General features: G+C 35.8%; 2 protein-coding genes across 13 annotated transcripts; both read left to right on the top strand.

Annotated features, from left to right (window-relative positions):
* The first annotated feature begins 17,515 nt into the window (after positions 1-17,515).
* On the top strand, positions 17,516-132,118 carry LOC140152931 (uncharacterized). Of its 12 annotated transcripts, none has more exons than XM_072175472.1 (30): positions 17,516-17,787; positions 63,264-63,416; positions 74,927-75,213; positions 77,577-77,646; positions 91,077-91,235; positions 94,788-95,050; positions 97,416-97,521; positions 99,298-99,429; positions 101,529-101,654; positions 102,884-103,015; positions 103,479-103,604; positions 104,086-104,208; positions 104,675-104,797; positions 105,089-105,214; positions 105,730-105,855; positions 106,591-106,713; positions 107,022-107,129; positions 107,598-107,714; positions 109,048-109,164; positions 112,171-112,287; positions 114,348-114,461; positions 115,296-115,403; positions 116,300-116,413; positions 119,900-120,019; positions 122,294-122,407; positions 122,736-122,855; positions 123,608-123,721; positions 125,844-125,954; positions 128,681-128,794; positions 131,247-132,118. In XM_072175472.1, the coding sequence occupies exons 1-30, from the start codon at positions 17,739-17,741 to the stop codon at positions 131,966-131,968; spliced, it is 4,434 nt and encodes a 1,477-aa protein (XP_072031573.1). In that variant the 5' UTR covers positions 17,516-17,738; the 3' UTR covers positions 131,969-132,118. The 12 variants fall into 12 exon arrangements, with proteins under 12 accessions (XP_072031573.1, XP_072031575.1, XP_072031574.1 ...); XM_072175474.1 differs by having other exon boundaries at positions 104,083-104,208; positions 105,092-105,214; XM_072175473.1 differs by having other exon boundaries at positions 104,083-104,208; positions 105,733-105,855.
* Positions 132,119-179,422: 47,304 nt separating this feature from the next.
* On the top strand, positions 179,423-183,393 carry LOC140152930 (uncharacterized). The gene is made up of 2 exons (XM_072175470.1): positions 179,423-179,580; positions 181,785-183,393. The coding sequence occupies exons 1-2, from the start codon at positions 179,541-179,543 to the stop codon at positions 182,720-182,722; spliced, it is 978 nt and encodes a 325-aa protein (XP_072031571.1). The 5' UTR covers positions 179,423-179,540; the 3' UTR covers positions 182,723-183,393.
* Positions 183,394-219,983: the final 36,590 nt, after the last annotated feature.

Here is a 219,983-nt window from a genome sequence, read left to right as displayed (position 1 = left end):
AAAGCGAAAAATAGAAGTTTGAATAATATTATCCTTGATTTATGACAATAAAAAATACGAGTATATGTAGCTATAACTAAAATGTACGTGGTTCTTTGTAGCACTGGGGCAATCTAGTTGGATATCCAAATTTCGCCGTTTGTGGTTCTTTGTAGCCCTGCAGGCAATCTAGTTGGATATCTCTATTGAGCGGCGGTTGTTGGCGGTCTTTCGCGGTTCGTGGTATTCCTTTATTCTTCAAGCCCTGTCCTCTATCAGGGCTAATTTATTGTTTAAGCTTGTTGGAAATCGATATTTCGCGGTGTGTGGTTCTTTGTAGCCCTGCGGGGCAATATAGTTGGATATCTCTATTGAGGTGGTTGTTGGAGGTCTTTCGCGGTTCGTGGTTATAATTTTCCTTATCCTGCAAGCCTTGCCCTCTATTGAGGGCTAATTTATAGTTAAAACTTGTTGGACATCCATATTTCGCGGTGTGTGGTTCTTTATAGCCCTGCGAAATGTAATATAGTTGGATATTTCTATTGAGCGGCAGTTGTTGGCAGCTTTTCGCGGTTTGTGGTTTTAATTTGTAGGATATCCATATTTCAAGATTTGTGGTTCCTGAGTCCTGCGTGGCAATCTAGCTAGATATCCAAATTTCGCGGTTTGTGGTTCTTTGTAGCCCTGCGGGGCAATCTAGTTGGATATCCCTATTGAGCGGCGGTTGTCGGTGGTCTTTTGAGATTTTCCTTTAATTTCGGGCCGCCCTCTCCTCTACATCCCGAGGATGCTTTTCAATAATTTAAATTATACGGTGTCAACAATTACTATTACTTGGTATGATAACTTATCTTACCATGTTGACTTATATTGTTTGTTAAGGCAACTTTCGCGGTTCGTGGTTATAATTTCCCTAATCCTTCAAGCTTTGCCCTCTATCGAGGGCTAATTTATAGTTAAAACTTGTTGTACATCCATATTTCGCGGTTTATGGTTCTTTATAGCCCTGCGGGGCAATCTAGTTGGATATCCAAATTTCGCGGTTTGTGGTTCTTTGTAGCCCTGCGGGTAATATAGTTGAATATTTCTATTAAGCGGCAGTTGTTGGCGGTTTCTCGCGGTTTGTGGTTTTAATTTGCAGGATATCCATATTTCAAGATTTGTGGTTCCTGAGTCCTGCGGGGCAATCTAGCTGGATATCGAAATTCCGCGGTTTGTGGTTCTTTGTAGCCCTGCGGGGCAATCTAGTTGGATATCCCTATTGAGCGGCGGTTGTCGGCGGTCTTTTGAGATTTAATTTTACCTTTAATTTCGGGCCGCCCCTCCTCTACATCCCGAGGATGCTTTTCAATAATTTAAATTATACGGTGTCAAAATTACTATTCCTTGGTATGATAATTTATCTTACCATGTTGACTTATATTGTTTGTTAAGTCAACTGGACGTGACAAAATATCCTGCTATGTAGACATTAATTTGTTGCTAAATTGACTTGGCATAATAATTTATTTCGGGAAGAAGACATCCATTTTTGGTATGTCGACTTAGCATGATAATTTATCTTGCCATATTGACTTGTTTGTTCAGTTGTCTTGGCGAGATATTTTATATCGTCATGTTGACATAATGCTGATAATAAGTCGACATGGCAAGATAATTATCTTGTCAAGTTGTGTCACATAGACGTTTCCGTACTATATATGCTTGATAAATGTTATTTGGATTTTTTTTTCCTGCTGGCCTTCCATACTAGCGGAACAATTTTCCACACCTACAGAGTGTTTGTAATCAACCTACCGGGACGGTATGACAATTGTCATGTTCTACGATAGCTGAAGATGACAGAGAGTCAGGTCTCTTAATCGATTCAACAACCATTCATATACGACCGTATACATATCACAATCATCATTGTCCTCTTATCATGCGAATTTGCCCGTGGTAGGACAAAATATATTTAAATGAGAATAACAATGAGTAACGTCGTATTGCATACCCTATAATACCTGATCTGGTTTCTTGTGTTATTCAGATTTCTTTTGATCCTTGATGGTGTTGTATCACATTATGCTGTGTTTTTAAATAGGCCCTTAACACAAAAAAACAATTTCCATGAAAATCACACAACTTGCTTTAATAAAAAAAATAATATCACAATAGCACTGGATGTTTAAAATTATGTTATCCTTGATTAATGACAATAAATTGTTTAATAAAACATTGAAGAAAAAAAATTAGTTGGTCACCGGGTTTCGAACTCGGGATAGCGTATCTGGAGTCAAGCGCACTAACCATTAGGCCACGGACCTCTGCTGTAAAATACTGTGTCGAAATACAGCATTTATTATATAAATGGATGCGTCGTCCGATAAGAACAAAAGAATTGTGAAAAACTAGATTTTTTGGCGAATGGGGCTCAGAATTTGTATGTAGGGTATCCAGGAATCTGCTAGGGTATATTTGGAAGTGAATCTGAAAAAGTAGTGTGAAGGTGATAACCAGGTAGACCTGTAGCAGTGTCCAAAAATTCTGGATCAGTATGATTTGCAACTAATTTTCGCTATGAAATACCGCGTGAAATGGAAGCAAAAATATTTGTTTATTACGAACAATGATTGACTGTAGGATTGGTGGCCCTTTTGGAATTAATGAGTTGTCACGATATTACACCTGGGACTGTAAATAACATTTAGCATGGTTTTAGATACATTTTGTACCCAGCGAAAAATAACATCGAACAATAGAAGTCAAGTGTTTTAATGTTACGTGTAAATATAGTCTCGCGGGAGCATCTGTTATTAGTCTTCTTTATCAGTCTTTTTTTTAAAACTTGCTGGTCACGGCTACCGCGTGACTCTAATAATCTGACATATGATATATTGATCTAGTAGGTTATCGATGTTAAGGCCACGTTTCAATTCATACTTTTCTGCATTCTAATACCGGATTTGTTTTAGTAAATGGCTTTGATGTATATGTGAGATTGGATAAAACATGGTCAATTTTGATCACAGTAGTTGAACTTAAATCCTGAATTTAGTTTACACATGTTACATGTCAATATACCCGGCTTCCAATGGGTAATCCCACATTTAAAAAAGACTAAACGTAGGTTATGGATGTTAAGTCCAGATTGGTATACGTCCTCGTTTTGCCTCTGTATCGACTTAAAGGAGTATTTCGTGATCCTAGCATCCTCTATTTATGTCATTTTCATTAGATATCCACGAAAAAACCTATTCCCAAAATTTCAGTTGATTCCGATTTTGCGTTCGCGAGTTATGCATGATTATGTGTATTACACTGCTCCATAGACAATGTGTTGTAATTTCGTTCTGGTGCACCAGAACGAAATTCAAATTTCACGATATCTTTGCTAAACGAATTAATCTGCAAGAAATATTTTGTACATAAACATTATGTAGCCAGAGGTTTCCAGTGATATAAAAATCTCAACTTTTTTGAGAAAAGTGGGGGATGAGTCTGTGGATCACGAAATGCCCTTTTAAGTCGGACATAAGTTTTTCCTCGTCTTAAATGTTGAGGGATTTCCACATAATATGGGAGAGACTTCCTCGTCGTGCTTTTTGTGACCCTTTTCTTCGACTGCTCCCTTTTCTTCCACTTCTTCCCCATGCTTTTGCCCAGGAGGGCACTCCTGATGTACGTTCTGGATAAATTATTGAGGGAACGGTGCCCCGGGGGGGGGGGGCACTCAACTTTAGAAGTGACGGGTATGTGCCTACCGGTGTCGCGAAGTAGGGGCCTATCGGTAACAAATCGTTATTTTAAAAAGGGGTCATTGGGTACAAACAAAATAAAAAGGGGGTCATTGGGTATAATATTTTGAAAAAAGGGAGTCATTGAGGACAAAAAATCAAAAAAGGGTCATCGGGTAGAAAATTTTGAAAAATGGAGCAAAATTTTGAAAGTTTCAGCATAATTTTGAAAAAAATAAGCAAAATTAGAAAGTTTCGGCATTATTTTCTTGCATTTTGATGATTCTCTTCTAGAAAATCTAGAAAAAGGGGGTCATTGGGTAGCCGAAACCAAAAAAGGGGTCATTGGGTAGCCGCAACTAAAAAAAGGGGGTCAAGGGGGTCATCGGGTATAGTCGACTTCAAAAGAGGGGGCCTATTGACAGGCACATACCGTCACTTCCAAAGTTGAGTGCCCCCCCGGAACGGTGCAAGAGGTGTTTTGCATCTATTTGAAATAACCTTTTATGACTTTTTATGGTTTTAAATGCTCTTACGTATTAGATATCGTATATGATTATTATTCAATTGAATATGTTGGATCGTAAATCAGAGGTTTTTGTAAAAGAAATCAGCAACTACATTTAAGAAAAGAACAAATCGCTGGCGGTTGAGATGGAGTCTGTATGAGGGGGATTATTCATCATACTTTTGGGAGGGTTCTTAATCACGCTCGATTTCAATTCCTTTTTTCAACTGCTCCATACCTTTGTGGCTATAATAATAAGGCCAGATGAATGTGTTTGCACCAATTTTTTATGCATTTTTTTGGGTTACTGAGTGCTTTTCAGTTGACACTGGAAATTTACAGGCAAGAAGTACGTTTATGTAAGTATATAAATTGATCAATAGCATCAAATTGATCAATACTTCAAAATAATCATTAACCGAAAATTAATTTGAGTTACCACGTACAGTGGTCATAAACTGGTATTGATATGATCATTACTAGTAAATTTAGAACTGCTTTGCTTGCTTGCTTGCTTAGGTCGACTTGTCTAGTCGGACTCCGCTGATGGCTCTCCACACAACTCTGTTCTGCATGCAGTTCCTGATGTCTTGTCTTTCTAGCCCAGTATCCTCAATTAGTTGCTTGATGTAGTTCTTCCGTGGTTGTCCTCTTGATCTTTTGCCATGCGTAGGCTGCCTCGGTTTCGCTTCTGGCACAATATTCAGCAAATCTCAGCCTTTTCATTTTCAGTCTTTCGGAAATTGGGGAGAGATTGCAGTACAGCTCCTTTCTCAGTAGCCTTGTGTAACAACATCATGCAGTTATTGTTAACTACATGTATGCACACAACACAGGGCACTCACAATAGGCAGTTGAACCCTACTTGTAGCGATGTGTTGTAGATATACGAGATGAACTAGTTAGCATCATATATGAAAAAGTATAAAAGCTATGATTTAAGTACTTTCTCTATGTTTCAATTACTTATTCTTGTCAAAATATCTGAATTTTCAATCCGGTACAAGCTTTAATAACGGGGGAGCATACATTTTTATGAGAAAGAAATATACCATCTATATCCAAACTCCCGTGTTATTCCAAACATTTTGCTTCACCGGGCCGCCCTGGCTTAGTCACATTTGCAAGAGGCGTGTCAAGAAACCGTATTAAATAGGTACACATTTAGTACTTTCTGTCAATCAAGTATGGTTTATTCTCTACATGTCAATTTTTAAATCATTAGCATAGTCCTTATAATAACGGTGGACCGTCTTCATGAGTAAATGACAGCAAACCAGTGAACAATACCCCAAAACTCAGTCAGTGGAGCTCCGACCGTACATGTCAATAGCGTCATTATCAATTGGATTAGTCGACCGTAGCGGAAAATTCGATCGCTCATTGGATAAATATTATCACGTGGTAATAAATTTGCGTTGGACAATCGATTACTACTAATGGTTTAGTACTGCATATCTCGGTTTAATCTTCACTAAGCGGCTTTATGGCTGGAAAGGTCACGGTGAATTTGCCGTGGACATAAGTGCACTATGACTATCAAGCGTCTTCCTAAACTTTGATGTAATTGTCCAGGTTTCTGCACCATAAACCAGAACTGATTCAACCGTGGTGATGAAAAGCTTGGTTTTCAGATTTCTAGGCAGGCTCCTCTTCCATATCTTGTTCATGCTGTTGCAGGCCCTCCATGCCCGGGCTTTCCAGATGTTAAAGTCCTTTTTACTGCTACCAATCCAAGCCCCAAGGTATTTGAAGTCGTCAACTATTTCAAGATCGCTGCCATCAAGTGTTTGGATTGGGGATGGGGCCATATCGCAAACCATGTGCCTTGGCGTTCATGCTGAGACCGACTGTATAGGTGCTGCAGAACTGCGTAAATTAATAATAAGTTGATCGCTACATCGCAAACTATTTTCACCGAGGTTGACTGCAGCGTGATGTAATTATATTAACTTATTGATTGGAACAAACGACCCACAATTTGTGATTTCAGCCACCACATGAGTAAAAAGTTATAAATTGACATAATTACCTGTTAGATAAAATCAAAAACCATGACGATGTCCCACCTACCCCACAACAGATCCACTTTGGGTAAGTAAATAACTAGATAAGTGGCTCATTTATATATTACATATTAGTTTTTATATAGTTTGCATAATTTCATCATAATTTCATCTTTATTTAAGATCATCACGCTTTCTTGATATGGGATATGCATATTGCCAATATGGACACCCGTTGCTTTAACATATTCTGCGGCTCCAATACCAAATAGACCCATTTGAGGTTTGAAACTAAAGCACAACATATTTATGCTGGGGTATAAGTGGGGCACTTGGCATCGCCCGTTTGCTGCATAAGATAATATATAGTTTGATCTGTTGATAGGTGTCTCACTTACCAGCTCTTTCCCACTGTCACAGTTACCTTAAATCCATGTACACATATTGTGCAAAGTCATGAACCGTTTGGATCTTTAAAACCAAGTTGGTATCACACTTGCTAAACATCACAGGTTGAGGGTAAACATCTAAAGTAAATCCTACGTGATCTCATTCACCCGATCTAAATAGAAGTGACGTTTGCAAATTCATGTTTATTCTGCGTTATAATACCAGATTTATTGAGTAAACGACTTTGAAGGTTTCATAAGACACGGTCAATATTGGGCGCATAATTTTCACTTAATTCCTGGATTTAGGGTAACCTGTCAGTGTACCCGGGCTTCCAACGGTACGAGGTATGAATATAATCTGACAGTTAAACATAATAATACATTAATCTATCTTTGCAAAGTCAATTCATGTTTTTCCCTGAATTTAATACCGGATTTGTTAGTAAATGACTTTGATGTGTATGTAAGGTTAGATAAAACATGGTCAATATTGGCCACACTGTTTGTACTTAAATCCTGGATTTAGTTTTACACATGTAACCTGTCAATATACCCGACTAACGGTTCTGAGTAATCTGCAAGTAGAAACGGACTAAATTAGTCTAGCAGGTTATCGATGTTAAGTGCAGATTATTACAACGTTCTCTTATTGTCTTTGTATGGTTTCCTCGTCTTAGATTGAGGGATTTCCCCATAATTTGGGAGGAACTTCCCCGGCATACTTCACCTAGACCTTTTAGTCTATTGCTCCTAATAGTAAATTTACTTTGGATTCAGGGAGGATTCTTCTGTACTTTCTTGCGATAATTGGTAGGACAGTGCTAAAGGTGTTTGTCATTGTTCGGTAATAACATTTTATGAGTTGCTGAGTGCCTCTTATTATGTAATAAAATAATTTTTATATTTCAACTTTAAATGTTTTGATATCATATTTGTAATAAACGTACAATTCTACTACTAGCTACTACTGTCTATGAACACAAGCTAACACACATAGATTATATTGAAAACAACAACACGTGGTTTTCGGTTAGACTACTGCTAGAATTTGGATGAGCATGCGGCAAGGCAGATCTAGACCAATGTATTATAAGCGCAAATAATATAATATTGAAAAGATTATCCGCAGTGGATTGCCTTCAAATGACTTGGCTTTTGGGAAGGGCTGTCCATTTTGTTTATTGAACAAAAATAACGTTTTAATGTGTGGAGCAAATTCTATTTATTTCTGTTTGTATTTTCTATTACACATTTTGCCTAGTGCAAAATATATATCTCCACACCTGATGCGACCAACAAAGGGTAATGTGCTCCTGTTGTGTTCAGATATCCAAAGACAAAACCAAGGTCTTGATATATATCTTTAACAGGCTAAATATAGGGCAAATTGGTAAACTAGTTGACTAATGTCCAGATTGTTACAGTGTCTTCGGTTTATCTGTGTACGGACTAACATACCTTTTCGTCTAAGTTAAATGTTGAGAGATTTTCCCATAAATTGGGAGAAAGCTTCTGGCCAGACTTACGGACTGAAATGCAGATCTAGACCATATTTTGGGAGGGACTTCCTCATCATACATACTTAATTCAACCTCTTTCTTCACCGCTCCTTTCGCTTCTGTACGTCGTGGCTAAATTGATGGGACGGTGCCAGATGTGTTTGCACCTGTTTTCAAATGGGCGACCCATGTTTGGGGTTGCTTGGCGCCTCTCTGTTCACAATGGCTTCAAATATTGCTTGAACGTGAAATCTTAGGCAAAATTAACGTTTAAAATTCTTTAACCATAATATTTAGCATTACTAAACAGTAATTATATACAATAAACAATAACAACGTGCGTTATTTTGAGCTATAGACCAAAGTGTTTGGAAGCTCAAATAATTTGATATTGAAATAAGCTGTCTGTTGTGGATTGCCTTGGCTTGGCTTATCTTTTGGGAAGGCTATGCTTCTTTTGCTGTTTATGAGAAAAAGTTGTGGTTTAATATGTGAATCCAATTTCTACATATTTCCTGTATATCTGTCTGTTCCAATCTCTTTCGCTTATATTGTATTTACGAACAGACTACACTCATGGTTAGAAGTATTACACCAATCTGTCTCGTCTATTTCGCGAAATATTTTTTAGTAATCCTTTCATTAACGAATATTTGAACATTATGCCAAATATCTCTTCACGTGTATTTTTAGTGTACAGTGTGCAGACCCAAAATAAGCAGTGTAATTCAAATGGTGTCGTCTGTGCTTTTCAAATGTTATATTTGTCTGCCCCAGATCAAGGTGGCTCATTTCTCTTCTATAAAAGGAAATTTTTAAAGGCCCCTTCAGCGATTTGCTTATTTGAAAATAGAAATTGAAACTTATTTTTTTTGCGCCTTTTAGCAACATTATAACAATTCAAGATCACACTGTTTGAGCTTTGCTTCTTCAAGGGAGTTCCTAAGCCAATGGAATACTACATCTGGCATCCCTATTAACACGAGAGAAGTCTAATCCATCTATGTACCACCCATCTCTCTGATCTGCATCACCAGCAAGGTCAGGAGACTGTTGTACAAACCCAGTGGCGTAGCTATGGGTTGTAGCGCCCAGGGCTAAGGATACATAATGGCGCCCCTCCCCAATCTTTGAAACAAGTGCACGCGGAGCGCGCGAAAATATGCATACATACGGCCTATCACTCATTAATTCTGGTTATAATGAAGCATATTGGCCTTAATTTGATATTTCAAATGATGTTGTGCTGATGAAATGCGCGCAACTCAAAAATGTTCATATTGGTCAATTCGGCGCCCCCCCTAAGGGTGACGCCCAGGGCACGTGCCCCCTCTGCCCCCGTCGCTACGCCACTGTACAGAACCAACTTCATAAGTACCTCCTTGGAAACCACCTGATAGAATAGACAGTTTGGATTTAGGCCACACCACAACACGGCTGGCATCCTCACCATTCTGACCCAAGAGTGGTCCGGTCCAATTCCCTGGAGAGAGGCAACGAAGTGTGCCTGTTTGCCCTGGACATAAAAGAGCATTTGACAAGGTCTGTCAAAATAGCCTTTGCTCGAAACTCATGGCAAAAGGAGTATTCGGCAAGATGCTCACCTGGATTAAGAGCTACCTGACAGATCGTTAACCCTAACCGACTTGAGTACTACAAAATACTACAAACAACTTCACTGCGCGTGCGTGCATCCCACGGGATGTGATGATGCAATCACCCTAAGTGATTTATAGGCACGCTTTTGCTGGCCCGGCCAGCGTAAGTCCCGTGGCTAAGTGATGACGACCTAGAGGTTGGCATGCGAGGAGTCTCGGGTTCGAATCCACCACCCAGAGCAAACACCTTCTTTATTTTCTCTCTTTATTCCCCACTTCTTTCCAATCCAGTCGCCAAAAAGCCCTTCGGTTAAATCAAAGTTGTCTTATCTGGCCAGTCATCAAATACTTCCTCCATCAATGCATTAGTTCCCCATGGGTCAATATTGTGCTCACTTTTGTTCACTGTCTTCATTGATGACCTGGGTGATGAGTGTAAAACCAACTCTACCTCTGCGGAGACAATTCCACCTTGTTTCGGAAGCTGTTACTGCTAACCTGGACAGAGACCTGGAGAAAATGAGGATCTGGGCAGACAGATGGAAGGTGACCTTCGAGCCATAGAAATGTAAGGCAATGGCAATATCAAGAAAGAGGAATTCAATCAAGCTAGATCTTCTGTTTGGTACAAAGCACATTTTTAACGTCTCATTCAGGTAAGAGCAGGACAGAAGCTGGGGGCTCCCAGTTGCAAATAAACTTGATATCAGAGGCAGAGCAAACGTTTACAACGCTCATGTTCGCAGTGTGATGGAATATGCCTCGCTGTCTTAGATGAGTGGCACCACTCTAGAATTACTATACTATATCCAGAGGAAGCAAGTTCAGAGCTGAACATCACATTTCTCCATCAAAGGTGTCAAGTGGCTGCAGCAACAGACCTCTACTAAATGCACACGAACTTGTGCCCACCAGATCTGAAGGTACTACTACCAAAGCTATTTGTAGTCAGAAGAGCTACCCGTTCCAGCTTGTCCATGCCTTGCCATGCTCACACAGTACCAGTTTCTAGAACCATATCAACTGACAGGACCTTCATGTAGTCCGAGACATATCTGACAACGGCGCACCATCCTTCAGGAGCAGAGTGCATACGCATCTTATTTCACGTGTCTGATGCTTTACTGTATCTCTTAAATCTTGTTGTTCCTAAGCCGCTGTGAACCACTGATTGGCCCATGTGGTTGTCTTTTATAGTGCCTATATCAATTATTGATCTGTGTCGCTCCTCATGGGCTATTGACTTCTGGTCATGTAAAAAGTTTTCCTTGTTAATTGGTGACGCAAACCTCAATTTTCGAGAGTCGAACTAGAAAAACTTTCTAATACTCGGATCACGCCTCTAAAAAATACTAAGTAAGGAAATAAATCTCATTGAGCTTTTGGAAAAAATTCTTTGATTGTTGAGTCGTCTTTGTTCTGTCTTTTCATTTGCACCGATATTAGTCGACAGGTTTATGTTGAGGGATTTCCCAATAATTTGGATGGACTTTTCTTCATCATGCGCGATTCAACCCCTTTCTTCAACTACTCTTTCATAGTTTGCATTTTCTGGCTATAAATCTGGAAATAACCTTTTTCTCTCTCTGATGTTTAATTTCTTGTAGGTGAAATATTACATACAATAAAAGAAAAATGTTTTTTGATAGTGCAACGTTAAATTTTGTTGTATATCATATTTGTTAGTATTAAAGGCAGTAACTAAATGTACAAACATTTTAGAGTCTGACTTAGCAAGCAGTTGGGCAGATCTTCAAGCAGAAGCGCAAATAATTTAATTTTGAAAAGGGTTGTCTGACTTGGCTTGACGTTTGAGGGCATTCAAGGGAAGGACCACAACTGTAAAAATGTGATTTAATGTGTGAATCTATCGATTTCCTGTGCTTAATTCTTTAATCCTTTAATAATTGAACATTTGCAGATTTGCCAAATACAAAATATGCCCATACCTGATGAGACCAACAAACGGTACATGCACTTTTAATAAGTTCAGATGTGTGCTCTTGTGGTTTTCATTTAAGTTTGCACAGAACGTATTATTCTTGAACGTGTTAAATATGGCGCAAATAATTAATAAAGCAGGTATACATGTAAAGTATAGATTGTGTAACAACGTTTTTGTGTTGTCTTTATACCATGCATCTATTGTTCGACATACGTTTATCCTTGTCTTTAAAGATACTTCGTCAAACCTTTTGGCTATTAAATTGATCTGACGGTACATGAAGTATTTGCACGTGCATGGAATAACTATGGGTGGGGGGGGGGGGGGGGGACTGAGTGCCTCATTATTGCCCATAATTTTGTAACTCCTCTTGCGTGCAATCGTATATACAATATATTATTTTGTATATAAATATAGTTTGTCTATTCCCGTAAAAACATCAATTAAGATTTAAGTTGAGCAAATTGCTTTTGGTTGAGCTAGTGTATGATTGAAATAGAGAATGGCAGATCTAGACCGAAGTGTTGAAAGCGTAAATAATTTAATATTGAAAAGGTTGTCTGCTGTGGATTGCCTTGGATTGCATTGGCGTTCGGAAAGGACTGTGTTTTTTGTTTATGAACAAAGGTTGTGGTTTAATGTATGAATCAAATTTCAATCATTTTCCTTTATGTGTTATCTATAAATCCTTTTATTATTGAATATTTGCCTATTTGCCAATTTATCTATACGATGAGGCCAACAAACGGTAAATGTACTTTGAAAAGTTCACATATTTGTTGTGGTGTTCTTTTTGTTTTTCTATTTTCATAGCGCATTTTTATTTTGTTAATAATGCGTTTCTTTGTAAAAATATATTATTCCAACATGAAACGTTCTTAATGTTCTGTATGAAAGGTAATTAGTAATCAACAATTAAAAAGATAACTTAAAGATGGGTTATAATATGAAGAGCCCATCATCGTTCCACATTGGACCTATCGAAACCGAGACCCTGTGTCAAAAGAAAGCCTATAGCCTAGTTTTAGTTAGCTAGTTTTCTTGTAGGCTCCGTTATAATTTAACACCTTTTAGCAAAGGCGTTGTAGGCTAAGGATACCACCCCAAGAGCATGTCAATGACCACTGCGCAATTAAGATACGCGCATATCTGTATTTGTTTGACTTCTAACATGAAAAAACGCGGAAACAATTTAACAATTGCACACAATTTGGAATAAGAATGTTCGAATAATGGGCTCGACGCACTCTTTAAAAAGGGCGCAACTTAGAACCTTTTTGTCTGAGCACCCTCGGGAAACAAGGACTCTCAATATTTTTAGGACCCCAAAAATTCCTTATAGAACCAAACCCGTTGGAGAATGTTCAATTGTTCTTAAAAGTTCTCCATGGAAGACAACAAAATAAACCTTTAATATCCTTTTTTCTTAGTGCGTGTAAGATATAGTATAGTAAATATTATGTGTTAAAATGGAACTACACACCTTTAACGAGAATACCTGAGTAAAACGGTGTCACCTACAATGACACATGCATGGATTTGCTTCATCATATGTTTTTATTGAGGTGATTGACTATAGTTATACTAAAAGTATGTCATCATATAATTCTTAATCATGATACATGAATCGTGTCAATCAAATAAAGGCACATTTATGATGAATGATATCTGTGGATTTCCGTGGGATTTCCATACGAAATAGAGCAACAAGAACATTCTGTTAAATGTTTGTACTCAATCCTCCCGAAGAAGAATCGCTTTCTTACACAATAGCAACTTTTCTGCTAGTAAGTGACAAAATGTAAAATACAATGACACATACATGGATTTACTTTATAGCTTTATTATATTTCTGGAGGTGATTGACAACAGAAATCCTGGTAAAACTAAAAGTGTGTCATGATCTTATTTCATCTTATGGCACATGAATCGTACCAATCAAAGTAAGGTAGGCTGAGGCTTGCACTACAAATCTCTGCACTTTTTTTTTTAAAGAGAGGCACGATGATGAATAATTTCTTTGGATTGCCAGAAGAAATCAAACAACAAGCTTACCATTGGTTTAGATACATATTCTTAAGACGCCTTTACTATTGACTAATGGAAACATAACCTAATGCAATTAAAACAACTTTAAGGCAAATATAAATGAAACACACCAACGTGCTTCCGGTTGAGATCGAATAAATCAGAATATCATGCTAATTTCTCTGCTTGGTAGAGATATGGATATGTCAAGGAGAGTAGCGTCACAGGAAGTCATACACTTAATATCTTGGTAAAGATATCAACTTCATTTAACTTCCTAGCTTTTTAAAAATCTATGTGCCTTATTGGAATATTCAGAGGAAGATAAATATAGCCCATTGGGCTATTCCAGAAAATAAGTGCACACCCCCTATAGAGGAGTAACTTTTCAATCACAGAAATGTCCGGATTTCCACTTGAAAAAGCTTGGAAATTTAACTAAATAAAGGATAAATCACGGAAATTCCCAAAATGAGCTCTCAAATTTAGGATTTCTGATTTTGAACTATATTTCTGCCGGATTCCTTTACTGGATTTCCAACAGTCACGACTGGACAAAAAATCCGGAAATCCGAACTCCCCTATAGGGGTGTGCATTTGGAATTTCAATCTATACTCCGATATTTCTAAGTTAAGAGTAGTATAATTACGAATATAAAATATGCAAAATGAAATAATTGTCAATACAAATCCCAAAATGTTAATTCTGCTAATATGAGCTATGTCAACAGCAGCTGTGTACAGAAGCTCGCATGCTTTCCCTATAGAATTAGCAAGAAACCACATAATTCCTTTACGAAGTTTTTCTATTCCTTCTGTAATTAGTGTCAATGTGGTATCTTTCAAATTCGTTGCAAAGGAAATTAAAATAGATTTAATATTTCTGAGTGTCACGGAATTATTTTATCTAGCATACATAGTGGATAGCTATATTAAACTTGATGTTACTATGGACTATTTATGAGTAACGACATGACTAACTCGGCACATAAAAAATTACAAAATGTTCAAACCAACTTTACAGAACCATTAAATACACTTTAATATTATTCTTCCGATTATTTGTTTCTTTTCTCACTTCGCAATATTTCAGTTAGTATTTTCAGATTTTCACTCTTTTATCCATTTTCCTTTTTGCTATCACCAAGAAGGAAATCCACATAAATTATAGAGATTTGATTCCGGATGTTACCGTCAGGTTTATGCCGGGAAGTTGATGGCTGGAAGTCAATGATATCCCACAATGCCCGCACATTGGCCCTACATCAAGATAAGCATATCGTATAAGTTATATGTTATAAGTTCTTTGGTAGCCAATCATATGGTCATCAAGACATCATACAACCGTTGCTCCTGATCACTCGTATGGCTCCTAGCGAGGCAAGCAATAATCCGATTAACACACTATGCACGAGTGAATGAATACTATTGTCTCTTCGAACACCCTACTCAGTTAATCCCTCTTTTATCTCTATAGCTTTAGTTTTGATTATCCCTAAAAAGATTTCATCAATTACTAACCACTTGAATAAATCGGATTAACTACCATAGCAATAGGTAAAAACAATAGAGAGTTCCCGTGTTTTGGGTTACCCGCCATCTTGGAGGGAAACCTAAACTCCGTTTACAATTTTCAGAATACCAACACTCGCGCAATAATTAGCAAATGTTATTTTGTAGAATGTAGCACCAATAGGGTCATTGACCAAATCAAAGGAATGAGGAATACGGCGGTGCGAATCACGTTATAAACACTATTGTAGTCCGTTCCGCTTGAAAACACGGGAACTCTCTATTTTGAATATATCGCCCTGCACTACAAGCAGGTTGCACTCATCACCTGTGTATGTCTGCAATCATAGGTTGAATACAATAACAAGACATCATACAACCGTTGCTCCAGATCACTCGTATGGCTCCCAGCGATGCAACCTATAATCCGATTAAAACATTATGCACGAGTGAATGAATACAATTGCCTCTGAACATGCTGAATTCTATTCGAACACCCTTCTCAGTTATTATATCTTCACAACCCTAATTGTAATAATGTTATCCCTAAAAGATTTCATCAATAGAGGTTGTGCATATGACGTATCATACCGTAAATATGGCGGACTTCTCAAATGCATACAACAAAAGCATGATTGCACCATACTGCAGTTACTGTCCGTTTTCCTATACACAATACACAGTGCTCTCACCATTGACGCGCGACCTTTACAAATAGTGTATGTTAGAAGTATATTGCATTTGCCTAGTTAACATCACTGTGTGAAAAATAACCGGCCAATATTTAAACTATTCTCCAAACTTCTAGCAAATATATTTCTCTAACATGACCTAAAATTACAGCTAGGTTAGATGTTCAGAAATAGTCGCACTTTCGTGGAATATGAGTGAGGGCAAAGCATAGCTAGCTCATAGCTAGCCAACTCCCCGTGTTAATTGAATGGAGATTTGACCGAAAATATTGAGCTATATTGGTAACGGACCACTCCGTTCTGAAGGATGCCACAAAAAAACGGTACAAGCTACATTTAAACTATTCTATGAAATTCTAGAAAATATAGTTTTGTAACATGTCCTAAATATTTAGCTAATTTAGGTGTTTGGAAATAGTCGCACTTTTGTGTTTTAGGAAGGATATGTAAACGACAGATAACACCAAAAATATGAAGAAATTATTTCCAAACCGTGTTAAGTCAACAATCATTATGTTGCTCATTTTCAAGAATGCTGGTTAACAAAAAGCAGGCCATTGTCTCATTTCGTGAACAAAGGTCCACATACCATTGTTTCCTTGCGTTTCCTTTATAATCAGTTACCCAACTGAAGCTGTATTATAGCACCTCATAGCGATACCACACATATAAAACAGACACATGTGCACAACCAGAGAAGATCCGATTTAATCAGTTGAGCTGTTTCAATGAGTGTTATCTTGGTTTGATAGCTTTTAATGGGGTTTAAGTCCTGCAAAGGTCGAGATGAATTCTACTGTAGACATGACTGCATCATGATCTACCGCGACAGTTCGTCTCACACACATAACAAATGCACTACGATCAAATAGGTTGATGACAACATTTGATTGAATGGACTGCACTGCGCCATGATTACGGTGAAGAACACCGGTTCAAATCTTTTGTTTGCAGCCAATCGATAAAAGCATGCAGGGCCTCTATTACTTACCATGCACTTGAATATGGCAAGAAACAACAACCTCCCAAATGACACATTTATTCGTGTCACGATGAGCACATGTTCCGTCAAAAACTTTACTAAGTAATATTCTAAATTGCGCCTCAGCAAACTCGTCCATTTTTCGTCACATTCTAAACAGTATCCTTTGCACTAGCGTAATGTCCTGAATGTATCGTTATCATCACCCTTGCACATGCACATAGGGAAGCTGAGGGAAGTAGTTTGGAATTTGTGCATACCATTATCAATACACTATGAACCATCACAACCCAATCACAATGAGCAAAATATCGTTCAAAGAACTTACATAATCAATTTGTAAAATATACAAATGCACTACTATAGGATATATGAGTACCTTACGTTCTTTATTTTGAGTTTAAGTATTGAGCATTCGCTGCCTTTAGAAACCAATATTTAGAAACCAATACCAAATATATTGATATTACTTTGAAAAGCTCTTCAGTAACGCATTTGTAAGGGATTTGTATGAATTAGACAAAAGTGGTGAAATCTGCTAGCACCTCATAGTTATTGGCCGCATTGCATTATGGGAATTCATTACGTCAAGTTCTTGGGAAGTTAGTACGCTTGCTTACACTAGGCAAAGTATAGGTAAAGGGAAAAAGTTGAATGGCTGGCTCAGTTGGCGCTCTGACACTGCTCAGTACAACAGTTTCAAACTGAAAAGAGACAGGGAACTTTCGTCCAGAGTGATATAGAGAACCATTGATTGCCCATTGACGACTCCCGGTAATTTCTTGCCAGGGATTTATTACTGATATTGGTGGTTGCCATATGAGTTCATACTGGATATTATTTTTCTGCAAGTCTTCCAAGTTTTGAAAGGAGTAATAATGGCTTGTTGTAACTTGTTTCTGTGGACTACCGTTGTCACCTTAGCAGGTAAGTTGATCTTAAACTTAAAAATATACCAAAAGGTAAAATATGACGTTATGGTGACATTTGATACCGGTGCAACAGTTGAATCTCTGGTTTGTTTGTTGAGATGAATAGATACCTGACCGAAGCAGGTGTGATAAGCTATGAATTTGTTTCGAAGATATCCTTTGAAATATATTCTTATCAAACCAATAGGCCTATATTGTTCTTCAGGTGTTCAATTCAAAATAGGCTATTTTCATTCATCTTAAGTCTTGTATATTGAGGAACACGAATGCTTTTAGTTTAAACAACAGCTTATAAAATAAAACATCAATTCCTGCGTAAAAATGTGGTATTAATGATTCTTTCAGGCGCTATTTTATGAGCTGTTTCAGGTAAAAAAATGCCTAAAATGTTTTATGAGTCACGTGAGAGAAATATTTGAATTGGGGCCAACCATGACAGCTTCGTGCGATATAGGCACTCACCAATGGAAAATGTTGAAATTGGTTTCCGTTGCATTGTGCCGGTAGAGTTGTCTCCAAAAATGTGATTTCCGGTAAGACGTTAGACTCAATCATATGTCTTGTTGCAACTAGGTTAACGGTTGTAACAATATGTATAATGACCTATTTGATGTTTGACAGTAGCCCAGGGTATTTTGACGATTGTAATCTACACTCTGAAAATTAATAATTTCAACATGGAATATTTTTCATTCCCATTGTTGAGTCGAACCCCGGAGCCGAATCCTTCCAGAAACCGCTGTATCTTGTTAGCTTTGTAAATCTACATAGCATGCTGAATAACTCTTTTTTTTAATTTTTATAAAAACATAAACTATTTAAGTTTCTGGAACTGGAAGCAAAACGGTTTTCATGAAATGTCCTTTTATTTGGAAACGAATTTGTAAAACTTAAAAAAAAAAAATAATTTGGATTAGTTATGTTTACTCTTCGAGCATTGCTTCAAACAATCAAACTAGCCCTACTAATGTAGTGATCAGTACGCTTCGACAATATTTATAAATACGTTTTTACAAAAAGGCACGTGATCCATGGGCACGACAAGTAAGCGTGACCAAATCCTCTTGCATCAAGTATTAATTGAACAGCAAAATTATTCCGAATTTGTAATATGTTATCAAATACAACATTTTGAAAGTATTTGACAACGGCAAAAAATATTCAACGACGGACACGTTTACAATATAATCACAAAGTTGAACAAAATAGACACTTTTGCAGTACAGTAGTCTCATGTTGTTCCGCCTTTGCATTCAAATATATAGGAAGACCACCAGCTATGCAAAAGGTCGAGACTTACTGTCTACAGGCTGTTATGGCAGCACTTAGGTGGTCACGTGCGTATTTATGAAAACGTATTTATCAATGTAGTCGAATCATACTGCTAATTGGAGTATTTCAATACCTGGTTAATCATAATTATTGCATCGTTAACGCTTTACACATCCACATTTGATAGCAATCTTTCCAAATGTCTTCGCCCTGATCTTAATCTACTTCTGATTGCAATTGATAAGACTTATGCTGAAATAACATTCCTATCACTATTAACATGATTGATAAGCACTTGAAATATTAATGTGCTGAATTGTTTCTCATAGCTTTGAAAAGAACAATCCATTTCATTGGTTCAGAATAAATCGCTCCTTTCTAGCGACGAAAGCTTAAATCCAATATAATGACTGACGTCACTCACTATGTTGTTATAGTATTTGTTAGACATCAACGTATGAATCAAATTGCCTCAGTACCTAAACGGTCAAAACAAAACGAATCGACCATGAACACAAACAATACCTCGGAAAGGCTTGGCTATACATTAAGCTACAGTACATTACGATCCACAGCTCATGTCCAGCTGTAAATGTGAAAGGCGGAAGGGAGATTTATATCATCATTCCTGTCTTAGGCCTTCCTGAAGCCCTTATATTACTATATCAAAGAGAAACACTACTTCCCTGGTATAGATAAACAGGGCATAGAATGATTTCGCCTATCACATCCATCCAACCACCATGGTCCGTCAAGTCCAACAATGGGGCAAAAGGTTTTCAAGATATTGCAAGATTTTATGCTGAAGTGAAAAATACATGACAATGAATAAAACCATGCATGGGTTTGGGTCAGAAGCATTAGCTGTGTCACTTCTAGACAATCTTACAGAATGAGTTGACGAGTTGATAATGAAATACTAGCATGTCATGACATTGAGGTAATTATCTTGACACATAACATTTGCAAGGACATTAAAGAGAAATTATGCCTGTACACACTCCTGTAAGTGCCTACCTATGTATCTTATTATTATGTGACTTACCTGGCTATCCACTCCTTATTATCACGTAGATTCAATTAGGACATAACCTTGTTCATGATTTCAATTAGATAATTTGATCTAATGCGTAAAGGATGACAATTCATTGTAGACAAGGAGATGTTCAAGGGCATTGTTAACATGAGTTAAGGATGTCTTCTAAAAAACAAGTTAATTGACATAAGACTTTTAAGTCTTATACTTAAAAGTATTTTTAGGTTAATATTTTGGTCATTAGTGTAGAGAATATATAGCATCTGTAATATAACATCAATTTAAAGTAGACACCTTATATAAGTAGTGGAAATCATACGAATTTACTTGATGAAACTTTAATAGTAGGACCAGTCAAATGATTATAATCACGAGAAAGTTTGTCACCAGATAAATCAATCACTTATTAAGACAAAAACTAACCAAGAAGAGAAACATTTTTATATTATGCTAGTAAATGACCTGTGAAGCAATTAAATATGCCTGCCTAAAAACTTTTTACTAAGTATCTTCCTGGCTATAGGTGTTTAAGTCCATAGTCCCTGGATAGTGCTTAAGTGGTCGCTGAACCAGATTAACACTTTTAACACATTTGATTTAATAATTTCCCCTCTCTCACAAGGTAACGTTGCCTTTAGGTCATTGTTAATTGCTATAGCAACTTTTTAACATGAAACTGATTAAAACACAAGGCATTTTACACACACAATTTACTTTGACCTATTTTATTCTTAATTCGGTAAAAGAAGAGACTGTTGAAAACTGGGAGGTTTCAGAAAAACACGATAATTGGAACAATAAAAAATGGCGGATGGTCGTTGTGTGTTGAGTGCTAACACGGTTAACTAGACTTAAAGTACTTTGTGCCGGAAACATGATTTTAGAAAGCCACGGAAACGTTGACAGTCAATTCAACACCCAAAGTGTTACTTTAAGAGAGTGCTATGTTTTATCAGCTATAATTATGGTATCCTACGAAACAATTCTGAATTTAAAGACAAACTCAATCATTTGACTTCGTATTTGATTTGGTACTTAATAGGTTTGCTAAGCTACCATTGATATAGATATTTCCGAGATATTGACAATTAAATTGTATTTGTTTTAATTTAATTTGTTTAAAAAGTTCACTCACTAAGGTTCAGTTTCAAAGTTTGGTTTCAATCATTAAAAATCAGTAGATCTTGGAATAATATCACAAGAGCGAAATGAAAATTATTGGGGCCTCACCAACCCCCCACTCTATGGTGATCTTTGATGGCCGGTCCTACCCCCGAGTAAGGTGCTTGGGTAAAAAAAGTAAACATTTTATCACTAAAATGAGCGCAAAGGATGGGTCAACGTAGGTCGTTTGGGCGTAAATGCGTGCGGTTTTTTTTAATAAGGATAAACCCCCCTGGTAGTTCTAGGGTTATTTGTATTTGTTTTAGTTTGACTTGTTTAAAAAGTTCACTTATTTGAGTTTCAAATTTTGGTTTCAGTCATCAAATCACATCTTCAGGCCCAAAAGTCTGTGTTTCTTAATAGTGATTTTTGTTATTTAATTGAAATTACATAATTACATTACGTGTTTGAAACCATGTTTAGCTTTTGATGAGTTTATTCATAATGTGCATAAATATGTCAGAAATGTATTGATACCTCTTCGATGTTCCATTTTTTTGTTCTGAGAGAGTATTGTATCGATGCCAATAATTAAAGGTTCGATAAAATGAGGTAGCTCTTGGCGACCCTTTTCCTCTGCCCTTTCCCATAAAGAGTATTACCAATCAGTTTGAAAATACGTAGCTCATTGCGACCATTTCAGTATTTCAAAAATTATTCTTTATTCTTCATCTTTTGACTTAATGACAAATACAACTTCCCGTTTAATGTTTTTACACTCCATGACACAACAGTATGAATTTAGAAAGATTATGTCATCAAAGTCACAAAAAATGATAATATATAATATATTATATTGTCCTATATCCCATCATGCCCTATTCCAGGACCTAGCTTGCAGTCATCTCAATCCGCGCATGACTTTGAACGCGATGCATGAAATCAGACCTTCAAACGATGATCGCAGGCGGAAGTACCATCTGGAATAGAGGATTGTGGGATATGAGGGAAAAGGTCATTACAATAAGCTTATATGACACGGTGCAGGAGATACAGGTATTTGACAAATCTTCATGAACCTTTAATGACCGTTTTCTATCATATCTGGCAGTATAAATACTCTTATGGCGTTGATGTGTTTTGTTAAGGAAGACGCCGATAAGGCGTTTCCTATTGCATTTAAGCATATCACCCCATTGAATGAACAATGAGACATCTTCACTCTGAAAGTAAACAATGACATGACAATGCAGCATTGGAAATTTACTTGTCAAATAAACTGTCAGAATGTCAAAAAGTATTATGACAGTTATATACATCATTAATTTTATTTTGGGTCTTTGGTCACTACCATGTTGTACTGTGACTGCATATTACTTCATGTAATGAACAATATCGACATTTTGCGTGACAATCACTATTTGCTTATTATGTCAACAATTACTTGTGATCATGTCTTTTATAGTTTGGGATACATTTCTGCATGAAATCTTGAATACTTTTTACGTTGTATTGGTAGATGAATAGCTCTCATCATCCTCACTGAATTATTAACAAAAACATCCATAGATTAAAACAATATCATGTGCGATGTCAACTGCTGGTGATCAGTTCCAGCCTTTTAGGCACAATTTTGCACTTGCCAGTGCAGTGCGTACTCCTGTATTATACAAGCAACTTTGATAGATTCTTATTTTGTGGATGGTTTTAGTGTCATACTTCTTCTGTATTTTCAAGATTTATCCTGGGATATACTGTCACTTTCACTTTCATGGATTTATAAAATCCACAGTGAACACAATAAAGATACTGTAATCATTACAAGTTGACACGTTCACAAGACACAGGACTTCAATATTCACATTATTAATCTTAGTCTTTCTAAACCAAAGAACTGCTCAATAAATAGCATTCCAATACATGTACAAACAAACAAATAAACTAATAACAACCAAAAACCGAACTTAGTGATAAAGTAGGGTGGTCATATCCTCTTGCCATTCAGTGTTGCTAGAGCAATTACCAAATGGTCTGCTTCAAACTTGTTTGCTATATAACGGAATGCGAATTGACTTGAAAGGGAAGTTAGACTTATCGAATTAAAATTAATTAGAACACTTCAGGATAGTGTTAAACAGGTAAATACGTGAGGGGATTTCATACAACTTTATATTGCATGCACTTGGACGAAGTTATTAATATATTTTAACATTTAATGCTAAAAATAAAACCCATACTTTTATGTGACAATGACGCTGGGTACCGCAATGTACACAGAGCGATAGTGTAATGACATAAAAATTTGGCTTTACCTTGTCATTGGTTTTTCGACGCCGTTTGTGCCCAAAGTAGTAACGATAGTAACTATCATGATAGCTTGAAAAGGGAAGTAAGAATTATGAAATTAGGATCACATTTAATTAGTCTATGACAACATAGGTGTCGACACAGGTAAACTATGTAATTAATGCAACTTCTTTATATGCTTTAACGTTATGAATATAAAAAATCAAATTGATATTTAAATGTGACACAAGGTACACAGAGCGAAAGTTTAATGACACAAAAACTTGGCTTCATCTTGTCAATATTTTGTTCGACACTATTTGTGGCTTAAGTATTGTTGGACGTCAACATTGTTCGTATTAAAAAAAAGGGTGAGCAGCCTATAGATTATGTATGTTGACCAAGTTTACTTTAGTTATTGTAACCCATTCAGTTCGAACTCATCCTAGTATTTGATTTATTCACTTAAATTCCCATTTTTGTAACTGTACTCCATGAACGAAAGTGTTGCACAACGTTTCCACAAATACATAATAATGCCATTAATTTTCCGGGTTAATTTTTTGGATCATAATAGCTTGAAAAGGGGAGTAGGAATTATCGAATTAAAATCAAATTCAATTAGAAATCTATTACAGCATACTCATAGGTATTAAAACAGGTACACTTTTTAGTTGATACAATTTTAAAACTTCTGAACATTCGTTCTAAAAATAAAATGGATATTGACAGTGACGCTTGTACCACAACGTACATATAGCCATAGCTTAACGACACAGAAACTTGGCTTCACCTTGTCAATAGTTTTTGACGCCGATTGTGCCCAAAGAAGAGTTGGTCGTCAAAATTGTTTATATTGAAAAATAAAATAAAGGTCGTTGCCTGAACGTTCCACAAATTTACAGCACAAATGAGTTCATTGATCATGATAGCTCATATTTTCATCTGGCCATGAAAACACCTGGCAACTGTGCTTCTATTGCCTTACATGGCTCCTAGCGAAGGATTCATTATTTTGAGTCAATTAATATTATATTGCAAGTGGCTCTCAATAGATAATCCATAATAGCCATTCACAAATCCTCTAATTTCTTCTCTATTATAATCTAACAATTAACCTTGGAGGGATCATCCAATAATAGAGGAGTGCAAAAATTGCAAGTATGTGACGTTTTGGTAAGAAAAAAATCACATTCCAAAAGACCGTCTTTCGTGTCACGGTGGACACATGTTTGGTATGTAACTGATGTCGACTGCTGCGAATTTCATCCTCTTATTTGTATTATTATGTTTTGATGAATGCAAGTGTGTGAAAAATTGGATCCAACACATAATAATGATACAATTGGATGCTTTACGCCCAATATTTATTGGTCTCGCTATGAGTTTTAAAATATTGGACGAAACGTGACTCAATCGATCCAATTTTATATCAAAATTGATGGACTTCTAATCTCAACAGCACCCTCGTGAACCCCCTCAGCATCGTCCAGAATGTAGATTCACATTACCCATACTGCTATATTTCTTACTCAGCTTCCCGTTAAAAAGGTCTTGAGGTTTCTTGCTCCGCTGCTGTTCTTGCCGCTTCTTGGCGACCAATTATCTAAACCGTGGATACGCACCTGTTCGTATTGCGTTGGGCATGGCCTCCGAATTCGAAGTCTGCCAGTTTGCTTGGTTTCCCACAGAGCTACATTGATACTTGGTTGGTCCATTTTAAGATGTTCTTACCAGGCACATTAGTGATCGTCACTTTACCAAGACACAGGAAGACTCATGTGATATTTTACCCATGAAATTGTCACTGAATATCAGCCAGAGGGCACATTGAATTGACAAATTAGATTTGAATGGAATGGGTGCATGCACAACACTTGGATGCAGTTCACCTAAAACAGACATCAAGGTGCCAAGAATGTGTTATCTGCTTACTCAGACAAAGTTTCTAAGTTTGAATGTAGGTGAGAATAATTGAAAGGACGTTCAAGGGGAATCCGTACAGAGTGTTAGTCACAAACCGATTCAGGATGAAATTCAAAGGCCATGCAAGGGCAAAGGGTATCGAATCTATTGGTAAAACCTATAAATGGAATGATATATTATTTAGATGCTTAAAATAGATCGACAAAAGTGACACAGATACTCATCATATTAAAAGAAGACGCCATATCATATAAATGGCTGGAATAGTGGGCATTTTGATTTGTAAACTAGTTCAAGCTTGAGTGACTCATGTCGTCGTGGAATTATCTTTATTGAAGAATGAAATTTTAGAATAATTAGGAATGGTCAAATCTGGGTTCTATTTTTAGAACTCTAGTCTGTTGCTTCCATTATTAGTTGTTCCCCCATGATCTGGGTGATATGGTAACACAACTTTGAAAAATAAAATAAAGGTCGTTGCCTGAACGTTCCACAAATTTACAGCACAAATGAGTTTATTGATTATGATAGCTCATATTTTCATCTGGCCATGAAAATAAATGAATTTGACGAATCCAAGTGTGTGAAAAATTGGATCCAACACATAATAATGATACAATTGGATGCTTTACACCCAATATTTATTGGTCTCGCTATGAGTTTTAAAATATTGGACGAGACGTGGCTCAATCGATCCAATTTTATATCAAAATTGATGGACTTCCAATCTCAGCAGCACCCTCGTGAACCCCCTCAGCATCGTCCAGAATGTAGATTCACATTACCCATACTGCTACATTTCTATTACTCAGCTTCCCGTTAAAAAGTTCTTGAGGTTTCTTGCTCCGCTGCTGTTCTTGCCGCTTCTTGTCCGACCATTTATCTAAACCGTAGATACACACCTGTTCGTATTGCGTTGGGCATGACCCCCGAATTCGAAGTCTGCTAGTTTGCTTGGTTTCCCACAGAGCTACATTGATACTTGGTTGGTCCATTTTAAGATGTTCTTACCATGCACATTAGTGATCGTCACTTTACCAAGACACAGGAAGACTCATGTGATATTTTACCCATGAAATTGTCACTGAATATCACCCAGAGGGCACATTGAATTGACAAATTAGATTTGAATGGAATGGGTGCATGCACAAAACTTGGATTCAGTTCACCTAAAACAGACATCAAGGTGCCAAGAATGTGTTATCTGCATACTCAGACAAAGTTTCTAAGTTTGAATGTAGGTGAGAATAATTGAAAGGACGTTCAAGGGGAATCCGTACAGAGTGTTAGTCACAAACCGATTCAGGATGAAATTCAAAGGCCATGCAAGGGCAAAGGGTGTCGAATCTATTGGTAAAACCTATAAATGGAATGATATTTAGATGCTTAAAATAGATCGACAAAAGTGACACAAATACTCATCATATTAAAAGAAGACGCCATATCATATAAATGGCTGGAATAGTGGCCATTTTGTTTCGTAAACTAGTTCAAGGTTGAGTGACTCATGTCGTCGTGGAATTATCTTTATTGAAGAATGAAATTCTAGAATAATTGGGAATGGTCAAATCTGGGTCCTAATTTTAGAACTCTAGTCTGTTGCTTCCATTATTAGTTGTTGCCCATGATCTGGGTGATATGGTAATACGACTTTGGGTTAAACTTTGATCGAGGTGAAATATTATAATTTATATAGAAATAACTTCAGAACGGGTATCCTAAAAAGTATCTGCCACGTTTTGATATCTTGACGACCACAGTTTTAGGTCGACCATGATAACTGAGAACAGTCAAATACTGTCGCTTTTCACCTCATTTTACATTTTACAGTATTGTACTTTACTACTGTAGATGTGGTGAGCATGGCACCTTTTATTTCTCAACTCGGCACTTGCTGTCCCAATAACAAATGGTTAAAACGACTAGACCAAATCTCGAATTTAGAAGGCGGATCTAAGTAAAAATTGTTGACGAAAACATGATCAAAATTGCATTTTACATTCACTTTTTCTAAATAACTAACCAAAGTACATGTACACACAAACAGCTTAAGGAAAATTAGAACAGTCATATTCAACTGACTTAAGGCCTGTATTCATTCATTCATGATTTAATTTGAACACCCTAAAGAATGTGTCTGTCAAGTTTCAACACAATAATCTACAATCTTTAACAAGCTTAAGGCCTGGAATGCCCAAAGAAGTTTATGTACAGAACATATTCCATAAAACACCCTAACAGTTTTAACCCTATGTCTGTGTATACAGATGGTTAACAATTTGTAACAAGTTAAAAGGCAAAAATGCAAGTTTTAAGAGATGAAATTACAAGTACATGTATCACCATTCTAATTCGGCGTGGGTCAGCAGTGCTTGAAGTATTCATAATCATAATAGTGTCGATTTTTTTCTACAATATAAATTTTGAAAAGTTAATATTTAATTTTATAGCTCCTTGAACAATCTTTGTATTGCATTACAAGTCGGAGACCTGGATCTGAAATCAGCGTCTGATCTCGTATAGCTTCCTCTTCCTCTGAGCTCGCTCTACAGGGACACCATCCTTCATTGTCAGAAAAAAAAAGTAATCTTTCTTGTCTTTCTTCTTATGTCAAAATCATTTCAACAAATTCGTCAAACTCTGTTTCTGGTTGGTTTTCGCATGTCCCCATTTGATTTCCTTTAGCAAATCATGTTCATTTGTTTTTCTTCGTCTGTCAAAATGATTTTAAAGAGTTCTTCAAACTCTTAAAACAAGTCTTCGTCGGAAGGGAAAGTCACATGCTTCCCTTTCCTCTTTTCATGACCAGAACTTAACATTACTGAACAATCATTTTAAGCCGAATATTTATTTTAAGGTTTTTCACTGTGTCCTTGCATGTCATCTCGTTTATATTGTCCTTTTTTGGTTAAACTCGTTTTAACAAATTCATCAAACTGTATTTAATTACAGCTTGGGCTTAAAACTTTACATGTCCCCATTTCATCTCCTTTAACAACAAAACTAGTATTCCAAGTCTTTCTTCTCATTGCCAACTTCATTTCAAAGAGTTCCTGAAAGTCTGCATTGCATTACATTCGTAAATAACATTTTGAGTTGAGAGAATAATGTCTGCATATTGTTTTATCGATAAGTTTCAGTCGATAGATTGAGAATTTTTTTGATCTACGTACTTTGATACGATTTTATTTCATTAAGCAATGCTCATTTGAATAGTGACAAATTTAGATATTTTCTCCTTCAAGGTGATTTCTGCTACCTATTGTTACGGGTTCAATAAAGCCTAACGGATGTATGCTCAGTCCTTTGTGATCAATATCTGAATAAAATAAACAAAAATTATGTTTAGTGTCTTTAAGAAATGGCGTTTGATTTAAGTGTACTGATACTTTTTGGGCGCATCAGGGATAGTAAGTGTGTAGGATTCAAACTTGTGGGTATTTTAGAATGTTGATAATATTTTGAATGTTTCTTTCTCTCGAAGACATTTTGAACGCTGTTTCATTCATTGTTTATCGTAATGTAACATAGTCAAGACATATGAATCATACATTATAACATTATACAGGTAATTGCTTGTCAATTTAGGGCATTACCTTTAGTCGTTTCCAATCAGGATTTAGGTTAAGTTCATCGAAAGTTTACATTTTTGGTACGTGAACGATACAAGTTCCTTCTTATATCCCTTTAAAACTTGCCATATTTTGGGGTTTATCACTCAAAACAATTAAGGTCCAAATCTCTCGAGATTATTTGTGTCATCTAATTGTATTAGAAACCTAGTTTTGTTGTACGTGCACAACATACGGCAGATGCATTGTACCTTTATGATGATAAGTCTCTTTTCATTGGAATTTGGAGGTATCTGCCTATAGTCTTAGGGCATATTTGAGTCTATTATATTTTGTGTGTATCCTACGTGGGGGAAATACGTGGAGAGCAGTTCTCGCGCGCGCAAATGTGATGCTCATGCGCTTGTTATAACGGTATGTTATTATCTTTAATCACACAATTTTTTTTCTACATTTTGGTGAGCAATCTTGTGTATGTTCAAGTAGCCTACCGGCTAGGTCTGGCCAGCGATATTTTTTCGTACATCATTTTTGTAACACGTGCCCTCAGGAAAACACATGTCGTAAAAAACTGTTGATTTTTGCAGTAACATTTGCTTTATTCCTTGTTAAATTATGAAAAATGGAATAATTCAAAATTTACAAAAATGATGTATAAAAATGTCCCTAAAACTCTCTGAACAGAAGCAACATTTCGAAGTTTCTATAAATTGTATTACCTTTAACTACCATGCACCAGACGCTCGCAAAAACACTGTCTTTTCAACAACCTTGGTCATGATTGATACAACTTCTTCACGTTGGGTCACTGTACTTCCAATATGTTTTTACATTAACCACAACCGACGACCCCTTAGTCTGAACCAAGAAGTTAACACATCATTTGTCCATGTTTACTTTTGTTATCTGGTTATAGAAACATTAGGCATAATATTGTACGCTCGCACATGTACTTGTAACATAATTGTTAAAGGGTATTTCCAGTTAATTAATCTGATCATGCTGATGAGGCTGTTTAACGGTAATATGGTCATTTTGCTGGTTTAGGATGTGTCCATACTGCAACCAAAAATATATAGCTGTCCCTGATACCGCTAACTACAATTTGAATGTTTGACATTGAACATATTATTTTTCTATGTCATTTTGCTCTATGCGTGCGTATCATTATCTCCAAGATTGAGCCCCCAAATTGCTTGCCACCTTCTGAAAATGTTTCCGCTCTTTTTATCATGTTCTATTGGGCTGCCAAATACTTCATGCCCCAATTTTTTAATACACGGTGTACGCGGAGTTATTACACAGCCCCAATACCTGCTATATACATACATACATACATGAAATGAGCTTTTGGCAATTGATACTGCAGAGTTAGATGCACCCGAAACTTACATACATGATAATGATATACATGTAAGTATGATAAAATAGTGGTTTGACAATGTATGTCAATGGAACTTACAGGTAGGCGACTCAATGTTTATGAATATGAATTTAAAAGTGAATACGTTATAACAATTATATTATTTCTGTTAAATTCATTATGATACATGATATAATCAGAGTAGGGGCATGTCTATTGATCTCTTGACAGAGTAATTCAATTATAGGTAAACTTAATAAACCATCAATGAATTCATTATGATACATGATTTAATCACAGTAGGGACCTGTATATTGATTTCTTGAAAGACTAATTCAATTAGAGGGTAAACTTAAGTTAGGTGATAAAGTGACAGAAAGCGACTGGATCTTTCACCAATCTTCCTTATATTTGACTCATTTACCATGTTTACAGTAAATTTAATTGTTGAAAAAGAGGTGCTATATAGTATTCCATATGGAAATCTATGACAAATATTCGATACATTATTTTATGTTGTCCTGAGGGAGAGTCTCTCACACTTATGTGGTCTTGTGGGGACTCTTTCACACTTCTTTAGAGAAACATTACAACATAGCTAGGCTTATGTGTTATGATCGTTTGACAGCTATGATAAAACTAAATGACAGACAATTAGAATAACATGTTGCTAACATTTGTCGTCTAGGACCCTGTCAAACTCAGAAAGGATCAAAGAACAGTAAAAAGGGAGGCCAAACTGTTAAGCAATCTGGTATTGGAACCAATGATTCATTGTAGCAACATATATAGGAAATCTTAGTTTTGCTTATAGAATCAGTTGAAAAACTCAATTCAAAAACCGATATATAAATTTTTCTTATTTCAGATATAAAAGCCAATGTAATCGGTCAAATATAAATGAAATAATGACAAAATATGTGCTACTTTTGATTATAGTTTCAAAAATCTACCTTGGAATTTTTGAAAAGGCTGTTACTTTAAAGCTAGCATTATACGTAGGGCAGATGTTGGTAACTGTAAGAAGTTTAAATGGCATTTATCGGCTTTTTACATCTTAACTCTTTAATTTCAGGCAGGATTTATCCTGCTTCCATGCTGACTTGTTTTTATTCCTATAGAGAACCTGTCAACATATCGTAAGAATAATTGATGCAGAATTTCAAGAGAAATATATGTTTGTTCGCGTCATTGCGATAGTTTTATTCTCGTGCAGGTAAGTAAGCCTGTCGAATTCGGAGATGATGTTATTATACGACTACGAGAGCAGTCGATGCATCTAATAGCCTTAACTCGTGCAAAAAGAGTTACCAGCAATTGACTAGTTAAGCTTCAATAATGATTGTTAATTGTTTAGAGCAGATAGGAAACCCAACCGTCATTTATAGCTATTTATTAAACCATGTACCTTAGTTTTACTCTTCTAAGGTATTCAAAGCAAAGTACGAAGTAATAAAAAGTAACATAACAATAATATGACTCACATTGTAAATTAAATAACACTTGGAGACTATAGGGACCGGATTGACAAAGGCATCTAAGTGTAACATGGAGGCGTAACACGTCTTTTGCCTTTAAGTTAAACACGTGATTCGTAAGACTCTGGCAATTGTTTTTAGCATTTCCTTAGACCACATCTAACTCTTGTCTCATGTGAATTCTACTTATATTGTTATTTTGTTTAAACATAAATATAAAGAGGCGATAGGCTATTGGTCATCGCCTGAGTGCAGGAAACAATGTAAAGTGGAACATTTCTTATTTTTGACATGTGTCAATTAGATCTTTAGAGAACAGATCAAAGACACTGTATCCCGTTTGCAGGTGTATTCAAGTATCAGTATGATTTGCCCTAGAAAGATATGTTTTCTTTAACAAATAAAAGATAGGACAGGTGAATCTAACGCCGGAAACTCATATGATGTCAACGGATTAGTAATTCTAATTCTTTCAAGGACCGTTTAATTCACCATATAATTTTTAATAAGATTTAAGACAACGATGTCAGGTACGTTTGTGTTTTTGTAGTTATGGGGTCATTCGACAGAGTTCTTGGTAGTGCGGGGTGTGTTTGCAAGCGATAAGGGTAAAATAAAGGACAACACCCAACGGTTTTTATGATGTAATCCTTTAAACGTAATTGTGTTAAAAGTTCCACGTTTAAAAAAAATAACTTGGTAGAGTTTATGTTAGAAAATAAACTCGTAATAAAGCAAAAGTTAATAGAAGCTGTGTTTCGGGCGTATCTTAATATCTGGGCTTTAACCAGGTACTGCAAGTACCAGATTAACGGTCCAATTACACTAAGGGAATTTGACATGGATTATTACTAACCGTTAGTCTTTGATGTGTATAGTTTGGGTAGATTTACTTGTATGATAATTAGATACATAAAGAGGTAAATGAAAATAGAAAAGCAACCAAATGCATTATGGAAAGAATACCCTTATTACAAAATAGTTCAAGAACTTTGCGTGAGTGCTGAACTCCCAGAACCAGAAACTTAAACGTATTGGAGTATATGTTTAACGTAATTAGGAAAACGAGTAATGCTACCGGGAGTTAAATGGATTCGACCATAGTACCCTTGGAAATTGGCCTTAAGTTTCCAGATCAAGGGGCGACAAAGAATAAAATAATGAATGTCAAAATAAAAATATCACATAATAAAGATGTAAATATTTGTTTATTTATTATATGACACTTTCGTTATAAACTTTAAGCCTTTTTTATATTCACATATTTAAGAATATAGACAATGAATAATGCACCAGACATGTTACATGTGTGAATTACGAGAGCGGAACAGTTTTGGCAGCAAAGCTCTTATATACGATGAATGAAATGCTGCAATTGAAAAACATGAACAGAACGATTATATTCCAGAAATCTATGACACACAATGAAATAACATCCACCATTGTTGGAAGGAAATTAAATTGTCTCTTTTGCTGTCTGTGTCTTAGGGAACTGGAATTTGACTTCATTTCTATCAATTGTTTTCAAATTGTTTCAAAAGTGCTTAAACCTAAAACGCCTAGAGGTACAAACGAGTCAACTATCACTTTACTATCTATATGATTGTGGGTTATGTACAACATGGTGTCAATGAACTGTTGAACATTTTTCTTTTATGTTGTTATAAAATCATTTTGACTTAGTCATGACTATCGGACGCCTTAACAAATCCACACTTCTTGCACAGGCGTTTAAAAGTCAACAAATCTCATCCGAAGTTTTCAACTGTCCTGACACTACCGCTTAGTTAATATAAAGGTGATATTTATCGGTGAAATCACAAGGGTTTTCTAACCTGTGTGCGTTGAAACCTTGCTATAGCAGCAGAGGAAATGAGATAAAGGGTGATGGCATCCAAGCATATAACCTGAAACATTGCTGCAAACAGCTTGACCCTATGTGGTGATGATACAAAACAAGCAATTCAAATGTGTTTGCGCTTTATTTACCATCAAAATGAGATAAAATGAAGGTATGCAAATCATCGTGACATTATGTAAACCGTCATAACTATATACCATAGCACTGGCTTGCACTGATTATTGACAAATTTTCTTGAAATTTTAAGGGAGATGAAAGATAAATCTAGTTTCGCTGTAAAGTTCTGCACGTTTATACCATAGACCCACTATGAGTCAAAATAATCTCGTCTTCAACGACAGCGTTTAATGATCTTTATTCAATAAGGCAGCTCAAAGTTGACCTCATGTTCACGAGTACATGTGTTGTACCAAACACATTCAGAGGTCCTGTAATCAGTGTATAAGCATATGGATTAAAGTATGTTGCATGGACAGATGAGCAACTAGTATAGATCCTGGTATTAGGAGGGAAATTGTACACAGGTAGCAGTTTGCAAATTGCGTGAGGTTTATTTGATTTCAAATGTAGCATGTGTCTAGTAGATGAAGGCAAACGAATCATGGCGACCTTACATTAGAGTCAAAGAATATCACAATATGTTTGATACTCAGGGGCGGACTGGTGGTCTTAGGCGGCCGTGGCAAATTTATTAAGACCGGCCCTATTACTCAAATAGAGCGCAGCGAGCGAAGCGAGCGTAGCGACTAGCGCATGGGGTCCAGGGGCCCGCGTAAGGGCCCCTGGTAGGGTCCAGGGGCAAGGCCCCTGGTGGGGGTCCGGGGGGCGAAGCCCCGGACAACTAAGGGTTTTAGCTATTCTAGGGGGTCAGGAAGCCCGGATTTGACAACGATTTCTGAAGCCAAATTCCATTTGTACAGACTTGAAATATTCTTTATCCATTGTCACTCACTTGCAATAATCAAGATCAAACCAACAGTTATTCAATTTATAAGTGCATGTTTTATGTTTTGACTCATTTGCACACATATAGAATTAGGCCCTACATCTTTGCAGAACTGTGTTATCATATCGTGAGTATATATTCAATCATTAAAAGACAAATGGTAAAAATTGTTTAGGCCTACTGGGTAAAGGTTAATAGCAACTTTTTTAAACTATTGCGATTTGGTAGTTCACAGCATCTAGCGAATGGTAGTGAGCTTTGGCAAAAATTGCATTGATCATTCTTAGCGAGCGTGATAAAACTCCACAGTGGCGTAGATTTGTTTTTGACATTGGGGTTGGAAAAATATTCTTGAAATAGCACCTTTTGGCGACATAAGTTTATTGTACAAATGCGCGCGAAGCGCACAGACATTTTTGGCATATTGAAGCTAAACTGGTGATGATGCAGTGGAATAAATTCGCGCGAAGCGCGAAAAAATTGACACTTTTAAGGCTAAAATGGCCAAATATGAGATTGATTTGGTCAGAAACTCACATAGGCCTACTGCAGGTGTCATCATGGGGGGCTTGTATGGACCATCCCTTTTAAAATATTGGGGGGGGGGGGATTATCCCCCATCCCCCGGGATCTACGCCTGTGAGTTGAAACATCAAAAGAAATTGGTTTGAGTATTGAACTGAGTAATGTGGCTGTAAGTATTATGTAATGTAATCCCTGCATTACAAGGAGCACCCCAGCCCAGAGGTTTTCGAATGATGGTCTAGCCGTGCTAGTTTTGACAGCTGATGGTGGTCCAAAGGGCCAAAGGCCGGGAGGGGGCACTCACTAAAAATGAGTGAAGCGATGTGCGTGCAGTGCAGCCACAACCCACATTAACCCCCATTTTTCAACTCCCTCTCACTCAATGACCACTTTTTTATTTTTTATTTTACTGAATTACTGAACTCCTCACTCAATGACCCCTATTTTTTCTTTTCCTGTCACAATAAGACCTCCCTTTGTAAAGAATTTTTGACAAATTTCTGGTAGTCTTTCACCGTTGTTTCTCAAAAAATCCCATTTTGTTGACTTTTAAAAAACAATTATCAAAAATTTGTCAACTTTTATATTTTGACCCAAGTTTTGTCCCAGTCTCACTGAAAGAACCCCCTTTTGAGGCCTCCTCACTGAATGACCCCCTTGGTTATATGGCGTCGAAGCTGTCACCAAAAGACCACTATGATAGCATGTATAGTTTCAAACTGGTGTCCCATGTCCGCACATCCCCGTCACTTCGAAAGTCGAGTGCCTGTAGGCCTATCAGCCCCTATTTCTACAGGCCTTAGGCCCTATCACTATGCAGACAAACAGCGGGCACACTGTGTAGGCCCTTATATTACTCATCCCCTCAATGATCCCCTCCTTTCTTCTCTTTTCCTTTCTTTCTCTTATGTCTGCCTAATACCAAATGCCCCATATCGGCCCTAGCCTCATTCCGCAGCCGCAATGAAATACCAATATTCCATTGACAGCCGGCCCAATATTTTGCTGTTGGCTTAAAATTTAAAAATTTTACTGTATCGCATCTAGAGTAATTGGCCTTTTGCTGTGTTTACAGTCTAGAGAATTGATTCAAAAGGCCATTTGTAGGTGATGCCGCGACGGTGTACTAGTGGCCGGCCTATAATAGCTTAGTGTTAGGGCCTATAACTTAAGCCCTAGGGCCTATGTCTTGGGCCTTACGCCTTCGGCTCTCGGACCTATGCCTCAGGCCCTAGGGCCTATGTCTTAAGATACTCCTTCCCCATTCTCTCCCCTTTTCTTCTATTTTCCCTTTCTTTCTCCTCTTTTTCCTTTTCTCTCTTTCTTTTTTCTCCCCTTCTCCTTTCTTTTCCTTTTTCTTTCTTTTTCTCTTCTTTTTGAGCAACCGGCCCTGAGCAGCCCAGAACCAAGCGGCCCATGTGGCGATCGCCACAACGCCACAGTGGCCAGTCCGCCCCTGTTGATACTCATGGAATGCTCTTTGAATAGAATCTATCGGATATTCCAAAACTTGAAGTTCATTTTTGAGGTGATCATTAACAATGAAATACCACTTTGGCTCATAAAGTGAATGTGAAAACTTGCTTCAGTTTCAACGAGCCTTCTAAATGACCTACTAAACATGTTGGTGTCAATTTCTATCCAAATGACTATGAGAGATAACCCTTTCCTTCGTTACTTACTTGATAATACCATGGCTGTTTGTTAAAACTTATTTGTCCAAGTTTACTTTTGGTGGGTATCGTACATTGATGTGCAAATTTAGTGTGTGGGATCAGTTGAATTATTGATTCGACATATATGTTAAGCACAATGTTATCAAAGCCAAAAAGGAGACTACAAGAACAATTTTCCAGAAGGAATTTATGTCGATGTCTGTATATTTATCTCCCCCTGAATATGCTGAAGGGGGTAATCCATCTGAATGGCGTGCGAGAAATCGCATGCCCTTCTCATGTGTGATATAATCCAGAGGACAGCATATGTAGTTAATTATGGTATATTGATAGATAATGTGGGACGTAGCAGAAAACCTTGCATATTTGAAAAATAATGGTTTGTTTTACGCCGCTTCATCGGGGAATAGTCAACAGTTTCCTCAAAATTGCATGCCAAAATTACTTGCCCTCTTTTTAACCATGCAGCTACAGAATTCCCCATTAACCCCTGGGTATAATTGTTACTGTACAGCTTCTATTATGAGTTTACCTCAATGTTTATCAACAAAGGAAAGAGGCTGGTATATCGATATGCTTGGGCGAACTACATACAACCACTACACTGTTCAATTTGCCGTAGAAGTAGTATTGTAACAGGATTAATTACCATAGCAATAGATGAAAACAATTTTTGAATGTATTACCCTGGCAAAACGTCAAATTTCAATGTTATTTTTAAAGTTCCAGATCTTTCTTGTGCCAATTTCTACTAAGGTGTACCCATGACCATCCAACTGTCTTACATTTGTTAGATTCGTTAAGATGTTTAAATCTACTTAAGTGGCACTAAATTGACGAAAGTTATGATTGTTACAATTTTGGCATCGCTACGCAAGTATGTTAACAATCGGACCCTGAGGACATTATAGTTCTTAAAGGGGCATTTCGTGATCCACAGCCTCATCCCCCACTTTTCTCAAAAAAGTTGAGATTTTTATATCACTGGAAACCTCTGGCTACATAATGTTTATGTACAAAATATTTCTTGCAGATTAATTCGTTTAGCAAAGATATCGTGAAATTTGAATTTCGTTCTGGTGCACCAGAACGAAATTACAACGCATTGTCTATGGAGCAGTGTAATACACATAATCATGCATAACTCGCGAACGCAAAATCGGAAGCAACTGAAATTTTGGGAATAGGTTTTTTTATGGATATCTAATGAAAAATGTCATAAATAGAGGATGCTAGGATTACGTAATACTCCTTTAAGCTACCATATGGAGAATTCTTAAACAATAAGTTCCTGCAATCTTATTGGTTCTTAGCCGTGTGATATGACAGGATATAACACGGTACAGCGTGTGCGACTCGACGCGATACTGGTACGCGCTATTTGAACCAATCGGATGTGCATAGCAACAACGGGACTGATCGATTCTAAGCCCTGTGTAATGTAGGATTTAATTTGATCAAAATACTTATGATTAATATTTTTATTTGAATTGAAGAGTTTAAAAATGAGAATAAAGGTATTCGCCTCGTTGTTTAAAATAATGTTGCCGCCCGTGTTATTTGAGCCGATAGATTCACGACATGACAGCGGCTAAAAACAACACCTTTAGTGAGTGATACCTTTAGTGAGAAATACGACACGATTAAACAGTAAGCACATAAAAAGCATCCACCTTCAATTATCTTTTAATAAGGTCTTTGACCAGGTTATGTAACACCGTGACAGGTGCATGGTCATTCATGAATTGACCACGTTATGTAATATCATGCCAGGTACATGGTCATTGATGAATGACGTGCATAAACAAACCGCAAATCGCTATTGCATTGTCTTACCAATTGGTCTTACCTAATTTATAGATTCATCTGGCAACAGTATTTGACCCTGATTATCTTCATCTAATTATAATTGTTTACAATAATCACAGAGTATGTGCTCTGTCATCTTGTATTGAAGCAAATAAATGGGTTATTCCAGTTGAATTCATACACCCCCTGTGGAAGACATGACCTCAGTCTCCCACACAGGATTGTGAATTTCAAATGGGGTTACCTGAATGGATGACTCCAGATACATTTGAAAGCTATATACCCTCTGCGTGAGAGATTAAAGGCGGCTCCAAATATCTGGAAAACACATTAAGTTGGGAGCTGTGTAAAGTTTGGTGGTATAGAGGTGAACATTGACTTGATTATATGTTAAGCCTACTTAATTGGGTTGTCCTTAATATAAGTTTGCCTGGTCAACTGGATGTGTCTTTAAGGCCATGTCTTTCACAGGGGGTCTATGGATGTCAATTGGAATAGCAAAATAAGAACATGTTCATATCATATGCAACATTCACTTTAAAGACTGGAATAATTCTGGCATATCCTGCGCACAAGTATAACCCTAACCCCAACCCTAACCCTAACTCTAATCCTAAAACAGGGTAATACCGAATTGTACCGAAAGACTCATATATATATGCAAATTATTTTCAGTTAATAACAGAACCATGGTTATCCCCAATGCAATACAAAGTAAAGTAATTACCAATAAAGTAAACTTGACCGTTCATAGAAAAAACTTCAATAGTTCAAGCAAACTATTCACGGATTCTTATGCCAAAAAACTTCACCATGTAAAAATATACTGATGATTGCAAGAATAAGTAGGCTGTACTTCTAGGATGTCCAGAACAATTTAATGTGACTCATTTAATAGAAGAAAAGATTCCCGTTGAAACGAGTAAACAGCATGGTAAATCAAGAACGGTTACGATCAGATATGTGACACGATCTAGTCCATGGGGCCAAAGGAGGCAAATTTGAAACTGAGATAAAGGTAAAAATATGGAGCAAAAACAATAAAATACATAAGAAAATAGATATCAAATAACTTCTTAACTTTAGAACCAAGTATGCTTGACCTTTGGTGTTTTCAGTAAATGATAGCCTATTGTATGTATAATGTAACAATTACAGTAACCCAATTTTCAAAAATGCCTTCTTTGGCCCTCATGGACCAAATAGTGTCACATATTACAAGGCCATTCACATAGGTAAAGATACATTTTATGCATCACTTTTCCAAGAATATGATCTGGGTTCAATGTCAAAGTGAATGCTATAGATTAATGGAGATCATGATGGATTGCCAATTTGACACTTGGCATCGCACCACACTTCATGATGACCAATGATATTTTTTATGACCTCGGACAATTCCTTGGTCTTTTGTACTTTGGAAAGGCAGTAAGTTACACTGCATGATATCAATGCTTGAACCATATTTTGTACTGAGAAGATAGAAACAAAAGAAGAATCCTGAAGTAAGCTCAATGCGAAATGAAATACGTTTAACAAAACACGATTTAATCATTGTAATCATGGGAATACTACTGGGTAATTAGCGTCCAGATTGAAGGGCATTCCTTTGCTTGTTCATGTTGTTCGAAATGGAACTCAATAGGGTATTGGGATTAGTGTTGAGGTTGAGGTTTACTGTTTGGAACGCGTGGATTGTCGAACAAACTGAGACAAAGGTCAAAAGGGTAATGCTTTTGAATATCTATCTTTATGATCGACGTTTCCCTTTTCCGTAGACCATATGCCTTCCTCAGAGTGAGTTTGCGTCCTCCAAATTTTGGACTGGCCCAGGGCCCCCAAAAGGTAAAACCGGTCCTGTAAACGCGGATCATGACGGATGACGTTTAGCGCAGTGAGATCTGGATGATATGAGATCGAGAATGCAATATCATACCAATATCATTTAGACTAATGATACTGGTAGAGTCTGTTTTGATGTGTTCTCTGACGGTCCAGATCAGTAGCCATTAGACCTGCAATGTATACTATTAATGACATATCAGTTAGCAACCTGGACAACCGATTCTTTAGAAATGCTTAGTCGCGCTAAAAGTCGATCGATACATGTTAAAATCAGCACAATTCAGAGATACACCTTTTTGCTATGAAATTAATTTTCTCGGTCAAATATAAAGCAATATTTTTTTTTTCTTCAGTAATGTCAGTTAAAAACTTGGTGCTTGGATATACATTTTTTACAAATCCTGGTGTTAAAATTAAGCATCAAATTGTGTCTTTTAGTGTGATATTTTCGTTCGCCCGCGAGCTTTTTTCGGAATTCATTTTTTAGCGTCTCAATCTAATATAGTTTGCTAAAGAAAGATATTTCCCACCTCTGTAAAGCACATCGTGTGGGTCTATATATTATAGTTTTGTCAGAATTTCCGTTTTGTTTTACCCTTTTTCCCTTCATGCTCCGAACATGTCTAACTCAGTACTTTTATCTCGAGAGCAACCAGCAGAAATAGTCGATATTTCCTTTGTTGTTTATCCAGGTCAATTTTCCATTGAAAGCAAATTGCCCGACCAGCGATTTGGTAGCCCAAATCCCCAATTGAGTGTTCTGGTTAAACATGATCAGTACAGTAGGAGCGCTATAGGCCTGGGAATTTCTTTGCTATATTGAAGTTCTAGCAACACTGTAGCCATGCCGGTATTCCTATTAAACCCAGGGATATCGATCCACAATGCTAGTATTAGCCTTAGATTTCACTCGTTGATTTTGAAAAATGGTCAGCCGGCAGTAAAAATGGTGAAATGAAAACGCAAATTCTGACAAAACTATGATATATCACTCACGGTGATGTGCGTTAGAAAGTTGGGAAAAATCCTTCATTAGCGAACTATCTTACTTTGAAAAGCTAAAAGGTTGATCCAAAAAAAGGCTCGCGGGCAGAGTTTAAGCCTATCAAAATCGAAAATCTTACACTAAATGACTAAATTTCACGCCTAAGTTTAACACTAGAATTTGAAAAAAAAATACAGTATCAAGCACTACAATTTTTCCTGACATTTACTGAAAAAATGAAAATGATTGCTTGTCATTTGGCCGAGAAAATTAATTTTACATCGAAAAGGTGTAACTAAAAACTTAGCTCATTTCAACACCAAATTCGATCGTTTGTATTGCCTCATTAAATGACTGAGTGAGCCTTGCATAACAAAAGAATCGGTTGTCCAGGATGCTAACTGATATGGTTGGTATCATAATTCTTAAAACATGCAAATCCGTCTCACACTTAAACCATAGTAGATCATAGATCCTATTACTTATTAATCTGATCTAAATTTATAAAATAATGAAGTGATTACAACTAATTGGTAATTTGCACCTCATTCGCGCGTTTAGCACCTAATATCTTCAAAATGTGAAACTTAATTAGTATGATAATAATTATGAAGAGCAATAGTGGTTATTTCAGAATGTGCTATTTCAGCCTAACCGATATCGATACTAATTTAATGACAGCTTTAATGGAACACATTCTGCGGGTGTTTGACTTAAGAACTTCCTCACTCTAATCGTCAGTTATTGCCTGTAATTGGTTAATTATCGTATTTAACGTTTCAATATGACATTAGCACCATTTAACGTCAACTTTGACATGAAGTTCCTGTGGTTGGCTATTTTGTGTACGTAGGCGCCGCTTCGCTCATCACATCATGTTTCATGTATATGTAGTTCAAAAAATGTGGAAGATATTTTTATTCTTGAAATTTTAAAGGTTAGAATAGATTGCTTAAAATGAACTAATCTCTTAAATTCAAAATATAAGAGTACAAGAGTTAAAAATACTTAAAATATTTATAATTGCAAGAAACTCGGCATTTTATTTGTTTACTAAAAGATGTTTCCATCGACAGCAAACATGTATGGCGAAGTAAAGGAATATCGCAAGCCATTAGGGTCGTAAGCGCTACGACGATGCTTTTCTACAAATTGCGCGTTCACAACATTGTGAACAAAGAACGCATTGGATAAATGCGGTGTTCTGATTGGCTGATTTCTTAACGTGGATGATTTTTTACAGAATATTAGTACCCTTGCATCCGATAAGCGAAGTGTGCACTTTAACGTGTTGCAAGGAGGTACATGACCTCTTCACACATAGCAAAATGTTCTTGACAGACGGCTTCTTAACCATTCTGCTAAAAATAGATGTCTATGCGTAAACTATTACCGTCCAATTAATACTTTCCATTTTAATTATAGTACGACATGATCAAGATGTAGAATTTTGTTATAGGACAATTCAACGAAAAGTTAAAAGTTCGTTTTTTATTGACAAATTTCAGCTGTAGATATTAAGTAGGTCGGTCGCCGGCAATGCACTACAATACTGAAGAAAAACACCTGACGAAGTCTCCAGTGGACCATGACATCGTATTCACTTCTTTTATAAACGTTCTACATTGTTTTAACTTTGATTCGATGTCCTTGGTGCAATAAGGAAACGTCCTGTCTAACATGTACTTAAAATAAAAATCGAAACCAAAGAAAACATGAAAAAAGTTGAAAAAAGAATCCCCATTGACTGTCTGTTCCTGTCAGTTTTAAAATCGTTTCCTGTGGTGACATGTTCTCCTACGGTACACTTCACACACGCTGGTGGTGAGACAATCGGCAGTAGAAAGTTTTTTCTTTCCTATCTAGGCAGAATGATCAGCCAATCTTTGTATATATGGTATTATATTATGCATGTTGCATAAAATGGGTTTAGAAAATGGGTTTTGAGATAATTTCGGAAACATTTTGGTGCATTTGATGACTAAAATCATTGACGATGTAAGTGAGAATATGTCAGTGTTACTGTGTAATATCAATGTTAACATCAATGTCAATGTCACTGTCAATATATTTGGACATCTTCAATTCCTCTGTGTAACAATAATGTATGAATCACTACAAATGTTTTGATTTATAACATATATTGAAGCCTTTGCGGATTGCATACATTGTTAAAAGTTGATAACATATTTTGTCAAAAATATTCAAGGACAAAATGTTCCGCTTATTGTTCCTAAGCTGTTGTGAACCACTGATTGGTCAATGTGGTTGTCTATTATAGTGCCTAGGTGCCTATATAAGTTCTTGACTTGTGCCACTCCTCATGGGCTATTGTTCACTCTAGCATTTGATAAAAAAAGCCATCGGCTCGGTTCAAGTCTTTTGTAATTTGCCGCATTATTATAATTTATTCAATTTTCTACAAAAAGGTCATCAAGCAAATCGGTGTTAACAATAGGGAGCTATCAATCGAATTTGAAATTGAAAACATTAAGCCTAGTGAGCTCTCATTAATTATGCCGAGATATGTTGCATTCGATAACGTACGTATACTGGAGCAGTGTGTAGACTGATAATTATTGGACTCTGTCATTTTAACATTTGCTTAAAAAGTTACCAAGACTCTGAAAAGGGTAACTTTTAAAACTATTGCACATACTGTACTTTTATTGCGACTTATATAAACCTATGACCATTTATTGAATACTTGACTTATGATACACATTAATTTTGTACAATTGTAAGTTCAACTGAATGCGTTCATCATGCTAACATATTTCTTTTTATTTCACAACAATTTGCTATGGCATAGTCTATAGCAAGTGTTGAACTGAACCTAGCAATAACAAAATCCGTCACAATAACTATTGCAGTTATGTAATACAAACGATTTGAACCCATGGTTGTAACCTTGAAGGACAATGTAATAGGTCTACTTGTTGCTAAATGTTTTGAGTTATAAATATCTGCCTTTGATTCACTGGACGATCAGTAGCTTGTCTCTGCAAGGTATAAAGACGACAAGAATTGGCAGGTTCTTGACAAATAATGACGACAGTTCCAGGTCATTTGCAATGTTGACATTTAAAATAGACGCTGATTTTAATTTGGAATCTTATTCATATTTAATATTCTAAGTCTTCTTTGTGTGACTTCTGCGGATTTTTGACATTTAAACAATTTCCGTTACTAATGTAGGTCGATTCATGTCTTCTTGGTAGCGATCCAAAGTTAAAGCAATATAATTGCATTCCATCAATTAATATCTGCTTCTATATTACACAAATTTCTTCCTAATGTTGATATTACTATTGGTCCTTTGGCCTGTGATGATTAAAATCATTACCAAGACTAAAATGTCTTCAAATTGTGTGATAACAAAGTACTCCAAAATTGGTGTGGCAAATGACTTCAATAAGATAATTTATCACAAAATATCACCAGCTTTAAATTTACCGCTCATAATTTTATACTTAATCTTATACTTTACCGATTTTACTCCAATAATCCATTTAATCAAAACAATCCTCTGCATTCTGGAGGTTTGAGCAAATTGCTTTATAATATTCAAATCCTGGAATATCAATGGCTTTAAAGTCAAACACCTTCTAAATCTTGCATAATACTGTGCGTTTCATCGACTAATCCTTTGCACTCAATATTTGCACTTTTCTGATTGATTAAGGAAAGTGTCAAAATTGAATGGGAAGTTACCAACTCACAATGGGATTTTCTGTAATTAATATAAAAATATTAGCCTCACCGGGAAGTGTACATTCTCTAGTCTGTTTGCATAGAATATCATAAATCAACTGTGTCTGAAAGCAGACGTCATTACTGAATGTTTTGAAAAATCTTAACCCAACTTTTGCAACCTACTTAGAACAGAAGAATTCTGGTGTTTTTTTGACGAAATAAGAAAATACTTCGTATCGGAAGATCTTTATATTTTTTGACGATTTCTTTACTTGCAGGCAATTTGAATTTATTCTTTGATTTGGCACATAGTGTTTTGACAGGTTTTGTATTTTGTTTTAGTATTTGTCTTAAGGTTAAAAGAGGCAAAACAAAGCACATACCACATACAGGGGAAAGAAGAACCACGCATCGGAAACTAGCACCTTTTAACATGAAATTAAAATAGAAACATAACATGTAAAGGCATATAAACCAGAGAAAAAAACTCCTGACATACCTGCCTGTGCGGGGAATTGAACCCCAGACCTTCGGGTAGTGCGTCCGATATTCTTACCACTAAGCTACACAGACTGTCCCTAATAAGCAGGTCTCAAGTCTGGTGCTTATATATAAACAGTCATGGTAAACAGTACAGGGTGTATCAAAATAAATGATACAGTTTCAAAAATGCCACGAGATTATAAAGTATGAGGTATTTGGTCAAAATGTTTTAGTTGATAGCCAGATCAACATCTTGTCCTCTCCTCCCACAACTGTAAAATCACTGGCATGTGACCATTAGGGACTCGGTGATTATTTTGGTGAGTACAAATGCAGTTGCGCAAAGTGAATTAAAAACAAAGCAACACGAACATCACATTTTAACCAATTTCGTTACAGTAACTGACAGTCTTAGTAGTCCACATGGCCACCAGGGCATGACTACCATTCCTCTGTATGCAGATATCAACTCTCTTCAACATGACATTCACACCACGTCTTATGAGAGGTCTGTCTTGCCTGGGGATGTCAACTTGTGCAATCTGGAGTTATTGTTTGATTTCAGATAGCCCACAAGAAGAAATCCAGAATTGTAAGATCAGGAGATCTTAGTGGTCATATGCTTCAAAGCAATCACACGATTGCCAAACAATTCTAAAAGGCGAATTACTGTCAATTACTGTAAAGAAAATGGTGAAACTGTGATTTTCATGTTATTTTTACATGGCTCACAAAAAACCTCATACTTTTTTTTAATCTAGTGGCATTGTTCAAACTGTATACTTTATTTCGATACACCATGTACTGTTTACCCTGACCGCTTATCCATAAGGACCAGACTTGATACCTGCTTATCAGGGACAGTCTGTGTAGCTCAGTTGTAAGAATATCGGACGCACTACCCGAAGGTCTGTGGTTCAAGTCCCCGCACAGGCAGGTTTGTCTGGAGTTTATTCTCTGGCTTATCTGCCTATGCATGTTATGTTTACATTGTAATTTCTTCTTTCCCCTGTATGTGGGATATATTTTATGAGTCAGTATGGTGGCTTACACATTTCACAACGTTACAAATAATAGTGTGTAACTGTTCATTATAAGCTTACAGTATTTATTTGATTTATCCATTCATCAGCATGTTGCAAACAATTATTATAACACAAATATTAATTTAAATACATTTGAGTGACACATACAAAAAGGCAAATCTTTAGAAGAAAACAATTTCTTTTGAGAGACAAATATTAACTTATCAAAGAGTGTATATGTCAATAACAATCAAGCAGTCTGACTTAACTGAATGATTAAATATTCCCTAATCTTTTGACAAAGAACCTCCTACCCTCTAGTGTTTAAACCATGAGAGAGTGTTTCCAGACACAATGCTGGGTCTCTGGTGGTAAAGCCATCATCGTGGTCTCCTTATTTTTGACATTTCTGTAACACACCATTCCCAAGTGTTGTAATAGTTTGCACGCGGATATTGTTACACCATTATAAAAATGTTTTGGACCCTGGAATTTTTGGTAAAAAAACACATCATCGTAGCTATGTGAAGAACCACTGAGTGAATAGTAGGAAGTTTTTGACGAAGCATTCAAATTTGGATCTTAAAATTTGAATTTGTTGAACAAATTGTGTTGTAATTGTTAGCATATTGCGTGCAGGCAAAAACCGTATGAGGCGGGTTAAATTAATGTCTCATCTGAAGGGATGCAGTGAGCAATGCAGGGTCAATCTCTTGCTATCCTACCGAAGGTTAGTCAGATGCGTTGATAGAGGAGGTGTTCTTGCAGGATCTTGTCGTAAGTCGAAGTTTGCTTTAGTGTTTAATCTTGTAAGCCGGTGGATTATTACGCATTACAACAATATCTGTGTGTGTAATACTGAAGGAAGTGAACTTCAATCCTGTCAGAAATAATTTACCAAATCAGGAGAGAAGCGAAGCATGTCCATTCGCGGCTTCCTGAATTTAGCTTGGCGAAGCATATAAGAGATGTGCATAATTTGTCTTTGATCAAGGGCAAAAGAGGACATAATGCCATCACCCCAAGAGAAGAGGTATTGGGTGATGTTTCGGTGGCAATAATCTTTGGCTAAAGTTGCTCCAAAAAGTAACACTGACATACTAGAATAAATGTATCATTGTCTAAACTTAAGTTATAACGCCTGAATTAGCATAGATTGCAAATACCAATACCAATTCATAACCTCATTAATAATCGCGATGCGTGCGATCCAATCATATCTGCGCCCCACGGGATATTCCTCGGTTCCAAAGCACAATGTTTAGATATTTCACAATACCCTCAAAACAACTGATGCGCAGTCATTAACCTCTAATCAAGATCACTAGGGTAAATGGAATGCTAATTTGGGGATTAATAAAGTGACAGTATTCGAATATTTCAATCAGATTTACCCAGTCGTCATTTCTGGTATGGACATTATACCTAACATCTCTTGGTGTACCGAATACAATTCACAGAAGAATTGATGTCCAAGACAGCGTTTGATCTTGTCATTTGGTGTTTTCAACTAAAATTGTGCATGGCAAATTTCTTTTCAAGATCTGTGGTCACGTTCATTACCAAGAAGAAACAATTTTAGTTTATAAACCAAATAAACATAAAGAGCAAAGGGTGCAAATTCTGAACATATATTGCTATACAGGCAATAATACTGCAAAAGGAAATAAATTGAATAACATGCTAGTAGTAACTGTTGCTCTCATATGCAGTGAGCCAGCCGCCCATCAGGTATTAATCTAAAATAGTATCTTACATACATTTTTTGCAGCAGTAACAACATTATTAAAATGACTAATTCGCGCCAGATGATCACGTTACCACTGACACGAAGATCAAGCAGTTCCAATGCTATCCATGCATGGCAAGACCATATTGATTAGGGTCATCCATTAAGACCTGGAGTTTTCCTGCAATAAATTTGCTGTAAATTGCGTTACCGCTTTTTCTGTATGCACCAAAATGACATACACTGGTTAATCATGTTAATGAATGGTTAAAATTAAGGTAAAGAGCTGGAATGGGCATATTTTTCTATTTGTTATATTCAAGGAAATCTTATCAAGACGTTCAAATAGACAACATGTTATTTTTCTTGGTTATTGAGTTAAGCCAAAAATGTTGTTTTCCTTATTTGGACTCATTGTTCAAGAATCACAAGGCATGTTGAGCTGAGAGTGCAATAATTGGATTCCTCAAGATGTCTAAAGTACGATATAATTGTTACCTTTCACAATACGATACAAGAAAATATTTAAACTTGCAGACACAATTTACAAAACCTCGTTATGATCTTAAGTGAACAAGAAGCAATGCTTCTTCCTGAAAAGTTCTGTAAGTGAGTTTATCAGTCAAATTATTAACTTTATGTAACCCTCATTGATGAGATACTAATTCGTGTAATTTGTCAGATGTGTTGATGTTTGCAAACAATAATTCTAAAAGAAAAGTCGTTATGACTAATAATAATAATAGACAGATAATCACGCTTTATTGCAATAAGATGAGCAATCATATCATTCCATCATAATTATATAATATGTATAGCTGCATGTGAACCCTTGGAACCAAGTATTGGATACTTGATAGGGGTCAGTGGCATAGCCGTGCAAACCAAACATTGACATATCCGGCAAGTTGTCAACACGTCCAATGATGCGATTATTACCTGATCCCTGATCACGAAGTTATTATTTGTTGTCCATGACAAGAAGTAGTGTCATAAAATGTTACATCATGCACCTGCTCACATTCATATTTTTCTCATTTGATTATTATATATAAGAAAAAAGATGAAAGATCAAAACCATAATGTACCCCTGGATATTGATTGCAATTTCCAAGTACCTGTAGTTTGGCCAGTCATGTCAGTGTCAATGGTGCAGATCTGTACTCGTCATCAATCACTGTCTTCATACTTCATAGCGAAGTCTGTGTAGCAGTTTATACTTGGGGGACTATGGTATTGTCTTGTACAAGTTAAGTAAGGACAACTTTATCAGTCAATAAAAAAGATGAGAAATCATATAGTTCCTTCATAATAAATTTACATAGCTTTATCTGAACCCTTGGAACCAAGTATTGTATACTTCATTGGGATCAGTGGCATAGCCGTGCAACCCAAATATTGACATATCCGGCAATTTGTCAACGCGTCCAATGATGCGATTTTTACCTGATCCCTGATCACGTTTTTGTACATTATTATTTGCTGTCCATGACAAAAAATTATAGTGTCATAAAAGTTACATCATGACACCTGTTCACATTAAACTTTGTCACATTTAAATATTATTTATTACAAAAAGATGGAAGATTAAAACCATATAAATTACCATTAGCATTTTACATGTTTTATATTGATTACAAGCTATATACAGCTGAAGAGCACTCGTCATCAATCGATATCCTCATACTTACATAATGAAAATGTGCAACAGTTTGGACAGATATGCGTCTTTGCAAGTTTAAAAGCAAGGACAACTTTGTTATGTTATGTTAAACATTTCGTAACTACTAAGAGCAGAACAAAATCCATTTCACTTCGTGAATGACTAATTAAATCAGTATATTTCCTAGATAAAGCTTTGTATTGTTCGTAGTTTTCATGTTGTATTAATTGATAATTAACAATCTGTTTCTTACAGTTTTCATTTGCATCAAAGGCCTTCTGAAGCTCAAATTAATAACAATTTTGACTAACTACCCAATTCTTGTACACAAACATCCAATCTTGGCAGCAGAACATACACATAGCCACTGGATTTATGTGATGATGAACTCCAAATAACAGAATGCTCAACACGCTATGCTTGTCGCAAACGAATCTTATTCATTGGCCAAATGCACTTGCTCATAGCAGCTGATTAATCTTTTTTGCAGCTTTGCATTTGAGGTAACGGTATATCGTTCATAAAGTAGTTTAATAACCACATATCTTTGGAATCATATTGCAATTGGATAGATGGAACATTGGATAACTTCCAATCAACGTCATCATGACAATAAATTTCCTTTGCATTGACATTGACTAGAAGTGGTTGGGACAGGGTAATAGAAATGACAGGTACAACTTGGGGCAGAACCCTTCGGGGGAAGGAGGCTATAAAAATGGCAAGGAATTCTTGAAACAAGGTAACCATAGACACGTTGCAGAATTAGAGTGTTTGGACAAGTTAAGTGTTGGACAAAAGTTTTATCTCGTTTTTCGAGGATATGTAGTCTAAATTGTGTCTAAAACTGGTATTCCTACAAAAATAATAAGCTTATAAATGAGGGGATTTTGAGCAAAAATGAGTTTAACATGGAGGTACTGGGTTAGTTCCTTTGTCTACATATATGCCCTTAAAATATAGGAGTGCCTCCTCAGAACAGGATAATACGAGTGACAGTTACAACTTGAACTTCTTTACTTTGTAACCACTTCAGGATTCGAGACCACAATTTGTAGCCACAAGTGTACTCTTAAATTACAAACAGGAAAGAACGCCCATCTACAATCAGTAAAGATCATAATCAATGATGAAGTGATGGAAAAATAAATACATTTGTTAAATATCTTCAAATATTTCTTGGTGGTTTCAAAAAGGTAAATGTGGTTTGACAAAAATTAAAGTTAATCATGCATGAAGTCTATACGGGAAGCATTCAAAAGGATCAAATACAATAAACAAACATTTGGAAACTTTTTATAAAACAATTTTATTGTAAGCTTCATTCTTTCAACATCTCAAACAACGTTCGTGAAAACTATGAGTGATTGTTGAAATAGGGTGCCACCTGGAAATTCTGAGTTATGTGAATAACATTCAAGCTGTTTGGTTATAAATTGGTATTCTACGTAAATGTTACGTAAATGTAAAAATTTCACATTATTTGTATGCCACCTCTTTTCATTTGCTACATTTGTACAATGCTACACTCATTTATATTAGGGTCGCTCTCAGGATGAGACATGGAGACTCCCATCTATCAATACACCAATTTAATAGACCACGAGCTTCTTATAAGAACTTTCTATGATCACGTGGTCAGAATGTACAAGAATTAAATGAATTGCAATCATTACAAAATAGTTGAATGACTTATAGTTGGAGTTATAACGATAATACATGTAGTTGTGAAGACAAGAATTAATTGACTTTGACAAATATTGACAATAAATCGCAACAATTATGCACACATCATCTAATTTAAACAGATGGATACGATCAAATAGACAATTAGATAGCAACTACATACAAGGAAATTGGGAATCATTTGTTACATATGTTTAAATTCTATTTGATTTCCTGTGGGCGCATCATACACTTTAGCAATTGTGTTCCAGAGTCGATTCCTGTTATTCGTCAAAATGTATAATAAGATTTAAAACTCGTAGTAATATACTTTATTGAATAAGACTAATGCTTTCTTTGAAGCAAGTCCAAGACCTTAATCAAAATGTGTGTATATAGATGTTGCTTTCAACGAAACAAATCATGTTAATGTAAGCATGATTACGTAATCACAGGCAACATTCAGCTTAAATTGCGACAAAGTTGCGCGGCTTCCTTTCTCTCGACTCCCCGAGTTTGATACAGCTCATCTGTTTCGTTGTTTTTCTAAATATACTTCCATCAAATAAAGTTTACAGCTTTTCTTAGAAGATAAATTACAGATAAACGCACTTCTGACTTTGTTTTGTTTTTCTTCAGGAAATAATGAGGTAACTTTTAGTTAGGAATTTGGAAACGGTCCATGTAATTTATTTCTTGGGGAATCCCTTGCCGCGTCCTAATATCTGAGTTTGCGCTTGTTTATTTGTTTTTAAGTTCATCTTACATCCATTGACTTGGGTGTTCTTAGAGGACCTTTTTAAATTGAAGTATTGTGAGTCAACTATTAAACTTTGACGACTATTCCGTTTTTGCAACTTCTGTATCAGTATTTCAAATAATCTTTATTCATCAGAAATGCACACGGACATGAATATATGCATTTCAGCGTATGAAACTATCCATCTATGATATGTTTATCAGGTGGTACATCTATGTCCTACATTTATGTCACCCCAAAATGCCAAGATAAACCAGGTGTAAAATAAGGTGCAGGAAGGTTACGTTTGTTCCAATTACAAGCCAATTTAAGAAATTAATAAAGCGTTTACGAAAGACAGGAAATACAGTAACCAACTGTAATGATATAGCCAGTGGATGATGAGTGTAGTGTACGATTTTACTGGTTTAAATTCAGATTAATATTTAGATGTAGTTCATAATGTTTTTTTTACGTATGCGTTATCAATTTAAAAATAGAAGTAGATTTGAATCATACTTTCAGTTTTGATATGAGTTTTGTACATTTTCAGGACGAAGAGGTGTACTGAATGTTAAGTTATGTTATTCCTCTCTTAAACGACCTTATGGCGAAACCTGCATTTATGTTGACAATAAACAATAAACCCATAATCTTACACGGAACCAAAACGTGATGGTAAGTCACATAGACAAGATAATAAACACGGGACCAGCATAAACACACGTGACTACAATTCAATTAACAAAGGTCATTAACAATATTGCAGAGGTTAGTTGATTAAGCTTGATTCCACCTGCCCAATATACAGTGCCAATTTGATCTCATTTTTGTGTAGTTATGCGCCAGTAAGGGGTCATTCCGCGAGTGTACAAGCAAATTGGAATTAACCCCATGAGAACCACCTGCCTATTGGTCAAAAAGACGTTTTCATTATCAATTGGACCAATCAGCAACATTGTTATAATAATTTCACCACACAAAAAAATTGGGTGAATTGTTTGCAAAGCTCCATTCTGATTGGTGATTAAACGGAAGATATTTATGTAATTGACCAATCAGAGGCGATGTTAGATCGGCAGGTAGTGCTCAGAAGTTTAACTAAATGTGTCCTTACAGATGAGTATGGTTGAGATACTGAAAGGACGGGAGGGATGAAATATCAATCGACAGCGGTGTCTTCATCAACTCTACTGTTGTTATCAGTCTGCGCAACCCAGATCTAGGTTTCTGCAATATAGGTGTTGTAACCTAAACTGTCTTGAACGAATGTAATTTACGTTTTAAATGTCAATGACGAGACTCACACCTCTTACTCATAATTTGATCGCGAATCACACCCATTCCTAGTGCCCTGCATCCTTAAATTATCATTCTGTAATAACCATAGTTTATACAAAATCATGAGTAAGCAATACGGAAAAAGATATGTTTATACAATTAAGTTAATTCGTAACTTATTAAATCTATACGAGTCATAGGCGTATAATGCACTTGTAATTTTAGTTAATCATTTCTACGCGAAAACGAGTGATGATCCAAATATCTTTTTGCACACAAAATCTGCTCAACCTTGATCTTATGGATCATTGGACAGTTCATTTAAGTATGAACAAATTGTAACTTCGATCGGTGGTTCTTAAAAGAGACCTGAGTATTTGGTAACAATATCGTGACCGTTGCTGAATTGATTTACTCTCACGTGGACCCAATTCTTTTACTCCAATATGCTTGTATACTTATTGAATGACCTTTACATGTACTCGTACTCAAAAACTTGAGGTTAATTTTTTGGCTATGATTGTTGAATGCAGATTACTGGACTACGGGATGAGACCATTTTGGTTGACAGTGTCAGTGGAACATGGATATCCTTAATGCGACAGGTTGCTATTGGGTGATAGATTGGACGTATAAAATACATGGCAAAGGCTTATACCTAATGACTTTCCGGGATACTCGAGGAATCCGTCATCTCCTTTTGCCTGGATCTTTGCTAATCGTGATATCGCAAAAAAATAGTATTGAAATAAACCTTGATTTAATTTATAATACTTTGTAACATCACAAGTCATGTGTGACTTAATATGTAATATAATCGAAGAATTCATTATATGAACCTAAATAATCCCAGAGTTGTAGAGTTTGAGCCAGAGTTGTAACTAGTCCGATAATAGAGTCAAAAGACTCAAGTCACCGTATGATCTAATAGGCCAGTTAATCTAGTGATATACCCACCACTAATTGCAATAGAAACCATTCAAGAGTTTTTCACTTCAAATATAGTATATAATAATGACATATCAAAGGTCACGGAAAATTAGAGTAGTGGAACATGCATTTTTTTCAAAATGGCCGCCAAAGTGCTTTGGTGGCCATTTTGAAAATAAACATGTTCCACTACTTAGATTTTCTGTGACTTTTATTTTGAGCAAAAAATACTTGAATGGTTTCTATTGCAATTAGTGGTGGGTTTGGCGATATTTTGTCATAGATTAATTGGCCTATTATATGGAGAAATTTAGAAAAAATCTGAGTCGAATCATTTACCAATAGTATGCGTTCACAGACATGATAGATCGTTCCATGTACAAAAACACATTTTTAAACGGTGTTTTAAGGGATCTGGAATGAGCGTTTTGAGCGTTTCGACAGTATTTTTTGTGGGACATGAGAGCACATCAGACATATCGAATTGCATTCTGTTCATGCCCCACCCCTTAATTCAGGATGAGAACAATGTTTGCGATTCTGCGCGCGTCAATAAAGTCCCATCTTGAAGTCACATAAAGCCCGGGCCAGTCATGCATAACGTAACACACAACGAGCGTGAGTGATGCATCCAACTACGCGCACGCCATTTTGTACCAATACAATTTATATGAGTTATAAGCCAAACAAACTTTATGGAACATCCCGGTAAAACATGCGCGCATGACCCGGACTACATTTTGAATTAAAAAGACATACTTAGATATGATCGCAGAGGAAGTTGAATATTTTTGTTATCGTAACATCTAGTTCATGCTCTGTTTATGAAAATGGTCATTATTTTGATATTCTTAAAACGTCGAGCACCAATGAAACGAACATGGTAAATAAACATTCACGCGATAAAATAAACAAGATCTAACTTTATATCCTGTAAGCTTGATTTGTACTTTTACATTATCTGCAGAGCATCTTTTTCTGTTAAGTTTTATATCCCGAATTTTTAATAAAAATTCTGAGAAAAGCCGCAAATATGAGTCACAATGATTTAAAGCCTTGTGACCTTTACCTTGACCTTTGAAATTAATTTTGAAGGATGAAATTAATGAGCAGTGTCATTTATAATCATCTTGGGATTAAAGTTCACGAAGAGATGACGACAAGATAATATTTTTAAACAATATGATTATATAATATTTCGCCGGATTCTACACATTCTCGTACATAAGCAATTAGTTATCTTTACAAGAAGTCTTCATTATAATCGTCATCGTCGTCATCATCATCAACATCATCATCATCATCATCATCAACATCATCATCATCATCATCATTATCATCATCGTCATTATCATCATCATCGTCATCGTCATCATCATCATCATCATCATCATCATCATCATCATCATCTTCATCACCATCAGCAGCACCAACAGCAGCATCATCGTCATCGTCATCCTCATCGTCGTCATGCCATTATTGCAACTGATTGAATCAGTCAGCATCACCTTAATGTACCTTGATCTGCACCTTAATAGTCCAACAAACCAATCCTAATCCTAACTTTATCCGTGATTTCGACCTAATCCCTCCGCTAAACTGATCCTAGCCATAGATCTATTCCTACATGCCTTATGTCAAATCTGTGTCCATTCTCTAAGGCTAACAATGGTGGCGACGTCTTGCTGATCTATGTATAGTTTGCCTTTAGATATCATCAACAACATTTTAGCAAAATGTTAACAATTACGTCAAACTGTAAAATTGTTGATAGTTTTGATGACACTTTACATCTATCAACGTATATCATTTATCAAATAGCTTTCTAAATTTAAAAACATCGCCCCCGTCGGGCGTTCCGTGTACTTAGTTTGCAATTTACTATAAACTTCATTACTTTCTTATTGTTTTACTTATAGTTTTCATCACTTTAAAATTCCAATCCTAAGTTTTTTGTTTTGTTTTTGGCTCCAAAAATATCGTTAGTTGTTGACGTAGCCTATTTTGGTTTGTACGTTCATTGTTACACATACAGAATCTTTTTTTTATGTGGGTACCGTACAGAGAAATTATACACACATTTTCGTTTTTTGCATGTGGCAATTACTGTATTTGATTGATTGGTTTTGATGTGATGCAACCACAAACGGAAATAGGAATAAATATCAACAAAGCAATATCTCAATTTTGAGTGTTTCGTGTGACATCATAATACGCGAGATGAGATATTTATGAAAGAAGGATTTTATATGACTTTCGTTCTTATTTTTGTATGTGAAATCTATATTTTATGTGCTTTTCAGGACAAAATTTTAGGAATTGGTAGGAATTTTACTCTGCATTGTTCTTTTGCCTTCTGGATATAAGATCAAATACATATTATAAGTTAATGACCTCAGTTGAAAGTCTGACTAATAATAGGTTCGTTTGGGCAATAGTCTACTGCTGCTGAGATCTTGAAACGATTTCAATTTATCACAGACTCCAATTATAAGTAAAATATAACATAAATGGGTTCTTATAAATCTTTTACATGTATACTATTAATCCACATTGACCTGCTTAAAATGTCTCCAACTGTACTTCTGTATTCAGCTTTTTCAGCAGCTACACCATTTACCCACCTCTTACAAAAACGAAGCCACATAAGCGTTAAATTCCTGTTCTCATCTTTCTTCAAAACTGTTTCTTGAGATCATCAATAATGGTTGTAAAACAAAAGCTTTAGACCGTTGCAAGAGGCACTTGACTTTATTATAGAAATTACAAAACTAACAAGCGAAAGCATTATTATGAAATACAAAAAAGCTGACCAGAAACGAGCAGGTGTATAAACATATAGGTGTATCCAATGGCTCAATTTGTAATTTTGTATAGTAATATTCTGTACATCCTGAAAAAGAAAAGGCTTAGGATGAGAGAGCGAGAATAAAGCTTTTAATATACCCTTCAAATCTCTCAGAATAACTATGACACCAACAAACCAAGGTCGCCTTTTAAACGTAAGTTTCCTTACGTATAGAGGCCTTGCATGTGACGTATCATCCCGTAAATATGGCAAACTATTCAAATGCATTCAACAAAAGCATGATTGCAATCTACCGTGACAGTTCGTCTCACACACATAACCCTGCACTACGATCAAATAGGTTGATGACAACATTTGATTGAATGGACTGCACTCCGCCATAACTGCGGTGAAGGACACCGGTTCAAATCCTTTGTTTGGAGCCAATCGATAATTTCATGCAGAGCCTCTATAATTTCCTTACGTACAATTAGCGTTTTCGAAGCATGGCGTACACAATAGGAGGGCAGTATTCATGGTATTCAATATGTGACGTGTCATGTCAAAAGGAGACACGTTTGGGCAGGTTATCAATTATGAGGTTTTTACATATTTTAAATACAGAGATATTTTGCTCTACATCGCCGTTTTCCCCAATGAAATCGGACATTCCTAAGCGAAGATATTGAATTCGCAAGTTATGGTATTATAAAATTGGAAATTGAGATATCGGCCTTTAAAAATATTGTTGACAATGTTGAGAATAGGAATTACCTTGAAAAATGTCTCAGAAAATACAAGATGCCAGTTATATCCCGGTCTGATACTATCAGACAATATTTTAAACATTAATAATATCACAAATTCACAACAAACCCAAATTGTGAAATAATCACCTGCGGGCAGATTTTTGGCTATTTCTCCATTTATGATCCTGCCCAAAAGTGTCTCCTTTTGACATGACACGTCACATATGGTTAAAACCCGCCAAATTCAAAAGCCTTTACCTATGTCGTGCAGTGCCATCCTATTATGTGCGCCATACCTCTAAAGGCTAATGGGCTTGCTCTTCGAATGGGCTTGTCATTAAATGTTTCATCAACCCCCCCCCCAAAAAAAAGTCATACAAACTCTTAAATTAGTCACGTTTTCAGACATCGTTAGAGTGCCAAGATTCAGTATGTGTTATATACTAGCTCCTTTCATTTATGGCAGCATCATCTCTCTTTGGAATAATTACCGGGTTTCCTGTTCTACTTTCAGACCATTTCTCGTCACTAATAACAATGTGTTTGACTAGCCAAAGGGAAACATTTAATAGCGTAGATAAGAGACATGAAACTTCATGAGTATGCTAGCGAGAATATTATGAAATATTCAATGTTCAAATTTTTTGAAACTTAAGGGATCTAAAATGAGCGTTTATTGCATTTCGACAGTATTTTTTGTGGGACATGAGAGCACCTCAGACCTATCGAATTGCATTCTGAATACGAAGCATGTCTTTCTGATATCAAATAATTTTCATTTTTTGAAAATCACAATATAATACAAATTTTATGACAAATTATAAAAATTTGATATTTTTCAAATTTTTGATATATATAACAGTCCTCGAAGTAAATTATATAAATCTAATGATATATTCTTAAAGTGTATGTAGCAGGGAGGAAAAAGCCGACGGTCAATTGAAAATTTTGACCTTTCATATTGAAGATATGGATTTTTTCCCAAAAAGACCTAATTTTTTTTTTTGTGTTTTGGGAAAAAAATCCATATCTTCAATACGAAAGGTCAAAATTTTCAATTGATCGTCGGCTTTTCATCCCACCTACATACACTTTAAGTATAAATCATCAGATTTATAAATTTTACTTCAAGTACTGTTAAATATCAAAATATCAATTTTTAATGATTTGCCATAAAATGTGTATTAAATTGCGAATTTCAAAAATCAAAATTATTTGATATCAGAATGACATTCTTCGTATTCAGAATGCAATTCGATATGTCTGATGTGCTCTAATGTCCCAAAATAAATACTGTCCAAACGTTCATACCCCAGCCCTTAAAGAATTACTAAATTTACCGAAATGTGGCAACCACTTCAAAGCGTTGTTGTATTATATATAATAGATGATTGTGAAAAACGTTATTTACGAGAAACTAAATGCGTATGAATGTTTGAATCAGATTTTCTTTACGACCACATTAATTATCATTGAATTTTCGTTATTGAAATTAAAAATTGATTTTCCAAGTGAATTCTGGATAAATTTAAGACAAAGTATCAAGTACAGTTAAAACGCCATTTTGAAATGCAAGTAGTTAATAAAATGTAAAAATGTAAAGCCTGTGGATTTTATTTTAAATCTTTTAATAAAGTATTTGAGATAGTATAAGTTCAATTAAGGGCACTAAAGTACAAGCATTTTCATCTTTGTTTTCAACCTGTCTGTAAATAACTGCATGGATATATCAACAGGGTGGATTTAAGCTGATTTATAAATTAAACTTCTAATTGGGTTTAAGTCCCAGTGAATTACACACGCCAATAGTAATAACTCTAAGTAAGATTCAAGTTAAAGTACACGAATTCTACCAATGCAAACATTTCATCGAGTAAAGAACAAGATTACCAAAGCATGCATCAACTTTACTTTGATTACTAATATAAACTTTATAAAGGCCCCACTCCGCAGACAAAAGCACTTTTAAATTCGTAGAAGCCACCCCTTCAAGGCATTCTCAGTCTAAATGTCAATTAGCTCTTTCCTCAGTATCTTCCTTGAGTTTTGTTCCATACAAAGGGCATCTAAAGGTCCCTGAAGTGTACTTTAGAAAGATACACAATACAAAAGCAATATTAAACGACAGCAACAAAATCATCTGTGTTTCAAGGATTTGACCCATATTAAAACGATTAATACCAAAAACTTAGTACATACTGAAAATATATAAGTAGGGATGACCAATGAACCATCAACTTGATTAGAACACTCCCATAGACATGCAGGGAGCTCAACTGTGCACTGCTTGCACATACATTTCTAAATTGATCTCATTCTTTTATTTTTCAATATTTTTCTGTAAAATTTGGGGAAGTTACTGCCAATTATATTTTGTAACTATCTTGCAAATTACAGCAACATAACTTATTTTGTTTTTCTGTAAGTGCGAGTCAAAATTGGTCCATCGCCACAGTGCGCTTAATTGCCAGTGGCTGAGTTTAGCACTGCTCAAGAATGGCACAAAATATTCAAATCAGTAAGATCAGGTGAAAAACGTGGCCTACTGAGCTGTAATTTGGCAGAGTTGCCAGTAATACCTCTATCATACCCTCTGTAAAAATGTTAAAAAATTAAACAAGTAGATCTCGAGTTACAAATTAAATCACCAGCTTCCCTTTGGAATTTTTATATTCCTTTCAAATCATGTTAAGAAGACACCTTTTGAACATAAATGTGAAGTTTCGTGCTCATTCGATGTATTGTTCACCTGATCTTAACCCTAAACGTTTTCTTATATTTAGGCCTATAATATCTACAACTTGCTGCTGGCTATACCTTGTTTAGGACTTTCAAAAGAAGTACCTGAATGTGCAACCATAACTGTTTTAAAATAGCCCGCGATAGTCATGCAGGTAACTCCGAGGTCAAGCATTGAATTGGTTTGAACAAAGATACTCATAATGTATTGAGTGCTACTTTGGTTTGAATGAGGAATACTACAGGAATACACATGAGCATGATGAGGATAATCTCTATTGTTGTGAATGAGTCAATGACCTTCAAAACTTAAGATTTTGTTTACATACACCTACTAATTGGTCATATTAAACCCAATAACATTGAAATTCTTGGTTGTGAAAAAAAGTTCACCTACTTAGTGCAATTTTGATTTTGTGCCATATCGGCTATCTTGGATGATTTTTGGCAAATGTTCTCTAAATGCATGATTTCAATGCCTTGGTTTGAAAAAAATAAGTTATGCCAGTGACTAGTTAAGTGCCATTTCATAAGAAACCCTTTGATACTTTCACAATATGCTTGTTTCATGTTTGCAAATATGTTAAAATAAAGAAATATATAAAGGTAAATATATGCTTATGCCAATTTTGCTCCCAACTGCTATTTTTGGACCTTGTCATTTTATTTCGTTCCAATGACCGGTCAGAATGGGAAACTTTGATAATTCATAATTCGAAAAGTTTTTGACCGATTTTGACCATTTAACCACCAAAATACTTCTGTTGATTAGTTCTACTCAGAAAACAATCTTTTGTAGCAATAGGGTCAACATGAAATTGTGATGGTTATCCCTAATATAAGCTTATTCAACAGTTTCATGAACCTTTACATATTTCTTCATTTTTTATTAGCATACTGCTCAGATAACTGGGGACGCAAACAGAGAAACCCACTTTCAAAAACACTGACTCAGAACAAACCTTTGATTTCTCGTACTCAATTCTTTCATCAAATCTATAACTATCCCATCTCTGTGTCAACATCCATTGTATCGCTTTGGGTTGTCTGTATCTAATCAGTATTTCTGCTCACTTTTTGTAATTCAAACAAAAGACGATACGAAACGAAAAACGCCTAGCCGCTTTGGTATTGTCAATTGTCAATGTGGTTAATGCCTGTCAATCAAACCTGGTAACGATAGCTATCAATCTATCCTTGTGACTGGACAATAGGCATCTATAGGCACATCTATATAAGAACATTTTCGAATCAGCTATTGTTATGCATTGCAACAAATTTGAACTGAGCCACAGTACATATCACAACACTGAGCTACGGCTTTTGCAAATTATTGACAGAATTGCATAATCAATTGCGCGTAGTATATGTGAGGAAAGAAGTTGACATTTATTTTATTTCTGTTGCACTTGGAACCATACTTTACGAGTATTCGTGTATTTCCCATGCGTCAATATTGATTTTAATGTCTTCCTGATAGAAAACAAGTTAAATGTTTGAACGGATCCTGTAATGACCTAGTTTTCACACATCAATCATATAAGAAAATTACAAGTTGTACTTATAAATGATACATAACAGAGAGAGAGAGAAAGTATCTAACATGTACAAACTGTATACAAACTTTATACAAACTTGAACTGTTTCCCTAAACCTTTCCTGTCTATAATATACACACATTGAGACATAAACTACCCAGGGCAGATTTTATTAAGGTACTTGTCATCATTCCGTCTAAACTAAAATAAATGGATGAAAAAATCTGGTTCCGTTTCGTAGCGCCTCATTAAGCGCACCTGCCAAAAAGTCAACTTAGCAAGTGCAGGTGCCAAAGTTGGTTTTGTTATGTTGTTAACTTTGTTTGCATTACATTGTATAATGTATAATGAAAAAAAAAAAAAAAAAAACAAAAAACCAAAACCTGTTCTACATTCTCAAACCTGCCTTAAAAGATGTTAACGCAGTTAAAGGACATCGTGGAGTATTATTTTGTTAACATGATGCGATTTCGATTTAAAACATGAAGGAAGACCCAATTGACCTCCCATATGAATCGTTATTATTTGGTTATTCCGGGGATTATTCCCGAAATGCTTTGCAAACCCATAACTACGCGTTATTATTAAAGTGTGATTGCCGGCCAGTGAAACGGTTCCACTAGTCGAGCGTGCACTTTGACAATGTGTTCATCGGTTTCTTCGCAAAAGTTTTTGGGAAGTGCAGTACTGCAGTTAATAAAATAATTCAATAGCTTACACTTAATTTGTGCATTTCTCATTCCCTTTGTTTCTTTTTTACAGTTGGCGTTTTATCTCAGGACTGTACATTTGACAATACAGATAACCCATTATGTAGCTGGGTTCCAGATCTATCAAACAGTGACTACATATGGAAACTCGGAGAAGGACCAACTCCACAGAAAAAAACCGGTCCACCGGCTGACCACTCAGGAGGTAAGTCGAAGTCAAAAACATCTTTTTAAATGGGACCTGAAATAATTACCTGAAATTTGGAGGAGGGAAAATCCCATTGGTGATGCCGCCAATGGTCAAAACTAAGATCATCACTTCAATAGCGTACAGAAGACATAAAAGCATAGCCTTATATAGGCCTACAGCCTATTAAGCATTCTTAAAAATTCTTAAAGTAGATACGTTTTCCAGGAAGTCGCTACAGGCAAGTAAAGAAACCGACTTCCCCTCTAGCACTCAACAACCTTTCATAAGTGAAACAAGAAACCTCACATAGGGAGGTTGTTACCCAAATCCTTCCCCCAATACACCACAGACCAGTCTAATGGGGCTATCTATATTACACCTTTTAAACCATATCTACCAGAACTGCCGAAACACAACTTAAGTACGCTGAATGACATGCAATGAAGAATGTTGTATCAATGCCTAGCGAGCATTGTCCATACGGCCGAATCAGATTCTGATTAGCTGCCAATGAAACACTATTGACAACTATTATTCTATAATGGAACCTCATAAAATTAGATTTATTAATTAAAAAGGATTCCTGTAGATGCAGGTCCAATATCAAATTACTCAGTTTTGAAAGACGCCATTGTTACATTTTGTCGACCGACGTAATTTTCCCAACAGCAGACAATCTTTTTTTGTGATTTTGAATAATACTTTTGGTTTTAAATACGGTTCTAAACCATTCAACAGATAAACGTAGAAGTGCATATACCGGCCTAACGCTAGTGGGTCCACTCCAATCCAATCTGGTATTCATATTTACAAACAAAATTGTGGATATTTGCAAATAGATTATACAGTATTACTCTACGTCCCAACACCAATTGGCCATTATATTGCATCTGTACCTTAGTTTCTAAAATAATTATTTTCTAGCAACTCTAACCATAGAACATCAAATATCAAAGAAAAAATGAATAAAAAGAAAGGAAGACATCGTGCTAAGGCAACAAAATAACTTACCACTTTTTACAATTACAAGGATAGATCAATTTACCATGTTTTATATGTATATTGGAAATATAATATTCCTAGAGAAATTATTAGATACCTGGTAGACCACCATAATTCAATACATCTAATTTCATCTGAATCTTACCCTGTATATAATTGGAAATTATGACGACCTAAATCTCTAACAGTTTACAGTATTATGAAAATATATAGCCATATAAACTAGCCTTCTATCTAGTAAATACACGTACATTGCCTATGGTTATGGATAAAATCGTTATCTCCGATGGTTTCCAAGGAATTGAGAGAATCACAACTGTCAAAACATTGCGTTCTATCCATGGTTATAGGCCAAAAGAAAACTCCATGAAAATCTAAAATTAACGTTGTGCAACATTTGACATTTTCAAGGTAGCAACGCTCTGTTGAATGTCTTATTCTCATAAATGGTTTACCCCGTTAAAGAACATAATATTGTTTCCGAATCCGAATGAACGGTAATTGTTATCGCGTGTATAGTATTTTTAGGCTGCTTCATGTAATTGAATATTGCGTTATTTTTGGTTGTTTAGAAAATTCAGTAGACTACCTTTTCCCTTTGTAAAACGGTTGCCGCACAAATATACCTGGTAACATACCGACTACTGGGGGCACATGTCAAGTCAAGGGCAGTGGACAATTCAGAAAATGTAGTGCTGTTAATTATAAAAATCTGATCGTACATGTAGTTAAGTGCAAAGTAAAACTGTATCGTCTGCTAAGTCACAATATCCCAATGAGGAGGACATTTGACGTGATGAAAATTATCTACGATTTACAAAATATATTAAGATTCTTGTTTTTCTAATATGTTGAACAGCATATGTTTTGTTATTTATAATCTCCAAAGTTTCAATCGCAACGAGAACATACCTAATATCACATATACAAATGAATGGGGGGATAACCCTTTGACCCTAATTCGTTCTCTTTACGATTGAAACTTTGGATATTATGAAAAACAAAATTACATGAAACTTTAATGATTATGAAAAAAACCCACAAATTTGCTCCTTTTAATCAAAAATTCAACAAAAGTACACTAAATTAAGTTGTATTCTACAATATATTAGAAAATCAAGCATTTTAATTAATAATTTTGTAAATTATAATAAATAATGTGTATAACGTAGGGTCAAAAAGGTAAAAAGCCTACCCTTTGGTCGATGGTCAAAAGCATCTATAGTCATTAACAAAACAGGTACTATACGTTACCTGGGAGAGAACTTTTCTGGGCAGACTGCTGTGCATATTCATGAAATCAATGGAATATCGACTGTTTGGAACACAAAAAGGTTAACTGGTTTTTCAAATCAGTGCAAAGTCAATGATTATAGGGTATTTCTGAAATATTTAAGGGGGTAGTACACCCCTGGCCAATTTTGTGCCTATTTTTGCATTTAAAAAAAAATTATAGCGCATTGGTGACAAGTAAGATATGTATATTATAGGGGCAAGGACCTCAACTACTGCACTAAAAATTCAGCAACTCAAGGCAAGAAGTTATTGATTTATTGATCAAATATTGGTTTTCCCTCATTTTTGACTGTAACTCCACAACTGTTGTCTGTGTTGAAATAAAACTTCCAGTGCAGTAGTTGTAGTCCTTGCCCCTATAATATACATATCTTACTTGTCACCAATGCGCTATAATTTTGGAGAAAAATGCAAAAATAGGCACAAAATTGGGCAGGGGTGTAGTACCCCCTTAAGCAGACTTACACAACGATCACATTTCTTTTTATAATTGTGATGCGATCAAGCAAATTAGTTGGAACTCGGAAATATTGAATTTTCAGTTTCTTATAGGATAGTAACAAACATTTACAAAGCTGCATTTTGTAGAAAACACCATTGAAATTGAACAACCACTTCCAAAGATAATGAGCATTAAAGAGTTTCCAAAACAACAGAAAACAAAAGGAAATATTTCCTTTGTTTGGCTATATCTCAAAATCAATATTTCCGAATTCCGACTGATTTTGCTTGATCGCATCACAATTAACAGCACTACATTTTCTGAAGTGTCCAATGCCCTTGACTTGACATTGTGCCCCCAGCAGTCGGTATGTTACCAGTTATATTTTTGCGGCAACCGTTTTACAAAGGAAAAAGGTAGTCTACTGAATTTTCTAAACAACCAAAAATAACGCAATATTCAATTACATGAAGCAGCCTAAAATACTATACAAGCGATAACAATTACCGTTCATTCGGATTCGGAAACAATATTATGTTCTTTAACGGGGTAAAACATTTGTGAGATTTACGACATTCAACAGAGCGTTGCTACCTTAAAAATGTCAAATGTTGCACAAAGTTAATTTTAGATTTTCATGGAGTTTTCTTTGGGCTTATAACCATGGATAGAACGCAATGTTTTGATAGTTGTGATTCTCTCAATTCCTTGGAAACCATAATAGATAACGATTTTATCCATAACCATAGGCAATGTACGTGTATTTGTAAATATAGAAGGCTAGTTTTATGGCTATTTCCATAATATTGTAAACTGTTAAAAATCTAGGTCGTCATAATTTCCAATTATTTAGGCCTATAGGATAAGAGTCAAATGAAATTAGATGCATTGAATTCTGAGGCTCTACCAGGTGTCTAATTAGTGGCCCACTAGCGTTCGGTTACTATGTGCACTTGCATTTTTCTACGTTTATCAGTAGCGATAGTTGTTTCAATGTCGGTGTCAACTACTATAGACTACATAGATTAAAGACAACAACTGTATGTGACCGTACACTACGAATCAGCCGTAAAGTCGGCCCGGTCAATATTCATTTATTTCGTGTTTAGAAAATATACATCATAAGGTTTAAAATGGTATATCATTTGACTTCAAAACGATATCCAGAAGCAGGTTATGGTTCAGGAGTGTCCTCTCATTGTTAATTGTTGGTTATACCTAGACAAAATACAATGCTTTGTAACCCACCACTTGAACAGAATTTAGCCAAAGCAAACAAAGACTACGGCTATTTAAGGATTCTATAGAAATAGGTAGAAGCTTATTTTCCTCTTCAGCAATAGGATTATTGATTTGTTTAAACGGTGTTTGACTGGCGCTATCAGATGAGATACATGTCGTACCAAATTGAGGTACCTATGAATACGACCTTCACGCACATTTTACACTGTAACTCAGAATACAATTTGCCGACTTTACGACCCATTCGTAGAGTACGCCACATATAGTCATGGTACACTTTCGTGGCAAACATTTGACGTAAAGAATGTTTATAATAGGCTATACATCGAACTCAAAATTTGAGCACAGGGCCAACTACATGTTGATTCTCCTTCATTCCGGATATCATTGGTTTGTACACAGGAAAACCAGATAGTAAAATGACGAATAAAACACTTGTGAAGGAAACAATCTGTGACCATTGTGGTACATAGGTCACCTGGAGGATCGCGGAATTCCCAAAAATAGAAGTGGAATGGAACGTTTATCTATGGCAAGTTTTGCATCAACGTTATAAGGATAATTATGTCAGCTATAGGGCATTGTTATCAAGGGAGTAACAGGCATTTGAAAATTTCAACAGGAAAGTACCTGTTATTTTCAGCATTTGTTTTTAGCCCAACTTGACTGAACAAAGTGGTTTTTTAGATAATTTGGGAGAGGCACTTAACGATCTTTTTATATATAAACGTAATTGGTTAACTACAGCCCATGAAACCATATAATGGGTGCAAATATATAAATACCATTTCAATAGGCTGAACTTCATGTTGTCTGGTATAGATAATGATTTGTCTCAATTGGAGTATCGGCAGATATATTTATCGTGATGAAATTATTCCTATGCTTTATTATTTTAGGAGTCAAATCAACGTTATTGTATCAAAAATCGTTATATATCCGTGTGTAACATACTGCAGTTACTGTCCGTTTTCCTATACACAATACACAGTGCTCTCACCATTGACGCGCGACCTTTACAAATAGTGTATGAAGAAGTATATTGCATTTGCCTAGTTAACATCACTGTGTGAAAAATAACCGGCCAATATTTTATCTATTCTCCAAACTTCTAGCAAATATATTTCTCTAACATGGCCTAAAATTACAGCTAGGTTAGATGTTCAGAAGGGGTCGTACTTTCGTAGAATATGAGTGAGGGCAAAAGCATAGCTAGCTCATAGCTAGCCAACTCCCCGTGTTAATTGAATGGAGATTTGACCGAAAATATTGAGCTATATTGGTAACGGACCGCTCCGTTCTGAAGGATGCCACAAAAAAACGGTACAAGCTACATTTAAACTATTCTATGAAATTCTAGAAAATATAGTTTTGTAACATGTCCTAAATTTTTAGCTAATTTAGGTGTTTGGAGAGGGTCGCACTTTTGTGTTTTAGGAAGGATATGTAAACGACAGAAAACAAAAATATGAAGAAATTATTTCCAAACCGTGTTAAGTCAACAATCATTATGTTGCTCATTTTCAAGAATGCTGGTTAACAAAAAGCAGGGCATTGTCTCATTTCGTGAACAAAGGTGCACATACCATTGTTTCCTTCCGTTTCCTTTATAATCGGTTACCCAACTGAAGCTATAATACCAGCTTTATTGCGATATCGCACATTGAAAACAGACACATGTGCACAACCAGAGAAGATCCGATTTAATCAGTTGAGCTGTTTCAATGAGTGTTATCTTGGTTTAATAGCTTTTAATGGGGTTTAAGTCCTGCAAAGGTCGAGATGAATTCTACTGTAGACATGACTGCATCATGACTCAATCTCCTCCCCTAAATGTAAGCACTCTCAATTCAAAAGAGTATTTGGCACAATATATGCTGATAAAGTGAAGACCACTACGCCCAACTGGGTGCATTATAGGGCAAAAGTGAAATTGAAAGCACCCAATTTGGCAAATTTTGGTGCTTTTTGAAATCCAAGTACAAATTTTTTGCAATGCTGCAGAGCATGAAATTCTATTTGCAAACACAATTTTTAGCGGGTTAATCCCTCCTTCTGATAAGTTTTGATTAGGAAAAAATCAAACTTGGACACAAATAATAGAAAAACATGATAGATGGGCAATATCAATAATTTAGGCCACTCATAAGACTCTGTAGACCATTCTTTGTCAATTACAACACTCCATCTAATATTGTCAAGACATACAACTTTTAAGGATGAAGGCCAGAGATCACGAACATTTGGATTCACGGCAATCTTTTTATATAACACATGGATCTTTAATCATGTTAATGAAATCAATATTTCAAGATCTCAGCCGATTTTTACATGCCAGAATAGGCTATAAAGTATACAAATTGGAGCCAAATATATTTATTTTATACACGGTGACGAATGTATTCGTAACGCTATGGTACACAAATACCTTACAGGCACATAAATGCGTTATTTAAAAAATCCAGAAATGCTAAGTCATAGATTTACACATTTAAGGTGCTACACCCGGTGTCATAATAAGCACCCACCTTGAGGTTGAAAGCTAACACTCCATACGCTGGATCTGGATCAACCTAATCTTTCAGGACAAAATTCTTTCACTTACATGTAAAATGTTTATATTTGCATAAAATGACCTTTTGAATATTGGGTACAAAAACTCAAAAGTCCATAAAATAAAGGTCAAATTTACAGTTATGATTGTTGAATGGATGTTAACGAGCTGTGGCATATGAAAGGAGACCGTCATGGTTCGTAGTGTCGCTAATCTGTTCCAGTTGAAATCCATACACCCTTTATGGAAGAAATGACCTAAATCTCCATAGGGGGTGTAGATTTCGAATGGAGTCACTCACTTAGGTAACCCCATTTGAAATTCACACTCCCTGATTGAGAGATTAAGGTCATGTCTTCCATAGGGGGCGTATGGATTTCAACTGGAACAGCCCAATGCCTGACTCGTCTAGATGGATGTGCTTGGAAGGAAAAGATACCAAGATGTATCACATACGAGGGCTTAGATATGGAGTCAGAGATATGCATCATATATTCAAATTCACAGTGCCTGCCTTGTTGAGTCCCTAGGATTTATATTATGCTTAAATGAGTTCACGTGGTGAAATGATGATTTATTCTATAGTCTTAAAGTGGCACTTATTGGACATCGTTTCTTAACTTCTAAGATGTGATACCATACATAACTTTGAAAATATTACTTAAGTCATGAAGTGGCATTAATGATGAACAAGATGAACAGCTGCATGCGAGACTCTTCTATTGCGTTGCATTTGAATCTCTCCCCATTGCTTAATACTTGCTTGCTAATTTCGGGCCATATTCTCCTGGTCTGCATCGCAGTTCCCAGGTCAGATGTAACCAGTTGCGTCAAAAAAAACTGGAAATTGTCAAGATTTAGGAATTACTGTCTAACCCCCGAAAGTTTTGATACTAACAAACATTTTCTAAGTTTTGTAGTTTTTTATAGCTGACTGTCAGCATTTATTGCAGTTGTCATCAAATAGATTTTATTGGCATGCTATTTTACATCTGTTTTAAAGGATAGTTTCCGAATTTATGACAGATCACCATTTCAGAATTAGCTTGATACATGTGTTTGAGGTTTCCATAAATGGGGGTCCATTTGCACAACACACGCTATATAAATGCAATAGCATATCATTCTCGCGACATTTTGAAACGGAAGAGAAATCAATAAAATACAAAACACATTCGACATCGAAATATTAAAATAAAAACGAGTGTGTGTTATACCGGCAAACATATGCGAATAATCGGGTTGAAAAATTGCCTACATATTTTAACCTTAAGTTGTTAAGGTAGCTCCAACTTTATGGAACTCATACAATGGTAACACAGTCGCAACAGCAGACTAATTTTTGAGACTCATAAAACATAAAGAGAAATCTGTTGTCACTAACCATTACCCAACATCAATCAGATGAGCATAATTAAACAATCAGAAACAGAAACAGAAAATACTTTATGAAAAATACATTGTTCCGTCATCATTTTGTTCTACCGCCAAATTCTGCTTGTCAATCAAAAACTATTGATGGACGGATGTTAGCTCGCAGATATTCCGTATTCTGACCTTTTGACAAAGGTTGGCACATTTATCTCCGATTTGTATAGTATTGGTTATCAAAATGATAATTCAAAATCTTGACAAAAACCTGCTTCCGTCCTAATTGCATCATGGTCAGAATGACCACAAACTTGTTGGTGGCTGACCTTTGTATTCTTTTGTATCTCTGCTGTCTTTCATGCCATGACTTTTTTTATATTTTTGCTATTGTGTATTTTGTTTCTTCCATAATATTTGTTTGTGTTTCTTGCATAGTTCAATCCGGTCGTTTGACCGTGATGTTGTACAGGTTCATAAAATCATATCATATCGCAACTTACTTGTCAATCAAACCCAATTGTGATCCAATTGGGATAAAAGTATGAAATTTTACAAGCTCAATGCAGATTTTTAGCTTCCGTTTTGGCATGAGGAGGGATTGATGCAAAGGGTCGGATACCGTATGGTTTGACCAGTTGGCAAACATACAAAGGTTTTGTGGAGTTCAGATCCCGGAGGCAATTGATATAGATCCAAATCGTCTCCATTCCTATTTTCCCATACAGATGACATTACCTGTGTTATCTTAATTTTGTTTAATATCGTAGACACATTATTCTAGAACAGATCGCAAATGATCGATAATAATAAATCGTTCAGAACATAATACGAACTCGTCCACATATCACAAAATTCTATTCCCAATTTATTGGCTTTATTTTGCCGTTGCCCCTTTAAGACACTTCTTATTTGGATATCCTATGCAAACATTTTTTCAAACATTATTCTTCTTTAACTCACCTAAAAGGTAATGACCTTGAGATTAATATAAAGCCCGAAAACACAACGAGTTTTGATTTTCTTCGATTATTCAATTGATTGGTATTAAATACAGAAATGAATAAATATGCGATATTTAAGGGTAAAATAAACAAATAATAATTACAACTTGTACCTATATTTTGACTATTTATATCATACAGTAGGTTATATCCAGTACTTCCAGTAATCCACTTGTACAATCAAATTCTACTTGTGCAACAATAACAGTATGAAAATGCAATTACATTTATTAACGGAAATGGACCACTCCCAAAATAATTGTTGCCACCTGGGGCTGATTTTATTTTTACATATATGTAACTAAATGTATATACTCTTTCCGGGATACAGGCCACAGTATGATCTCAAATGACGTTTATTTGACACATTATCGAGGTGCATTGTAGATGTGATTGTATTGCATTTAGGTTTCAGCCTCCAATGCCATCTAATATGAAATCGGAGTTCCCTTTCCGTGATTGTTAACTTAATATTGAAAATGCTCTTATAATGTTTCTATATTCTATAGAAGACTTCTGAAATATTCATTGAAGTAATCTAGATGCAAGAATGAATAATTAAAACGCAATTGAAATTCAAAGCTAATTATATGCCATTATCATTGTACGTAAAAATCTGAACACCCCTTTAAGGGGGTACTACACCCCTCGATAAATGTGTGCCTATTTTTGCATTTTTCTCAAAAACTAATAACACAGTGGTAACAAAAGTTATGTATATTATAGGGGCAAGGAATCCAATTACTACACTGGAATTCAGTGACCCAAGACAAGCGGTTCGTTATTTATGATAAGAAATAAGGTACCACTAGGATGTACCTCATTTCTCATCATATATACTGAACCGCTTGTCTTGAGGCACTGAAATTTCAGCGTAGTAATTGGAATCCTTGCCCCAATAATATACATAACTTTTGTTACCAGTGTCTTATTATTTTTTTAGAAAATTGCAAAATTAGTCATAAATTTACCAGAGGGGTGTAGTACCCCCTTAGGTGGAAGCTCTATAGTCCGACGGTTCTTTATTCCGACGGTTCTTTAGTCCGAAGGTTCTTTAATCCGACGGTTCTTTATTACGAAGGTTCTTTATTCCGATGATTCTTTATTTCGAAGGTTCTATAGTCCGAATTTTAAAAACGGTTCTTTATTCCGAATATGAAAATAGGCTCTATAGTCCGAATTTAAAAAAGGGTTCTATAGTCCGAATATGGAAATAGGCTCTATAATCCGAATTTAAAACAAGGTTCTATAGTACGAAATTGCAAAAGGGTTCTATAGTCCGAAACGGATACCGTCTTCTTTAGTCCGAATTGGTAAACAGGTTCTATAGTCCGAATTTAATTTTCATCATTTGTTTCAGTGTCAAATCATCAATTGTTAAATACAAATCCGCTGAAGTTCAACATGGTTGCTTTTTCTGGATATTTTACGTATCATACATTGACGTTTATCTTCATTCTGGTGGTATTTTCTTCATTTTTATCTTTTGTTCATTCTATTATGATATTATATACTGTAAGATACTAAATAATCTACGATGTATTCGATGCATGTAAATGCTGTGGCATTAATGTAGTCATTTAAACAAATTACTTTTGTTTGTTCTATTATTCAAATTTCTTTATTACATTCTTTCTTTCTTCTCCTTGTTCTTTCTGTATTGTTCATTATTTTGTTCGTTATCGTTGTATTCATTGTTCTTTCATTTGGACTTCCTTTTAGTCTTTATTCAGTTGTTTCATTTGTTCTTTCATTTATTTTCTTTCATTGTGTCTTTCCTTCTTTTGTTCTGTTTTTTGTGTGTGTGTTGTTTTTTGTACTTCTTCAGGTTTCTTTATATTTTCGTTCCATTCATTATTTTTCTTTTCGTTTCTGATGGTGTAAAATATGTCAACATTTTTGGAGCAAATATCATATTTTAGGATCTTTGTTTACAGTAAGTTGGGGGGGGGGGATATCAGGCGCGGACGCAGGATTTGTTTTTGATGAGGGGGGGGGGCTAAAAGTAGCGTCATCCCGTTTACCATAAACTCTGCTATTATCTAGCTAGAGGGCGCAGTAAATGTTAATGTTATAAAAAAATCGGACTATAGAGCCTTTTTACTGATTCGGACTAAAGAACACGGTATCCGTTTCGGACTATAGAACCCTTTTGCAATTTCGGACTATAGAACCCTTTTTTAAATTCGGACTATAGAGCCTATTTTCATATTCGGACTAGAGAACCGTTTTTTAAAATTCGGATTAAAGAACCCCTTTTAATATTCGGATTAGGGAACCTTTTTTAAAATTCGGACTATAGAACCTTCGAAATAAAGAACCGTCGGAATAAAGAACCTCTTTTTTAATTTTTTTCGGACTAGAGAAACTTTTTTTTAAAATTCGGACTAGCGAATGCTATGAACACATGTTCGGACTAGCGAACCTTCGGACTAAAGAACCTTCGGATTATAGAAGCGTCGGATTATAGAGCAGTCCCCCCTTAAGTATCAGAAGTGTCAATGTCCTCATAAGGCTTCGCAATTATTGGCAAGGTCACTAAGAATGGTCACTTTTCCATTCTCTTTACCATTAATGAGTCTTGTTATAAGTAATATTTTCTTTTTTCTTCTTACAGTCGGTAAATATATTTACGCACAATCGAGTACCGATGGAAACAGAGGTCAAGTAGAAATTCCACGAAGATCAAGAACTCGTTTTACAAGTCCAACAATACGTACAAACTGGATGCCTAAAGTGATGCGTTTCTATTTCTATATGTATGGAAAACATATTGGAATTCTAAATGTATTTGTTATTGTACGAGGTGGAACTAATAAACAACCAAGCTATAGGCAAACAAGAAACGGAGGACAAGAATGGAAAGTTGGCGAATTAAGAATCCCGGCAAATAGTACAGTAAAGGTAGGGTTTATGTATTTATTAGTTTACAATGTTAAAACGCTGAGTATTCTCTACCCAACATTGAACCATATTATATTAAGATTTCAGCCGATTACGGTATTTAATTATCCATAGTTGACTGATAGTTGGTAAACAATACCATGCGTTTCAACAGTGCCAATGGTGAGTTCTGGTAAGATACGATAATTGGAGCAAGTTGCACATGCACGATTTTTCAAGACCTTGTTACCATGGGGATACATGGTAACAGGTTATGCTAACCACTTTGATTCAAATTGAAAAAGCTTTATACAAATAATAGAAAGGAAAATACTTCTGAATTAAGTAACGGATGCTCGCTACCAAAAATCCAATGTTTGTACTTTCTGCAATTATTTTCATATAAAGAGAAAGGAAATTTCTGATTCAATCTAAAACGTCCCAAAGGGGCCTCGGCATATAATCTTATCTGTCATTCAAAACAAGACGCGAGTATGAAGATGTTATAAAGAAGATGAGTGATAAAGAGACACAAAGTTGAGAAGATCAAGAGATAAGAAAGTGTAGCACACAACATATGAGTGATATGTCTCTTTATAATTTTGCTTACGGGGTTGTAGCTTTGTTGGGGTCTATCTAAAGGTCAAAAAAGTGCAGATACATCTATATATTATACTCAATAATGAACTGGGTTTTCCTGTTTAATAGATTTGGTCAGTTTTTGACTGTCACATTGTCATCATGGGTTCAGACAGTTAAGCTTTTAAGATTTGCTGTGCATTATAAAAGATTTAAAACGATTGTAATGTGTTATTCTTGGGTGGGGGAAATTGAATACATTGGACCCCCGGGATTGGACCTCGACCTCGTCCGAAATAAGGAAAAGAATACAAGTATTCGTATCATTGATATCTTTCTAATGATATATTTTCGAACAACTGTGAAGTATGGACTTCATAAGCATCTCAAATTGATAAAGTTACCCGGGGACAGTTTATTACCAAATCCATGCACAACGAGTATAATAGACAGTATATGCAGGGTTCTCCCCACTCTATTCATTATTTACCACATACCAGGTACCCGGATGCCAAAAAGTAAACGATTCTCAACTTGAAGGTTACACTTAACCACAATGTACACATCGACAAAATGATAGAAAGTTGTCAATTGTTCCGATCCAACTACCTTTGGTTGAGGATATCCGATTGACCCTGCTTGTTGCGATAAAAGTACTAAACTTCCACAATGGTTCATGTGTAGGTCGCTCCTTCATTTCCATAATCTTTATCTAATCCAGAGCTCCCACTCTATAGAAACCATTTCCTACATTTGATTATCATGTGCAATTTTAAGTTGATCAGAAGCCCAGATTTGGAATTGAGCTTACTTTTGAAGCCACATAATCTACGTATTGCCCACGAAGGACTTGATAGAGCTTGATATCCGACAAGTATAGAGTCTTTCTTGCGCGATCAGAGATTGAGCGGCTCGTGCGTGATTAGGAAACGCACAGGTCCTACACGTTGGACTAGTCAATTTAGGTTAAGATACCAGCTTGGATATGTGGATGAGTCTGATTTCCTTTATTAGGCAAGATATTCAACGGTATATTGCCTTCTTAAAATAGTCAGGACACGTACATACCACGATAAGATATCGGCATGTTGAGGTTGAAACTACCGGTCTACTTTTAACCTCATTATGTAGATAAATGCGAAATCTGGATACGTCTGATGTCATCTATAACTATAGGATCAAAATCAGAAGCATTGTGAAATAATTTTGCAATGAATTAAATTGCATCAATTAATAATAAAAACATATACGAATATAATTCATATGCTTCATATGTTAAAAAAACCGTATAGTTTGAACAAATTAGCATCGATACTAGCCGCTTAAATTTAAGCTTCTAACCCTCCAGACAGGAAAAAACCCCGCAACAACAAGGATATGATTTGAGCAAAAATAAGTTACATCTTATCATATTTTGTATATAGTTTTGTCGTTCTCTTAATATAATATGATGCATCAGTTTGCCCAAGCAAGTCATTTATTATAATATCTCGGACTTGGATCATTTATTTCCGACCATCGTATATATTATTGCGTCATACATTGTCTTAAGTATTTCCTGATTAATATTTATGCTGCTCCAATTCTTTCAAATTTAAATATTGCTCTCTCAATATATTAGAATGTCAGTACGCCCGAGCTTCAGAACGTCATTTTAATTATATCTTTTCGTTTTCCATTATTTATTTCAGGTCCTCGCATATAATATTAATTGTGGCTTGCATTGTCTTACGCCCCGCTAAAGTGAACTTTTTTCGCCCGCTTCATTTCTTTAATTTGTTTATAATTGACGTTTGTCTTTTCAGATTGTGTTTGAAGCAGTGAGTGGGAAAGGTGTAATGGGTGACATAGCGATTGACGATATTACATTTTATGGTAAGAAACTCGCTTTGCACTTTTTAAATTTTATTTTTTATAAAATGCTAGAGTGAACAATAGCCCATGAGGAGTGACACAAGTCAAGAACGTATAGAGCACATAGGCACTATAAAAGACAATCACGTGGGCCAATCAGTGGTTCACAGCAGCTTAGGAACAACAAGAGTGAAGTGGTACAGTAACTTAAGCATTAGACACATGGAATGAGATGCTTATGCACTCTGCTCTTGAAAGAAGGTGCACCGTTGTCAGTTACGTCTCCGACTACTCCATATCTGGTAGGCTAAACGTGAACTGCAATGTAGATGAAGGTCCTACCAGTAGATATGGTTCTAGAAATTGGTACTGAGAGAACATGGCAAGTCACGGACAAGCTGGAGCGGGTAGCTCTTTTGACTACAAATGGCTTTGGTAGCAGTGCCTTTTGTAGAGGACTTATCTTGTGATAGAAGAAGGTTTACATAAAAGGGCACTGGCGTTTAAAGTTTGCAATGCTTTCCATTTCCGCTTCTGTTTTCGTTACTAACTGATTAACCAACGAAGGTGTAGAAACCGCTAAATGTGTGGTTTCATTTTTACGAATGGGAGGCATTGTTTTATCACATTGACAAACTACTTCTGGAGAAACTTGTATTTTGGTACAGGCGCTATTATCAATGGGATATTTAAATTGAAATCCATGCACATATTTTTTCCAAGATCATAATATACATTTCCAAGACCATAAAGATACAATCAAACGTCAAAGTCCGAATGCTGTACCCTGTTTAATATGTGATAAAAACCAGATGCTTCGTCACATGCTTTCAATTATAACAGATACAAAGAAGAAAAAAGGAATAAGAAGTTGTAAAATTCCCACATCTTGTAACTGAATGTCACATTTGTAGATCAAATACATGTTAACGTCATCGGTTAGGAAATGAGGTTAAATGGAAAGACGGGTGTATGGCTTGTGTGATATGATATTTGATATTACTCAAATAGTGAATAATCAGTTCACGAAAGGTAGCTACACAATTTAATTTTGAGAAATTTAATGTTATGTCTAATTATGAATCGTTGCCAAGGCAATACAAATTGTGACAATATTCTGCACAGTCAGCCGATTAGAAACCTTTATAGGTTAATGTCACGACCAATCGTTTAAATGTTCTTGTTATTTATTTTCATGAACTGTTTTTGGAACCATTGCACTCTAACAGTAGTAATCACTCAGATGTAAAACAAGAAGTATCTTCTCATCCGCATTGTCCGCATTGCAATACGCCCTGACTAAGCGGCAACTGGTGCCAGCCACAAAATTATTCGATCTTCGTAACCATAGTGAAAATCAATCAAAACTTCTTGACTTCAAAAATATGATACTAACTGGTTGTCTAAATGTATGTGCTGGGAACAGGTCAGCGTAAAATAACGGAAGACCAAGTCTTTTGTTAAAACCATTTCTCATCTCATCTCGGATTCAAAAAAAGCAATCAAAAAGTTCAAAATTAGAAAATTACGAAAAGAATTTCGGAAAAACAATTTCCTCAATATCGGAAATCGGATATCGGAAAAACACAAAAAATTTTAAGTACGAACAAAATAGTGGCTCTAGGCAAGTTGACGTAACATGCATAATTTAATCAGTATTTTGATAACAGGTACTTCTGATTTGATGACAGTACGAGAGAGAAACTGATAGCCACTTGTAGATCATTAATCTCAATCCTACAGGATGCCTATGTCACTTGCGCATTATTTACAACCATTGAGAACTTTATGTCAATTGCTTATATTCAGTTTGGATTGAAAATGCAATTCACCTGCTTGTTGAACACGTTTAATGGCTCGACTTTTAAAAGTTAAAACATGATATCCGGATCTTCTTTTATTTGCATAAAGTTAGATTGGGATGGGCGTGGATGACATTGAATAGGGTTGCTTCCCTTCATTAAAGGCTTAATACCTTGGACATACTTTTCAATAAACTATAACTTTATATTGCCTTTCATCTTGCCTGGCTATCAGATCTCCATGATCATGATGATACGTCAAAAAGTACAGTTGAAATTGGTCAGTTATCTTTTTCTTTACAACGATGTGATCAAAGAGGTATTAGAGTGGTTTGAGACTGATGTTCTGTTCCTAGCACATCAAGGCTGCAATACATTCACACATATGAACCTTCTCTGACAGTGAATGGAAAGTCCAACGTGACGTCACGAAGTGTCACCGTAGCTGGGATGTATAATTGAAAAAGAAAGGAATAAATCTTGAATTAAAACAAAAACAAAAAGCAAAAACGAACGCTACAGTGTTTACACGCACGTTTTATGGTCATCTTTTAGTTTCTCCAATGCTAACCATGCAAGAATAATTAATAGATGGAAGCACAGTCTTTAAGGCTTAGGTAGTATAACCTTTAACACCCTTAAATACGTACTAGTAGCACGAGTAGATTAGAAACAGCTTATCAAACGTTGTGGTAACTTGTTCGAAAATTAATTAAGTTTAAAGATAGGTGTTGTCATGAAAGGAAGCAACATGAAACTGAATTTGCAAAAGTCATTTTATTAATATGTTCAATTTTTAAGACACCTTCTCCACATGTATCTTGCAATTAAATGAAAGTATCAACGCAGCTGAACTTAATAATATTCTCGCAGAATGTGCTAAATCATTCCTATGTATTCAACAGGAATATCCACATCTGTCAGGGGAAGAATATAAGCAGAGTGTATCTTGCAGTAGACATGGTACAGATATGTTTTGCCTTACGGCGAGTGGTACCATGGAATCATCCGAGTTATTTGATTGAACTCGCTCCATGGTGTAACAATTATGAAGGAAATCTACCTATCAGCCAATGGACCCTAGCACTAGCAAATGCTTTTAATTTTGAAGGAATGGTTGTGAAATTCAACCACCTTGTAAAATTTAAACGGTTGAGAAGATGAAAAGGGCGTATGAGGCATGTGAGATTGGCCCATTTTGCATTGTGTATACCTAAATGTGCCTGGAGCCACACAACAATAAGTATTAACACGGAAAAGCCAACAAATGTGCTTGAAAACCCCCTTTGTCATTTAATTTTCGAATGTGGTAGACATTGTTTTGTCAGTAGTTTGACAATATATTTAATGCGACCTAATATGTCGTTTTGATTTTAAAAAGCTCCAATATTTTCCTAGATTATAATTATATAGCCTATTTCCAAGACCATAAAGATACGATCAAACGTCAAAGCCCGATTGTTGTACCTTTACCCTGTTTAATAAAAGCCAGATGCTTTGTCACATGCTTTCAATTATAACAGATACAAAGAAGAAAAAAGGAATAAGAAGTTGTAAAATTCCCACATCTTGTAACTAAATGTCAGATTTGCAGATCAAATACCTGGTAACGTCATCGGTTAGGAAATGAAGTTAAAGAAAGGACGGTGTATGGCCTGGATGATATGGTATTTGATACTTTCTCAAATTTCAAATAATCAGTTCATTGATAAGTATAGCTACACAATTTTATTTTGCAAATTTGATTGTATAAAGGTCCACCTATTTAATCTTAAAAAATTTCATGGCAATATAAATTATGGCAATTTTCTTGTGTTGACCTATATTAGTTAGCACAATGACGGCCGGTTCGGTAATGTCTCGATCAATCGATGCCATGTGTGATACATGCATACATAGCATTGTAAAACAATGAGAAATAACTAAAAACTGATACGAAACAAAGGCAGAGTTAATATAAAATGAAACCTATCACTTGCATTATTTTTCATTCATGTTATTTAAGGTTTAAGGTATTTTTTAGGAATTTAATGTTCTTTTTATACAATTTCATGACCGTTCTCGTAACTATTACACTTACAGTAGCAACCACTTATATAATTTCTTAGTAAAACAGACTCATCATTGTAAATCAGCCAAAACAAGAAGTGTCTTCTCATCCGCATTGTCTGCAATACGTCCTGACTAAGAGGCAAATTGTACCAGCCACAACATTATGCTATCTTCGTAACCAGAGTAAATATCAATCAAACCTGCTTGACTTCAAAAATATGATACTAACTGGTTGTCTAAATGTATGTGCTGGGAACAGCCCAGCAAACACAAAAACGTTTTTAAAACGTTTTAAATAAGTTATATTTTGGGTTTTGGTTTAGGTAAAAACGTTTTAATAACGTTTATATAAAGGTCATGTTTTTAAAACGTTTTGTATGAAAACACACTACAACAATATTTTAAAAATGTTTTCGAAATGTCTTTGTAAACTATTTTTGCAAACATTTTTGGCCAAATATTTTGTCAACACTTAGATAACATCATGTTAAAATATTTGCACCCAGCAAACACAGAAATGTTCTTTAAATGTTTTTTACAAAACGTTTTAATAACATTTAAATGTCGGGTTATATAAAGGTCGTGAAAACATTTTAAAAACATTATTGTAAATATTTTGGGCAAACATTTTTTGCAAAATATTTTTTCAACTAAAATAACATTCTGTTTAGAATGATTTGTACCAAGTTTTCAAAAATGTTTTTGGAATGTTATTAAAACGTTTTTATACCCTTTATATAACCCGACATTTAAATGTTTTCTGTAAAACATTTGTGTTTGCTGTGCAGTAAATTACCAACAAATGTTATTTAATGTTATGAAAACGTTTTATACCATTAATGTACCCTTTATATAACCCGACATTTAAACGTTTTCTGACAACCTTTTATAACCTTTTGCGAATGATGTCGAAAACGTTTTGTGTTTGCTGGGAACAGGGCAGCGTAAAATAACGGAAGATCATGAAGTTACTCTCTTAACCATTTCACATCTTATCTCGGATTCGAAAAAGCAATCAAAATGTTCAAAGTTGCAAAATTACGGAAACAATGGAGGAGGGGGACTTCAAATGCCCGATAATATTTGAAAAACGCAATCAAGGAAGTACAGACAAACATCAGTACGTTGGTGTTTGACATACTTATGAGTATTTTGGCATCTATTTTAATTTGAAGACATTACAAAAGGGAATTCGATAGCCACTTGAAGATCATTAATCTTAAGCCTTCAGGAAAGCTATGTCACTTACACATCATTTTCAACTATTGAGAACTTTCATGACTTGTAAGTTTGTATTGAAATTGCAATTCACCTGCTTGCTCAACACGAACACGTTTAATGGTTTCGTCTTTATCATGATATCCGGATCTTCTTTCTATCTCATATTACATAGTTTATTTAGGATGGGCGTGGATGACATTGAATAGGTTTGCTTCCCTTCATTACGAGCTTTAGCCTTGGACATACTTTTTGTATCAATTTTTGCTTTACATTGCCCTTCTTCATGTCTGTATACAAGATCTCCATAATGCATCATAAAGTACAGTCGAAAATGGGGCAGTACCATTTCAAACAGCTTAGCAAACTATGTGGTAACTCTTTTGAAAATCAGTTAAGTTTAGAGATACATGAAACTGAATAAAAAAGTAGTGTCTTATGCAAATTTAGCAACATTTTGCAACATTTAAAATGTTTAAGGCACGTTCTCCACGTGTATCATGCAAAGCAGTGAAAGTATCAAAGCAACTGAACTGTAAAATTTTGTCGCAGAATGTGCTAAATCATGCCACCACATTCAACACTAATATCCACATCTAAACTAAACAGAGTGTATAACTCACAGTAGACATGGTACAGAAATCGAACCATCGGAGTTGTTTCACTCCATGGTGTAACAATTATGAAGTAAATGTACCTCATCAACCCACACACTCTAAGAAGATCAGCAAATCAATTTAATATCCCTCTTTTGATCGCTATTTGTATTGTATTTTTATTAAATGCAATGGTCATGACATTCACCCTACCTGCCAACATTTTAATGCATGATGCATGTGAGATTTAGAATAGATCTGGTTCTAGTTCCTCGCCTAGGGGCGGCCGTCGAGCCGCGCCAGCGGCGAGTGGATTTTATAGTGTCAGAGGGCTTGTCTTAGTCCCCTACGCACTGAACTCAAGTCCTAATTTAGATAAGAGACAAAACGTTTCCAATAAAATTAGTCTTACAGGTTGTATCTGCAGATCTGGCTCGTTGCACACAAAAACTCATAAGCTGTGTCCCACATTTTCATGAAATGTTAAATCCATTTCGATACCTCAATTGTGTCAGGGGCCCCCGAAGATTCAAAGAGTTGCACTGAAGCTAATGCAAGATGATACTTTCTGCATTACTGGTTTGATGACATTGCAATATAGCAAGGATTAACACAACAGGTTTAAGTGCAACTATAGCGGATCTATAACTCTGTTCATAGAAATGATCATCATGACAGGTGTTTTAATGAAGCTCATGAGGTTCAAGAATGGGCCGAATAAAATTGAGCGTCTCCTGCTCTTTCAGTTTGAAACATTCATGTACAGGTTGTACCTTCCAAAACGGAAGAAGATTACTTTTGTGATATGTACCAGATAACACGACTAAAAATTAACATCCCAAATCAATCCGTCAGACCAAACATTAAGGTCCCTTCAATTGCCATCGGCTTGCTCCTTTTCTCGCATCCTTTCTATACAATCGACCCATATCAGCAGTATGCGCAGTAAGAATTATTAAGACAGCAAATAAATTTTCACATTATATTTCTATTTTCGTGCTCTTGGTCTTGATACTTCGAAACTGTAATTATCAAATGAAGGAAGTGCAAAATGTTATGCATGGATTCAAATTTAAATTATAGTTCTAAGAAATGTTTCCTGATGCCAAACCCAACTACATTAATTTTTACATTTATAGAAAGTAATGGTAATGTATACATTCATCAAATAAATCGAGCAAGATATTCTGATTTAGCTGATGATTGATGACTTTGTTGCCCTTAAATCATTCTATTTCCTTCCTTTGTTCAGGACATGAAGTAAGGGAAATAAGATGCAATTTATAGATTTTCCACTTCTTCTGCCATTGTTACATTGTGCCTTTGTAAGGTTGAATGTCCCACATTGACTTCGGCGCAAATTAAATTATTAAAAACTTGGAATCAGACCAGAAGTAAGGTTGTTAAAAAGCATATGGCTAGACGTGATCGCCGCTGTTAAATTATACTCAAATATGTTGCCAAGGACGAATAGCGATTTACTAGAGAGGTTGCGATTCCCGTACGCCATGATCGCACCCCTCGTAATCACTCAATTAAATATTAGAGAGATTGCGATTTCCAAACGTAGCATCGAACGTACGTGGAATCTATTCAAAATCTCGTCACAGGAGAGTGATTTTGAATAGATTCCACGATTCCTCGATACGTACGTTTGGAAATCGCAATCTCTCTAGTTAGCACGTACGAAACGAACGCGTGGATGAAGCAGAAAATGCACAAAATTTGCCCGTTTTCAATAATATTAAATAGAATCAAGGATATTTGAACATACGTACAAAGCCAAAGGAAAGTTTAACTTAATATGATCCAATTTTGTAAGATATCATAATAATGATCTACAGTCAGTGATGTGTAAAAATGTGACTTCATTCATACAATCGATACATACGCACAGATATTGCCCTGCGATTTGTATGAGAGGGCTGATTTTCAATGACTTTCTTTACATACAACAGCTGACTTACTTTTTCTTGATTGCATGGGGTTACCGTGTACGTCGCACCTCCGCACACCTCCTGTATAGATCTAACAACCCTTTTTACGATGCGTCGTACGCTCAATTGTCTAGCGCATATGTATAAAGGCTTTCCACTGAAAAAACAACAACAAAGCGGTAACGTCGCCCTCATATAATACAAATAGGGATGATTAGTTGTAATCTGGGTTCGTCACTACGGAAAACCACAACACTTACAGAAGAATAGTTGGTGAAAATTCCCCTATGGAGGAGAAATTTATTTAGACGTTCCATGCAAAAGGTCATATCAACAGGGGCAATTCATGTATTATTTGATCGTCTACCAGATAGTTGGCTTGTCGGTTTCTCATTAAACCTATATGTATGGCTTCAGTCCACATGGTGTACCTCATTACTAAGGGGCACGAATATGTAGGACGCTCCAGACTCTATATTTGTCACGCGGTTTTACCAACGGCCATTTTAATTTCAATGACCTTTAAAGAGCACCCAAAGTGTCTCGAAACATTTTAGGGAAATGTGGCATTGATCAGTTATCAGTGACACTTTAGGTTTAGGTTATTTTTTCTTTTGAGACCTTTACTGCAATTTTAAAGCGAAAATGGCATATTTGTGTCAAAAGATGGCATCATTACGATGTGGGTGCAATGGATGATTAGAAATATATTTATTGGTAACAAGTTTTAAAATGATGATCATGGGTGCCAAGATCCTGTAAAAGAGGAGAGGGACTTAAATTGTGTCATATATGATTAACTTATTCAATAATGTGAGTGCTCCCAGGATAAGATTATAGGGGTTACACACAGTTTTCATGTTGTCCATATGTAGGTCCTATACCAATAAACATATGTTACAAATCTAGGCGTCTAGCAGACGATACAAGGCTAAATCTGCAAAGGAACTCATGTGTATTAAAGCAAAATCCATGAATTGAAAGATATGATTTAGATTTTCTTTGATGATCACTCATCTCGCAAGATGAATCAATCAATAATCACTATGTCCACCGGTGACTCTTATTTTGCAGAGACAGTGCGTGGTGGTGCATTCTGGCAATAATCGCCCTTGCTACCGTTTTGCTAAGCTAATTAGGATTTGAAGTGTTAATCTCAATCCGTTTACTCAAAAATGGAAACATGTGTATCAGAAACATAAAATTATCTTTAATCTGAAATTATCAAGATTCTATCTGTGTTTGTCAGGTTTAAGTGGGCAGATTCCGTAAGAAATTAAGAAATGAACATGTTTAGTTTAACCTTGTGTGAAGTTGTTCAATATTTGGCGGGTTTGTTACTTCAAACAGCTAAATGACATTTGACAGACTTTAAAACTTTGAATATGGTATAATGTTCATCCTGTAAGCTAGCAGTAGATGTAGGGCATAACATTAACATATAAACAGTGTTTCACAATAACAATAACCATGATAACAAACAAAGAAACAACAAAGCAGTCCAAAAGTATGAAAAATGCTCTGTACCCGGAACTCTTTGGCCTAAGTAAAAGGTAAAGACGGCAATATCCTCTGTTGAATTGATTGCTTTCAACAATAGATATTACGTATTCAGAAATTAAAGTGAGCCGCTCACTGCTTTCAAAAAAGGGAAACACACTTTTAGAGTTTCTTTATTGTCAGGAGCTTCTCGTCAATTATGTCTTTCCACCCAACATAGGCAGCATCACGTAACGTAATGTTATTGGTTATTCCGCCTTCTAGAGCATAGCATCCCCAGGGTTGATAATTAGAGAATAAATGTATTGTTTTTAGCCGCTGGAGTGCATCTATCGTCTCATATAATACGGGCGACATCATTATTTTGGCCGAGTTGTTTTACGCCAAAAATAAGATAGATGCACTTCAATTCAAATAAATATATAAATCAAGAAAGTATAATCAATTGTTATCAAATTAAATCCTACATTTTACAACGAATTACCTAGGGCTTAGAATCGACCAGTCCCGTTGTTGCTATGCACCTCCGATTGGATCAAATATCGCGTCGACACGCACGCGCTAAGGTGTGTGATATCGTGTCATATCACACGGGTAAGAACCAATCACATTGCAAGAACATTCTCAAGTGTTTAAGAATGTTTTTTAATCTGTAGAGAAAACGAGAGAATATTCTTGTATGTTTCTAAGCATGGATACTGTAAAAAAGCTCATGATCTGGCTACAGATTACTGTTTGGTCTTGGAATAGACTATTATTTGATATTGATAGATCATAACTCCTGAATGTAATTTGAACGCAATACCTAAACATTGCGTTTTAAGTATATCTTAAAGTCTGTCAAAAGGTGAGAGAAAGTTGGAAAAACAATTAGCAGATAGTAGAAATTATAGGATATACTTTTATTAAATTAACCACGATTGGAGTATCAGGTTTTGAATTGGGATATTGTATGCAATATAATAACATTGTGCGAATTCATCAATTTCTGACGCAAATCAATAAAAATGTAGAATGACGTTATGATTCAGGTACAAATGCATCCAAACGTGTGTCAAGATAAGTTAGCATACATGTTACAATACAATAAATGAGCTTGTGTCGTACTTTGTGCATACTGTCAACAGTTGGACATGTGTCATCCGTTTGATGATGGAGGGGTTTTCAACACGACACATAAAGGTGTAAATCCACGGCAAAGTGCAGAGGAGTTTGGTTGCAACATTAGGTTAATCGGCGGAGTTTCCTGTCATTTTATCAGTTCATCTCTATTAAGACTTTCAAATGGGTCAAAATGGGTCAAATACCTTGTGATAAAGCTTAGTTAACCTGGTTTTTAAAAAATTGAACAAGACACTTAGGAGGAGCAACAGGATGCACACACTGGTTCAGACACTTTTCAAAATGCTCTACTTTAAGTAACTAGAACACACCGGTCAATTTCTTTTCATTTACCTTTAAACCCTCGGCAATTACCTGATTTTTATTTAATTTCCTAGAACAAATTAACAAGGATAATAAAAAATCCTATATTTCAGCGCGTTGAGGGAGAAAATGAAACAAGGTTGCTCAGGTGAACTTAATCATAGGATAATAACCACACTCCTCTGTTAGCACTAAGTTCGTTAACCCCAATATATTTGTGCTTTCATAGACTGATCTTTGAATGAGTTGGGTACTAAAACTCATACTCAACAACTGGAGGTCAAATTTTAAGCCATTTTTGTTGAATGAAGGTCAGTGAACTGTGCCCTTTGACTAAGACTGGTTTCATACTATCATGCTGCTTGTCGCTGAGCGGCGTGGCGCACGCGCATTGCAGTCAAACGGACACAATCAAGGCTTGACATTGGTTGATACGTAACACCGCTTAAGCGCTTGTCGCGTGCAGCGGCAAGCGACATGGAAGTATGACAAGGGCATTAAACTACTTTGGCTCAGAACATGCAAAATGTCAGTATTTGCATTTGGTATATTTCACTTTGCTTATCTCTGTGTCTAGGCCCTCGAACGAGATAAAAAAAACCTTACCAGAATAATCAAAATATCATGTAAAATTAACAAGAGCCGAACAGCGTACCCAGGGGTAGAGTGATTATTATATGAGAAAGGATACACAGCATATGTCAACTTGTTACCAGTAATCTTGTTGAAATCAATTGTGATAACTTGATGAGAGCGATTTCTATCAACAATATTTTGTATGCCCGAAACTTTATGAAATATTTTTTTGTGTGTTTTAGCTTTGAAATCCAGTTTGAGAATACCAGTATCTTGGAACTCTTTCTTCAATACACGATTTTCAGTCTTGTCTCTTTCACATGAGATGTCAATTTGGATAAAGACAATAGGTATCAAAGTGTGTAACCCTTAATCATCGTGTATCAGAACCCATGGGTATTTTTGTCTCCAGGAGCAAAATATATAGTTCAACTTTACCATTTAAACTACTTCGTTTAACCTGTTTTCACTTGGTTGAGAACATTATCATTATATCATGTTTATTGTTTTTGGAATATTTCGAGAAGTTTGTTTCTTTGTGATTTCTCAAGTCTAATATGCCTTGTTTTTTTAATGCCTAATATGTTCATTGTCATAAAATCGCCAAAAGAGGGCGTTAGCACCATAGACTATACAGTGAGTGCAGTCATTTCGTCAGATCTCTTGAGTAAACTCGTACAAAGCCATGCTCCACATCAACACCTTCAATCAATCCCTGCAAGATACAGCTTCTCTTAAGGACTTTTCCAATAATACCCTGGACATGCCCACACCCTCACATGAATCTGACAGGTTTTGGTCATCCTTTCAATGGCTTGCCATATAAATTTTGGTCAATCACTTACCAACTTGACATGAAATTTCGCCATTTCTTTTGATTGTGGTGAGATAACGTGAAAAGTACATTATAAATTTGTGACTTCCGTTGTCAGGGTTCATGCTCGATGCTGCAAAAACCGCGAGACCCCTGGCTTCAGGCACAATGTCGAAAATGGTTGAAAACACCTTAAAGTATAAAACATTAAAGCAGTATGAAACCGATTGAAAATATTTCTGAAGCAATAAAAGTAACAAACATGATAACAATATTCCCTTTGTTTATCATTTAAAAAATATACAATCATTGTTTTGAATTTGACTTTTGTTCTTTGATTTGATATTCTACATGTTCTAAGGAAAAAGTACTTACTTTTAAATGCAACGTTAAAATCGAAAACAGAAAATTATCTTTACAAGGATGCTATTAACAGATGCTGCACCATGTACCCACTGACCCGCTATGATTCATCATCAAAGGGAAAATTGGTTATCTTCGAATTTGTCAGTATTAATTTGATATCATGTCCCTTGTGGAATCCATGTTATGTGCTGCATACTGTTTGCCGATATCAAGATTCTTGTTGCTGGGTCTTATAAACAAGAAAACGATATGTCCATCAGTAGTTCTAATCTTAGAACATTGTGAACAGATTGGACAAAGTCTATAATATTTCTTTGAAATGTGCCTGGAGTTTTGTAGATAGGATCGAAGATAAGGTTTCATGGTTATACAAATTGAATTGTGAAAGTGTTACAGTGCATCTTTGTCAAATACTTATAAATACTAAATACCAAGACTGCTTCTCACCAACCGATTGTGAATACTGAATAAAACTTTTTCATTATCTGGTTGCTTGTTGATGATAATGAAAATTACGGTACATTGATGGAGTTAAAGATGAAGATGATGAAAATGAAGATGATGTGGATGAAGAAGAAGAAGAAGATGATGATGATGATGATAATGGTGATTAAAAGTAGCACTTAACTAATTCAAACATTTTAAGCTGACAAATCCATTAAATCTGAGTACTCGCAACTTTAGCTTTCACCATCAGAGCTGATGGCTTGATCACAATTGACTTGGTCCACTGCTTTTCCTACGACACGGCTTGCTGACTATCCGCGGAATAGTGGACCAAGTCACTTGTGATCAAGTCATTAGCCCTGATGGTAAAATTTAAAGTCGTGAATACTCAGATTTAATGGATTTGTCATGCAAAAATGTGTGAATTAGTTAAGTAGGCTACTACTCATCAATATCATTATCATCTTCTTCTTCTCTTTAATCCACATCATCATCATCTTCATCTTCATCAAAAAGTATTTTCTGTCAAGGTCAAATAGATCAATGATTTGCTCCAAAATGTATAAAACATAACATTGGCAATATTCAAAAGCCATCATATTTTTATAATCTATAGACCTAGCTATCTTGTAGTACAAACAATAATTCTTTTAAAATTCTAAACTGTTTAAATAAAGTTTCAAGTAACTGAATGATTTTAATGTTTTCTTTTTCATAGATTCACCCGTGGACTGTACATTTGAAAGTGATATACCAGAACCCGAATGCCGGTTTACACAGGACGCTAACGATAACTTTGACTGGCAAATTAACAGCGGAAAAACTCCTACAAGACGTACAGGACCAACACGAGATCACACATACAATAATGCAAAAGGTGGGCATTACTGACTATACCTTGACTCAAAGTTGTCAACATGTATCAAACATTTGTCGGAAATTAGAACGTGTGTTTCCTCAAGAGAGGTTAAACAGGATATGTCGGTCAAGCAGCGAATGTAGAAATTGCACTTCTGAAAATAGATCTCATCTGCCTATGTTCCATTACACAGCTTTTTATTAGTTGATCTATGCGTTCCTTAACTAGCCTGGCCTCTCTAATATTCAGTCTATATCGCACTGAATCACATTGATATTCATTCTATATTGCACTGAATATATACATGTAGCATAAATTGCGCCCTCTTTAGGACTATGGGGTTCAGAGTAGTTTCATAATTGAAATAACGGAGTGAGGTATAGACGAATCCAAATTCACGCATTCCTATACCTTAATGGCTGCCAAAGTTGGGTCCCCGTCGGCTCAATCTCACATAAAATGTGAAATAATGCGGCCTTGGAGGGTATTTTAAACTGCATTCTATCACCTGTGTTACACGTAGACAAAAGAATAATGACAGAATACAACACAAAAGAATCTAACAATTTTAAGCGACTTTAATCCACCCAATTGGGCAGTCACTACACCAGTGTGGTGCATACGGGGACCCGTCATGGCCGACCAAATCCTGACCATGACTTGGCTCGTTGGATTCGTCTATAGATGAATCCAACGAGGCAAAATAGGTCAGATTGATCGGCCATTTTAGTAACCGCTAGCACCAACCTGGTGTTTTAGTCTTAATTGTTAAAGCTTTCCTAACACCTAGAAGATGCAAGGACGAGGAGGGTTAATAGAATAATATATACAATAGAGATAATTCCGCAGGTAATCCCGTCGCATCTATTCATACATAGTCCTTTTGTTCGCAAGTACATCCATTTGTAGCGTTTGATATGGTGTCACTGTAATATGGTGTATGCATAGATACCGCGTGTAGTTAATCCGATTATTATATGGCACTTCAACAGCGAATAGACCATGTAGAAGCTGTGTGTTTTGCAGAAGGGAACTGTATTGTGTTGTAAACTTTAATCATTCTTTTGTCTACCTGTGTTTTCGAGGAAGGTGTAACACGGGTGATGGAATGCAGTTTAAAATGTCCATAGGCCGAATCATTTCACATTTTGGGTGCATTAGCCGACGGCTACCCAACTAAAGGCTGCTAGTCAGGTGTAGGAATGCGTGGATTTGGATTCGTCTATAGGGCTGGTTGGGGTGGCTACGCACTACGAACTTACACACTATAGAGGAATCCAAATTCACGCATTCCTACACCTGACTAGCAGCCTTTAGTTGGGTAGCCGTCGGCTACAATGCACTCAAAATGTGAAATGATTCGGCCTTGGCAGACATTTTAAACTGCATTCCATCACCCGTTTTACACCTTCCGCGAAAACACAGGTAGACAAAAGAAAGATTAAAGTTTACAACACAATACAGTTCCCTTCGACAAAACACACAGCTGGTCTATTCGCTGTTGAAGTGACATAATAATCGGATTAACTACACGCGGTATCTGTGCATTGATGTACTTGCAAACAAAAGTACTATGTATGAATAGATGCGACGGGTTTACCTGCGGAATTATCTCCATTATATTATTAGCTATTATTCTATTAACCCTCCTCGTCCTTGCATCTTCTCTAGGTGTTAGGCGGCTTTTATTTGCACAATTGGACGCTCAAAACACCAGGTTGGTGCTAGCGGCTACCCAAAGATGTCCGACCAAATCCTGACCATGACACTCAAAAAAAGGAAGCGGGAGTGGACGAGAAACATGTTTTATTTATATTCGGCCTTATGATCTTCTGTGCAAGCACCCTATACACGTAGAAACGGGAAAATCCGAAATATTACTCAAATTTGGTCCAACTTTGGCATAAATGTAACACAAAACTAGAAAATTTAAAACGTGCACAGTGTTATACTGTGTAGTTTTCCGATGATGAAAAAAATGAAAGTATTCATCGAAAAAATCCACGAAATTGTGAATTTTGCGATGAAATTTATACCCCAAAATGTTCTAGAATTGTCAACTTGCCTGAAAATTCCGATGATTAAAAAGATGTGCGCTGAAAAATGTCATAATTTTCCTTATTTCTTCATCGATTTTCAAGATTTAAAAAACTTTGTGTAGATTGCCATTTTGTATAAATGCGAGTAGAAAGTTGTCAGATTCAAAGCATCATTCAACCCTCAAAGCCCTTTCTAAAATCCCCGTGCCGAACACACGAAGATGAAAAGTTCGGCTGGTCATTCGGCAAACATCGGCAGGATCTCGCTGAGTCGATTGTGATTGGTCCAGCGGCTGGAGCATGCGCGAGTAATTGAACAAGCATTTGGATACAGTAATATTTGTAGTGCTACGGGGTGTTAAAACAAGAACAACTAACCACGGAATGTGGATATCTATCTAGTTTGTCCCGCAGGGCTACAAAGAACCACAAACCGTGAAATGTGGATATCCAAAAAACTACAAATTTGTCCCCGATAGAGGGCAGGGCCTGAAGAATGAGGGAAATTATGGGGTAAAAAGTAAAAAAAGTAAAGGTATGAAATGGCAGCCCGTCACCCTTAAGGTTACTCTTGCTTTCTTGCCCTGCGGGGCCCTTATATTGGGGTCAGACTTGGAGTGTTTAGTCGTCATATGGGAGTCGCTGGCATCGGGCATGCCGGCCCTGCGGCCTTGATGTATCTTGTACTTGGCCCCAGTATTGTAGATGTTATTTTTATTTAAGGAGACACGTGTTCGAGAATCAGTCTGCTCCAAAAGAAAAAAATGTAATATTTTCAAGTAAATAACATGCAGGGTGTCCCTGAAAGATATCGTATTTTAATGCCCAAACCAACCAGAATTAAATAATTGATAAGGTTAAGGAATAAAACTGCTATTACATATATACTTTTTGAATTTTAAAGCAAAAAGTGAGGAGAAAAAACAACAAAATAATCAACATAAGAAAATGGACACTTTCATGAAACCTGGGATTCAACATCAGTAATTGTAGGTACTGAGCAATTTAGTAATGTTAGTAACTCAATTTTCAAAATTTCCGACTTTAGCCTGAGTGGATCAGATTGGGTCACATATATTAGCTTAATGAAACTTCCTAATTTTCAAACCTTTCCACGGATTCAAATATCAATCAATGATCTGTATTAGGAGTGCTAATAACTGAGGTGTCTAAGATGATTGATAGTTTCGTAAAATGCTTATATTTCAAGAACGGAGCGGTCGATTGTCGAAAGGTCAAAATTTGCAAAAGATCTTCGTGTTTTCCTCCCATCTACATACACTTAAAGTACATATCAATTTTTAATAATTTGCCATACAATTTGTATTATATCGCGAATTTCACAAATCAAAATTATTTGATATCAGAAGGACATGCCTCGTATTCAGAATGCAATTCGATATGTCTGATGTGCTCTCATGTCCTACAAAAAAATAATGTGCAAAGGTTGATGACAGAGCCCTTAAGAATCTTCAGTATTTGTTTTGGAAATCTGATCTATAATCTGATAATGTTTCTCATTTTATTTCAGGGTCATACATGTATATAGAAGCTTCAGGTCCAGATACAAACGACAAAGCTTACTTTGTGAGTCCAATATATTCTAAAGACGCTGGTCAGTGCGAATTGAATTTCTGGTACCATATGAATGGTGACCATATAGGACATCTAAAGGTACACATCATGAGGAGACCAGGCTTTTATGGAAGCCCTGATTGGAAAATATTTGGTGATCAAGGAGAGAGCTGGCATGAAGGGGTTGTAAATATCACTGACGTTGTTGGAAACTACCAGGTAAGAACATCAAAAACTCGCCAGAATATTGTCACAAACCGCCCAGGCATTTTGGTCCTGTCGAGCCTCGAACCAACGATCCTGTGGTGAAAAGGCGAGCATGCTAGTGCATAGACAAAAATGGACTTCCCCGTCTGGTCTATGACTTCCTTCGTCCTCCTTAGGCGCGTCAATGGGCATTAAGGGCTTGTCGTCCTTGGTACAAGGCATACTCGGCCAGGCATTTTTTTATTAACTCCTTACTCTTTCCAATGGATGGGTCCATCTGGTGTTGGGAAACCAGGAACCACTGCTGTCACCATTGTTGTCACAAACTGCCCAGCCAGTATAGGCGTAAATTCATCGAAGTATCTTGCGCTATCTTCAAGTCACGTGGTGAAAAAGCGAGGGCGCTAGTGCATAGACCAAAAGGGGACTTCCCAGTGTGGTCTATGACAGTAATGTCCTTATACCTCGTTGACAATATATTGCCTTCATCAATCCTTTCATCCTTTCAATCTATTGGTATAGAGGCATTGTTAATATCGCATCCATTGTTGGAGACCTCGTATTGCGGCGCCTTTTTACCTCACCAATAGCAAACCCAAAAATGATTGAGTCTATAAGAGGACCAGGAACTCTCAAGAACTTCTATGTAGCCCTTTTATTGCCAATGCTATCTTACCATCTCACGTACCGTCATCTACTCCAGTCCCCATTTCTAAATGGAAATTACACTTTTCCTCAGGTCTAATCCTATCCTTGATATTTAATCCTTACACCTGCTGGTGAGAAAGACGATACTTCCTGTAATACCGATGGCATATATTTTTATGCGATATAGTATCTGTGTGATTTGTTACTTATCTTAACAAAATACAAGGAGATGATCTTACTGGCCTCCTCAAAATCATTGCTTGTGCAGTGCGTTTGTATGATATTGTAATTCGGTGTTACGATATTGAAGTTAAATGAATGAAGTAAAATAATGATATTCTCATCACCTTCATGTATGAATTGAATCTTTGAACTTTGAATTACAAATGTCTTGACATTACATTATACCACAGGGAACTTGTATTTTCTTTCAATTCTTACAAATTACTGTCAGAATGTATCAGCAAAGTGTCCTTGTTCCAAAATAAATTCCAGCCACAAAAAATACGCATAGACACAGGACCTTACATGTGTGAATAATCAAGTGTATAAACAAAATACAACATTTCAATGTATTCGTCTCGCCACCTGTTACCAAATGCTTCTTATTTTTCAATGTGATGTCGCAAGATGATGCAATGACTTTTCTGGCGTCTTTCATTTTTGCTATCATCACCCCAGCTGAAAAGTATCATGAAACATTACACGTTTTTACTGTCTGGTCTGGCAAATTAAAGTCAACAAAAATGATTTGAAACAAAATGAATGATAATCTTTAAACAATACGCCATGATCTGATGATATAACTCATACGTAGAGTTTGTCACGTTTTTCTTAATGCATTTGTTTACCAATCGTAGTGGTAAAACCTTTTGATGACAAATGTTTTGATCTATCGTGATCAGCCTTTCTTATTTGTAAAGTATCGTAAGCCGTTCCCGTCACGTTTTCCATTATGTTTTACGATTACGATACCTAAAACATATGTGATTCGTATTTAGTTACTATAATAGAGGTCCTGCATGCTTTTATTGGCTCCAAACAAAGGATTTGAACCGGTGTCCTTCACCGTAATCATGGCGCTGTGCAGTCCATTCAACTAACATATTTGATCGTAGTGCATTTGTTATGTGTGTGAGACGAACAGTCGCGGTAGATTGCAATGATGCTTTTGTTGAATGCATTTGAGTAGTCCGCCATATTTACGTCATATGCGCAACCTATACAAAATTAGAATAGAGCTTCAGTATTGTCTTGAAGAAACACACTATTTGCTACATCTACGCGTGCGTATGGCTTTATTTTGTAGCAACTATATGAACACGCTTCTAATAGTATTGCCTAAATTAGTATACTGCTTCATGCACTAAATAGGTCATATATCTTAAGATTCACACTTTTTATGCAAAACGCATGATATGACACACATATGATGACAGGCTTGATAGCATTGTGGTGTATGACTCCGTTAACCGCGCCTAAATTGTATGTCAGCAGTGCTCATCTTGTTTCCACAAAAGACGCAAATTCGTCAGTCGCGCAACAGATAACGCCGCGAACTGTAAGATAACACCGCCATAGATAATGCGTTTTAAATCCTTTTATAGCGTGTTATATACTTTTTGAAGGATGCAACTTAATGTGACCTATTAATGGATGCTAAAACTTCAAAACTTTTATGGATAACTATTGATTTTAATGCCTGTATGAAATGTTGTCTTTTATCTAGGTGGTGTTTGAAGGAATTCGAGGTACAGGTCATGAAGGAGACATTTCCTTAGATGATATTAAATTACTAGGCATTGACTGTATGACTGAGGCAGCTTTCCAAGAATGTAAGTGGAAATTAACTGTCTGTATCACACATGAAACACAGACATAACATTAGTGATGTTGTGTCTGTAATATGCTTGTTACATGCTGCGTCTGTACAGTCAACCGGCCGGTCACAGATATAGGCCTTGGTTTCTTTTTTTGAGTGCATCTGACTTGGTCTATCCTCTGTTAAATTGTAGAAATTAAGTGGAGATAACCTTGTATTTATTTAATTTTGCAATGCTATTAATTTTCGAATGACAAATAATAAAGGTTTTCTGGTTGTAAAGGGTCCAATCTATCATTACCAGATTTCACTTTAGCGAAAATGAGTGAAGAAATGTGATTTTTGGAACAAAACAGATTGCTCAATTTTTGGGTACAAAGTCGGGTAGTTTTTTTGTCTTAAAGAATACCCCCAGCAGACAGATACTTCTGTTTTTTTCAGTGTACAAACTTTACATCATTCCCTTCCAAAAGCCATGAAAATTATATCATATCAACGTTGCAAACGGTCAAATCCACGAAAATAGTCCAAAAACGCATATAAAATATTTTGTCAAAATTCGTCTGTGTGGAAGCCACGGAATCAATCAATATTGCTTTTGTAGTAGACAAGGACATAGAACCAATCGTGCGTGGAGTTTATACAGGCGCGTGAATTCAACCGATCGGATTTACTCGTGGTATTCGGAAAACTGTGTAATATCAGACCTGCTACAACAAAACATGCATAGAGTCGCAATGGCTTTATCAGACAAAAATCCAGTGTGATACTGCCCGACTTTGTCATGTTTATGAGGGTGCAGATTCCATAATATTCTATGGCGTAAAAAGCCGATCTAGTCGTAATTTTATATACTTTTACTTCCATTTTTGTCCTAATGAAAACCGTTGAACACTTCTGATTTTGTTATTAACTGACAGATCAATGTTTTATGAGCAATTTACCTATGGTTATTTTCTAGGGGAAGGTTGTAAACGGTCAGGTCCACGGTTTATTTGGGCACAGTTCATGAAACCTTCAAATTTATCATATTATCTTAACGCAATTATTTTCCAGAAATATTTTATGAATACCAGTTTTTTGCATGATAAGACAAGGACAAACCTACAAACATAATTTTGAGGCTTTTAAAACAACTGATGACTACTCCATAACTATCAGAAAATGGTTTTAAGATGGGCCTTTACTTCGGCAAACTTCGGAAAAATCAGTGCGGTGACTGGGTTGAGAAATTGCGAGCATAGAAACTGTGACCTCGTAATGCATAGATCGTGACCTGCCGTTTGACTGTGTATTGTGTGCTCTTGAATTATTACAAGCAGTCGAAGTCATATAGTTATAGTTAATCAAAGGATGACACAAAGCCTACTTTTAAAGTGATACAATCTGATATGCTTAAATTTTGGCAGCATCAAATGTGTAAATGAATAATAGAAATTACGCACGAGAGGTCTTAAGATTGACTGCCTCCAGAACTTACAGAGAACAATACATCACAGAAAGGAATTCCGTAACCAGCCCAAGTGTAGTATGTGATTGTATTGTATTCCAGTGTTCTGCTGAATGATTCTACCCCAGTTGGTAACATGATGAGGACGTCGTGAATACTTCCTACAGTTATCTAATATATCTATATATATTTTCATAAATATACAAAAACAAATGCATAAATCCACACGCTAAAGCTGTAGCTATTGAACAACCCCTCACCGTTAAACTAATATATATCTCAAACGTTTGTGTAAAGCAAGATTTTTAAATGAAATTCAAAATACTTATTTCTTTTAAGTGGCCAACAATGAGACAAACCGTGACTATTGTGTCAATGACCCCTGTGTGAATGGCGGTGTATGTGTCAGTGGCAATGGGCAATACAACTGTAATTGTCTCGAAGGTTGGACAGGAGACAATTGTCAAATAGGTACGTATGTTATAAACCTGTTAAATATGCACCGTTTGGGTATCATACCCAAACGGCGTTGTTCCATATTGGTATCACCCATTGTGTTCAAAAGAATAAATCTCAAGTCATAGCCATGTATGATTTCAGTTTATTCCGTCAACACAATGTGATACCTAAAAGGACAGATACCTATATGGTTCGTAACATGTATTCCGAGAGCTTTATAGTGTTCTTCGAGTAGCTATAAACACAACATAAATAGTATATTATTAGATAGGTGACCATGTCAATTAGATACGTATGCTGAGGACCATTTAGATATCGTCCCGTTTGACCCGTTGTGTTTACGTAATAAACTGAGATCAAGCATGGATATGACTTGCGGTTTGTTCCGTTGAATGCAATGGGTGATACCTATATAGAGCAATTTTGATATGCACAGGATGCATAGGAGACAATTGTGAATTAAAGTATATTTCTTAAAACTTCCGTGGTCCGAGCTGTGCGCCAAGCGTCTACGAGCGTACACACAGAAAAAATAAGCAATCACGCTGATTGGCTGATCAACGCACTTGACAACAAGTCGGTTGACCCATTGGTTGTCTGTTCGGCGCGTAGTAGGCGACCTTGTCACTTTTACGCGATCGCAATTCACCAGCGCGTACCCCGACCACGGAAGTTTAAAAAAAAAACTTTATGTGCCAATGAACATAAACAAGACACATAAGCACATGCAAAACTAATGACAACTGGACTTGCATTTTGTCGAGGTCTCGTGTAATGCAAATTAACAATAAGATGGGTAAATGTACTGTTTTTGTGGCAAAGGACAATTTATCTCAATCATCTGTAGTTGTCTTGAAGGTTGGACAGGAGGGAGATAATATTGTTAATTGTCAATGAAGAGGTTTGTTTATTATAAAAACAAACAATTCACACCTCTCGTGGGCATGAAACAATTGTCAGGTACGTCTATGTATGTTTGTATTCTCTACACAATTTATGTGCTTGAGACGTACGCAGCAAACAAAACAGATAATATAACATTTCTGAACAATTGGTAATATCAGTTAAATATGTATTAAATTTAGGTTTAGTATGTTTGTATCAGTGATATTTGGCAAAATGTCTTTAAGAAGAAGTTCAGACGCAAGATAAGACTAATCAACTAAGTGTGCTATTGTTTTGCTAAGCTGAAGTAAAAAACAAAATTGTATATGGGGTAAATGCAACACGGAAGGGCTGGTTTAAAGGACGAAAACAGGTAAGTGAACTAGAATAATTGTGTTTTTATGTAGTGCCTTTGTATCACTGGAAACTAAATTACATCTGTACTGTCGTGGATGAGTAGAGAGGAGACAAGTGACCTATACCATGGGTTTGTTCTTGATTTTGTTTTTGTGTTGTTCTTCGTGATGTTAATTGAATTTGTAGCAGTGACAACTACAATTCACCTCGTGTCTTGAAGGGTAGTACAAGACATTATCAAGGTGTGTATTCAGAAAAGGTTTAGTGAAATTGTACCAGTAATAATTATTGTCAATGGACACAACTCTGGCAACAATTTAACACAGTTCTGGAGGATGGTTAGTTGATGCTAACCAGATGTGTTTTCTTCACCAGTAGTGGAAAACAAAATCTAATAATGGACCCAAAATGGTCAACAATGTTTTCAAAGAGACAATAATAGTATCCATTTTTTCATCTACTTCGATATTTTATTCCAACCAAATGATAACCACGAAAGAATAAATATGATTTACTGACAAAGTCAGAGCCTGTGAACTAACACGGTAGTTATAGCGGATTTTATGACACTTTAGGTCACAATTTCTCACAAATTAATCCTATCTCTCCAAAGGCTAACTATTCTGAAAAAACTTATTATCAATTAAACTACCTCTTTTCATTCATAATTGGCACATTATACTCCCTATGGCATCAATCTTTTGAGTTTCTATTTCATTATGCAGTCATTCTAGATTTTTCTAGTGTAAATTGGTATGAAACCATTAATGAACTGTATTTGCCTGTCATTTACAACAGTACTATTATCGATACCATTGCCCTGTCTTTCAGTAAGTATTGAACATTTCCATTTATTTTATACCTTACAGAGGCTGTCATAGATAGCTGTGCTGGTAATCCATGCTTAAACGGAGCCCACTGCATCAATCTCGCTGCGACGACGTCATACAGATGCGACTGTTCCAAGGGATGGAGTGGACGTAATTGTTCAGTTGGTAGGTAGATGTAGTCAAAGTAATCAGTGTGTATGCATGGAATGATGCCTGGTTTAATGATCTTATACGTGTTGTTGATAAAGGTTTAAAACAAGTTATCAAAACATCGGAGAAACACTTTCCCTTCATCAGCGGATGTTAGCTGGATATTGACTGGCTGATGCTCTACCAATTCTGGACATTGTGTCCTATGAATTTCCAGTAGAAAATCATAAATTTGTGAGATAGAGTGACATAGATTGGATATAAATCCGGGCCTGCCGGCCTGGGAGGTGACACTGTCATCTCTAGAGAATCAAGCTTGTCCAATGTTCCTGAGGGTACTCTCTGCATAAGACATGTAAGAAGGAGACAAAACGTACCACAAACAGGATCGGGGCCGTGATTCTCTTCTGAAAATACCTAGGATACCACCAACGCCAAAAATTTGTAGAGCATAAACCAGCTGATGCAGAAGACCTGTGTTGATGTGTTGAAGACTTGTTTTAAACCTTTAAATATGGGGAATCATGTTTCAATATGCATTAAGGTTAGACTCTTCTATGTATGCTAAGTTTATACTTAACTGTGAAATGCAAATTTACACTCTTCATGATGGAGATCAGTTCCATGTGAATATTTGACCCATGTGAAATACATTTATAACTTAACTTGTGTGAATTTTTTTATGCGACAAAAGTAGTTCGTGGAAAATAGTTTGTGCCTGAAGATCTAAGCTTAATTTTTGACCATACTGACTGTGCTACATTTTGTTTGGAATATGCTCCATACTATAATTATTTCTAGCTTTAATAATATGTAAAATCAGGGAGCTGTATATGGGAGCCAGCGGGAATAATTTTTAGGGCATTGATCATCAGGAATTGTCCAAATAAATGCACTTTCACCTTTTTAGCTGCATGTAGGCCTAGACTGCATGATCTTGAATTTAAATGCATCTTGTTGTTCATGCAAGTATAAGGTCAGGTGCATTCATTTGTGATATAGTGATTCATGTTTTAAGTGGTATAGCATGCATATATTTTACTGACGATATTATAAATATCCATGAGTAGGCATAATTGTTAGGCTACAAAATCTTGATGATATGAGACCAAAAAGACACACATTGCAAAGAATGGCAGGATTAATGATTTAGTCTGGATTAATGCATTTATCTAAAATCCGAGAACAAGCTGAGACTGTCTTTGCCTGATGTCTGGTATGTTTATTATTGTATAATTATATAGCTGAAAGTCCCGTAGATCCATGTGATAGTAACCCATGTTTAAATGGTGGAATATGCACTTCATTAACAATGTTAACTGGTCGGTATCAGTGTAGGTGTACAGAAGAGTGGTCAGGGACTAATTGCGAAGTGGGTAGGTATAGGTTGAATTCAAAGTTCGGTAATTGTATGGGGGAATATCAGCATAATAAAGCTCTAGACGATGCGAACGACGAGTGTGCAGTGTGGATGCTGTAAAAGAACAAAATACCTTCACGATTTACCAGTGTAGAAATGATCGGACAGGATTTATATGACTATTCGCTTCAAAGAAAGATATTATATTGGCTAGTGATTCTCAAAGATGATAGCCAAGACAAACTTCGTCAACAATATCAGAGAAGCTTGTTAGATTCAAATTAGAAAAGCCGAAATTCTAATGGACTATTTTACGAACCAAGCTTTATGAAATGAAAGAATAATCCAAATGTCTAGTCTCTAGTCATTATGGGTAATAGAAAATCGTTCATAGCCGGTGCCAAAAAAGAAACATATATTATAAATCCATTTATCTCAAATGCTTCATATCTGGTGTAATTTACTCTCATTTTATTTAGAAGAGAGTGCAACAGTAAACCCTTGTGATAGTAACCCATGTTTAAATGGTGGAACATGCACTTCATTAACTGATCGGTATCAGTGTGGGTGTACAGAGGAGTGGTCAGGCACTAATTGCGAAGTGGGTAGGTATAGGTTGAATTCAAAGTCCAGTCATTTTATGGGGGAATATCAGCACAATAAAGCTCTAGACGATGCGAGCGACGTGTGTGCAGTTTGGATGCTGTAAAAGAACAAACTACCTTCACAATTTTACGAAAGTACCAGTGTATAAATGATCGGACAGGATTTATATGACCATCTGCTTCAAAGAAAGATATTATATAGTGATTCTCAAAGATGATAGCCAAGACAAACTTCGTCAACAATATCAGAGAAGCTTGTTAGATTCAAATTAGAAAAGCCGAAAAGCTGAAAATCAAATGAACTATTTTACTAACCAAGCTTTATGAAATGAAAGAATAATCCAAATGTCTAGTCTCTAGTCATTATGGGTAATAAAAATCGTTCATAGCCGGTGCCAAAAAAGAAACGTATATTATGTATAAATCCATTGATCTCAAATGCTTGATATATGGTGTAATTTACTCTCATTTTATATAGAAGAGAGTGCATCAGTAGACCCTTGTGATAGTAACCCATGTTTAAATGGTGGAACATGTACTTCATTAACTGATCGGTATCAATGTGCGTGTACAGAAGAGTGGTCAGGCACTAATTGCGAAGTGGGTAGGTATAGGTTGAACTCAAAGTCCAGTAATTTTATGGGGGATATATCATCACATACAGTTGGAGACGATACGAACGACGTATGTGCAGTTTGGATACTGTAAAAGAACAAAATACCTACACAAAAGTACTAGTGTAGAAACTAGACATGATCGGACAGGATTTATATGACCATCCGCTTCAAAAATAGATATTATTATTGACTCTCAAACATGATATACAGCCAAGACAAACTTCGTCAACAATATCAGAGAAGATTGTTAGATTCAAACTGGAAAAGCTGAAAATCAAATGAACTATTTTGCTAACCAAGCTTTATGAAATGAAAGAATAATCCAAATGTCTAGTCTCTAGTCATTATGGGTAATATAAAATCGTTCATAGCCGGTGCCAAAAAATAAACTTATATTATGTATAAATCCATTTATGCTTGCTATCTGGTGTAATTTACTCTCATTTTATATAGAGAGTGCATCAGTAGACCCTTGTGATAGCAACCCATGTTTAAATGGTGGAACATGCACTTCATTAACTGATCGGTATCAATGTGGGTGTACAGAAGAGTGGTCAGGCACTAATTGCGAAGTGGGTAGGTATAGGTTGAGCTCAAAGTCCAGTAATTTTATGGGGGAAATACCATCAGATATATTTGGAGACGATTTGAACGGCGTGTGGGCATTTTGGATGTAGTAAAAGAACGAAATAGGTAGCAAAAGTATAGAAACTAGACATAATCGAACAGAGTGGATTTATTTACATTTTGGGATAGGCTTTTACGCCGGGAGTTCATAACAATTTATAAATTTCCAAAAAAGAAACGTATATAATAAATCCATTTATCTCAAATGCTTGATATCTGGTATATTTACTCTCATTATAGAAGAGAGTGTATCAGTAGACCCTTGTGATAGTATCCCATGTTTAAATGGTGGAACATGCACTTCATTAACTGATCGGTATCAATGTGGGTGTACAGAAGAGTGGTCAGGCACTAATTGCGAAGTGGGTAGGTATAGGTTGAACCCAAAGTCCAGTAATTGTATGGGGAAATACAATCAGATATATCTGGAGACGATGTGAACGGCGTGTGGGCATTTTGGATGTAGTAAAAGAACGAAATAAGTAACAAAAGTATATATAGAAACTAGACATAATCGGGAAGAATGGATTTATTTACATTTTGGGATAGGCTTTTACGTCGGGAGTTTGGACTGTTTTATGTGACGATCCACTTTAAAGAAAGATATTATTAACGTTACTCTCGAAGATTATAGCCTGGACAAACTTCATCAACAATATCAGAGAAGTTTGTTAGATTCAAATTGGAAAGGCCGAAAATCTAATGGACTATTTTGCACTCCAAACATTTTATTTTCAAGGTTTATGAAACAAAAGAATTATCCAAATGGCTTGTCTCTATAGTCATTATGGGTAATACATGGGTAAATTATGGGCAAATCCATGAGTAAACTCGACTTGTCTTTGCTTGATATCTGGTATATTTACTTACTATCATTATAGAAGAGAGTGTATCAGTAGACCCTTGTGATAGTAACCCATGTTTAAATGGTGGAACATGTACTTCATTTACTGATCGGTATCAATGTGGGTGTACAGAGGAGTGGTCAGGCACTAATTGCGAAGTGGGTAGGTATAGGCTGAACTCAAAGTTCAGTAATCTTTAGGGGAAATATTATCAGATACAGTTGGAGACGATGTGAACGGTGTGTGTGCAGGATGGATGCGGTAAAAGAATACGTACACAGTTATACATTATACAAAAGTACCAGATTATAGAAACTAGACAGGATCGGATAGAGTGGATTTTTATGACGATCCGCTTCAGAGAAAAAGATTATTAAAGTGACTCTCAAAGATGATGGCCAAAACAAACTTCGTCAACAACATCAGACAAGTCTGTTATATTCAAATGGGAAAAAAAATCTAATAGACTATTTTGCAATCCAAAAATTGCATTTTCAAACTTTGTAAAACGAATGAATTGTCCAAACAGCTTAAGCACGTATTTTATGTTTCATCAAATGTAATTTCGTCAACGATCATAATGAGGATGCAATTTGTGAAACATCGAAGGAGTGTCAGATCATCTACGCAACAGTAAAGCATTGGGATGATCCAGTTGAAATCCATACACCGCGACGTCAATCTTCCACACAGTTGCTTGAATGTGTGACTCCATTTGATAAATTCAGATCCCCTGTGTGAGGGTTATGTTAAGGTCATGTCATGTGGGTGTGTGAATTTCAAGTGGAATAGCCAATTCAACTGATAATTAAATAGTTGACCATCAAAATTACTTTTAGCCTCACTTTCGTGATTCATATGCATGTATTTTGCTTGAATCTTATCATTATTATGTAGAAGTAACCGTGGCAGATCTTTGCGATAGTAACCCATGTTTAAATGGTGGAACATGTACTTCATTCCCTGACCGGTATGAATGCAATTGTACTGTCGAATGGTCAGGAGACAATTGTGAAGTGGGTACGTATAGGATATTAAATGGTCAGAAGTTAATAAATATATAGCCTATATGTTTACGAAAACAACTTTTAAAACATTTCATTTTGATCTTAGAGTAAATGAACCTAACTTTCTTGACAAATAGCTATGTAATAGATTTAAAGATACCAAGGATTTTCCCTTACCTTAATGATATTGCAATTGCTACATATTTATGTCAGCGCTTAATTGCTAATAAGATATTCAAGCAATCAAGACGTTACTTCTAGCTACATTTTGTTCCTTCATATCAATTTATATTCTGCTTGAATATTATCATTATAATGCAGACCTTTGTGAAAGTAACCCATGTTTAAATGATGGGACATGTACTTCATTTTCTGACCGGTATGAATGTCAATGTACTGTCGATTGGTCAGGAGACAATTGTGAAGTGGGTAGGTATAGGGTCTTTATATGTTTTAGATCATAAAAGAGATATATTATTACAACGGACGTTTGTAAATCTCTGCAAACAATGAAGTTTAGATTTAGAAAAAAACTAAGGATTTGACATAATCGTAATGATGTTTTAATAGTCGTAAATTATGTATACCAAGAAATTACACAAAAATGTAACAGATATGTGATGACGTTGGGGGGGGGCATTAAGAAGGGGCTTTTGGCAAAACTATTTTGACAAGGATTTGAGCCCGACACAATCGGGACTGTGGGCACCTGTCTAAAGTGGTCAAACAGACGGGCCAAAAGAGCGGGTTCTGTTTTGTTCGTTTTATGTTAAGAATTGTGATCAAGACGTTCAAATATACAAAAGTAAAAGGTGCTTTTACTAATGATACCTGTTAACCTGCATTTGATGGCTTCAAATATTGTTTCTTGATTGCATCTTGTTATTGCATGCACAGACGAACGTGATAAGTGTGAAAGTATGCCTTGTATGAATGGTGCAACGTGTTCATCATTTGTCGACCGCTATGAATGCGCATGCCCTGAAGAGTATTCAGGGATCAATTGTGAATTAGGTATGTAGGATTAGCTCAACAAAGTAAGAGCCAGAATTCCTTGCATCAAATGTGATGCGATCAAGCAAAGTCAGTCGGAACTAGAAAAAATTGATTTTGAGATATAACCAAACAAAGGAAATATTTCCCTTTGTTTCCTCTCGTTTTGGAAACTCTTATAACTCTTTGGAATCGCTCATATCTTTTGAACTGGTTGATCAATTTCAACGGGGGTTTCTGCAAAATGCAGCTTTATAAATGCTTTTTACTATCCTATAAGAAACTGAAAATATAATATTTTTGAATTCCGACTGATTTTCCTTGATCGCATCACAAATATGTTGACATGATGGTGAAGTATCTCTAGATTGGTGCACAGTCTGACCCTTTTCACCTCAACAATCAACCACATTATTTGCGTCTATGTGACCACTTGAACAGATAAAAGGAATTCTGGCACTTCCTTTTTAAACAAACTTTATATAGGTTATTTTAATTCCACCAAATGTTCCGCTTGCGTGAGGGCGCATATTTTTTACTCGATTAAAAAGTAAAATTAATGTTAAAACATGGTAGATTTTAGATATGAAATCTTTCTTAAACAGAGAAGATTGCTTTATTCACAGAGTAATGGCACAACCGTTGAAGAGAATGTCAACACAATTTCCGTTACAAAGTGCAGAAAGATAAAAAGAAGAATCCCCTAAAATGTTTTTCCAAGGAAATTCCTTAAATACTTCAATGTCAGTTTCGTATCTTTGGCATTTCCTAACAGACAGTCGGATATTGTTTTTATTAGTACATTATACACACTTTGTGTCTAGCAATCTTTAGATAATCCTTTCATAGGTGTATTTTGCCTGAAATTTACAAATAAATATTTAGACAAAACTGGGCGCCGTTTCTGCATACATATACTGAACGATCGAATAGCGAGACGGGAATTTATGCCATATGAAATTTGTTTCCGTACTCATTTATCATATCTGCATCAATTGATTAATGAATGTCTATTGAATTTATAAATAACATAACAAGATTATAAAGTTTCTAAAAGTAGGTTATTAAGTTATAAAGGATATGAATTAAATATGTATATACACTGTTAAGACGGTGAACATTTTTAACCCAATATTTGTTAACCCGGACATTCGTTGAAAATGACAAAACACATTTGTACCAAACACTATATTTTGATCTACCGTTGGCATGGTTGGGCAAAAATTACCCTGCATTTTAGCAGTATTTTGGAAACACATAAATTGCTATACACGAGATTCTGTCATTATTAGTAGAAATCATTTCTCTTTATTAATCATTGTATTGTTCATTAATTTCTTAAATATCTGAATAGATGTAGACGAATGTGAGGCGAAGACACCTTGTCAGAACGGAGGTACTTGCTTGAATCTAGAAGGCAGCTATAATTGTACTTGTCCACAAGGCTGGCACGGACGCAACTGTAATACTGGTAAGTATTTCAAAATGGCAGCTATGATATTATTTTCCTTCATGCATCCAGAATGGAAGCTTGTGTGTGGAAGGGGGCAGAACACCATGCTGCTGTTGAAATGTTGGAATTGGCATAAAGATATTCATTCAATGCTGTCAACCAGCTGTGGCTATTTGATTGGATTGAACCAACTACATGAACTATATGATGACCGAGTCTCCTGGTTAAGGTTTCAATCGCAATGCTGGCTTTATCCAACCAAGCAGGTATAGGCCTGGCTAACAAAATAACATCTTGCTTCCACTGAGTGAAGACGTATCAACAATCTAACATACTTACTACTACATGTAGCTACCACACACCACCAATCCACCTAAAAAATCCAAACTAAAAACTAATCGAATAACCAAGCAAACAACCAATCAAACCCGCTGTGAGAATAAGAGTTGCTTTAACATTATGGAATAGTTAGAGGAATTATTATTATTGTTCAGTTTGTAATCACCTTGTTTGATATTATGCGATATATATTATTCCATACATTTATTGACAAGGAAGATATACAACTCTTAGGCAAGGAAGGTCTTTCTGACAAATCAGATGGTTCATCGACCAGATAATATCATTTGAAAAAACATCCGGTAGATCCAGATCTCATTGGCAAAGATAGCAATATTTCAAGTCATTGGGGATGAAAACCCGGATGAAAATCACATGATAAGACGCAGTCAATACATCACTGTCATGAAATGTAACATAATTACTCAAACATTGCTGTAACCATAGTAACACATGTTGCATTTGCATGTATACAGCCTGTCTCAAAAAAAGTTGTGCAAGTGAAGAGCGCCCTCTTTAGCAATTAGAAAATACCGTTGTGGCATGATGCTTACATCAACGTCAAGGGTGTAGTCTTAGCTCTCAAATACCGTTTGTTCTGTTCAATTTGCTTGTTTTAATCTCGAGATATGCTTAGTTAACGACGAAAGGGTTAAATCACAATTGTGCCATTTTTACTAGGGAAGAGAGCTTTGCATGTAAATCAGCGATAGCATCAAGTTTATCAAGAGTTCCTTCGTGAGATCAAAAGAATGCATCAATTACACAATACAATTTTTTTGTACTGTTTTTACTATTTTATCATGATGCAGGAATACTGATTCTCTTTTTCCACAGAAAAGATAAATAAATATTTCACATTCTGCTGTAAAATTAAATACGTATGCACGTCAATGATTTTATCATAGTAAATACTGTTCTCTTAGTCACTCAAGAGTCAAAACATATTAAAAGACAAACAAATATTGCACACTAAGGTCCGTATGCACAAAAGAGTTAGAGAGGGTCTAAAGTTAGACCTGGTCTAACTGGAATAAAGTTCCACCAGGGATGGTCCTTTACTCTTATTTCCTTCCTAGAGTAGCTAGCAAATTCTAAAGATTTTAATGCAACGTTAAAAATAATACAAAATAACTTAAGCAAATGTAAAGGAAAATGTCCTTTCTCATGGTGCTAATTCCACTCAGATCAGGTCTAACTTTAGACCCAGTGTAACTCTTTTGTGCATATGGAGTTTATATTACTTGTTGGGAGAGAAATTAGACAAAATAATGCACGTGCGCTGATGTTGATGCGAATAATGCGTCTAACGCACGAGCCCCGAAAGGAGAGTGCATTAAACGCATCAACATCAGCTTTATCATTGATTTTACATGTACAGCTCTCTTCCTTAGTAAAAGTGGCACAATTGTGATTTTACCCTTTCGTTGCTAAATAAACATATCTCGAGATTGCAAAAGCAAATTGAACAGAACAAACGGCATCTGAGAGCTAAGACTGCGCCCGTGACGTTGATATAAGCATAATGTCACAACAGTATTTTCTAATTGCCAAAGAGGGCGATTTTCACTTGCACAATTTTTTTTTGAGACAGGCTGTATAACTTTAAACAGCATGTGGACGAGACACCTGAGAACTGGTATTTTGACCAATTTACGGGGCGTATGACAGTCATACGGGGAAACCTCTTATTAACAACAAAATATTGCGCCTTAATTTATTTTTTATTGCATTGTTTTAAACATTATCTAGGCCTATATTGAAAAGAAACACAACATAAAAAGAAAGTCCTTATGTAACCTGTCCTACACCAAAAACCTGATCTTGTTATGACAATTTGATTGATGAGGTCGTCTGCAGAATCTTGCTCCAATTTAATTCAAAATCTGCTACTAAACCCTCTAAATTAACAAAGATTGATACCAGTATAATTATGAAATTTGGTACATTTTCAAAAGTTACAAATCAAAACGATGCACGCGGTCGAAATTCCTAAGCGTGTTTTTTTGCCCACGATGGGTCCTTGCCGACTATCCACAGTGCCCGTACATAAATAACGCTCAGTTGGTGTCAAATTGGAGCTAACGAGTTTCTGTACACGACCTTATCAAATTGTCATAACAATCGGGTTTTGGTGTAGGACGGGCTGCGTAAGTGCTGCTTTTCTTTTTGTGTTTCTGTTTATAGTTGCCCCTAAATGAGCACTGGTGAAACCTGCTTCATCAACCAAAACAATTTGCTCATCGTCAGCATGGCCAGTGATTAATTAGCAGACAGATATAGGAATCTTAGCTTACATTAACATATTATATTACCTAATAAATACACAATACATTTCAAATGATGAGAAAAGTGTGATGAGATTACTGTCACCAATAGGTTAGATATGGCAGAGCGATTACCGAATAGGGTGCAACTCTACTAGTCTTATCACAAGACTGTCCAACCTACCCCAACCCTAAACCCTAACCCTAAACTCTAACCCTAAACTCGGTAAACGAGGACTGGACTCAAGTCTAGCAAGTTGCACCCTATTCGGTAATTATTGCTAATGTTTACATTATTACCGTTACAAATACAAACGGTACAAACATGTAGCAATTAAAGAGTGAAAAGCTGTCATCAAATTGATAATTATCCCACAATTTCATTAACATTACATTTGTTTTTTTATCAATATTCCAGAGTGCGCTAATACCAACGATAATTGTGATTTCTGGGCTGGTGTCGGTGAATGCTCCTCTAATCCACGCTATATGCTCATATATTGTCAGAAAAGTTGTGGTGTTTGCCAAGATTACGGTAGGTATCTAGGTCAATTGCTTTGATTAAAAGATTTATTGCAGTTATTTGTGGGACACTTGGTGTTATCTGCTTACGTGGATGAGACACCGGTGTCGACGAATGAAATATAGCATCTGCACGTGTAAAGTTTATAATGAAGATCTAATGTCAGGGCTGATTTGAAAATACACACTCCGCTTTATTTACTGTCACTACAAATCCAATTTTATACTCTTAGCAATTCAATTCAATTCGTAACATGCAATTATGCAATTGCCCGTGTCTTCATTAGGAAAGTTGTCTTTATTAGGAAGGTACCTGTCTTGATTAGGAAACTTAAAGGTTGTACCCGTAGTTCGTTATAAACTATAAACAGGCCTCAAAAAGAAACTTATAGTTTTTCACAAGGTCATATCTTAAAATCCTCTCCATAAAAATGAACCAAAATTGCACACAGGATTACCTCAATAATCTACTCTAAACACTGGTCAGTAACCAAACAGTTGTTCAACTGACACATCAACAAAATGCACGGACATGGAACAGCTTACTGGACCACATTCACAACCAAATAATTGGCACCCAACACAAGAAATCTGTGAGTACTTGGAATAGTGTGGAACAAGATCTGTTTTTGAAGGAAGTGTGTGAACAGCAGAAGCAGGCCGTTCCACACTATTCCACGTACTCTTTGAAAATAATCACCTGTGTAAAGATCTTGTACGCATTCTCACAAATATCTTTTGTTGGGTACCAATTCGCCTGTGAATGTGTCAGTGCATTTTGCTGTTGTGTCAGTTGGACAGCTGCTTGGTTACTGACATGTGTTCAGAGTACAGTATTGAAGTAATCCTGTGTGTAATTTTGTTCATTATTATGGACAGGAATTTAAGATATGACCTTGTATCAAGTTGATTTACTTGAGGAAGCATCCAGGATAGGATGAGAAACGTCGCCAGTCAATAAATAGTAAGTCCAGTTGACTAGATTTTAAGTAAATCAACTTGATATTTTATTTACCTGGATGACTGAGTATATACATAAAGATATGACCTTGCAAAACAAAATGCATAAAAATAAACATGAAATACATGAAAAGCATGAGCAAAAACAGTTAATATTTGGTTAATGCATATTCTGATATAATACCTCTGCTACGACATTTATAGAGATAATATGAAACTTTCCAGATGTACTCAATGTCCGGGCGCAATGTTCCCCTGAAGAGTTCTCCCAAGAGACCAGTAATGTTCAGACTGTTTGGAAAAGATTAGACCAATGAAACCCATTAATCATAACTCATTACAGAAGTATCAAACAAATATCTTAATTTTGACTTTTGGAAGTAGAAACTAGAATATAAAGTATACTTGCCACTGAAGTAATTGAATTAGGAAGATGTCAATTGGAAAAGAGAATCAATAAAATATCAAGATGATTATTGATGTTCTGGTACTATGAGACGTTCACAAGGACGTTGTCATCAAGATAGGTCGTGACCCCCATCGCTCATTTGAATATTAAGATGAATATACTTGTATGTCCGGCACGCGGCAGGGGTATAAAAAGATCACCAGGTTAAAACCTCTTATGATGTAAAGCCACAGTGTTATAGTATGATGACCAAATCGGCAACATTGTTTGTAACTTTTTGTCTCTGTAACGACCTTTGTACATGTTGTACAATTTTCTATAAAACATATATTAAGTGTTTGGTTTTCAACTCACTTGAATAGTTACAACAATTTTTGGTTTATCTTTAAAAAAAAATTGCAAATCTCTTTAACCTCCCATGCGCGAAGAAGAAAATAATAAATATAAAAGATTTTGTTTGTTTATTGAGGAGGTAAGTCCAATGGCAGCCATTCTAAAACTTTGCATCGGAGAGCTTTTAGGGACAAAATGATGTTTAAAATAATAGAAAATAAGCTAGAGTTACAAACATATCCATTTCCAAAATGTTAAAATATACCAGAAAAATGTGACACGAGCTCTTCATATATGGCAAATGCACCAAATCCAAATTCATTATATTATGTTAATAATATACATGATATATCTGTTTTGTATTTATACAGTATGTGAGGACACACACGCGAATTGTGTGCAATGGGAGTCTATCGGAGAGTGTAAGGCAAACCCATTCTTCATGTTAGCAAACTGCCATAAGAGCTGTAAAGTCTGTATCGACGGTAAGAATCACTTTCTTGTAGAATATATGAGAACATCGTAAATACAGGGTGCACAGCTTATAAGTTCCCCTAATACTTTTTAAAATAAGTCACAATGATTAATTACGTAAGAAAAGAGGCCGTTTTAAAAGTTGCACCTGAGCCCATAGCAGTCATATTTTCTTTAACAAGCACATTAATAGGCCTGGTCTGCTGTATTGTTTGAGAGTGATGGACTCAGATGCAACTTTTAACACTGTTTAAAACAGTATCTTTTTTACATAATGAACCATTGTGACTGAACGCACTAAGGTGTGACGCTATCATTTAATCCATAGGTGTAAAACAAATAAGGCTACACATGTCTTTTTGCAAGTTTGCTTTTCGTCAAACATTTTTCGATTTATGTTTAAAAGTATTTAGGGGGGACCTTATAAGTGGTGCACTCTGTATATGATAAGCTCCGTATGACACCCTTTGTATATTTTAATGCATATATTAAGAAAAATGTTTTAACACATAATGTATATAGTTTAAACAACACTCGGAGCCAAGGGGAAAGAAAGGACGGTATAATACAACGTGTTATTACACATCCAATATTTAGGGGGTTTGACCTTCAGCACTATCAAAATCTCAATCATGGAATTTAAATAACGGCTAATATCAATTAACCTCAGTCCTAATACCGTAACCTTATTCCTAACCCGGATCCTAACCTAAATTGCCGTAAATCCTAACTTTAACCTTTTTGGACTAACTACCCTTCAAAACAATGGGCAGATAGGTGTAAATACCCCAAGTCCCCATTATTTGCACTCTAAGCGTAATGTCTATGGTGTATTCATTTTTCAGATGAATGTGTAAGTAACCCATGCCAGAATGGAGCAACATGTACAGATGGAGATAACTCATATAATTGTACCTGTGCACCAGGATTCAGGGGAGAGAACTGTGAAATAAGTAAGTAACGTATAATGATGAACACCTTATACCACATGTTGTATTGCAAAATAAATGATGCCGAAGGATTTTTGATATCGTCACACAAAATCACAACATTCAGGCCTCTTAAGTTATAGTATTTCTACGAGTACGCCGTCGTTATCGCAGTACCGGTAAAGCGGGTCCCTTACGGTTGTTTGATGTGATCATGTATTAATGTTTCTAAGAAAACATTACATAATTTTCAATTATAGACCTTTACAATACCAACAGCTATCACACTAATATGCACATATTAAATTTGTTAGTAATTTTTAACTTAGAACTTGGATTTTTTTTCTTTATCAAAATTTTCATCCTTTTTTCCTTTTTTGTGGTAATTTTTGTTCTATAAACTGTAATATTTGTGTGCAAATTGAGGGCGCTATTTAGGTATATTTTTAATTTTAATCATTTCATGACAAAAGTAGTTTTAGTAAGTAAAATTTCCTTACGGTATGTAACTCAACATATGGTGTTTTAATGCCATCATACAAGTGTCTACCCCTTGTAAAAATGCAAACAGGATTTAAGATAAATAGCGCCATCGATGTTCAACTTTGCTTAAAAATTAATACAGTAAGTCAACATGTCATTAAACAACCTTGCCCTGTGTGAGCTTTCGTCAGATGTGTTTCTCACTTCCTGAAGTCACTCCAGGGAGTCACTCACTCAGCGACGCATCTGACGAAAGCTCCACCAATCACACATAAACTGGCTGCACCGGTCTGTAATAACCGACGGCGTATTCGTAGAAATACTATAACTTATTATAAATTCCCGACGAGAAAGCCTAGCTATAGCTACTTATTTAAGTCTTTATTCAACTGACTATTGTTATTGTTTACAAAACACTGATGTTTATTGTTTTACAGACATCGACGAATGCGCGAGTCAACCTTGTCAGAATGGAGGCACGTGCGTGGATGATGCTTATAGCTATAGTTGTAATTGCACAGACATGTATCAGGGAACACTTTGCGAACAAAGTAAGTAATACGATCTCATTTGGTTTTGATTTGATATTTAATATGTCCGACCAGTATTTAGGTAAAAAATCCTTGTAATTGCCACTGGGCTGTGGATGTTCAGTACTCTATGATATTCTAGGAGGACAGCATCCATTAACAGTGCTGTAATGTTAATTCCGTTATTTTTTACCGTATTTTGTGTCTCAAATTGAGGCATATCATCAAATGATTTGACGCCAAACTTGGAACTAAAATATTATTGAATCAGACGTTTATAGGTCTGTCACACTACGACGGACTGGATCAACGTACATCACCGAATACAAAAATATTTTATTCGGTGGAAAAATCACCAGTCCGGCAGAAGATTCGGTGGGATTTTGGGTCCGATTCCCGTTCGTCTCTCTATGCGTTGTGGCCGCTAATAATCCTGCAGGCGTCTTATATCCGATCGTTCAACGTCCGACAAATGGCCGGATTTGGGGGTCCGATTCCCGTTCGTTTCTCTATGCGTTGTGGCCGCTAATAATCCTGCAGGCGTCTTATATTCGATCGTTCAACGTCCGACAAATGACCGGATTTGGGGGTCAACGTCCGACAAATGTCTGGATTTGGGGTCCGATTCCCGTTCGTCTCACTAAGCGTTGTGGCCGCTAATAATCCTGCAGGCGTTTTATATTCAATCGTTCAACGTCCGACAAATGACCGGCGAATCCGTGGCATGTGGCACCAACAGGGACGTCCACCCTATCAGAAAAGTGGGGGAGGAGAGGGTGTTTGAGAGGGTTTTTGACCCCTTAGAGGCAGTGACGTAGCAAGCACTTTTTCAGAAGGTGAACAAAGTGGGGAAAGACAACTTTTAAGGGGGAAAACTTTGACGAAAATGGTCAAATATTGGCTAATAAGTACAAAAGGGCTACAAATCTGATATATCAGGGCAACCAGCGTCTGGGGGCAATAGAGGTGAGAAACCTTTGGACAATGAAGGCCCAATTGAAGCCATTTGTCATTTTTGGGATCAATTTTAGCACTATTATTGGGTACTATTTTAGTTTGAAACAGCCGCAAATTGGTGAAACGAAAGGCTAATTGAAGCCATTGAAAAGTTTTCACCATTATTATATAATATAAACAATTGTTTTAAAAATAACACGTTGATGTCCATAGCAGAAGCAAAAAGGAAGACTTGTCCATTTTTCAAAATGAAGGTCCAATTGAAGCCATTTGCATGGGGACTGTAGGGCCTATTTACATTATTAGGCCTAGGCCTATTGTGTAAAAATTTAGTTTTAAAATGGAAAATTTGGAAAATTGTTTTTGGGTGCATCATTTTTACACTATTATTGCCTTAAACAAAAAACAAAGAAGGCCCAAACTGAATTTGCAAAATTTAAAATGTTACACTGATCCACTGACACTTAGATATAAGACTTCAGACTCGTAATTTCAGGTAAAGCATGCATGGATTGATATGTTAAAGTCAGTAATAGACCTAAGTCTTTGGTGACAAAATGTCACGGGCCCTACATATCGACGGGTCGGCAGTACTTTCACAGGCTTTTGGGCCACGGAACCACATTTAAGCACTGCCTATAATAATCACAGGCCTATACTTAGGCTTACTATATACTATCCTGGGCCTACTCAATAACGTACAATTTAACCTTTTCCATGTTTTCTTCTTCTTTTTTTTCTTTCTTGTCAATCACTAAAACTGGTAGGAATTTGATATTGCGTCCTCTACCCTACAGAAAGTGCCCCTCCCTCAATACTACTTACATGCATAGGCCTACAAAATTACGTGCAATTTAACTTTTCTCTTCTCTCTCTCTTTCTCACTTTCTTTTCTTTTTTCTCTCCTTTCCCCCTTTTTTCTACTTGTCAGTCACTAAAGTACTGGGGGAAATATGATATTGCGTCACACACCCTTCAGAAAGCCCCCCCATGATCGATGCACATGTTCGCCATAGGCCTACATCCGGCACAAGCGCCTGCGAAACCTTGCAAACACCTGCGGTATATAAACGAAAGAATAACGAACAAACCCAGGGTATATATACAGAACAGTACGAACACACATCGGACAACTTCCGAACATGTATATTCGGCACACTCCGTTTCAAGTTTTGTGCATACACAAAACTTATTGTCGACGGACTAAACAAACATCACCTAACACGAAACGCATTTGGCGGATAATAGCAGGACATATGAAGAATATAAAACGAACATTGACGAACACTAACGGATTTGCTAAAATACCATCCGTTTCTTATACGGAAGACCGATCCGGTGTAGTGTGACACTAACACGGTCTGGGTCAACGTACATCACCGAATGCAAAAATATGCTATCCGGTGGTGAAGGCCTCACAGGAACGTATTTGCAACGAACACGGACCGAGTGCAACGAACAAAGAACGAACATGAACGAAAGGAGAGCGAACAAACTCCGGCAATATGCAGCACCATACGAACACACATCGGATAAATACCGAACATGTGTATTCGGTACACTCCGTTTCAAGTTTTGTGCATGCACAAAACTTGCCGACGGACTTAACGAACATCACCTAACACGAAACGCATTTGGCGGATGATAGCAGTACATAAAAAGAACATAAAACGATCATTGACGAACAACAACGGATTTACTAAAATGCCATCCGTTTCTTATACGGAAGACCTATTCGGTGTAGTGTGACAGACCTATTAGACATTAGAAGCATAACCAGGTATCATAATGGGTAGGGCCAAACGCAGTACGGGCGGTACGCTACCGTAGAACATATCAGATATTTTTCTAAGCAGAACTTAAATCTTGGGATTATAAGAATCTCCAAGCTATGTTCACGCGCAAGGATTTTTTGTCAAAAGCCTTACAACAACCAATATGTGACCATCCTCCACAACTGAGCCCGGATGTCGCCAGTGCCACTATTGAGATATGCTCCATTGAACTTAACAATAAACAATAGGAAACAAAGGATTTATTGACTGTTTTATTGATTTTTCACTACTTAAATGTCAAGTACTATAGACATGATATACATCATTTTAAAGCTAATTTCAAGCAGAATATTTTGGTTGAATATCTCAAAAATGATGATTGGCGACTTCAGGGCTCAGTTGTGCTGGAGAGTCACATATATTGATGGTTGGATATTCCCTGTTCGTGTAAACCACAATAACATTTTCCTCCAAATGAGTTGGAACCCTCGGTATTTAGAGACATAAACCTATAAGGATTTGAACAATGATGAGGCTTCGTCATCATGGTCATTATCCGTACATGCTACAATAAAAGAAATCAGACCATCTATTTCTAGTACCGTAAGTTGTTTTAGGAGGCCCAAGGTTAAGATCACTGCCTAGATAATTGATAGTTTCAAAATTCCCCAGCCCAGTTATCAGTCATTTTTTAATTAAATTTATTCTTTGTACAGTATTGCGCATTAGTTTAATGTCATTATTTTGATTTTCTATATCTTTTTTTTTATCCAAGGAATAACAGCTTGTAGCAGTAATCCTTGTGTAAATGGAGGCACATGTAACGACGTAGGCATAGGAAACTCATTTATATGTACATGCCCGACAGGCTTCGTCGGCAACCGATGTGAAACGGGTAAGTGCAGATATGTACCGTAACGTTTTAAGGCACCAAATAGGCTAGTGATGATCAATGAAAGTTACCAGCCCATGAGGAACTTTTACCTGCCCTACCTGCTCTGAAATGCTATTTAGTTAAGCAATCGAAACAAAATAGTTCGATCTTTCGATCGACCATCGATGCTTGGTCGATCGTTTTTATTATGAAATCAATTAATTGATTATTGTTAATTGTGATAATATATGAATCTTTGCATATATTGATATTGTCCAATATAAAGTTACCATTAGTTATGATTAATTAGTTGTTAGTTCATTGATAACAAGCATCGAAGCATGATTGACGGTCGATCCAAAGATCAAACAAATTTGTTTCTGGTGCCTTAAGACAGGCATATAAAAAATCAGCCCTACAGCCACATTACCAGCCATTTGTATCGTAATTAAGAGGAAACTTGGTAAATACATACTTCAAGTAGCCTTTTCCGTATCCTTTTGGTTAACCTGCCATGTTGTATCATGTCCAGCACGGATATTGGGAAGAAATATGCCTAAAATGGCTATGATATGTACTTACAGCAAAAAATTTTGTCATCAGCTATGAAAGTCAAGATGTATCTGGATAGATCTGGTGACGAGTGGAAGAATATAATCGTACTGTAGTACGTGACCTGCCAAGTGATGTCTATTCCATTATGATTTACAAAACATGCATTACATTCCATGAGTACACTACTGTCATATTTTGTCTGCCCGTTATAGCCGTATGGCACACTCTTTTATGCTCATTCAATTATGTAGAAACAGTCTTGAGCACATGAAAGGGGGAAGGGTTTTAGCATAACAAAAGAGCAAGAAATACAGTATAAAAAAGTTGTCGGGTTTATATAACAGGGAACAACCTTTTGAGAGCCAACGCTTTAATAGCTAATTAGCTGGTTTATCATAAGTATTTTTATTTTATTTTTTGAAAAATAATTATTAATCTACCCTATTGCACAGGCACCTACGAGAATGTTCAGCAGTTACATAATAATATAAACTAAAGCAAACAATGTCAAGCAATCCTCACACATGTCACACTAGATTACAAACATTCCCGCAAACCAAAGTAGGACCAGAGACTGTAGCTCCTGTTTGTTATTTAGTTACTTTACCTGAGCTGACACAGGTTGTCGAATTCAGCAAACCTTGCATCTTTATTGTTTTTTTTGCATCTAGTAAGTGCAAAATTGCATTTAATTGGATGATAAGGCAATCTTCATCCAGTTGATCAACATTTCAGCAACGCCTGCAATTGCATTAAATGATGCATCAAAAACGTATCCTTTTCTTTTCGAGAACTGATTAATGCCTTTTCAAAATTATTGGTTTTTTTTATCATGCGGGTGTTTGAACAAGTCTACATGCAAAGACACAGAAACCAGGATTATAGCACAAACCCATAATCTGTACAGCAGAATGATGCTCTAAAATAGCACTAATTTTAATGGTACCAATTATCTTCCAAGTTCAAACTGACTTTGTGTTCCTATCCAAACAGTTGGAGAAAGGTTGTTTTATAAAATTGTGATAATTATTGCGTTCATTTGTTTCTTCAAAATATGCAAATATATGGTAATTAGTTTACCTCATAAATTGAATAATAATTTGAAGTTATATTCGAGATTTTCTACTATGCCTGCCCTAAATCAAATATCACAAGAGCAATTATTACTCTAATGTAATGTTCTAAAGTTAATCCATGCTTACAATATCTGAAATAAGTTATGTCAGAATCCCTCTGGATATCATTATGATCAACTGATATGACAGTGTAAAGTGAGCCCTCGTTGGTTTTTGACATGATCGAAAATAGGTAGAGGGCATATGATCATGATCACGATGATAAGCTGCAGGAATTAATATAATAGACTTACCAGAAATTCATATGAACTTCTTGTTTAATACTTTCAAGTAACGAACAAACAAAGTAATGACTTCCGTTAAGGAAATAATTAATAATGGTGAGTATGTTACCTACTTACACTATCCTACACAGTTAATACTCGCTGTAACTTATATAAAATCTTTGAAGTCCAGACTTGCTGAACGTAGACAGTAATACTCCCTACCTGTAACTGTAACATCATTAAAATTTTAAAGATTATCTGTTAGAAACATTATCAATATGAGGAATTACCAATTGTTGTATATCCATTATCATAAATCGTTTTAAATTCAGAATGAAGTAATTACATTTTGTCATGTCAAATATATAAAAAGTCATCATTTTGATTTGTGTTTTTAGATGTGAACGAATGTGCAAGTAATCCGTGTCTGAACGGGGGTACTTGTGAAGATCAAATCAACGGCTTCCTGTGTCACTGTGTTAAGGAATGGACAGGACCTAGATGCGCGCTAGGTATGATAATCGTACATCTTGAGGTTTTAAAATCAGCATGATTCAAAAAGGCTTTCTATCTGAATATGTATCAAAAGTCTTTTCTTTCTTTCTGTTTTTCTTTCTTTCTTTCGTTCTTTCGTTCTTTCTTTCTTTCTTTCTTTCTTTCTTTCTTTCTTTCTTTCTTTCTTTCTTTCTTTCTTTCTTTCTTTCTTTCTTTCTTTCTTTCTTTCTTTCTTTCTTTCTTTCCTCTTCCTTCCTTCTCTCATTTTCTTTCTTTCTTCCTTCTCTGTTTCCGTTTTACACTCAATTTTTTCATATTACTGTAATTACATTGTTTTATTTACAGATTTCAATGAATGCGACAGTAACCCATGTCAAAATGGCGCCACATGTTTTCACGGAGTTGGATTAGATCTTTTCGTTTGCACATGCGCAGAAGGATGGCAAGGGAATCTCTGTCAGATGGGTATGCATTTATTAAAAGCATCTTTAAGCACTAAAAACCATAAAGATGTGAGAGATGCTTTACATCAATTTTCTTGAATAACTTTTAATGTGAATCCTTGAGAACCAAACTGTTAAAAAGTTGTCGATTTAAATATCCCAGCTTTCTATTTTTATTGAAAGCACATTACAGAAAGTTTATATGCAGGAAATACCAGGTCCCTAGTTTTTGGTTCCCTAGGAAACATAATTCATTTCATACCCTCAGTGGGTCGTAATAATGTCTACAATATCCTAAACGATGGAAGGAAAAAGAACAGACCCATGTTGAAAAACACTTTTAGTTAGATACAATCTTGTCTAAAGAGGCAAATTTCGATTCAAGTTGATACAACAGAGCATAAAAACTCATTTCATTATATTCCAAAAGATTTCAAACTTTCTTGGAAAAGATAAAGAACATTTGACCTCGACCATTGCCTGAAATAGGGATGAGAATAAGAATCAACATAAAGCAACATTGGTCTCTTCCAAATGGCACAAAAGGCAGAGTTGAACCACTGCATATAAGTGAATCACCTTTTATTGATAATAAAATCTGTATAAAAATACAGCGCAATTTAAATCCGATAAAATGAAATGAATAGTTAAATTCGAAGATTTGAAGGCAATTAGACCTTCCTTATTATTATATTAAAAAAAAAAGAATAATTTCATTGGATATGTTCCCTATATTCGTCATGCGTACATCATTATTTTGTTTTACCCTTACAGAAGTTAACGAATGCGAGAGTGCACCATGTCAAAACCAAGGAATATGTATAGATAAATTCGCCGGCTATACATGTACATGTCCTCCAGGATGGTATGGGGTAAATTGTGAAATTGGTAAGTACTCATAGCTCGTTTCACTTAATTCCCGGTTCATATTTTTATTTTGATATTACAATAAATCGATTTGGTTAAATGTAATTAAACAAATTTATGTTGTCTATTTTGCACAATACAATGCACTCCCTGATATTATGCATACAAAGTGGTAAGTAGTTATTCAGATGTTTCGTCATAGTCTCCATTTCATGTTCTCCTTTTCCCATACGTTAACACCCATTAATCCAAATCTGCTCTTCTGAATTGATTGGCTGAATATTGTCAGCTGATTTAATTGATTCTCATGTTTCATAATTCTGGAAGATATTTGTTCAAAGAATTGATTTTACGAGACTTTTATATTATTTTATCTTTTTTCCGAAGTGTTTTAGTAAAGTTTAAGAAAGACCTCATAATTGTGAAGAATATCAGTTCAAAAACAAATCCATATCCATCGCGAATGAATTTAAAAAGAGAAATCATCAAATCTTGCTCAAACATTTGTCACTTAATCCTGCTAATATTTCAAGCACAATAAAAAGCACCATGCAGTTCTGCAGTTAGTTCACAGTATTTAATCTGGAATTGCGCCCTCTAATTCAAAGTTATTATTCTAACTTGATCACTCAGTCGCAGCGTGCAACATGGAAGTGTGACACACCACCTTCTACTTAACACTTTACTTGCTCAAGTTACGCATTGAGACAAAGTGCAGGTCCCATCATGTAAACTGTCAAAACATTGACAAATTGGTGACATGAATGCACATTTGTTGAACACGTCACATCAGGTCAAAGACTCTCATTATTGCATAATGTGAGTTCTGCACTAAATTGTGGTCATGGACCATAAACATATTAACTCTTACTGGCTGCCATCACGCCCACAGCAGAAGACAGTATTAGAAAGGGAAAACGGAATGTCTACAAATAGATAATTTTATTAGGAAAAACCAATGTGTAATTCTCCTGCGTCTAACAAGTTTCCTCTGCACCCACTCTCTTTCTTTCTCCCTCTCCCCCTCTCTCTCTCTCTCTCTCGACCCCACTACAAAATCATTAGCTATAGTAAATAAAACTAATAAAAGCCGACAGATAATAACCTAGCCTTATACTTGAATTAGTTGTTACAGAATAAAACCGACATTTAATCATGAATAGCGCCTCCATGAGGTGATCGAAAAATATCTCATATGGTCCTATAACCCTTGTATTATTAAGGTCATATAGTGTAATACTGTCAAAATTACCCACTTGATCGCAATTATTTGATCAGGGGGCGTTTTTTAGATATCTACCCTTTTCAATTAAGAAAATATCGCAAAAGCAATACCTCTTTGTCAACTGCATTTCTTATGTGAATAATACTTTTAGCATTAAGGGATTACACTATTTTAATTTACACTTTCACACCCTCGAGAGTGTAGATTGCTAATCCTACGATTTGACCCCGTCTAATAATCAGCCATTAAGCTATAAGCCTGTTTAATAGTGTTAAAGAAAAACCAGACTTTTTCTGAGCATTTTAAGACCTAAAAGTTGCCAAGTAATGGCACCGTCTCAATTCTACTCGTCATCAGTACGAATAAAAAGTCGTAGAACTTTTTACATGTCACTTTGAATCAAATTTATTATCTTGGCAAAAGGGTGATTTTCTAAATTTGGAAACTTACCAGAAGTATTTCTTGTTACAAAATCTAAGAATACATTTTTGGATCACTTACTTTGAAAAAGTGCCAAAATACGAAGACAACTTAAACTTGTCCATTGCGGCCCAAAGGTGAATGACACAGCAAGACTAGGATCTATTAAATATCAAATATCTGCCATTGCTTAGTGGCACATCCAGTCCTTAGAGTGACCAAAGTAGACGTTCTTCCATACTCATTTCCTCTGACCCATTTCGACATTTTCTTCTTTGTATTTGTATTCTTTGTGTTTTTAAATTGTAGTTTCCCTCTTCTTCTTGTCCGTCTCCTGGTATTTCATTTGCTTTATCCCCCTTATCTCTATTATTTCTTGTCTCTTTTGCCATTTTCTTCATTGTTTCAAATTTTAACGAAACCAATGGCATTACCTATCCTTACCTTTGATAATACTTTTAGTAACTTTGACACAAAACATTATTTTCACTTTTACAGAGATACAAGAGTGTGCCAGCGACCCTTGCGTAAACGGAGATTGCATAGAATATATAAATGAGTACACATGTATTTGTTACCCTGGCTACAATGGAATCAATTGTGAATTAGGTACGTTAATTTTTGATCTCAGATCTTTCAGGCCAGTCATAATTCCTACAAATGGTCATTTTTTGTTTTGCCCGAATAGATGTAAGTATGACAGGGTAACTTAAAGGTTGTATTAAAATACAGATGTATGTTATACAACAATTATTGTAGTAACAAGCCCGTAAATAAGATGATTGGATCGGTTATAAACGAGAAAGGAAACTTTCTAAAGATATTTTAATAACTGGTGAACTGAGGCACTATATAGAAAACCTATGTCCTATGTTAAACAATAAGTACGATATGCTAAGCATTGCGGAAATGGAATCGTTCGGAGATTTGATTTCACTGTTAAAGAGATAGTTGAGTATTCCGACAGGCGAAATGTTGTGTCACAGTGAAATTGAATCATTCAGGGATGTCACTGTTAAAGAGATAGTTGAATATTCTGACAGGCGAAATGTTGTGATGCAGTTCACATTTGTTGACATGACAATCAACATGAATGAGTGTGCCAGTAACCGTGCCTGAATGGCGGTACATGTGAAGAAGATAATGGTCAGCTGATGGTAGTATATAGTATAAAGTTATAAAAAATTTCAACCATTTTTGGTGGGTGTAAGATCTATGTCGCTAAGACAGGAGCTATGAAATACGTCGCTTGCAATGCGTTGTGTAAATTTATGGGCACTCCTACTAGATCACAGAAAGAAAGTCATTATTCGAAGTGAAACACCTGATCTAAGTTATTGGCAGCTTTCGAGAATCCTATAAGAATTTATAAGACTTATGAGGCAGCTAATTGGGGCTTAAATACAGGATGATTTTGGGCTTATAAAGATTTGACCCAGACGTCCTGTGTTAGGATTTCTATCGTAAGTCCGGGGAATGTCAAAAATACCAGACGGCTATCGTTGACCATAAGAAGATATTAAGCTACTCTAAAGCTACCTGCAAAGCTATTATCTCACTCATCATGTTATACTAAACAAGTTAAACTGAACTTACTTGCTAGCAGTTACCAAATGGAATAAATTGACATGTATAAAATATATTGATGACTTGTATTTTGAATGTGACTCTCTTCTGATATTCATACTTTTAACATGTTTAATGTTACACTACTATGTTGATTCTCATTTATGTTGTTAAGTATAAGAGAAGCAATTCACTTGGTTGTAAAAACGCTTACATAGCAAATATTCAAGAGGTCGTACACAAAAACAATGAAAATAAACTGAACTGAACTGAACAATGTTCTAAAAGTAGTAGTTTCACCATGGTCTGCTTAAAAACACTGTGCCTTCTGTAGGTGCGGGAGTAGAATTTAATATCATTTATATTAAACCCCATATCAGCCGTGACATGTTTACTCGTTAATAAGAAAAATACGAATATACATTTAAAAATTGCGAATTACCATCTTTTAAGTTTCGTGTTTTGACTTCTGACGGGTATAGTTACAATACTTATAGGATGCGTTTCACTAACACTTGCGATTAAGTTCTTTAACTCATCGACATCATCGTAAGTCCTGTAACTCATCGTAAGTCCTGTAACCCATCATCAGTCATATAACTCATCGTAACTCTCCCGTTAAGTTTTGTTAGAGTTATTGGTTTGGACTTACGATAGGACTTTCGAGGCGTCGTAAGATTTAGTGAAACGCATTGAAAAGGGCATCTGAAAAGTTACCACAAGAAAATAAGGTAAAGTTTGTTCGGCTTATATAAGGCGGAAATTATTCGCGCGTCAATAAAGTCCCAACTCACGCTCGCGTAAATTCACATTAGCATGCGCCAGTCACGCATTTCGCAACGCACAACTGGCGTAATCCTTGCGCCCAAGTGCGTGCATGTCATTCTATAATACACGGTGCTATAAGTCTTATTTTTCCGCCTTATATAAACCGAACAAACTTTAGTAAGAGTACCTTTAAGATACGTGTATTCAAACCTCTTATCTTACTATTCATGGGGGTGAATGTAAGGCACATTTTACCTCGTGTATGTTATTTATTTTGATGTATACACATGATTGTATTACCATTATAATCAATAATTAATAATAGTAATTATAATAATTAATAGAGTAATTGTAATTAATAGTTATTTACACTACATTAGTAATCTGGATAATGACCAATATGTGTCTTATCTTTGAGTCACCCATATGACAGACCGGCATGACACATGTTCTTTTCATTCTATCATCACAGGCTTTTGATTTCTACTCCTATGTTTAGATCTTCAACAGGGGTCAAACCTAATCTGGCCACAAGATTTTGTAGCAAGTTGCCAAATGTTTAATTGGAATAAATGATATCATAATTATGATTTAGTCATACATACTAATTGATGGGATAAGTATGTTTTAAGTTCGAGACAAAAAATTAAGTTGGCTCAGATGAGCTTTAAATACACGATCTACTAAACATAATCATTATGCTTCTGTGACTTCAACTTCTACTTGCTGAATGAGGCTTTCATTAGAATTAATTTTCAATGTTGGTCTGAACAGCTAAATTGTTGGATAAAATCTTGTGTAATTTTCAATGGAATGTCTTTTTCACCCAATTGAGTTATTCTTAGTTGAACCCAGGGTTTTAATAGTGTCACACTTGGTTAATCTGATAGCTGTACAAAATGGTTATCGTATAGGAGTCGCCAGGTTAACATTGTTAATTAAAAAATACGTCGTATGTTAAAGTAGGAAATCTTAAACCGATGTCCTTCTATTTCTTACAGCTATCGATGAATGTGCCAGTAACCCATGTCAAAATGGCGCTACATGTGAGGACCAACACAACGGCCATATTTGTATTTGTGCTCAGGGTTTTACAGGCCGGTACTGCGAACAAGGTATATCTTGTTGTTGTTGTTTTTTTGTTTGTTTTTTTACCGATCATGTTGGGATAATTATAAATTGAGATTCTGCTCCAGGAAGCCATGAACATTAACCTCCGACAACTTTGAAACATTAACGTGACTAAATGTAACGCAATAATAATAATAATAATAATAATAATAATAATAATAATAATAATAATAATAATAATAATAATAATAATAATAATAAAATCACAAAAATCAATTACGTTTTTCAAATCTCTTTAAAAGGTCACTAGTTATGCTTTTGAGACTTATTAAAGGAGTATTTCGTGATCCTAACATCCTCTATTTATGTCATTTTTCATTAGATATCCACGGAAAAAACATATTCCCAACATTTCAGTTGATTCCGATTTTGAGTTCGAGAGTTATGCATGATATGTGTATTACACTGCTCCATAGACAATGCGTTGTAATTTCGTTCTGGTGCACCAGAACGAAATTCAAATTTCACAATATCTTTGCTAAATGAATTAATCTGCAAGGAATATTTTGTACATAAACATTATGTAGCCAGAGGTTTCCAGTGATACAAAAATCTCAACTTTCTTTTGAGAAAAGTGGGGGATGAGGCTGTGGATCACGAAATGCCCTTTTAAGCTCCTACAAAATGTGTGATGAGATAGAGACAAGTACCTAAAAAATTTGAAATTATAATATTAGTCAACTAAATATAGATGAACAACAATCATCTGAAGGATCTTCATAGGTTGTTTCTGTAATCTAAACACGCATAGCCTGAATATATTAAAATAGGGATAAGCCGATACCTACGCCATAGACAACTTTTGGTTATGAAAACAAGTTTAACATGTTTAAGGCTATAATTTATAACATATGACCTACATTGCAAGGGAAACAAATTGTTGTTTTAATAGATCAATTATAAAAACGTATAAGTTTTGATAAAAAGACTTACATGTTTTTATGATAATCTATACTTTGTGATCTTGCAAGAAGCTCTTTCATTTGCGATGTTTGCGTAGGAGAGGGTGAACTTTGATAACCCCCAAGTTTAACAGAGGATATCTCCTGCTTAAAGTCAATTACTCATTTATATTAGGACTTTTACATTCCTTTTAATGTGAAAAGCGTGTACCATATTTTCGTCTACTTCCGGAGACAATATTTTAGAATTTGTCAAAGGAAACTTCAATAAATAAAGTAAAATATTACAGGAAAATGCGTTGACCGTGTGCAGTTGGATGAACTTTGTCAACAGCACAAACCAATAAAAATGGGTACAAGCCTGAAAGATGCTTTCCTGTGTTGTTTCTCAAAAATATGCCTTTTGTTACCCTTGTTGGATTTGAGTGATTTTTGCGATATTAATGCAACTGTCTCCTTAGTTTCAAGGTTGTTCAAGGTCATTGACAAAGAGGCATTGAAGACGATAGTTATCAGTGATTGTTTGTCATAATGCCTGAAGAAATTTTGAGTCAAATCATAACATCCATTGTCTGTTTCATTTATATCGAGTATTATTATTTTTAACGTTAATAACACAACGCTTTGATTTATGAAGGCGAGTTGAAAAAATATTACTCAGATAGCCAGAAGTCAACATATCCAGGCAACATATTGTTATGTATTCAATATAACGTAGACAACAATGGATCAATTGGCCTTAGGTGTGACTTTTTGGCTTGAAAATTAACTGTCTAGAGAGAGTTGCACTTTTAAAACCCCGTGTTCTAATTTATGTCACCTTTTAACAGTTTAAACTTATAAATAATACGTAGAAAAACAACAATAAGTTACAACATATTATGAACAGATGACTGATTTACGTAAACTAAAACAACTTAAACGATACCTATCAATTATTAATCAATATTTAACCATGATACTGATGACTTCAAATTAGAAGAACGTTCCTGGAAAGCTGTGTGGAAAAGCGGAGTGTATGCCTGTCATTAGATTTGACACCATGCACCGAGATATACGTGCATGAGAATTTCTGTCTTGTGTATTGCAACACATTAATCTGTGATAGGGGACAGATTTGTAAGTGGGGGGCCCTGGAACCGGAATTGCCATAATTGAAAAGTTGAGTCATATTCGGGTGACTCGTAGTTTACTACCGGTCTTATTTACTGCAATTCCGTTATAAAACTAAATATAGAATTATTTTTCAAGGGACATTTGTGTGGGAAGGCAAGATGACATATATATATATTCGACAGTCTTTTTTGTATGATTTATGATTGCAAAAAAAAAGAAAGAAAGAAAAGAAATTGAACCCACTGTTACATTATGACGCAGTTCCATAAATGTTAATATCAACCTTACCCCTGGTGTTGTTTGTTCACACACACCAATAAACTGTTCAATTCAATTATAGATATCATCATGGATAAACTATAAGCACTTATATAGAACTATATTAATGACATCTTTTTCTTTTGGTTCTTTTCTAAAGTGATAACAACTCCAAAAGCGACAACAAAAGCGGCAACAACAAAGCCACCAACAACAAGAATTCGAACAACAAAGCCCCCGACAACACCACTAAAGACGAAACCACCACCCACTCAACCCGCGGCTCACCAACGACCCCTTACTACAGAAGACTGGGTTCCAGACGAATTTGAAGAATCATCTCTTTCTGATTCCGAATATTCTGGAGATCCCGTTGATCCTAATCTCGTTGATCAGGAAACAGATACCCCTGGTGGAGAAGGTGATTCCAATGTGGTGGCAGAAACAAGTACCTCTAAGCAGCAGACATCAATTGGACGAAATAACAATATTGTATCAACTATAGTTAATGATATCAACACAAGGGCCAAACCATCCGATAGGAACGAAGTGACCATAGTAGAAACACTACCTGTGTCAAGGAGAACAGGTAAAACACAAGAAACAGTATCAACACAGAGCTTGAACGCGTCACAAGATAATTTGCACGCACCTGCGCAGGTGGCCCCTATAGGACATATTATAGCCATTGTAGTAGGGGCTGTTTTTGTCATCACTATTTTAGCCTTTTTGATTATTTTAGTTGTACGCCAGAAAAAGAAGGCGCGAATTGGCAGATATGAACATTTTAGTATGGACTTTAAACAAGATCCAGTGGAATGGAAAGATCTTGATAATCGGTCGGATGATACCGATCCAGATTTAGCGGTGGCGAAAATGTAACATTGGATTTTTTGGTTAATCTATATAACATTTTTACAAGTCATTATATTGTTGTCTGTTTTAAAACCAATCAGGTGCCTTTTTATATATAAAGAATTGATATATTTTGATATTTGTTCTGTATTTTAATGACTTTTCACACATGTATAGACATGTATAGACATGTGATTGTTGCAATTAAGACAAACAATAATATAATGTTTGTGTACATATTTTGTAATTGTTATAAGCAATAATATTCTCTATGTCTTTCTGGGAATTGGCAGGAAACAATGCGTTAAGAAAGAAGTTTTATTTATGTTTTATATAATTTTGCAAAGTTAAGTCATAATATGCTTTATTGTCGATGTTTCTGTTTTTATTAAGGCCAGTGGGTTGGCAGGAGCCACATTTTTCCAGTCTTAGCCATAAAACACTGCAGTGCACTTTTTGATATTAATACATTGATCTTATAGGAAAATGCATCAAGGAAAACAATCGTATATCCATAGGTCTTGCGATTCTTGAGTTAAGTCCAATGATATTTTAGGCGTTTTCCCCTCTCAAGAAAAAATATGCATAAAGAGTAGAAAGGCACCCTTTATATCAAGTCTCGGGAGCCCATTTATAGAATCAATACGATTCCTCTTGTGTGTCAGCTTTATTTGTCTCAATATTTGAGTGCAAACACCGCTGGTTCATGCTCTCCTCTGACCCGCCTTTAACGTTAAAATACAACTCGCACATTTTACCCAGATATTCTACAAACATTTTTTTGGAACAATTTCTCCTTAAAAATCATTTCCTAATTAGCATTTCTACTCTTTCAAAATTTTCTTGATAATTTGTACAGTGTGTAGAGTCCGATGTCTTTTGTCTGATCGTTTGGATTTACGCATTTTATTTTGCAAATAAAAAAATGGATTTTTTCCTAAGAAGAATCAATATAATTAGTTTTTGGCTTTGTTAACTAGTTTGTGGCGTAATTGATGTAGTTGTATAAAGAACCATCGCATCTTACACGCATGTAACGTTTTTACCATGAACACGTGCGCGGTTAAACACTGTGAAGTGCGAAATGCTGACGTATACTGACGTTATTTTCTAGTGCAAGGAAAAGGCGATATACAAGTTGCGATGTTTTGTAAATATTTATAAGTTTATATATTATAAAGTACTTTTGTAAATTTGCATTGATCCATTGTTGTGACTGTATATTATAGTTAATTATCATTCAAATTACTATTACAGTCGGAAAATTATATTGTGACTATGATTGATTGTAAATAATATATGAATATTATAATTACGTGATATGTAATACTAATAAAGGTAAAATCAATTGAAGTGATTATATTGTCATATATACTTTTGTAATTAAATAAAAGTGAGTATGTTGAAAGTTAACAGCGGGTAAATTGTTGGTGTTTAATTTGAAATGTTTCTTTATATGTAGCTCCCAGGGGCGTACCACGATCACCGAGCCAGGGGAGGATCCAAATCGGCCTGAAATATTTGTTTTACCGGAGGGAAGGGGGGTCCAATTTTTCCTCTTTCCGTTAGTAATTGTTTTAACCATATTAATAGTGTATGCAATACAACGTCCAATTCCACCAGCAACGATAATTTTAATTTCAAAACTAAAATTGGCCAAAAGTATCGTAGAACAATTGTAGCCATTGTAACTTCTCGGCAATTTTGTCCCGGTGTTTTAGAGCCTTTTTATCCCGGTATTTAGATACGCCGCTGGTAACTCCGAGCCTCATTCACTAGCTGCAAGATTTAAAGGAATAGATAATTAACAAGATTAATATAAGTTGATTAATATTAATTTAGTAAAGATTGTAAAGATTTTGCATAAACGTCTATCATGTTGACACCTCAATGCCATAACTTTCTGTGTTTCATGTGTCTATTATGTGCCTACGTGATATAGCCGAAATATAGAGGTCATCCAAACTCCTTCCGGCTTTTTGTCAATATAACACAATGTGTGCATTTACTTTTTTTAAAGATGTTGTAGACGAGATTTTTACAAGTCAAACTATTTTTTAATTCCGTGAATTAGTTGTATATAGCTGAGTATATATATATAACAAACTAATACAAGAGGAGGAAGGAAATATTTAAAATTATTGTGCTTCATTCATGCACATTAATTTTCATATTCCCCAATATAAGATTGTTTCCTGTATGTGGCCTGAAAACCAAAATGTGATATGTGATTTTTTATGTCATCATGGTCATTATTACTTTAGAGCCCGGAGTTATGGCAATCTTTATTTCAAATCACAAATATTAATTATACAATCATTGATTTTATTGATTTGTTTCTTTACTTTGAACACAATATAATATGAGGAAAGCACTTCAGCAAAATTTCGACATTAAATTTTGGTGCTTGAAATTATAATTTTTCTGGATTTCTCAAATTTAAAAACAAAATGCGTTAAAATTGCTCCTTAATGCGCGTGGCCTATAAACATGATAAAGGGAAACAAACTTGTTTGTTTGTTCTGCTAGACATGTGGTGGCACGACGTAAAAAGTATGCCTAATAATAACAGGTGGAGTTTAATCAAAGAGGTTCTAACGAAGAACAAATCATATATGAAATTATTGATGGTTTTTTTGTGCAATTGCTGCAAATAAAGAAACACAAAGCAGTTGAGACAGTTGAGATTTCTGTGGTTTTTATAATTTTGTCTGATTTACTGTTAAGCAAACATCCGAATCAACTTGAGCCAATTTGAAATATAAAGACGTCTTTTATTTCATTTTCCGACCATCAAAATCAGTTGCATTACAGGTTTTTACAACCTGTCTCCTACGCTCTAATACCGTTATCCATGAGCAAATGAGGCGAATTTACAGTACAACTACAAAATAGAGGGCGCAATACTAGGTGCACATTATTTTGCTACCGATTGCATGAAGAGCCGAACCCTAGTAATATACGCTGGCGAAGTTACGTTATTAATCGGATTAATTACCATAGCAATAGGTGAAAACAATTTTGAACATATCCCGCTGTACTAAAAGCAGGTAACACTAATCACCTGTGCATGTCTGCAATCATAGATTGAATACAATACTGGTCTTTTCAAAGATAATAATCTTACAGGTGCAAGTAATCAGCATGGTATGGCTCAATGAAGAGGTACCGCGTGAAAGTATCAGTGCAGCGCGCTATATTCAAAAATTGTTTTCACCTATTGCTATGGTAGTTAATCCGATTATTACGTAACTTCGCCAGCGTATAAGGGCGTTGCGGAAGCTTGTGAAGTTTCCCTACCTGTTATGCACACAGCCCCATGCTAGTGAACTTTAGAGATGACCTTTATTTGTACCACTGCTGACACTTTTATCTTCTAAATATGGCATAGGTCTAAAGAATATTTTCATAAATTTCTGAGCCGAACCCTAGTAATATAAGGGCGTTGCGGAAGCTGGTGAAGTTTCCCTACCTGTTATGCACACAGCCCCATGCTACTGAACTTTAAAGATGACTTTTATTTTTACCACTGCTGACACTTTTATCTTCTAAATGTGACATCGGTCTAAAGGATATCTTGATGGGCAAACCTTCAAAACGCTTTATCGTAAATCATGTATCCAAAAATGTCTATCAGGTGATTGAAATAGTTATATATAGGCCTATATGACAATGACTATCACTCAATCTGGAATTTAAGTCAAATTATTAAAGAAATACCAACAAACAATTATACATATATAGTTCTCTGGGTTGATAAGACAAATTAATTCTAATATTTAACAAAAACAGCGCATCTAGCTAGATTCGAACCGACGACCTTCACATTACTAGCACGATGGGTTTGGGATTTTCTTTTGCTACATTACTGGAGCCAATGAATTTTGAACTGAAAGAATAAACATTTCATTGGTTACATTTTTTGCTATGTCCCCTGTGGTTCCCACGAGAGGTCGAAGGTCAAAATGGGTTCAATAACTTGAAAAATATTCGTTGAATATAGGTTGAATAGGTCAAATGTCAAAACCTTGATACACAGAGGTCAAAATTCAAAAAGTGTCCGATTTCATCGAAACTGGTGTCAAATTACTCCCTAAAGGGAACTGGAATGAGCGTTTTGAGCGTTTCGACAGCATTATTTGTGGGACATGAGAGCACATCAAACATATCGAATTGCATTCTGAATACGAAGAATGTAATTTGATTGGTTACATTTTTTGCTATGTCCCCTGTGGTTCCCACGAGAGGTCGAAGGTCAAAATGGGTTCAATAACTTGAAAAATATTCGTTGAATATAGGTTGAATAGGTCAAATGTCAAAACCTTGATACACAGAGGTCAAAATTCAAAAAGTGTCCGATTTTATCGAAACTGGTGTCAAATTACTCCCCTAAAGGGAACTGGAATGAGCGTTTTGAGCGTTTCGACAGCATTATTTGTGGGACATGAGAGCACATCAAACATATCGAATTGCATTCTGAATACGAAGAATGTCTTTCTGATATCAAATAATTTTCATTTTATGAAATTCACGATATAATACAAATTTTATGACAAATTAATAAAATTTGATATTTTTCACATTTTGGAGATATAACAGTCCTCGAAGTAAATTTTATAAATTTAATGATATAGTCTTAAAGTGTATGTAGCTGGGAGGAAAAGCCGACGATCAATTGAAAATTTTGACCTTTCATATTGAAAATATGGATTTTCCCCCAAAAGACCTAATTTTTTTGGTGTTTTGGAAAAAAAATCCATATCTTCAATACGAAAGGTCAAAATTATCAATTGATCATCGGCTTTTCATCACACCTACATACACTTTAGGTCGAAATCATCAGATTTATAAAGTTTACTTCAAGTACTGTCAAATATCAAAAATATTAATTTTTAATGATTTGCCATAAAATGTGTATTACATTGCGAATTTCAAAAAATCAAAATTATTTGATATCAGAAGGCCATTCTTCGTATTCAGAATGTAATTCGATATGTCTGATGTGCTCTAATGTCCCACAATAAATACTGTCCAAACGTTCATACCCCTTCCCTTAACCATACGAAATCTCAAACATATACTATATTCACAATTTTACAAATCATTTTCATATTTCGTTTGTCGAGAGGAGTAAACATTTGACCTCTATGCATGAGATACCTGACTTGGTAAATAAAACGATAGAACAAATCTTACATTTTGGCCCGCATTATGACCTCGACCCCTCGTGGGAAGCATATTCTAGTTTTATCATTTGAGGTGTAAGGATGTCAAAAACCATTGATTCCAGCAAGACAAAATGCTGACCCAAATATCACCACATACAGTCTGTCCACATAGATGTACAAAGTAAATAGACCTCGGAAACTGAAGGTATGAGAATAATTATTTCAGTGCAATGCTTCTTTGGCGCGCCAACTGCTGCGCGATTTGTACTTGCCGAGCGCACTACGCTATTTACGCGTCGCGTTGTTTTCGCGTGTGACGCAAAGCACCGACCCCGATGCCACAGATTTGGTTTGTACTTCTATGTGGACAGACTGTAGCGTCCTGTACTACAGCGTCATCCACTCGTCCTATTTAGTAATAGGAAGGTTACCGGCTCGAATCCGGCCAGATGCATTGGGTTTATTTTCAACGTTTATGTGTGCTCTGGGAAAAGATTAAAATTGGTTAAGAAAAACCAACGTTTAGAAAAATAATCTTCCCGCTTTTGGTGCTTCATCGGCCGATTACTCATCATAATCTACGGGGGTTACATGGAGGTTGAATCATAATTTTCGATAGATTTTTGGCAATGTACCCATAAATGATAATAATTGAAGCATAAATCCTATATTTAGCAATGCTATGTATTTTGTTCTTGGTTACGGTCCAGGTACCCGCTAAATTTAACACAGACAATATCTAAAAATGACTAACTTGGCTATAAAGAAGCCCCTGTGTATTTATTCGCGACCTCAGTCCCAGACGAAATAAATCTACTTGTTGTATATTGGACAATATTCAAAATTCAGAAAAACAGTTTTTCCCGCCAGAAAAATAAGGTACGTAATTTCTTAAATCATAAAATATATTATTATGTTTTGCCAGAATAAACACAGATCCTAAATCTTTAGTTCAACGAAACCTATTACTGTGCGTTTTCTCAAACTAAGATAAATACCTATTGTGTTTGCCTTTGAATAATTACAGTGAAATATATTGAAAATAATCTTGTTGAAGTCTTTGAGCTTGATTGTTGAAAACCCCACTAAAATGCTGAAAACTTTGAGACCTTCACTGACAGAATTCAGCTGAATAACTTTTATATAACTCATATGGAAACAATCTTTGATGAACGCTTTAAGTACTGCTAATAAAGATGATCTTGAGTTTAGTATTACTTAAAACTATAGTTGTTGGCATAATCAGATCAGTTGAAGCAGCATGTCACCTCAAAACACATCAAATAATTTTGTTGAGTGTTCCTATGTGCAAAGTAATTCTGCATTGATTTAGCCGACTTTGCTCCATAGTTTGCTCCATAGTTCAATGCAAATTACACCTGTTATATAATATACAGATACTTTGGCAATAATTAGTAGGGTGCAGGCCCTATTCCATAAGGAAATTATGCCTCGTTATATTTTTGATATATACCATTCTGACATCAAAATTTAATTCTGCCATTTCATTTGTATTAGATTTTTTTGTAGGATCAGTTGACGATTGAAACAATACACAATGAAATCAATGACTAACTGCGTGAACACAGTCACTTTTCCTGTCTTCAAATGATAAAATATTTTACCTCGAGATGAAGTCAAGCTTTCAAAGGTCATGTGTCATAATCTATTTGCTCTTTCTTGTTGCTCATTCTGTTCATAATATTTTAACTTAAAAACTTGTTTTTACGTGTGTTCTATTCTGTCCATATTTCGTAACACTTATGTCAACGTAGGACATGTAGGAAATGAGCTTTAATGACTTTGATTAGTTATAGGGCCTTCCTCATTTTAGCGAAAATGAATATAACATAGCCGTAGATTAATAAATAAACAGATGGGAATTTTCCATGTCTGTATCCTCTAAGCGTACTCGAATTCAACTGACGCTGGTACAGCGTTTAGACCTGGCGACATCGCACGAAGTTTCTTTTGTGTACGCTCGCGCTATTTGCGCGATTTTTGAGTTTGCTCACGGTATGAACCATAGCATCTTACTATCCCATGTGGGCTTATCATTTTACCTCATACCGCAGAATTATGGCATGTTGCCCATGGGGATCGACGCTAAGTCAGGTATCGCGTGAGCAAACTCAAAAATAGCGCAAATAGCGTGAGCGTACACAAAAGAACTTTGCGCGTAAGATAAGCGATGTTGCCAGGTCTGAATGCTGTACTAGTGCCAGCTGAATTCGAGTACGCTTAGAGGGCACATGCATGGACAATTCCGATCTCTGTATTTATTAATGTAAGTTTTACCTCTACGTTTTCGAGATTTGTGTAGATCACCGGTTTGTATTTTTGCTCTTATATATACATATTTTAAGTAATCATGGTAAACATTGGTACGCAAGGTTAATGGATACCAGCCAAAATACAGTGATTCAAGTACATTTCTACTGTGTGTTCGTATTTTTCTCAAAGATCATCACATATAAAGTGCAAGTCCTGATTTGCAAGTAAATTAACATTGGAAGGAAGTATCAATTCACCCAATGTTCACGATCCTGACTTGAATTCAGGTCAAGTGGCTTTCAATTATAATTTGTCACTACTGGTTCCATAAATCAGACTATCCCTATCAAATCTTATTAACAGTTTAACACATTAGCGTATGTCACATAAAAAGATAATGTCCATTTTATATTTCTAAAAACCTCTTCAATTAGAACAATATGTTACTTTTCACACCGCTACTGTGAAGCCTGGAAAAGATTCTTTAAAAAAATGATTGCATATTGGCACTTTTACAAAAGGTGACACATTACAAGCAGCAGAAGTATGCAGGTTTTATGAGCCTTGTGGTTATAATCATAGATTTTATAGGGTCTATGATATAATCATGACTATTTTCACTTCTTTTGATGGCCACTTGATTAGTGTTTCCTATGCATCAGTTTTGAATCCAGGTCTGAGTGTTCATAAATAAACATCTCAAAAAAAGTAACTAACCTCCCTTAAATAATGACCATTATTCAAAAATGGGCGATTGTATTACAAATCTGTAAAATGCTGTGGAAGCAAAATTTATTTCTGCACATTTTGACACCTCATTTGTAGCAATTGACTAAATATTGACGTCACAGCGTACATTTAAATCAATGTAAACCAAGATTTGAAAGTTGCAGTAAATTGTATTGTATTCAGTGTAATGGAGGGATATCTGTGTAATGATATCTGTAAAATTTCGTATGTAAGTGCAACTTTCAAATCTGGACCTTACTACATTAAATTGGCCGGTGTTTTATTGTTTTCTGGGCTATCGTATCAAATGAGGTGTCAAAATGGGCAGAAATAAATGCAACTTTAAAACTATTAGGAGTAGCACCCGAGGATTTTTTAAATTTAATTTTTTACTTTTTTCCTACACTTGACACCACTCAGTGGGGCGGGGGTGTTCATACCTCGTGGCATTTTGATATATCCATTTCAGACCAAAAGGTTAGTCAGTTAGTAAGTAAGTTAGTAAGTAAGCTAGTAACATACACTTCTATAGGGTGTACCTGCGGATGACCAAAAAAGAGACAAATGTTGAAATTTTGCTGAAATAATTTTTGTCCTTCAATTTACTGCTTTTGTATCAAAGAAGAATAATGAATGTACTACTGTACTTTGGCCACACGAATCTGGCAAGTTGGGTGAGTAGAAAATAACATCGAAGCATCTTAGAAAAGGCATTTTAAAGATTATTAAGGTTTTCGTAGGCCTATAATCAAGTTTAGATATCCCGTCACGTCACAGGATGCATAACATACCAAACATAGCGGTCTATACATGAATGCATGTTAGACTTAAGGCATTGAGCTGAATTATCAAGATAAATGATCTGTTTAAAATCAACTTCCTACACATCCGTCAGTTGTTTCTTATGGGCGTCAAAATGGATTCCTCATAAAAAAACAACTTTATATTAAAAGCAACGTATACGTATCGGAATATGTAATTATTTGGTCCTTCTGGCATTGTTCTATTAGTTTTACTCACTTTTGAAACTTCTCTGCAACTAAATGGCACTTTGATGATGTTCTTGTTCATTTTGGTTAAATGTTCCTCGTACAGTATATCAAATACGGAGTAATTGCCCAAAATTAATCTTTTTTTACTAACTAAGAGCATGCACAATGTATAAAACTATCAATGTTCAGCAATGTTCATGATCCAGACTTGAATTTATTTTATTCAAAATACATTTTAAATGCAAACGCGCAAATAACGTTTGATTTAAGGTACGCACGGTTACTGGGTACCAGCCAATATAAAGTGATTCAAGTACATTTCTTCTTTGCGTTCCAACTCTCCCATTGATCATCACACATGTGAGATTTCAAGGATGCGAGTGAGTTTTGGCATTTGAAGGGGTCAGGAAGTATCAGTGTTCAGCAATGTTCATGCTCCAGACTTAAATTTATGTCAAGTGGCTTTCAAGAATGTGTCACTATTTAGTTCTATCCTTAAATAATATTTTTTATGATAATCCTTTCAAATCTCAATGTCAGATAGAAATGGCTTCAATGCAAATTAGACAGCTAGCTTCGATTCTATTTATAAATAGGTATTTATAAATACGCACGTGACCACCCTTCCCCGCGGCCATAACAGATTGTAAACAGGAAGGCTGGAAGATACCAGATTATGCAGGAAAATTGTCTATTTTTAAAACTTTGTGATATTATTATAAACGTTTCCGTCGATAGAATAATAAATTTGAAATTTTAGTTATTACTAACTGATTATATCGTTCTTTGATTCTGTATTGTTGTCAACCACGTGAGGCATTAGTCACACTTGGTGGTATTGGTCAAGAAAGATCGATATAACGTGGAGAGCAATAGATTACGTAACGCTTTGTGCCGATTTGATTTGCCGACAAGCTACTAGTATTCATCGAGCGATACCATTTGTTCAAGACAAAAGGGCTCCGCCATTAAATCGGTAACTGACTGGACAGCATATCAACGCTTTACCAGGCAGGCTACAGTCAATAAGTAATCAAAAGAATGTCATGTGAAAGTGCCCACTTGAGCGAAAGGTACATTTTGTTCTCATACAGCCCACGGGTGTGATTGAGTCTTTGCCAGCACACAAAAGCATACTTTACCGTCGATGTACAGTTATTTACCGTCCCCCTTAATTTAGGCACCTCATTTAAATAAATTCAAGAGAGTTGTTGATCGATTACCCGTAACAACGTGGCGTGGCTGCCAGGTATATAGGTCCATGGTGTCCCTTTCTATTAAATAAATATTTCCCAATTTCGAAGTATATGTTGTTATGATGGTTATAAGCCAGGGGCAAGCGAGGGTGTGAAGGAGGGGCGAAAAGAGGAGAAGCGGATGGCGATCCAGATTGGAGAGTATGGGAGGAAGACAAAAAGAACAAGAAAGAAAATAAGGGGAGAGAGATTGGAAGCAGAGCGAGGGAGTGATAAGTCCCTAAAGTGTAGGCATAAGAAACATGAGAAAAAATAAGTGCAAAGAAAGGAAGAAATAAAGATAATAATAAATATTATAATAGAAAATGAACACATAACAGCACTAGGCACCCATTCAATGATGCCAAAGTCTTTATGTGTTACGTAATTAAAACACCCAGTCAGATGTATTTCACACCTGCCAAACAGAAGTCACCTAATTTTGAAAACTGGACGTTGGCGTACACTCTCATGAATATTGATTGGCAACATTTTGTAATACGGCGCTCTTATCAGACACAGTAGAATAATAAACCTGCAGTACATCGGCATTGGTCATGTTGGTATGGCGTCGCCATAGGTCACGCGTATTTATGAATACGTATTAATCAAACAGTCGAAGCTAGTTGTTATTTTACGTCCCCCTATCCGAGTTATTGACTTGTACCATCCAAATATTCAAAACTTTCATGCATATCCAAATATCATATGTTACAATAATCAGAGAGTAACACAACTATTTGCACTGAGTTTTCCAAACTTTGACGTATATTTTCCCCAGGGATATTATGCTGGCCCTCTGTCTTCCTGTTTTTAAAGGAATAAATAGCAAACAACTCATGCAGAACATAATAACAGCTTTATGACTTAAAATTAAAATTGCTACGTGCATCAGATATTCAAGCAAAGTATTCCAATTTTGCTCGCAGTTCTTGTGTCAATGATAAAGAGTTTCTTGAACAAATCCGATTCCACGCATTCTTACACCTCAATGGCAGCGAATGAAGTGGGTCATCCCACCTGAAATGTGAAAATGATGCAGGTTTTGCGGGGAAATTTAAACTGTGTTACATCACCCGTGTGATTAAGGGATGGGGTATGAACGTTTGGGCAGTATTTTATTGTGGGACATTAGAGCACATCAGACATATCGAATTGCATTCTGAATACGGAGAATGTCCTTCTGATATCAAATAATTTAGATGTTTTGAAATTCGCAATGTAATACACATTTTATGGCAAATGGTTAAAAATTGATATTTTTGATATTTATAACAGTACTCGAAGTAAACTTTATTAATCTGATGATTTATACTTAAAGTGTATGTAGGTGGGATGAAAAGCCGACGATCAATTGAAAATGTTGACCTTTCGTATTGAAGATATGGGTTTTTTCCCAAAACACCAACACAAATTAGGTCTTTTTGGAAAAAAATCCATATCTTCAATATGAAAGGTCAAAATTTTCAATTGATCGTCGGCTTTTCCTCCCAGCTACATACACTTTAAGAATATATCATTAGATCTATAAAAATTTACTTCGAGGACTGTTATATATCAAAAATGTGAAAAATATCAAATTTTAATAATTTGTCATAAAATCTGTATTATATCGTGAATTTCAAAAAATGAAAATTATTTGATATCAGAAAGACATGCTTCGTATTCAGAATGCAATTCGATACGTCTCATGTGCTCTCATGTCCCACAAAAAATACTGTCGAAACGCTCAAAACGCTCATTCCAGATCCCTTAAATGCAATACAATATAAGATTGATTTTGAATTCTGACCATAATTGGATCTTCGGAATAAGAAAACCCATATGTAACTTTTCGCATCCGTACAAAATGTTCTCCTTCAACAAGGAGAAGTACAACAGTTAATATGGGCCTCATGGTTAATCTATAAATCATGCCTGCTTTGGGTTGCCATTTTATTAGTCATTCGTATGCAGCAGTTTGAAGGTGAAGGTCTTTTTATCAACTCAACTTTGCCACAAGTCTAAAGTTACATACTTATTTTATCGTTTTATCTCTGCTACTTATAAAGGGAACACAAGTTCTAATACGATATTAAACAATCATAAAAGTTATTGGCATCCTAGCTTCAATAATTTTGTTTTTTAATTTTGTCAAAAACTAATAAATTCTGTTAGGGTGCACTTGTGGACACTTTATGTAGTATGGTAATAATACTGAGTGGTCTCCCTCGAGGACATTAATAAAGCGTTATTGACATAAATAAAATGGTCAGACGGAAGAAAAGAATTAATGGTCACAGACGCAATCATTTGCTATTATTAAAGTTCTTAGAATCACATCCAGGTCTGTTCAGAAATACTTGATTGTATTGTTACGAATTCCATATGAAAAAGAGACAAATGTTATAGTTCTTACTTAAAATTGTGTCCAATTTTGTCAAGTACAATATAAAGGCGCCCTTGTTATCATAATCACACAAAGCCCTTGTGTACCTACTTAAAAAGCACTGACGTAAGCTGGAGAGTTAGGGCCACACTTGAGCCTACACACTAAAATAAAATGATCCCACGAATCAGGGAAACTGGTAAATAAAGGCTGAAAATAACATCGAGACATCTGAGAAAGGACATTAAGCTGCATTATCTTAATGCATGATCTCGTTGACCTACAATCTATTTTAGATATTTCGTCACGTCGCAGGATGCAGAACACACAAAACATAGCGGTCTACATATGGCATTTTGAATTATCAACATAAATGATCTATTAAACTTCTTACACATCCGTCAGCTGTTTGTTAAGGGATTCATAACGGATTCCTCATATAGCAAAGGCAACTTGCGTAGATAAATCTACAATTACGTGTCGGATATTTTTACTCACTTTTTAAAACTTTTTTGTAGTTGAATTTCTTTAAAGACGTAAGTTATACAGTATAAAGTACAGAGAGCAAATTGTCTAAAACGTATTTTTGGTGGAGCGCATATAGCGGTACCACCCTATATTACTAGTGTATGTTACTAGCTTAGCTTACTTACAACCTTTTGGTCTTAAATGGGCATATCTCGAAATGCCACGAAGCTATGTGTCAAATCAAAGAGAAAATAAATACACCGGGGTTCTACGCCTAAAACTTTTAAAGTTGCGTCCATTTTAAGCTATTTTACTCCCCCCCATGGCAAAAGATGCAAGTGAGCTTCGGTGCAGCTGTGTGGTCAACAGGTACATGTATGTGACAACTTGCCAAATCAGTATAGGTGAAATAAAGGTCCTATAGCCCCTTATAGGATTTTATTAACCATTTAAATGGTATAGTCAGTTAAATAAATAAAATAAATCATTGAATTAATTAAACTAAGGAATTAATTAATATCATCCGAGGTCAAAGGTCATCAGGCAGATGTCAACCGAGATCAAAGGTCATATGGGTGTCAACGGGATAGGGGTAACCCAGTATCGCTATCCCGCCGTTCAATCGAACTTCAAATTTGTAAAATAATAATAATTTAAAATTAAATAAATACCATATATTCAGGCTTGATCCAAATCTCTCAAAATTCACATCATATAGGAGGAACAGAGGAGTGTTTAACTACATATAGTTGAAATCGGTAATTAGGGTGACAAGCATAAAATAAGTTCGTGTTAAAGGTCATCAAACCGAGATCATCCTAAGTCTAAGGTCATATAAGGTCAACGGGGTCAAACAGTATTGCTATCATGGTGCTGGTCGATTGGGCTTAAACTTGGTAAAATAATAATAATTTACGCATACGGGCCGGTATATGGCTCTGCTGGTAGTTTTAAATTGATAATTGAAAATAGAATACAATTAAATGAAAACCAGGGGTCTACTCCTAAAAGTGTGCACTTAGACCGGTCCACCAGTTTGCGGTGCAATGACCACTCTTGTTTCACTATCATCTTGATCTATGAAGCTCTATGAGCTCAGTCCAAGACCCATGGCAATCATTTAGCATGTTTAGAGTGCAAATCGCTGCATCGATCCCACATGGCCTGGCCGAGCGCGAAAAAGATTCCCGAAAGAAAGGCCACTCGTACAGGTAAAGTAAAAGAAGACATTCCTTGATGAAAGTTTAGACAACGTGCCTTTCCGAAAGTGGAGACTGTAAGTTGACATAATTTCATGGCCATTTTAATTACTTAATTTTCCGGAAATACTTAATGCTAAAAACATTTCCCTGATACGCCTACCTTTAAGAATGAAAACATGATGAAGCTAACAGCGAAAAAGGTAATCTTAAAAAGCTTCACATTAACCTCAGATGTATGACACATACACAGTACGTCATATGCACGATTGCCCTAGGAAACATCAACCGTGAAGATAGCAACAACATAGGTCATGTTATGTTATGGAAGTTCGGCCATCTGTATTAGATATGACATACGTCCGTAATTAGCCAATTTGGGTATCAGAATATGTAAATATAATAGAATCATGTACAATATCCCATGTTCAGAAACATAAGCGAATGCCCTATGGAATAAACAATATTGGTAAAATGGGATACTGTACGCCATAGAATAACCAGCACCCCACGTTAAATATTGTGTGATACTCCCCACTATCTCATTTTAGATATGCACACGAATATCCTTTCATATTCTCTATGGAATAAACAACTTACTAACACGGGGTGTTGTTCTCCAGAGCATAGAATAACAAACACCCCAAGTTAAATACTAACGTTATACTCCCGCACTATCTATCCCATGTTAGATATAGACGAGAAATTAGTGTCAAATGGCAGGCTTACTTGATGGCCCATTCAGTGATTTGCTCATCCGGATAATCGTAAAAATCATCAAAATTCTAACATAGCCTGTGAGTGGTTCAGCCAAAAGCCGTGTATTTAAGACAAAATAAGATATTTTACACGAATCTGTAATTTAGATACTGACAGTATCTAAATTAGCTACATGTATTTGAAATATTCGTCAGTACTGCTGATTTCTTCGCTTTTTTGCAAAATTTGTCATTTCAAAAATACCAAATGACAATTTATATGACTTATCCTTCACTTTTAAGCAATTTATAAACAATTTTATTTTTTTACAATTGCGCTGGGATCACTGAATGGGTCTTTAATAATGGGATATATTGTACTCCACATCACATAATGACTAGCATCCCATGTTAATTATTATGGGATACTATACCCCCACTATCGCATTTTAGATTATACGAGAATATCATTCTACGGACTGAATAATATCATCGTTAACTTAAATATTATAATTATACAGATATGATTAATCACTGTCAAATGGCAGGCTTCTTTAATATTGGGATATGTTGTACTCCAAATCACAGAATAACCAGTATGATACTATCCTTGTATTACAAGAAAAAACATGTAAGAATATCCTCACGTATAAGCAATAAGTGACATCATTAACTTTGGATAGTATACTCCGGAGGACAGAATAACACATTTTATTGCTTTGTGAAATTTCCTTTATTGGATACCCATAATACTGTGTTTTATAAGTTGAAAAGGAGGACAAGAACAGGGAGTTTCTTAATGAATTCAACCATCCATGAGTGTTATAGTGTGTGATAGGTATCACTTAAAGGAGGCCTGCCATTTGTTACAGGGACAGTGATTAATTAAAAGTAAACATATGTGCACAGCGGCTAATTTTTAACATGTTTACTTTCATCACAGAAATAAGTAACATTCAATGAAGCATACAGTCCATACTTCCTTAGTTTGTTTTAACCAGTATTTCATGTGGAAAATCACATACATTTGTGCAGAGTTTGAAAGAGCTTATACAATCAATCAATATTTTATTAACATTCACCAAACAAACTGGTATAGTTAATATTGAAGTAACAAATACAAATATTTACAATTAAAGTTGTAATCTTAAACTTACAAGTTACAAGTACAAATATTTACAATTATAAAAGAAATATAAATAATACTCTTAATAATAATAGACAATATTAATAGTGACGCTCAGGTCCACCGTGCATTGAGCCCTGGAATGAAAATATAACAGGGGTCGCTGTTGTAAGCCCAAAGGGGAACTTCGTTATTATCTATAACTTTGTAAGTCCCTGTTCGTACGTGAATCAAAAGCTGACTTGACGAATTTGGTTATTGAAGTAATACTGTCAAAATCACTTGCACTCATTATAAGTTTGAAAATGTCAGTGTCTGCCATACCATCTGTATCATACATTTCATGTATTGTATATAATAAATCTTGGCGAGGGTTGGTATAGAAAGGACATATCATTACAAAATGAAATTCATCCTCCACCTTATTTAAATTACAAAGTGTACAAATTCTATTCTCTGGATTAATTTTTGGCGAGAAGTGACGCCCCTTTTCGATCATGAGATTATGTGCGCTTATTCTTAATTTATAGAATGCAGCCCTGGAAGATCTTTTAGCGATAATAACATAATTTTCTGCACTGAAAGAATTTTTGAATGTACAATATGTTCTAAGTTTAGGACTAAAATTATTAATATGATTAAGGGCTGGGGTATGAACGTTTGGACAGTATTTATTTTGGGACATCAGAGCACATCAGACATATCGAATTGCATTCTGAATACGAAGAATGTCATTCTGATATCAAATAATTTTGATTTTTAATACACATTTTATGACAAATCATTAAAATTGATATTTTTGATATTTAACAGTACTTGAAGTAAACTTTATAAATCTGATGATTTATACTTAAAGTGTATGTAGGTGGGATGAAAAGCCGACGATCAATTGAAAATTTTGACCTTTCGTATTGAAGATATGGATTTTTTTCCCAAAACACCAACAAAAATTAGGTCTTTTTGGGAAAAAATCCATATTTTCAATATGAAAGGTCAAAATTTTCAATTGACCGTCGGCTTTTCCTCCCTGCTACATACACTTTAAGAATATATCATTAGATTTATATAATTTACTTCGAGAACTGTTATATATCAAAAATTTGAAAATATCAAATTTTTATAATTTGTCATAAAATTTGTATTATATTGTGATTTTCAAAAATGAAAATTATTTGATATCAGAAAGACATGCTTCGTATTCAGAATGCAATTCGATAGGTCCGAGGTGCTCTCATGTCCCACAAAAATACTGTCGAAACGCAATAAACGCTCATTTGAGATCCCTTAACCCAAAGATTGCTATAAACGATTTGAAGTTTAGATACAATAATTTCATTAAAATTGGAAGCGGTGATCGTATTTGGTTTATCCCAAATATCCATCCTATTGATAAGGCAAAATATATTTTTTATATATTTTAATTGGACATTTTAGAGATCAGCTCTGATACGGATAAAGATGAGAGGCCACCACTTTCAATATCATAGAGACAAATTTCTACACAGGACTTGGCTAAATAATAGACGGACATTTTGCAAGTCCCAAAGGACCAAAACGTGATATATGTGGCTCATATTTACTAAAATATTTTTACTGTTTCTTGGTTACACTACAAAATAGTTTGCTTATCGCATTCCAGTCATTTGCTTGGAATATAAATTTCCTTTTTGATCCTGTTAACGTTTTTGATAGAGACCAGTTCAATAAACGGAAGATTGCTAATTTTTATATAAGGTTTACATAGATTAGTTGATAGACAAATAAATGAAAACACCCGCACTATTATCAGGAAATGAAATGATTACTTGTTGGTTACACTCAGTGGAGTAGTATGAGTTATCCTATTATGGAGGAGGGGGCACCGACCATCATTGGGTGGGGGCATCGAGTCTGCAAGCAGTTTACGGTATTTTCCCTGTGGGATTTTCTAAACTTTCAAATCGATTGAGGCCATCTGCCCCCGTACCATGACGCTACACCACTGGTTACACTATAGTACATTAGAGAGCGGAAACCGAACAATTTATAAATAAACTCCAAGTGGATAATGAAGAACATCTGCCACGGATATTTATTTGCGCGAGAAAGTAGTAACTCCATTCAGTGAAATCCAAATAATACTTATTGTAATCCTAATATTGCAAAAATAAGAAATTTGTTTAAACCGTTCCTGATCAAGCCGAGAAAAGTAGATTTGAAAAACAAAATTAGAGGCTTCAACTTGTAGATATTCAAATGCTCCATTAATGTTGATATTATAAAGAAAAACCTAAAAACATACAATTAAACACAGATTTAAGTTCCAACTGGTTGATAATCAAATGACCCTGAAACAGCTACATACGTAGACTTTGTCATCGAAGGAAAGCCTTTGGAAAAATATTTTTATAATACGTATTAATACTTTAATACATCAATATCGTATCTCAAAAATTAAAACTTGGCCATGCTTCTGGTCTTGTGAGATTTACGTTTCCTCAGTTTCGGTCCGGTGGATATATTTCACGCGTGTCGGAATAAGCAAGGTATCATAAATCGGAGTCATTCTTTTCTTGCGTCATCATTTTGATTTAATTTCATTCAAAAGGTCATCGCATTAACCAGTAATCATTCAAATTAATAATCAATCTAATGTCATATAACATTTGTCATCAATACCATCACTTATTTTGTCAGATGTAATTTTATTCTTAGGATGGCAAATGAAGAAAATTTAAGAACAAAACACGTGTTTTACGTCTGCTTCGTCTTCCGATTGGTTGCACGCGCCCGGCCACGCGCGTTGAAAACTGGACGTTGGCGTACACTCTCATGAATATTGATTGGCAACATTTTGCAATACGGCGCTCTTATCAGACACAGTAGAATAATAAACCTGCAGTACATCGGCATTGGTCATGTTGGTATGGCGTCGCCATAGGTCACGTGCGTATTTATGAATACGTATTAATCAAACAATCGAAGCTAGTTGTTATTTTATACGTCCTCCTATCCGAGTTATTGACTTGTACCATCAAAATATTCAGAAATTGTCGAGGATTTCACGCATATCCAAATACCGTCATATGTTACAATAATCAGGAAGTAACACAACTATTTGCACTGAGTTTTCCAAAGTTTTTCTAACTTTGACGTATATTTTCCCCAGGGATATTATGCCAAAACAAAACAAATTAGGTCTTTTTGGGAAAAAAAATCCATATCTTCAATATGAAAGGTCAAAATTTCAATTAAGCGTCGGCTTTTCCTCCCAGCTACATACACTTTAAGAATATATCATTAGATTTATAAAATTTACATCGAGGACTGTTATATATCAAAAATGTGAAAAATATCAAATTTTAATAATTTGTCATAAAATCTGTATTATATCGTGAATTTCAAAAAATGAAAATTATTTGATATCAGAAAGACATGCTTCGTATTCAGAATGCAATTCGATACGTCTGATGTGCTCTCATGTCCCACAAAAAATACTGTCGAAACGCTCAAAACGCTCATTCCAGATCCCTTAAATTCAATACAATATAAGATTGATTTTGAATTCTGACCATAATTGGATCTTCGGAATAAGAAAACCCATATGTAACTTTTCGCATCCGTACAAAATGTTCTCCTTCAACAAGGAGAAGTACAACAGTTAATATGGGCCTCATGGTTAATCTATAAATCATGCCTGCTTTGGGTTGCCATTTTATTAGTCATTCGTATGCAGCAGTTTGAAGGTGAAGGTCTTTATCAACTCAACTTTGCCACAAGTCTAAAGTTACATACTTATTTTATCGTTTTATCTCTGCTACTTATAAAGGGAACACAAGTTCTAATACGATATTAAACAATTATAAAAGTTATTGGCATCCTAGTTTGTTACACACCAATTATTGTGCTACTAATTGCTTCAATAATTTTGTTTTTTAATTTTGTCAAAAACTAATAAATTCTGTTAGGGTGCACTTGTGGACCCTTTATGTAGTATGGTAATAATACTGAGTGGTCTCCCTCGAGGACATTAATAAAGCGTTATTGACATTAATAAAATGGTCAGACGGAAGAAAAGAATTAATGGTCACAGACGCAATCATTTGCTATTATTAAAGTTCTTATAATCATATCCAGGTCTGTTCAGAAATACTTGATTGTATTGTTACGAATTCCATATGAAAAAGAGACAAATGTTATAGTTCTTACTTAAAATTGTGTCCAATTTTGTCAAGTACAATATAAAGGCGCCCTTGTTATCATAATCACACAAAGCCCTTGTGTACCTACTTAAAAAGCACTGACGTAAGCTGGAGAGTTAGGGCCACACTTGAGCCTACACACTAAAATAAAATGATCCCACGAATCAGGGAAACTGGTAAATAAAGGCTGAAAATAACATCGAGACATCTGAGAAAGGACATTAAGCTGCATTATCTTAATGCATGATCTCGTTGACCTACAATCTATTTTAGATATTTCGTCACGTCACAGGATGCAGAACACACAAAACATAGCGGTCTACATATGGCATTTTGAATTATCAACATAAATGATCTATTAAACTTCTTGAACATCCGTCAGCTGTTTGTTAAGGGATTCATAACGGATTCCTCATATAGCAAAGGCAACTTGCGTAGATAAATCTACAATTACGTGTCGGATATTTTTACTCACTTTTTAAAACTTTTTTGTAGTTGAATTTCTTTAAAGACGTAAGTTATACAGTATAAAGTACAGAGAGCAAATTGTCTAAAACGTATTTTTGGTGGAGCGCATATAGCGGTACCACCCTATATTACTAGTGTATGTTACTAGCTTAGCTTACTTACAACCTTTTGGTCTTAAATGGGCATATCTCGAAATGCCACGAAGCTATGTGTCAAATCAAAGAGAAAAATAAATACACCGGGGGTTCTACGCCTAAAACTTTTAAAGTTGCGTCCATTTTAAGCTATTTTACTCCCCCCTCCCATGGCAAAAATGCAAGTGAGCTTCGGTGCAGCTGTGTGGTCAACAGGTACATGTATGTGACAACTTGCCAAATCAGTATAGGTGAAATAAAGGTCCTATAGCCCCTTATTTAAATGGTATAGTCAGTTAAATAAATAAAATAAATAATTGAATTAATTAAACTAAGGAATTAATTAATATCATCCGAGGTCAAAGGTCATCAGGCAGATGTCAACCGAGATCAAAGGTCATATGGGTGTCAACGGGATAGGGGTAACTCAGTATCGCTATCCCGCCGTTCAATCGAACTTCAAATTTGTAAAATAATAATAATTTAAAATTAAATAAATACCATATATTCAGGCTTGATCCAAATCTCTCAAAATTCACATCATATAGGAGGAACAGAGGAGTGTTTAACTACATATAGTTGAAATCGGTAATTAGGGTGACAAGCATAAAATAAGTTCGTGTTAAAGGTCATCAAACCGAGATCATCCTAAGTCTAAGGTCATATAAGGTCAACGGGGTCAAACAGTATTGCTATCATGGTGCTGGTCGATTGGGCTTAAACTTGGTAAAATAATAATAATTTACGCATACGGGCCGGTATATGGCTCTGCTGGTAGTTTTAAATTAATAATTGAAAATAGAATACAATTAAATGAAAACCAGGGGTCTACTCCTAAAAGTGTGCACTTAGACCGGTCCACCAGTTTGTGGTGCAATGACCACTCTTGTTTCACTATCATCTTGATCTATGAAGCTCTATGAGCTCAGTCCAAGACCCATGGCAATCATTTAGCATGTTTAGAGTGCAAATCGCTGCATCGATCCCACATGGCCTGGCCGAGCGCGAAAAAGATTCCCGAAAGAAAGGCCACTCGTACAGGTAAAGTAAAAGAAGACATTCCTTGATGAAAGTTTAGACAACGTGCCTTTCCGAAAGTGGAGACTGTAAGTTGACATAATTTCATGGCCATTTTAATTACTTAATTTTCCGGAAATACTTAATGCTAAAACATTTCCCTGATACGCCTACCTTTAAGAATGAAAACATGATGAAGCTAACAGCGAAAAAAAGGTAATCTGAAAAAGCTTCACATTAACCTCAGATGTATGACACATACACAGTACGTCATATGCACGATTGCCCTAGGAAACATCAACCGTGAAGATAGCAACAACATAGGTCATGTTATGTTATGGAAGTTCGGCCATCTGCATTAGATATGACATACGTCCGTAATTAGCCAATTTGTGTATCAGAATATGTAAATATAATAGAATCATGTACAATATCCCATGTTCAGAAACATAAGCGAATGCCCTATGGAATAAACAATATTGGTAAAATGGGATACTGTACGCCATAGAATAACCAGCACCCCACGTTAAATATTGTTTGATACTCCCCCACTATCTCATTTTAGATATGCACACGAATATCCTTTCATATTCTCTATGGAATAAACAACTTACTAACACGGGGTGTTGTTCTCCAGAGCATAGAATAACAAACACCCCAAGTTAAATACTAACGTTATACTCCCGCACTATCTATCCCATGTTAGATATTAGTGTCAAATGGCAGGCTTACTTGATGGCCCATTCAGTGATTTGCTCATCCGGATAATCGTAAAAATCATCAAAATTCAGATTTTGGTACCTTTGTTATTGTCATAGATGTTCTAACATAGCCTGTGAGTGGTTCAGCCGAAAGCCGTGTATTTAAGACAAAATAAGATATTTTACACGAATCTGTAATTTAGATACTGACAGTATCTAAATTAGCTACATGTATTTGAAATATTCGTCAATACTGCTGATTTCTTCGCTTTTTTGCAAAATTTGTCATTTCAAAAATACCAAATGACAATTTATATGACTTATCCTTCACTTTTAAGCAATTTATAAACAATTTTATTTTTTACAATTGCGCTGGGATCACTGAATGGGTCTTTAATAATGGGATATATTGTACTCCAAAATCACATAATGACTAGCATCCCATGTTAATTATTATGGGATACTATACCCCCACTATCGCATTTTAGATTATACGAGAATATCATTCTACGGACTGAATAATATCATCGTTGACTTAAATATTATATACAGATATGATTAATCACTGTCAAATGGCAGGCTTCTTTAATATTGGGATATGTTGTACTCCAAATCACAGAATAACCAGTATGATACTATCCCTGTATTACAAGAAAAAACATGTAAGAATATCCTCACGTATAAGCAATAAGTGACATCATTAACTTTGGATAGTATACTCCGGAGGACAGAATAACACATTTTATTGCTTTGTGAAATTTCCTTTATTGGATGCCCATGATACTGTGTTTTATAAGGTGAAAAGGAGGACAAGAACAGGGAGTTTCTTAATGAATTCAACCATCCATGAGTGTTATAGTGTGTGATAGGTATCAAGTAAAGGAGGCCTGCCATTTGTTACAGGGACAGTGATTAATTAAAAAGTAAACATCTGTGCACAGCGGCTATTTTTTAACATGTTTACTTTAATCACAGAAATAAGTAACATCCAATGAAGCATGCAGTCCCTACTTCCTTAGTTTGTTTTAATCAGTATTTCATGTGGAAAATCGCATAAGACCTTATGCACATGTTATGAGGCCCTGCACAGACATTTGTACAGAGTTTGAAAGAGCTTATAATTATTTAAATTGGACATTTTTGGACCACTTTCAAAATGAAGACAAATTTCTACACAGGACTTAGCTAAATAATAGACGGACATTTTGCAAGTCCCAAAGGACCAAAACGTGATATATGTGGCTCATATTTACTAAAACATTTTTACTGTTTCTTGGTTACACTACAAAATAATTTGCTTATCGCATTCACGCAAATTTGCTTGGAATATAAATTTCCTATTTGCTTTTTTGATAGAGACCAGTTCAATAAACGGAAGATTGCTATTGTTTTTTTTTAAAGGTTTACATAGATTAGTTAACAGACAAATAAATGAAAACACCCGTACTATTATTAGGAAATGAAATGATTACTTGTTGGTTACACTCAGTGGAGTAGTATGAGTTATCCTATTATATGGGCATCGGGTCTGCAAGCAGTTTTCGGTATTTCCCCTGTGGGATTTTCTAAACTTTCAAATCGATTGAGGCCATCTGCCCCCGTACCATGACGCTACACCATTGGTTACACTATAGTACATTAGAGAGCGGAAACCGAACAATTTATAAATAAACTCCAAGTGGATAATGAAGAACATCTGTCACGGATATTTATTTGCGCGAGAAAGTAGTAACTCCATTCAGTGAAATCCAAATAATACTTATTGTAATCCTAATATTGCAAAAATAACAAATTTGTTTAAACCGTTCCTGATAAAGCCGAGAAAAGTAGATTTGAAAAACAAAATTAGAGGCTTCAACTTGTAGATATTCAAATGCCCCATTAATGTTGATATTGTAAAGAAAAACCTAAAAATAATACAATTAAACACAGATTCCAACTGGTTGATAATCAAATGACCCTGAAACAGCTACATTCGTAGACTTTGTCATCGAAGGAAAGCTTTTGGACAGAAGGAAGTTTCTGGTTAAAATGTCACTATTTGAGGAGTTTTCAAGGTCATGACTTAGATTTATTGGTTCTTTCTTTCTTTTTTTGAGTTTTAGTGTAATAAGAAATCAATTTTCTGTACAATATCACACATTTTGATATAATTTGATTTATTTTTCGGAAGGATGATTTAATGAATTGTTAGAGTAGCGTACTTCCATGCGTAGACCAAAGTGTTTAAATCCATAAAGTAAACAACGGTAATTGAGATTAGATATCAAAATTAAAACACCCTCAAAATATATAGAATAGCGGATTTGATTTTTGGTTTATTAAATTTATTAGTTAATCGTTTAATAGTTAGTGTTTTCTTTTCTGTTTATAAACATTATAAAAACGCGCCTTTCGTCTTAAGCTGCAATTCCTGCAAAATTATGACCCGTTTACATGTCGGACATTATATCGGCAGATATGCTTTTGAGAGTTTCAAAATTATCTTAATTCTGGAGCTTCAGGGGTGACGGGTACTGCCCCTGGACGCCGTCAGGGGCTTGGTTTTCATAAAAAAAAAAAAAATTTATAATCCTGGCTATTTATAGCCATACCGGTATTTATACTTTAATACGTCAATATCATATCTCAAAAATTAAAACTTGGCCATGCTTCTGGTCTTGTGAGATTTACGTTTCTTCAGTTTCGGTCCGGTGGATATATTTCACGCGTGTCGGAATAAGCAAGGTATCATAAATCGGAGTCATTCTTTTCTTGCGTTATCATTTTGATTTAATTTCATTCAAAAGGTCATCGCATTAACCAGTAATCATTCAAATTAATAACCAATCTAATGTCATATAACATTTGTCATCATTACCATCACTTATTTTGTCAGATGTAATTTTATTCTTAGGATGGCAAATTAAGAAAATTTAAGAACAAAACACGTGTTTTACGTCTGCTTCTCCCGGGCTGCTTCTTCTTCCAATTGGTTGCACGCGCCCGGGCACGCGCCTGGAAAAGTTCCTCAACGGGGTGAATGTTTTCAGGTTCTGTTCTAAGGTGGAGTCGGCCAACAGCAAAGTATATAATGCAGGGATGGATCTACATATGAGAAAATCCGTCGAACACCCCCTCTAAAATTCTCCATATCCAATGATATCAGGAAATTAAAATCAAATCGAGAACATTCATGCCAATCAGTCCAATTTCAGCCAATTCTAGCCTATATCCCCAATGACAATTGGTGCGGGTGCATTTATTGTGATTAAGGCTTCCATGCAGAATATGATGAAGACCTAAGTACCAGAAATACTTTGGCAACAATATTGTATTACGAATAGGCCCATGTTAGCCAACGTTAGCATGGTTAGCCCAACAAGGAGAGCATAATAATTCTGTTGCTTGTTTACACCTTGGGCTCAATTTATTTGCTAAACGGCAGTACTAAAGTTTCTCAAGCCTTATTCACATCTAAGTATACCTCTGGTCATAAGGACCAAAGAATTTAAATAAAATAAGGGTGGAAACTAATTATCCACAACAACAACTTTCGATCATAACAGATTGAAATCTGCTGGCCCTATTGTCATTTTGTTAACGCGCTTCTCTTTCAAAGCACTCTCCGTGGCACACCATACAATCTGAATATGCCATCCCGGGACCTGTATGTAGCTCATTTGTTTAAAGTTTTAAAAAACAGACCCTTCCTTAAGCGGAAAATAGGAAGGATCATAAAACTGCTCTTCATGTTGACAGCCATTTGATATTTTTACGTGTTTTTTTGCAAACGGGTCCTGCACAGGTGCCATATAATTTAATTCAAGGAAAAAACGTTTGTTAGAAATCTCAATCATTTGTTTATAAATGAAATAAAAAACCAATTGATTTAATATCATGGCATTATTGGTGTGATCCGTGAGGAAATCACATCTTTGTGATCCGACCAGGTGCATCTTGTTCGCACTGAACAGGCGTAACTAGGTTGTTTTATATTCTATAATTTTCCTGGTGTGTTAACTGTGATTACATCTAGACACCAGTTTATTTTTGAATTTAAACGGGACCCTAATTTAATGCAAAAAACGCCAAAAAAGAGATGCACATCAGTCATGACACGAGTGGCTTTTTACGCATCATTATTTGTTTTCAAAACACAGCTTCACAAATCGAAATTGGAAGGGTTTAGGCTATTTTGGACGCCTGTTTGAGAGAGCTTATTTATCGTTTAGGCAATCATTCCTTGTGATGGCTTAGTCTCTGGCCAGACTGTGTGTGGCTATCCAGAACAAACATGTTTGTAATAGGAACGGCGGCTTTGTAAGAGACTAGTGTTGGCTCTAAAAGTAAACACAATTAGCACTTGATAAAGTTTATAATGTTTGCGCTGGGTTAAGGGTGCATGAATGTTAATGGTTTGTGTATACCGATGCTATTAAAATAGCATCGGTAAATATGATAAGGCCGAGTAAAAAATAAAACATGTTTCTCATCCCCTCCCGCTTCCTTTTTAGAGACCGCTTCAAATTTATTTCTTTAAAAAAAAAAACCTACCAGAAGAATACAAAACTGCTTCTTCTTTAGCTGCGCGCAAATCCTTTACCGTTACTGTCATCTTCAAATCAAACTACACGGTGTTGCGCCCTCTTTTTCTCCTATTTCTGAAAAGTTGATCAAATATATTTTGGTATGTAAAGAAGCCTTGAATTGTTAGCTGTAATAAACCAAAACAATTATATCAATCGGCTCACAACTTTTGAAGATATGCTCTTTTAAAGAAATACACCCGTTTTTCACTCTGTCCACGGAGAAGGTTTGGCTACTTCAAAGATTAAAAAGGAGTACACATACCATGCATGAATATCAAACATTCTTCAATGATAACTTTATAAAATAACTTTATTATGGAATGGGCTTTACCGGTGGGTTTATGGGCAATGGATTTTGTTAATAGTGTCATTAATTTGTGGGTAAAATGGATGTCGAATGGGACTTCTTTTGCTTTACTTGCAATCACTTATTTTCCTTGGTTATTTTTGCCTTTTTGTTTACTTATGTTTCTTACTTTCTTGTTTCTTGCTCTCTTTTTTTATTTACAACATAAGTCATTTCTCTTTTAAGGATAAAAGGTAGCCCTAAAAGGACGGTTTGGGTTTTCTTTGGTTCTTTTGAAGTGAGTTTACTGTGCTGCTCTACCCTCTACCTGGTTGCCTCCTTGGCCAATACAGGTTTCAGCCCTGGTCCTCATTAAATCAATTGCGTTGCGTACCATCCTTGTGCGCCGGATACTTGCGAATGCATTCAGTAATACGTTTGCGAAGATCTTGGATTTTGCCACAAAGGAAAAAATCAAGTGGTGTGAGGTCTGGTGGTCGTGCAGGCCACTCCATAGCATGAGCCATCACAACCACTCTGTTTGCTATCCGTGGACAAAGTGAAAAACGGGTACTTTTATTCAAAGGGCATATCTTCAAAAGTTGTGAGCCGATTGAAATAATTGTTTTGGTTTATAAAAGCTAACGATTAAAGGTTTCTTTACATACCAAAATATATTTAATCAATCTTTCAGAAATAGGAGAAAAAGAGGGCACAATGAGGGGCCTCTTGTTTTTGGGACACCCTGTATATGATGTTTCTTGCATTGGTTAGTCCAATTGCACAGTGTGATAATTTGGTTCGAGGTTTAGGCTTGGAGAGGGAGTCAATGAGGTGTCATTATCCAATTACAAAAATGATAAAGAGTCGAGACACATCGTGTAGATTTCCATAATTATCATAGTTCATAAATAATATCAATGCATAAACACTGATCTTAATTTTCGATGTGAGTATACGTGAATCTTCAATGTTCACTTCAGCTAATAGCTGTTTATAAATACGTGACTGCTCTCCTTAAACCCGAATCAAAGAATGCTCCTTTTTTTTTCACTCAAAACAATTAGAATTTATTCCAGTCGCGTCTCGCTTGTTATACTCACGTAAGCTTAGACACGCTGGACGCTGAAAGACCACGCAACAAATGGCGCGATTAAAAACGCTAGATATGTTGAGCTATTGATCAATTGGATTGATCATGACACACAGGCAGACAAACAGGGCCTATAGATTTAAAACACATCAAATACCACAAAGAAAACAATACACATTCGGATCACACAAGGTTCTGAACAGAAACGACACATACGGGCCAAAACAGCACAAAGACATAAACCAATCAATAAAACACACCATCCAGGATCACACAAGGTTCCCCTACCCTATACCACAAACCCACCGAGAACCGCGAATGCTGAGAACCGCGAAAGCCGAGAACCGCTCTAGTATTTACCTTCTTTTCCGCTTTTGTTTGAACAAATATAGCCATCAAAATTACTTCAAAGCATGTTAAGACGTAGGGGCCTATTTCACATCGATCGTAAGAAATGTATGATCAATTGCTGTATTAATCCCAACAATGTCTGTATTGCTTCCTTTCATAATTAATCTAATTTTACACTCTTCATTACTGCTTATAATTACTCAAATACTTGAGTGATAATTTCCAACTGTTTTCTTTTAGGCCATCAATAAATTAATTAACTTTAGCATTATAATTATACCCGATTGACCCTATGTTAATGTTAACAAATCTCATTGATTGTGAGTGTCAAATTAATATAAACCTGTTTTAATACAAATAGCCGAGCCCTTGCTCGGCGAAAAGACCCCGTTTTTTATTACGTCACAGCCAATGAACACCTCTTTGATGTCAGATCTCCGCGACAGATCTTTCACTGAAACACCGAAACAATGGGTAACCGCACATCCATGTCACTTCCAAGATTAATTGCCCACTTCGTGTTTCGCGTGAAACTGTTTATAGTGCACACCTTAGCATTAACGTGACTTAAAACTATCTGGTTTGAACAACCTGTAATGTTTTATAGGCTACTGACTGATATCATATTCAGAAATATAAAACGTGGTCTTTATTTTAAGGCCTACTTCTTTAACATAGTCTTTGCTTAATCCTTTTTATTGATCCTTAGTCAACACCGGTGTCAACGTGGTAAACCCATTTATCCATTATAAGTGTGCGCTAAGATTTTTCTTCTGTGAAATGGATCCTGACATGGATATGCAATAATGCCGGCAAAAATTCACTTTGGCAGGGCAGCCTCGGGGGCAGCCTACCCTAATTAAACTTCAGGGAACGATACCACTTGAGCCTTGCCTAGGACTTTCTTCTTTTACATGTTCACCGTTCATAAGCTTTCACAGTCCATATATCATTGTATGCAGGTGCAAGTTTGGGTGTGTCATCCCGTGGAGTCGGACGGGAGTCTGATGGCTGATGTTGGTTTCAAGACGTAACCAATAGGGTTTAATGTTGATTTTATAATTTAGCTGAATGGGTCTTTGTCTATAGGCCAGTCAAATTAAGAATAATAATTGATTAAGCCACTACTAACTGCAACCGAATCCATTTAATGACCACTTATTTCAGAATAGCATATTAAGTGACGCATCAAAAATCTTGTTCAAACATATCAATGTATTCCTCTGATCATGATCATAAGGATTCAGACAAAGTATAGTTTGACCTGTCTCCGACATACAATTCTTGAGTTATTGGTATCCAATCGGTCTCAACTTGTTCCTTTGGCAAAAATAAATTAAAAAATAAAATGAAAACAATTGCATTGTTTTGGATGTTTAGCTGGATAGGTAACTTCACAAAATAGGCCAAGATCAACAGGGCTCAATGGAATTTTATCTTTTTGGCCTTGTTACCAAGGTAATGAACCACCTGAGATATGGAAAACTAGTCTTTTTCAAATGTTTTTGCAATTCCTAGTTTTGCCTAGTCCTGATTGTTTCTCTCTCAATATTTTCATATGTCAGTTTGCTCGAACCCCAAACACGTAATTTAAATAATAATTTCTCGGACTTATTTCCGATCCTCGCATATATTAATCTGTGTCTCGCATTGTCTTACGCCCTGCTAGGGTGAAGCATATAGGCCGCCTCCTCCGTCATATTTTGTTTTTGCAAGCGGAACAATCTGAGATCATTTTGACCTCTGTGGTATCCAAATTTTGACATTTGACCTTTCCCCTAATAACTCAAGAACTGTACATTGTCATTTTGTTAACGCGCTTCTCTTTCAAATCACTCTCCGTGGCACACCATACAATCTGAATATGCCACAGTATAGTTCGACCGTCTTGTTAATTTGATTAAAAACATGAACTCTAAACAACTTTAACAGGTTGCGATTTCTAACAAATGTTTTTTCCTTGAATTAAATTATATGGCACCTGTGCAGGACCCGTTTGCAAAAAACACGTAAAAATATCAAATGGCTGTCAACATGAAGAGCAGTTTTATGATCCTTCCTATTTTCCGCTTAAGGGCTGGGGTATGAACGTTTGGACAGTATTTATTTTGGGACATCAGAGCACATCAGACATATCGAATTGCACTCTGAATACGAAGAATGTCATTCTGATATCAAATAATTTTGATTTTTGAAATTCGCAATTTAATACACATTTTATGGCAAATCATTAAAATTGATATTTTTGATATTTAACAGTACTTGAAGTAAACTTTATAAATCTGATGATTTATACTTAAAGTGTATGTAGGTGGGATGAAAAGCCGACGATCAATTGAAAATTTTGACCTTTCGTATTGAAGATATGGATTTTTTTCCCCAAAACACCAAAAAAAATTAGGTCTTTTTGGGAAAAAATCCATATCTTCAATATGAAAGGTCAAAATTTTCAATTGACTGTCGGCTTTTCCTTCCTGCTACATACACTTTAAGAATATATCATTAGATTTATATAATTTACTTCGAGGACTGTTATATATCAAAATTTGAAAAATATCAAATTTTATAATTTGTCATAAAATTTATTATATTGTGATTTTCAAAAATGAAAATTATTGATATCAGAAAGACATGCTTCGTATTCAGAATGCAATTCGATAGAATCTGAGGTGCTCTCATGTCCCACAAAAAATACTGTCGAAACCAATAAACGCTCATTTTAGATCCCTTAAGGAAGGGTCTGTTTTTTAAAACTTTAAACAAATGAGCTACATACAGGTCCCGGGATGTAGTTGTGACCTAAAAGTTCAACTGTTAGGTCACACCTAAGTCAGCAAGTTTGAAAATAATATCAGGCCATCGTAATTTTATGAAAAACACACCCCCACACACAAGAAAACCCATTTCTTTGAAGGAAATACCCAGCAAACACAAAAACGTTTTAAAAACGTTTTAAATAAGTTATATTTTGGCTTTTGGTTTAGGTAAAAACGTTTTAATAACATTAAAATGTCGGGTTATATAAAGGTCATGATAACGTTTTAAAACGTTTTGTATGAAAAACTACACTGCAACAATATTTTTAAATGTTTTCAAAAATGTTATTGTAAACTATTTTTGCAAACATTTTTGCCAAATATTGTGTCAATACTGAAATAACATTATGTTAAAATGTTTGAACCCAGCAAACACAGAAATGTTCTTAAAATGTTTTTTCAAAACCTTTTAATAACATTTAAATGTCGGGTTATATAAAGGTCATGAAAACGTTTTTAAAACGTTATTGAAAATATTTTGGGCAAACATTTTTCGCAAAATGTTTTTCAACTCAAAATAACATTCTGTTTAGAATGTTTTGTATCAAGTTTTCAACAATGTTTTTGGAATGTTGTTAAAACGTTTTTATACCCTTTATATAACCCGACATTTAATCGTTTTCTGTAAAACATTTTTGTTTGCTGAGTAGTAGATTATCAAAAATGTTTTTAAGGTTATGAAAACGTTTTATACTCTTAATATACCCTTTATATAACCCGACATTTAAACGTTTTCTGACAACCTTTTATAACCTTTTGCGAATGATGTCGAAAACGTTTTGTGTTTGCTGGGTATGCATGCGATATATACATAAACACGCTTGACCTGCAAGAAACACCGTTTCATTTTCACAGACTAATTACAGGTGATCCCACAATTCATTTCAATTTTGTATCTGATAAAGATATGAATGTGGTTTGTCTATCTCCATGTCTTGTCTAGACTTGATTTTCCCCCTCTTCACAAAACTGCTTTCCTCTTCTTCTTCACAACACTTGGGGCACCGCCTGTCCCCAAAGTCATGCTCAAAGATGCCCATAATACTGTGTTTTATAAGGTGAAAATGAGGACAAGAACAGGGAGTTTCTTAATGAATTCAACCATCCATGAGTGTGATAGTGTGTGATGGGTATCAAGTAAAGGAGGACTGTCATTTGTTACAGGGACAGTGATGAATTAAAAGTAAACTTCTGTTGCACAGCGGCTAATTTTAACATGTTTACTTTAATCACATAAATAAGTAACATTCAATGAAGCATGCAGTCCATACTTCCTTAGTTTGTTTTAACCAATATTTCATGTGGAAAGTCGCATAAGACCTTATGGGGCCCTGCTCAGACATTTGTATAGAGTTTGAAAGAGCTTATATTTAAATTTGATATTTTAGAGATCAGCTCAGATACGGAAAAAAAGATGAGAGGCCACCACTTTCAAAATAGAGACAAATTTCTACACATGACTTAGCTAAATAATAGACGGACATTTTGCAAGTCCCAAAGGACTAAAACGGGATATATGTGGTTAATATTTACTAAAATATTTTTACTGTTTCTTGGTTACACTACAAAATAGTTTGCTTATCGCATTCACGCAATTTGCTTGGAATATAAATTTCCTTTTTGCTTTTGATCCTGTTAACATTTTTGATAGAGAACAGTTCAATAAACGGAAGATTGTTATTTTTGTAAAGGTTTACATAGATTAGTTGACAGACAAATAAATGAAAACACCCGCACTATTATTAGGAAATGAAATGATTACTTGTTGGTTACACTCAGTGGAGTAGTATGAGTTATCCTATTATGGAGGAGGGGGGGGGGGGGCACCGACCATAATTGAGTTGGGGCATCGGGTCTGCAAGCAGTTTACGGTATTTCAAACTTTCAAATAGATTGGGGCCATCGCCATGACGCTAAACCACTGGTTACACTATAGTACATTAGAGAGGCGATAACGACAATTTATAAATAAACTACAAGTTGATAATAAAGAACATCTGCTACGGATATGTATTTGCGAGAAAAAATAGTTAGTCCCTTCAGTGAAATCCAAATAATACTTATTGTAATCCTAATATTGTAAAAATAAGACATTTGTTTAAACCGTTTCTGTTAAAACCGAGAAAAGTAGATTTGAAAAGCAAGATTAGAGGCTTCAACTTGTAGATAATTACATGCTCCATATATTAATGTTGATATTGTAAAGAAAACCCTAAAAACATTCTACCTTGAAAATTAAACACATATTTAAGTTCCAACCGGATAATCAAATGACTCTCAAACACACAGTTAGAGACATAGACTTTGTCATCAAAGGAAAGCCTTTGACAGAAGGAAGTTCCGGTTAAAAGATCATTATTTGAGGAGTTTTCAAGGTCATGACTTAGATTTGTTGTAACTTTCTTTCTTTTTTGAGTTTCACAGCAATAAGAAATGAATTTTCTCTACTATATATATCACACATTTTGATATAATTTGATTTATTGTTCGGAAGGATCGATGATTTAATGAATTGTTAGAGTAGCGTACTTCCATGCGTAGACCAAGGTGTTTAAATCCATAAAGTAAAGGCGGCACTCGCTCACAAACAACGGTAATTGAGATTAGATATCAAAATTAAAATACCCCTAGAAATAACTAGAATAGCGGATTTGATTTTTGGTTTATTAAATTTATTAGTTAATCGTTTAATAGTTTATGACCCGTTTACATGTCGGACATTATATCGGCAGATATGCTTTGGAGAGTTTCAAAATGACCATAATTCTGGAGCTTCAGGGGTGACAGGTGCTGCACCTGGACCCCGTCAGGGGCTTGGCTTCACCTCCCCCGACACCACTTGCGTTTGGATTAAAAAACAAGTGCCCGGCCGTTTTGGATTTCATAAAAAGTATTGTCAAATTTCGTAAATTTAGACTTTTGTCATCCTGGCTATTTATACTCATATTTATAGCTATTTATACTTCAATACATCAATATCATAATGGGCTATTCCAGAAAATAGATGTACACCCCCTATAGAGGAGTGCGGATATCCGGACTATTTGTCCAATCGAGACTGTTGGAAATCCAGACTTTTTGTCCAAAAGTAAAAATATCCGGCAGAAAAATAGTTCAACATCAGAATTTTAAAATCCTCAATTTAAGAGTTTATTTTGGACATTTCCGTCATTTTTCCTTCATTTAATTGGATTTCCAAGCTTTTTCAAGTGATATTGGCAACTGGAATTCCAGTCGTTTTCAGTAAGCAGACTTGGAAATCCAGACATTTCTTTGATTGAAAATTTACTCCTCTATAGGGGGTGTGCAATTATTTTCAGGAATACCCCAATTTATGTCAAATGTTTCGAGTGTAATTATGAAAGCTGCCAGATTCAGTTTCACGGATGTCGGTCTTGAAACCAAATTTACAAGTTTCAAATACAATGTACGTTTCTTCAGACACTCAGTTTTGGCGGATATATTTCACGCGTGTCGGAATCAACATTTGTATCATAAATCAATGTATCGTGATTATTTTCTTGCGTCCTCATTATGATTCAATTACATTCAAAAGGTCATCTCATTAACCAGTAATCATTCAAATTAATAATCAGTCCAATATCATATAACATTTGTCATCATTACCACGGTTACCCTGGTTGCACGCGCCAGGAAAAGCTCCTCAACGGAGTCAATACTTTCAGGTTCTGTTCTCAGGCGGAGTAGACCAACAGCAAAGTATATACAGGGATGGATCCACATAGGAGAAAATCCGGCGAACACACCGTTCTAAATTCTCCATATTGGGAAATTAAGATAAAATCGAGAAAAATCATGCCAATCGGTTCAATTTCAGCCAATTCTAGCCCATAGCCCCAATGACAATTGGCGTGCGTGCATTTATTGTGATTAAGGCTTCCAAGCAGAATATAATGAAGACCTAAAAGTACCAGAAATATCTTGGCAACAATAGGAATTTATTAATGTTAGCCAACGTTAGCCCCACAAGGAGAACATATGCCAATTCTGTTATTTGTTTACACCTTGGGCTCAATTTACTTAATCGGCAGTACTAAAATATTAAAGTTTCTCAAGCCTTTAGTATTAAATGATCACGTCTAAGTATACTTCTGGTCATAAGGACCAAAGAATTTGAATAAAATTAGGGCGCAAATTAATTATCCACAACAACAACTTTCGATCATCATGATCATAGCAGAATCTTCATAAAAAAGTGAACTACAATTCAGATAAGCTATAACTGATAACCTTGAAATCTTCTGGTCCTATTTGTCATTTTGTTAACGCGCTTCTCTTTCAAAGTACCCTCCGTGGCACTCCATACAATATGCAACAGTATGGGTCGACTGTCTTGTTAATTTGATTAAAAACATGAACTATAAAAAAACTTTTAGGTCACACCTCTGTAGCTCATTTGTTTAAAGTTTAAAAAAACAGACCCGGAAAATATGAAGGATCATAAAACTGTTCATCACGCTGACAACCATGCACACGGGTCCTGTACAGGTGCCATATGATTTAATATAAGAAAAAAACCCGTTTGTTAGGAATCTCAATCATTTGTTTATAAATAAACTTTTATGCTTTTTGTTTGAACAAGTATGTCCATCAAAATTATTTCGAAGCATATTACGACGTATTTCACATCAAATCATTTGCTGTATTGTTTCCTTTCTTAATTAATTCAATTTTCACTCTTTATTACTGTTCATAATTACTTTCTTGATAATTTCCAACTGTTTTCTTTCAGATCGTCCAAAAATTAATTATCTATAGCATTGCGCGCAAACATTTACACAAATAGGGCCTGCCACTAATTAATTTTGGTTATAATGGTGTTGAAAGTGAAAAGACCCACTTTTTATTACGTTACAGCCAATGAACACCTCTTTGATGTCAGATCTCCGCGACAGATCTTTCACTGAAACACCGAAACAATCCATGTCACTTCCAAAATTAATTGACAACTTCGTGTTTCGCGTGAAACTGTTTATAGTGTACACCTTAGCATTAAAGTGACTTAAAATTCTCTGGTTTGAACAACCTTAAACTTTTTTTATAGGCTACATATCATTTTCAGAAATATAAAACGCGGTCTTTATTTTAAGGCCTACTTCTGCTTCCCTGTTTGCTTAAGGTTACACGATATATTGTTGGTCGAAGCAGCAAAAAAAGAGTAGTTTATAGCATCTTGCGAATGGTAGTGAGCCTTAGCAAAGATTTCATTGCTCAATTCATAGCGAGCGTGTAGAAGAATTCAAATATCACAGATATACTTTTGTAGGTCCTGTGGTTCTTGAGTTATGTTGTAAAGAGGGCCGAAACAACAACACTTTTGTAAAACGTACATAACTCATTAACAACAATAAATGAATAAGCACGTTTTCAAAGTATATGATTTGTAGAATAAACTTTTGCAAAACACCAAAGTGTTATTTTTCAATAATATATTGATTCAGATAATGAAAAGTCCGGTCCACATCGCAGCGCGATGCGATGCTATAAGAATTGAAATCTAAGCCAGGTTTTTACGAGCTCGGCGGTAAAAATTCTCATCGCGCGGTGGATTTCGGTCCGTGATGGCGTTTTGTTCATCTTAATGCGCTTGTGATTGGCTGCTGGAAAATCAACTAGTTAGCGTCATATATCAAAAAGCATAAAAGCTATGATTTTAGTACTTTAACCCGGTACAAGCTTTAATAACGGGGGACCATACATTTGTATAAGAAAGGAAATATACATCTTCACCGGGCCGCCCTGACTTGGTCGCATTTGAAAGATGGGTGCCACGAAACCGTAATAGGTACAAATTTAGTACTTTCTGTCAATCAAGTATGGTTTATTCTCTACATGTCAATCTTTAAATTATTAGTATAGTCCTTATAATAACGGGGGACCGCCTTGATAAGTAAATGATAGCAAACCAGTGAAAAATACCCCAAAGCTCAGTCAGTGGAGCTCCGTCCGTACATGTCAATAGCATCATTATCGATTGGATTAGTCGACCGTAGCGGACAATTCGATCGCTCATTGGATTAATATTATCACGTGGTAAGAAATTTGCATTGGAAAATCGATTACTATAATGGTTTAGTACTGCATATTTCGGTTTAATCTTCACTAAGCGGGTTTATGGCTGAAAAGGTCACGGTGAATTGGCCGTGGACAAAACTGCACTATGCTAAAATTTGCCTTCTGTGAAATGGCTCTGGCATGGATATGCGATAAAATTGACTTTGGCAGCCTACGCTAATTGAAATTCAGCTCAGGGGACTTTCTTCTTCCATGTTCACCGTTCACAAGCTTTCATAGTCCCTATGCTATTATATGCAGATGCAAGCTTGGGCGTGTCATCCCATGGTGTCGGACGGGAGTCTGATGGCTGATGTTGGTTTCAAGACTTAAACAAACAGGGTTTAATGTTGATTTTATGATTTCAAAGCTTAAACCAGCTTAATGTTGATTTTGTGATTTGAAAGCTTAAAGCAGCTTGGTCTATAGGCTAGTCAAATTAAGAAGAATAACTGGTTAAGCCACTACTTACTGCAACAGCATCCATCTAATCACCACTTGTTTCAGAATAGCATATTAAGTGACGCATCAAAAATGTTTTTGCAAGCGGAACAATATGAGATCATTTTGACAAAATCAGAGAATTTTTCAATTTTTGTCCCCTGTGGAATCCAAATTTTGACATTTGATCTTTTCCTTTATAAGTCAAGAACTGTACATCGGACATAGAGCAAACTGGCAAACTATACTTTTTCTTAGTCATTAATGCTCTTCGTGCTAGCCATTTTTGAAATATTTTCTCAAAATATCAAGAGCTATCTTAAGAACTACTGAACCAATACTATTAAACTAGGCTTGTTTGTACTCATTTCCAAATATGGTCATGAAAATTTACATTTCTGAAAAAGTTGAAACATGTCGTCTGCAGTCGACACCTGCGTGAAGAGAGTTAAATGACTATTGGAGTACATGGTATGGATTTAACAAGATTTTACCAACTCTGAAATTTTACCCCTTGCATTAATGGCCATTTTGGATTTATGCAAATCAGGCACTGTTGGATTTTCATGGACTTTTGAAATGTTTTTGTGTGAGCTTTTGGGAGATTGACGCAAGTGAAATGGGTTCAGTTACAATCAGTGGTGTGATTTTAGAATGTGACTAGCCTACTAGGATGATATGGGAAAACATCTTTTATTACCTGACAGTAAGGTGAAAGAAACACATGAAAGAAAACCTAGGGAAGAAAAAAAAAATCAATTTTGGTTGAAAACTTAGTCATAACGTCTACTTTTAGCATGAATGTCAATATATTTTTGACATCATCTGTTTAACACATTTCAAATAAGAATCTGTGATTCAGGAAACAGTTTTATTCGGATTTATGACACTTTTATATTATGACAAATTTCAATGAGACGAAATTAACATAGGCCTACAGAAAACCTATACATCTGCGTCGTGCCTATCAGCATGATCAGGGACGAAGACTAATACATTTATTGCTAACTTACTAAAATAGATGTCAGCAAGTTTGAAAATAATATCAGGCCGTCGTAATGTAATGGAAACAAAAAAAATTACAACATTTCTTTGAAATTTGCGTGCGATATATATCGCCATAAACACTCTTGACCTGCAAGAAACTAAATTTTTCACAGACTAATTACAGGTGGTCTCACAATTCATTTAAATTGTGTAATTGATAAAGATATGATGAATGTGGTTTGTCCATCTCCATGTCCTGTCAAGAATTGATCTTTACCAAAACTGTTTCCTCTTCTTCTTCACAACACTTGAGGCACCACCTGTCACCAAAGTCTTTTGGGTATTCTTTAAGATGCAAACTTGTTTTTGGTTTTTGAGTATATCCTCTTACCCAACAAGTCAGTGACAGGCAAAATCCTCTCTCATTAGGTTTGTCAACTAGCAAATAAATAATCAGAAACGAACAAACATTCCTTAAGTTTCACTGCATAATACTTTTCGTTTGTAATATAAAATCGAAATCTGTATAACTGCATAAACCTAAAACAGGAAGAAGAGGATATTTATAACTTTAAGACATGCCAAAAACCAGGGTACCGGAATTCAATAAAATTGTGAATATTTATGTTGACAACTTATGTCATTCAATCGGAATTATTATACACATCGATATCCCTTGTCGCAGATAATTTAACAGATTTCATATTCTTGACAGACAAAAAACCAGCAGTATTACAACGTCAATCAGTAAGAAAATGGCAGGAATATTAGAAATTGATGTCAGTTTGAAGCAATAAAGATTTGCTAAAGAAGAGGCCCTCATTTTGCTTGAAATTTTCTCTGATTTTTACGCTATTCCAATGTACTCTGCTGAACTAAAATACCATGCGATAAATAAGACCTATTATGGTGGTGTATTTGTCTAAAAATATGAGGCTTTTAATATTTAAATACGTATACTCATTATGCTCAAATAAGGTATAGTTACATTTGAAAAAGTTGTCATGATTTAAAAACCAAAAGCATATGGTGGACACACCAAGTATTGAAGTAAAATGTGTAGTATGACTCAGAGTAAAAAATATATTCCTGAAAGAAACAGCTTCAATAAAAGTTATTACTGAATGAAGGAACTGGTTCGTTATTATTGGCTTTGCACTTTTGTATGGGACTACTGAACTTTTGAAATCCGATTCTTTTACCATTAAAATGTTTGTAACTTTTCTCATCGAGATGAGGTGTCAAAAGTCACAGTAAAATGTCGCATTTCGTAAATGTGCTCAATTCACTTTAGTTTTCTTAAACACTTGAGAGTCACGGCGACTTTTTAAGTGTAACGATACTTTTTGGCAGCTTATGTTGTGTTATGTTGTGGGCCCATCAGTGCCTTGGTGTCAATCCGAAGTTTGGGGGCATCATTTGGCCTTAATTGTCAAAAAGTGGCTGAAATGAATAATGAATTGATCATTTTATCAAAAAAGGGGGTTGTTTCCGTGTCCCCCAGGATTGACGGCCATGTATTAGCCACCTTGGTCTGGGGCGGACATTTTAAAAATGAATTTAGAAGAGCAGCAACGACATCACTTGCATTACATTCCAGATGTTAAATCTACATCATATGCAAAATTTGAGGAAATTCGCACGAGTCCATTTTATTTTAGGGTCATTTTTCTATAACTGGTCTTTACATGTAGCCCTATGGAGAGAGTGCCCGTTGAGGGCGCTATAACCCCCATTTTAGGAACAAAAATGTGATTTAAAAAAAACGGACTCGTGCGAATTTTCTAAAATTTTCAGAGTATGTAGTACGAACATGTAGAAATATAATGTGATATATAGCCTATATATCAGAGTAGAAATTGTACCCCTTCTATCGCCGCGACAAATTTTTAATTTTTAACTTGCCCGATCGGGCATGCAATAGTCCAAAACTGGTTGCCCGAAAATTAATCCTATTCCTGGCAACAATTGTCGATAAAGTCACATACCCATCATGCAATGCATGGTAAATATGCCGAATTTAGCAGTTTTATTCCTACGAAAATCCGATAATTCTCTAAAGTTGATACATAAATGAGTATGGATGAAAAGCACTATAAAAATAAACATTTCATTCACTACTGTTTGTTTCTTGTGGAAAATAATGTGCATTTTATGTGACATTTAAAGTCACTGCGATTTGCTCAATCTCGATATACAATGTACATAATGTAAATGCATAGTCAGTGACGTCATTGACATCATGATATATGCACGAAATAGGTTATACAATTGGCTAAAACTATAGTATAATACCAATACGTCACGTAACATCCGTGATGTTCATTAGCATATCTGCCAGTCTGGTATGGGATATGAGTGCCTCGCATCGGAAAAATTTGAGCCCCGTTTCAAGGTTTCTACTTGGTCTTGACTGTTTTTTTACTTTTATGAACACGTCAAGTTTGACAGAAATGCTCCGTTTTGCATCATTAAGCTTTAATTGGTATTAATTCAGTCTTGCCAGATCGCGCACAGCTATTCAGAGTTTTAATTAAAACAAATATTACTGGCCTATATAGAGACTGGTGAGAAAAGAAAGAAACGGAATTTAAGAAAAAACAAGAAAATTAAAGGCCACTTTCAACAAACGTAATGTACAATTTTGCTATTCCATGCTTCGATACAAAGGCGTACATTGAACATGTTGAATTAAAAAAACAAAACTGTTTATGCTTCCTTTTAATATCAACTCATATTTTTAAGGCTGAAAACACCTGATAACCTACCAATTTTGTTGTTGTTGAATTATGATTAACTTGGGCGTGTATTTCATGTGCCTGTCGCCCATACCATATGGGAACTATGGTGCTTAATCAAGTGGCATGCAGAAGATACCAGTTTCCTACTGATCATGCTGACGTCTCATTATCTGATATTAAACTGATGAAATCAAGTATATACCTGCATAAAGTTACCATGAAGCATTTCCCTGTCAATCGCCATGATGATTCGGAACATTAAGCACATGACTCTACATGCTTCTTAATATCCCCGGTTATCAGATCACGTTTTAGCACGTGCAATCAAGGAGCGGCTTTAAAATGTCTTTGTTTTAAGTCGTGTCCAGACCAGGTCTCATATCCCTGTCCAGACAGAGGCGAAATTATGAGGTTTAGGAAAATTCGAGGGTAAATAGAGGGTTCGGATTTATTCTAATTTGCGTGGACACACTGGGGTGTCGGTATTCGAGGTGCCGAATCACTGGTTCGCGATCGAGGTGTCGAGCCACAAACAAACTAGGGTTGTCAGCTGATAATCTAAGCTGGCGGTGTCTCCTACCAAATATAGAATGTCACAGGAAATGACATTCATTGCTAAATAAGGAGCAACCTGATAACAATTCCATAGACACCCAAGCGAACATACAACGTTTTACAGAAATTTATATAGAGGGTATAAAAACGTTTTACAGAAATTTATATAGAGGGTATAAAAACGTTTTAATAACGCAAACATTCTAACATGTTATTTAAGGTTAAATACAATTGATTTTCAAGGCTTGATTCCAGAGGGGCGTAAGTTAATAATGGAAACAGCCATGCAGAAAAGAATGAACTCACGCGTACAATTGTGTATCAATCTGAACTAGGGCCACGGACAAACCGCGGCTCGTGAGTCATGTTGCAGAGATAGGGAGGGGGCGACCATGATAGGACCATATGGGCTGATGGGGGGGGTTGATTGTGGGCAGCCGTTTTCGGCAATTTTCCTTTGGATTTTCTAAATTTTCAATTTTTAAAAGTATCCTGGATGATATCTGTCGTGAAATAAATCAATGCTTCTATAGGCTATAAATAGGCCTATTAGTAGGCCTATTTATATTATGCAATATATAGGCCTACAACAATAACTACAACAACAATAACAAAACCAACAACCAATATTTTGTTAATCTATATAATTTGTAAAAATATATTCATAGGCCGCGCCTATTAGACTAGTATAGCCTAAAAATTCCTGAATATAATGAAAAAAAGGGCAAAAACAATCAATCGCTGCAGTCAGAAAGAAAGAAACGAACAAGAAAAAAGAAAAAAGTGAGAGAAAAATAAAATAATTGGAATGGACCTCATAGGGACTCGAACACGTACCAAAGTTTTCCAGCCCAAAACTATTATAGTATTATATAGCAGAACGTGGGTCCGGCGCGCTAACCGATTGCGCCACTGAGGGACACATGAAATTGATTGATCTCAAACTGATTATTAGGGAATAGTGCATGACAGGCTCTTATGATAAACAAGCTCATCACCGCTGTAAATGTCGGAGGTATCGATGGCGAAAAACCTCGTTTTTTGCAAAAGTAGCTTAAATTTGGAGTGAAATTCAAATGGTAAAGTAAGCGACAGACATTTGAGAAATAATGTAGGCACTTAGAAATCAAAATTAACGTTCCACAATCCAGATATCGATAATGTAACATAACAGTGTTTTGTGGTACAAGATTCTCGAAAATTGTTCCCAAAAACGGGCTAATAAAATTTAATCGGTACTGTATTTGGTTCTTCCCCATGGCAACATTATTTCTTTGGTAGATTTGTAGTACAATACAAAAAAGGAGAAAACAATCACTCGCCGTGGATTTATACGGAGCGAACATTTGAAAAAAACTGCATGGAACGCGTTTTTGATCTTGTGAACATGGTGCGTAAAAATGATTTAAACGAAGGATTTTCAAACGGATTCTAAAAATTTGTATAAACACACAAAAATAATGTAAAGATACATCCATGCACCAACATTTGACTCACTGCGATATTTGATTGCTGAGAAAACGCGGTTTTAGAGAACAACTTTATACGTCTTTTATACGTTTTTTATACGTTTCTTCGTGTAACCTTAACTGTTAACAAAATATCTTGCAATAACGTTTTAAAAATGTATTCATAATTTTATATAACCCGACATTTAAATGTGTGATTGCTGGGACTAGACATATTTATGTAGACAATAAAGGAATATTGATACATATAGAATTGTGATGGTAAGCTTTTAATCCGATAAGTTGATTATCAATTTGTTTTCATGAATTGGAAGACATTCTTTGTATTACTGAGCTCAATCATCTGGAATTACTGGAGCGTGAGCCACCCAGGCTGGTGGCTCAGCATAGTATTTTATTAACAGAAGGTTTTCTCCAAATTCGTTTCCTAATGAGTGATACTTGTTATGTTATTCGACCGAAAACCGTCGTGTGGACACACTCGGAATGTCCGTTCGAGGGGTCCGACTCGAAAGGCCTGACACCTGAACCCATCTGAATACATCGTAACATTTAATTATCTATAATGATCAACAAGTGACATCAGTTATCGTTGTGGTATCATAAACTTGTTATCATTTTTCAGAAAATACAACTTGGTTCTTAATTTAGACGTTTATCGCATGATGCTTTAATTGAAACCACAATATAATATTATATTAGCCTAGCGTAAAGTTTGACACTTGTTACTTTCCGTATTTTTTTTTTAATGTAGGATATAGATTTTGATTGTTCAGATCAAATAATGTGAAAAATACCATACTATTTTCCGATTCCATTTTGGTTTTGTTTAATTAACAGTCTTCAAGTTATTATGTATCTTATCATGTTAATTAAACAATTATTCAAGAGCACATTTAGGCCTACCTCTGCTTTTAGTAGACTATGATCTGGTACTTTATCGTGATCGTTATTTTGTAGAAAAGTATGCACTTTTATTTCCACCGTAAATAACAAGACCCGGAAAACATGTAGGTCATTCTAATACATAAATACGTAAACGTGATTCAGAATAAATCTTGCTGCACAAAGAAAACCTATAGTAAAAGAGCAGCTTTTGCCGGTACCTCCCAACCCCCAGCTCACCCACTAATAGGCTCATATCAAAAACCGTTACTAATCAATGTATTTCGGTATCATTTGGAATCTATCATAAGGCAAATACCTGGCAAAACCCAATATTAACAAAATATAAATTGTAGAAATGCCTAAGTATTGTTCTTTATCAAAAGTGCATCAATATCATAGGCCTAGGGATGCTACAAAAAACGCACATGAAGAACCAGAATAACAGAAAATACAAAAAGAAAAAAAAAGGAGAGAAATGGCAATTAAAAACAAATACAAGCAAACCTTACATATTTGACATACATACAGCCTGTCTCAAAAAAAATTGTGCAAGTGAAAATCGCCCTCTTTGGCAATTAGAAAATACTGTTGTGACATTATGCTTATATCAACGTCACGGGCGCAGTCTTAGCTCTCAGATGCCGTTTGTTCTGTTCAATTTGCTTGTTGCAATCTCGAGATATGTTTATTTAGCAACGAAAGGGTAAAATCACAATTGTGCCACTTTTACTAAGGAAGAGAGCTGTACATGTAAAATCAATGATAAAGCTGATGTTGATGCGTTTAATGCACTCTCCTTTCGGGGCTCGTGCGTTAGACGCATTATTCGCATCAACATCAGCGCACGTGCATTATTTTGTCTAATTTCTCTCCCAACAAGTAATATAAACTCCATATGCACAAAAGAGTTACACTGGGTCTAAAGTTAGACCTGATCTGAGTGGAATTAGCACCATGAGAAAGGACATTTTCCTTTACATTTGCTTAAGTTATTTTGTATTATTTTTGAACGTTGCATTAAAATCTTTAGAATTTGCTAGCTACTCTAGGAAGGAAATAAGAGTAAAGGACCATCCCTGGTGGAACTTTATTCCAGTTAGACCAGGTCTAACTTTAGACCCTCTCTAACTCTTTTGTGCATACGGACCTTAGTGTGCAATATTTGTTTGTCTTTTAATATGTTTTGACTCTTGAGTGACTAAGAGAACAGTATTTACTATGATAAAATCATTGACGTGCATACGTATTTAATTTTACAGCAGAATGTGAAATATTTATTTATCTTTTCTGTGGAAAAAGAGAATCAGTATTCCTGCATCATGATAAAATAGTAAAAACAGTACAAAAAAATTGTATTGTGTAATTGATGCATTCTTTTGATCTCACGAAGGAACTCTTGATAAACTTGATGCTATCGCTGATTTACATGCAAAGCTCTCTTCCCTAGTAAAAATGGCACAATTGTGATTTAACCCTTTCGTCGTTAACTAAGCATATCTCGAGATTAAAACAAGCAAATTGAACAGAACAAACGGTATTTGAGAGCTAAGACTACACCCTTGACGTTGATGTAAGCATCATGCCACAACGGTATTTTCTAATTGCTAAAGAGGGCGCTCTTCACTTGCACAACTTTTTTTGAGACAGGCTGTATATATTGTACAAGCAGCATTTAGCACACAGTACAGAGTAACCTAACCCCTAACCCCCTTTGCCTGACAAAGTTTTGTCTCATTTTGCATGACAAAGGTTTGTCTTTTATCATCATCATCATCATCATCATCATCATCATCATCATCATCATCATCATCATCATCATCATCATCATCATCGTCGTCATCATCATCATCATCATCATCATCATCATCATCATCATCATAATCATCATCATCATCATCATCATCTTCATCATCATCATCATCATCATTATCATCATCATCATCATCATCATCATCATCATCATCATCATCATCATCATCATCATCATCATCATCTTCATCATTATCATCATCATCATCATCATCATCATCATCATCATCATCATCATCATCATCATCAATGTATGCAATTATTGAGCAGCCGCATGACCTTTATTATTTGACATAATGCCCTTTCATTTTCAGTGTAGGCTATATATTCTTAGAAACAACCCATTTTTACCCCATGGTTCAAATTATAATTTAATTAATGATATTTTATCTTACAGACGTACATTATTACTTTTCGATTTTAATCTTGACACCTGATTGAACAGGAAGCCTTGTCTACCAATCATTTCACTGTATTCCAATCATGTCAGAGTAAGTCACTTATTATTCGCATTTCCCATGACGTGATTGTAGGTCCGTTGAAGATACTGTTTCTTGCTTACGCTATTGCCATAGCGTCTTCGTAGGTGTGTTACAGAGATTGATTAACATACGTAAATCTCTCCTTCAAAACTCTTTAAATAAGCCTCCGCAACAAGAAATAGCATTCACTTGTTGTATCTACACCGTATAGACAACGACGAGGATCTGTGAAAGTATAGAGGTTTAATTGGAACTTAGTTTACTAAACACAATCAACATGAGATTTCTAGCCGTCTTACTCGTACCAGCCTTCATTGGTAAGTTTTGCTCTTGATGTATTTCTCTTATTTCATTGTAACTTTGCAAGTAAATATGTGACTTAAATGTATTTAGCATTTTTTTAAAAATGATTTAACATCCTGTTAGCGAAGAATCATTTTTTATACTTTGTATAAATGCAGATGTGTATTACTGTTAAAGTATTCTGTATATTTTATTATTTTGCTTTGCAGATGAGGTTTAATATTGTATTGTAAATCATAAAAGTACCGAGCTTCTAATTTTCTAATTTACTTTAACAATTTGTAACTTCATCACACCATGTTGGACCTGATATACATTTCTAATGACTTCTTTTGGATATATTGTATTAGCGTTAATTTGACTTCACTTGTCACTTAAACTGTGACATTTAACAAGTTTGTATTTTTCTACACAAACGTCAATTTTAACATTTAAAAAATATGTATTACTTTTAGGCACGAAATTTATTTTGTATTTTCATCATTTTCCCGCTTACTTGTTGACGTTCAACCGTGGCCAGTGATACAATGGGCGGGTCGTTGTGCTTACGCGTATTTCCCAATTCAGTTAGCGGTGGTCACCCTACGTGATTCCTCATTATGAAATAACACCAAATTTGCCCGAAGACTGGTCTTTAACAGTTAAAATTTGTTTATGAATCAAAACAATTAAATTACATCCAGGTTCTACTTATTGATTTATTAAGCCGATTGATTTTGGTAATTTTATAAAGTGCTTCGACAAGTTTTATTTTTGTAACCTGTGCTGGTTTTAGGAAAAAAACCCTAAAATATTTCAATTACTGTTTTACTGTGAATTACTGTTTTAAATATTGTTGAATTATATAAAATTCTTTATATTATTATATAGTATATCAACAATGTAGTCCAAGTCAAACCTCGTTATAGATCACAATTTAACAATTAGAAATTAGTGTTAATTAAGTTAGACTAATTGCTAATTATAGTTCCTTGTTTAAAACAATCCAATACGTACGAGGCCAATAACTCAAGACATCCGCTGGTTAACGCTCTGGATTCAGTCGACATTTTATAGACACTTATTTTTGGCAAGAAAGTCTGACGCATGTATCCTTCCGTCTGCAGTTGGAGGCTTCAGCCTTGTTGCCCTTAAGAATATAATACGGTCAATGTTTAATCGTTTCATTTATTTTTAGTTGAAGTAAAGAATTGTTGTTTCCTGTAAGAATTGCAAGGATCATGTGATGTGGGATATGTATCATAGCAACCACATTAAAATAGCAACCACATCAGTCGACAGAATTCAATTTCTGGTACTTTTAAGGTAGTACTACACCCCTGATCAATTTCGTGACTAATTTTGCATTTTCCTCAAAAAATTAATACACACTGGTAACAAAAGTCATGTTTATTATAGGGGCAAGGACATATCACATAGACATATCGAATTGTATTCTGAATACGAATAATATTCTGATATCAAATAATTGTGATTTTTTAAATTTGCGATATAATACACATTTCCTGGCAAATGATTAAAAATTGATGTTTTGATATTTAATAGCCCTTGAAGTAAACTTTATAAATCTGATGATTTATACTTAAAGTGTATGTAGGTGGGATGAAAAGCCGACGATCAATTGAAAATTTTGACCTTTCGTATTGAAGATATGGATTTTTTCCCAAAACACCAAAAAAAAAAAAAAAAGGTCTTTTTGGAAAAAAATCGTACTTAAAGTGTATGTAGCTGGGATGAAAAGCCGACCATCAATTGAAAATGTTGACCTTTTGTATCTTCAATATGAAAGGTCAAAATTTGCAATTGATCCCAGCTACATACACTTTAAGTACGATATCATTAGAATTATTAAGTTTACTTCGGGGACTGTTATATATCATATATTGAAAAAAAAACACCACATTTATAATCTGTCATAAAATTTGTATTATATCCCGAATCTAAAAAAAATCTAAATTATTTGATATCAGAATGACATTCTTCGTATTCAGAATGCAATTCGATAATGCATGATGTGCTCTCATGTCCCACAAAAATACTGTCCAAACGCTCATACCAGAGCCCTTAACTAAAAGATTATCAATTATTATTATAGGCAATCTTCCCTGCAATCTTCTTATGTAATTTGCAATTAAATGAATATTCAAAGTTGAATCAGGAAGATTTGAAATATTAATTGTATGTTTTTTTGTTGTCTTTATGTATATTTCTACTCCAGGCTTTGTAAGCGCTCAGATGTGGGGCCAAGGTCATGGTCAAGGTGGTATAAACTACCCGGACAGAGGCAGAGCTCCAGGAGGTTCATCTAGACAAAGATATCAAAATGTCTGGAACAATGCACCAGCAAGACAGCAAGGTGGTGGTATAAACTACCCGAACGCAGGCACAGCTCCAGGAGCTGGAGGTTCATCTAGACAAGGACAAAATGGCTGGAACAATTATGTACCAGCAAACAATGCACCAGGACTCAATGCACCAAATGTAAATGGTATCAACCAAGTAGAGGTCGGTCGTGCACCATTACCCGGAGGTTCATCACGAGGACTTAATGGTTGGGATACTGCTCCAGTCGTCAACCAGCAACCAATAAGTGGCCGTACTAACCACCAGAATGTCGGCGCTGCACCTGTAGGACAAGGAGGAAGCTCACAAGGTATGTACATTCCAGATGGTCCAGTCCAGACCGGGATGTCAAACCGAGTCAACATGGTCAATGCTGGATCACCACCAGAGCAGGGAAACAGCCCCAACAGCGGTGAATATTTATGGGATACAGCAGCAGGAACAGGCGCACTCGCAACCAACGACCATGCCCAATCCAGTGGTACAGCACTCGGCACTAACAACAGGGCAGGAGCAGCATGGGGAACAGGTGCAGGTGGTAGCAGCAGAGGTGGTAACGGAAACGCACCAGCATATGCAGGAACAGGAGGCAGTTCAGGTGCAGCAGGTAATGCACCACTTGGAGGAGCTCTATTGACCGATAGAGATTCACAAAACGCAGGAAGAGCAGACCAGGTTAAAGGAGCCGCTAGTTTTGGAGGAACAGCAGCAGGAGTAGTTATAGCTGTACTAGTATTAGTTGGCGTTGTAGGAGTAGCTGCCGTCGTCCTTGTAAAACAACGTGCATCAAGAATGATGGTTCAACAAGTATAAAAACACTTTTGACTCTTAACAACGGACTTTGATTCTGCAAATCTTTTTGTTTCTTTTGTAATTTATCAAACTGTATATATTGAACTTTCATGTGTTTATACATTGGGTTTAATAAGTTCCAAATAGACCACAAAGCTCATTATGCTTTCACACTGCCATCAACATATTTAGAAAAATGCAAAATTCGTAGCATTTTGCTAGTATTCAATCGGAATATTTTGGTTCGTCCAAACTGCAACATTTCATATGGATCACTTGAAAAAACATGTTTTGATGGTTCATAAGAAACATGCTTTTGGCTGCCAAATACAACAGAAGTTGTCATAAAATGTTGAATAAAGGTACTATTAGTACGGTATTTCATCGAAATATATTTTGCCATGTGGAAATAAGTTAGTTGATAGCTTATTTCGTCATGTCACCAGGATTATTTCACAATACCTGTAATAATACCTTTATAATTCACCTTTTCGATAATACCCAGAATCCTTAGCAAAGTACGTATTTCGTCGATGTGCACATCGTTACTACGCACGATGAGATGCGTAGTAACGGTGTGCGAATCGACGGTAACGTTAAATGTGCAAAAAAAATCGGGGATTACCGAAATGGTCTATTGATGTGTGATGTGGTTTTGATATTTTGTGCAACAAATAAAAATATTTAACCTATGTAGCAAATCCTTTATGTGTCTTTTCTTGCCAATTCTCCTCAGTTAGTTGTGAATGAAAAAAAAGTCGGATGCAGGTGCCTAATTTTGAATAATGCTCTCACCCACAAGAGGTAAAAATCAAAAGTGTTTCAAAATGAACGCATTTTCGTTTATATGGTTGGAACTTTTGCGCATGCTCATTAATACGGAAGCGCATTCATGCCAAGATGAAGAAAAAGTTGAAGAAACTATTGAGCTTCACAATACATGAGATAGATATTTTTTGTTCACTTTGGCACAAATTAACGTCCACAATATAATAAGGCAAATGTATATTTTAGGCATCACGTTAAATTTCTACGACACGAAGTGCTTCAATAACTTAACTCAAATTAGGTCTAGTTCATGAAACGTGTCTGAGATATGTGTCACTCCATTATGTGACCTGCTAGAAATGAGCACTTAGTCACAAATTGGTATAGTTTTGAGAGCTCCTGGCTGTTGAATTGATGTTCTTTGTTTGACGTGAATGTCCCATTATGCCCCATTCACGAGGGCACACTACATGTCTGAACATCTAAACAACACCAATTTAACAGCAAGGAGGTCTTTAAAACTATCAACTTGTCGACTTAACGCGCATTTCGCAGGAAAGCAGGATTTTTGCTATTTAGTTCCTGAATATTATTAATTGACCAAATTAATTAGGTCTTTTAAGATAATGGTCTCTTAAAAGGTCTATGCAGTATCTGAAGTAAAAGTTTTACTGGAAATGTGAAATATACTTTTACGTCAGAAATATTTTCTAAAAAAGGTGTGGGCCAATTAAGTAACTATCAGTAGCAATATAAACATATTTTAGGACAACTACTCTATGACACAAAAGCTCGGGTTAGAATACTAATGTAGTAAATAAATAAAAAACCGTTTGTCATGGATCTATTTTTAGGGAATACGGCTTCCTTAAAGAACATCGTTTTTTAAAAGCGTATTCAGCAACAATAGTCTTTCGTGTGCAACGGATCAGAAACCAATCTACTGTGCCAGAGTTGAATACTTATGAAGCAGGAAGTACTGAATTAAAATCATAGACAAGAAACAGGTAAGATGTTTTAAGGTTATACAAAGAAACGTATAAAAAACGTATAAAAGACGTATAAAGTTGTTCTCTAAAACCGCGTTTTCTCAGCAATGAAATATCGCAGTGAGTCAAATGTTGGTGCATGGATGTATCTTTACATTATTTTTGTGTGTTTATACAAATTTTAGAATCCGTTTGAAAATCCTTCGTTTAAATCATTTTTACGCACCATGTTCACAAGATCAAAAACGCGTTCCATGCAGTTTTTTTTTTTTGTTTTCTCCGTATAAAACCACGCCGAGTGATTGTTTTCTCCTTTTTTGCATTGTACTACAAATCGACCAAAGAATTTTTTTTTTTTTTGGGAAGAACCAATTACAGTACCGATTAAATTTTATTAGCCCGTTTTTGGGAACAATTTTCGAGAATCTTGTACCACAAAACACTGTTATGTAACATTATCGATATCTGGATTGTGGAACGTTAATTTTGATTTCTAACTGCCTACATTATTTCTCCAATGTCTGTCGCTTACTTTACCATTTGAATTTCACTCCAAATTTAAGCTACTTTTGCAAAAAACGAGGTTTTTCGCCATCGATACCTCCGACATTTACAGCGGTAATGAGCGTGTTTATCATAAGAGCCTGTTTACGCACTATTCCATAATAGTCAGTTTGAGATCAATCGATTTCATATGTCCCTTCAGTTGCTCAATCGGTTAGCGCGCCGGACTTATACGTTCGACTATATAATACTATACTTTTGAGCTGGAAAATTTGGTACGTGTTCGAGTCCCTACGTGGTCCATTCCGTTTATTTTATTTTATTTTTCTCTCACTTTTTTTCCTTTTTTCTTGTTCGTTGCTTTCTTTCTGACTGCAGCGATTGATTGTTTTTGCCCGTTTTTTTCATGATATAATTCAGGAATTTTTAGGCTATTCTAGTCTAATAGGCGCGGCCTATGAATATATTTTTACAAATTCGATTAACAAAATATTGGTTGTTGGTTTTGTTATTGTTGTTGTAGTTATTGTTGTAGGCCTATATATTGCATAATCAGGGTATAAATAGGCCTACTTGGCCTATTATAGCATGGGAAGCATTGATTTATTTCACGACAGATAGGCCTATCATTCAGGATAATTTTAAAAATTGAAAATTTAGAAAATCCAAAGGAAAATTGCCCGGGGAAAATTGCCGAAAACGGCTGCCCACAATCACCCCCCATCAGCCCATATGGTCCTATCATGGTCGCCCCTCCCTATCCCTGCAACATATAGGATGACTCACGAGCCGCGGTTTGTCCGTGGCCATAGTAGTTCAGATTGATACACTATTGTACGCGTGAGTTCATTCTTTTCTGCATGGCTGTTTCCATTATTAACTTACGCCCCTCTGGAATCAAGCCTTGAAAATCAATCGCATTTAACCTTAAGTCTCGTTCACACATAATCAGCCTGTCTCAAAAAAAATTGTGCAAGTGAAAAGCGCCCTCTTTGGCAATTAGAAAATACCGTTGTGACATGATGCTTACATCAACGTCAAGGCCGCAGTCTTAGCTCTCAAATGCCGTTTGTTCTGTTCAATTTGCTTGTTTCATTCTCGAGATATGTTTATTTAACAACGAAAGGGTAAAATCAAAATTGTGCCACTTTTACTAGGCAAGAGAGCTGTACATGTAAAATCAATGATAGCTGATGTTGATGCGTCTAATGCACTCCCCCTTCAGGACTCGTGCATTGCACGCATCAACATCAGCGCGCGTGCATTATTTTGTCTAATTTCTCTCTCAACAAGTAATACGCGTTCATTAACCTATAGACTAAGTGTGCAATATTTGTTTGTCTTTTAACATGTCTTAAGTGACTAAGAGAACAGTATTTACCATGATAAAATCATTGACATGCACATGTTTTTAATTTTACAGCAGAATGTGAAATATTTCTTTATCTTTTAATCTGTTCTAAGTGGAAAAAGAGAATCATTATTCCTGCATCATGATAAAACAGTAAAAACATTAAAAAAAATTGTATTGTGTAATTGATGCATTCTTTTGATTTCACGAAGGAACTCTTGATAAACTTGATGATATCACTGATTTACATGTAAAGCCCTCTTCCCTAGTAAAAGTGGCACAATTGTGATTTTACCCTTTCGTCATTAACTAAACATATCTCGAGATTAAAACAAGCAAATTGAACAGAACAAACGGCATTCGAGAGCTAAGACTACGCCCTTGACGATGATGTAAGCATCATGTCATAACGGTATTTTCTTATTGCCAAAGAGGGCGCTTTGCACTTGCACAATTTTTTTTGAGACAGGCTGTAGTGCATTGACCGGTCGTCACTTTTGCATACGTGACTCGGTTACGGTTTGATCGATCCCGGGGATCGATCTTAACCTTTGGCATCAGCACCGCGTCGTAAACGTATTGTAAATAAATACACGCCACCAAATAATGTTCCTATTCCTTTATGTGTAGGTATGGATGAATTCGTCGTTTTCTCATTGTTAAACCTCGAAAACATCATTTTTATATCTTCTACCATTCTTTTGGTCAGGCTGACGTCACAAAGGGGAAATAGCCTTGTAAAACCAGAGTGCGCATGTGCAGTTCCCCTTTCTCGAGCTGGTTGTTATGCGCGCGCTTGTGCAAAGGGGACGAAGGGGAGAATGTTCCTGGATGTCCGACCGAGTGAACATAATCAACAAATTGTTGGTAGGTAAGCAGCTGGATTTGGATGCGTCGAGAACTATGTAAATCCTATCAATCTTTAAAAGCACACCGCCTCTAAACGTAGTGATGTCATCTGTTTAAGAACAAAAATCCGTGCCTCGAATTTCAAAATTGTAACAAATCTTTTTATGCTTATATTGAGAGAAAACCATCCACAAAGTACATGAAGTATAGCCATTAAATTAACCCCGGTGTATTCCCAGAGTGAAAACACTGATTGTTTATATACCAGCCATTTGGTGGAGAGAAATCTTATCAAGTTACGTCAATATGTGATGTGAACAAAATTTCGATGTCAATTTAAATGTTACCATGGTTACCACGCAACCTATGCAAAGAATTCACGTAAAAGTACGTTTTTAACTGACACCATCAATGGGTCAACTTTCAGGTATCATCAAAGATCTTCTAGTATGTTCGCATAACCTTCTTTTTACATTTTAAGAACCTTCTAATTAGCATACTTTTGGATACCTCAATATTTGGTTTTACCTAATTGATTATTAACCCTAGAACTACAGAGCCATATTTTGTAACACGGACTACGAAGGGTGAGGGGTGTTGCAATAAACGTTATAAATGAAAATCATTGATTTTACTGTAGAAACCAATGGTGGGCCTCATCACCCCCTCTATGATAATCTTTGATCGTCGGTCCTACCCCCGGCTAAGGTGCTGGGGTAAAATATTTTATCACTAAAATGAGCGCAAAGGATAGATCTACGATTAGCTTAGGTCGTTTGGGCGTAAACGCGTGCGGTTTTTTTTATGACTGATACAAATCTTGGGGTGGGGAGGTTGGTACAACCCCCTTGTAGGGTTAATACTCATACGTTATTTACATAGTGACGTCACATTTGCAGTTTTTCTTTCCATTACTGTTATACCGTATTGTAAAATATCATATAGCTGAAGTGTTAGTACAATATATTATGAAATTAATTCTGCTGATAATCCCATACTGACAATGGTTAAGTAAGCTGTATTTTCGCTCGAAAGGTACCGCTTTTTGTCCGCCATTTTATTTTCTCAGATGACTTGACCTTTGGAGGTCACTTACTTGCTTACCAACGGTGCGAAAATTATTGCCGTTTATTTTTTGGTTTATTATAATATTCATGTTTCAGCCGAGCCGGTTACATTACCGCAATGTATACATATACCTATCACCGTTTCTAATTTATAATTTCCTTGTGTATCGTTCAAGAAACATGCGCAGTTAGTAGACGAAGGATTCTTTGGTACAGGGTGTCATCATCATCATCAGTCGGCTGCGGAGCAGGCGACTACAAGCTTTCTCCAACTGTTGCGATCTTGGGCAAGCGAAACAATTATCTTGTTTGGCTGCAGCATCTCTTCAGTATCTCCCAGGAGGTGCTGTACATACTGTAAGTACAGTGTCCGCGGCCGTCCCGGTTTCCTCTTCCCATGTGGTGGAATATAAAGGGCATATTCTTTCACAGGCTCATCATCTTCAAGACGCAGTATATGGCCGAGAAATCTGAGTTGATGAATCTTGACTCTGGCAACCAGTGGTGTGGTGTTGGTCAGATTGTAGATGGATTCATTTGGGATCCGATCCACACGCTTGATCCACACGCTTGATGTTGCAAAGGCATTGATCTTGTTTTCCATGTCCTTGGTGATTACCCATGACTCGCACCCGTACAGAAGTATAGTGACACAAGTTGTCTCAAACAGCTTGATTTTTGTTTCGATTGGCAGGGATGGGCTTCTCCAAAGGCGTTCCAGTTTCCAGAAAGCGGCCCAGGCTAGTGCTTTTTTCTTTTTAGGTCTCCAACACTAGAGCCTATCTTAGAACCCAAGTACTTGAAGTCTGCGACATGGTTGATGGTACTACCATAGACTTCAAGTGCTGGCTGAGTGTTACAGTTTGCAGTCATATATTCTGTCTTAGGTGCGCTGATGACAATGCCTAGATCTGCTGCTGCTGTTGCAGTCCTAGTAAGTTGTGACTGGGCCCGGGCTATAGAAGATTCCAACAGGGCAATATCATCAGCAAAATCCAGGTCATTCAGCATCCTAGCAGGATACCTGCTTGACCGACGTGGGTAGGTAACAATTCCAGCATCAATTCCAGAAGTTGATTTCTTCAGGAGGTAGTCTACCAGGATAATGAACAGGAATGGTGCCAACACATCACCCTGAAGCGCTCCAGTTGTTACTTGGAAAGGCTCTGAGATACTTCCATCTACCATAACGGCACTATTGGAGTCCTTGTAGAGCACCTGGATGGCATTGACCACAACCTTTGGTATTCCATAATGCCACAGCACTGAGAACATGACGGACCTGTTGATGGAGTCGAAGGCTTTTTTGAAGTCCATAAAAGTGACTGTCAAGGGAAGTTGATACTCCTTGAAGCCTTGCATGATCCTCCTCAAAATGTGTATTTGCTGAGCATAGCTTCGACCTGATCTAAAGCCAGCCTGGTTGCTTCTCAGTAAGGGATCAATGTGAGGTCGAATCCTGTTCAGAAGGATCTTGTGTACACTTTTGCGGCAATGAAAATAAGCGAGATACCACGGTAGTTTGTCATGAGAGAGAGGTCGCCTTTCTTTGGTAGAGGAATGATGACATTTATGACCCATTGACGTGGTGGTGTCAGCGTTGAGAATACTTCCATACAAAATTTGAGAATCATATCAATCATGCTATCCTCTCCTCCCTGAAGTGCTTCAGCAGTTATAGCACAGTCCAATGCTGCTGCCTTGTTGGTCATCATGGCTGCTACTGCTTCGACTACTTCTTCACGAGTTGGGGGCTCAGTGATAATAGGAAGATCTTCAACAGCTGGTGCAGGAAGTTCTGAAGCTGCTGTGCCGCTGTCATTGTTAAGGAGTGAGCTGAAATATTCCTTCCATTCCTCAAGCAGTTCATGGTCACTGGTTGGGGCTGATCCATCTCTCTTTTTGACTTTAACCCCTTTCCTTGAGTTCTTTCCAGAAAGCGAGTGTATGATTTTCCAGGTGGTGGTGTAATTCCCCATTTCATCGGCCAGCTTTAGGTCTTCCATCTGCTTATTGAGTGTAGCAAGCTCATCAGATTTATAGGAGTTGTTAAGGCTGGTGTTCAAGTTCCTCCATCTTTCTCTAGATTGACGAGACTTTGAAATAGAGTACCGCTTTTTGGCCTCATCCCTTTCAAGTTTAAGTCTGATGGTTGCATCTGATACCCAACTTGGCAGTCCGCATGGCTTTTGCTTTCCAATAACTTTCTCAGCAACTTCACGAACTGCTGTTTCAAAGTTCTCATACCTATCAGAGATGGGTATGGCATCATCCATGCTCAAGACCTGGAATCTGTTTGTTAGTTCCAGCTGAAATTCCTCGTTTGTATCAGGGTCTTGCAACTTCTTCCAATTGAATTTTGGTCTCTTGCAAGGTTTTCCGTTGCTTGTTCGCAAACTGGCAGCTAGACGGACGCTCACAATACGATGATCGGAGTCCACTTCTACAGAATTGTATGCTCGACAGTTGCGGAGAGAATTAACCCACTTGCTGTTTATTAGAATGTGGTCTAACTGTGCATGGGTTGATCCAGCTGGATGGGTCCAAGTCCAGAGACGATTTCTGGGTTGGGGGAATCTTATTTGGGCCGGTCTGAGGTTGAAATGTTGACCAGACGCTCACCATTGTCATTGATTGAATCATGGTAGCAGTATGGACCAATCACCCATGGATGGGAAAGATGACTATCTGTTCCTATTCTGGCATTAAAATCACCGAGGATGAGATGGATGTCGTGCCTTTTCATACCATCCAAGTGGTCAGATAGAGATGAATAGAAATCCTCCTTGTCAGAAGATGTTGAGCACTCAGTGGGAGCATATACAACAGTGATGCTAAGCTGAGGGTTACCATGGAATGTTATAAATAGTATCCTCTCGGAAACAGCTTCAACACTCTTAAGACATCTGTGAACATGCTTGGGCAAGACCAGACCCATTCCTCCATGCCTTTGCCTGGTAGCAGAACTGTATACTATAACCCAGTTCCTATCGTCTGACCAAAGTTCATCAGTTGGGCTTGGTGTAATTAGACGATGTTCTTGAATTCCGGCAATGTCAATACCTGCATCAGCACAGCCCATGAATAGCTGATGGATTTTCCCTTGTTGATTAGTAGTACGGACATTATAAGTAAATATTACAAGAGGTTTGAAGGTAGACAGGCGACAATAATCAGGGCCAACAGTTCGTGATGGTGTGCCGAGTTCCCGCTGGTCCGTCATGGAGTCAACAGTAGACTGCCGCTCATCTACCCTCGGACTTTTTGGAGATTTGCTTTTCGTAATCATTGAGTTGCAGGGAATTATTTTAGTCCAGTTCCAGCAGCTTTACGGGTGATCAGCCCTGTTTCAGCTTATTTCTGGACACACAGCAGCCGAGATCTACCAATATGCAGTAGTTCGCCTCTGATCTGGAACATGTTGGCCAGTGTTGGAAGGTTGACCAATGATGACATGTTCAACACCAGCCTATTGACCGTTGGGAAGTAAAACTTCCTCTTCCGCTCTTTGGCCCATGATGAAAATTTGGAGCCATTGAGAGGCTACTCCAATATGCAGAGAATCACTACCGTCCTTGTCCCCTTAGAATACTCAAGAAAACGAAGATGGAGCTTGATGTTCATGGCAAGAGACCTTGGAACTAAACTAGCCCTACCAGATAAACGGCACCCGATCTTACCGCACTATTCTCCAGCAGTTTAAGGACAAAGTCCGGCCGGAACATAACTGACAAGTGCTCTTGAAAGACCTGGTATTAAACAGGGTGTATCAAAATGATTGGTACCGGGATATGTGACATTTTCAAAAATATATCAAAAATATAAAATTGCTAACTAATATAATTTTTGTACTATAAATAGAAAGGAGCATAATGTTAACTTATTGATCTAATAACCTGAAGGTTGGTGCATCTGGAAGCTATTGTCATTTAAACCATCGAGCTCCTAAACAAAGATCTTCGTAATCATAGTTATACTTGCACAACACAAGATGAATAGGTTCACTGCTTGAACTATTTATTGCATACAATCAATATCTCATTTCAGTCTACATAACATAAAATTGGTTTGCATGTACTATTAGAAAGATAGTTCTCTGCCTTACGACTATGGCAGTGTGAGGTGAAGCCCCATCTTGAATTAAACTTAACACATGGGCTGGATCCATTCTGTAACTGCCCATAGCAAATATTGAAACATTGTAAGTTATAGCATGTTTAGTTTGCATGGGATACTCCTTGCTCTGGGAAACCGTTTTCTAAATCTTCTTTGCACTTCTCCATAGCTTCGCGTCAATCAGAAAATTCTTCACTATGAAAACATGCTGAAGTGTGGAATACTGTGGAGCCATTCCAATAACTCTTACCAGGTCTAACCTATAACAGACACTGTTTATAGTCTACAACCATCGAGCTACCAACTGCCACACCATCTACTTAGTAATCTCAATGCATCTTATACTACAAGTTAAATAACCGTCCTAAAATAAAAGGCAACCAATAAATATTGATTAGATCATTTATATACATTATGAATGAAGAAATAAGCAAGGAAAAATTAAAACATTTCCAAGATTTTTAACATATCATTCTCACTTAAAAGGTATTTGTAATAGAATAGAGCTTTGATAATGGTACGCTACTGATCCAGCGTTGCGATGAAAAGTGTAAAAACACCTACTTTCCTTTAGAATCATGTAACTTCTGAACAGAATGTGCTATCTTAATGATCTAAAATTCTTAGAGAAGATAACACTACTGTAATATCAAATATTAAAACAATTATCCCCAAACTGGTACAAAAAGTAGTAAAAAATTCTGCAAAATTGAGAAGTCCTCGGTACCAGTGTGAGTGTGACACTCGAGGTTGAGGTTGAGGGGACGAGGTTGTGATCAAACTAATTCCCTAGGGAAATAGTATCTGTGATAGGCAATTGACCAATGAATTGGCATGGTTATTTCATGAATATTTATGAGGTGTAATAACAACGGCTATCCCAGATTATCTCGAAAACTAAAAGATCGCCCGACGAAGTCATAGCTAAAATGGCGACCCGAGGAAACATGCATACTGCAGTTACTGTCCGTTTTCCTATACACAATACACAGTGCTCTCACCATTGACGCGCGACCTTTACAAATAGTGTATGTTAGAAGTAGATTGCATTTGCCTAGTTAACATCAATGTGTGAAAAATAACCGGCCAATATTTAAACTATTCTCCAAACTTCTAGCAAATATATTTCTCTAACATGACCTAAAATTACAGCTAGGTTAGATGTTCAGAAATAGTCGCACTTTCGTAGAATATGAGTGAGGGCAAAGCATAGCTAGCTCATAGCTAGCCAACTCCCCGTGTTAATTGAATGGAGATTTGACCGAAAATATTGAGCTATATTGGTAACGGACCGCTCCATTCTGAAGGATGCCACAAAAAACGGTACAAGCTACATTTAAACTATTCTATGAAATTCTAGAAAATATAGTTTTGTAACATGTCCTAAATTTTTAGCTAATTTAGGTGTTTGGAAATAGTCGCACTTTTGTGTTTTAGGAAGGATATGTAAACGACAGATAACACCAAAAATATGAAGAAATTATTTCCAAACCGTGTTAAGTCAACAATCATTATGTTGCTCATTTTCAAGAATGCTGGTTAACAAAAAGCAGGCCATTGTCTCATTTCGTGAACAAAGGTCCACATACCATTGTTTCCTTGCGTTTCCTTTATAATCAGTTACCCAACTGAAGCTGTATTATAGCACCTCATAGCGATACCGGACATAAAACAGACACATGTGCACAACCAGAGAAGATCCGATTTAATCAGTTGAGCTGTTTCAATGAGTGTTATCTTGGTTTAATAGCTTTTAATGGGGTTTAAGTCCTGTAAAGGTCGAGATGAATTATACTGTAGACATGACTGCATCATGGGTAGTATAAATATGCGTACATATGCGAGTTACCAGTACAAGCAAAAACGTATCATAGGTTGTGTGTATGTTTTCCGCGGAACTGGAAATAATGGGTATTTGGACCCGACGCGGTGTATCGGTAAACGGGGTCTTCCGGATCTGCGAGCTGTCAAAACCAATGCGATCTGGTTGAAAATTGCCCTGAAAAACCGGGAATAAGCTATTTGGGGGTCTTTCAGAGCTGAATCGATCAAATGGTTTTTCAGCGTTCTGATTTGTCCAAAAACAGGGGTCTTTCTGGTGGAGCATACCCGTTACATGTCATTTGTATTAAATACCCTAATTAGTAAAATTGTACACAAAAATATCCCTTCAAAGTATTTAATATTTTTGTTGGCCAAAAATTGTACCTTTTTGGAGTCAAAAAACAATTACCCTGGATGACAAATTTTTTTCCCTTTTTCTTCACCCTGAAGGTGTCAGCCCTCTAGTTACTTGCTTGATGGTTAAAGCACCTATGGTTATGGTTTTTTACGCATTATGTACAGCTTACTTCTCGAATACCCCCGTGGTATTCAAAATATTTATTTTACCTTCTGATACTACTCCTTATTCTAGAACAATACAGCACTAATTTTTGGAGATTAAAAAGTATTGTCCTGTTTTGTCAAATGAAACATAAATCCTAATCTTTATAGTTAGTTCTGGCAATGAAAGTCAAATTTTAATATTTGGTCAATTTCAGGAAATAAGGGCCAAAACATGAGTTTTTTGCATGCTATGACAATCAAGCCCAAAAACTTGTACGAAGACTAATTCAATCAATCAATCAATTAATCAATCCATCAATCAATTTACATGTAATTACGATTCACTTGGCAGATATTTTCCAAGGAGATGTTTTTTCATGTGTTGTTTAAAAACAGCTACCGAAGGTGCGCTTTTCAGAATTGGTGGTAAATTATTCCAAAGTAATGCACCTTGGATTCTGATGGTGTTATATGTAAGGCAAGTGTTGGTTTGCTCAATATGGATATCACCTGCATGACGAGTGTTGTAGTTATGCACATCACTGTTGATAGTAAAATAATTTTGATCAAGTAGGTCGTTAGGAAGGAGACAATGATAAAATTGATACATAAAAATTACAATTTGAAGAATGTACAAATCATGAATTTTTAATGTTTTAAGTGATGAAAAAAGATGGTCAGAATGTGCTAACCAGAGTGAGTTAGTGCAGGTTCTGACGAGCTTCTTTTGCAACAGGAGAACAGACAGAGTCACGGTGTGAATTATTATTATCAGCCCAGATAATTGCACAATAGTGTAAATAAGGATAAACCAACGAGTTGTATAAGGTTGGTAAGGACTCAATTGGAAGAAATTGCTTAACCTTTCTGATGATGCCATTATATTTAAAGATGACATTACAGACATGAGTGGTGTGGGAATTCCAACTTAAATGATCATCAATTAGGATCCCTAAGAATTTTGTAGTATTTACTTGACCTAACTGTTTATTATCAATCTTAACTTTAATGTCAATGTTGGGATTCCGACTATATTTGCTTTTAAATATCATGTAATGAAGAAGGAGGCGGCCTATATGCTTCGCCCTGGCAGGGCGTAAGACAATGCGAACACAAATTAATATATGCGAGGATAGGAAATAAACGTTTATTTCCGATCCTCGCATATATTAATTTGTGTTTCGATTTGTGGAGACGCCCTGCCAGAGGCGAAGCATATAGGCCGCCTCCTTCTTCATTATTTAATATATAATTGGCCGCTGAGACACAATGAGAGAGTTATCATGGGGACTTAAGTTGAGATTGCCCGAGTACCGACTGTGAACTCAGGTAGTACAATGGTAAAGCTCTGGACCGGTAATCCAGCGATCGGGGTTCAATCCTGATTTTTTCTCTCTCAATATTTTCATATGCCAGTTTGCTCGAGCCCCAATCACGTCATTTAAATATCATGTAATTAGTTTTATTTACATTTAATGACAGCTTGTTTAATTTAAACCAGTTGGAAATTATTTAAAGATCTTTATTTAGTAGAGTTTCAAGGGTATTAGGATCTTTATTGGTACAAATTATATTAGTATCATCTGCAAATAAAATAAATTTAAGTGTAGAGGAGCAGTTGGGCAAATCATTTATGTAAAGGAGGAAAAGTAAGGGACCGAGGATCGAACCCTGTGGAATTCCACAATAGATGGTATTAGTGGAGGAATGTTTCCCATTGAAGACAACACATTGCTGTCTATCCTTTAAATAGTTTTTCGATCCACAAATTGGAAGTTCCTCTATAAATGCCACTGTGGTAAAGTTGTTGAAGGAGAATGGAATGGTCAAGGGTGTCGAAAGCCTTATTTAAATCAAGGAAGATACCAACTGTGCATAGTTTATTGTCAATTGCAGTGGTTATAGTGTCATACAGGTTATTAATAGCCATGTAGGTGGAATGATTTTTGCGAAAGCCAAATTGGTTTGGACTGAGAATTTTGTGATCAGTAATCTTCTCGAGCAGTTTTGAGATAGATGGTAAAATAGAAATGGGACGATAATTGGTGAATTTATGTTTGTCACCAGATTTAAAAACCGGATTCACTTTGGCCGTTTTCAATTTTGATGGAACAATACCTGATGATAAGGAGCTATTAAAATATGTGTGATGACATCAAGAATTTCAGGGATAATCTGCTTAAGAAGTTTGAGCTGACGCCATCAACGCCGCAACTTAAGGGAACGCGTGATGTCGAGAACTTCCTGGGTAGAACATCGTGAAAGAAAAAGGGAGTTTAACGCTGAATTAGAAGTTTTAATTTGATCCAAAATGGTGATATCAGGAATATCAGGCGGAATTTTACTTACAAGAGATGGGCCTAGTTTGTAGCAATTTTATCGGGATCTTTAATACATTGCCATCATCATCAGTAAAATAACTTGCATGTTTAGCGGTTTTATTCCTACCTAGAATATTAGAGTTTTTCATGTCTTTTTCATGTTATTCTTATGAAGATTAAGCTGAAAACTAAAGTGATTTTTCTTAGATTTTGTGTATTTAACTTAATTTCAGGATTATGTTTAGCCAAGTATTGTTTATATAATTTATCTTTAGTGAAAATTGAATTAATTAGGCCAGCTGTTACCCAAGGTTTCGTAGGGGTCTGGCGCTTACTAACTTTAGATGTTTTTATCGGACAATGAGTATTTACTAACTTTTTAAGTTTAGTATCAAAAATATTATAAGCTATTTCAGGGTTGGATTCTCTATGAACCTCATTCCAATTAGTTAAAGATATACCATTCTTAAGACCTTTGATATTATCAGGCTTCAATTGGCGCTTCTCAAATATTTGAGTGAAAGGATTCACATGGCTTCTGGGGTTTATATTTGATGTAATGGTAAAAATTGCAAAATGGTCAGCGACCCCGGAATTGATCTTAACAGACATATCGTTGGTCAAAATATTGTCAAGAAGGGTTGCGCTATTTTCAGTAACCCGTGTAGGTCTATCAATGCAAGGAGAGAAATTATTAGAATAGATTAGATTGACAAATTCAGACACTTTATTATTAGAACCATGTTTAAGCAGATCAAGATTGTAATCACCTGCTACGTAACATATCTTGCGCTCTTTATTGATAATATCAAGAACTCTAGCAACATTAGAAAAGAAGCCATCCAAATTAACGGTGTCTGGGCGATATACGACCCCAATGATTAAATTAGGAGTTCGCGGGCTATTGATTTCAATGAAGACTGAATCGCAGTTATCACACTTGATTGTAAGATCATCTCTAATCGTGAACTCAATGTTGTTATCAATAAAAAGAGAAGCTCCGCCCCCTCTTTGATCAGTTCTATGACAATTAACAGAAGTGTAACCTTCCAAATCAATGAGATCTGCATCACAGTTTGATCTAAACCAGGTTTCAGTGAAGGCATAGATATTGAAATGATGATCAAATGTCGATAGATAATCAATAATATCATTGGCATGTTTGTTGAGACTACGGATGTTCATGTGAAACAGCGATAACTTACAGAGATTTGGGTTATGGACCCGATTAAGAGATAAGCTGTTATAATAGTTACAGTTACATTGCATTATGTGATCAATATTACAATCATCATCAGTTTCATTGGAGTGGGTATTGAGGGTACTATCAAAACGGAATGGGTCAAATTTTAAAGAGGATACAAAATCAGACATATAAGTGCAAACAAATAGGGACACTTAAATAACAGTATAAAAAAAACCAAAAAATTATAGGTTTTACTTAAATTACAACTTAAATGTTAAATGCAAATCAAGAGATTTGGATAGTACAAAATCTGGAGAGGTTGGATAGAGCTCTCCAAAAATCACACACAATAAATAAAAATATAATCAAATGGGAGTATAAAGTAAAGCAAAAATAATAGTACTGAAAATCTAGAAACAATGAGAACATGTAAATTGAATAAGGAGATGGGAACACTACAACAGTGTACATCAAACTCAATCCAAAGGCCAGTGGAACAGGAGGCCATCTGCTGGAGTGAGCAAAACGCAGAAGAGACCATTTTGGTGTACAATGAGGTAATGTGGTGCCACAGAATGATGACAAGCTGTGGTCATTCCAAGCTTTTAACTATACAAGCTAAATAGGAAAACAATATAGAGGGGAGATGAAAAATTTGGATCCACAGAATGACAGGCTTTGGTCAATTCATGCATTAATTGACTAAATAAGAAAACAAAAACATAGGGAAACAAAGATATGAAGCAAAGTAACAAACTAAATCAACCCAGATACAGAAAAGCAACATAATAAATATGAAAGAAAAAAGTATTATACACATGTATGTTCAAAAGCACTTATAATATGGCAAGGGAATGGGAGAATGCACCATTGAACACCAACGGTTAATAACGAATGCTGAAGACTCCGAGGAGCAGCTGGTGAAGTGAGCATAGGAACAAGTTAACCAGTTTGGTGAACAATGTACAAACATAGCAAAGTGGTTCCACAGAGTGACAACACTTTGGTCATCTGTGCTTTTATTTAACTTAGAAAACATGGGATACAAAAACGAATGGGCAACATGGTGAAAATGTAAATAATAAACTACTGTTTAAAGCAATAGCATGAAAGGTAGTATACAGTAAATTTTACACCAGAGTAATAAAAAACACATTATAACAATTTCATTATGGCAAAAAGCCTGGCTTAGATAAATGAAAGAAAATAAGTTTCATCGAACCAGTCAGACAAGGTCAGTTGAATGCTCAAAGAGGTGAACCAGAGCTCATAAGGGAGTGATCGACAAACGGACCATCTAGAAAACCAGACAGACCATATGGGTCGATGAACATAGATGAAACCAAAACAAGTAAAGCATATAAAAAAGCAAGCAACAATTAAGCAAAATGAAGAACCATAGTCAACTAGATACTTTATCAACAAAAATGAATTGAGTAAACATGGTAAACACATCATCCACGGGATGCAAAACAAATTTATAAACAGAAAACCAAAATCATTGACCTATACAGACCAGGTCAATTGAAGCTCAGTAGATGGGACTTGAGCAAGGCAAAGAAAGAACAAACTGACCATAGGGCAAGGTAGGCCAGCGTGATACGACAGAAAGAACATGTTTGACTGATTCTCTCATCTTACCAGTGACTTCAGGCTCACACTCGCCATCTAATGCAGCATCTGTATTTCCCGGGCTGGTATTGATTGTGGCATCGATTAGTAGAGGTGCAGAATTCGGCTCCTCGGTCATGTCGGTGGAATCAAGCAAGTTTTGCTTAGATTTCTTCCGTGACTGCTTGGATCTGTTCGTCATAATTGATCCAGATGCTTCCTGGTGACTTCGATGCAAAGATAATCAGGTTGATCTTGGTATATTGGAGATGGAAAGTTGATTTTTGGTGTGATTTTCTGAGCTCAAATCATTCGATCACATCTCTCGATCAATGTTTCTAGATAAAAATCCTAAAAATCAAGTAATGCATTTTGAAATTCTCAACAATAACATTAATATTAAAATAATGAGCTGACTCTTAGCCAATACTGAAAATTTTGAATGTATAGACTTGTACCAAGTCTTATAAATTTGTGACTACAATTGTAACAAAACATTCAAAATTGCATGTTTTGGGCCCATTTTCGCTTAAATTGCAAAAATATGAAAATTAATTTTGATTGATATTGCCAGTTAGAACTAAATAAAGGGTAAGGATTTAGCTATATTTCATTTGGCAATACATGATAATATTTTTTTAATTCCAATAAAATTGTGCTGTATTTTTCTGGAATGGAGAGTAGTCTTGCTACCATAATGAACTCAGTTGTCAAAAGAGGGCGCTCACAAATAAAACCTGGTATGAGATTATATACGGCGGCATGATGGCTATTTATAGTTCAAAATTCAGTGTCCCAAGGGAACGTATTCGTGCAAGGAAACATGGTTATCACACGTATTATTTTTCCAAGTCATTATTGCTTGCCATGCTTGTTTCTCTTAATTACCCCCTCAATGTTTAGTTTGGAAACTGTTCGCTAGGTACATACTTTTTATGATTTCAGCTAATCCCTGGATCCCTGGTGACTCATAACACTCAATACATCAACACCGAAGAGTGAAAGGTTATGGCAGAGTCAAAGCAAAAGTCAAAGTCCAGGGCAGTACCGGACTTCAACTAATATGACATAACGTGAGCAGTTGCATATGGAGTCTTTTGAAACATTTTCCTGGAAAAAGTTTATATTTAGGAATGACTTGATGTGTTCAAGATGACCTTCTCTGTTACTTTGGAAGCGAGGGGCGAGGATGAAAATGACCCTTTAAATTAAAAGTATTTTAAAATTCGTTTTATGTTTTCTTCGTAAGTTTCTGGAACCGGTTGAATTTGATTTTTTTTCGACATTTTCGGTATACACTGAAACAAACAAAAACTTACCAGCAACATTGTCATGCAGCAATTAACTATACTATACCCGTGCTCCGCGTCCGCGATCCCAAAACAGGAAGAATCACTAAATATGTGATACTATGGCGATTTATGCCATGGGGGGGGGTTGCCCAATTGCTTCTTTTATCGCCCCTTTCAAACCCTCATCATACAAGCCAAGATAAAGTGAGTCAAGACAAAGAAGATAGATTGAATGAATGAAAACAATATAAAAGTCGAAAGTAAACATACAGCATGAAGGGTTCAATGAAGTTAAGATTTTTTTATTATTTTAAAATCAAAATGAAAGTCGTTCTATTTCCATGTATTCTCCTTAATTTCATCACGTACACAGGCTAGTCCTATCCGGTGGGCTGGGGAAAAGGTGAATTTTGCCGCCCCCTTCAACAACCTGGAAAAGGTTGCCCCATGTTGCATGTCTTTCAGGTACCTTTTTAATCCCCTTTTCATCCCCCTTTTCCTTTTCCCTAATCGCACAGCGACAACACCAGGTAAATAATTATATTATACAGACGGGAAACTAAATCAATACACGTGTATCTATCACACCGCTAATCGCCATTTACAAAATAGAGTTAAATATTTCAATTCGCCCCTAATCAATGATAATTAATTAATCTGTTGTTAGTAACGACCAAACTGAATGAAAGTACTATTGTTGAGGGGATAATAAAGTAAGCAGTGTTTCATTTGTCTCTATGGAATTCCTTAACGATTATACCACATGGTTGCAATGACATGAATGAGATGATTTGAAAGGATCGCTCGCGCTCTTATCCTTTCTAGGTGGGTGGGCTAGGGGAATCGGGCTAGCTGAGTTTTGCATGGCATAGAGTGGTATATTTGAAATTCAGACGATAGATCTTTAAATACCTGGGTAAAAATGATGAATGTCTCCAGTTATTTTTGGTTTCTATAAAAACCTATTGTAAGGCTTGCACTTGAATATATGTGTTGAAAGAAAATGATAAACTTCAGTCTGCGTATTGAAAACCAAGCCTGCGTATTGAAATCACAAACTGACCATAATTCGAGTCATTAACGTTGCTTTTGCGTAGCCACCTATATCGCATTTTCTTATATTTAGCCCCAGTCCCTTGGCCATTCTCTCGAAAGTATTAAACATGACGGAACAAAATGGTCATGGGTGGCTTTTGAAAAACTAGTGGATTCGCCCTACTATCATGGCGATTTCTGCCACGAAAATATAGGGGTGATGTCGCGGTGAATCGGTGCCAGCCGACTCCACAGACAGCACGTTGGCAATTTGCGCTGCTTATAGTTTATTGCACTTCATGTATCATATCCCGTATAATTTTGGCGTCATTTTGATTCAAACTGACGGTACGATTCAATGCACATACATTCAAACACCCAAATATACAACTTTTCCCCAATTGTAGTAAGATGTACTTAGGCATGATTGATGTATTCATGTTTTTCAGGGGTGTGCCCGATAAGAATCTCAAAATATGATGGATCAAAATCGAATTGGTGATTCAAAAGTCCCTTGTTTTAGTTAATATCGCGTTTCTGACTACATAAAATACTTCAAGTTTAGTCATACAATCATCTGACGTATCAGGAATTATCAAGAGGTATTTATGTATTTTTGCAACTTTTCATGCATAACACTGCATAACGACTCTCTGATTTATTGTAGCATAAAGTCATACAACAAAGCTCTTTTGCGGTGACACGTAAAGTTATAACTGAGTCTGCTGTAAACACTGAAATACCAGAAAACCTTTGGTGGGAAAATGCACCTTCATCCAAAAAGACTTATATAGTCATAAAAGGTCAAACATGGTAAAATGTCAAAAATTGTTTAAATCCTGTTATACCTTGTTATAAGGATTCGGAAAAGTTACAGTTTGACCCATTTGTTATAATGGGACCCGTGGACTACCGGTACGGACTCTGCCTCAGTCAATATCAGAAGGTTGTGGGTTCGAACTCCGGTGGTGCTATTATGTGGTAACCTTAGACAAGGCTCTTGACCACTATTGTGTCTCTGCACCCAGGTGTATAAATTGGTACCGGCTTATAAGGTTAACAGATCTGTCATGCGGGAGGAGTAGCGGCCCCCACAATAACGTGCCAGGTCCAAAGTCGCTTCGATAGAGAGAAGGGCACTCCGGCCTGTAAAATACAATCATAAACCTTTATTTTTTGTTTTGTACCATTCTGTTGTTATAAGTAAAAGGGGAACATGTTAACTTTATCATTAGCCCCAAATGTGATTTTGTTTGTGCCAAATGGTACCAAATTGTTAATACATTTGCGCAGAGCACAATCAAACATGTACACAATCGGATTTCAGTTTCAATTTCAGTTTAATTATCTTCTTCCAATAAATAGGCCTGAGATGGTCTCTAAAAGCTGACCACACCACTGAATAAAACCCTTGCCAGCAATATTGTCATGCAATAAAAAAAAAACTAATAGTATACGTAGGCATGATGTCTTCATGTTTTCCCTAATTCAGGGTCGTGCCCGATAAGAATCTGAAAGTACGATAGATCAAAATTGAATTTGTGATTCAGAAGTCCCTTAATCTATTAGTTTGCGTTTTTAGACAGCAGGAATGATCAAGTTGGTATGTTTTAGTGACTGTCCATTATTTAAAGGGGAGGGGGCCGGGAGGATTTCAAAAAACTTGGTGGAATAATACACCTTACTTCATAAACTTATATAGCCCTAAGTAATTTGCATGTAAACACAAGCGATTCTGTATGCCGGATGAAAACCTGGGGGCGGTATAACACACCTTTTTTGAAGCAGCGCCCGCAGGCGATGCTTCCCTATTTAATTTGACTTTTGATCAACTTTTGTTGATACACCATTCAGGTTAAGCGCATGCACATTCTGTATTTGTTATGAGTTTGTTTTGTATGGCAGTCATTTGTCATGGGTTTGTTTTACATATGTCAGTAACTGACTGAGAAAGAGATTACATGAGAGTGAAACCCCCATAATGCATTGCGAGTCAATCATACTAGCGACTGATCAACAGCTGTTACGTCATCATTTTGATGTTGGTCGTCAGCATGGTCGATATAAACAGTCTTATCTCTCACAAGTCCCGTATTTTGCGTGTGAGTATAGGCCTAGATATAGTTCACACATTATTCAGTGGAATAAACAAATTGGAATCGACTGTAATGTGGTCATGAATGTTAGCGATTGAGCGCCATATAAACTTGTTCTGCATAAAATGTTGTCAGTTAGACCTATAGGAAACAAATGCCTTGGATATCGATTGGCAAAGCAAAGTTCTTCAATGATTGATGTATAGGGGTGCTCATGACGGGGCTCATGATTGTAGTTTGATGGAGACGATGGGGTCAAAAACTAGGTTGAAAATGTTATTTTATCGTGCCGCCAGTTCATGTCATGTCATGATTATACTTTGATAGAGGACGGGAGTAAAAAACTTTGATTAAAAAGTGTTATATTGCAATTTTTCTCATGCTCATACACGATACAAAATATACGTGGGGTGGGAGGTCTCCCTGGTTGGAGGTATACGGGGATGTGCCACGGTTTTAGGGTCCCGTACCTTTTCAGCGATTTTGGTATATGATTATGGGTGGGTTTTAAGTGCAATGGACCAATATTTAAATGATAAATCCTTGGCGCTGCTTAACCCTTTAAAAGGGTTTTTTATTTGGATTAGAGGTAACATGGAGCTGTAAATTTAAGGCAAAGAGCAAATCATTTATGCCCTAGTGGTAAGACATTGATTAAAAAACAGAAAGCTTTATGTCCACTAGAAGTCAGAAAATCACAACATTAACTTGTCATTGCAGGAAATGATTAGCGGCAGTCAAGCTCTTTGTCGTGTACACCCTCGCCATGTTTATGACATTACTTTGTTTTCTTAAGATTATTGTGTGCGATTAATGTGTAATATTAGTTTTAAACACGCGAATGCGTTATATTCAAAGTTTGAAAATAAAATAAAATCAAACAAATCAACAAGACGAAGTAAAGACGGAGGTCACAAAAATTTGACCAGGCTTATCAATTTGCTCACAGTTCAAAAGCTATTGAAATGTACAGAAATTAATCTTTGTTCATATGTGACCCACCACATCGTATACACCGCAGTTTCGTCAAAAACGAACTTTAAGATTTCTTTACCAAGTTAGAGGACTGTTTTATGCTTAAAAGTTACATCTTGATGTGCGTACATTGGTGATTTTATATGACAGTAGAGTTCAAATTCCTCATTACCTGTCTTTTTATAACAAAATATTTTTGAATGTTGTTCCATAGTTCCACGGTTTGACTCTTTAGTTCTGACTGTATTAGATTCGGCATGTAGATAACCACGTGTCAGATAACATCTTATTCGTGAACGTTGTCCAGTCACTGGAGGAATAGATCCATCAAATGTGATCTTGTAACGTCATTACTACCGGTACCGTAGTCACTCTCAATTAAGCTGTTTCAGTGTAGGTTCCCCGACAAAATCTGTCTATTTCTTTGGTCTTACTATAAGGACCTGTACAATGTATTTTTAACCAATACAAAAGATATGTCTGCAATTGTTGTATGTTACCAATGAAGCCACGTTTATTTTTATTCGCTATGTCGGTAGTACAAATCACTTCACTGAATATTATTCATAATGTAATCTTTATCACAAAATTTAGTTCCCACTAGGTAGATACAAATCTTTTTTCACAGCATATCTATTCATCACTTGTAAGTAATACAAAAGTGATTATTGTACAACCATAATAATGGTAAGTGTATTATTATGAAGCTGGTCTGGTACCAGTTTTGTTGTTTTTGACCGTATATGCCAAAAGAGCTATAATGAGACTCCAAATGTTAACAATGTATGCATCTGAAAGTACGATGGATCAAAATATATTAATTAAATTTGCGTTTAAGACCGCAGCAACTACTTCTACCTTTGTCACAAAATCATTTGACGTATCAAGAATTATTAAAGGGTAGGGGCTCTATGTTTTATGCAACTTCTTTTTCATGCGTAAAGACTGTAGACTTTTTGCAACATTTAGTTTTTCAACAAAGCTTTGTTTCGGTGACACTTTAAGTTATACATGCGTCTGCTGAAGACCTTGAAACACCTTATATATTAAAGCCACATTATAATATTTGCTGAGGAGAACGCCCTCAAAAAAATTTTAAATTCTGTTTTTTTACACGATTGTAATGTACTTTAGTCAATAAAGATACTCTGCAAAAATCAAGACTTACGATGCTGTAGTTTTGTCAAAATCCGAGATTTTGAATAAAACGATGGAACCGGCGCGGCGTTTTATTATTACAATGGAAATATTAGTCGAACACGTATGCACAGTACGTACACGGCGTGCGGGACACACACACACACACACCCACACCCCGAGGATCGTACCGTATTACAACTAAATTCCAATTTTCTATGCTTTACCTCACTTGTTCTGCTCAAAATTAAAAGGGGACATGTCTGACAGTACATTGTAAAAGCTAACATTTTATGGAAAATAAATAATAATCTATTTTTACAGAAATGTTATAATATGGCTTTAAGCCGAATAAACTTTAGATCCCGCATGGAGTTGACTGTCAATTAAATTATCATCTTATTCGTGAACGTTGTCCAATCACTCGAGGACGAGATCCATCATAAATCATCTTGTTACGCGTCATTACTACCGGTAGTCACTAGTCACTCTCAATAAAGCTATTTTCAGTGTAGGTTTCCTGACAAGAGCTGTCCATTTCTTTGGTCTTACACGTGTAAGGACTATTAGAAAAAGTTACTTCAAAAGTACGAAAGACGCGACTGAAATGAATCCATGTCTGTGTTTAAAAGGGAGGGGCTATGTAGTAGCCCAATGAACTGATGAAGTTGAATAACTTTTTTGTATGTTACCAACGAAGTCACGTTAATTTCCATCCGTCATGCCGGACGTAATATAAATCACACTACATTAATAATGTACTCATATACCACAATATTATAAGATAATAAAAACTCCCTTTAAAAGGGAAAGCCAGCTTTAATGTAGAAGATATCTTGTAATTAGTTTCAGCTACAGTCTATTTTTTGAGTGGGATTTTTATTCAAGTAATATTGGTTGTCATATATTTGAAATTTTTGAATTATGTCGGCATTTGTAGGTGAATTCGTTCTTTGTTTCAAAAAATATCTATTCATCACTTGTGTACAAATGTGATGATTGCATTATCATAATAAGGAAAGGTGTAATATCATGAAGCTGGCCTCGTACGGTCGTACCAGTTTTGTTGTTTATGGATCTTCTGATTGCCACATTTATGTAAAGGTGGAAACAACACTCCGTGGATAACCAAAGGGTTACTAAGGAGTGTAAACATTAAAATACTTTATATAAACAGTATTTACAAAACCCAAGTGTTGAACGCCTTCACAAATTTAAAACATATAGAAATAAGCTTCATTCTTTGATACGCAAATCGAAGAGAAAATATTTTTACCAAGTTTGAGCGGGCTGAAAATAGTATGAAACAAATATGGAAAACAATAATATCATTGGACGTGGTAAAACAAAAAGAGCTCAAAAGAAATTTAAAAGTGACAACGGCAGTACTATTACCAATTCACGTGATATTTCCATTCTTTTTAACGATTTCTTTGTAAATGTAGGTCCTAATCTAGCGCAAATTCACATATCAGGTAATGATTACTTTGATTACCTAAACAATCCAACATCTAGCAGTATGTATATGAAGCCATTTGATGAAATGGAAATTACCAGATACACACATATGTACACGTAATACATTGTGTCAATACGGTCGTGCTGGGATGGATATTCTGTATTACAGCATACGTATGGGCACGGTGTACCCCGTTGTCAAAATACCACGTACTTTAGTACATTAATAGCGCACTCTGTTGGTCATAAGTCACTTAAGTACGTATTTTCAACGTAGTGAAGAAATATTTGAGGTAATATGCGACCCCATAGAATATAAAAAACAGAATATTGGTATGTTGAAAATCTAAATAAGGTATGGGCTGGCTGGGGCTGGCTACGGGGCGTTATCTCAAAGACAATATTGCTCAAAGACAATATTGTTCAAGGGTGCGCCGCAGGCTTATAAAGAAACAATGTTGCTCCAAAAACAATAACAAACAAGCTTAAACTATAAATTAGCCCCCGATAGAGGGCAGGGCCTGAAGAATGAGGGAAATTATGGGGTAAAGAGTAAAAAAATGTAAAAGTAGGCCTATGAAATGGGTGACGAGCTGTCCGTAAATATAACAGAATTTTCGTTATCAGCTCGTCACCCTTAAGGTTACTCTTGCTTTCTTGCCCTGCGTTGTATGGGAGTCGCCAGCCTCGGGCCTGCCGGCCCTGCCGGCCCTGCGGCCTTGATGTTTTTGGTTGATACTGGGCCCCAGCATCAACAAACAACAATAAGTAACCTTAAGAGTGACTGGCTGTCTCTATAATATTTAAAAAAAACCCTAATATTAAAACCTTAAGTAACTTTAATTTAATGACCTTAAAATGTAACTTCTAAAAATTTTCTATAAGTATAGTTATAGTTATAGTAAATAAAACATTTACTGACCACCTAACCATGCCATTCATACTGCTGGTCCAATATTATGGAAATCATTTCAAACGGCCAATTCAGTGAAACATTTCCGAAAAATATATAAACGTGACTTCATCTCAAAATATGATTAATTCTTGAGCATTGTGTTTCTCGTTAGTTAGTTAGTTTGTTTGTTTTTTACTTCTTTTGATGGTAACAAAGGGGGTGACTTCCTCTGGCCTTACTGGCCTTCTTGCCATCTCCTCCCTAATTCATTTGATTTGATAATGCCTTTTTTATTTGTTTATTTATATCTTGTATCTTGTATAAGCGCGGCGTAATGTTTATACAGAGTATTAAATTGGGGTACACATGATTTTAAGGGGGTACTACACCCCTGACCAATTTTGTGCCTAATTTTGCATTTTTCTCAAAAATTATATCGCATTGGTGAAAAGTAAGATATGTATATTATAGGGGCAAGGACTACAACTACTGTAGTTATTGATTTATTGATCAAATATTGGGTTTCCCTCATTTTTGACTGCAACTCCACAACTGTTGTCTGTGCTGAAATAAAATTTCCAGTGCAGTAGTTGTAGTCCTTGCCCCTATAATAAACATATCTTACCTGTCACCAATGCGCTATAATTTTCAAAAATATAAAAATGCAAAAATAGGTACAAAATTGGGCAGGGGGTGTAGTACCCCCTTAACTCACCATGTACACTAAATTGACAGCACTGATTTCGCATCCCAGGTCCATTCTACAATGTCGTACCAAGCGTAGCAAACGATGTTATACACAAAGGACGCAACTATGCAATAGTCATGATATCATTATTTATTTATCAAAAGTGCAGTCTAAAACTAGTTTAAATCAAATTAGAACACAATGCAGACATCAAGTCGAATCGTAATGCTACATTCACTTAATTAATCATGTTTTTGGACCGATTCCACTGTAAACAATTTAAATTAATTTCAATTATAGCCAAAATAATTAATTCTCGATCATGAGAGCCAACTTGGGTACGCACTCTTATTTACGTCGAGCGTACTACGCAAATACCGGCGCTTACGGCGCAAACACAGCTTTTGAGAATTTACCAATTACACGGTCGTTGCTAGGCAAGGTCAAGGTTTGGTCATGCAGGTCGCGCGATCGTGTTATTCTATGAAAAGTACGCTGTCGACGCAGAAGGTACATCCTCTCATGATCGATAATTTGTGATTTTGGCTATAATGTATCGCATCCTTAACAATATTAAGGGAAACTTTGTTTGTCCTCTCTCCACAAAGATTCAGAAATGATAGTTTCACCTACCTGAGATTTAAGTCGCTGTCGAGACATGACCAAAAGGTAGAAGGAAATTGAGAACCCCACAGGGTCAAAACAGAAATATGTTAACGAAAATTGCCTCAAATTGTCTCTAACCCAGAAATAGGTAATTTTCAATTGTGTTACAATGATGATAACCTGCCAATATTTCCATGAACAGCTATGTTATCTGGTAGTTCAATTTACAGGTAGTTCAAATTTTTTTCTTTATTATAATTGACTATGAAACCTCAAACACGCCCCTCGATAAAGGTTGGCAAACAAAGCAGGCGTCAGGTTTCCGCATACTGAATATGGGTTTAGGCTATAATTTGGTCCACTTCAAGTTTGGTAGTGACGTAGGTGAGTATTTTGCTCGCCGCAATATCGAATCGTACGCGTAATGTTAAACGCGCGGAGTGTCCACGCACGCGCACAGAGGCGGCCCTATGATTAATGTTTTCGAAAAGAAAGCCTCATAATTTGAGAAGGGAATGAATTTTGCCATAATAATATCAAAATTAATACTTTTCGTCCATAACAATAAGGAATGCATCAAGATTTTTATCATTACACTGAGCATGAAGCTATATCTCTACTAGCTTCATACACTGAACATTTGCAGACCCGGCCTTCTACATGTAGTGAGCACCACATCAGGGGCAAGGAACAATAGAGACAAATTGCCTGGCAATGACGTCACATGTCAACCCAGTCTATAGTATGATCAGAACATTATAGTCTGGTGATCATTTATACTACGATCAGTGCGAAAAGTCCAAAGCGATTTTTAATATATTTTCTAAAATTAAAAGAACCACTTTTTAGCGGGAATTTGTGTAAGTTACACAGCTGAAGTTGTGAAAGGGTTGAAAGACTACGATATTATGCCATAAACAAGAATATGTTTGTTTGGTCTTTATTCCTAGACCCACCCCTTAATCAACAATTTGAGACCATTTTAATCATCAGAATTGGAGCATTGTTTTTGTATAATCCCCTCTGGGTCTTCAAATTTAACCTTGAACTCTTTTGCTAATAAACTCCGGATCTATGTACTATACCGTTGAATCTTTAACTTAAACAGAGTATTTACAAGAATCATTCATGTTCATGTGTACAGGGTGTCCCATAAAAAATTACCGATCAAATAAAATTGAACGTAAGTCGAGAACTAGACATCAAAATCAAAAAATTTAAAATGCAGCGGATAGCTGAATTTATTGTACATCACATACGGTTCATCATTATTGGTTGCGAAGAATTTAACAATTACATAATGCACGCATCAATGCAGCTCATTCCAAGTTTGAGCAAAAGGCGCTTTTTTGTCATACACGCTCACCGCTTCCTAAAGTTTGGGTATCTCATTAAATCTATTTTATAATCTGACGGTGTTATGTTATTCATGCTTTATCTGAGCATGAATAACAGTTTGTCCGAGAAAACTTCGATTTCTGCAATTGGACGTTTTACGGTTTAATTCTTTAGGTTGTGCAAATATTTTATATTTTAACTTTCCGAAGAACATTTGAGCCAAAAATGACAAAGAACAAGTGCTTACAGCTTTACGTGTGATTTTTGATACTATGCAACATTAATGTTGAAGTTTTACAAGATTTAAACTTTGCATTACAATTTCTTGGAATTATTGTAAAAACATTAATGTGTGTGAGAATTTTTTTAAGCCAGATGGAATTCTTTATGCAATAATTCTTTATTCAACATTTATATCAACATTTACAGGTATACCGAGTATCATCTTACATGCAAGCTTTCATTTTCAATATCGTCCAGGTTTTCAAATTTAAAGAAACCCTAATTAAATGTTTTGCAAGAAACAGATTATTTAAAAAGAACGAAAAGGATTTTACAGAACAAACCATGAAGCCCAGTGACAGTTAACCAGTAGTGCGCATTGTGTTGAATGAGCTTTCTTTCAAACTTTGAATGAAGTGAATTGACGCATGCGTTATATAATCGCTCATTTCTTCGCAATCAGTCAACCGATTTCAGTAAAATTAGCGTATAAGATGCCGAATAAGATGATGTTTATATTTTTGGATTGTGATGTCTATTTCTCAACTTACGTGCATTTTTATTCGCCCGGTAATTTTTTCTGGGACACCCTGTATAAGTTATTGCACAAATTGATCCAAGAGGATTTTTAAGCCCCGTATTGTATTTGTTTTAAATTTTTAATCTAAAATAATTATGTACCTCAGTTGAAGCTATTAAAAGAGATACAGAAATAGACAACATATAGCACACGGTTGACATACTAGCTTATACTGAAAACATAAAAACGACCTGTAAGTTGTATGGAAATATTAAAATTGCAAGTATGTATTTGATTCCTTTCAACGACAGAAATATGATCCAATCCTGGATAAAAATAGATTTTTAGGAAGGGATGTGGAAATTAATCTTGACTGGATTGCATACAGCATAGACATATATAAACTTGTCAAAAGAACTAAGAAAGACTTGATCAAGTACTGCGCTTTTTTCATACTGTGCAATATTATATTTAACTAGATTTCTCGGTTCTCGGGTCGGGCGGTTCTCGTGATAGGCCTAGGCTTAGACTATTTCTAATTACCCAACACCCGTTACCCATATACCTGCCCTGACCTTTTAAAATACTATGAAATTCGTCTCTCAATGATCAAGACCCAACTTGACACAACTTAATCAACTCTGTTTTGCAGCTGTGATGCTTACTTCGGTAGTTCGGTAGGCCTACCCATAATCTGGAAACCCATCAATCGCCTCTTGCAAGCCCTGTTGGAGGACCCGAAATTAGTATCTGGACGCGAACACCCCCGTTGATACTCCGCGACCGCGAGCATGCGATATCTCACCGCGCGTACGCGATATCGCACCGCGAGAACGCAATAGCGCGCGGACGGACGGACGGACGGACGGACACTCTGTGATTAGTATTATGATATACCTACTGTTGGCGTATTCGTGCAAACTTTTGATTTGTAGTGCAATTGGAAACTTTTCAGCTTGTATTTGAACATGTGAGCCAAAAATGACAATGATCAAGTAGCTTTACATGTGTTGTAATTAATAATCCACGCCTTTCATCACATCTCCCGATCACTTGCGGCGTGCCTCTGGGCTCTATCCTTGGTCCTTTACAATATTCATTCATTCATTCATTCATATTTTATTTTCATCAATCATCAACATCAATATACAAGTGATACTAACAGCTCAACAAAGTAATAAAATTAAATGTAAACAAGAGTCATTGGTATAAATAAATATCAATACATTTAGGCAATAACAATTAAATCAATATAATTAAATTAGAATACCATTATTATGTATGATTGACCAAAATACACTTTGCAGTTGAACCCTACTGGTAGCGCTGTGTTGAAGCTATACGAGATGAACTAGTTAGCGTCATATATGAAAAAGTATAAAAGCTATGATTTTAGTACTTTCTCTATGTTTCAATTACTTATTCTTTTCAAAATATCTGTCATTTTCAACCCGGTACAAGCTTTAATAACGGGGGAGCATACATTTTTATGAGAAAGAAATATACCATTTATATCCAAACTCACGTGTTATTCCAATGCACATTTTGCTTCACCGGGCCGCCCCGGCTTGGTCACATTTGCAAGAGGCGTGTCACGAAACCGTAATAGGTACAAATTTAGTACTTTCTCTCAATCAAGTATGGTTTTTCTCTACATGTCAACCTTTAAATTATTAGCATAGTCCTTATAATAACGGTGGAGCGCCTTGATGAGTAAATGACAGCAAACCAGTGAAAAATACCTCAAAACTCAGTCAGTGGAGCTCCGACCGTACATGTCAATAGCGTCATTATCAATTGGATTAGTCGACCGTAGCGGACAATTCGATTGGCATTAATATTATCACGTGGTAATAAATTTGCGTTGGACAATCGATTACTATAATGGTTTAGTACTGCATATCTCGGTTTAATCTTCAATAAGCGGGTTTATGGCTGGAAAGGTCACGGTGAATTTGCCGTGGACATAAGTGCACTATGTAATCTTGTCTCAGGCCAAATTGTCCTGTCTCATGCCTTTCAATATGTTGCTTGTTTTAACATGATAGACTGTCATCAGTGGGCTTGTGATCGGATACACTACTTTATTTTGTATGTAATTGGTTTGCAAATTATGGCATTTGTCATTATATCATGTATTTTTGAAGTTATGAAATAAATGTTTCTTGAATTGAATTCAATTGATGAATTGATGTGTAGGAGAATAGGTTTCAACATATGAAACCTTTTTCCGAAAAGGTAGATGTAGATAATAATAAAAATTGGCTAAACGCCTAAAGTGTTTAAAAAGTGTTACAGCTAGGACAACTGTTTCCCCAAGTGTTTGGCACTGATATTTGAAATGAAACCTATTACCAAAACACACTTAAGGGAAGTGTAATGAGCGTGAACCTGGTTTGGATTCCAGAGGGAGTGTGCATGTAACAGGCACAGCCACCAGAAAAGGACCAGCTCAAATCGCGCGCCAAATGTGATGCGATCAAGCAAAATCAGTCGGAACTCGGAAATATTAAAATTTGATTTTCTTATATGACTAGTAAAAAGCATTTACACAGCTGCATTGTGCAGAAAACCCCATTGAAATTGAGCAGCCAGTTCCAAATATATGAGCAATTAAAGAGCTTCCAAATATAGGAAACAAAAGGAAATATTACCTTTATTTGGCTATATCTCAAAATCAATATTTCCGAGTTTCGACTGATTTTGCTTGATCGCATCACAAATAAGTTTGCAGTTCAGAATTTGCATTTTTTTCTCAGCCTTGAAAAAAATAGGCAGAGGTGGGAATCGAAACCGGAACCTCACTTCTATAAAACCCAGTACATTACCACTAAGCCAACTAAGAAGCTGTGAGAAGTTTGATAGTAATCCTCCTTGATATTCGCTGAATAGAATAAATCAATACTGATAGGCTTATTTATCTAGTGTACTATGCTATTCAAAATTAATAAACTAGGAATATAATGTGAAATGATTATCAATCGAGCAATCAATCAAGTTTTAAGTTATCAACAATCAATGAGTCATGGAATATTAATAATTTCTTACTTATCTACCAAATAAATAAATAAATAAATAAATAAATAAGTCAGTAAATAAATAAATATGCATAAGCTTAAATAAATAAATAAATACATAATGCAGTGAGCATTTTAGTTAGAAAACTCCAAACATTCTACTATAATGTTCTGCTATGCACGCAAAGGACCTTTAATATCCGCGCCTAATCAATAATGGGTCTTTCACCATGCTCACATACCATGTTAAACTACTGAGCATGCTGACCGTATCCCTGTGGATTATCTACTGACCAGCTGCTAAACAAATCAGTGAAGTGGATGACTTTTACTGTACCCAATCAAGTCTACATATCAAGGTCATAGCAGGGCATTTACAAAGAATGGTCAAAGGTCAACGTTTCCAAAGAAGTATAGTATAGATGTTGATGCAAGCTTTCGTGCGGGAAACATAAAAACATACTCGCCAGTCGTGGCCTTTTTATGAGATTTGATACGGCGCTGAAGTCTATGTCTGTCCCAAAATCAGTTCCAGACCCGGTTTCCAGACGCAAATTTGCATTTTGTTACAAGCAATGCAAACTAATTTTATCATCAAGTGACCCACATAGAGGAATACGACATCTATCGTGAGCCAATTTGCATTCTGTTGCCTGCAAAAGCCGACGATCAGGTAAGAATTCTAAAAGCAGCGTGACTATATATTCGTGTTAATTTCATTATAAGCTTAAAACGTATTGAAAACGCCAAATTGCAGTCACAAAATATATAATATGAGTAAATCACCAAAGCAAATGGTAACGTAGGTATGTGGAAAAGAACTGCAATAACTATAACAAACTATGTGCCCAAAGAGTTGTCTTTGGCATGTCGCTTTTTTGAAATATCACCAAAAATATCAAATTTTGGAAAAACGCCCCAAAATTTAAAACAAACACGAACCTTCCAAAATAAATAAATATTCGCACTCGGCGGCCCAGTGACTACCTGCCGCTGTGATTTGGGGTAACTCGTTGCTTCCCCTCTCCAGATACATGTACTTCAAGTTCGCCCATACCCCACGCCTTATGTTTTTATTTACATATTATTACAATATATAAATAAACGTATTAGTTCTCGTTCTGCATGAACAGACAACCGGTATGTACTTGTTATCTCCGGATGGGAGTAGCATCCTATGGGGTAATCTAGTTCACTTGTTTCTCAGTGTCGTGGGACAGCGAATTAACTTATGTATCGCAAAATGGTTTTACCTTATTCATTTTATTGTAATCCATTTGCTAGACGTTCTAATAAACCAGAAGGCTGAGTTTAAAGACAATTTGGAGAACCATTCCGGCAAATACAATGGTCTAGAAGTGGTCTGCATAAACCACACGGGGTAAATATCAATTGAGGTTTGTCGGGAGATGGTGTAAAGTAATTGTTTGACAGAAAATGTGCTTTCCATTGGTTTACATTATGGCACTCATAATGTAGTGAATTAGTATAAAATGGCGGATTTAAGGAGACTGAATTTGAGTTTTGTGGGGGTAAAATTTCTGAATCTGAGCAACATTATTCTGATATTTTCAAATTTACTGAAGTTTGACGTGATACTTACTGAACCTTAATACCAATAAATGTTCGTCAGAACTGAAATGCACTTGTAAGCTTCCATTTTTTAGGAGCTTTTAAAATATGGCTCTGAAAATTGGCATCTTTGAAAGCAACATTTTAATTTTTTTTTCCAGCAATCATTTTCTCTGAAACTTTAATACAAGCTAGTTGTCTATCATTACAGAAAAGCATACATCTAATTGTAGATATAACCATTTTGGTGATCGTGACATGCAATTTTTCTTATTTTCCCGGCTACTTTGGGCACATTCGAGCGTCTTTATTTTCCATATAATTCAAGTTTTACACGTTATTTGTTGCTTTACACAAATGTTTAGTATCTTATCCGTGGTCATGGTACGTAATTTAAGCAATAAACGGCCCGCGTCGTTCATTTCTGGAGCAATTTTGATAAAACACGTTTGCTGGATAAATTTTCAACATTGCATTGCAGTTGCCAGATGAAGTCCAATGAGATTGGATGAAAATTCGCAAAATTCGTAAGTTATTCCAGTATTTTATTCATAATTTACCTCTGTTTCTACTACTGGATGAATCATACATCAACATTTTCAACATTGTGTTACGTAACACCGTGCTCACCAACCCGTAATAATTTTCTATCAAACAAAAGAGGTCATGAAGTTGCCGTCGTATTGTAATCTTCTATCTGTAGGATTATCTCTTAGACGATTCCGAAAATATGTGTAGCATGAGTACTTACAATTTGAAAGAAAATCACGATGGACATGTGTTAATATGAGTCTAGACTCCAGTCTGCGGAGAAATTCATATCACACAGTGTTTAGGTTTTGATTGATACATGTCGTAAGTAGAAATTCAAATTATAACAGGAATCCTTTTGCCATGTGAGTGTACAGCTGGTAGAATAGAGGTGTAGGCCCATAAGTTTGAATGTGCATGGAGATTATTGTAAACCCGAAACAAGCTATAGACGAATCCAATTTCACGCATTCCTACTCCTTAATAGCCGCGACGGGGACCCAGCTATCTCACCTAAAATGTTAAATGATGCGGCCTTGAAGGGTATTTTAAACTGCATTCTATCACCCGTGTTACACGTAGACAAAATAATGATGACAGTTTACAACACAAAAGAATCTAACATCGAATTTTAAGCGGGTTTAATCCACCCAATTGGGCACTCACAACACCTGTTTGGTGCTTGCGGGGAACCAAATATGGCCGACCAAATCCTGACCATGACTTAGCTAGTTGGATTCGTCTATACAATGTCTTCCTCTAAAGTCTGTAGTCATGTAAATTGAGAAATTAACTATGCAACATCGCTATTATCTTCACCACTATTGATATATTCGCTGGGAAAATTCGAGTAGAAGTCCAAATTTATTTGTTGTACGAACATTTCAATATTACTGTGTCATTCGTTAGAGAGCCGTCTGTGTCTAAATATATGAAACAATTGAAAAATTGAAAAAGATTAGGATTACCATGTCGTGAAGTTTCATTTGGGATTTCCTCCAATTTTTCTGTGCTTTTAAGGAGAAAGAAAATGTACAACATAAATCTACAAAGAGCTGAAAGGCTTTGGGAATGTCTCAGTCTTCATTAATATTCTACATCATATATCATTACCAGGGCCATTTTGAGAATTCCCTAATTGTAGATATAACCATTTTGGTGATCGTGACATGCAATTTTTCTTATTTTCCCGGCTACTTTGGGCACATTCAAGCGTCTTTATTTTCCATATAATTCAAGTTTTACACGTTATTTGTTGCTTTACACAAATGTTTAGTATCTTATCCGTGGTCATGGTACGTAATTTAAGCAATAAACGGCCCGCGTCGTTCATTTCTGGAGCAATTTTGATAAAACACGTTTGCTGGATAAATTTTCAACATTGCATTGCAGTTGCCAGATGAAGTCCAATGAGATTGGATGAAAATTCGCAAAATTCGTAAGTTATTCCAGTATTTTATTCATAATTCACCTCTGTTTCTACTACTGGATGAATCATACATCAACATTTTCAACATTGTGTTACGTAACACCGTGCTCACCAACCCGTAATAATTTTCTATCAAACAAAAGAGGTCATGAAGTTGCCGTCGTATTGTAATCTTCTATCTGTAGGATTATCTCTTAGACGATTCCGAAAATATGTGTAGCATGAGTACTTACAATTTGAAAGAAAATCACGATGGACATGTGTTAATATGAGTCTAGACTCCAGTCTGCGGAGAAATTCATATCACACAGTGTTTAGGTTTTGATTGATACATGTCGTAAGTAGAAATTCAAATTATAACAGGAATCCTTTTGCCATGTGAGTGTACAGCTGGTAGAATAGAGGTGTAGGCCTATAAGTTTGAATGTGCATGGCGATTATTGTAAACCCGAAACAAGCTATAGACGAATCCAATTTCACGCATTCCTACTCCTTAATAGCCGCGACGGGGACCCAGCTATCTCACCTAAAATGTTAAATGATGCGGCCTTGAAGGGTATTTTAAACTGCATTCTATCACCCGTGTTACACGTAGACAAAATAATGATGACAGTTTACAACACAAAAGAATCTAACATCGAATTTTAAGCGGGTTTAATCCACCCAATTGGGCACTCACAACACCTGTTTGGTGCTTGCGGGGAACCAAATATGGCCGACCAAATCCTGACCATGACTTAGCTAGATGGATTCGTCTATACAATGTCTTCCTCTAAAGTCTGTAGTCATGTAAATTGAGAAATTAACTATGCAACATCGCTATTATCTTCACCACTATTGATATATTCGCTGGGAAAATTCGAGTAGAAGTCCAAATTTATTTGTTGTACGAACATTTCAATATTACTGTGTCATTCGTTAGAGCCGTCTGTGTCTAAATATATGAAACAATTGAAAAATTGAAAAAGATTAGGATTACCATGTCGTGAAGTTTCATTTGGGATTTCCTCCAATTTTTCTGTGCTTTTAAGGAGAAAAGAAATGTACAACATAAATCTACAAAGAGCTGAAAGGCTTTGGGAATGTCTCAGTCTTCTTTAATATTCTACATCATATATCATTACCAGGGCCATTTTGAGAATTCCCACCAATAAAAAATATATCCTTAATATTTTTAGTTGTAAGAATTGTGTTAAAGTGTTAATGTCTATTCAAGTAATAATTGATTACCACATTCCCAATAGATGATAAAGTGCCATGCAGGTCAAAAAGAAAATCGAGCTGTTTAGATGGGAAAAACACGGATTTATGTATAGTGCAATTTCATATTAAGATTATTGTGCTTTACGGAAAGACACTGAACACTTAGGGACGCAGCTAT

Source organism: Amphiura filiformis, chromosome 5 (assembly GCF_039555335.1).
Source record: "Amphiura filiformis chromosome 5, Afil_fr2py, whole genome shotgun sequence".
Lineage (NCBI taxonomy): Eukaryota > Metazoa > Echinodermata > Ophiuroidea > Amphilepidida > Amphiuridae > Amphiura > Amphiura filiformis.
This window is presented reverse-complemented; position numbering and strand designations above follow the sequence as displayed.

Coding starts and splice junctions, on each gene's coding strand:
- LOC140152930 (XM_072175470.1), top strand. CDS start 179,541: ATGAGATTTCTAGCCGTCTTACTCGTACCAGCCTTCATTG. Junction 179,581..181,784: donor ACTCGTACCAGCCTTCATTG/GTAAGTTTTGCT, acceptor TTTCTACTCCAG/GCTTTGTAAGCGCTCAGATG.
- LOC140152931 (XM_072175471.1), top strand. CDS start 17,739: ATGGCTTGTTGTAACTTGTTTCTGTGGACTACCGTTGTCACCTTAGCA. Junction 17,788..63,263: donor TACCGTTGTCACCTTAGCAG/GTAAGTTGATCT, acceptor TCTTTTTTACAG/TTGGCGTTTTATCTCAGGAC. Junction 91,236..94,787: donor CACATACAATAATGCAAAAG/GTGGGCATTACT, acceptor ATTTTATTTCAG/GGTCATACATGTATATAGAA.